Genomic DNA, 231,769 nt, shown 5'->3' with positions numbered 1-231,769 from the left:
TGTATTAGAAATCTTTGCACCTTACCAATTAAGGCTGCAACTAAGTTATTTTCATTGTAGATTAATCTGTTGATCGTTTTCTTGATTGATTACTCATTTGGTCCAGAAAATTGTGAAAAATGTTTTCACTGTATCCTTAAGCCCACAGTGACATCTTCAAATGTCCTGGTTTGTCCACAACCCAAAGACATTCAGTTTACTGTCATACAGAAGTGAAGAAATCAGGAGAGTTGAGAAACTGAAACTTTCCTTAAAATACGACTCAAAACCCTTAATTGATTAATTTAATAACTGAATAGCTGTAAACTAATTGATTATTCATTGCAGCTTCAGCACAGGATATCCCATATTATACACATACATAAATTACAATGGGTTTATTTTTAATAACAGGTGAAAATAGAATATGCAAAATATACATGTAAAATATAAACGTCCTGATAAAGACATTAAAAGAACAATAACAGAACCATTGCTTTGATGGGGATTTGCAGCTTTTCAACTGACAAAACACTTTGGAGACAAATAAATATTTGACCTACAACACACTTTATGCTAATATAAGACTTATTGTCACTAGTCAGTTCTATTGTTTACAGATCTGCCACTAATTCAATCAGGAAAAGGTTTCTGTTGGTGTGATGTCCACAGAAGCACAGAAGCCATGGTAACACATATCTTTCACCATACAGTGGAATTAGATATCAATCAAAGAGGGAAGCTGATTAATGATAGCATTGTAGTATCTGCCAAAATGTTAGTAAATACTCATTTTAACAACCAAGCTTACCATTCAAAGTAAAACTGAAGTAGCACTGCCCCCTTGTGGTCAACACCCAAACTTTCACAAGCTGCCTTTTCTGTATGAGGCCAATATTTTCTAGTGTATTTTCTTTTCAGAAGTTTATCAAATGATGAAATCAACCAGCAGTTCTCTTTAAAATACTTAATCTTTATTGTGAGGTGAGTGACTAGTATAGGATTACAGTTCCGCGATGGGCTTGTGGGGCCAGTAAGGATGTTTGCCCTTGTCCAGCTTGGTCTCGGGGAAGGTGTCGTTGAGGTCCTCGATGGTCATCTGATCGAAGGGGATCATGTTCTGAAACTTAGCCAGCTGTAACCAAACAGGAAAGAATCGAAAAGGACAGCCAGTAAACAAATAGTAAGGTTATAAATACAGATTTCCAGACATCATACATTAAGTATTTTATCAACTAATGCAGCGACTGGCTCACCTCCTTCTCATACTGAGCAATGCGGGCCTTAGATCCTTCGATGTAAGTGGATGCACTTTTGTTCTGTTAGAGTAAAGCGAAAAGATTTACAGTGTCTGTTTTAGTGGTGGGGGAATTCAATGACTGAAAAATTTGTGAAGATTAAAATTCTCACAGAAGTTACAAAAATATACATAGAATTTCCTATTAAAGTTTAACTGTAACAGTTGTAAAATTAAAAGTCAACACATATTATAATGGTACAGTAAAGAGTAAATTCAGGCGAGACATGGATTTGTTGGATACAGTCACTTACAGATTCAGCCTCCTGTGTACTGATGGCGCTTGTCTGTGTGTCAACAGGCTCAGGGATCTGCAGGGCTTTGAACTGTGTGTAAGAGGAATATTTTTGATTCACCTGTGCATCGCAATCCAACAACTGTTCAACAAACTAATGAAATTATGACTTAGCTGAACAACCACCAGCTAAACTGATTATTTTTGCAGACGGGACAAAAGGGTATTTAAGCCGTTTTTTCTCTGCCAGAATTATTCACTTGCACCATCCCCCCTCAAAGCTGTTCAGACAAAAAGCCATTTCCAGAGATTCTAAGCTAAGCTTTGTCAGTTACGAGTCTATGGCCTCTACTAGGGCTGAGCGATAAGGGCAGAATCAAATATCACAGTATTTATTACCAATATCCATACTGCATCAGTATTATAGGGATGACTATTGGTGCTTTGCCCCAGATATTAACACAATGAGATTTTTGATAAATAATTACCATTAATGTTGATATAATGACTAAGTGGGTAAAGGTATATAATAAAACATCTCAAATAGCCTGTTGAGTTCAGAAAATTGCTTCACTTTAATGTAATGCAGCCTTTCAAACCAGGAAATGACAACACTATATCATATCATGATATAACGATATCAAAAATCTAAGGTGATATCTAGCCTCACATCACAATATTGATATAATATTGATACATTTTTCCAGCCCTAGCCTCTACAGATGACTGATGCATTTATGGTCAACTGGATTCACCTTTAATTTTGAATCCTGGTATGTGTTTTAAAATTACCTGGAAAAGTCACCTACTATTAAAGTGAAAGTTGCCACATTTCATGGACAAACAGTATAATGCTCATGATCTGATAAATAACCCAGTCATTTAAGGCTTACCTTCTTCTCAAACTCATCAACCATCCCAGCCTTAGCCACTGCGCTCTTGTAGTAATTCCAGTCAATGGCTGCAGGTGTCTCTGGAAGGGAGGTCAGTCTGGTATAAAGAGAGAGAGAGGATTGAGTTTAACAGATGACAATAAAAGGTACAGCAAGCAAAGAATCAAACTAGTACAAAAGGTTAACAAGAAAAAGCAAATGGTTTTTCTGAGTTGATAACAATATAAAAAGATGGACTAAAGTGAGCAACTTAAGAGCTACACAGTGTGTGTGAAACAAATACTGTGGAGAGTTGACAGTTCTTCCAGAAGAGACCCACTTATAGCCCAATGTAAGTTACTGTTAATGAAGACCTGATATGATGCATGAAAGGCACTAGTAAAATGGCAGGTTAACAATTTTACCAGTTATTGTCAGTAGCAGTGTTAGATATTTCAATACTAAGTATTGAAAATGCGTTCAATATTCTGTTTTCGCAGAATTGATACTCCAGTACCAGCTGCACTTTCTCACTCTTTTTTCTCTCAACCAGTGAGCTGACACAGACTGCAGCAGTGCCCACATAGCCCCTCCTCCACTGAATATCCATGCCATGTCAGACATTTTAGAGATGCACTGATTGTGAGATTCTGGGCCGATACTGAATCGATGTTTAACATAACAATCTGGACCCTCGCCGATGCCAATACTAATGTGTTTTGTGATGGTTGTGTTTTTGTTTTTGCTGGGGAAACAGAGAGATCCTTATGCAACAAAATAAAAACAAAAAACACAGCACCCTCTTAGATCATGGTCACTGGTTGTGACTCCAACTACAAATAACTAACAACAATAAGCAAAATTTGATTCAACAGAACAGATCCACATCACCCACTGCCATCGGTCAATGTAAAAAAAAAAATATATAAATTGGTGCATCCATAAAATTTATATATTTTTAACCAAACTGTAAAGAGTTTACTTTAGCCCTGATGGGTAGTACACTGAAGGAACATCCACAGGTGGGGAATTGCACCCTGTAAGTAAATAAATAAATACTAGTGTGCAGATGTTCAAAGTTAGATGAGCTATGGACACTTGGACCTCTATTCCTGATAAGTGCTACTTGGAGGATAATTTCACAGCACACTCCAAGATTGACGCTTTTTTGCTGATCAGAAAGAAAAAACACCCCCCACCAACTACTAATGTTTTTCAAGAAACTATTAATACTCAGTTGCACTTGTCTGTAGTGTTCTCCCACAGTCAAGAATGAAGTTCTCTACTATAAAGACTAAAGCTGGCTTTCTAAAATCTATTGTTGGTGTAAAACTAACTTGGCAGCGATGGCATCACTGCGAGTCTTCAGTGCATTGAACATGCCCCTCTGGTTGGGTGGAACCCGCTCGGCAAACGCCACCCAGTCAATGGCCTTCAGGGCTACTCGACGGCCTGCCATCCTGTCTGAAAGGTGACAGGAGATCTTGTTCAGTCCAGACAAACCTGCTTCGAAAAACATCAAAATAATCCAGGCAATATAATGTGGCTGGAAAATAAAATGTGTACATATGTACAGAAATATAATTACAAATTATGTATACAGACTCAGTTGCCAGATTATAAGGAAGACCTTGCTAAAAGTGAGAGTCTAGTAACACAACCCTGAACAAAATGCTGCCTTCATAAAGGTCAGTGTTCAGTTTTTGTTGGGGGAAAAGGTCCATTTACTACCAACTTTTTCAGGTACATTTGTTATCCTACTGTTACCAAGAGCAAGAGTGATCTTACACACACTAAATGTTTTATAGAAGTGTTATTTCATGTTTATGGTGATTTTTGAATGCTAGAGTTGGTGTGTTGTATTGCATTATACTGAAGTGTTTCTAATATTTTATCTACTACATTAAAATCGATGTAGGGTAGACTAATTATTAATGCTGTTTGTGTAAGGTAATACAATTCAACAGCAGTATGAATGGTATTTATGGAATTCAGAATATTATAACCTTAATAAAAGGTATGATTTATTGTAGGGTTGTGTATTAAACTACATTAGATTTAGCTACGTTTATCCAATGAACTGGAAAATGAGTGACCAATATGTTGACCAGGTTATAAGACACCAGTGTCTGCAGCATTTGAATGACTTTATGTTCGGCAGGTGTGATAATGACGGCGTGCTTTTGTATAGACACCGTTATCTATATGTTTAAATGTTGGTGAAAAAATAGCTATATTTTATACATCATATATCCTTAAGAAACTGTCTTTAATATATCAAGCCCAGTTGTAGCCTGAACATGGACAAACACCCTCTACTCCATACCAATTTCATGTACACTGCGATGTCATGTTAACGAAGAGTCAGATAAAAGTACGCAACGTTCCCAAGAAAGACCATGACACTGCAGGTGCTAAAAGATAAAGCTTTTAATTAACTAACTGAGAAGATAAAATGGTAAAAACAACATATATGTGACTAGAGGCAATCAATGACACCGGGCCCTTGACATTTAGTTCAATTGAAGCCCCCTGCAGAAGAGCTAGCTAACGGTAGCTAACGTTAGCTATGTTAGCTTGTTAGCCAAGGTCAGAGATGTCTCTGCGCTACGCCACGGTTTTTAACAAAACACCAACTCAAAGTCAAGTTTAACTTTGAATCTAGTGCACATTAATAAATACTTAAGCAGCAAAAAACATTCTTTAAACAGAATTCATGAGATGTTCTTTCATTCAATCTTTCGTGTACTCACCTCGCTGTATCTGAGTAGTCAGTGACAGAACGGAACAGAGGAAGTGCTTCTTCTTCTACATCAGGACCAGGAGCAGCTGGGAGGCGCCACCGCCCTCTGCTGGACAGACGCAGCGTACACATGTTCATTTAATCGTCGACAGCTGGGAACCCTGCATCTGCGCTACATGGTTCATAGTATGCCTTTATCTTCTTTTTTTAACTTCACTTAAATGTTTTAATAGCTAAATTTAACTGTAAGTTTAGTGTAAATGTGATGGGGTTTTTTAGCCCATAAAAGAGACACATTACTTTTTGTGAGCATGAAAATAAATCATAAATAAGAAAGTTTTTTTTTTTTAAATTTATACATTTGCAATACACACACACGCACGCACACACACACACACACACACACACACACACATATATATATATATGTATATATACATATATATATGTATATATTAACTTACTACAACTACCCACTGGTGAGCTACAGAATGGCAGGGTAATATGCTATAGGGGAGACCAGGGATAATCGTAACAGGGGTGAATTGTGTGAAACTATGTCTACATAGCATATGAGATTTTGTCATAGCTGCAAGATTGAGGGTAGTTGTAACGCTGAGTTACAATGTAAGCATCTCGTTTGTCTGTGTTGGCATACCTTTCTGTTAGAAAGTGAAGATACTTCCCCAAATTTAAATGTAAAATTTTTCACTAGAATAGTTGCCTCGTCTTCTGCAGATGTAGAAATTGCTTTCAGTGCATACAATGACATCTAAAAGAATTTTAAACATAATAAAAGTAAAATCTTAGGCACAATTATTAAACAGCAATGTGATAACTTTGAGATGTGCTTTTATTTAATATACAGTGGGTTAATCTGACTTATATTTTAAATGTTACCCCAACCAGTGGAGTAAATGTAACACTTTGACTTTTTTGAATAAAATCTATAGTCTTGTCCTGATTACTGAAAATATATAAACTGTATAAAATCAAAAGATAACTACTGTATTTGAAGTAAGCTGTAAGTTATGGAGGAAATATACCACAGTTGTCATTTGTACACATTTGGCAAGATTTGTGAAACTGCTGTTGGGTAGGATATGTTTTTATTTTGTTCGAAGTGCCTGTTCAACACATTTGTGTATCAGCTTCGGGACATTTCCGTTGGTTTTCATCACGTCTGAAACGACAAGATGTGTTGGATTAAAATGTATTTACATCCACAAATGCTTTGTTGAAAAGTAAAACAAATGTTGATATGTGGTGTGCCAAAGAAGACATACAGCTGTGTTGAAATGTTGTGCTTGCTTTTTTATTTTAATAGAATAATATCTTACCAGGGTCAGATTGAAATTTCCCTGAAAATATGTTCACGTGGGCTAAATTATCTGCACGCTTTTTCGAGTTGAAGTTGTGCAAAGTAAATGGAAAGACCCTGGAAAAAGTATATAATTACTGGACGGTTTTCCGATAAGATGATACCAGTTTTGTAGGTCAGGCGATAAAGGTTTTGACAATTATGATTGACGTTTGGCACGTTTACTAAGAGGCGTTTATTAAAACACACATTAATAAACAAGTCGGTCTGTGCTGTCTGTGATAAAATGAATAATTCTGCTCAGCTGGTTCATCACACCTTGTTTAGGTGTGATGAACCAGAGCAGCAGGAGTCTGAAGATTCACTGTGTGTTTATATAAAGATGACTTCATCAAAGACAGCGCGTGACTTATACTTGTTAATTAAAGCTGTGTCCCCCACTTTATTGAGCACAAAATTTAAAGTCCAAAAGAAAATGACCTGCTTCTGCTACTTGCTTCTTTTTAATTGGCGAATGAGGGCTGTAACTTTACCTGGGAAAATGTAAACAGGGACTCATTTTATCCGATTTCGTAAAGAATCCGACCCGGTGGCAGGCATTAAGAATAAATATACAGAAGTAACCAGTCTTTTCACCGATGGTCTTATTTCCTTATGTAGTTCATATAGAGGCATCAGTTTTAAATTGAGACTGTTTTACAACCAGTTAAAACCTTGTTGTAGTATCTTTGGTATATTTTTAATTGCTTAGATGTTTCTTGGAAAACATGCCAAACGTTAACCATTATTGCCAAAACCTGATCTTCAGACCTGCATAATCATCTAAACTGAAAACGGACCAATAATTATCTCTACCTTTGATAACTGATCTTATAAAAATAAAAATAAAAAAAATAAAAAAAACAGTGTGACGTGGTTGTAAAATGAATCAGCCACTTTCAAGTCTTGTATAATGTTTATTTACTAAAATCAGTTTTTACAAGTAACTGAACATTTAGATAGAGTGATGTATGTACACAGTACAGATACAAAGATATTCAATAAATACCACTTCTCCTGCTGCTCCTGGAGCGAGGCCGCAGGGCTTTATGAACAACACTACACATTTTATTTACATTTACAGCAACATTCCTCAGAGAAAACCTATTAGGCTATCACTCCCATAAAGGCCACGTTGTGAGAGTAAAAAAAATTCTAATACATGAGTATTTTTCTCCTAAAATATAATTTTTACTCCATGTTTACAAAATAAAGAAATCGTGACAGAAACCGTTTGCAAAGATTCAAACAGCAACTGTGGCAGAAACAGTCAATGCTTGATTGAGGAGAAATACTTCAAGTGATACACTGGTCTTTAAGGCACTGACACCGTTTAAGTACTTTTCTGTTGCTTTTTAAACTTTTTTTTCCCCCTCCGCCTCAGTAGATCATCGCCTTCATGTCTGGACACTTAAAACATCCATTTCACAAACTACTGCGGAGCTGGAATGAGATATTTAAGGCATGTCGTTAAAAAAAAACTGACATTTGCTTTTGGAGTAAGTAATTTAGGCCTGTGAATCCACAATCCACAGAGTTGGACGCTGTCATAAAAATGAGGACAGCAAGTGAACTCACACGGTCCAATTACGCACAAAATTCTGTATAAAAAAATGTGTCCCAAAATTTTATTGCTTCTTATTCTGGAGGTTTGAAAATTTCTCTCCAAATTGAAAACATAAAAAAAAATCCTCGTTCATAAGCTATCGCAATCATGACAGAGGACTTTTTTTTCTCTTAAAACAACACATAAACACAATACTAAGACAAATAGTACATCCCATAAGTGACGGGTCCACTGAACAGTCCTGGCACCGGCAGACTGGGCCTCGGGAAGGCGCCCGACGGGCCCCACGTCGGAGAGCCCATGTGCGCTCCGAGAGGGAACGGCAGCGCGAAGGCGGGCAGGACGGGCTTGGAGGCCAGTTTAAACTTTTCCAGCTCGGCCTCCTGCAGTCTCTTGGCTTTGGCCCGCCTGTTCTGAAACCAAATTTTGACCTGAGTCTCCGTCAGGTTGAGAGAGTTGGAGAACTCGGCTCTCTCGGCGATGGAGAGGTACTGCTTCTGGCGAAACTTGCGCTCCAGCGCCAGCAGCTGGGAGGTAGTGAAGGGCGTGCGAGGTTTCCTGTTGTTTTTGTGTTTCCTTAAAGTACACTGAGTTGGACTTGAACTCCCTGTTGGAGGAAAAATAAAGAAAACAGAGCTGAGGTTAGATTAAACTGAAGCTTGTTGTCGTGGGAAATCTTGCTCGTCACGGCAGGTGAAAATGTGAGTCTTTAATGAGAAATCATGACACAGCAAGAAAACAAACCGATACAGAGGCTTTACTCTATTTTTGTCGACAAATTAAGCGTTTATGACAATCTGCATCACAAAAACATCACATTCACCAGTTCTAACATTAATTACAGGGGTCAGTCACGCCGTGGTCCTCTCATTTTGAACATTTTCTTGCATTCATCACCTGCACGTGTGCGTAAATATTACATATAATAAGAAATAGAAGAACATAAGAGAAACAGCCAAATATGTGCTTAGTGGCATAACATTTTACTGCTGTTTGTAAGACATAAAAGGCAAAATGCCCGAAAAAATACGCACAGACTGTAGAGCTGTAGAGGAAATATTAATATTACTGTAACATCAAGTAAATTATAATTTTTAACTTTAACCTAATAACCACCCGATATTCTTTGCGGCCTTGGTTATCTACAGTACACGATGAATACATGCAGAGTTTTAGAGTTTTAAGAAGCCTCAGAACAGCAGAGGGACGGACTTACGAGGTGGAGTGGAAAAGGAGGACGTCTGGAACCAAGTGCTCTGATCTTTCTCACAAAACTGCGGACTGTCCTCGCTGGAACTACTGGAAACACCCTGCGAGCTCTCCGCGGACGCCTTCCTCTCCGCGTAAAGAGTCCTTGGAGAGAAGTGCGCGGCGCCCTGCCCAGTGGCCACGGGCTTCGGCAGCACCACAGCCAAATCTGAGGGCGAGTAAGAAGTCCGACAGGTGGTCTTCTTGGAAATCAACGACTCAACGCTGAACGGGAGGCTGCTCCGCTGGAGTTTGTATCCTTTCTCGGTTGTCATGTCTTTCGGCTGAAGCTCCTCACCCTCCGTGTCCGTCTCCTCTTTTTGATGAAGCTGTTTGGCGTCTCGGGACGGCGACCCCTGCACAGGATTCATCATGAGACAGGGGGATGGGGCCATGCACCTCCGTGGGGCCCGTTCAGAGGAATGGAGTCGCCGAGGTGGTACAGTGTCCAAAATGCGTCTCTCCTCTCCGCGCTGTCAGCGGTGCCTAGTAGCTTTTACGCGCTGTACGGGGTCGTCTATAAAAGGACAGGGGCTGTCCCCCCCTCCCCGCTCCCACCAATCAGCTAGTCATGTTGGCCTCGTGACGTCTCCGAGTGCGGTTTTGATTGGCCCACCGCCTTCCAAGGGAACATCAAGAGGCCTTTGAAAGGAAGGAGAAGTTAATCATACAGACCCCATGCGGCGCGGGGCCATTGATGGCCCTTACAAAGTAGCTTAGACCAATTTTAGCGCAATTAACCAGTGGGGAGGACTCTCTTGACCATTTACATCCATTAGACGACCACTCCATCGGTGCTATTCACTGAATCATCCTCCTACTGTAAAGCTGAGATGAAAAAGTCACATGTCAATATCAAAGTGATACTTTTATCAATCAAGAAGACAAGGAAATATAGGGTACCCCTTTACAATAAGACTGCCCTTAAAATATTTATAAATTGTTTATAGTTAGGTTATAGTAGGTTGTAAAAGCACATAATAATAATAATAATAATAATAATAATAATAATAATAATGATAATAATAACCTGTTACAACACATTAGACAAAAAGAGCAACAGTGATCTGTTGCTTGCCAAATAGTGAGCCCACATTTATCTGTACTGTTAAAGGCATAGTTCACCCCAAAATCTATTTGTCCCCTGGTCTGAAGTGCTATTTATCCATCTACATATTTTTTTGGTGTGAGAGTTTTGGACATAGAGATGTCTGTCTTCTCTCCAATAATGAAACTAAATGGCACAAGTCCTGTGTTAATCCAAGCACCAAAAACAAATAAATAAATAAATAAATAAATAAAATCATAACCTGTTTACTCAAGATGATTCACAGACCTTGTTATAAGCGGTTTCATGTAGGAACTACTTTATTTCTATTAGAAAGAAAGCAGTTCCATGAGATTATAAAGTAGTTCCGTGTGTTTCTACTGCAGAAAGAAAGTAGCTCCCACATGAAACTTCTCCCAACAAGGTCTGTGGATTATTTTGAGCAATTGGGTCATGATTTTTGAAAAGAGACACTGGTTTAGAATTTTTCAAATGTATGTCTGGTGCTTGGAGCAACACAGGACTTGTGCCATTTAATCGTATTATATTGGAGAAAATGCAAAAGTCTCTATGGCTGATATCCTCAAAACTCTCAACTCACACTAAAACAGTCTAGATAGATAAGTAGTACTTCTGGCCAGAGGAATTAAAAAAAAAAAAAAAAAAAAAAGATTTTGGGGTGAACTGTCCCTTTAAGGCTCCCTTTGCCAATTTTAAATGTTAGTAAATCATTAGTAAGATTAATTAGCAGTAAGCAGTAACCGAATTTTGGGAAATGGTCAATGTGTGTTATACGTTGTTTAGAATTGTTTAATTGTTGATAAAAAGTTTACAATCTCATTAATACGGTAATTATAAATCATATATAAAACATTTACAAAGGCAGTCTTATTGTAAAGTTGTACTAAAAAGAAATACATTATAAAGTGCACGGAATTACAAAATACATGTAATTAAATGAATGAGCATCCAGAATAAAGTCATTTAATGACAGTGTGAAAATAAAAACGAGTAAACCAATAAAACCCAGAATCAAATCAAAGAAGAAAAGGTGCGCAGCCACGATAGAAATTGATTAGGTACGACTGTTGGTCACACAGCATTACAGCAATTTAAGGGCTGTCATGAGCTCTTCTCGCCTCACAATGGCCTCAGTTGAGAAGCAACAGGCGTTTTCTTTCTCCAGGTCATACTATTTAATAAGCCAGACAAGTTGTGTTCTGCGAGGCGCCAGGCTCGGCAGGATCAAAAAGGAAGATACCTCGGGGAGAAAAAGGCAACGGTTAACTCCACTTAACCAATTGTCCTCCAAATATTTCATAGTCCACTGCATGGAGCTGCATGGGAGCGAGCAGACAGCGCTGACAGTTAACTGTTTCACGTCTCCGCTGTGGAGGGAGGAATTTTATTCATTTTGACACGTTGTGCTCAAAAATATGTACAATTTTATTTATTTTTGTGAATATTCGTTTTCTACCTTCCTCTGGTTTGCTATTGTGATAGTTTGCATTTAATTTGTGGTAACTGCATATATTATGCATATGGAACTACATTATATGGTGCACCTTGCCTGTAATGTGAGTGCTGATACAGTTTGGCGGAGTGATATGATGTAATACGTATTGTGTCACGCTTGTTGTAGGTGTGCAGTTGTCCCACTGTAGAAATGGACATAAAAGCGGATCAAGTTACACAGATAAAGCTGTCCTCATACTTTTGCTCATGACAATATAATTCAGTAATAATCAGGTTAACGTGAAGAGTAACCAGTATAATATCTTTTGCAGCAGTAGGACAAAAGTCAAAATCATCATAATCATCACAGCACCGCCATGAACTTCCCAGCAGGTGAAAAATATGGTTTGTTAAGACTGAAAAGTGATTTAAATGTGAATTTAATTAATAGAATCGTGATAAAAATGGTGCACAAGTGCTATTGTTGTGTTCAGTTATCTGTATTAGCAGAATATGACCTGCTATGATGGCTGCAGGTGACTTTTCTGAGAATTATTGGTTTTAATGAAAGTGTATGTATCTAGCTGTCAGCTAGCTAGTAACTGCTAGCACACAACTCAACAAAATATATAATGTATGTCTGTTTTTAGGCAAGTAAATTTTGAAATGCTACATATTGGATCTTTAAATCATGATAAATCATGTCTTAGAGGCAAATATGTAGGTAAATTGCAAAGCTAAGCTACATCTAGGCCACTGAAAAGTAAAATATTTTCCTGTGAGGTGTAAAGTACAAGTATAAAATCACAGTACAAGTACCTCAAAATTGTACTTATGAACAGTACTTGAGTACATATGCTTAGTTACTTCATAGCACTGCATTGTTGTTATTCCCCTCCATGTGGCTCAGTGCTTTACATCAGGTGTAGGGCTGCATCTAACAATTACTTTAATTATTGATCAATCTGTCGATCATTTTCTCAGTTAATTGACTGGTTGTTTGGGCCATAAAATGACAGGAAATTGTGAAAAATATTGATCCCTGTCACAAGGTGATGTCCTCCGATGTCTTATTTTGTCCACTACCCAAAGATATTCAATTTACAGTCATAGAAGAGAAAATAAACAAGAAAATATTCACATTTGATTTTACATTAATCAGTTGTGTGATTCAATGAATTATTGACAACTAATCAATTAATCCACTAATTGTTGCAGCCAGAGGTAAACGCACCTAAACTTCATGATGTCATCAATCTAAATTCTGCCTTTTCAACACATCCAAGATCTCATTAAAAGCGTCAGTGGCTCACTGTCTGTAGCCTCCTGGACATCATCAGTCCAACCAACCCAGACCCCACTGAGAGCTCTACAATCATCAACACTATCACATGCACGATTAAGGAGTTAATAAATGAGGTGATGGATTGCTCAACCTCCTGTACTGGTGGTTAATCCGAGAACTTAACTTGTCTATCCTCTTTAACTCCACCAAATGACTTTTATTACTCCTCCTCATACTTAATTGCTTAATTAGATTAAATAATGACTAATTAAACTATTAGACTTGGCTTGTTTGGAAACCGCAAGTAGTTGGTTGTGGTTTGCAGCCCTATCTCGCAGCCAGGACAAATACATCAAAGAGTGCCTTGCTGCACAAATACTGGTCATCAAATGTAGTTGAATAAAATACAAAATACATTCTATACAAACATATAATCACATTTTAGGTAGCCTCAATATGAAGATGAGCTCTGTGATTGTCCCACACCATAGATCTGAAGGAGCCAACCAGCATATCTTTCAGAGGTGCATGCTGGGTGGTTTCAGGTCGTCCCCACCAGAAAACAGGGGCACAGATCGCCTGTACATTTATTGTTAGGCGGTGGTCTCAAGTAGCTGTAATAATTATGTCGGGAGCACTTTAAAGAGTGAGAAAGCCCATGTAAGCAAGGATGGGTCAAACACAGGATTCAGGTCGGGGCTTGTGTCTCGTGTGAAACCAAAAGTCAACACTGGTTTATTTAAAGCTTTAGGTTACTTAAAGTTGCTACAAGGAGTTTTTGACTGGTTACGAAATAGTCTAATTTTAGTACTGATGCCTTTATATGACCCACATAAGTTAGCAAGACTATGTACACTAAGATTGTCTTTTTCGAAATAGTTAACCTCAGTGGCTACCACCAGGTAGGATTTTCCTGAAATAAGCCCGTGTTTACATTTTTCCAGGCACAGTTAGAGTGAGTAATAGTTTTTCCAGTTAGCAAGAAGCAGGAGGAGATTTTCTTCAGATAATTTTATTTTTGACATTATATTTTGTGGTTATTTTGGTGAACAACTACCACGTTTGTCCACAGGGGGTCCAGTATCAACAAAATATGAATGTTCCTTGTAGTAGCTTTAAGTTACATTTCATAAGTGGATTCATTTATAAAATGTTACATGCTTATTTTAACCCAAACCATGATATTTTTGTAAAACAAACCAAACTGTGACCATTGCACAATGTTAACCACATGTTTAATGACGCGTGATGTCACATGAATTACATCATGAACTTAAGGTCCAGTAATCCTGTCACTGGTACTCTCCAACCGTCATATGCTGTTCTGGAAGTCACTGGCAATCAACCCATTCTGTCATTTAGCTATGACGACATGTTAGTGGTCTCTAGCTAGTAAGTATATTAACCAGTTCCAGAGCACATGAGTTTGCTAATTGCTCTATTCTTCTGTTGTGTTTTAGTGTCATTCAGCTACTGGTCACAAGGAACACATATGGAATACGGTGTGAGCTTGAGTTGCAGGACCCAACAGGATGTGTCAAGTGATTCAGGCAAAGACTGTGATTAGGCTATTTTTTTATTTACATTTTTTAACCTGCAGCTTAAACCTGCATAAAATGTGTCTGATTTGACAGTAAAATTACATATTCAATTATGTATATTAAAGCTACTACAAGGAACTTTATTTTTTGTTGATTTTGGAGGCCCCTATGGACAAAAGTGATAGTGTTTCCAGCACCATAACCACAAAATACAATGTCAGAAATAAAATGATCTAAATAAACATCTTATCCTGCTTCGTTTTACCTGGCTAAAATACAACTCACTGTAATTTTGCCTGGAAAAACGTAAAACAGGCTTGTTTATATCTGATCTCACAGAGAATCCGACCTGGTGGCAGGCATTAAGAACAACTAAATAGAAATAGACGATCTCCTAGTGGGTGGTCTTGTTAGCTTATGTAGGGAATGGGAGCATCGGTATTAAATTGACATCATTTCATAACCAGTTAAAACGCTTTGTAGTAGTTTTAAGTATTTCAAATACACTAGTATAAGCCATTAAAGTATTTTGCTATAAATTGCTTCTTTTGTTTTGACTAGCAAAAAGCAAATTACAAAGTCATCAAATACGAATTTTAATTACATTTAATTGAAATACTGCCCGTCTCTGTCCTGCAGCTGGAATCTTGTTTCCGTTTTCCCAAGAAACTGAGGAAAAGGGAAGTTCATTTGATTGACAAAACTCTGCATTGAGACCACTAATGTTCGGCCTCTTAAAAACCCTCAGGTGCAAAGAACAATTTAGCCTTCATCAGGTGAGAGGCACAATTCTGGTTGACGATTCAGCTTGAGTAAATCCTCATGTTGAGTCTGCTTCCTTCATTTTCTATCTGGCAAAGCCGGCCCTCTGTCTCCTCACACACCAGGGGCCTCTCGTCACCCAGCTGGTTTGGGTTTAAATCCAACGACGGCGTACCCTTCCCTCTATCTCATCTCCGCAGTGTCGTGCAAGATGGGGATGAGAGTGGGCCCACGGAGCACATGGACTCATACAGAAATTCATCCGATACAGGTACACCCGGAGATAAATCTACACGAGAAGTACACTTACCTCTCCTCCCCTGGTGTTTGGTCCAGTGTGTTTAGCTTCAGGGCCCCCTCTCCCCTACCCCAAAAGACATTTCTGTAACAGCGTGCAGGCGAGTGAACTGTGTCAGAAGGTGTTAGTGAGTTTGAAAGCAGATCTGTCCTTCAAGGTTGGTGCAAGCTCGATGGGAAGCACTTTCCCCTCAGCCGGCACCAGAAATGAAAACTTTTTCATGTGTACGTGTGGGGGCCGTTTTCAGGACTCTCATGCATCGATGAAACCACTTAACTGGTTCATAAAGTGCAAGGGCCAAGTGGGACAACAATTTAACATGATTCTCATACCATGCATTTTTTTTCTTGGTCCTTGGACGATCTACTCAAGACTGGACCAGTGAGCATCTTTCTGTTTAAAAAAACGACTGATCACCAGTAAAAAGATATTCAGAACTGATGAAAGTGAAAGTTTTTCACCAACTATTTGAACACATTGATTGAATATTCAGATTTAAACAATATTTCACCGGGATTTGTAAGAGTGTCATTTCTATCCTCTACAGTATGTAAATAATATCCTACAATATCGTCAGTTTGTATCCTAACTAAGAAACTACATCCAAATTTCTCAGTTGAAAGCCAAACAAGAAGTTGCCACAGGAGTCAAACTTCAGTCACCTGGATGCTCGTCTTGTGTTTAACCCAATGATCACATCTTCCTGTTTATTTGAAGTTACTACAAATAACTTTCATATTTTGCTTATTTTGGAGGCCCCTGTGGACACAAGTGGTTGTGTTTCCACTGTAATAATCACAAAATATAACAACAAAGAAAATTCTCAATGTAGTTCTTTTGAACTGGCTAAAGTACTACTCACTGTAACTTTGCCAGTGAAAATGTAGACACAGGCTTGTTTCATGTGATTTTATGGAGAATTTGATCCCATGGCAGGCATTAACAATATGTAGAAATGGTCATTCTTCTCGAGGATGGTCTCATTAACCTATGAAGGTCATATAGAGGCACCAGCAATGAATTGAGGCTGATCATAACCAGTTAAAAAATCCTTGTAGTAGCTTTAATCCTCTTTGCCAGTCTTTTTGCTACATTCTTGTGCATATGTCCTGGAGTCATCGAAACTGTAACCAGTACATCAGTACTTATGCATGCACAGTAAGCTACAACAAGAATATTATTATTTTACATTGAGAACTCCTTCCATTACAACATACTTGTTGGCATATCACAGCCCATATCTTTCGTGTTTATGACATTTTATATGAAGCATTTAATACATTAAAATTACATTTTGGTGTAGCCTACAGTGTGCCTACCAGTGAAATACAACTTTGGACAAATACCTTCAAAATAATCAATATAGTCTCTCTTTTAACCTACAACTGAATATGATTAGATTAGATATGCATGATATTATCAGCATGTTATCATACTGGCAGATAAACGTTTTAACATGAAATATTGGTGTTGTGAGTATGTCTGCATTGTGGAGTGGCTAGGCAGAGATCAGAGTTGCTGCTTGCAAAAACTGCTTAGTGTTGGTCATGTGAGGAGAAGCAAATCACATTCCTACACTACAAATTTATTGATCATCATCATTGTGATCATTATGATGAATTGGTAAAAAAACAAAGGGGAAAAAAAACTTGTCAGCAGTAGTTTTCTTGTTTTATCCATTGAATGTGTCAGTTTGGGAAAGCACTGAATTTTATTTTGGAAAGCATTGCATTTTACTTTGAAAATCATTGTATTTTATGTCTGCATTTGCAGATACTGGTATTGGCATCAGCAATTGCCCAAAATAATTTATACTGGCAAAAACTGGCTCATCAGAAATCAGCAAAAATCAAATATCATGCATCCCTTATCAGAATGAGTGAAGAAATTTGTGTATTGTGACACACTCATATTGTAATCACATTTTAACTGGTTGAAAAGAGGCTAAAAAGAGGTCTTAGAACTCAGTGTTGAAATCTCCAGGTGCACCACCAGCTGATGAACCCAGACTTTGCGGGAGTCGGGGCGAGCTGGTGTCTGCCCTCCATCAACAATGTGTGAATTCCCTGCTGTAGCGAGGCCCTCTGACAAACAAACACATCATTTAGAGGAGCGAGCGAGCCGTGGAACCCAATCCCTGTGAGATGTGTCGACAGCGGCACAAAGACCTGTAGCTACAGGCCTCAACGAGACGGACACTTTGCTGACATGACACAGCGCAGAGTAGATGAGGACAAGCGAGTGTCCTGACACGTCACTCTCGCTCTGCCCTGGCTTTTCTTGTCTGAATCAGCAGGGTTAGGGTGGGATGTTGTGCCGAAGTGTCAGTAATCAGATGTTAGGTGAAGGAAAGGAACATTTCTGCATGAAAGTGTGATGTAACTATCCATCTTTACGTGTGTGATTTTAGCTTTTTGCATCCGTCAACACCTCAGCTCGCATAAGGTGGCCAGCGTGCGCGGTCTCCATTTAACAGCAGTTTAAATAGCTCTTAAGGGTTCCTAAACACTGTGGAAAAATATCTTGACCTTTCATTTGACTTAACAAGTTGATCCAATCCACATCAGAACAGCTTCAATCCTGCACTTAAACGCTGGTTTGACATTTTCTGCCAAAGCCACTTCCTCTTGTGGCATCAGAGTGCCCTGTGCTTGAATGCTGGGTAATGAGGGAAATATTTTTGCCGTGCTCAAGGGAAGGAAGCAAATTGCCTTCATCATGGCTTCTTTTGCGGACTGTAAAAAAGCAATCAGGGGAGAAAGAGTGTTCTGTTATAGCCGCTGTTTTGAACCCAAACCTAAACACCACCTTATTTCTCTGGACTGCAGTGGTTAGATTTACATTTGCTGAAATTAATGTTTGCTTATACACCGATGGCTACACATTTTAGCAACATCTTCAGCAGTGTTTCCCACTCCAGCATCGTCAGAAACAGATGTTTTCGTTGCGAGGGTTCCTCCTGAGCTCCTCTGCCAAGAGAGATTGTTAAGGAGAAAAACCACAAGAGGTGACAATGCAATTGGCAATTTCGTCTGGCTTGCCGTCGGCCATAGAAATCCACATTCTTGAGGAAAGTCTAGAGACAATGCGAGTGGGCGAGTTAGGTTGAGGACTGGGGACGAGGAACTTTGTGTGGCTACTCTGTGGTCTCATTCACAAACCGAAGAATGTCGCCACAATCTCATACGCTCTTAGCAGCCAAAGCTGTGATGCAGTAGATTTGAGAAAAAGAACCCGAAGCAGCAGCATCAATTTTCTCTTTTACTGCTGGCTTCAAAATTCCAGTGAGGCCAAAACCAGAAACTATTGTATAAATGACAGCAATTGGGAATATATTATATAAAAATCTTCTCTTTTGTAGGTTATAAAAATGTATTAGCTGGCATTCAAACTAGGTGAGAAAAAATAGGAAATTTGTTGCAACCAATTTTCTTCTTTGTTACATTTCATCATTAAATTTAATAAGACTGAAACTGAGATGAAAATTCACTGTTTATGGTTAAATGCTGGTTAATTTACAGTCAAATTCCACTAGGTGACAGACAGATTACATTGATCATTTGTAGATGTATTGTTTTATTGCTCTGGAAGAAGAATTATCTCACCAGTTATGTCAGGAAAAAGCATTTGATGTCAAAAAAGCACAACACTTTAATTTTATAATTGAAAATTTGTCCTTCCTCAAGGTGGAATCCTGATCTCATGTTTAAATATGTGGCAGTCAGTGGTGGAGTGAAACAAAGTACATTTGCTCTAGTGCTTTTCTTAAATTCAAATTAGAGCTACTTTAACCTGAGTTTTTACATTTTATGTAACATAATATTTCTACTCTAGTACTGAGGCAAATATTCCAGTTTTTGCTCCACTACTTTTGTCTTACAGCTTTAGTTAATACTTTTCAGATTACATTTTTTCATACTCTTCCTGTCAAGTGAAAACAATGTATCTTAAAATTTACTGATATTTAATTTGATAATTTTTTTGTGATAAACTGAAGAATTAAAAGTTCCTTTATGAGTTAAAAAAATTCTGCAACTCCTTAAGTTTACTTAACTATTTAAAAAACAACTTGGATCAGCTCAAAGATGAAAACAGGCCTGTTTTTTTTTTTTTTGACATCATGAAAAGTTGCCTTGTTAGAGATATGTGGTTCTTAAAGGCCAGTGACGCTACAAATACACGATGATCTTACAGAACATGATGCATCGCTGTAGATTTAACTATCAAACAGTATATGAAATAGTTTAAATGAGTCCGGCTGTGACTGCAAGAATCTGGTGTTATGATGCATATCACGATACATGGGTTACGATTCAATATATTACGATATATCTTGCTACTGTAAGGTGATAGGAAAACTGTCATAGTATAAAGAACATACCACCATATACAAACTAGTTAAAAGTTTACTTTTAATGCAATCAGCACAGTGAAGGTGGATGGAAAACACTGCTATCTAGCAGTCTGTGGTTTAAACAACACAAAGTGAACCACTGCCATGAATCCTTGCATGTATCGTGATATGACGATACAGTGATTTTGAGAACTGACACAGTGTCATAAAACATAATACTGTCATAATCAAGAGTACTGATATTTTCTTACACGCCTAAAAGATAGTACTTTTACAGCAGTAAAAAGCAGCACACACTTTATTGCAGCATTTATATTAATCCAGAAACATCAGATATAATGAGAAAACACTGACAGGGAACATTTTACTGCACAGTGAGTACTTGTACTTTTGATCCTTTCAGTGTATTTTGCTAATCCTTTTACTTGTATAAGATTTTGAATCCAGGACTTTTACTTGTAGTGGAGTGTTTTCACAGTGTGATATTTGTAATTTTATTTAAGTAAAGGTTTTGAGCACTTCTTCCTCCACTGGTGAGTTAATACTGTTTCCTTTTGGCAACTGGTTCCTGTTCCCATATTATATTGTATTGGTGCTTCATCAAAGTAAATACAGAAAACCAAACTAATTCGATTGTTTCCAGAAAATCTTAAACAGCAAATCTTTTTTATTGTTATTATTAAATTGATGCTTCTCCACATTTGTTGTAGGACTTAAAGGGACAGTTCACCCCCAAATCGAAAATAAAAAGTACATATCTTGGTTATCAGCCATGATTTCTGGAAAGAAACATTGCTGTTTAGTTTTTAGTTTTATTTATTTATTTACTTTTGGTGCTTTAACGACCACAAACCAAGTGCAATCTACTTCTGCTGTATTTGAAAGAAAGACGATTATCTTTAAAACTCTGCAACTCACATCCAACCTATCTAGATGGATAAATAACACCACAGGTAAAAGAAAAAAATGTGTTTTTGATTTTGGGGTGAACTGTCCCTTTAAGTTTAACTCTGCTCAGATAATAAATTCCTTTTATATTTTAAGGACAAAAAGAGAAATTAATGTTTTTTCACTTGTTTCAGTCCTCATTTCTTAATCTAACTGACTTTAAATCCTTTAAAAATCAACAAAAGTGTCAAATCAAAGCAGCTGAATGCAGCGTGGATCTAAATTGGCAATGCCTGTCTGACAGTAATAATGTTATTGCAGGCACCAAAGGTCAGAACAAATGTGTATGTTTGAGTATCCTGAGATTACAATTTCAAAGTCCTCCCCATGAGAAGTGGAACAATGGGGAGGGTGGGAAGTTAAAAAAGCGGGGTCTCTTTCAAATAAACAAGCATGGGTTGATCCTGAATAGGGCTGCTACCGAGCAGCCGGATTGGTTCTCAGAAGATCGACTGTGCACACTCTCCTCCACCTCCTCCTGCTCCTCCTCCTCCTCCTCCTCCTCCTCATCCCCGGCTCCCAAACCAACTGATGTAGTAAACACAAACAACCTGATCGAGCCTCACAACTATAATTCAGCATTTCTTTCTCCCACCTTTCATCCCCTCTGTGCCGGCCTATTCTCTCCCGCTGAACAGAGCGTGGACGGGAAAGTAGATGGGGGGTAAGAGCTCCCCTTCTCTGTGCTATTGCTTAATGAGCCTGAAAATACAATTGCACTGTTCTGACTGTGAAGGTAGCCTGCAGGCTAGTGTAAATTAGCAGCGCGAGGAAGCCCAGAGGGCTGAGTCTTGCTGAGCAGCCAGAATAGAGAGATGCGGTGAGAGGGGAAAATCCTGTTAGGGCAGTGCATGTGGAGGAATCACGGTGCATTTTCGACCCGACTGGGAGCCGACGGGCCCACTTGTTGCAGCGGCGAACCCCAGATCCATGGCAATCTCCCTGATGATGTGTGAGATTTATTGAGGCTCCGCCGCAGCCATGTGTATTGGCATCCATTATGTGAGATGTCAGTTGTTTGTCACATTTCAAACCCATAATTCCAGTTAGTTCCACACAATGGCTCCTTTGAGTCACTACTACAATCATCATTCAATTTAATTTTCTATTCTTCTGTAGATTCCAAGGCGAGAGGCGAGAGTCTCCCACATTGCATATGTCCTCTCGTGAGCTCGGGGTGCTCTTTTGACCGCTCCGCTAGGCATCTGCTGCCCATGGCCTGCCTATATCTGCATTCTAATGCACATATCCTGCTGGGATGTTAACTTTAGGCCCTCAGTAATTGATGGCTTCCACACTTCAGCTGAGTCCCCCCTTTTTCCTTCTTCTCCCTGCCGATTGTTGGTATATCTCTGTGGTTTGGGGGTCTTTCAGTCAACCATTGTTCTTTTATGGAGGAATTATAATAGACTAAAGGAGAGGCAGAAAAGAGGGAGAGGAGGGGGGCGGGGGAGGAGGGGAGGGGATAAAAAGAGAGTCGCTGCTGATATTTAGTGAACTCCGAAAGGGGGAGTTTTCATTCTCATTCTGCAAGTTTGGCACATGCCTTCTGTTACTAAGTGGCAGTGCATTGAAAGAGCGCCTTGCATTTCCCATTCTGCGGCTCTGCTAGGTGCCTAGACTTACAACCCTGGCAGCTGTTGGGCCTTCTATGCAGCTATAGACTCCTCTCCACAGGTGAGCTCCCCTACCAAACTCCCAGTCTCCACTTCACTCAATAGGGCCTTTTTTCAAGTCTTTTATCAGTGAGGAGAGGCTGACTTTATGTGTGCCACTCACAGAACCACAATTCACGGCTCCTCTCAAGATTGCAATTAATGTTATTCATTGTGTTACACACGCAGTGGGATTCAGCGCTGGGGTGATTTATATCTTGTTTCATCATCATCGTCTCAGGCTCGATTAGATGTGAGTCCTTTTATAAGACTGTGTGGACAGCAGGGCTGTCAGGATATCATATGATTATCACAGCCAAAAGAATTTACAATAACAATATTATTGCAAAATAATAATGTGCTGTCAGTCAGATTCATATTTAAATGGACAGTTCACCTCAAAATCAAAAACACATATTTCCTCTCTTACCTGTGGTGCTGTTTAGACATCTAGATAGTTTTAATGTGTGTTGCAGAGCTTTGGAGATATAAGCTATAGAGATGTCTGCCCTCTCTCAAATATAATGGAACTAGACGGCACTCAGAGCACCAAAACCAAACATTTGAAAAAATCATTATCAGTGTCTCTTTCCCGAAATCATAACCTGGTTACTCAAGATAATCCACAGACCTTGTTGAGAGCAGTTTCACATAGGAACAACTTTATTTCTACAGTAGCAGAACTACTTCCTTTCTGCAGCAGAATGGACCAGAACTTTTTTTTTCAGCTACAAGGAACATACTGTAGTTCCCGCATGAGCCACAAAATATAATGTCAGAAGTAAAATTATCGGAATAAAAATATCTCTCTGCTTCACTTTAACTGGCCAATGTAACTTTGCCTGTCACAATGTAAGCACAGGCTTATTTCATTTGATTTTAAGGAGAATCCAACCTGGTGGCAGCCATTAAGAATTACTGTTTGGAAACAGCTAATCTTCTTGCTGATGGTCTTGTTTGCTCAGGTAGGTCATATAGAGCCACCAGTATTAAATTGAGATCGTTTCAAAAACTCCTTGTAGTAGCTTTAAATATCATGGTTATTAATACCGGTATATGGTGACACCCCTATTCAACAGTCATTTCACTATGCACAGATAAACACAGGCATCATAGAAATAAACAGTGTTTCTGTGGAATTTTTCTGAGGCTTATCTCAAGCAACTAACACAAACAAAGCAGTGAAAATAAAGTACATTTGCAGATTTGAAGAACAATGAAAGAAAAACAATTTTCATATCTAATTTCCTCCAAATTTGCCACGATATGATGTTGCATACAGTGTGTGTTTATGTGATGTGCTAGCCAAAGTGGCCAGTGGTTGGGTCTGTATTTCTATATGGCCACAATTGCTTTAAAAGCTATCGGCTGGCTTGGTAAACCACTCTAAATGATGTTGTTGTTTTGGTTTGGGTGCATTTCAGCACCTTTTTTCTTCTGAATTCAGTGGCAGAATATTCTCTTGTTTATTTTCTTCTTCTTCTCTCTTTTTTTTTTGTCTCTGTGATGCGAGCTGTTACATATTACTCCTGAGGTGTGGTGCCTCTTCCCTCAAAGGCCTCCACTGTTTCCCCCAAACTGCTGCCAAGCTGGGCTATCTTTTCATTTGGTTACTTAAGTGTAATTGCTCCCCTTTGAAGCCTCAGAGAGGCAAATCATTTGCTTTGGCCCCGGGGCAGTAATGGTCACCGAGCCAGCGACCCCCTCCCGGTCCGAGAGCGTCGGAGAGACCGCGAGAGGCCAGCTCCCATACGGAGAAGAAATAATACGGCCAGGGCCGCTCAATTTCACCTCCCTTTTCATCCCATTCTTTGAAAACTTTTTATTAACAACAGCTTTCTCTCTCATACCGGGGCGCCAGGAGAGGGGAGGGGGGCCGAGAGGTGGAGAGGAGGGAGGGGAGGGGGGAGGGGGGGCTGGTGGTGGTGGCATGAGAGGATATCAGCAGCGGGGGAGGAGGGTGAGGGGGTGGCTGTCCCCCTGTAGATGTCTGCCGGATTCTCACACATGCACACGCACACACGCACACATCCATGCATACACTCACACCATCAATAGTGACAGGTCAAGGAGGCATTGAGAAAACAGCCTCCCCCCTTCCCTCCCCCCCACGGTTCACACTGCTAAACAGGGACTCATGTTTCATATGCCACAGGCCTCAGTGCACACACACACACACACACACACACACACACACACACACACACACTGGGATTTTTGCTCCATGGCAGCCTGTCAGTGTGACTGTGTGCATTTGCTAATATGAATCTGCATTTATACGGCCATAATGCTCTCATATATACACACGCATCTATATACCTGCTCACCTCACTGTACGTACCAGAACGCATTTGACTCGCTGCCAGGACGCCCTCTTTCAACCTATGACAGGCTGCGGAAACATACAGCAACATAGCGCACAAAGACCCCATTTAATGCTGAAAATTACTCCACCACTTACTGTAATTGTCACAATTCTGAGCACATTGACATTGTAATCTCATAATAAGGTAATGGGGGCCTGAAACTGTGTACAGGAGTGCGATTAGAAGGGTGTAGCTCCGAAAAAAGGGGTTAAAATGTCAGGGGATAACATTTTCTTGTCCGGATGGCGGGATTGCATATTGTATGTTTGTAGTTTTGGGGATGTTGTATTGATTAAACCAAGTAGCTACATCATGCTGTATCCAAAATGAACAACAGTTTTCACAAGAACAACTCCTCTTTAAGGCAGGAATCAGAATACTTTAAATAAAACACTCTATTCAGAGAGAAAAAGGTGAAACCCACTTTTAGAAGGAAAAAAAGATTGCTTCTTAAATAGCACAAGTTATCTTCAAGACACCGTGGAGCCAAATCGATGTGGACAGGCGTCCATAAAAAGCCAACCTGGTTATGAATGCTCGGTTTTACTTGTATCATTTTGACTTTGAGGTTTTTAAGAGAGAAGCATTCCCTGCAGTCAAGCCAGATGGTAACAATTCTTAGACATATTACGAGCTGCTCTCTGCCAAATAGCATACCTTTGGGCTATGTTTTCAGTGGGCTATAAAAGCCAATAATGTAATTTTGATCTATTTTATCAGATATCACCCCAACCCTGGCTGCGTTTATATAAGACAAAGTTTAAAACAGGACGAGAATTCTCTCTGTTTTGCTTTTCACTCTATAAGTGCACCATTTTCAATATCTGACCCGCTGCGTGGCTTTGCTTGTTTGACTTCTGCGCCGGTTTGGACTGAAAAGCGGAGCGAGCCAAAACGGTGAGGTTAGCCTCCGCGTTGTCAGGCATATGGCACTGGGTCTGTGTAAAAATACACTTTACTATAGGTGCGTGGTCGTCCATAAAATGACTCGTGCAGGCCAACGCAGAGAGAAGAGGGGATTCTTTGTGGGAGCGCTTAAAAAGCCCCGACCTTGACATCTCTTAATGCAGCGATGACACAGTAGCAAACTATCCCAGCGCTGCACCACACTCCCCAGTGGGCCGCCGTCCGCTCCATGACTCACTGCTGACCTTGCGATAACTTTCCAGCACTCCTCCAGACCCATTTAGGAAATCTTAAGGGACTGTCACACATTTCTGTGTCCCATGTGAGATGATATAATGCTAAACACACCTGAAATTCAGTGTGAGCTTGTATAAATGCACACACACACACACACTCCACAGAACATCACACTGTAAAAATAAACTATTTGTTTTGACTTAAAAAAAAGTTAGTGCCCAGACAGACCTAAAATTTTAAGTTGACTGAATTTGAAAAGACAAGTTGAGATAATTTTGTAATGACTCAAAGCAGACAAACTTTTCTAGGCAAATAAGCTTAACATTAATTCAGTTGTACTTGAGAAAATTTGTTCAATAAGTTTAAGATATTACGTTGAACCAACAACTCTTCACAGTCACACTGACAAAGATTACAAACAAATTTGATTTCCTTTTACATTTTCTCAGTTGAAAGAGTAATTTCTTCATTTCACACAAAGAACTTTGATCTTTTCCAGTTGGAGCTATTTTGTTCCAGTATTGACACAAAGACAATATGTGAATTTCTACTAAAAGTAACTTTCATAGTTTTTCATTTATTTCAAAGGCCCCTGTTGACTAATATGGTAGTATTCCCACCGTATAAACCAAAATATAGCGTAGCATGTAATGTTTTATTAGCATGAAAACAAGCAACCACAACTTATCTTAAAGTGTAAGTTTCCATCATCTATGTTTTATTCAAACTATGAAATGGAAGGCTCTCTCAATGCATGCTGGGAAATATGCTAATATGCTGATCATGTTTCTTTAAAAACTTAATGAGTTGATTGAAGTCTGTACAGTACATTCATTCAACTCAAAATTTCAAATTAAAAGACCTCAAGTTAGAAGAAGTTTCTATTGAATCAACTTGAGTAAATGAATGTTGGGTGTTTGCGTTGAATTAATGAGAAAAGATCAGTTGATTCCACTAAATTCCTGTATGTTTTTTTTTTTTTTACAGTGCAGAGCCCAGGGATTATATCCCATGTGCGGGTATTTCTGCCCCATAATGTCTACAGAATGTAATTGCCCCAGAAAACAACCACAACAAGGTGGGACGATCGAGGACATTAGCTCAGGTTTTCCATTGTGAAGCCTGTTGTTTTGTTCTCCTCCGATCACATGCACAACTGGAGGCCTGCTGTGTGGAATTACTTGCGCTAATGGCGCTACACACTTTTGTTGCAGGAAATCGGACAGCCGCGCTGTAACTGCTAAAACGGTGATTAAAAAACCCAAATTGCATCATGATGTTGGGCATTTAAGCACAAGGGAAGAGGGGGAAAAAAGCGCTCTAAATGAAGCGAATGGGATTATTGACCAGTTATGGGATGTGTAAACTTGTCTCTTGGAACTGCTGCCTCGTCTTTTTGGATTTCTTCGGAAAAATAAGACTTTTAAAATAACTTTCCCAAATCTGAGGCTGCTAGTAAAGTCTAATTAAAGATCACAATATTAACTCTGTAATTTGCTTGTCTGTGGGGTCATTAAGGGTCCCCCTGGCTCAGTTTAATGGGATACAAACTGCAGCTAATGAGATAAACACTTAGCCATAGTTATGCCTGGCTGACTGTTGGCTGTGGACGCTGTGAAGACTAAACAAGTCAATTTCAGATTTCTTTGTACCCTGTAGGTGAGAGTCATTGGCTGAATGATGTGTATAAAGTGTGTTTTAGACAAGATTGTTTAGCGATATTTAAAGGTGGAGTATGAATACCAAAGTCATGAGGAAAAAGGGAGGATTTGCTTGAGAAGAAATGAGAGAAGAGATGATACTCTTTCATAATTTGAAGTTTTACTGAGTTTACAAGTACAAGTGAGTTTACAACAAACAAAACAAAAACGGGCAGGTAACCGCACTGGCATTGATATAAGAAAGGCAGTTGTTTGGTTCCAGTAATGTGGTGGGCATTAGTACATATCAATGATTGCATAATACTGTACTACACCATCAGATTCTTGTCACAGTCAGGTCACTTGCTGTGAATGTACAGGGCCGGACAAAGCCTTTATGGGGCCCTATGCAGAGTTTGATTTGGAGGGCCCTCACCATCTTAGTGCTGCCAATACTATAGACTGTTGTAATGCTTGATTATTTGCACACCTACTTCAAATCAAGCACACCCATTATCAATTTTATTAATTGGAGCTCTGTTGCATACATCATACAAATGTAAGCCTGGCATTTAAGAATGAAATTAATGGTTTGGGTGAAAATTAAGAATCATGATCTCTGTTCTTTCTGATTCACATTTTAGCAAGATTTGTGCAGCCCTGCTCTGCTGTGGTCACAGGTATTTTTCGACTCCAGCTCCGATTAGCAGCGATGGAAACATGGGAGCACGTGGGTGAACATGCTAAATTTTGCCCCATTTTGATGTAGGCAATGAAGGCTTGTTGCCTCCATAGGTAACTACTCCTTGTTCATGCCGGTGTGCTGTCTGGCTTGACTTGGTTTGATTCGCTGTACCAGCCCAGCACATTGGAATTTGCACCTGCTTGATGGCGTGTATTTAACAAAGTCGCACTCGTCTTTAGTCTGGGATCTGAACATTGAATAGACATTATTTTGTTATTTAAAAGCTTTCATAATGAAGCAGCAAATTCGGGAAAGTTATTTTTTTATTAGCAGTGACTGAACACATCTCTTATCAGCTGAAAGCAAACACAAAACAGTAAAATAAAGCAGATGCCTGAAAGCACAAACAGTAGAGAAACTACACTTCAAACCACAAAGATTCAGATATAGAAAATAGGCTTCAGGGGCTAGAAAAGTATTGCGAACATACAGGCATTTAAAAAAACTTTGTCTCCGCTATCCTGTACATCAAAAAGAAACGGCACGAGAGACAAGTGGGTTCTCTGGGAATGCAAATGAAAGTCAATTTGCCTATTTTTAGCAGGATTAATCACATTTTCAAAAAATGGCTTCTAAGGCTATTTGTTGTAAACAAACGAATAAACAAAAAAACATATGAAGAAATCTTTTGTGCCCTCTGGTGGCCATGGTGGCTGTCAGCAGCCGCTTAGCTCACTTATGCCTCAAGCTGGCTCTGCAAACACATATCCACTAAAGCTGTCCTATTGTTCGTCAACCATATCATTTTTGCAGTTCAACCTTCCCAGCATCTTTTCACATGCAGCTATTTCCATCATTTGTTGAAAAGAGCCAATATTGCGTCAGTCAGGTGCCACTAAAAACAGGGGAAAACAGTGTGCGCACACCAGCTTTTAATCATATCTGACCTTTCTTAAAAACGTGGTCCTAATTTAACATCAGAGGGAGAAAAGTACAGTGCGAGTTATTTTGAGGTTTTATCTCCTTACAGTCATATCCCCTCGTTGCTTGTGGTGCTTGTTAAAAGCCATTGTCGATAACAAACGCAATTTTCCTGTGATAAACTGAGTACGACAGGGGAGCCTTATTGAGAAGTCTGCACAAAACTGTCTTTGTCTCTCATCTCCAGCGGGCCAGTTACAAAGCCGCGCTTCCCCGACGACTGAAGTCTGAGTTAACTAAACATTTTTTTTCTCTTTATCCCCCCTTTTTCTCTCTGTGAATTTGTGGTCGTGTGCAATCCTTTAACGAGCTCCATCTTTGACCTGGGTTGTATGTTTCCAGAGATGTCATGTCTTGTAAGTCAAGGAAAGACTTTAATGTCCACATGATTTAACATTAAAGGGAGGGATTCCAAAAATGGGGCTCGGTGCCAGAGAGGTAATAATATCCCCGTAAATGAGAAATTGTAAATGCTAAATACATCCTACAGATCATGGGAAAAGACTGCAGTACGATGAGACCCAGAAGGCTCCTGCATTTTTACACATAAAACTGAGAATAACTGTATCGATATCAGAGGTGGCAAAAGTACACACATTCTGTATTAAAGTAGAAGCACAAAAAGTTGTGGAAAAGAAAAGTACAGGTAAAAGTAGTGGTAAAAGTGGTAAAAGTAAAAGAACAGATTCAACTTCTTTACTCAGGTAAAATGAAGGTATAAACTTTGAAATGTACTCGAAGTATAAAAGTAAAAAGTAGCCGTCAACATTTGTACCAGCTGATTGTGTGCAAAGCTAACTGAAGCTCACCTTTTCTTCGGTCAAGCCTCCCTCTCTTCTCTGCTTCATCTTGTTCAATCATTTACGTTGTTTTTAGAATTTTTCATCTTGTTTGTTTTTCATCTTCTAAAGTCTTATATGTTTTTTGTCATATTACATTTCCTTGTGTTGTTACAGCTTTTGCATACATACAGCTTTTCTTTTTTCTCGTTACATCTGTTACGGTGTTTTTCATCTTATGTCTTTTGTCTCTTTTGTCTATGTTTTGTACAGATTTTTTGTTACATCCTTTTTGACTTATTACATTTTTGACGTTTTTCGTGCTGTTACATCTTTTTGGTCTTGTTACTTCTTTTATGCTGTTTCTTGTTTTCTTACATGTCCTTTGTTTTATGCTTTTTACGTTATTTTCTGATTATTTGTCTTGTGTAGGTCTTTTTGGTCTTTTTGTCTTTTTTGTCTTTTACACCATTTTTCATCTTGTTACATATTTTTCTTTTGGCTACCTTGTTTTAGTCTTGTTACATCTTTTATGTTGTTTTTTGTCCTGTTAAGTCTATTTTTTATTGTTAGTTTTATGTACTTTCTTGTTTTGTTACATCTCTTTTGTCTTATGTCTTTTTTGCCTTCTGTCTTTTTTTTGTCTTTTTGTTTTTACTTTTGTTTTTGCCTTGTTACATTTTTTATTGTCTTGTTATACATTTTACACCACAATTTTTCCTCTTGTTACATTTTTTACGTTGCATTAAAACTGACATAACAAGCCTGTTTAAAAAATGTTAGATATTTGTATTAAAATGTAGGGAGTAAAAGTTAAAAGTTGTAGTATCTGTACCTCCCACCTCTGATCAGCACTGACTTCTTTTTCTAACTTTCTTTCTTTAAAATGATTTTATATTTAACAAAAAAGATGATGTAACTAAAACGGACTCTTCCCAAAGTTAAAGCCACTATAAGCTGCTTTTTTGTTTACGTTGCACACAAGATTTGTCTTTTTCCTCCATCCAGCTCAGCTTTTTTTTTTTTTTACTGTAAATTTGCTCTGCGTGTTTCCTGTTAAAACATATGACTTATGTCTTTATTCTTAACTTCAGATCATAAGGATGAAAAGAAAGAGAAGAGAAGGGGGAGAAAAAAAAGAAAGCAGAGAAAGACTTTGGCTTGTGACCGTAAGTGACATGCTTGCCACGGCATTGTTTGAGGTTTTTTCAGACCTGTAATCAAATTTGGGAAGGTTTGGAAACCTATCGTCATGGTGCGCTCTCCAAGACAGAATGATGTCCAGTAAAAAAAAAAAAAAAAAAGAAAGAAAGAAAGAAAGAAAAAAGCAATACTCACACACACTCACCACGCTGTGCTAAACTATGACTTCTGCAAAAAGAAATACACCCCACAAAAAGCAATTTCCATGCACCATGAAAAACGTTCCTATTACAAATACAGTTGTTATGTCCTTAAATCTGTTTGTTTTGTCGTATTGCTCCAGGCTTGTTTCTTTTTCAGGAAACCCTGCTTCAATTAAGTGTGATGGAACACATGTGTCCCTTATCAGGGGCCAACATCTTCTACTGTTGGCCTTTGAAACGACACCGGCTCCATGGCATAATTGGGCTTTAAAGGGGGATGCTCCCGGGGTGCCGCTCCTCATGCCTGGCGGCGTGGATCAGCTGACATCCATCGTGTCTGTAGGCTTGTTATAAGTGATCATAAGTGGTTATGCATGTAGTCATAGCCTCCAGGATGATAGCGATCCCAGGAACCAACTCGGTTTTATTTGAGGCCCCCGGCGCACAGACGGACACACAGATCAGGCTGCTCTCAGGTGTATGACTGAATGTGATCTAATTATACGGTTCATCTTTGAAGTTTTCTGCGATGGTGATGTTGGTGTTTTGATCCACATGTTGAACCTGACAGTCTGTCTTTATTTGTAAGCTTTCAATAAACCGATGATCTGTAGAGAGTTTAGTGGTCGTTTTTATACTCCATCACCAGAGGTGGGCAGTAATGAGTTACAAGAAACATACGTGAGTAAAAAGTAGTTTTTTAAACATGAAACGTAAAGTTTTGCTGAAAGGGGTCTCTCACATTAAAACAATAACAAAACAACATGTAATCAGCTAGCTAACAACATTTTATCCACAGTATGTTCAACTTACTGTTTTCCAACTTCCTTCCTCACTCTGTGACGTATCTTTGAACATGTTAGGAACATTTGGGATACTCTAAGTTAACAATTCAAGAAAATAAAAAACATGTTTATCATTTTTGGACTTTTTAATGTGTTTTGTGTTCCTGTAATTTTATTATTTGAGTATATATTTGAGCCAGTAATCTACTTTTTACACCACTACATTTGCCATTTATACATATACTGTAATATGCAACTAATCTGTTCTAAATGTTGGGATTGAGTGTAGGTGGGGGCGGGGAGGACACCACTACAAGTTGCTAGCTGCTGGAAGAAAAAAAAAACAAAAACCACCCATCTTTTTGATCACGATGAGACGATGATGAAGCAAAACCAGGCAGCTCCCAGTGACAATCCCTTGCCACTCTTTATAAGAAAATCTAAAAAAAAACCCACTTGAGAAATCCATAACTAGCTGTCGCTAGCTAGTTGCTAGTTGCTATAACCTCCAGGAGGATATGTTAGCTATGTCAGAGAGTGTGGAAGGAAGTCAAACATGTTTAATGTAAATAAAATAAATAAATACATAAAACTTAAATACATTACTTGTCTTTGAACACAATTTCTGTTCAGTCCTGTCAGATAGGAGCAAATTAAACGTTCTGTAGATGAAAATGTAGTTGTTTCATCTTATTTCAAACAGGACATATATAATAATATATAAATAATAAATAGGTATAGCTGATGTAGGTCATACAGATGCGCCACTAATAAACTGAGACTGTTTCATAATCAGTTTAAAAATCTGTGTAACACCTTTAATCAGGTACTTTTTACTTTTACTTCAGTGAGTTTCTTAAATGGTCATTTTCACTTTAACATGAGTCATTTTTTAATGGGAGAATTGTACTGTTACTGTAGATTTTCAGTTCTCTACCCACCATTGTCTATCACACAAACACACACACACACACACACACACACACACACACACACACACACACACACACGTCAGCTTATGACTCAGCTGCTGCTCTTCCTGCCCTCCACAAAGACTCCCTGACATCCCACAATGGACCAGTGTTTACTCTTACGCTCCGTTTGCGTCACGTCACAAAAACAACAATTTGCAGCCCGTACATGAACAAAAGACTTCATAATAAAAGCTTATGACAGCAAGCTTTTTTTTTTTAAACTCAGAGGCAAAGGGAAAAAGATAAAAGTGTATCCTCTTCTTGCAGAAGATAGGTTTGCTCTCGGAGGCCATTGTGACAGAGACAGACGGAGCAGAATGGAAAATTGATTCCCTGCAATCATCTCTCGTCGTCTTTTGTCTACACTCTGCACCACTTTGGCCCACAGTCCAATCACCCCCACACTGACTGCTCCTTTGAACACATGAACTCCTTTTAACCCTTTTTGATTTTGTTTATTTCCTTATATGTTGTGTTTATGTTTTGCATACGCTTTCCAGTGACTTAAAAGCACAAAATAAGGAGCTCATCACTGTGTTGCACTGAATAAGCAGCCGCTCACACACACACACACACAAACACACACACACACACACACACACACACACACACACACACACACAGACAGACACACACACACACACACACACGCTTTGGCTTTTTTCAAAGTGATTTCAGCTAACTGTGGAGATCTCCTAAAGTGCTCTCATAATAGCGCTGGACTCAGAATAAGATTTTACACCGGCAGAGCTGGTGAGGAGCTGCCGGGGGCTCAGAATAGCTGCGTGAGCCGTCAACAGGAAGAGCGTGCTTCATGACTGCAGGCCAACAGCTTTAATTGGCTGTCTGCAGGAATTTCTGCTGTGGCAAACTAATTGACCCACAACTCCCTGGTGCTTTATCAACACGGGGAAATGCCACTGGGCCGATAACCAGCCAGCCTTGTAAACCAATCTATAACCAATGGCCAATTTGAAACACGTGTTATTGGCTATTTTACGACAGGTCCCCTCTTCTACTCCACTGAGATGTTTTGGTGTGTAACAAGGAACTTTTTTGAGGTTTAGGGAGCAACATTTTCTGATTGACAGTTTGGCAAGTAAAGGAATGCTGGTCAATCATAAGTATGTTTTTTTTTGGTAACACTGCATATTAAGGTGCCTGTAATAAGCATTAGTTAATAGGTAATAAGGCCCTTATAAGATGTAAATTCACATTAATATGTGTTAAAAAGACTGTATAAGTATAATAATAGTATATTAAACATTTTGTATTAGATTTTAAGACATTTATAAGCACTTATAGGAAACTTGTTAATAGTTTATGGACTGTTTAAGAATGCTAATAAAAGCCTTATGAGTTTCTTATAACTGTTTTGAACAGCGTTACAAACACATTTCTTGAGTTTAAGTAACTTACCTGTTGTTTCATTGGTAAAACTTTACTAAGCTTTTGTTTTGGCTTTATTAAGAGTTGTACATATTGTTATGCACTTATTATAACAGTTAACTATGCAGGCAATAGATGTAAGGTATGAACAGTGCTTATTAAGGTTAATAAATACATTTTTTTTGTTGCTCTTGTTTAAACATTATTTTCAGACTTTTTGCTTTTATTGGACAGTGAAAGCTAAAGAAAGCAGGAAGTAAGTAATCACATTTAACTTAACTGTTAAAAAAAATCAACACCAAAACCTTAGTAAAGGTTTAACAATGACATAATAGGTAAGTTGGTACAAGGCTTTTATTAACATTCATAATCAGTCTATAAACTATTGACAAGTTTCTCCTAAGTGCTTGTAAATGTCTCATAATCTAACAATAAATGTGTTTATTATGCTCTTATAAAGACTTACATGGTGTTGACTGGTGTTGGTGAAAGTTGTCTTGAAAAGTAAGTTAATTTCTCTTTTTACCTTAAAGGGCTGGTGCTCCCAAATTGAACTTCTGGGAAAGAGTCAGAGAGTGAGAGATAAAGTCAGCGAGCGTGACTAAACATAACATGAATAAAACTTCATCACGTCAGAAAGGTTTTCATTGGCAATGGTGTTTAACAATGAAAACATCAAACTACATCCTTACTGTTATTGCTTTGATGTCAGAGAGAGCCCCCACCCCCACCCCCAGCAGAAATGACACGTTGTGCATTTAATGTGTTATTAATACTTTTGGACAACAACAAATGTCTGTGGCACAGAGGAATAAGATATTTCATTCTCTGTCTACAGGCACCGCTTTTGTGGAATAAAATAAAGATCACTAGACTTTAAAGATCATGCCAACTCTTTTCTGCTTTTCATATGACAAACTGAACACAGGACTAAAAGTTTAATGGCCTTTTACTGATATGGACCAAATTATGCAAAACTAACACAGATCCTGTACCTGTCCTACTGATCCGTGTTAGCTTTGCGTCAGTAGCGACACATTGGCACAGCACATGCTGTTAACATGATGTGATGAAAAGTCACTAGTGAAAGGCCCGGTGCGCTCTCACAGACCTGGTATTCACTGTGAGACCGACTTTCCCAATTGACTACAAAAATTATGCCATAAACTCTCTGAGTGAGTGTGACAGCTCCTGATCAAAACCAGCTGCCAATTAACTTAATGACTGAATCTATCACATTCAATTAGAGGGAGTCTATGAGCTGTCAATCCAGCCCTCGGCGCGCTCGTTTAACAAAAACACAGACGGAGAATGATCACTTTAGGAGGCATGTCTCTGTCTTTGTGATCCTTATCTGACGGGCCCTGCATCGTATTTGAAGCAGGCGGCCCCTGACAGGTCCCACGGATAAACTGCTGTATGAAAGGGGTCACCTCAACCTCTGGAATCCATCGTCAGCTTTCTGTCTTGCGCAACTGACAAATGGTTTCAAACAGCGACCAGGAAGCTTTAGAGAGGTATTCCCCAGAAGTGGCAGAAGTACACACATTCTTTACTCAAGTATAAGTACAGATACTTTTGTAAAAAATAACTCTGGTAGAAGTAACTAACTCAACTTCTTTACTCAGGTAAAAGTGAAAAAGTACAGGCTCTGAAATTCACTCAAAGTATAAAAGTAAGAAGTCGCCATCTGAAGGACATTTTTTACAGGCTGTTTATTTGCAACACTAACTCAACCTCACTTTATCTATTATGTCTTATTTGTCTTGTTACATCTTGGTATGTCATTTTTGCTTTGTTACATCTGTTATGTTTTGTTATTTATTTTACGTCTTTTATTTTTTGTCTTGTTACATCTTTTATGTCTAGTTACATCTTTTTTGTCTTGAAACATATTTTCTGTCATTCTCATCTTGTTACATCATTTTTGTTTTGTTGCATCTCTTTTGTCTCGTTACTTCAGTTGTTGTTGTCTTTATATGTATTTCACATGTTTTTTGTTTTTCGCTTGTTACACCATTTTTGTCCAACGTCTTTTTTGTGTAGTTGTGCCTCCTACGTTGTTTTCATCTTGTTATGTCGTTTTTGTCTTGTTACTTCTTTTACGTCACTTTTGGTCTTATTACTTTTGTTTTTACGTTTTCATCATGTTACATGTTTTTGTGCAGTTATGTCCCATTGCGTCTGTCGTGCATGATATCCACTGATCGAAATACCAAAGAATCGTCTTTTCAGTGTTGTCTCATCCATTTAGGTTGAAATCAGTCTTACTGTAATAAATAATTCCCCTTAAATGCAAAGTAAAGTAATCGGCCTATTCTGAAAATGTAATAAGTAGAAAGTACAGATATTTGTATTTAAATGTAATAAGTAAAAGTAAAAATTTTCCAGAAAAATAAATTCTCACATAAAATACAGATACCTGAAACTACTTAAGTACAGTAACAAAGCATTTCTACTTAGTTACTTCTTGCCTCTGGTATTCCCTGTTTTGTAGAGAGAACGAGAGAAAAGTGGAAAGAAACAGAGAAAAAACGAGATAGAAGAGAGAGATCTAAGTGAGATAAATGAACCAAAACAAAACAAAGAATGAGCACCACTTTCCCTCAATTGCCTCCTTACTTTGGCAAAGGGCCTACTGTAATCCCCCAGAGGAGCAGCTATCTGGCAGGAGTTTGCTCCATGGTCAGTGTCTTTAACCCCAGATGATAACACTTAGCCCGGCCGTAAAGCATAGGCCCCTTTAACTGATCCATTAGCGTCCGATCCCCGAGAGTGGACCCGCTGGTGTCTACTGAAACTTACCAGGAAGCCTTGAAGGAAAACAGCATAGCAGACATGCACTGAGATCAAAGACAGACCCCCATCCCCTGTCCTCCTCCTCCCCCTCCTCCTCCTCCTCCTTCTCACCATCCAGCTCTCCAGCTCTCCGTCTCTCTATCTCTCTTCCTCTCCCTCTGTCTATGTCCTCTAAGAGTACACTTTAAATTTGCAAATGTGTCTTTTTCTCTCTGTTTTTGCCCTCCACTGTGAGACCATGAAAATTAAGCTTTGCGGAAATAGTCTCCATATTGGATCAGTCTTTTTTATGTGTCTATTAAAGAGTCAACAGTAGAGAGGTGACAGGAAATGAGGGAGACAGAGATGGGGACTGACAAGGTTTGGGTACAAAGCTCAGTCTTGACTGAATTATATCAGTACTATTGAGTAACCAGTTCACGTTAAATCAAACAGTGCCAACTTGCCAGGTTTCAAATTATCACTGTGTATCTGCACTAGGCGTGGTTTTAGGTGTGATGGCAGTGAGAAGCGTCCATGGAAGTGACTCGTCTTGAACTAACAATGGTGGCTCCTGAAGACATTAACATAGATTGTGTGATAGCATCAGTTATATTCGAGTCGGAGAGTATTTCTTCATGAAAAGAAGAGCAAAGAACGACACTGAAGGGTTTTCTCCATGGAAAAGATGTTTTTGCTCTTATCCTGAGCAGCCTCAACAAGAGTCAACTGGTTGAAGTTAGCCCATGTTAGACATGATGGACAGAAGGTTCATCCAATCACCTGCTAAGTGTTTTTTTTGAAAGTGCCTGCCTTTTCCCAAACAGTTTCTAGGGACATCTTCCCAGATGGTTCTGTGTAACAAACCATCTGGTGTACCAGGTTAAAATTCTGATGCCCACTAGCGCAGAATAATAGAGAGAGCAACTGACTGTGAGTCAGTGTAATAATGAGCCAAAAATTAGCAAAAGTGTGGCAAAACTTTTCAAGACTCAACACAGACAACACAACACTCGCTGCAGTATTTGTAATGTTAAATGCAATGATGAAAAGATGTAAAGAGAGCTAAGCCAGAAGGCGTAGACAGTCTTAGTTCCTACTCTCACCTATTGTCATGAAGGGTGGGTGATGACCGAAATAACAAGATTGCAGATACAAGCATCTGAAATGGGCTTTCTCAGAAGTTGGCTGGCTTCTCCCTAAGGGATAAGGTGAGAAGCTCAGTCATCTGTGAGGGACTTGGAGTAGCTCCTTTGCAGAAAAAGGAGCCAGGTGAGGTGGTTCAGGCATCTTGTAAGGATGCCACCTGGTCGCCTCCCTAGGGAGGTGATCCAGGCACACCCAGCTGGGAGGAGGCCACGAGGCAGACCGAGGACTAGGTGGAGGGATTATATCTCTGCCCTGGCCTGGGAACACCTCGGGATCCCCCAGTCAGAGCTGGCTAATATAGCTGGGGAAAGTCCCCTGCTGGAACTGTTACCCCAATTTTGAATAAGCAGTTAAAGAAGATGGATGGAATGCAAATCTGGTGAGGTCAACACGCCTAACAAACACAAAATACAGTATATATAAAAGATAAAGAGTGCACTGTTCTTATAGCATGAAGGCCAAGTCCCTGACAGCTGCTGCAGCTAACGTTAGCAACCCTGCAGCCAGCATCACTTAACTTTCCATGGAAGACAAAACTTACAGTGAGGCATCTGCAACTTGATCAGCATCTTCAGTTGATTAATTAGCCAATTGGACAACTTGTTATTGGTGATAACTGGGCTTCTTTCACTGTCTTGGTTGGAATTTTTAGTAGCCAAAACAGTATGACACAAATATTTGTCAATTGCAGGCTACCAGCAGGGAAATATTACAATATGAAGAACAGCAACAACATAACAGGAAGGCTATCATGTGTGCTTCCTCCTTCCTGACACAAACAACAGCGTTACCCTGGTGACAGACTGACAGGCTACAGGTTTTAGGGACGGAGGTAACAAATAAATCGTATGTTACAGTTTTGGTAGGCATTGACAAATTATGTTGTCCTGTCAATAGTGGCGTTAGGTTGGAAAATTAGAAACAACTAGACTGCCCTCCAAGAAAAGCAACAGCATCAGTCTTTTCAACAGCTGGCCATAAAAAGCATGTTTACATTCAAGTGACCCATAGTGGGCGCAGTAATTATGACTCTTGTCTGCCGAGAGCAAAGAAGGAAGTAGTGTGACGTTCAAGAGCGAAAAAATCAGCACAGGGAGGAGATCAGGGTGGTTGGAAGGGTAAACAAAACACTGGACCATGACTCAGGAAGCCACAATTTGTTTCCTGTTTCTTACCAACAATCAATGCTAGTTTCTTTAAACCATCTTTTAACCTTAACCAAGTCATTTTTGTGCATAAACATTACCAAACTGTAGCAGTAGCAGATCCAATCTGTTTTACTTTTGAAACAGTGACTTGTAATGCTTTTGGAAGTCACTAAATAACACCCCACTAAGCACTTGTTTTTTTTATTGGTTAACATAAGAACAGACAACAATGTACAAATGAAAAAGTTGAGAAAACTCAAAATTTCAATGGAACTTATTTCAATAGATTTTTAAGTCTAACTAAAACTCTTAAGTTCTTCTTCTGCTTTAGATGAACTTGAATCTTTGAGCTTGTGTTTGAGTTTTATATTTCAACAGTTGTTGAGTAAACACCTTTTCAAAGGTTCAAGTTCATCTTAAAAAAATAATTATCTCAACAAAAAGATATAGGTCTGCAAAACTTGGTTTAGTATATTTCAAAACAAAAGTCTTCAAAAATCTAGTAAGGGCACTTGCCTTCACATTTGAGTTTTCTCACATTTTCTTTTTACAGTGAACTATTTACTGCGTATTCAGCTGTCAGCAGAGGTGCTGAAAGTCCACACATTCTTTTCTCAAGCAGAAGTACAAATACTGTGAAAAGCAGAAGTTCTGATTCAGCTGCTTTACTCAAGTAAAAGTGAAAAAGCACAGGCTCTGAAATGTATGAGAGTAAGTATAGTATGACTAGTAAGTATAGTACGAGAGTAAAAAGTCACCCTCTGAAGGACATTTCTATTAGCTGTTGAACCTCATAGTTTCTCCATTGTCTAGTCTGCAGTTCCTGCCTGTTTCATCTTGTTCCATCTTTTATGTTGTTTTCGTCTTCTTATGTTTTTGTGCTGGTTTCATCTTGATACATCATTTCCATTGTTTTTGTCGTCTTACATCTTTTACACAAGGTTTTTCTCCTGTGTCAAAATACCATTTTAAATTTAATATTGTGGTGCTGCAGAGGTGTCCTGATCAACACGTCATTCTCTAGACTTCCGAATACATCTTTGTTTAGTACAGATCCTGAAAAATGTATGTACTATAATTGTTTTAATGTGTTTTTTCAATTAAAAATGAGAATAATGATGCAAAAACGATGCTTTCCTCTAATATCGCACATTATATTGCAATTGCAATATTAGTCAAAATAACTGCAATTAGATATTTCTGAAAACTGTTCGTATACACCAAGGAATTGTCTTTTCTATGTTATTTCTCCATCTGTTCAGTTTGAAATCAGTTTTGATATTGGGGAGATGGCACTGAATGATGCAATATGATGTACTGAGCCTGTTTTGAAAATATAAGGAGTAGATAATACAGATATTTGTATTAAAATGTAGGGAGTAAAAGTAAAAAGTTGCCAGTAAAATACGTACTGAAGTAAAGTACAAATAACTGAAAAATCGCTGCTTCCCATCTCTGGTTGTCTGTAACAAAAACATAAATATAAAGACATGAGAAGAACTAAATATGAATTTGGCTGTTTTAATACACAGTATGTGATCCCACATAGCAGGAGGGGGCAGAGAGGAGGTTGAGATGAAGATGACAGAGATGAAGATGAGATTACGCTGATTTTCTTTGGTTTTGGCATCTTAGTGTGGGCTGAAGTATTTATGAAGATGACTCAGATGCCTTTCCTGCACAGTCTTGCTGATACTGCCCCTCCACTCCTCCCTATTCTCTCCGTCTGACCGTCTCCCTCTCTTTTACTGTCTCTCCTTGAACTTCCTCCTCAGCAGTCATCCTCCCTTCCTCCTATCAGCATACTATTACCCTCCTACTCCTTCTCCTCCTCTGTCTCTATCATCAAAACCTCTTCCTCTCCCTCCCTCTCTCCTCCTGACATCCCCCTGAGCTCTGTCTCTCTCCTCATGAGCTTTTCCTCCCTCTCTTTACTACCAGCATCCCAACAGTCTTCCTCCCCCGGTGTTTTCAATTTAGCGCCACTATGAACCAGTTCAGATTGTAACGCCATCAATTAGTCAGCGACTCCAGCACGTTTATTCAACGGGGGCCGGGAGTGAGTTTTGGTGATTTACAGGCTGCCAGGGAGATGTAAGAGAGAGATGTGCAGACATGGGCTGATATGGCTTTTTAAAGTCTGTGGGAACGGAGCCTATGTACCATGTACCTTGAGGATTTGGTCCTGCGGTTTAAGGTCCCTGTAGTAATGCGGTGAAACCTCAATAAGATGAAAAGGTTTGCAGAGGAAGCGAAGAAATGCAAAGGAAAGAGAAAATGTTGGAGATTTTCTGGGAGGCTAAATGCCTCTTTTCATATGTATTGGATTTCAACCGCAGCCTGTTTTGTGCAAGAGCCGCATTCTTGTGATATGCTATGGAAATGCTTTAAGATAAAAAGCAGAAGGTATAAGTACTGCGTATTGATCTTGGATGATTCTTTCAAAGGAGAAACGCAAAAATTTAGCTTAAATCACCATGACTCTGTTATACCTTGCACTTTCTGTCTGGTGTATTTTTTACTAAACTGACTTGTAAACTTAACATTTATTGAATCAATCATTGAAAAAGAGATGTAAACAACACAAACAGAGGTCTATTATTATATATTATTATATTATTATGATAACCACTTCCTGTTTTATGACCATTTTCAGTGACATGCCACTTTCATTCATGGTGAAGAAGTGTGCATAACAACCATGCTAATGTTAGCTTCTGCTGTAAGGTTTGCATGAATATCCGTAACCATAGGCACCATCTACAGGAAGTCAAAGTTAAAGATGAGGAAAAGAAGAAAATGAAATTAATACATTTCATTGGCAATTGAAAGGAAAACAAATAAAGCTGCAGTATTGTTTTTTATATTTAATTGACAAGATGAGGTGCAGTGTATGTTTTGCTCTGTTACCATCCAAGTCCCCACTTTAAACTGTGCATGTGATGCTGTCTAGCAGGTTTGTTGTGTGAAGTGACAGAATTCAGCTGCAGGGTGTGTAGATCAGTTCAGCTTAACAGTCTGAAAGATTAAGCATTTTGTTTGCTTCCACAGAAGAGAAAAAAAACTTAACGGACACTGATGGTCCGGACTGTAAAATGCTGGCTAGTTAGCAGCTAGCCAGAGGTCTCTTGATGATGGTTTGGAGCCACAGATCTAGAAAGGTAAGACGCAGTCACTTTCATCACTGAATATGGCTTAACACCTAACAAACCGTGTAGCCAACATGGATGTTTGATCATCAACACCAGGATACTACATTGATAAACTGCCAACAACAGCCCAAACCGACGTCATCTAACATTACATAGGTCAACATGTTTTGCCCCACAGTGTGTAACCCAAGTTAGCACCTATGGGTACACCATCACATTCACAGCTGAAGATAAATTCTCTATAGCTAATGTTCCTGTTCATGGTGACCAGAGGAGGGGGTAAATTTATATATAACTAACTCACTGAAATTATAACAAGGCATTGAAGTTATGCATAATTAAGGGGTGGCTAGCTGCTCCATCTTTGATATACAGTCTTTTAATTAAATACTCACCCTCATGTGTTGGTTGTTCCCCTCAGAAAAACTTAAATACAAAATCAGGTAGATTTTATATTTCAATGGTGCAGCGTGATACTAGCAAAGTGAGTGACTCCTGACTGTAACTTTGCTGTACTGGACTGTTCTGAAAATTGCTCACAACTTCCATATAAGAGTAAACTGGCTGTTATGTTTGACATGGTGATAGTTAAGAGGGTTATATTGAGGGAATGGAAGTCTTCATCCTATCCTTGTTATAAAAGATGGCTCAGTGATATGATGCCCTGCTTACATGTGGAAGAGATAAGACACTCTCTGTCTAACTGTAATTCATAATTCACAAAGATCTGGGGTTCTTCATGGATCAGATTAGGCAACAGAGCATATCTCCGCTGTGTACCTCCACTGTATCATATTTTCATGTGTGTGTTTGGAGTGATATCGAGTATCTTGCTCAGACTTTATGTGTGTTTGATTTGTTGTCACTCCTGGTGATTGAATCTGGTTTCCTGTGGCTACCAAACTCTGCGAACTCTGCAGGATTTTTTGTGGCATTAGCATGTGGTAATACCTACACTGCTTATGTTGGCATGCTTGTACACTGTATGAAGAATAATGCTATGTATTCTCTATATTCTGGCCTTTTTGTTTGAATGGGGGGGTTGGGGTGGGGGGGTGGACTTAGGGTCCAATAATAAAAAATCAGGTACATCAAAAAGAATTCTGCAAACATATTACTTACTGAAGTTTTACTGAATCTTGCCCACATGTTGAGCAAATTTCCAAAACTTTAGCCAAAGAAAATGCTAATCAGTGTGTTTTCAACAACCACTTTTATGAGAATATTCTGAAGTTGGCGCAACCATATTATTTCATCAAAAAGCTGTTGTGTTTTTCCAAGGACAACCCAGACCGCTGGCTTCATTCTCCCGTCATGAATAATTTGTCTGTACTGTCTGTTTGAAGGTGAAGGCTGGAAGACACATGCCGATGTCCACACTGCAAACTGCTGCAGTTTTCTTAACTTGTCTTTTATTGTCTCTTTCTTTTATCTACATGCCAAACATCCTCATCCAGACAAAACTTTTTCTTCTGGGACTTCTAATGATATAATTTGTTATATGGCCATTTTTAGTGAGTGAGTGCATCCTTACAGGCTGATGACATGTTTTACAGGGTTGATTTTTACTCTAACAGCAGACATGAGCATGAGCCTTTTATGTGTTCAGTGTGTTCACATATCAACATGCATTAACATGAACACATCCACAGGTGTGACCTAAACACTGATGGTTGAGCTTCTGGACATGTTGCTGTCAGACCTGGAGATATGAGATCTGTTAAAAAGATGGAGTGTATTTTGTTTCAGGCTAACAGCACAGGGAGCACGTGTCCTCTTATCATTTGATATGTTTCACATCAGTGGCTCCTCTGTCCTTCATTCAGGTCCCTACAGAGATCCCACTTTGGTTGTGTCCCACCCACAGACAGACAAAGAGACAGAGAAGGACAGGCACTGGGTCCCAGTTCGATATTATACACTAATACAGTCATGTACTCATATTAATAGTGCACTAGAGTGGTTTTATGTAGCTGCTTTCACATAGTAATAGACCTCATAATACATTTATGAATGAACAGCTCTCTAAAACTGTATCAGCAAAAATTACACTCCATAATCTTATAATAATTGTAGTTTTGTTTTATTTGACTGCTTTAGTCAACTTTTTCACTTTCGTAGCTCCTTTATTTAATTTGTCAACACCACACAGAAATTGGCATTTTGAGGTATACTTCCACTTTATTATAATTGCTTTGGCCATCATTTTTATCGCTAATAATAATACTGAGTTCATTGCTGAGATCTTTGAACGGGGACGCCAAAAAGAAGTAAGACAAGCCAGTGATCACGCACAGTCAGACAATCAGGTCAGCCAAATTTATTTAAAGGGATAGTTTCGATCATTTGAAGTGGGGCTTTATGAGGTAATTATCAAAAGTCAGTGGATTAAAAATTTGGAGAGGCAGCATGGAAGATAAGCGATGTACTGCTGTGGGTCGGCATCAAAAATCATTTTAGCCACTTAATAATGGTCCACCTTTTCCAACATTAGTTTAATTGAACTGTTCACCCCCAAATCAAAAATACATATTTTCCCTTGGTCTGTAGTGCTATTTATTCATCTAGATTTTTTTGGCATGAGCTGCAGAGTTTTGAATTTATCAGCCACACTTTATTTCTGCAGTACAATCTACCAGAACTTCTTTTTTCTACTAGAAAGAAAGTAGTTCCTACATGACACTACTCACAACAACGTCTGTGGATTATCTTGAGTAACTGGGTCATGATTTCTGGAGAGAGAGAGAGTTTTTTTGTTTTGTTTTTTAATGGTTTTTCTTTCTTTGGGGGGGTTTTTTGTTTGTTTTTTTTGGCTCTTTCAGCACCACAAGCCAAGTGACATTTAGTCCCATTATGTTGCAGAGAAGGCAGACATCTCAATGGCTGATATCTTGAAAACTCTGCAACTCACACCAAAACAATCTGGATGGATAAACAGCACCACAGCCCAGAAGGAAAAAATATATATATTTTTGATTTTGGCGTGAGCAGTCCCTAGGAATGTACTCTATATTTAGAATATTTCACTGCTTTACTTTGCAGTCAGACAGCCTTTCCCAGTGGGAAACCACTGCCATACAAGTCACGTATTACTCTCTCTAAACCAACCAAACTCCACAAGCGAAATCAGTCATTTTAAGTTGCAGAACTCAGGAATTGCCGGTCTACCGTTGCCTCCATCTGTTTATTTCTGTTATTGTGTGACTTAAGTGTTTTAAAGCTGGATTGGATTCACAAAAGTCACACAATATAACAAATAAACAGATGGAGGTAACGGTAGATCAATTATTAAGTTGTGCAAGTTAAAAAGGCTGATATTTACCTTTGAATTTTTGTTAGTTTGGAGAAAGAGGTTATTTGCCTTGTATGACAGTTGTTTTCCATTGGAAAAGGCCGTCTGACAGCAAAGTATAAGCAGTGAAAATATTGTAAGCAGACACTTAAACTAATGTTTATCAGCTGAAATATGTTTTGCTGCTGACCCCATCCACAGCAGTACATTGTTCAGCTTCCACGCTGGTACTCCTCTCTGCTTCTCTAAACAGGGAGCGAGCTGACTGACTAATAAACTGACTATCGATAAGTTCATCATACTGCTCCACTTAAAACAAACCAAGGTATTCCTTTAAAAAGAAAATAATTATTACAGAGAATTTCCATTACATTTTACAGACCAATATCGCAGCTCAGCTTTGACATTTGGTACTTGCTGTAGTTGAGCATGAACAATGTTTTATGGTGCAATGAAGGATTATTAACATTAATTTAATAAATAAAGCAATATCACCATGACGTGGTGTGTACAGTCTGATCATAAGTGATATAAATGATGGTCAGAACTATTAAAATGAGACCTAAGTTGTCATACTTTTTAAACTTTAAATTTTTCCTGAGTGAAAACATCACATTTTGTATCAGTATATGGTATGTAGTTGGGGCAGCAGTGTGTGTGTGTGTGTGTGTGTGTGTGTGTGTGTGTGTGTGTGTGTGAAACAGAGCAGGGGAGCAGCCTATTATGGGAGAACCAGAGAAGGGTTTGTTGGCTTGTCGGTACACACAGCCAATGGCCTGTCGCCTGTCACCGAGCCCCCGCCGTGTCTCTCAGTGTCTTCCTCTTAATTACCCATCATTCCTCTCGCGGCAAGGCCCCTCACAAATTACAGCGCATTGTCCCCCGCCGATCGGCCTGTCATCACGCGGCTCCACGTTTCAGAGTGCGGCTCATTGTGGATGGATAGCAGAGCAGAGCTGGGGGGTGGGGGGTGGGACCAGGCAGCGACTCACACACACACACACGCACACACACACACACACACACAGAGAGAGAGAGAGAGAGAGAGAGACAAAACCTTTAATGTGTATTTGCATGCACACACACACACACACACACACACTGAGTAATTTGAATAGACATGCATGCAACAAAACCATTAGTGCGTACACACACACACACACACACACACACACACACACACACACACAGGGGCCAGGCCCATTAGCTCTGGTGCCAGCTGACTCTGTGACCCAGACGGTTTTCTGCCATGTCAGCAGGACCAAATGACAGTGCTATGGTAGTAATACCCTCGCACACACTCATACACCCACACACACATATACAAACACACAATAGTGCAGAGCAGAGTGTCGCTGTGGAGAATTAGACATCTTCTCTGTCAATCAGCTGAGTGACTGCGTCGCCCCCGGAGAGGAGCAGAGGGAAAGTGACCCCGTGTTTGTACCATGGAACAGGCTGAGACCTCTGCAGCAGCGGGACACTGAAGGGGTGTCAGTATATAAATAATTTCTTACACTGCTTACACCGAAAAGTTATTGGTTATATAGAAAAACATGATCCAAACTATAGAATCCACCCTTTAAAATGATCAAAATTATCATGAGATTTTTTCCAACTACAAATTTATTTAGTACAATATTTGTTTAAATTTATTCTAATCTGAATTACAGCAACTTCAATCACAAAAAACTGCAGGAACTTGCCTTGGTGAGCTCATAGTGCAACACATCATAAACCATCCAATCATTAAAATATAATGTACACAAAATATTATATTTTATATATTAATATATTTATGCTACATAGTGCTTCAACTTGTTAAAATCACACAAAATCTATCTTTTCTTTGTTTGTTCTTTTTAGTATTGAATTGGATCAAGATTAACTTCTTTCATCCAGCTGAACATTTGTTTTTAGTTTTGAGTGAAGGCATTATTTTCACCAATAAACTGACATTTCTGTCACAGTTGTTCCCTCCTCGTGCTCACCATGACGGGTTCGTTGACGGTGATCGTCCTTCATCTTCGCTCTGCCTCTGGTTCAGACTCGCTGCAGCTTTGTTTATCTCGCAGGACGACCGAGAGCTGCTCCGTCTGCCAACTTGTTGCATCAGCCGAACATTAAAAACCTATTGAAAAACAAACACATAGTAAACTTTAATTGTAGGCATTTGCCTTGGGTATGAGGACTCGCAATTTTACTGGTTCTCTCTCTTATTACCTAAAATGCATGCAGAACACTAATTAATAATCACTAGCATATGCTGGGTGAAGCGTGGAAATCTTTTACTGTGGCATTAGGTGCAAATGAGATTAAAAGTGCAGTAATGGCTGTTCAGGCATGTTCAGTTTGAACAGCACCTCTGACTTTTTTGCTGAAACAGGTAAAAAATATTAATAATAAATCCAGTTTAACTGAAAATCACATGTACAGCTCATGACCACACTAGAAAACACACACTGTAAAACATCATATGGGAATTTAGTGCATTCAGCTAATCTGGTCTGGTCTGATCTAATTGTTGAGAATTGGGGGAAAGCCATAACTTCAGGGGGTTTTCATTTTTACTCTTCAATCATGCTGGAAAATATATTTTAAAAGATCAAACTCTTGGCTATTAAACCTTGTAATGAACCTCTTAGTCATTACATTTTTTATTAATTGATAAATGTTACATTTCACGGGATATAGCTGTAGTATTTTTTAAAGTTGCTAAGAGTTCTCTTAATGTGAATCAAAATAAACTATAATTCTTATTTAGCTTTGATTTAGAAGGGCCGTGGAGTTGACTTGTTATGGTAGAGACACATCTGATAGGAATCATCATTTAATTACTTTGTTGAAAAATAGAAATCTTGAGCAGTATTCACACCTTCCTTAAATCAGGAAGTGAGACAGGGGTCCGTAAGGTATAGATAACTTTTTATGCCTGATTAAATCATGTTTTTGTAAAAATCTGATGGAATTTACAGAAATTTGGGACACAACTTTAAAGGACCAACATTTTCATAGAAAACAGAAAACAACAAACAAAACAAACAACAAAACAACAAATATGACTATAATAGCACATTTTATGTGTATGTTATCAGTAGATATTGTTAGTTTTACATTTTAAAGGCTTTTAACACATTTTTAAATTGTCTGAACTTGTGAATTCTTGTTTGGAAATAGGTGTTTTCTGGCAGACAGCAAGTTTAGAATTAAAAAAAAAATCAAAGGAAACAAAAAAGAAATGGAATTAGAGTGTTGGTATTAGTATTGTTTTTATATTTTATTTTCCCGAGAGGACATGACTTGTCCCAGTTCTCAAGAATGGGAGTTTTTCAACTTAGTTAAACTTTATAGTATTAAACACTCCAGAGCTTATAAACACAGGCTCTTGTTTTTAAAGAAACATGATCAGCAGATTTCCCAGCATGCATTGTTTGAGAGTTAATAATGTCCTGAAACCCTTCTTTTTTATAGTTTGAAAAAAAGATCCATGCTGAAAAATTCCTTTGTCTCGAAGATAAGTCCTGGTTGTTTGTTTTCACAATAATGAAAACACTGTGAAGCCTGATGAAACTTAATAAATTCACTGGGAGCAGTTTGTCTTTGTGCCAGTGCTGGCAAGAAGTTGCTCCAACAGGAGCAGCTGTAAGTTCTTCTTCTCGTAAACTGAGAAAATGTCAAAGGAAAACCAAATTTGTTTGTCATGTTCATCAGTGTTGGTTCAACTTAAAATCTTAAACTGATTGAACATGTTTTCTGAAGTCCAACTAAAGTGATATCAAGTTACTTTGACAACAAAATTGTATTAGTTTTAATCAGTACAAAATGACCTCAACTTGTCTTTTTAAATTCAGTCAACAAGGATCAGTTCACATCATAATCTAAAACACATTTTTCCTCTGGACAGTAGCGCTATTTACTCATCTGGATAGTTTTGGTGTGAGTTGCAGAGTTTGGGAAATATCATCCGCAGAGATGTCTTCTCTCGATTTGTGGTGCTCAAAGTGCCAAAACAACAACAACGTCTCTTTCCAGAAATCATACTCAAGATAACCTTTGTTGTGAATGGTTTATTGTAAGAAATAATTAAGTTCTGTCAGAGAGGAAGAAGTTGTAGTCCATTCTACCATATACAGAAACAAAGATTTTTGATTTTTGGGTGAACTATCCTTTAAAAAGTTTAAGGTAGCACAGACATTAATTTCTTAAGTTTTTTTTTTTTTTTTTTTGAGATTTTGCCCTACAGTGTTGCTAATATGGCAAAAAAGTGCCATGTGTATGAAGAATTTAGCACCCCGCAGCTCCAAAACAAATACCTCTTAATTATAAGCAATTGGCCTTCCCCACCGACCGCTGACTGGGACACATGAAAGCGTCGGTAATTGTAAGAGTTGCTGCGTTTATGTGGGGGGGACCGAATGTGACGCGGCTGTAAAAAATAAAAATGGAAGGCTCTCATTGAATACAATGACTTCCTTCCTCTCTCTCGCTGCCTGTATCGCCCAAGCTGGAAAAGAGGAAAAAAAAATCTCCATTTGGCACTGATTAGGGAAGACGCAAATTTGAAGGAGGGGGCTTGCAGACCACAGGGGTTACACACATGTATCTGAAGCCACGACACTCCGGGCCCCCTCTAATTTAGATGTCTAAGAATTTGCTGTATGTGCTGCCTCATGCCAGTAAGTCTCAGCCTCACTGTAAATAAATGGCACAGGGCAGTGTGCAGTCACCCCCATTTGTAAGTCATTAAAATATTTTCTCTGTGACATATTAATTAGAGTGTTGCGTTCGTGTCTTCTCGCCTGTGCATGAAGAGTGCTGCAGTTACACGTGTGTGTGTGTGTGTTGGTGTGTGTGTGTGCGTGTTTGTGTGGTTTCATTCATGCTGCATTGTGTACTGAACAGGGACAAGATAGCTGGGCACACACATTTCAGCCATCTGTAACTCATCTGCTTATCATTTAAAGACAGGGACACAGATGTGTTAAGATGATTCATACTGGAAGTTTAATTGTAACACATTCTGTGCTGAACTTTGTAAACAGGGCAGTAGCCAGGATCATAGGAACACTGATGATGGATCAACATCCTCTGAAAATTTTGACCAGATGTTATTTATTTATATCACTGCTCAAATACACTTTACTATACTAAAATGCAGTTTAAACAAATTCTCTCTACTCCCAGGAACAAAATTCTCACCCTGAAGACTTTTATTATCTTATTATTCTATTTATGTATCATTTTATTTTGCTGACCAAAGAGATGACAAACTTCAATCTCAGAACCCACCGACTATCATCCGATGACAGCTGACCCTTCACTAAGCCCGCCCTCCTTAGTTACTGTTGCTATGCCTGTCAAGCTCTCCATTCTGGCTCTGGCACTACAGTGGCCTATTTAACATCAAAATTGTCAGTAATTGTTGAAACACAAGGTCTTGATTTCACAGAGAAGTAAAACAAAAGCATCTTCTCATTTATAGTGGACAACTGTGGATTTTTTCAACTAAAAAGATGTATCTTGTTGGCAGAGTTCATAACATGCTAATGTGAGCTAATGCTAATGCTAATGCTTAAAGGCCTTGAGTGAGCTGAGAAGTCCGTCTTCAACTGACTTTTTAATGTTTCCATTTGACACATTTGAGAAACCTGTAAAAGGCTGTGAAATGTGTTGAGTTGCTTAACAGCTGTGCAAATTATGTTAACACTAAAAGACTGGCTAAAGCTAGCTTACATCCCTGTAAATATCGGGCAGGCAGTGAAATATGACACATTTAGTATATGTATATGATAGACAACAGAAATACACTCATTAACATTGGAAAAGGAAGTGCAGGGATCAGATTAGAGGTAAGATCGGGCCTAAAAAATCCAGCCCGACCCGACCCAGGCCCGCGGGTATTAAAGCCCGACCCAGCCCGAGCCCGACCAATTAACTTGATTTGCAGGCCCGAGCCCGAAGCAAACCCGAAATTTCATATTTTATTTGTGAGGACTCGGGAGGAGGAGGGGTGATTTATGATAACAAATTAAAGCCTGTCTTTTGTAACAAAATCTAAGTTAAACAAGACTGTATAAACATTTACATCTTTTATATTTCTGTGTCTGCAGAGGTTACATTAACTGACAATTTTTTCATCATTGACGGATTTTTTTAAGAGTTGACGGGAAAAATTTAAGGCCGTCTGTCATTTTGACAGGTTGAAAATTGGGCCATAAACCACAGCAGAAGTACGTCCTTAAGAATCTAGCGCGGCACTTTAAGAGAGAGAGAGAGAGGCAGAGAGACAAAGAAGAACAATGACGGGTGGATAATAGACAGAGACAGGAAGGAGTACTTTGAATTGTCATTGCAAGAGTTTTTGTACAGTACGTGTTGTGATGAGGCGACTTCTGTTTTTTTGCGGACCACGGTCAGATGTTTGACAATCATCACTTTTGCCAGCACAGCTGTTTAAATGCCTGCTCAGCGTTGAGGTGCCAGTCTTTTTGCTCTCGTATGAAAGCAAAGCACCACATTGACTACATTCAGCGAAGCCAACGCAAGTTTCTGTAGCATTTTCAACAATCAATTTGAAGCTTTTCCACACCTCACTCTTACCGGTGCGTGTTTGCCTTTTCAGTTCCCCTGTCTTTAGTTTATCCTTGACTTCTTGCTGCTCCATATCGGGGATACCAGGTCAAAATAGATGCGGACTTGCGGAGGGGTAGATTATTAAGAGGGCGGCGTTCACGTGCGCAGAGCATGCTCTGGCTCTGCGGCTCCTGTTTAGTAGTTAAATAACAATTACCTTACAGCGCCTTCTCTGTTTTATCCAAATTATTTATTTTATAACAAGTATTCCTTAGTTTAGTATCCACACATCGTTTTAGTATACTTTTTTATAAACATATATTTATTAAAAAAAAAAAAAAAAGTCAGCGAGAGAGAAGCCCGGCCGACCCGACCCGAACGTAATGATTGACATTTTAGGCCCGACCCGGCCCGAAATTCGGGTCGGGTCGGGCTTGGACTCGGGCTTGGGCTTAGGATCTTACCTCTAGATCAGATTAAGTGCAGCGGACCTTGAGATGGTCACTCAGCCAGATCAGCTGGACTGCTATTGCCCAAGGAAGCTAGCTGGGATAGGAGCTAAGCTAACCAGGACACAGACATCACAAAGCGAGTCAGAGAGAAAAGCATCGTTGTCTGCACCAGCCCACATCATAAATCCCAGTGTAATCGCTCAGAATAAGCCCTGAGTTTGGTAAATGCAATGGTATCTAACACAGTTTTGGCTGGAGGCAACATCACTGCATCTAGTAAGCTTAACTTAAACTTAAGATATGTTGCAGCTCATCTCTGTAACAGATATCTGCAAATAAATGCAGTTACACTTTTTTTTAGAACTTGAATAAAAATGTAAATTACCGTCAGATGATATACATGATGGGTTCTGAGATTGCTTTTTGTCCACTGTGTTCTGCCTCTTTTGCTCTCTACATGGACAATTTACCTCCATGCAACCAAAGCTCATTCAAATGCAAGTGATCAATACTACGTCGACTACAAACAGAAACTAGAATGCTTCTGATCCAAAATCTTGTCCCATGCCTACAGATTCTTCACATTCAACTACACATATCTGTTTATGGAGATTAGACTAGCTAAGACCTGTATTAATGATTTTTAGGCCATTTGGCGGCAGCAGAACAAGCTTTAAATACAATATTAACAGACATTAAACATACTATCCACAACATTAACACACTACTTTGTTCTTTTTGTTCTGTTCATTTGGATTCATGTTAGTGTCCACCTGATGACTGTAAATCCAATATTAAATCTCTTTCTATCTCTGTTTTGTTCTCCACCAATCTCCTGAGGGAAATGCGTGGCTCTTTAGCTGCTAAATGTTCCACTGTGTTCTCCAGCTAGTCGCTAACTAGCTCACTAACTGTCTATCTGTAGTTTGGTGCTGGGTAGGTCATGTACAATGAATTCATAGAGGTTTTTTTTTTCACAAGAACACGTACCGTCTGCTGTTCATGAAAGTAGTAATTCTTTTAAAAAGCCTTGAAAGACGTTATTTTATGTCTCCACACCGGTCACAGGCTTTATGTGTTCAGGACATCCCATTCTTGTGAAGAAGAAAGCCTTGAGGGAATTTCTTCAAACTCTGCACAAATGATCACTTGGACTCAAAAATGAACCGATTGTATTTTGGTGGTCAAGGTCAGAGGTCAAAGTCACTGTGAGCTCATGCTTGACCTGTTCTTGTGACAGTGAAATCCCAGGAACTCTTGGAGGGAATTTTATAAAACTTTAGAATTTTTAGTAAGGGACAACATATGAGGGAGTCATATTGATGTTGGGGGAATTTTGCAAATCTCCACTGTTGTGGTGGCATTGCAGTAGGTGCTTCACCCTGTGGTATAGATCTAGACTCTACTTAATGCACCCTTCTACTTATAAAAATCTGTTAGGGTTAGGTTTTTTTTAGGTTGGATAATAGGATATCTGTTAAGTTGTAGAAAGTTGGATTTTGGGTGTTGCAAAGAACAACTTTCATATAGTGTATTTTATTATCAGGGTCACTCTGGAGAAATATGTTTGAAATTTTTACCTGTTTGCTCTGTGACCTTTTTGCACAAAAGAAAATGTGGGAGATTAAAGGGTAACACAGTCTACACACTAATTAGAAGAGCAAAAGCAAATCTATTTCAGCTTAAAAGTAATTGAAATTGAATTAGTAAATCTCTGAATCTCTTTCTGTCACTGATACAAACACAGCGCTGATTTCCCTCTAGCGTATCTTCTCTCTCTTCATGTGGATTATCTTTGTATCTCTTGGCCCGCTGGGAGAATTATGGCTCTAATAACTTTCATTCAAAGCCCCTGTAGCATCAGTAAAATGTTTACTACAAGAGCGTAGAGAGGTCCTTTGGTGAAGCCATTCGTTCGTTACAGAGCTTTTGACTCAATTCAATGTGTATAAATATATCCATTTCATTATGGAGGCCAGTCAAATATTTGTTTCAGCGGTTTTCCCCCCATATAATGTAAATTGCTGCAAGCTGTTGCACTTGGAAAATGTTTTCTCATAATGCCTTTTCTGCCTTCACATAAATCACAGCTAAATGTTGCATTCAAATGACTACAGACAGGCAATTTATTCTTGGCTTCCCTCGTCCCCCTCGAGAGAGGCTTGCGGCAAGAGGGTCGCTTCGGTTTTTAATAGCGACTGTCATTATTTGTTGACAGTTGTTCATCATCGTTTCCAAATTTATTGTGTTTTCTTGAAAGTATTTCTTTGTTTTCTCTGCAGTTATGACCACTGTCAAATGAAGTGAGGGGTGAAAACATGTCAAGAATCAGGCCACTGTGAGGCAACAAGCACATGATATGACATCTTTTTTTTTTATTGCAAAGTTATGAGGAGATTCTTATAATAACCGTCCTCGTGTGTTGCTAAGAATCTTGCAAAAGAGATACTCTCATAAATACCAATAACCTTTTTTTACAAGAGCTGCTTGTCTCACATTTGGCTTCCATGCTACACCGTGTAACCAGACCCAGAGACCTGGAACACCACCTCAAATCGACAGTGACATTTTCATTCCCTTAATAAAGGGGAGTAACTTTAATGATATATCATCTCCGGGTAGCAAGAAGATCCTGTGGTGAAACTCTAGTTCCCTAATAACAAGAGGCCAGGATTGTCCTGTGCAGTGTGAGTGAGCGCTGCTGCTGAGCCGCTCTGTGTCAGCTTTAACTGAATCTCAGTGGGGTTAGCTGACAGTTGGCTCAGTGTGTAACCGGCCCTGAGTCGCCCCACTGAGAGATTTTAGGGTATCTGTCAGCAGTGGCAATCAATGCTAATCCTGCAAAAATCTGCACTTAAGCTGTCTGTTAAGTGCGGTTTCATACGATAATGACAATATAGAGTGGAAGTGGAAGTGATGGTGTGTCGAGGAAAGCCTGTACACACTCTGTAACCACCTCTTAAACTGGGTGGAGTGAAGTGGACCCACCTGCTAATGTCAGAATTACTGTTAACACAAGCTGCAGGCAAGGGCGCAGATCTCAGTATAATTTAGTGGTAAAATTCAGCCCTGGACTTGCTGCTTGGAGCGTTACTTTATGCTATTTACAAGGTTCATAAATAGAAGGAAGGCCAGCTCAATTAATGTGAATTATTAAAGTGCTCTTTCGAGTGAACAGACTGTTAAACCAATCTCCAGTCTAAAAGTAGGTGTTTTATGGTAGGGCCACATTTTTTCGAAGTAAAAATTGTAGTTACACCATCGCTAACACTCTTTTTTGATTCACTACAATCTACAGGAACAATCAGCACATCGTCATTCACTCAATAACTTCATTAAAAGAGCAACATGTATCAATTGCATGTCCAGAAATTAGTACTACAGTCCAAATAGCAAGTCAGAATCATAGATTGAGTTTCAGGAGCAGGACTACATCACAACCCCACCTCTTCTGGCACAAATACCCACCTAACCCTCTCCTCCTCTTTCGCTCTCATATTCCTGTCCGTAGGGTCACAAGCAGGTCCATCATGCCCTTGTGCTATGGCCCCCATATTCCCCAAAAGACAGCCGTCATGTGAAAAAGAGCACTTAATCCATATTAAATTGGTTGAAATCCTATGTAATATAGAGTCTATGGTTGTTGAAAGAGGTTATTTCTGCTGGCTCCTCCACCCCAGACTTGACTCCTCAGGCACGCTGCAGGAACACAGCAGGAACACTGCAGGAATCACAAGACAAGCGCAACATTGCAATTTGATGAAAACAAGTCCTACACTATAAGTTGATGAGCTGTTCATAACTGTTAATTTTCTATGGATATAAAATTAAGACTGTTATCCTGAAAACAAAAGCCCACACACAGACACACGCACACACACACACACAGACACACACACACACACACACACACACACACACACACACACACACACACACACACACAATTTAAACATTATAAATGTCCTCTCTTTCTAAAGGATCATTAATGATTCCTTATGACTCATAAACAGACACTTACTCATTCAGGGGACTCTTGGCATTAATTTGTTACAGACCAGAATAGAAATTTCAATGGAAGACTACGGCTGTAGTGTTCTTGTCAGAGACATAAGTATTTCAATTTAACATGTTCTTTAATCTCTGATGACATGCTGTAGTCATCTTATGATTTATTACAGTAAATATATTACAGATTTCTCCTTTAACTAACCTGTGAGTGTTTGCCACAGAGACACACACTGACAAAGACACACACTGACTGCCTCAGTATTACAGCGCTTGTTTTTACTGGACAGAAGATTGTTGTACATTCATGATTCATACCACTGAGCAGGATTGATGGTTTCAAAATAATATATACAATGTTATAAATAAAGTGAGAGGTACAACTTAATGTTTTATAAATGGTGGGGGGAACTGACATCTGCATCCAAGGCTGCAGACAAGGGACCATGTCAGACTCCTCATGGTAATCACATGTAGAATATATGTGTGGTTTGCTGCAGGCTCTATTCTCTGCCCTGACTGTGTGTGTGTGTGTGTGTGTGTGTGTGTGTGTGTGTGTGTGTGTGTGTGTGTGTGTGTGTGTGTGTCTGTGTGTGTGTGTGAGTCTGTGGGGGGAGCAACTTCCAATAAAGGATTAAAGGGTGAAGACAGAGGATTGCCTTTGAGGTTTTGACTGGCGGCAATTGTGAAACTGTGAAAACAGTATTGGACAACAAATTCAATCATAGTGATTATAAATCAGGAAATTATAGGGTTACATAAACAAGAGTTAGACCAAACTGTGTAAAAGGGAATTAGTACAGTAACTTCAGTACAGTACTTCACAAAAGTATAGACTAAGTGTCAAAATAGTTTCCTCATGCCAGGAAGAACCAATGCATCACCAGCAAAAGATAAACATCAAGGTCAGAGATATACTTGCATGCATTTGCAGCCTTAATTTCGGAGGACATAGACAACCAAAGTTTTATTATTATGAAGAAAAGAAAAAATATGAAATCTTTTTCAGTGTCCTTTTTTTTCCCATCCATATGTAAAAGATGGCCTTTTGCCCTACTTAACGTAACATACTTATTGTAACCCAAAACATGGTCTTATCCTAATCCTACGGAAGCAGTTTTTGTGTTTAGAGCTAACCAAACTGCAACCATTTCACAACATTAACCAGGTGTTACGCAGGCTTTCTGGCAGCATCTCATATGCTAAAAGGTACCTTGTGTGTAAGTATCAGACGCTGAGAGGCGATGATAAAACATCGGTATGTGACGAGTTACCATTACAGACTAACGCAAACTTTCAATGCTGGAAAAAAGTGATGATAATGACGTGTTTTTTTGTTTGTTTTTTTTATTCTCGCTGTAACAGCCCACTATATACTAGTTACAAACCATGATGAAACTGATTTACACTGAGTCGAACACATTGAAACTACCAAGCTAGATGAGTGGTGAGAATGTAAACAGTAGGCCATGCTGGTATCCTCCAAAAATGACAGGTTTGCTGTTGTTGAGTTCACATCTAACAATCAACAATCAAAAAGCAGCTGTGATAAAAGGCGTACCTAAAGATAATGCTCCAGAAAGGGCATTCGGGAAGTAGATAAAAGATATCTGTCAGTATTTGTCTGGACACAGACCCAGGAAAATGGCTGATGTAACCATGTAAGTATTGAACTGTGCCAGGAGTGGTTTCTCCTGGACAGAACAGACAGAACGTCCAACTGAAACCAACTGCAGGGCCATGGTTACCCTGCACAGCTTGAAATTCTTAACATTTCTGAGTTTTACTGCAGTGCAGAGATCTCACTTAGTGGCTACCTCAACATTACCAGTGACATGCAAAAATGTTAAATAAATAAATGGCCATTTGGTTTTGGAGCTTACAGCATGTCACGGTTCTTGGGTTGAGACGCCTTTTTTCGGGAAAGCCCAGATGCTGGCTGGGGTCCCTGGAACATGTCGAGGATTAGAAACTCGTTGGGGGTTGTGAGATGTTGTCAGGGGTCCCAGAATTTGCAGCCACACCCCTGTTTGCTGGTCTGGACCTGGCAAACTTGTCATATCCTTCAATAGTGTACTTGGATATTTGGTGGAAAAAAACCAAGGAATATTTCAGTTAATTAATGTGAAAGGTTATGTGGAGTCCTAATTTAGTTTTGTGATGACATGTTGACTAACACAGACTCAGGGTGAGTTTAGAGTCACTTTGTTAAGTGCATTTAGAATAGACAAGTGCTTAACTCGGAAGCTCAATGCTTGAATGGATACCGCAAATGTCTTATTATTTCGCATGGGATGTCTCAGATGAAGAGCATGTACATGAAGCACCTTAGTGAAGAGAGAGTTAACAGAAATGTAGATCAACTTTCTTTTATTTGAGAGTGTTTGGGCAAAGTACAGTAAGTCTTATGTCCAGTTGAAACACATTTGTTTGTGATTAAAAGTCCGTTCTTGCAGCTACAGGAGGTCATTGCTGTGATGTACAGCTCTGGCAGCGGATATTAAAAACATGATGATGATGAAGTGTAATGTGTCTGAAATCACTCCTTCATTCTCTTACTCAGTCTATAATTTACTCTATGAGTAGTAAATAGAAATTTCACCCACTAATGAATCATTGTTTTGCACCATGCATCACTAGTTAGGTTTCCATCCAAATGTAATGACGGTTTACTGAAAATGCAAATTGATGTGTGTTTCCATAAGGGCTGCCATCTAATAGTCCACTAAGTCATTAGTCAGTGAGAAGACTCTTAGTGGACCACATTTTCATTTATCTGTTAGTCCCATTTGGGAGCTGCACCTCGCCGTATGCTCAGGGGATTGTTGCAACATGGACCTTTTCTCTTGTAACACTGTATTTTCTGTCGCACTGCTGCTAACTGTGCTGTAGCCGCCATTAGCTGGCTAGCTTAGTTAGCAGTCCTATTGCAACACAGCATCCAAGCCTGACGGAGGCAAGTTTGACGATCAGAAATACAGTACTGAGTTGATTGAATGCTACATCGGCTCCGACCAGGACACTGATTCTGGGGATGATGAAGACACGGTGGGTTCAGGCAGGGACAGGTGGTGTGCAGCGGTTGAGGAGCGAATTTGTAACTTAGCAAGTTAATTTGTAAGTATATGTCATCTATCGTTTTGATAAGACCACAACTATTTTTTTGTAAAGTTGAAAATTATTTATTCCTGTGCTTTGAACAAGATTACACTCTCTTGAAATCAGTGTTGTGCTAGTTACTGAAAACCAGTAACTAGTTACCGTTACTAGTTACTTTATTTCAAAAGTAACTCAGTTACTTTACTGATTACTTACACCAAAAGTTAACGCAGTACTGTGAAAAGTAACTTTTTAGTTATTATGAAAAAAAAGGTGTCCCATTAAGTTTTAAGTTAAGTTTTCTTTAACTCGGTTTCCATTTTTGCGTATTCGCTCTCCAGGTACTTAGAAAAAGTGTTTTGTCCCATTTGCTGTGTGACGCCCGGTATCATGCTAACTAGCTTCCTGAAAGCGGGCGACTCCACAGTAGAAATTGGCTGCATGTCTTCTACAACATACCTTACAATGGCTTTATCAACTTTTTCCTGGTTAGCAGGAGCAGTCAGTCCCTCGGTTCAAATCCAGACGCTGTTGCTGAGGTGGTGGAGGTGAAGTGGCATCATAGTCTGTGTCTGTACTCTTAGCTACTAGCTTCGTCGCAGCATGTTGTTTCTGTAGGTGTTTCAACAGGTTTGAATTGCTATTTTGGGCCGTAGATAAGATCTTTGATCCAAGACACAACTTACATTTAACTAAAACGTTCTTGTCTTTGTGCTCAACAAAGGTCAAGTAGTGAGAATATCTCCATGTAAAGAAACTTGACTTGTGCTCCACCACCGACGCCATGATGATACCAGTCTTATAAACAGACACGCCCACACAGCGTGTCTTCTCCCGTCTCCCCGCTGACACACACACACACACACACACACACACACACAGGAAGATTCAGGACAACACGGCTCTGGCAGCAGCTCAGTCTCTAGCCAAGACTACACAAAAAATAACGTAAAATAACAGAGTAACGCATCATGTAGTAACGTTAACTGAGTTACTGAATTGAAAAAATAATGCGTTAGATTACTAGTTACTGCAAAAAATAACGGCGTTGTAACGCGTTAGTCCCAATATTGCTTGAAATAAACTGACAAAATGTTCTTTCTTCAGCCCTTGTTTCCCTGCACTACTTTAAACAGCTGGTGATGCTAATTCTCCAGTTGGGAGAAGTGAAACTGTAGAAGAAGAGGGCATACAGTATTTCCCATCATTAGGGCACTCAAACAGCACAATGTAAATACAGTACATTAAAGGTACTGTATGGAATTTTCAGATTTTCAGATACTAATGACATCGATGGCTGCAGTCGGCATCCTGTTGCATCAGCCAAAACAGTGACATGACATACACGAGGCTGGATGTGATTGACATTGATGGCATCATGTTGATAGATAAGGCAAGTGAGGTTAGGCTTGGCTCAGTTTCTAAGCTAACGTTAGCTAGGTTGTACACTGTAGGCTCTGTAGGGAAGTTTAAAGGTCTTTCACAGCAGACGTGTTTGTATGTGTGTGTGTGTGATTAATTTCCACGTTAATAATATTTATCAAGCCTGTATCCCGTCAGTATAAGCCTTCAACGATGGAGTTTCACTGAGTGGAACTGTGGCTTTTATTTGTTTTTGGCCAAGGTAGGTTTTCCAGAGGTTTTGCTTCTGATGTGTACACATCTGGCCAATCAAACTGCATGTACAAAACATGAACAGACAATGGACAATAGAAAATAAGCTTTAGTATGACAATGATGTGTATACCAAGCTTCAACAGTCTGGGGGAAACACCTGTATATGACTGTTAACAAGTCATATAATAAGTATTTTTAACTTACTCTGGTTCAGTCAACTCTCTGAAATGACTGACTTCCTCAAACTTTGATCCATCCTGAAATACATCCTGAACCAAACAGTGAAAGTTACCAAATTCTCCTCATTTTTTCAATATTGGGTGGATGCAGGTATGTTGTTTTTTCTTCTTTTTATTAAGAGAACAAAGCATCACATGATGTTGATTACATCTTTTCGATTTTCTTTACAAGCGTAATGATGTATTCACAAAATTGCATCACATTTCACATATCAAAATTTAAGCTATGACTTATACTCAGTTTTGTGTCATTTATCCACATCACTGTCGGTCTGTACAGATCTTAATAGAAGCAAGGCACTGCACATCAACTTTACAACTTCCACAGGCCATTATAGGTAGCCAAGAAAGTTGGAGAAAGTCTAATGTTTTAAGTTACATAACAATCAATTCACACATTGGCATTACAAAGCGTTTAATATAATGGTTTCATATAGAACCTTTAAGTAGCAAACAGGGAGTGATTTCATCCACAGGTTGGATTTTACGGTTTGTTTCTTGGACTGTAAGAAAAATAGAAGAGAATGAGCATTCAGTGTTCTTGTTGCAGTGAAGTAAATTGAGTAATTCAGTGTGAACATTGTGTCCCTTTAATTAAATGATGGAATCCCAGACATGCTTTGTGTGTCAACACTGACACCAGCAGAGAGAGAGAGATGAGGACACCCAGAGGGAGAGAAAGACAGGTCAATGAGGACATCCAGAAATAAAGAAAAAGACACTCCATCAGTCAGTGTCAACCAATATGGTACACATGCAAAGCTGTTAAATAATTAAAAGTGATGTGTTACAGAGATTAAACTATTAGGCAACTAATATATTATCAGACAAATAAAAATTCATAGTAATACGAAAAACAAGTAATCTTCTATAGTTGATTTAGGGCGCATTCACATCAGCATGAACTGAACCCTGGGACATTTACCACTTTGGTCCTTCTTGCGTGGGTTGACTCAGACTGGAATTCTGGTCCAGACAGGACCCTGTCCTCCAAGGGTTGGTCTCAGATCTGTACCATTTTAGATGTATTTATGTCATTTCAGTGATTAAAAAATGTTTTCTCTTCCTGTTTGGGTGAACAAGTAGCATGTTTGCTACTGAAATGTGGACTGGCAGGGGGCAAACCTGAAGACACGACAAAGTGAGAAAAGGATGTTATTAAATTATTTAATACCTGCTGTCTTCAGAGACATTTGCAGTCTACAGATCAACACCAGCACCAGCAGAACCTGACAGTGCTCCATGAGGAATACTGAGGTAGAAATTGGGCTACTAAGTGAGTAGAAATCGTCACACTGACTCAGGTGACACTATGTGTGAACCCAAGGAGCACTTTAATGTAGCTGAAGGACTCATAAGAGGCATATTTCAAAAATAGTACAACTTATTAGTATCTTTCATTAGATCACAACCACTTGCCTGCTAAATGGGACTTTCTTTTCTTAACACAGGCTTTCTCTAAAAAAAAAAATGTAATTCTTAAATCCATAAGCCAAGATGAACTAACCTTGATAACATCATGGCAAATCAAGTCAATTTTATTTATAGAGCGTCAAATCCGAACATAAGGTATCTCTGGAAACTTTACATAAGGAGCAAGTCTAGACCATATTCTTCATAATATCATTTACAGATGCCAAATAGTTCCCACCAAGAGCAAGCATTAGTGGAGAGTGGCGAGGAAAAACTTCATTTTACCAGGCATCATTTTAAGGATACCTCAGGCTCTTTTTAGGGTTCCTCAGTTTGCCACATCGGCGGAACACTTTTCAGAGCCTCCAGGAACCCTTTTAAATGCATTAATTTTCTGAGGAACTTGGAGATCTGGAACCATTTCGGGTGCTTTAAACCACCATTTCCTAACTGCCTGAGGTTTCTCAACGAACTGCAGCTCATTTGACAGTTTGAGGTCTGTCATTGCTACTGCTGCAACCACTACTACTATTATTACTATTACTGCAAATACTACTAAACCAAAAGATTACAACACCAAATCATATTTAATTTGTGGATGCTTTATTCAATTTTTTTCTGTAATACATAAGAATTTGAAGATGAATAAAATGATAAATTGTCAAATTAATATTGAACTTTATAAATAAAGAAATCTACTTATATTACTTTAAAATTTAAATTTTATTTGAGTTCTTTATGAAGTAAAAATAATTTTTATTGTTACAGATTTTCAAGAAATTCTTGTTTTTCTGCCATAAAATTAAACTCTTGGGGTTTTTTCAAGGTGCTCATTGGGGAATAATCTGAATACTTTTTTATGTTTTAGAGATATAATTATGAATCATTTCATTAATAAACAGATTACTCGTCAAAATCCATGTTGAAGCAGAACAGAGGACTGAGGGGTTTGGTTGATTGGAGCGGGAGAAACACAATAAGTAAACTAATTTGCATGTATAAAATCAGTGGAGTGCCCCTTTAAGTGAAATTTGGAAAACAAAATTCAGAAAATGACCTTCCCAGCAACTTAAGCACTTGAGAGTTGTAGAAATGAGATGTCATTCTGTTGCTCCACTCTGATGTGAATGTGTATAATTAGCAGTGATTATAAAGAACAGAAGGCTCACAGACAGTTTATAAATCTTCATAAAACTAGTGATACCACAGCGCTGGTATTACATGACACAGAAACCAGACCTCTTGTCTGGATACATTTAGAAACCATGTTGACTGAAAAACAAACGCACTGTTCAATAAACCCACTTTGGTTTCAGTAACAGTTTCACATTAACTTTTACTCTCAGAGTTTCAAACTGTACCTCTGCTGCATCACACTCTGCAACTTTTTCCTGCAGATGCTCATTTTCTGATAACTCATCCACGTCGTAAAGCCGAGTCATGGATTCAGCAGATCGCCATTAATCACGCCGTGACCTTCCTCTCAACCAGCCCCATCTAAAGCTCATTCATCCCCATTTGCCATGCAGCTCTGCGGGTCGATAATTGGCAAAGCAAAACACAGATTAAACCCAATTTGGAGGGTTTCAACTTGAAGCTTAGCAGAGACAGCCGGGCTCAGGCTGAACTGGAGTTCACTGTGCTCTGGTCCTCTCTGCCTGTCTGAGGCTGCACCGGGAGGGGACCGCAAAACCTAAATCAAACCAGGCTGTTCTCTGTGTTTGTGTTTGCGTGTGTCTGTGTGTGTGTGTGTGTATGTGTCAGAGAGAGAGAAAAGGGGGGAAAAAAACAGTGTGAGTGTGTGTGTGTGTGCAGAGCATGCAATTGTGCACTTCTCCCTGCTCTGCCATCCTTAATAGAAACCAACTTCCAGCATTCAAACTCCATTTGTCTCATTAACCTATTAGCTTAAAGTTTAATTGCAGGATGTCGTAAAATGATTTGGTCTATGAGTAATGACAATATTTCGGCTCCGTAATGGCCAGAACAAAGCAAACTAAAGCTAAGCTAAGCGAAGCCGGTTGTTTTCCTTCCTCACGGCATGTCTGGGCTGCACATTTGGGCCTTTACCTCGCCGTGTCAGTCGGATAATTGTTTACTGGCGAGGTTTTTGTTGCATGAGGGCAACATCACGGCAGGATAACAAACTAATGACTAATTTCATGGCTATTGAGTCATTTTAAAAAGACCATCAGGAGGATCAACTTTAAAGAGCAACTGCAACTAATCGGATAGCAGGTATTCAAGGTTTAATAAAGAGGAAAAACAGGGGTATTAAAGGGACAGTTCACCCCCAAATTAAAAATACATATTTTTCCCCTTGCCTGTAATGCTATTTATCCATCTAGATTGTTTTTTTTTTAGGTGTGAGTTGCAGAGTTTTGGAGACATCAGCCGTAGACATGTCTGCCCTCTCTCCAGTATAGTTTGACTATAAAGCACCAGGCTTGGGATGCCAAAATCAGTGTGTCTTTCTAAAAATCATGACCTGGTTACTCAGTATCTCTCAGCAGTAGAATCTACTGGAACTATTTTAGAATCTACCGGAACTACTTTCTATACTAAACAAAAGTAGATTGTGTAGGAACTATTTTCTGTCTGCTGTAGAATCTACCGGAACTACTTTAGAATTTACCCAAACTACTTTTTTATGCTAGAAAAAAAGTAGTTAATACAGGAACTGCTGTTTTCTGCAGTAGAATCTACTGGAACTACTTTAGAATTGACCAGAGCTACTTTTTTTAAGGCTAGAAAAAATGGTTCGTGTTGGAACTACTTTCTTGAGGAATTAGGTCATGAAAGAGATCAGTGTAAAAACCGCAGTTTCATAGATTCTAAAGTAGTTCTGATAGATTCTACTGTAGAAACTGAAGAAACTGCTCACAAAAAGGTGTACTGCAACAACTGGGTCATGATTTTTGGAAAGAGACAGTGGTTTTGAATTTTGCTTTTCCTTTTATCATGACATTTCTACGGCCAACATCTCCAAAACTCTGCAACTTCCACCAAAAAAATCTAGATGGATAAAGAGCACTACAGGCCAAGGGGAAATATGTATTTTTGATTTTGAGGTGAACTGTCCCTTTAAAATGTCTCCATGTCAGCTTTTTTTTTGTGACTTAAGGCTTTTAAGAAAACACAATCCACTTAAATTGTTTATTAAACTACTGGTTCAAAATAAGCAGAGGGGAGACCACATTCCTCTCTGCAACCATGGGAGATGACCCCTAGGTGGCAGCGTACCTCATGAAACTGTAACAACAACATCACTCCAATTACAAAACCTCCTCAATTGTCCTCCCTTTTATTTGCTCCGCAGGGCAACGAAACTGGATGACAGTGCGTCCGAACAGTCGATAAGTTATGATCAGCTGCCCTGGCTCTGGCTGCCGCCCTTTAAACAGCAGCTTGATAGGATCTGTGAGGCGCGCTGGGCATGTATAGTGTTACTCTCATCAAAGGGGACTGAATGGGGGTGAATGGAGGATGATGTGTGTACTGCCTCTGCTTAGTGGAGGCATTTCCAGCTGGCGCCAGGGCAGAGGAAACCCACTGAGACACACAACAACACACACAGACACAGGGGTCAGCCTGGATTCGCCCTCCTCCTCCACCACCACCACCTCCATGCCTCTTGGCCTCCTCCTCCGCCTCCTCTTCTTCTACCCAAACCCTCACCCCCCACCTTCCCTTCCCAGGCCTGGCCGCCTCTCATCTGCTCTTTCTCTCTTGTTCATCTCTTTTTCTTCTGTTCCTCCTTCCATCTCTCTGCTGTCTCCTATTTTCCTCTTTTCCTATTTATCAAACTGGTAAGAATAAGACTTTAAAATCTGATCCTTAAATCTCTTGAGAGCCAACTTTAACACTGAAAAAGAGTCTCTGCTGTGTGCAGAGAATAAGACTTTTCAGAATTTAGCAATTTTGGGCCTAAGGCAAACGCAGGCCAAAGGCCCTCCACATACCTTGTTCTTCCACTTTTTAATACTTGAATCATTAAGTTATAAAAGCAAAATTTTATTTTGGTGGAGTGAGGACGATGAATTGAGTCTCACAGCAAGGAAAGGAGCTGCTCTGTGGTGTTGAGATACGGTAGTGGACACTTCTGTATTTCTTGCCAAATGGCAGCAAGGCGAACAGACTGAGGTGGGTATTGTCTGTTAGTATCCTTCCACTTCCTCCTTTATTTTGCACTGCTGGGGTAGATTTGCTTCATTTTTCAACAGTCTATACAGCATGGCCTTTGTTTACACGAGCTGGCTATTGTCTTCCTGAATTATCTCCCATGGAATTGTCCATGGTCCATGGGAGGCCTTGAGTCACTCATGAATTAAACATTTTGATGCCATTTTAGTCCTATGGATATTTAGAAAGACATAATTAATTAGCGAAAAGTAAAAAAAAAGAATTTAAAAAAACTTTCATAACCATAAGTTTATGGGGCCCTTGGTACCTTTGTGCCTAAGACAACTGCCGTCCCCCCTGGAGTTAAGTGTCTTAGTAACAGTTCACATGCATGCTTTGAGTAGACGCATGCAGAGACAATTTTATTTCAATTAAATTATTTTTTTTATTTTATTCTTTATTTTTATTCTTTTAAATAACCCTAACACTTTACTCTGGAATGTGAACAACAATCTAATATAAAATGAAGAGTTCATTTTCAGAAATATATATATCTCCAGTAAGCTTGTTTGTGGACCAGTCAGACTGGTGGTGGTTTATTCATTTCAAGAATGGATTTTATCTGTTTTTGCAAATGAGTTCTTCAAATGAAATAGAAACGAAATTACTTAAATGGAAACGGAGAAAACTGAACCATAGTAAGCATAAAGTACATCAAAGAAAACATGGTGTGCACTGTGGAAAATGAAGAGACAGGGAAAGTGATTGAAAACAAAATCCATATAAACTTGATCTTTGTTGTTTGCCCCCATGATAAAAGTTTGAGGCTGAAACTCCCATATTACTTCAGCTAACATATTATTCATTAATGTTTTTTTTTGTTTGTTTTTTTGTTCAGTCACTCCAAAACACGTCTCAGAGGGTGTCTTCTCAGCTCTGGATCTCTCTTGCATTCAGAGTATAGTAATTTAATAAATTAGTTTTACTATTTACTATTCTTCTTCTTTATTTTTGGAAATACACTTTTTCATCACAGATAGTTAATGTTAGGGTTACGAGAAGATTGATACAGCTCTCATTTCTGTGCAGAATTTGTTTAGCTTAGCTTAGCATAAAGAATGGAAACAGAGGGAAATGGCTTGCTTCCCATCTAGAATTTTTCTAAGTCTGTTAACATCAGTCATGTTCCCACTTAACCTGTTTACCTGTTTTCTGACCATTCCACAACTTTCCCAGTCTATTGTTGCTTCTGTCCCAACTTTTTCAAACATGCTGTAGCCATCAAATTCAAATGAATGTGTGTTTGCAAAAAGCAATAGAGTTAATTAGTTTGAACATGACATATCTTGTCATTGTATTGACAATTGAAAAGAAATGGCAAATTATTATATTCTTATTTTATTAATGTTTTACACAACATTCTAACTTTTTTGTAATTGAGGTTGTATGTATAAGCTACATATATTCACCTTTAAAGTTAGCTAATGTTAGCAAAATGCTAGCTAAGTGGCTAGTTAATCCACATCAGTATTTAGCCAGTTACATCTTAAAGTTAATGTTAGCAAACCAGTGTCTAGCTAGCTAATCGACATAAATCTTTCACTAGCTAGTTAGCTAATGTTTTGCTAACATTAACTAACTTAAGATGTGACTATGTCACTTTGAAAGGTCACCCAGCAACATTTGCAGCAAATCCTCAAAACCATCCTGAAAATGTCTTTCAACATAGATGAGCCTAGGAAAAAGTTAGCAAGGTACCAAGCTGGGTATCAAGCTAGTTCAACTGTTGCTGGAGCACAGAGCACAAAGGGGCGGGACTTACACTGAAGACAAAATTTTACAATTATTTACATTATGACACCAAAACAACAACATTTCACAGCCTTGAGAACCATCAAGTGTTTATGTGTGTGTGAATGGAACATGATTCAGTTGATTTTAGCTATTTTGATTTGATCTTGAATTTAAAATCATTAAAGCTGCAGTACTTTCTTATCTCGCTTGGTCCTGAGCTTCCAAAGGTTGTTGCTCTAACAGAAAAGGCTGATCTGACAAACTCTGTAGATCTGTGCTGTATCTCACGGTCACCTCTGTTGGTCGTCCTAGTTGTCCTCACATTGTCTCAATGCGGTGATATTAACTGTCTTTTAATGAGGAATCTGCCAGATCGATGATCACTTTGTACACTAAACTAACATCAGCAAGAAACACAAATCTCCTCATCTCTTCCCCATCTTTTTATTGCATCTTATAGAACTGCTGACACCGCCTCAGAGAAGGCTGCATCAGAGCACTTCCTGTCTGATCAGCTTCAGATACACGGGGAGAGGAGCAGCAGGGAGACGGCACTTACATCACCACAAAGCTTCCTTCATCCTCTCCAACATTTGAGTGACATCAGGGCTCGCAGGAATTCGATTCTGGGGATGTTAACGGCTAAATGACTCTTGGCACGGCGCTCCCTCACACAGTCTTCAGGGGGAGCACTGCAGGGGAAGGAGGGGAGGGGGGGAACTCCAAACGGTCAGTACAAATTAAAAAGCCAACCTGCTATTTTACTGTTCAGATCTGTTGATGCTATAAAGCAGGAAAATGGGGCTTGGCGGCCTTTACATGACTACTCAGTTGATTTTACGTGATTTTCCCCCGGCCCTGAATCTAAGCCTTTTTGGCACAACATGCCATGCCTTGACCAAGCGTGGGATCTGTAAATGCCCTAATAAATATTTTTTAGCACTTTATTTAGTTCCATGCCCTGGGCCAACTGCGTCTAATGTATGTCACCCAGTAACAGCAGGGAGAAAAAAACCCTAAAGGCTAAACAGGGTGTAATGTAGATTTAATTAACAAGCTAAGCATGGGCTCACACACACACACACACACATCACGGCATAAACACACGTTAACAGGCCGAAGCACAAAGATGCACGCATGAAACACACAAAAACTTCAGCAAACACGCACATAACTGTAGGTTAATGATTTCGTAGTCACACACACGTCTAACAAGTCAACACACACACAAACTTTACGCCACACATCCCTGGGTTTAGAGCGATGGTGTGAAAATATGTGAGTGTAAATGAGATGCAGACAGGCTCACAGCAGTGAACCCAGCAGAGAGAGACTGAGAGGATGTGGCTTGGCTTTGAATTGCTAAACTAAAGTTTGAGGAGGAAGGAATCATATTTTGAATTCTATGCATACTGATCGTCTCTGAGCAGAGGAGTGTAAAAGGAGCTGGACATTTTTCTTCTGCCGCTGGTAATTTTGGATCAGATCTTTTTTTTTTCTGACTATGAATAGCAAATATTTTACAAAAAGAAAAAGTTCCTCTGCATGTGCAGCTCAAAGAGTAGGAGTGGTATGCAGAGGTGAAAGAAATATTCACATTGGCTATTCAAGGAGTGGCAATACGTTTGTAATTGTGCAATTATGTGTTCAAAAATGAGTACAGCAGTCCAAATAGTGAGTTGGAGCCACAGATGGTATATTGAATAGGTTGAAATCCTATTTGATATATGATCTATGGTTGAAGTTAGTTGTTTCCCCTCATCATCTTTTCTCCACAGACTCAGGGAAGCTCATCCAGGCTGCAGGAGCAGCACAGGAGTGCAGGACGCATGTAAAATCACAAACTGATGACAACAAGCAACGATGAGTCCTCGACTGTAAATCAATCAGCTGTTTATAACGGTCTGTTGTCTGTCAATGTAAAACTAACACCATTATCCTGAAAACAAAAGCCCACTGCTCAGAAAATACACACTGAGGTTGAGTTAAGTGGCTGTCTGTCTCACTGTCTGCCAAACTCTGTTAAAATATTGCTCAATTTGACCCATATAAACATCTTCTCCTTCTGAAAGATTATTCATGACTTCTTACGACTCATAAACTAACAGTTACTCATTCGGCACACATTCGGCATTAATTTGAACTCTAATTAACATAAAACTGGCAAACTTGAACAGTTTTTCAGGCCTATAATAGAAATTTCAAAGGAGGACGCTGCGGCTGCAGCACTGATGTCAGAAGAAAAGCTTGAAAATTATTTCAACTGTCATTTCATGATTTGTGACAGTAAATATATTACAGATTTCTCTTTTACCTCTCTTGAACTTCTTGTTTTTGCTTGAGGCAGCAGAAAAATGGCAGTTACTGTTAGGATGATCATGAAGTAACTTCTCAATATGTTCTCGATGTGTTATTTAAAGGGACATTTCACCCTAAAATCAAAAATACAAATTTTTCCTGTAGGGCTACTTATTTATCCAGATTGTGAGTTGCTGAGTTTTGGAGATACTGACCCTAGCGATGTCTGCCTTCTCTCCAAATTAAGGACCCTAAATGCACCCAGTTTGTGGAGCTAAAAGTGCCAAAACAATTCAACGACAGCGTCTCTTTCCAGTTACTGAAGATAATCCACAGACATTGTTGTGAGCAACAGAATCTACCAAAACTATTTTTTTTTCCTGCTAGAAAGAAAGTAGTTCCTGCAAGTATTTTTGATTTGCAGGTGAACTGTCCCTTTAATTTGAATGAGTAGAAAAAAGTAACTTATTCAGTTAATTGGTGATTAACGAGTTGATATTAGTTTTGTGCAGCTCAGCAGATAAGTGGAGGAATGACTCACAAAGAGTTTTTAGTAATTTACAGATATGTGACTCATCATTATGTAATTGTTCACTAAGATAGTGTCTGTGGTCTGTGCTTAAGTAACATGTCATTATTTTTTCCTCACTCATTCCATGATAACAGTGTTTAGTGTACTTTATTATTAAGGTTGATATCATATTGCTGTTAAATTATAGTATTTGATTATTCTTAATGCTTAAATGTGTCAGCAGTGTTTAGTGTTGTATCATGTTGAGGTGGAGATAATTCCAACCTTTATATATGACATTCTGTAACTGAATCTACAACAATAAATTAAATTTTATATTGTGAGCTCTATATCTTGAAAAAAATAACTAAGTGCATTTACTCTATTCTGTGGTACAGTTACAATGTGCTTGTACTTTACTGAAGTATTTCCATTTTATCTATGATATATTTCACCAGTGTATTTAAAGGGAAATACTGCATTTTTTTTTTACTCCACTACATTTATTTGACAACTATAGTTACTACTTGCACTACTTTACAGATGAAACATGTTCATACAAAATGTATCACTATTGTCTAATGCAGATAAAATAACAATAAACAATACAACAATAAAATGCTACTTAAATGTAAAAGCTTCAAAGGACCAGTGTGTAGGACTTAGTGGTGTCTAGTGGTGGGTTTGCAGATTGCATACGCCACACCTCACCCTCCCCTTCCAGGTGTGTAGGAGTAACTACGGTGGCCATAAAAGTTATTAAAGGTCATCTGTAGGGCCAGGGCTTTGTTCTCACTGAGCTGTACTGTAGAAACATGGCAGCCTCCATGGAAGAGGAACCACAACCTCTGTAAAGCTAACAATTTTTCTTTTTTTTTTAGGTTATTATTTACTAATGAAGACATACTTATGAATATTATATTTCTGCCAATAAATCACTGCAAACTTACACACTGGACCTTTAAGCTACTTTATATTTCACCACTACATTTTAGGACATACTGCATTTTCTGCCTCTGCTGCATTAATTTGACATCTATTACAGTACTTTACATTAAAGAATATCACATCCAACACCATAAGGTAATTTAAATGATCTCCATAAAAAATATTCTTACATGTTAAGGCTTTAATGATAATAATCCAATAATATAATTTAAACAACTTTTACTTGTGACAGTTTAAGTACATTTTACTCAAGTAAAATGTGAAGTTAGGGATAAAGGGATAGTTCACCCAAAAATTAAAATTCAATCATTATCTACTAACCCTCATGCCGACTGAGGGTCGGGTTTATTTTGTTATTCCGCAACATACTGCTGGAGTTTCTCAGGAAGACAGCGTTGTAGAATCTCCCAAACAATGGAAGTGAATGGTGACCAGTTTTCAAACATAAAAAAACAACTGGAAAAAAATATTAAATGCTTCCATATTTCTTGTCTGGCATAATCCAACTGTCCTAAAGCCCTGACAAGCTGTTGCACATGGTCACACCACACACACCCAGTTCAGACAGTGTGCACGTGTACATCAATGTGTCTCCAAACTAAGGATCTACAATGAAGATTCAAGCTAAAAAATGCCTTTTCTGTCTTTTATTTTGACTTTTTTAAAACCTACTTGGCATGTTGGGGCTTTAGGCCACTTGGTTTCTGACAGATGAGCAATATGGAAGAATTTTGTGTTTTTATTCTGTTGTTTTTTTACATTTGAAAACTGGTCACCATTCACCTCCCTTGTTTGGGAGATTCTACAATGCTGTTTTCCTGTGAAACTCCAGCAGTGTTTTGTGGACAAAAAAAACTAAACCCAACCTTCAATCAGCATGAGGGTGAGTAGATAATGACTGAATTTTCATTTTTAGGTGAACTATCCCTTTAAATTGTAACACATTAACTTCAAAAGGTGGTATTGCTACTTATACTTAAATAAAGGAGCAGAATGCTTCTTCCAGCACTGAATAAAGTAAAAACTTAAGTATGGTACATGAGAGGTTGGACCACATACTATGATTTGACATAAAAGAGACATTTAATGAGGTTGAGAAACAAAATAAAGTTTTTTTGTTTGGTTCTTGCAGGTTAAAGAACACTTAAAGAATGTTTTCTGTTCAATCCAAACACAAACATTTCATCAGTATCATGAATTCAGGTCATTAGAGGCAGTGAATCTAAATCAACAGTTGTGAATGAGAGCACTCAACACCTCAGTCATTTATTTCTGTTCAGTAAGTGACATCAGAGCAGATGGGTCTGATGTAAATGTTTGGCACTTGAACCCAAAGGAACAAGCTGTGCTGTGATCTCACACTCATCCTGCTCACATGAAGAGATTTGTTCCAACATACAGTCAGATATCTGCCATCGATTCTATAAATACAAAGAAAAAAGGTAGTGATGGCAGATAATTAGGACAAATTACAAGATCTTACAGAGAATTGTGGGTTATTTCTGATGACAAACACTGTTTGCTTCACATGATTTTTTCTTTTCAAAAATGGATGTAGAATGAATTTGAAAAGAGCTCCTCGTACATAACAAAAACAAATTTAATGTCGGTAAGACATCAAATAATATACACATAAATAATCTGTTAAATAAATAAAAGTTTTTAGGTAGTACATTCCAAGCATTAATTACACCTACTGCATAATTAAAACAGCTACTTCATACATTCATGAGGATGATGACAATGAGTTAACCCTGTGGTTCTACTGTACATGTTCATTTACAGAACAGCAACACAAATCAAAAACATTTAGTAACAAAACTCAGCAGTTTTTACAGTTAGCTTACATACATGAACACACAGCATTAATGAAATTTTTATATTTTTCTAGTAACACATTAAAAGCTCCCAAGTTTTATCCATAATCACATTAGGTAGCTCACACTGTAATGTAACAGAAGAAGAGTTGTACAGTGGCTTCAGAAAGGTTTCAGGTCCTTTTAGTTGTACACTTCTGTTATATGTGCTATAAATTTAAAGCTACTACAAGAAACTGTCATGTTTTGTTGATTTTGGAGCAGGAGTGTCTCCTCCACCATAACTACAAATTAGCTAAATAAATATTAAGTAAAACTTGCTAATGTACTACTCAGTGTAACTCTGGGAAAAAAAACATTCTTGTTTCAGCTGATTTCACAGAATCCAATCCAGTGGCAGACATTAAGAGTACATTTGCACAAAGAGCCAAACTCCATATGGATGGCTCATATGTTTGCTCATGTACATACTCAGTTTCATACCTAGTTAAAAAGTCCCTCTAGTAGCTTTAAAATAAATGTTATAAATGTTAATAAATGTGCTATACATAATAACCAGCAATGACAGAGAAGATACACATTTTTTTTTTTACACCCAAATCCACAACAGCCTTCTAACTATTTAATTTATTGTCTTATATGCATATTATTAAGCATCTAAAAATAATTAGAAATTAGTCTTAATCCATATTTGTAATACTGTTCTTTAAGATTTTGTTTACTTTGTATTATTGGCTTTGAATTGGGCATGCTTATGCTTGGATATTTATTATGCAAAATTCTGCAATTAATTATGCGAATGAGTCATAAAACATACATGGTCACGGTCAGTTTTCCCACCAAACAGTTGCAACAAAACATCTGCTCCTGCTTCATCTGCTTCTTTGAGTCTGAGCCAACTTGAAAACGAGGAATTTAAGCGGTCATATCCCATCAGACCCTACTGAAAAAATAACAACATAATTTTACCTCATAGGCAAGAGTTGCTAGTGGGCCACTTTCTCGATGCACAGCAAGTAACATTAGTCTGGATCTGAAATAACTCGTTAAAGTACCAAAGTCACACAATAACACAAACGAACTAACTGATCAAGGCAGCTGTAAACCAGCAACACCTGTGTTCCCTGTCAGAAAAGGCTGCCTGAATGCAAAGTAAAGCACTAAAAATATTCTAAATCAGGAGTCTTTTTCAGGCCAAGAACCCCTTTTCTGATACAGAGACGGAGCCGGGATGCCCTACTACATATTTTGCATTGAATATTTTTGGGTCCTCTCTTGTTTGTGCTTACCTATAGCTGTTAAGTCAGCAGCAGCTGTAGCATGGCTAATATTAGCTGCATTAGCTTCAGGCTCTGAACTGTTGCCGGTGGTTTCAGAGGTGGAGGGTGTCAGAGACTTTTGCTTGTGAAGTTATCAAATGATTCTTGTGTCTCATAAGAGTGTCTGTAGGCTACGCTTGATAACAATACAGCTAATTAGCCGATTCTTTTTGATAATATGTACCTAAGTAGGTGATTGTTATTGAGAGGTGGCACACAGTCATTTAGCAGGTTAGCTAGCTAGTGTAAATCAAATGTTTTGGGTTTTCTGAATAGGCCAATTTATCTTTGCCAATAATACATTTTGAAGAAAAATATTATCACAATAATTTGGGGGACCTCATACAGTAACTCTGAGGAACCCCCTAAGGGTCCAGGACCACTTGTTGACAACCAATAATCTAAACAGTAAGATGTGCAAAATGAGCTGTTTTTTTTTACACTATATTTCTAATAGTTACGAATATTTATTTTCACTCAGATTTTTGTGGATATTTAATGGGAAAATTAACTTTGATATCATATGTGCATTTGAACTATTTCAAGACAAATTTCCAGAGGCTTTAATTTTTTTCTTTCCAAAGCCACTGTGTGAGTCTGTTTTAAAACAGCCAGCATGCTTGTGGTTGTGTAACTCAAATCATTTGGCGTGTAAGTGCAACACTTAACTTTAAAAACACACTTTCCTCTGACTCTAACTGCAGACACACACAGAACTGCAATTTACAGTCTCAAGATAATAAGATGTGGACTCAACTCATTTTGGCCAAAATTAAAACGGTCAATTATAGCTCCTTGTCTTAATGGTTCAACCGTGATTCACTGATGATTTCGTACCTTCTCGTCTAAAACTAAATGAATAGACGGCAAGATAACGAGACGGAGTGATGAGAAGAAACTCGCACTAATCTCATTAAAAACTTGTTATCTTCGCTTCTCGCTCTGAGCTCTCGCCTCGCTTCTCTCACCTCCGACTTTCTCACACAGGCACACAAAAATATGCGCACACACTCGCACACAATGCACAGGACTGCAAATATGCATACAGTACATATGTGCTCATATGTATGAGAACATTTACAGCAGACAGTATTTACATGAGTTACACACACTTACAGATGGCAGAGTTTAGTCATGATTCAGTAACACTGTAAAAGTCAGGCACATTCCCCAACACTTTAATAACATTCCTGCCTCTAACCTCAACAACTCACCACACACACACACACACACACACACACACACACACACACACACACACACACTGCCACAGTTGGGTATTAGCTTGTATTTAATATGAACAGAATATAACTGGATTGAAGTTGAGTAAACTTGTGGCTTAAGTTGCTGATTTAAATTTTCAGATATACACGTTTCAGGTTTTGGAGCACCAGTATAAACACGTGATTCAATGTAATGTACGAGGGAAGGGGAAAAAAAAATCCTCACACACCGTCAAAAAAGAACCTTACGCTACCTCCTCATCCTCATTTCCTCCTCTAACACCTGCATTTTTCCATCAACCGCTTCACTCCTCTCCCTCCAGCACTCCTTTCAGCGGCTCACTGCCTTGTTTTGCCAGCTCAGCCTCCTTCAGAGCAGTGATGACTGGTAACCACGGCGGTGGCAGCTCAGGCCCCGTCCTCTTGACCTGGTTGAGGTGACTGAGGGCGGCGTACAGCCCGGTGTTGGTGCTGCCGTGGAGGCCCGGCTCCTGCTGCTGCTGCTCTGTGTAGTACATCTCCAGAGCTGCCGGGGTACAGTGCTTCTGCTGTTACAACAGACACAAAAATATCTTTGTTTGTCTCAATTTAGATAACAAAGCGCTACAACATGGCATGAACATTATTATTTCTATTAATAATGATTAACAAACTCATCTGGTGCATGTTGAAGTGAGATGAAGCACATTTCATCAAGGCCTGATGGCCACAAAAATTTTGTGTGATTTTCTGCCAGACATGATCAAGTAAAAGGCTTGTTGGATGATATTATTATTAGATATTCATGTGACCCTCTTTTCTCTATGCAGATTTAACGTCAAAACTGGGAATGATTGTTGGACCACAAGTTTGTCGATTCCACAGAGAAGCAAACAAAAGCAGTTTCTCATTTCTGGCCAACAAATGTTGATTTTGTCGACTAAAATGATGACTCTCACTGTCAGTTTTCATTAAGTGGAGCTAGCTGATGTGGGCTAATGCTAATGCTGTTAAATCCTTGAGTCAGCTGAGAACTCCGAAGTCCAAAGTCCTGTCAATGTTTATTAAACATGTCAACTTACTTAACATCTTTATACATGATATAATGTTAATGCTAAGACAGAGGCTAAGATAGCTTATACCCCAAAAACATTGGTTGGATGGTGACATACAAAACTATATGTGTACAATGACAGAAATACACTCATGATTGTGGGAAAAGGAAGGGTCACCCAGCCGGACCGCCATCGCCCCGGGAAGAGAGCCGGGATAAGAGCTAAGATAACCTAGCTTAGACCTAACAAAGTGAGCCAAAGAGAGATTTGACTTTGATTCAGCACCAGCCCACATGCTCCTCCACAAGCTCCCCACATAACAAATTACAATGTAACACCTTGGGCAAATGCAGTGGTAACATAAGTTTGTCTGGAGGCAACATTACAGCAGCTAGTAAGCTAACATTAGTTAGTTGCACATGCTAATATTTACAGCTTACGTTAGAGCAGATAAAGACAAAGTGTAATCCAGCTGTTGTGTCACATTTTTTGAAAAACTACAAAAAAAACATGTCACCGTCCAGACTCATGAAACACAGAGTATCGCTGGTCTCAGAGCCTCCTGCATACCTTTCAACATGTAAAGAAATGGGAAAAGATGGTAGAGACATGCCCCAACGAATAGCATATAGCAATACTAGCAATAAGCAATAAAATAGCATATAGCAATAATAGCGACTACTGAGTTGTCCCTACCTATAACTTTGAAAAGAAAAAAAATTAACAAACAAAAATTAAAAAGAAAAGAAAAATGAATAATGTAATTTATTCCCATGCATGCTGTAATCTTAGTCAGCCCTCCTCTGGCAGCAGCACCACATTAGTCTGTTACACATTACATGTTACTCCATGTTAATCCAAATGGATGTTACTATGTGGACACTCAAACCAAGTTTACTGTGACTGTGTGCACATTATCTGTAGGAAGTTCTCAGGATTTGTTAATTTATAGTATTAACAAATCCTGAGAACTGTGTATTGTGGTGTATGCCCGAGTCAAAATGTAACGTAATCTTATAGTAAAAAGTAATTGGAAATGACCCAATTTGTTGTCGTCATACAATCAACACCTGTAACAGCATATCCACATTTCACTGCTCTGTGTGTGTGTTAATTAATAGCAGGCACATATGATTAATTAATTTTCTGTGCCCTTGGACTGGTGCATGTAGTCTATACAGTTCAGTTAAGCCCTATCCTCAGTTAACTCCATTACATTAAAGTATATTATATATAGAATCAACAATTTATTGCAGTGCATTTGGGCCTTAAAATTGCTAAGAGTGCTATGAATTAAGATAATTCGGTTTGACTACCATTTTTCAAGGCCAAGAATGAACTGAGATCTCGGAGAAAAATGCAGTGTGTGGAAAGCTTGGAGATGCACAATCCACAGCAAAACATAAATAAACAACAAGGTGATCTGATGCAGTGGATGCTGCTTTGGTCTCCTGGCTGGATTGTATTTCCAAAGCATTCCTGTTTTTATTAAAATTCAATCATCATGAAAAGAAGAACTCAGCATCAAGTTCTTAAAGGTTAATCTCGCAGAACATCACAGGTCACAGGTATTTAAGTTCCTGGCATGAGTACAAAACGTGATACAAGCCACCGAATTAACAGAAAAACAATCTTTTATCAAAAACTGTTGCTTAAAAAAGTTGAAGATGTATTGTTTGTGGACACGGAACACACACACAAAACCCTCGCAATATCCTCTTATATTCTGTAAAACACTGTTTTTGTGCTCATTTCTTTATTTAATCTGTTACGGACTTCAACCTGTAAGCACATAAGTAAACAAAAGGAGCCTGGAATGTATAAACGTATGTATGCGTATTATAATTGCTCAATAAAAAGACGTGGGGAATAGAAAAAAACCCTCGCACATTCACTCGTAAGGTCTGCTACAACTCTCCAGCAGTGGGAGACAAGTGAGAACAATGTAAGCGTGACAGTACAGAGAGAGTTTTTTCTTCGCTAACAGCAAATGTTTCTACCAATCAAGATCGTGGAAGTTAAATTGCCTCCTCAAGAAGTAGTTTTTCTTCATTTCAGCTCAGACATAGGTACAGATTTACAGCACTAATTCATCACGGTTGCCAGGTTCAGCTGTGAATAGAGAAGTGCATGAAGGACAAGCTTTCACTTGAGGGAAGGCATCCTTTACAGAATCTTTAAACTCACTGACTTGTTAGTGAGGAGAGTGTACAAGACAGTGTGGGTGAATTAAATCGAACAAACTCAATGTTCCATCCTGTTAACATCAGAGGTGGAACAAGTACCACAAGTACATTCATTCTCTTTTCAAGTAGGGGTACGGATACTTGTGTAAAACAAGCCTCTGATAAAAAGCAGAAGTCCTGATTCAACCTCTTTACTCCAGTAGGAGTGAAGAAGTACAGACTCTGAAATGTGCGCAAAGTATAAAAGTAAAAAGTAGGACCTATTAAAGACATTCCTACATGCTGTTTGTGTGCAAAGCTAACTGAACCTCACCTTTCTATGAGTCTCCCTCCTGTGTCATTTTCATCTCGTTTTGTGTTGTATGCTGTTTCTGTCTTGTTGCATCATTTTTGTCTTGCTGTGTCTTTAATGTTGTTTTTGTCTTGTAGCATCTTTTACATATTTTTTTTCTTTTTATGTCTTTTACTATGTTTTTGTCTTGTATCATTTTTGTCTTGTTGCGTCTTTTATGGTGTTTTTGTTTTGTTATATCTTTTATGTCACTTTTGTCTTTGAAAGTTTTTTACGTCATTTTGATCTTATGTTGTTTTTGTCTTGTTGCGTTTAAATCATTTTTGTCTTTTTAAGTCTTTTATGTCATTTTTGTCTTGTTGCATTTTTTTATGTTAACTTTTATGTAGTTTTTGTTTGATGGACACGTTAAGGAATCATCCTGTGCTATTGCTATTGTCCCATCCATTTGGGCTGAAATCAGTCTTGATGTTGGGACGTGGCCTTCGATACAAAATAAAAATAATCAGTCATTCCCCTCAAATGCAAAAAGTAATGAGCCTGCTTAGAAAATGTAAAATGTAGCAATTAAAGGTAGAAAGTTGTCAGGAAAAATAAATTCTTAATTACCAAGATCAAAATACCTGAAAACTCTATTTAAGTACAGTAACAAAGTATTTGTACTTCCAATCTTTGGTTAATGTTACGTTTTGGAAGGAGCCTACTGAGTTGTATCGACCTTGTAAGTGTTTCCCGTCGGAGGATCCACTACCTGACCTTCCCTCACAGCGAGGAGCCGAACCTCTCAAAAGCACAGCAGTGACTACGCCTCCCTCCATCCTCCATCCTCACTCCTCTTTTTCATGTCTGCAACAACACATTAGCAGGAAAAAATGCTGAGAGCAACTGTAACCGGCAAAAACTTCAAAAGCCTCGCCGGAAGGTTTCCCCCTCCCCCCTTCCCTTCCTTGCTTCCCCCCTCACTGTTAAGCCTTTAATCACAGTTTAGTCACGCTCAGCCCTAATTAAAGACCCCTCCGATTCACAGGCGGGCGTCCCAATCTCTGCCTGACCAGAAAGCGGGCTCTTTCGCTCCCTCTCTTCCCCCTCTTTCTCCGTCTCTCCCACTCTCATTTTCTTTTGCGAGACAGGCTCTTTAACTAACATGCGTGGCAGCGCTGGCTCACTACATGATGCCTCCAAGGTGTCGTTGGGAGATAATGAGTTTGGGTTTCCAGCTCTGGTTTTCAGAGAATCCTGAAGAGACTGATGTGAGGGTGTGCCCAGAAACAAAGCACCAGCTGCATTGTAGACTGTGTAAGTACCCTGTGAGTGGGTGTCGCACAAACTACTTTGTCCTGGGTAATGCAATAAGAAGTCTGTGATATCCAAGGAAGAGACTCTGATATGAGCTGTGTCTGCTGGTTTATGCTACACTGCAGGAAGATGATGGCCAAGATATTTACTGTAGATGTCCTTTCTGTCTCTAAATCCTGTAAATCCACTTTTATACATCTGCGTGTGTGTGTGTGTGTGTGGACATGTCTTACTCATGTTGTGGGGACATATGTCTGATTACACGCACACTGTGGGGACTCGCCTTCCTTATTGGGACCACAAGCAAGTCTCCATAACGTAAATAATTAAATTTTAGGGTGAGGGCTTGGGGTAAACTTAGGGTAAGGGTTATGAATATGCAAGTAGTGGTTATGGTTAGGGTGATACTCCAAGAAATGATTGTTAGTCAATGTAATGTCGTCTGACGTGATGGAAACACGACTTAAGGTCCAGGAAAACCTGGAAAAGACTCGACCAATTTTCCAGTCAAGTAAAACAAATGGAAAATGAGCAACAGTGTTAAATGTCCTGAAGAATATCGTTCTGTCCTGTCATTGTCTTCTCCTTGTCTTTTATTCCTAGATTCTCCTCTAGCTGAGAATGACCCAGCCTAGCAGACTACTAGGCTACAAGGACGAACCTACTAGCTTCCCAAAATAGATAACATTGATATTATCTAAAGGATCATTAACCTCCAAATGATAGTTTACAGACAGTTTATGGTGTTTTGAATAGGCTGCCCACTGTTGTGTTGTCACCATAACACCACCCAAAGTCACGTCACATCGTATCACATGCAGGTTGGGTGACATTAAAGCTTAATTGGCCAAAACTCCAAATAATGTAAGATTGCTACATTATCCTTCAAATATATATATTAGTCACTGCTGGCTCATAACTGTGGTTTTATTAGGTTTATAAATGAATGTTAATGTTAATTAATTAATGTTCATGTAAATTAATTAATTAATTAATAAGTTAAAGTTAAAATGACTGAGAAAATTGGTTAGCATGTTTGGTTCTGTTGATAAAGTTGATGTGCATGCTAGTATGTTTCAGTTTAAGTTTTGTGATTCAACTCTGGCTAAGAGTAGTATTTTCAAATGTGCGATGGGCATCCTGTAGACAGTACGATTATAATGAATGGGAAGTTGAGGTCCAGGAAGGGAAGCCAAAATGTATGTGAGTCAAACAATTGCTAAATAATGGCTAACAGTACAAGCTAACAGTTTTTACTTTGTTGGCATTGTCTCTTCAGTGCTGCATTGTTAAAGTAAAATGGACCATTACATGTTAAGAAATTTAACATTTAACATCTGTAGCGGTTGCTCACAGTAGGTGTAATTAGCCTCATTAAAGACTTTATATTACTAGTAAAGGGGTATGGTGTGATAAACTGATAAAAGTCAGTGGAAGTTCATAATCCTAGAACATTCAACTTTAACTTTGAATCACACATTTAGCTGAGTAAAGCTCAGTCTAGATTTGTCAGTAGGCAAAATTGTAGGCTATTGTTTGTGTTATTGGTGTCCAGACACCAGTGGATAATATGATTCATAAGAAAAAAGTAAAAGAAGTAAAAGGAGAGAACGACAGAAAGTCAAGAAGACAGTGCAAACTAGAACATCACTCAAAATTTCCTGGAAAAGTCCTGCAATGATCTCTAGAAAAGAGTGGAAACTGTGATAACGCTGTCGTGTGTGTGTGTGTGTGTGTGTGTGTGTGTGTGTGTGTGTGTGTGTGTGTGTGTGTGTGTGTGTGCTGCCTACTTTAAGGATGAAACCCTCTGGGCAGGTGAGTTGGTCATACCACATGGCTTTGTACATGAGCAGGAGGAGCAGGCTGGTCAGGAAGGCCAAAGTGATGAGGATCAGACCTGTGATCTGAGCAACACACACACACACACACACACACACACACACACACACACACACACACACACACACGGACATACACATATTTGCATATACAGCACTTCAATAACAAGTGTCAATGGTACTTAAAGGATAGGGCTGGTGATATATATTTTGTTATTGTCAGCAATTTCCATGAGAAGACCAAAACCAAGAATGTGATGGTCCATCTCTCAGTGTTTTCAGACTTCTCTACCCTGCCAATGGTTGCTACTGAAGATGTGAATATAAAACAAACAGATGATGAATATAAAATTGGACTTTCAAAGGAAGCTAATTATTCCTTAAAACAAATTGGCCACAAAGGCATTTAGCAAACATTACTTACACTGGATGATACAGTGTTTTTTTTTTTTTTTTTTAATGGCTCCATCCAGCGACAGCTGTGGCCAGAGGCATTATGTTTTCAAATCATCCCATTGTTGTGAACGCGATATCTCAAGAACGCCTTGAGGGACTTTCTTCAAATTTGGCACAACCCTCAACTTGGACTCAAAGACAAACTTATTAAGTTTTGGTGTTCAAAATTCAAAGGTCACTGTGACCTCACAAAACACATTCTTAGCCACACCTTAAGAATTCATATGCTAATTATGGCAAAATTTAACACAAATGTCTAATAGGATACTAGCAGGGCTAGAGTGCAACTACTTACATGTAACTAGCTAAATATAACTAAATCACAAGATAAATGTAATTATAATCAGTTATACAAAGAATAAATATGTCATTATGATGGTGATTACAAAGGGGTTACATCCAAATATTCTTGTTGGGGTTGCCTGGGGGAGATCTGCACTTTACTGAGTGGCCTCTTCTAGTTCTAGACTACAACAAGGGATGTTTTTTGTCAACAATGGAGTTCTGCAGCACTGTGTCAGGCTTTGTGTATACAATCAATACTTGTAAGTACGGTTAATTCATCCAATCTTTTCACGAGATTTATTGACAGTAAGAAAAATATTGAATATCACCAGCCTTCTCTTTTAATAAGAACTTCAGATGATGTCCAGAGTCAGACATACAGTTGTTGTTGTTGTTTTTGTTGTTGTACCTTGGCTTTATCAGAAACATCACTGTAGAAGTTGATATTCAGCTTCTTGATGCTGGGCACATACAGCTTGTTCTTCTTCTTCTGCTGCAGCTGGTATTGTGTCGATGTCTTCACGATGACCTGCAGAAGAAACAATGCACCGTCACTGTGACTCCTCCAGAGGAAACAAACAAACTGAGAACTCAAGATCAGCCCGATTTGTTTTACATTATGGTTGATGGATGATGTCGTCCGCAATGTTCAGCACAGGTTGAGCGATCGTGTATCCACTGAAAAATACAACTCTGCATGTCTAAAAATACAGAAAAGAAGCAGCCAGTTTTAATCAATGCCTTAAAAAGACATTTGGGAGCTACAAAGTGTTGTTTATTTTAATGTTTCAGCAACATCTAATCACTCTCTGGAACATCCTGTGCTGCTGAGTGCATCATCCCACCAAAATATGATTGTCTGGGTTATTATGCATTCAAAGTAGTGCGTGCATGGCGTGGGCTGATGCCAAGGTTTTAACCTGCGACACTAGATAAGAGAAGGTAAATACAACAGTTGTATGCTTGGAAGGTAAGTTCACCCACATTAATGGTGTTTGTCCAGACTGTTCTGCAGCCTGTCGTAATCCATTGGATGTTTCTGTAATGCTGTAATGCAGTTGTTGTGGTCGGCAGCAACTTAGAGACGCAGTATTTTAGAGAAAAACAAACATAAGTGGGCAGGCACATGGACAGACTCACACACACAGAGCTAATAGGCTACATTTACCTTCTCTGCGAATGGCTGCTGGAGCTGGTTGACCTCCAGGGGTGTGATGAGGGGAATGTTATCAAAGCCATCGTCCGCAGACGACTGCTTCTCCAGCTTATCAGACAGATTGCTGCCCAGCTTCACCATAGCTGCTCGGCTGCCTGAAAATGCCTGGACGGATCTGGAGAGCGGGGACAGGCAGCTCGGGTCAGACTGACTCAGACTGTGTGCTTTGTAACCAAATGTGACAGCGCCGCTCGTAGCTCCTGCCAGGACACGAAAGAACGAGGAGAAGATGACAGTGTGATGAGGGGGAACAGGATAGGACTAGAGTGGTACAGACCGCACAAAAAGAAGAATGGAATCAAAAGCAGTGTTTCTGACGCAGCAGGAAAACAGCCGGAGATGTCAGTCCTTGGTTCTCTACTTTGGTCCAGGTTGAACTATTCGACTGGGGTGCACCAACAAAGATTCATTTAATTTAAGATTAGTTCTAAACAGAGTTTAGCAAAACTGCAGCTTTAAAATGAGTTAATCTAAATTTAAAATTTATAAGAGCTCAGTTGCACAATTTGAAACTAATATCAGTGTAGTTTTATCAGTACTTGCTTACCGAAATTCAATAAATACACTCAAAAAATTGCTAGCCATCAGGACCTAGAACGTAGCCTATAGAATCAGGGTGAAAGCTGCTAACTAAGCTGCTCTGTATCTTTAACAAATCACTAGCCTACTTTGTTTGCTTGCTTGCAAGCTAAAATGTTAACAAAACATTACATTGTTTGCAAGCTAGCTAAAAAGTTAGCAAAATGTTACAGTTTGATAGCTAGTTAGTTAGCCTACCTCACCTACTCATGATGGCTCAGCAAAGAGGGTCTAATTCCTCCTCCTTTAAAAACAATTTGTTGGCTAAATGAATGCAACAATATGGCCAAATAATATAAGATTTAAAAAAAATATTAATCTGGGTTTAGATTAAAAACTGAGGTTTGCAGACAGTTTTAAATGGCGTCTTTCTTAATTTTAAAATAGTTTGAATGCAGCATAATTTAAAGTTAAACCATGAGTTAATCTGGTTTAAAATTCGTTGTTGGTGCAACCCAGCCTTAGACTGTCAAAGATAAATTGTAGACATTCGTGGAACCTAGAGCAGTGATAACCAAAGTGTGGGATGTGAATCATAAAATATGTATATTTCTTTTTGGTTTTTTTTTAAGTTATCAGACACAAAGCCATGTGATTTAAATTACGTGTTCATTTCATGTTTCAGATCTAGTTTAACAGGTGTTTGGTGACCTGTCAACATCAGCACCTGAACATATCTTATATGTTATCATTGGTATGATTAGTCTTGTGTATTGATCAGAGTTGTGATCAAAGATTTGTGTGGACCTCAGATTTGAAATTCCAGATTTCACTTTGGGCCTTGTCATTCTTAAGTTTGGGAATGGCTGGCCTTAAAGATGAATCCAAATGACTTTCAATCCCCTGGCTTTTCCTCTAGCGCCACCATTAGGTTGACATTTAATTTGTGTTGTTTTTTGGGGTTGTTTTTGGGTGAAATATCTCAACAACTATTGCTTGGACTGCCATGATATCTGTTGTTGGGATTGATGTCCCCCCCATGAATTGTAATAACTAACTCATATGCCGCCTATTCCAGACAGCCTCCACTATGTGTAGGCTATCGATTTCTAAATCCCTGTTGGTACAGGAAACAACAACTTCACCTGAACTACTGGTTACACTACTTACACTGCACGCACAACTACCAGTGGTACTGCTCCATTTGGTCTGTACCCCTAAGCTTTCTGAAAACATGCAGACGTACAGAAAAAAATGAACAAAGAGTACGGACAAAAGCTTAATTCGTTTCCATATGTGTATCTAGCATAGAGCATAAATCAGCCTTCAGTCAGTGGGTTGATTTTGTTGCATTTGGACAGAGCCAGGGTAACTGTTTCCACCTGTTTCCCGTCTTTATGCTAAGCTAAGCTAACCGACTCACAGTAGCTTCATACTGTGCAGATATGATAATGATATCATCAAGAAAGCAACTGGGTGTATTTCCCAAAAATGCCAAACTGTTCCTATCATAACCGACTAATTCAAGAAGGTTACAGTAAGTGGAATTTTAATTATGTGGTTTATAAATTGGGAGCATATTTAAATGACTTCAGACTTCTGTATTTGCAACCATCCTCACAGAGGGTTGTTTTCCTGCTGTTTATCTAACCCAACAGTCTCCTCTGAGGTAAACATGTTTCATAACTCTACTGTGTATGATTAATCTGATATATCTCAGCCCTATCTCTTCCTCCAGAGAGACTCTTATCTTTAGTGTTTGTAATCGAAGTGTAAATCCAACGCGCCACTGACACGACACTGTGCATCTCTGCACTACCATAATGATTCTATTTTCTCCCCTCGATCAAATGATCATCTAAATGTGGAGGCAAGAGGTGAGGACCCACTTATCTCATTCTCACAGTGCAACACAACACCTTCCCTCAGCCAAGGACCCCACGGGCCCCGCTGACGCCAGTGACTCACAATGATGATAGACACAGCAGGAGGCAAAGAGCTACAGTATTTATGCTGCAGGAGAAATCCCTGATGCACAAGAGGAAATGTGCTGTTGATAAAGGACGTACGGGATGATTAACTAAGGCCGCTGGGCGCATCCACTGTGAATACAGGATCAGCTAAAGAATGCTGTCGTTACAAGGGAACAGTCAGTGATTATTTTGATTAATTCTAATTTCAGGCTTCTTTTGTTGGTCAAGAAACTCTAACATGTTCTCAGAAAACATTTCTAAATTTTAAAAAATACAATTAATTTTGGATGTTTTCAACGGCAGACCAGACATATGAACCAAGAATACTTGTGCAAAATAATCACTTTCAGATTGTGTAAAAGATTTTATTTTTTCTGATGCAGAATCTGATCCTATTTTAAGCAGTTAAATAACAGGTTTTGTCAAGTGAAAATAAAAGGATCTTGAATATTAGTCAAGACTACAGTGCGTAGTCGTTGGTGTCCTGTGTGTGTGGGTGGTTTAAGTGGTCATCTGTGCTGACCACCGTTTTTCCTCCCCACAGTTGGAGTGAAGTGCGGCGGCGATGAATCATCCTGAATCTGTGATTAACAAATGAGCCGGGTGTTGCTGTCAAACACTCAGTGTTCCCACACTCACTCTGACAGGAGACACATCCAGCAGCAGCTCCACAAGAGCTGCCAATGACATCTTCGAAAAGCGCATTTTATCCACTGTCAGAGACGAGCAGTGTTTCAATTAAATGCATTTAAAATATGCATTTAATTACTTTTGAGTACTTTGTAATTTATAGTTTGCTGGGCAAAAAAATATGTAATTTTTGTAACAAAATACTTTAAAAGCTTATATTTGTGCATTTAGAATACTTAAAATACATTAATGAATATGTCATTTTCTTCTAAAAAAAAATCCTCAGGTTTAAACTGTGGGATAAGAAAAAAGTCTAATTTTAGTCTTAGACTAAATGTAAGTAAGTGTCAGGCATGTGTATTTAATCCCCATAATGTAAGTCACATCACATTAAACACATGCTTAACATCATAAAACGGTTGCAACTGAACTACTTTGTTACATTAAGGAAAAGATAATGATTTGGTCAAAAAAAAAGTATTTATGTTTTGTAGGTGGCATTATGAAACGTAACTTAAATGCACAATATGTATGTTCTGTTGCTAAGGATCTCTCACACTAAAAAAACAAGAAAAGACTTTGTGAAGTGGTGTGGGATCATGGGATTTGTTGTGCTCACTTTTAAACAACAACCATAGCTGATGAAAATCTCTCTGACATGAGGCAGTCATCATGTTAATATACGAGGTAATCTTAAACTTTCATTTATGTTTAGTCACATCCACTGAATTCCTTCCTCACTGTGACATATCCAGTGTATCCCATGTTTAGCAACAGCTAGCAGGAAACACACTGTTACCCTGAATAAATGATAGATTTCTCTGCGTTTGAACATTGTTAGAAACATTTGAGATAATGTAAGTACACGATTCAACAAAGTATATAATATATGTGTAGCATTTTTAGGGATTTTAATATTACATATTATAGCTTTAAGTGACCTAAAACTTTAAATAAGTCAGTGTTGACTTTTGGTTTCACAGCCCTGTTCTCTTGGGTAGAAGTCCTGAGTTTGACCCGTCCCTTCCTCCACGGGCTTTCTCATTCTTTATACAGCTCCCATCATCATAACTACAACCACTGGAGGTCACTGCCTAACAATAAACATGAATAACTTGCTTACACACAGGGACGTGCACAGACATTTTGGAGGACATGTGCTCCAGTGAAAAAAAGGGCACCCCTCTCATTTATAAATGTTAATTTTACATTTTGTGACACATTCTTTTCTTTATTTGCTGTAGTGGAATGTACTGTAATTAAGTACATGTATGCAAATACTGTACTTGAGTACAGTTTTGAGGTTATTGTACTTTATTTCAATTTAATGCTGCTTTCTACTTCTACTTCACTGTTTGACTACATTTATCTGACAGCTGTAGTTACTAGTTACTTAACAAATTTGCAGATTTTTGTGTAAAATATATGACAAGTTCATTAAACATGATGTTTTGTTTTTCATGTAAAAATGTAATGGTTCTAGCTTCATAAATTTGCAACTCTTCCTTTTAATTATTTCAATAAATGTAATGTATTTGCTATAATGTTGCGGTTTGGACTGTTGTTTTACTTGAGAACTGATGCCATGGGCCAAATGTAAAAACTAAAATAGAAAAATAGAAAAAGGAAAAAGGAAAAATGTCCTGCTGGTCTGGTGTTTGGGAACCACCTGGGGTCTATCTGTGCGTGCCTGCTTACACAGACAGCCTATACAGACATTTTTTGGTGAGGACGTGCTGAAACCACCCAACATGCACCTCTGAATTCGCAGCCTGCGACATCCTGATCAACCACTTAAAATCTGTGATGTGGGAAATTAACAGAGCCTATCTTCATCCATAGTGAACCAACCTAAAATATTATAAGATCAGATCATATTGATTACTTTACTTTTAATTAATTTTCCAATCAGTATTTTGCATTTATTGAAATTAGCAATTATTTGTAATTTGTGACAAGATACTTTTTAGTATTCGTGCTCTCTCTGTTCACTGTGAAAGACAGTTTATATCAGAATGATGTCATGATCATACAGTTTAATTGATCATAACAATCTGACATATATCTATCAGCTCTCAGGACAGTGAGGAGGTGAAGACGTGCTGTGTTGTGAATAGGTAAGATAGGACTGTTTATGCCTACTGCGCCTCTCAAGTTCTTCAGGGTTCACTGCTCATGCATATCCGAACTTGCTGCATTGAAGACAGCTGCGACAAGACATACACAGGCTGTGTAACCAGGAGCCATGAGCACAGATACAACAGATACACACAAGACTGAAGACAAAAACTCATTTATACATAATTATGGATCCACATTAAGTATAATTACAGCCGGTGAGGAGCGTTTGCTTCCTTGTATGATCTCAGATCTCACACTGTGCATTCTCTACATGTTTTAATGAGTTCATGAAAGCATCATAAAGCCATATTGACAATCAATAGATGCGCATTTAATTATAAGTATTTTATGTAATGAGGCAATAGTGCCAATTACAACGCAGTTCAGCCTGTCACACAGAGGTGCAGTCTCGAATTCAGACATGATGCTTGTTCGTTCATTCTTTAAAGCACATTAATTAATGCGCTAAACCAAATAATTATTTGAAAAATATCCCTCCCATAGGCTTTACATGTAGATATTCCGCAGCGCTACAGTCTCCGATTACCCGCCAACACATCTGTAATTCACAAATGAAGAAATGCAGTGAATGTACAGAGGAGGATATGAACTTACCGTGGTTCTCCGTGGTTCTCCGGTCTCCTGGCTGTGGACGGGATGCTGACGGGGACTCGGTGTGAACGCCGGTTGCCGTGGTGATGTGTGATTCACGGCAGGACTGCGCATGTAATTCAGGCTGGAGCGGCTCCGTCCGTCCGTCCGTCCTCCGGAGGAAACTGGCAGCTCGTCAGCGTGAATGCGCATCTGACCGCGGCTCACAGGGACTGTGGCTCATCAGGAAATTACGTTTCTGTGTCTGTCTGTGGAGAATAATCACATCTCGCTTTATCTGAGCGTTGGTCATCATCCGTGCGGGAAGACAGACACGGCCGTGAGGTCGACTTCTGTCTCTCTGTGAAACAGCCTCAATAAACCCAACAATATGTTTCACATAATCCTTCAGAACTCAGTCTGCCTGAAACATACCAGCCATCTTTTTATATATATAAGAAACATACACACGTGCGCTAATTAATAATAAAATAAATATATTTTTACAAGTAAGGACAAGACTTTAATATAACTTTATAAACTTTAAAGTTTCCCCCATGGTGGGGGCAGTTGTAACATTGGTTGGGCTCAATGGTAACATTCAAAAATTAATACAAAAAGTCAAATTATTCCAGTGTATCTCAAAAACGACACTTCAACGTAATCACATTATAATACAATTTTTTTGTAGGGCCCATATAGGGCCAGTTCAAATTCTTCTAGATGTATGGCGTCTTATGCATTCAAAGTGAAAGTCTATGTTTTTGTAGAGGGCAACTATTCCAGTGGTAAGTAGATTTTAAAGCTACTACAAAGAGTTTTTAACTGGTTATGAGCAAGTCTCAAACTAATACTGATGCCTCTATATGACCTACATAAGCAGAGGAGACATCTGTGAGAAGTTTGGCTGTCTCTGTACAGTTATTCCTGGTGCTAGCCAGGGGTCAGATTCCCTGTGAGGTCAAACAAGCTTGTGTTTACATTTTCCCATATAAACTTACAGTGAGTAGTACATTAGCAAGTTTTGTTTTTGTTTTTTTTTGTTGTGTGTTTTGTTTTTGGTGGGGGTGGGGGGCAGGAAGATATTTTTATTCAGATCATTTTATTTTTGACATAATTTTTCGGTTATTACCGAGGAACACTACCATTTTTGACCACAGGGGCCTCCAAAATCAACAAAAAATAATATTCCTTGTAGTAGCTTTAATTAGGCCTATTTGAATTGGTTTGAAATAATTTTGCATTTTAAGTTAGTTCTTTTTCCAACAAAAAAAAGTACGTCAACACAGACAAACTAATGTTGGGTCATTGTGACACAATGTCACAATTGCCCCCAATCTTGCATACTAGCAACACCTATATTGGCATAATTTGTTCATGTTAATTTTTAACCAATAAACTTGAGATAAAATGGGTGTAAGTTTAAATTCACAGTCATCTAAACTTTGCACACAGTCCATTCAAAAAGTAACTTTCATACCTCAAGGTCAGTTTCTTCTTGAAATTCGTGAAATGATCCTGCTCCTTTTCAACAGGCAGATAGTGAATTCTACTAAGCAGAGTGTCATTAATCTCACTATGCTCAGCATGTTCACCTGCTGAGAACCTCCTTACTCGCTGGAGATGAGGAACCTTAGTAACCTGTGCCAACAATGAACTGCTTTGATAAAAAATAGGCTATATTATGCCTCTTATGAAAAGCAAAACATAAATGACCTTACATTTAAACCAAGCATTTGTCCATTATATTGTTGTTGTCGTCGTCACTTCACTACTGCATACTGTAATATTTCCCCAGAAACAGTGTTTACCTTGTGTACTATTGCTTTCATACTAAGGTTTCAGACATACTAAAAGAAATTCACACACTGTTTTGGTTTACTAAACAGTATGTTAGAAACAAATTTTGGAAGCAGCTTCTAGCTTTGTTCTGATTGGAGGAATTGACTGTTACAACTTCCCCAGGCTACAATTGTCCCCAGTCTCCCCTAATAACGTACTGCATTTAAAACGTGGATACACACAACTGATATGACCAAAAATAATCCAAGCCAAGGGCCCAATTATAACAAACAGAAACATAAATAGTACTTAGTAGTATCAAGCCAGATCTTATTATGCAAATAGATCATTATGATCAACCTACACTAAAACATACACAGGCAAATACCGTGATTTTCTCTGTATTTAGACTTATTTTGGGATATTTTGTCACACTTTTTTGTTTCAATCAATGTTGTTAATTTTTGTAGATCTCAAACCAAATTAAACCCTTGGACTCTCTACATTTCACAGTATTTTGCTTAACTTTCCTCATAATATGTTTCTTTGTTAGATTAAAAACATTTTTCCACACTATAGGACAGCATCATATGTCTTTGTGTGTCTGCTGACCTCAGTGGTGAAAAGGAAATTTGTGTACATTTAGTGTTGCCTAATTATTTTGCAGATTAAGATTTTTCATACAAAACATTTGACTAACTTATAAAACAAGATAACATTTTAACTTGCCAAAAGTTTATATAAAACACTTAAAATGAACATTAAAATTCTTCTTCCATATAAAGGTGTTGGTAATAACACTGAATGTACTGTACAGAGTTCAGTCAACTCATTTAATTAAGTTTCTAAAGAAACACAATCAGCATAATAGCAGGCTTCCCAGCATGCATTGTGTTAGAGTTAAAACTCTCCTGAGACCCTCTTTTTCATAATGTGAAGAAAACGTATGAGGTGAAACCTTGCTGTGTGTCTCAGTTACATTTTAAGGTAAATCATGGTTTGTTTTCACAATCACGAAAACACTGCAAACCACGATGAAGGTGAGTACTGAATTCTTACAACTTAATAAATTCACTGGGGGCAGTTTCACATATTGTGTTTGTGCCACAGCTGGAATAAAGTAGCTCCAACAGGAGCAGCTGCTGTACATCTTTGTGTGAAATGAAGGACTGACTTTTTAAACTGAGAAAATGTAAAAGAAAATCTAATTTGTTTTTTATGTTCGTCAACTATAGTGTAACTCAACAGTTGTTGGTTCACCTTAATATCTTCAGCTTATTCAACATGTTTTCTCAAGGGCAACTGAATTAATGTCAAGTTTATTAGACTTGAAAAGTCTATTTGTTTCAAATCATTACAAAATTACCTGAACTTATCTTTTCAAATTCATTCAACTTGAATTTTTAAGGCCGTCTGGACACAAACATTTTTTAAGCTGAAACAAATTTACTTTTTATGTTGAATGTAACTCTCTAAGGGGGACATCCTTCATAATAAATTCTTTAGCTCTACTTTAAGTACATCATGATGCTAGTACCTCTACTTTTTCCTAAGTAGCATTATGAAGTGAGTATTTTCACATGTAATGGAGTGTTTTTACACTGAGGTATTACTACTTAATCAAAGTTGTGATGTCTTAGTGGTGATACCTTTAAAGGAAGTCTAAATATTCTTGTAGTCTTGTGTATTATTTATTACACATTTACCTCTAATTCAGCCTCACCGTGTTTAGCATTTTTGTAAAGCTTGGGGTCTTTTTTATTGCAATTTCAGATAACGTTTTCAGGCTCAACCTGAGTCTGTACTGATGGACAGAAGGTCAAAGGCCAGCAGACGTGGCGTAGCTCAGCTGCCTTTAACCTCCTAGCAGATATCCTGTGACCTGGGCGACCTGAGGAATCTTCAAAGACATATTGTGTATTTCTGTGTTATTGACTCTTGAATCAAAGGCGTCTTGCTGTGAGGAAGAGTTAGGTGGAGCAGCTAACTGAGGGGTGTTTGATCCATGGTGCTGCGGTTCATCTCTCTCAGTGAAGGTGAGGAGGAGGTGATGCAAATACAGAGGTGTGTGTCAAAGAGAGAGACACAAATACTTTTCTGTGTTTGTGTGTGTGTGTGTGTGTGTGTGTGTGTGTGTGTGTGAAACAGCCGTATGTTTGAGAGAGAGCAGAGAGTGACGTGTAGGAGAATGAGTGGGAAGAAGAAGGAGCCAGGCTCGTCTGCAGATTTAGATCAACCTTTTCATGGAAAGAGGACCCATGCTGTTTTCCTCTTTGGCCGTGGCTGACTGTATGAATTCATTATGCCTTTAGGGGAGCACTCGTCCAAAAATCAGCGCCGAAACCCCCCGCGCCCCCCTGCCAACCCATCAATTGGGCCTACATTTATTATTTTGACCTTTCCTTTGCGGGGGAGTGACATCAAAGTGGATCCTCCACTCGCTCCTCTGTAAGGAGACGGAGGTGTCATCCTCACAGTGTGAGAGGCAGACTGCCGGCCTGCGCTGGTTTTGTTGTCAATGAAGAAGAGAGACGGAGTCTGGGTCAACATAATTAAAATGAGAATCAATTAGGCCGCGGCGTATGAAGGAAAAACTGTGTGAAACCAGCCGTGGTAATGTGTGCCGGCATGTTTGTTTGTGTTTGTGTGTGTGTACAAATCTGTGTTTACAAACCTTTGAGACATTGCCATTGTTTGATACTTTCACAGATTGAAATTAGTTGTTTTAAATATAAATTAATCCTCCATCAACTTTACATAATCATGATCAATCCACTCCTTAATCAGTCCCTCCAGCTTTTTGTAGGTTTTTTCTGGGGTTGTTGCAGCCTAAAATGCCTGATTTCATGGCAACTTTTCTAGAAAAAAGAAATTTTTTCTTGTAATGAAATTGTGAGAGCAAGTAAAAGTTGCAGAAAAAAAAAGTTTGTTTCAATTCATTAAAAATCAAAACCAACTTGTTCTGGTGAGAACAAAACCTCACTCTGTCCTGAGTGAAAGTGATTTTACCAAAAAGGCTCAGGATTATAAAAATTCTAACAAAATATGTTTTATTTGTAAATCAAGAAGTGCAGCCAGGGGGTATTCAACAAAGAAGCAAAATCTTTTAAAGCACAAATTCAGTGTAAACAGCAAACACAACATTTTAAAATATATGTGCACAGAACATGGATAAAACCAAACCTTGTTTTCTTTTCAGTACCACTGACAAATAAAAAAATAAAAAAATATAAAAACAATACTCCCCCATCCAAAAACAAACAAATAAACAAAGTTGTGGTTATTGGACAAAGGTAGAAGCTTGGATTGGTTGAATTTGCGTCAGTTGTTGCAACTGCAACATCACAACTTCATGGAGGGACTGAACAATCAGTTCTTTATATCAATATGTGAAACATGGTAATTTGTTTTATGTTTCTGTCTCATGTTAAAATATTCTGTTTGTTTGATAATAATCACACTATTATTCTTGTTTTTAATTTGAGCTGAAAAATGCACTCATCATAAGCTGAGTCACTGGTCGTGTTTGTTCCACACAGAACATTAAAAAACAAATCAACTTCAGGGTTTTTTTTCTGGATTTCTTTGAGGCTGGAAAATGTGTGCATGGCATGAACGGTGTACTTAATGTGGGTGCACAACTTTAGAGTAATTTCACTTTTTGCTTACCAACTACAAAACAGAGCCTGATACTGAAATAAAATCATGAATTTTCTACAAAAATATGAATATAAAATAGAAGAAGCTCTGAAATCCAATTTTAGAAAAGGTGCATCTTATTTATTCAGGGTACTTAATACAAGCCACTATTGATTTGGAGTCACTGGGTCACATAGACGGCAGTTATTGGGATGACTTTACAGTACAACTACGCTTAAAGATGATTTATTTATAATTAGGTTGTAAACAATAAATCTGTAATAAGCTGTTATAACACAACAGTGGCCTGTTGCAGTGAGCCCTTGTTTATCTGTGCTGTTAAACCTTCAGATCTCATCGTTTAGTTTGTCTTCTTCATCAGCAGCATTCATACCTGCCAGCTTCATCACATATTTGTTAATAAGTTACTAACATTTAACCACTGTCAGGATGTCTTAATGGTGAAAAAGTTTCATTTGGCATAAAATTAATCAAATTAGCACGTTCATACACTGAAACTCTGGCAACATTGTTAACTTTGGTATTTTCAGCATGCACCGTTCTACACTTTATTATGAAGCTCCCTTTATCACTAAATATTAGTAACTCATAAGTAAGATTAATTAGTAACTGGATCTTGCCAAATAGTGAGCCCACATCAATGTATGAAATCGGTGTTATAACTTGTTTATAATTGTTTATGAATTAAACAATGATTTTGTTTATAACCTAATAAATAGCCTAATTATAATCCATTTTAAAATTATTCATAAGGATAGACTTATTGTTAAGTGGTACCCAAATATTTGCTATTCAAATGTTTATGTAAAATAAATTAACTACACATTCACAAAACAAATAATCTACAATCTAAAGCAAATTCATTATAGTTGAGTCAGATAATGGACCTATTAGTAGTTTTGGTTTTATGGTTTACCAGGGACGTACCATGAGAGAAAAATCTCCTGCACTTACCCAGTGCACCAAAACTATTTTGCAGAAAAGAAACTGTTTCGATTTTGGTAACCGCTGACATTATTTAAATGCTTTCCTTTATAAAGAACAGAAGCAGACAGTTGTTTCTCAAAGTTGTTGAATTTCCAGTCCTCCTGTTACATTTATAAACACAGAGACTCCACAGCTACAGTACTTCACTCAGACACACTTCATCTGACTGTGGATTTGAAGCTTTTGTGCAGTTTTATATGAGGCAGAGTGATGACGATGTGGTTAAAGGGAAAAGAGGAACAAACGTTGGTGTTCACCATAAACAATAGAGGCACAGTGCTTCCCTGGGTCTCAAATGTTTTCTCACAGTCATTAACTTTAACTGCAACTTTGCACTTTTTTGTTTTTTAGTTTGAGTTTGATGCTGTAAGAATAAATGATTTTGGTTAAAGTCTGAGGTGAAGTTTTGGTCTTAATTTAATAATGCTCAAAGTCCACATGTCTGCTCCTCAGCAGATGTTTAGCATTGTATTCTTTTTTTCTAACAAATCATTACAGATTTTCAGTGAGAACAGGCTGATTCATTGATTTATTGATCGTGAGCTCAGTGTTAACAAAATGCCGAGCTCGTGGCGTTTGAAGATACAATGCAGCACTTCATTTCACGGGAATATGAAGACCCTCATTCTAGACCACACATTAAAAATAATACAGGAATTTGGTGTAATCAACTAAGATTTTCTCATGAATTTATCACGTGCATGCAAGTTTTAATTATTATTTTAATAATAATAATAATAATAATAATAATAATAATAATAATAATAATAATAATAATATATATGTATATATATATATATATATATATATATATACACACACACAAAACGAAGATGGGAAGTTTGCTGACATCCAGCTTAATTGAATGAGTTGACTGATCTCTGAACAGTGTATTCATTCATTCAACTCATCATCTCAAGTCAAAAGAGTAACAGTTTGAAGAACTCAAGTTTATAAGTTCTTAGGTTTTTTGTTTAATTAGGTTTGTTTTTAAACTACAAAAAGGAAAATACATTTGTTTGTAATGTTCATCTGTACAAAGACTTGTTTGTTAAACTTAATATCTTAAGCTGAATTAGTATAAAGTTTATTTGACTCTGAAAAATCTTTTTTTTTTTTTTTCAGTGCACAGCTGTATAAACCAGACTAACCTAAATGTCTGCAGACTTGATACAGAGATTCATAAGAGTGTGTAGCTCACAGAGATCTGCAGCAGGACACAGCAGCTCCAGCTCTGACCGCTCAGCTCTCCTCTGCCATCCACCTTTCAATCACCTCTTGTCTGCTCAGCGGAGCCCCGGCTGTCCATGTTCCCTGTCCTTGACTGAAAGCTCATCCTTTAAACAACATCGCCCTCTTCCTACTGAAGAATGAAACCTGCCTGTGTGCTCGAAAAACATCCCATCTGTCTCTCCCCTGGTTCGATTCTGTGTCCCTCTCAGCATTCACTCCTTGTTCTTCAGTTTGGTCACAGCAACATTAAGAGAAAGCCGAGGCCATGGTGGTTGTGGCCTCTGTTATTTTTGGGATGAGACAATTGAAGCAGTTTTTTCAGCACTTAAATTTCTAAAAAATAAACAGTAAACACATCAGTCAAATGCCTGAATTGTAAGACAGTACAAGTGTTGGTGATAAGTAAAAGGATAAAACATGTATGTTAAGTAATACTGGCTGTATTTAAGACTACAGTCAGTTTCTAAACCCTCATCACAGTCTTTTATTTCCTGCACAAAAAAACAATTTAAAAATACTGATCAGAGAATGCATTCATTTGAGGTTTTTCAACTGTGACCTTTACAGTTATTTCCAGTTGCTAATAAGCATCGATTGATACCAATGTCACCTTGTCAGAAATCTTTATACAGTCTGTATTACCAACATGCATCTTAGCCAAATCTCACCTCCAAACCTCACGCAAACCAACAAAACACTTCGTACATGTCTCAAAATGAGTTTGTTCGACCAGAAAACTGGCAACAATCTTCACTAAGAAAGCAAAGACCATCACTCATAACACACTGAGAATGATTTTTCACATAAATCAGTATTTCATTATGGAATGGGAATAACACCTTTTCACTCTATTGACTGTCCTAAAGTATATCCTCTATTGTTTTCATGACTTTGCATAATTTACTTGTGAAAAATAAAAAGTTGACACAAGAAAGAAAATTCCTGTAGTTCCAGGGCTGCAATACAGTAATAACTACCTAAAAAATATCAACATGTACAGAAACTTTACAAACTGTACAGAACTGTGTACCGTCCCCTTCTGTCTGTTTGGTAATGAAAGAAGACTTCATAAAAACACAACACTTGTGTTCACTTTCAGCAGAAATTGCAATCCGCTCAGTCTGGAATGATTATTACTGTATTTGATTTAATTGTATGTATTTATTGTCTATATATTTCATGATGATTAATGCAGAAGCACAAGAAATAGTCTGTCATTCTGTTTTGAAGGTGTTTTAAACAGTTTTGCAAACAGCGTGGTAGCATTTGAAAACTGTGCTGCAGATAGAAAGTGTTCTGAGGTGATGCAGAATAAATGAGAAAAAGAGTTCATGGATTTTGGGAAATGTGATAATTGAATTAATTTTGTGTAAATCAATAAAAAAAAAAAGATTCACAGTTTGGTCGACGTAGACTCCTGTCATGCTGACTGAAGAGTTTTGAGAGTGTGACTTAGCAACTGAAAAATATTGTTAATCTAGCTTCATTTTCACTTAATAAACAATTGATCGAGTTACTCTGCAGTGTATGTCTGCTGTACATTTTGCAATTCACCTCATAATGTTGGCAGCAAACACTGATTTAATTCTTTTAACTATAACCAGGACAGTCCGCTCAGGACAATATATTGTTATAGATAATCTGGGTGACGCACAACTGAAACTTAAATATATAGAAGTAAAAATGAAAATGTTGCAAAACTCATAAAGTATCCGAGCATAAAACCAGTGCTCACATGGCAGAAAAGCGTTTATGTTCACTTTATGACATGGTTATAAACCGTGTCTCTTTTGAAGAAGATTTCTAAGAGCAGAAGCAGTGAAGTTGTCAAGGCCACTGAAGGGTGCACTGCTTTAACAACAGCGCCATCTAGTGTCTGATCAGCCTCTTACCCGCTCCAGCAGACGCTGAGCCCGACAACAGAGACATGGTGCAAGTTTGGTTATCAGATCTCACTGTGAGTTTTCATCATCAACACATGGCAGCACATGAACGATCTAACACAGGACTGTGTTTTCTCCTTTAGATAACTGGACGTTAATGTCTACTGATATGAAAACTAAACTTTAATAAATGTTTTACGAATATTTGAGAGTTGTCAGTTTTAAGATTATCAGTTTGAAGATGAAGACTTTCTTTTTTTAATAATAATAATAATAAATGTATTAGATTAATGATGCCACATCTCACCATCTAAAATACACAAGAGATAAGATGTAAGTAATTACATTATTAATGATGCAGGTGACAAATTTGATATAAATTATAGCCTACAACAGGCCTATTCAACTGGTGGCTGGTGAACCAGATACAGCCCTTTTGAATTTTTCTGTGGCCCACAAGAGGCTGTCTGCTAATCAGGCTAGCATGTGTGTGATATGATAAAATAATAAATAATAATAATAAAACTGAGGTACCTATCTCTGAGCTAATGTGAGACATCTGAACCTTACAATGTACGATCTGAACAAATGTGGTATTGGTTACATCTTTTTGAAGCACTTATGTGCTGTGATTGGCTGCAGCTGGATTACACCTGCTCCACGTCTGCTACTCACTCAGTCGAGCCTCATGTTGCATTCTGGGTTTTTCTCAATGGTAAATATGTTTTTGCTTGTCTTCTGACAGATTTCAGCAAGAGGTTTTATCCAATCACTTGTCGAGTGTTTTCTGAAAGTGCCTGCCCTTCTCCAAACAGTTTCTAAGGACGACTTCCCAGATGATTTTGTGTAACAAACCATCTGGCGTGTCAGGGTTTATTATCTACTTTGATATTCAGAGGTTTTACAATTATCTGAATCTTGTTTGTTTTGTTGTTGTGTTTTGTAGAGTTGCTGATTTTTAGCCTCTATCAACAGGACAGCATCAGACAGGAAATTGGGGAACGTGGGAGGAAAACATGGCTGCTGCTGAGGACTCAGCCTCAGTACATGAGGGTCATTTTGGTCGAGCTCCTGATGAAGCTTCTCATTGGGCTTTGAAACAGCTTTTAGTTCTCAAGAAAGCAGGAGAAATCTTCTTTTTGAAAGCTCCAAATTCAAAACTAAAACTTAATTCAGACATGTTTAGATGGTCTACATGAAGATGGTCACATACAATTCTAAAAGTCTTCAGCATGAATGCAACCAAAAGAAAAGGTAAACAAAAAAAAAAAAAAAAGCAAAACTGAACCACAGCTCTATTTTGATCCATTAAATTTAAGGTATTTTACTGGACTACTTTCAGTTTGGGGACAGGTACGCTTACTTACTGAGCTCTAGATTTAAAAAGCAGCTCATGACTACAATGAATCTAGAATGATCACCTCACAGCCACGTCTCCAACAACCAGTCAAGTTCCAGTTTATATCCATGTCTGTCCAGACTCATACAATAGTTGTAATGAAGATTTTTAAGGAATATAATAAAAGACATTCCTGTATTTTTTGGCATGATGGAAATTCTCACTATACATGTATGATTCCAGTGAATAATTTCCAGTGAGAAACATGCTGTCTTCACTTGGAGAGTATTTTTATCTTAAGAATTCCTAAGTTATGACCCAAAAAGGTCACAGTGACTTTTGACCTCAGTTCATCCTTCAGTCCTGGTGGACAAGTTCTGTCAGCTGCCAGGCAGAAGAAATTTGAAGAAATTCTGCCCATGTGTTCTTGGGTTATCACATTCACAGGAAGCCCAAGTGGATATTTGTGCCAAATAATGAAGAAGTTCTGTCAAGGTGCTCTTGAAATATCATGTTCACAAAAATGGGACGGACAGATGGACAAACCAAAGACATAATACCTTTAACCACAGCTGTTTTCTGTGTGGAGGCCTGAAAAGAAAACCTTTAATCCAGTACAAGAACAAAAGACTGAACAAAAGGTCCAATAACTACTGAACTGGTTCACTGCATTTTATGATATAAGCTGAAATTATACTATTAATAAATTGACGCATAAAATATGTATAAAATGTGTATTAAATTATTCATTCAAAATGTGTCAAATCAGGAAAAAAACTCAATTAATTGTATTATTAGTTGATTAGAATTGTGATTAAAATGCCTGTGAAGTAGCACAATAACGGAAACACAACTCATTACCAATAAAGACCCTGCATTACATTGTGCTTGAGGATACAGCAGTAAATATACATCACTGTTGTGTAGTCTGAAGAACATTTATAGTTCAGAGTAACCAGTTTCAATTGTTTTAACTATTAATTATATTTTATAAGCTACTGGTTGATTTTGGTGTCAAATTCTAAAACCATCAGGTAAATTTATTGTGGTACAAATATACAAAACTGCCCTTTGACATGTGGTGGGACCGAAATCTGTCACTTTTTAAAATTTAAATTTTACTTTTTTTTGTTCTGCATCTCTGTTCATTACTATTAGTTTGCCAGTACTTGTATTTTTTTTTGTATTTTTCTGTATTTTATTGTATTTTTGAGTTTTGGAAATGGAATTTTTGTATTTCCCTGCTCTGTATATTTTTTTATCATGCTTGCCTTTTTGTGTATATTTTTAATAGTGCAAAATAAACTAAACTAAACCAAATCTCCCAGAAAGAGACAGAGAAAATAAAAAGATAAAAAAAAAAACTCACATGCAGCAGTCCACTGTCTACGTCTGTGGCAAAAAACCTGGAGGGAAATTACAGGAAGAATCACAGATAATCACAATTGACAAAGTTGAACTAATGGAACTAAATATTGAAATTACTATCTGAAAACACTGTAGAAGGATTTAAGTTTTGTACAGATATTATTTAGGACCAACACACTAATCCAACTTATCAGTACCTCAGAGCACACATTAAATTCTACATAAAGAACAAACATGATGAAATGAAAACTGTGTTGTGTACCAGCGGGACACGTTCACACCTTGTAATAATGTTTGATAACACATTAAACCACAACTGAATTCCACTCAAAGGTGTTAATAAGCACACTCTAACATCAACACATGATGCAACCACATCCGCTTTTACTCATGTGAGTAAAACATGTTGTTTGTGGAAAGTGAAGAGCCACAGCTGAAAATTCAGTCTAACGTCAAACATTTAAAGAAAAAACTCATGAAACATATATATATATATATATATATATATATATATATATATATATATATATAAATATATACACACACACATATACATACATATACTCAAGATACACCAGATAGCTGAAGAAAAGAGTAAATGCAACTCTCGGCTATTCAACAACGTTATAGTAAAGTGATAGAAAGCTGAGCATAAACACAAATAAAACTCAGAAACAAACCGAACGAGAGTTTAAAATTCTACAGAGCAAACTTCAGGGTTTCTACACCTTTTCCAAAGTAAAATTCAAGCACATTTCAAAAACATTTCAAGGTTCATTTTCAAGCTTTTCTGCACATCACTGCTGCGATAAATGACTTATTTATATACATATACTCAAAATGATTTTTTAATTTCTCAATCACATTAAATTAGATGTTATTGTGCTAAAATTTGTGATACAATTCTATAGAAGAGTGACAAATTAAAGGAAAACACCCATCTGTAAGCCCTCACTTTTCAAACCTTCAGCATCCAAACAAACCTTGAAAGTTGATCTTTGACAAATAGTTTAAAATGAGCAAAATCCGCACGTAACAGGACATTAACTCGTGTGTTTCCTCAATGAGTAGAGGATGTACCACTAAAACTTAGAAGAAGAAGGGACCCAAAAGTGTTCCAAGAAAATATCCCCCACACCATCACACCACCAGCAGCAGCCTGAACTGTTGACACAAGGCAGGATGGATCCATGCTTTCATGTTTTTTACACCAAATTCTGACCCTAACATCTGAATGTTGCAGCAGAAATTGAGACTCATGAGTCCAGGCAACATTTCCAATCTTCTATTGTCCATTGTTCTATTGTCTTTGAGAATTGTAGCCTCAGTTTCCTGTTCTTAGCTGACAGGAGTGGAACCTGGTGTGGTCTTCTGCTGCTGTAGTTCATCTGCTTCATGGTTCGACATCTTGTGTGATCAGAGATGGTCTTCTGCATACTTTGGTTGTAACAAGTGGTTATTTGAGTTGCTGCCTTTCTATTGTCTTGAACCAGTCTGACCATGTTCCTCTGACCTCTAGCATCAACAAGGCATTTTCGCCCAAAGAACTGCAGCTCACTGGATATTTTCTTTTTTTCAGACCATTCTCTATAAATCCTAGAGATGGTTGTGTGGAAAATCCCAGTAGATCAGCAGTTTCTCAAAACCAAAACCAACAACCATGCCACGTTCAAAGTCACTTAAATCACCTTTCTTCTCCATTCTGATGCTCGGTTTGAATTTCAGCAGGTCGTCTTGACCATGTCTCCATGCCTGAATACATTGAGTTGCTGCCATGTGATTGGCTGATTAGATATTTGCGTTTACGAGCAGTTGAACAGGTGTACCTAATAAAGTGGCTGGTGAGTGTATATTTCTGACTTAATCTTTGTTTGTTTGTTTAGTACATCAAATGTCATAATGCCCTCTGCAATGTCCCAGAGCCCAAGCTGACTTCTTCACTTTGTGTGTAGTTAAAATCAAAATGAAGGCCCAGTTTAAAGACAGGTGTGGTCCAACCTTGAGTAAAGAGTACTCATGTAATCGTGCAGTAATGAGTAATGATCATAGATGGGGGTGTTCAGGGGTGTAAAATGAGCCCTTACCCTTACTCTTACTCAGACCACACCCATCTTCAAACTCGACCTTCATTTTGATCTCTCACACTGTCACGTAGACAAGATCTGTCCAGACAGACACCTGTCAAAATAGTTCCTGCTACAGTGGATGTCTCCAGGATCATATTTTGCCATGATGACACACACACACACACACACACACACACACACACACACAAGGTGAAAACAATACCAGCCTGGTAACTGCTCTGAGATCAGAGACCCAGGTATATCAGCATCATGACACCAAGGACTATAGTGCACTCATTTGACCAGCAGACTTCAGTTCCTGCACAGTGGTTGTGATTATACATGTGAAACACAACCACAACAGTGGCTGTTAGCTTACATGTGTGCATGTGTGTGTGAGTGAGTGCGTGGGTGAAGCTTGTCCGCAGTTAATCTTGAATTCTACTGGAGCGATCAGCCAGCACATTCATGACTGTACGTTGAAGGACCTCTGTGATTTAGAATTAAATGAAATTGAATGAAATTGCAGCAGGTGCTTCACCATCTGTTGCCTGGTAGTGATCTGCTCTCTACTGAGTGACCTCTTCCAGTTTAAGTGTCATAAACCCTTAGTCAGAAAACAGCTCATGTGTGTCTGGTGTCTATAACTTGTTACATAAATTCTTGTTTGCTGGTGTGATCAGTTAACAGACATGGATCCTTCAAGGCTTTCTGTAAGTTCATCTGACCAAAGTTTTAACAAAAAACTTTTCCATCAGTTGCATGAAAGAAAGTAATATGTTGCATCATGTAACAGTGGGATTAAAGGGGAGGAGGGAGGGTGGAATAAGCAGGGGGGAGGAAGATGAGGAGAAATGAAAGAAACAAAGAAGAGGCTGACAAGGGCAGCCCAGATAGTGATGAAGAGGAGGATGAGGATGAGAGATAAGTGAGTTGAACCATGTCTGCTCTGATCAGAGAGCTGCTGGAGCTCAGTGGGTTCAGTGCTGGATGATGGACGGCCTGGAGCTCTGCTACCCTCACCTCCCGAACACATCCTGCAGGGGTTTAATGCGTCCTCGCTCCGAGGCCGTCCTCCTCTACACGCTGCTCTCCTGCATCACCGTGCTCACTGTAGCGCTCAACCTGCTGGTCATCATCTCCATCTCCCACTTCAGGCAGCTCCACACCTCCACCAACCTGCTCCTGCTCTCGCTGGCCATCTCTGACCTGCTTGTCGGGCTGCTGGTGATGCCAGTGGAGTCGGTGCGGTTCATAGAAACCTGCTGGCTGCTGGGTGATCTCATGTGTGCTCTGTCTTACATTATCGGCTTCACCCTCACCTCAGCCTCTGTGGGGAACATGGTGCTTATATCAATTGACCGCTATGTAGCTATCTGTCATCCTCTGCAGTACCCTAGCACAGTCACTCGCAGCAGAATCGAGGTGTGTGTGTGTTTGTGCTGGGCCCTCTCGCTTTTCTACAATGGGCTGATCTTAAAGAACCATCTCAGGCAGCCAGACAGACACAACTCCTGCTACGGGGAGTGTTTGGTGGTGATCAATTATGTCTCAGGAACTGTCGATCTCGTGTTCACTTTCATCGGCCCCTGCTCAATCATCATTGTTCTGTATATGCGAGTGTTTATTGTGGCGGTGTCTCAGGCCCATTCCATGCAGTCTCATGTTACAGTCATTGCAGCAGGTAAAGTTACAGTCGCTGCAAAGAAATCAGAGAAAAAAGCAGCCAGGACTCTGGGTATTGTCATATTAGTGTTTTTGATGAGTTTCTGTCCGTATTACTACCCCTCTCTAGCAGGACAGGACATCTCAAACAATGCTTCATCGTGGGCCATCGTGTCCTGGCTGGTGTACTTTAATTCTTGCTTGAATCCGCTCATATACGCGTTTTTCTACCCGTGGTTTAGGAAAGCTATCAAGTTCATTGTCATGTTGAAGATACTGGAGAAGGATTCCTCACATGCAAATGTACTTTGAAGTCAGGGAAAGTTTTCATCTGGAAATGAGAGGCAATCAGCAATTTCATAATTGCTAAATGATCATCAGTTATCAAGCAATAGTGCAACACATTTGTTAGTTTCAGCCTCTTAAATGTGAGAATTTTCTGCTTTTCTTTGTCTTACATTATAGTAAATTGAATGTCTAACATCTCTAATATAAGAAAAAGGGGATCTGAATATGTCATCTTCAACTTGAGGAAATTATAATGAGCTTTTTTGTGCATTTGCAGCTATTTTCTAACATTTTCTATCAGTATCTTCTGAAGATACTTGAGGGGGGCTCCTCTCATGCAAACATACTTTAGTCACTTTATTCCTGACAATATAACCTGGAAATAAGTGTCACACAAATTAAACTGCTGTTGGTCATGTTAATGCAAATGCAGCAGGAGACATAAGTTATTTATTGTGTTTGATTTCATATTTTCTTTCATTTGTCCCTTCCTTTCTTTCCTTAACCAGCATGTTAGTCTGGAAATTAGGATGCAGCATCAGTCTAAGTCAGAGCTGAAAATTAAAAATAATCATAGTCAATAATAGTCAGCAGCTTGATGATCAACTAATAATCAGTTATCAAACAATAATAAAATATATTTGCTAATTTTCTCCTCTTAAATGAGAAAATTTTCTGCTTTCCTTTGTCTTCATTATAGCAAACTGAAACAGAACTACAATGATGAATTGAATAATCAATTGATTTAACTATTAAAACGATCCCCAACTATTTTATTAATGACCATTTTAACCATTTTCAGTAATAAAAAACAAAACAAAAAAATCTTTTATTTACATGTGAACTTTTTCTTTTTTCTTGACAGTAAATTGAATATCTTAAAAACAAAACATTTGAGGTCATATTATCTTGGACTTTGGGACATTTTTTATAGACCAAGAAAATAATCAACATCTTAATCATCAATGAAAATAATGCTTAGTTGCAGCCCTTAAATGTCTTGAATGTCTATTTCAGCTCTTATGAAATGTCATATGCCAAACATTGGATTATTCAGTAATGAACTGTTAGTTGCAGCCCTGGTGTAATTAGTTTTGCTAAACAAGTTGAACCTTTGTATACATTCGTATCATACAGAGAGAAAACATTCAGTTGAATGTTAACTGTAACTAACAGTAGAGTTTTAGGTCCACGTATAAAGAAACATAAATCTGTCTCTGATTTTTCCTTTTCTTCTCCCTGAGACTAAAACTGAAAGTATGTAAGATTAATAACTGAACTTGAGGAACAAACTGGAAGGAAAATTGTTATGCATCTGAATGTTTGTTTTCTTCCAGATATATTGTATGAAAAATTATCAGGGTAATAACAGGAATTAATTGGTGTTATTATTTTATTTTATTTTTTTTATTGCAATTGTGCAAAAATAAACATAATACAGACATTTCAGTGGAACATTTTCTCATTTATTTTTTCAAAAATAACAATAAAGAAATTTATATTAACAGTTTGGTTTATTACAAAGTTATGTTAAAAACACAAGACAATTTTAACAAACGAAAAACACACTTGATGCTGAAGTCATCTTCTGGACTGAGACTGGAGGCGTCGCACTTCTGGAATGAACACAACCAATAATATGTCAAACAAGCTGACTCTTATATTTTTATTAATATTAATGCACCCAAAGCGAGCATAATAAACCATGTGTTTTAATGATCAAATAAAAAGTGCGTAACATGCGTATATGGTGGACAGTGTAAAGGGTGTATATAAAAAAAAAAAAAAAAAAGCAAAAAGAGATTTATGCAAAGCAAAATATCATGTTGATGGATCTGGAAGGTGGCAGTTTTTTTTAAATAATTATGCACTGAAAAGCAGGACAAAGTGCATCTTCTTGTAGTCCAAATAACAACATCAAAAAACATCTATAAATAAACAATAATTACCAGGGATTTCATGCGGCCAGAAGTCGTCACAAGCTGGACACCGTGGCTCTGCCGTTCCTTTAAAGTACCTGGCCACACATGGGTTGTGTATTTTTATGCCGCACGTAGGATTCTCACAAATTTGGCACTGAAAATAAAATAATTCATTATTTGTATTGTGAGATCACTCAAAATGGAAGTAAAACTGAACCAAACAGCATCAATATTACATATGAAACTTGCTTGTTCTGTTGTGAATTCTTGGTCATTTATATTTATGCATTTTTATTTTTTATATTTTTAAGAGCAAGTCTGTGTGACGTCCAAAGCGATCCACCACGCTAAGATTCTCCCAACAGCTTAAAACAGCAAAATTATTTTGTTTATTTATTTAATAAAAAAACATTTATTAAGACATTTATAGTCTGCCTTTTAGTTACAATATGGCTGGTAAGAATAATTTTCTTATGAACAATAATAAATGTTATTGTGTAACAAATGTAGCCGACCTTCAAATAAAAAGTACTTCTCACTAGGGTTTTAAGGTGTGTATTTCACATTATTTAGCATGTTTTAAACCCATCAGTTTCCTGTTGACAGATGTTGGCTATCAAAAGCAACATTACCCATAAAGCACATCCCTATCTGTCACCATCAAGGCACAGCATTTCCACCTTTCAGTGGTCGTTTTAATGAAATGTTGTACATGGCGGGTTCTAGATGACAGAACTGATGGCAGGTAATTTTATTCAGGTATTTATTTATCAGAGGGATATAAGGATGGCAATATTTATGCACAACAGAGGAAATATTTACCTGGAAAGCGATGTTGTGACAGATGTGACACACTTTGACCTGGTCCTGATACATGGCGCGGAGATATGGCTCCATCTCTATAATACATCTGGTGGACAGAGTGTATTCACCCCGTTTCTGAATCAGTGAACAGAAATCAATTACACAACAAATAAACCTGGATGAGAATGGACGCAAGAAGGGTTTATAATCCTCAGAAAATACAGTCATGTTTCAGAGTGATAATTTCATCCTCTTCTACACACACCATATTGAACTACTGATGGTACATGTGGTTATTTTGTTACATATAGTACCTTTTAAATATGACTGAGCATAAAGCTTTGGTAAGCCTATTCATGCTTAACACAACAAGGTGTTAATCACCAGCATCACCAGTGTTAATCTTATTTGCTTTCTTGCTGAGGGTTGGATGAGAAGATTAATACCATCATTCCTTCATATCTTCATATTCTTGTGTGATCTCATGAAGCCAGCTGCCTCACGAGGTGATAAACGCACAGCTACAGTCAGCAGCCAGTTAGCTTAGCAAAGCAAAGATCAGTGATTCTCAACCCTCTTCATTTCTCTATCATTAATTAAACTGACAACCCTGGACTGACTGACATCATTTATTGATATTTCATATTATATTTAATGCATAACAAAAACCCCTCAGAAAAATGGAAACTGTACAGTTAAACCAAATATTGAGCGCAATCCTGTCACTATTGCATCAGAGATGAGTTTTCCTGATATTTCAGATGTTTAATATAATTCTCTGTATATATTATGTATTTTTTGTTTTTATTTAAATGCTCTTTAGTTGTTTCAATTGCAAACTTTTCTAATGCAGGATGAGGCTTTTTCACAGACAGTGACGCTCTGAGCATATAGCTTGTGTTCAGGTGTTCACTGTGCCCTCATCCTGTGAGATTTGCTTTAGTTTAAATCTTTTTTAATCGTTTTATCTTTTAATCCTAGTCCTACTGTACAAGTTAAAATGCTTTTATTTTACATGACAAAAAGAGTCAAAAAGAGTTCAAAATGACCAACGTGTATCGACTGACACAGGTCTTCATCAGGGTCAGACAGGAGTAACTTGCACACCTATGCTGTGTTACACTAATGAGTTGAGTGGGAGGGCAGTCCCATGTCATGTTGCAAGGCCGCTGGACAGACACCAAGTGTGTCAAAGTGAAAAAATGGGGGGCAAAAGGAAAAGAGAACAAGAAAAAACTTTCCTTTTTACTAAGACTGTTTGAACCATGCAATGAGCCATTCACATGAAGAATAAGTGCACCCCTTGCAAACAAAGAAGCCTTGTGACTCTGGTGATGGGAGTCCCTTGGTTGGGGCTATGAAATTGCCTCTCAAAAATCATATATTTTGTCCACACAAAAAGTACTTGCAGTCTGAAAATAAACAAAAAAAAAAGTTAAAATTGATTGAGAAATTCTGATTGTGACGCTGTGTTTTACCTCATTCAGCCATTTGTCGTGCACGAGTCGGTTCAAGAGGTGCTCCGTCTCGCTCTTCTTCAGTTTTTTGGTGGTCAGGGTGTCGGCGCTGTTCAGAATGTCAGTGGAGGACGCCTTGCCGTTCTCAGAGCCCACGATCAGTTCCATCTGAATCAGAGCAGCTCGAGTTAGTCGTGACACACTTTCTCCTGGGGAAAAAATGGTTTTATAGAAGCTCAGCACTCAGGTCCCACTGCCACTAAGGCTACTCAATTATGGCAAAAATCATAATCACTATTACCAAACATGATTATTCATTGATTTGGTGACATAATATTTTTATTATACTGTGAACTCTGCACTGAAAAACAAGAAATACATGGAAAATAAATGAAGTAAAACATATATAAATAAATAAAACAAACAAGTAAAAATAAAGATAAATATCACCAACTATGTTGTACAGCGTGTTCTTCTCTAGCCAGCATCGCTGAATCAAAAGATGTATGACACAACACAACACAACACAACACAACACAACACAACACAACACAACACCGCTAACCAGGTGATTCTGCTCATTTATAATCACACATAGAGCTGATAACCTCATGGATTTAAGACACAAACTTTTTAATAAGTTCCTGGATAAACAGACCGCCACTTTAAAAAAATCAATGCCCCGTGAGATTCCTCCTGCCTGTCTATGTGTGTGTGTGTGTGTGTGTGTGTATGTGTGTGTGTCTGCTTAGTGCACACAGCTCTGAGTCAGCACTGTAAAATGCGTCTGCTAGTCTCCCTCCCTCTCTCTGCTTAAAAAAAGTTGACACATATGTGGAATAAGCAGCGAACATGTAAGTCAACAATGTCCTATCCTGCCATGCTGGTTTAGTTTTACCTTTCTTGTTGACCAAAAGCGGCCTTTCTGCTGTTCTCTACAAGCTGTTTCAAATTCAACCAACACAAGCTGAAACTGAAACTGGGTGGAATGGAAAGGTGCGCTGCAATTACAACACAAGACAAAAGGCAATACGCCACCACGGCATGCAGCACAATAATGGCTTTATTTCAATTATCTTGTTTTAATGATCGTGGGAAGACAAAATCAAGACTTCAAGTTGTTCCTTAAGATTTATTAAAGCGTCTTTGTGGGATTTTATTCTGTGAAATTAACTCACTGTTTTCCCGAACAGCTCCAGCTCATTGTCAGCATAATCTGATGACATCCTGGTGACATCGGTCTCAGCCATGTTTACCTGAGCAGGATTGAAGTGAAACAGTGATCAATAACAGCTACTGTGGCTCAATATGCTTTTAATGCATATTACTTTCTTCTGACACTATGCAAACTGATGCATGTAAAAAACATTTTTCTTAATTGATTATGTTGACATGCGTTATGTTCCACAGCCTGATATCTGTGTACTGCCATGCAGGTTCTTGTCCTGTGGCAAAAACTACCAGCACCAAAATTACTGTGAGTTTAAAATAGTCACTAACAAGGTAAACAGGTCTGACAATGCAGGCCCAGTACAGGAATCAAACCCACTAACCAAGGCGTAATACTGGTGACCGTTGTCTTCAGACATGCCTTTTCTAATCTGCATGAACAGGGGCTGTAGCTTTGAGTTGATGGTATCAATGAAATCATCCAGTCTGTCAGGGGCGTGCTGTGCTGCAAAAAACAGAAAGAAAGAAAGACCACATTTGTTAGACTCAAAAACAGAATTTTACTTTGTCATGTTATTGACTTAAAGGACACAGGAAGTTGGGGAGTATAACAAACACAATGGAAATTATTTTAAGGCCTTTCTTATTGATATTTCAATTTCTGTCAAATTTAACATTTTCTAAATGTATTATGAGTAAATTACTGACCCAAAAGTTTTTCAGTTTAAAAATATAAAAGGCAATAAAAATATTCAGTTGAACTTCAAACTGTGAAAACAATAATAATAATAATAAAAAAAAGAAGACGAACACTTTGGTTGAGAGGACTTCTTGTTTAGAAGAGTAAATCTATTCTCATCATTCAAGGTTGTGCACAGGTCTTGACCTGCTGTATGAATCCTGTCTCCTGATACAGAGGTCAACTCTTGACTTATCCTGGATAATAACATCAGTAACTGTTAAATAAAATAACTCACTGTTGTGGGTTTCACAACAAAAATAATAGAGTTTCTTGGCTGCTTGTTCATCGACGATGCCACTGGCCATCATGGTCTGTAGAAACCTGCGATGGCTGTCTCCCATCTGTCGTGACATGTTTCTGGACTGACCTAGACACAACGGAAAGTACAGCCTGTTAAACCCAACAATCAAACCAAGAGACACAGTTACCCCCTTCACAGCTTGCATTAAAATGCATATAGATTTTTTTTATACTTTATTTTGTCTAAATGTGAGGTTCCATTTTGAAATGTAACTGGGTAAATAATAATCAGTGGCATTAACAAAATGAATAAAGAAAACACAAAAAAGTGAAAACACAAAACAAAAACACTCATACACAAACCCTCAACAAGGTTGCCAATATTATATCAGAAATACTAAAAGGTGAGCATTAAAATGTATTTTGGTTGGTTGGTAGGACGCTGCTTGCTCGAAAAGCGGGAGTGCAGTTGTAGTAAGTTTTTATGGTCACACTGACTCTTGTCATGCTGAAACTTTGTCTGGGCTGGAATTTTTCAAAATGGGAGTGTGCTCTTTTCACTCTTTCTCTCTGGATAAGGATATCCCTATAGCTTGTAAATCTCAGATCTTGGTGTTCCTATATAGAGCCATCTGTAAAAGACAACTGTGTAACTGTAAAGTTTGTAGATTTTTTTTAGCTTTTCAACTTGTTTCTGTAGTGAGATTGTGATTATTTGACTACAGAATCCTCTATCTGCCATCTCTCCCTCACAGAAACCTTTATGCAAATTGATGCACAATTACATCATTGGGCACGTTTTGTAAATAGTGCTGCCTATTTTGATTACAGAAGAGTTGGCGACACTGATCCTGATCAGATCTCAATGTAGACACCGGAGACACATTTTAATACCAGGTGTAAATTATTGGTTTAAAGCTACAAGAAGAAAGTTTTAACTATTTATAAAACAGATCTAGCTATATGATCTACGGAAGTTGGATATTTCTATTTAGTTATTCTTAATGGCTGCCACCAGGTCGGATTCTCCTTGACATCAGATGAAACAGGCCTGTGTTCGCATTTTCCCTGACAAATTAAAAGAAGCAGGAGATTTTCCATAAGCCACTTTTATTTTTGACGTTACATTTTGTGGTTAATATGGTGGAAATTCTACCGCTTTTGTCCAGAAGGGCCTCAAAAGTCAACAAAATATGAAAGTTCCTTGTAGCAGCTTTAAATCATATGGTAGATTAAATCTGTACAGACACATTCTAATGCAAGGTATAAAGGATGCGTGTTTTTGGTGAGAGCAATCAAAATATGAACAAAGCAAAAAGAAAAACAGCAATTCTACTTCAGCTAGCTAGGTTAATATTAGCTTGATATCCCGTTAGTTTGCCTAATTCTACATTTTACCTGACAACCACACAGGAAAAGTATTTCCCATGAACATGGTTATCACAATAAAGACCATGAACAGACACATCGGCGTCTAAGCGGAGTTAAAAATGTTGGCGTTACAAATCTGCGATGGCTTGTAACTTCGTATCAACTTAATCGATCTTATAACAGTTACGGTGAGTGTAAAAAGCTAAAGCTAACGTTACAGGGACCACAAGTGTTTCAACAACCCTAACATCAGCTAACTGTTAACTGCGCCAACAGGGAGGTTTTGTCAATTTACGGCAATTCTCAATTATCTGCAGTTTAGTTATACGGCGTCTCAACTTCTGAATGCTTTGCAGAAACGCTTCTTGCATTAAAATAAGCTTAACAACTTACCAGCAAAGTTATGAGTTTGCCGCGTCTCCTGTGTTGTTCTTCCGTGTTTTTCTTCTTCTACGCCTCCTTCTCCGGATTTCCGGTAGTTGGCACGTTTGGTGAATTACCGCCACCCGCACGCCACTAGAGTTATACTGTAGTCTGTATTTTTCATGAGTTTTTATTTTTATTTCGGTTTAGAGTTTAGAAATCACTTCCATTTAATTTAATTTAGTTTCCAGACAGTTTTAGTTTTATTGTTTAAAAGCATTTCGTTTTTGTTCATTTCAGTGTTTGTTTCAATTTTTTGTTTTTATTATTATAATATGGGTGGTAATTGTTAGGAGCAAGATGTAAGGGATAGATATTAGATATTACAGTACAAACACAACTGACTCACAAGCTAGTCATTCCAGTTTCAATAAACCTTCTCCTGCCTCTTCATGCTTATTGCTGTGAAAGATTTGACCAAACTGACAGACTAAAACTTCAGACATTTCCTGTAAATTATTTTGTATTAGTTTTGTAGGCACACAATATTGTTTCAGCTTTAATTTTTTTTTTCAAAAGCCTGATTTTTGTTTTAATGAACTAAAATGTTTTCACACCCAGGTTTAGTTAACTATAATAACTTGTAACATAATAAAAGTAAATCAATTTCTCTCCAAACACTACTGTGTAATTTCACTCACGCTTATATTAATAGCAATGTAAACTAAAGTTTTGTAAATTCTCATGTAAATCTAATGAATTGCTGCCTTGTGCTCCAGTCTCTAAAAGGCAAATGAACAGTAACAGTTGTGGCATGAGTTGTGAGGGTCTTGATCTTGTTTTTACCAAAATGTTCTCCATTTATGTTGATTTCTTTTGGTCATATGATGACTTTATTTGCCAAGCTTGGAAGAGAAGACAGAATATTTTTAAGACCAAGCTGTAAAATAATCTGTAATTTTGTCATATTTGAACACTAACCATATTGTTCCTGTATTTTTGACCCATGAGGATTGGGCACTTTGTATACAAAACACAAAAATGGTTGGCACCCAGTTCTTAGTTTGGTCAGGTTATTGTGTGCTCAGGCTTTGTGGCCTCTGTTGTGTTGCTTTGGCTTTTCCATAGAATAAAACCTGCTGAGCGTGAGTATTTTCCCCATCAGCCCTGTGTGCTCCTGCAGCTCCTGCCCATATTAAACCTCACACAGTGGTGTGCACTGAGTCCATTTAGAGGAATAACAATTTATATTAATTTGTTTATACTGTGTGTTTAAAGGGACGGTTCATATTACAGCTGAGACAATCAGCAATTACTGGTTTCAGTAAGAACCATTCCAAATACTGCAATGAATGGGCGACTCCAATGTTTGGTTAAAGGTTCAGTTCATCATAAAATCAAAAGTAGATATTTTTCTTCTTACCTGAAGTGCAATTTAAACATTGAGATTGTTTTGGTGTGAGTTGCAAAGTTTTTGAGATACAGGCCATAGAGATGTCTTTCTTCTCTTCAGTATAATGGAACTAGGTGACACTCAGCTTGTGCTGCTCAAAGCACCAAAAAATACATTTGAAAAGCTTAAACAGCAGTGTCTCTTTCTAGTAATCGTGACCCAGTTGCTCCACAGAACTTCTGAAGTTTCATGTAAGAACTATTTTCTTTCTGATCTAGAGAAAGTAGTTCTGGTAGATTCAACCGTAGAAAGCAGTTTACATGAAATTACTCATAACAAGGTCTGTGGATTGTCTTGAGTAACTGGTGATAATTTCTGTAAAGACTCACTTGTATTAAGTTTTTCAAATGTACTTTTTTGGGTGCTTTGAACACCACCATATGTTGGACCCACCCATCCATTGCAGTGTTCAGAATATCTCTTTGTGAAACCAATAATTGCTGATTGGGACAACTGTATATTACTTAAACGGCCACTGTAAGCTACACAAATCTTGTTTTCAAAGTAACTATTTGTGCTTTAGTGCTGCTGACAAACTGGTGAATATAACTTAAAGACAACAGTAAATTCTGTAGCTATTTGTCATTTAAAAAGACACTTTTAATGTATTGATGGTCTTCAGTGTCATGAGCTGATCTTGGTCATTAAACATTAACCAAACATTATCCTGCTATCAGCTACCCTTTTGTTTCATAACTGTGCAAACACTTGTATAACTTGAGTTTGTGTCACTTTTACATCCCATTATGAGCTCTGGTCCTGTCACAAATTAGCTGCAAGTCTCAACATCAGACACTGTTTTATGCAGCATCAGTATTTTGTAGGATACAACGACAAACTCCAGTGTGAAAGTGTTAATGATGTGTAATCAAGGGAAAGTACTGATAGTATCCTACGTTGGTGAACTATGTAAGCAAGTTAAGAGAATTTATAATGAACTTAATTATTGTTAGAATTAAGACAATCCATCCAGTGTTAGTTACAGCAAGTAAAGCAAACAAGATTTATTCTAAATGCTTTATTACTCTAACAAATTAAATAAGAACATATAATACAAGGTGTCTGAGTCTTTGATTACAATATAGCCTATTATTAACATTATTTAAATACAGTATCCAATGTCATCAGGTTTTACTGCAGCATTTAACCTAATACACCCCAACATTATCCCAAATCTTCTCAGGCTCTTCATCAAAAATTTCAAGTTGAACCGGTGTCAGAAAATAGTCAGACCGGTTATCTTCATGATGCTCATCGCGATCAGTATGTTTACACATACATAAATAACTCAATTCATGTAAAAAGCATTACTGTAAGTGTGATTAAACCGTTTACATGTTGTACGGCACTGACTTCTTGATAGAAGTTTGTTTAACTGGTCAACGTCTGAAATAGTTTGTGGGAAACTCCAGGATACATCTTATTTACTGCCCACAAACGTAATACAGCAATGAAAAAAAAACAAAAAAAACAGACTTGTCAGTTGGATTTGGTTGACTCAGATCAGAATGTACAGTGGATAACTTGGTTATGGCGTCACCAATGTTCTGAGAATCAGGGTTTAGCCTTGTCCAGGTTAACTGAATTATTAATGTCTGTGTAAACACACTGATATTGAGGCTGTGTTCAAGATATTATTTAAGGGGGGCACCCACCAACTTGATAAAGAGACCACCGTCTGTAAAAAGCCTGACCTAAAGGTCTCCTGACATCACTGACCCGTCCTTGCTTCTTGTTTTTTTTTTTTTTGGGGAGAGATTATCTTGACTTATTTAAGTGACACTACCAGTGTTTGATTCCATGTAAATGTCTAAAACAACCTTTCCCATGTAAACAGGAGCGCTGAAGTCGCTCCGTCTGTCCAGTAGGCATGGGACCTTCCTGGGGTAATAAAGCAAGGACCTGACAGTGATCTCAGAGATGGGGAGTACAGATGCAGACATTAGCATTTTAACAATAATTTCATAGTGACATTTACTCGCTCACGGCATGGAAAAAGTGTCAGTTTGGGAATACTGTCCTAAACAATTTGTACTGTCTTCCAAACGTGTTCATATCACCAACCGCTCTCATCAGACGCAGGTGTTTCTCTTATTGAGCAACGTGACAGAAATCTTGTGATAAACAAAACTCTTTGTCATCACTGTCAAGTCAAAACTGGACAAACAGCATGTGCAAAACACTCTTAGAAATAAAGGTGCTAAGTAGAACCATAAAGAGTTCTTCTGCTTGTCCATTTTTGATTCTGGAGAACGTTTTATGAAGGCTCCACTTGGAACCCTTTCATGAAGTTCTATCTAGAAAGCAACATAATGGGTTATACCTAAAACCATCTGTGAATGGTTTCGACAGAGCTACAGAGAACCCTTCTATGGTGTAATGGTTCCACTCAGAACCATCTGTGGAGGATCTACTCGGAACCTTTCCACCTTCTAATGATGCTAATGAGAACTCACCCATGGCCCTTTTTCACCAAAACAGTTCTGGTTCTTGAACCAGCCCTGTTAAATCCTTGGAACCCTGGTGCTATCCAGTGAACAAGCTCACATTTCCACTCATTTTGAGTGGAACCAAGGCTGTCATCAGCAGAGGGCGCTGCACAATGCACAAGAATATGATGCACCGATTTCAAGGATTTCATCAATCCCTGAAGAACTCCTTCTTCTGAAAAAAGGTTTTTAATGTAGCCCTTAGGCTTACAAAGAACCCTTAAAAACCCTTCACAAAGGGGTTCTTCAAAAGCAAATGGTTCTGAGTAGAACGTCAACCATTCAGGGAGAACCCTTTTTTCTAAGAGTGTAGAAATGATTCTCTGTGTGATCCATCCTCAGTAATGTGGTTGGAAAAGCTGGGCAGATGTTACTCATTCTCCCAGTTTTGGCCTCTTGTGACTCAACAGCTTCTCCATCCAATGTCAACTGTTTTCTCTTTTAAGATCTGGGCACAGTGGGTTGTTTTTTTTTTTTGTTTTTTTTTTGTTTTTTTTAAAGTCCACCTTTACCGTCACCATCATGGTCTTCCTATTTCTCCAAAGTGCCCATTGTTGACTCAGTGTGCTTTTTGTCCCCTCAAATGTCTTTATCCATTTTAGTTGGCAGCAGTTGGCTGAGAAAACACCAAACCTGAGGAGATAATGGAAGATGATGGAGAGGCAGAATGAATACATGATGATGACTAATCAGTTTTACTTGATAAAAATGACGGTAAGTGTAAAAAACCGCGAGGGCTGCCTGTTGTGAAACAGTCAGCTGAGAACCACCAGTTTCCCTCTAGTGAGAGACAAGTGACTGACTGGGTGTTACTGTCTTGTGTCTTTTATTTAGTAATCAATCTGTTTGAGTGTGTTGTACCTTGTGTTCTAGTGGCTGGTAGGAAACTGTCCATGTGTGTTGATGGACTGTTGCAACTTTTCCTCTTTGGCCCTTCTGCTGTGGCAAAGCTGTGGAATAACACGAGTCAATATTTATTCAACTGTTACAAACTGCACTTCTGAACTACATTCAGACTGAAATATACAATATACAACATTTATCTTTACGCAAACTTGACACATCAGGCTCCTTCTCACCGTTCTCTTCTCCATGAAGCTGGTGAGGAATTCGTCAATATCTGTGCGTCCCTCCAAGAAGTTTTCAGCCGTCTCCTCTGACTCCTCCTCAGCCTGGTGGGCTGCAACTTTTAACCGAGCCTGTAAAGTACTAAGACTGCAACTCTAGTGGTGGAAAAAGACACAAAGGGAAGAAACGTGTTTATAGACATGTTCAGGCAGATTTGGGTCGGTTTCTCTAAACTCTTCAGTAACTCCTCCTTTAGTTTCATTTATTTGGAAAGGCAAAAACAATGTGGACACATGTCCTCCTTTGCTGTAACACAATAGATAGACATCTTGAGAAAACGCCTTAACTGTTACTTCCTCACATTCTGTAAATAGTATTAGTTCATTTTTTTTTAATGTTTCAAATTTAAATTCTGGCCATTCTTTACACAGGCACCTTTAACTGCGAGTCAACAAAATAGTAAAAGTCAACATGAAAACCAGGGCAGAAAACTGGCAGCTTTAATCCATCTGCACTCAACACCTATTATCAATCAAACCACAATATGATGAGCCTGTTACCTCGCTGAGTTCATGTTGTCTCTGCATCCTCGTCTCAAAGGCTGACTTCATCTGAGTCAGCTGTTCGTACTGTCAACAGACAAAAAACACACACCATAAGCTGCTACACAATAACATGAATGTGTTTGCTGTGTGTCTGTATGAGAGAGAGGGAACAAAGGAGATGGGATGTAATGCCTGACCTTGTAGAGCATTTCTTGTCTTTTCCCTTCCAGCTGTGGCTCCATCTGAAGGTTTTTCTCTGTAAAAGACAAACAGACGTGCAAATTTTTTTTACAGCTTAACCAAATTGTAACTTCCCTTTCATGGCTAAACATCAAAAACTTGAGACCAGGGGGAGAAGAGGAACTTACTAGCCATGTCCACTATACTGTTGACAAGCTCTTCTTTATCAGTGGTGACCTGTTTGAGTTGTGGCAAACTCACAAAAAATTCTAGTAAAACGTCCTCGTTTTCAGACATGCTCGACAGCTGGATCAGACTAAGAAGAGGTGCAGCAGAGGGTTGCAGACAGGTAGATGTAGAACAGAGAAGAACAGAACAAAGACATTAATGTTATGAGTACAAAGGAATGTTTTCTCATATCCATCTAAAGAAATTTTAAGTTGACAATATTTTGGAATACTTTACTTCATGTCACAGAGTTCAGGAAAAGACTCAGGAATCTCTGGCATCTTGTACATGTGTCCGTTCAGTCCAGCCTAAAACAGGCAGCAGCAGTATGAGCACATCACATTCTACAATAAATCTGTGTCCATGTTGACATTAGATTCATCTGAACCAGTCCAATCAGTTGAAAGTAAAGATATCTCCTCCTCTATCCATGACCTACAGTGCACATGTTTGTTGAGAAGGAATTTTATTTATTTTATTGTGCTTATTATCCCATATGAGTGTACCTGAGAGTCTCCAGTAGGAACAGGCAGCGGCAGGTCAGAAATCAGTCCGTATGGGGCTGGAGCTCGAGGGGGCCCATGGGCGCTATCAACCCCTGGGTGAGGCATGGGAGCTGGGCCTGGACCAGCAGGCGGCGTGTGACTGGGACCCATGTGGCGAGTACCAAAGTGGTAAGCCTGAGTGGGGTAAGGGGCGATGCCTGATGGCTTGTACATACTGCTGCGTTAAACAAGAGAGGAAATATGATTATTTCACTTAAGGATGTGGAACTTATCAGATGTATTTTTAGAAAAAAAAATGCTTCTTTGCTTGTTTTATTTACAAACACTGTTTTGTTCACCATTTTCATTGTAGGGAACCTGAGATTGAGGATGCTACTGGATAGAACTTTTCAATGTGACTGTCCGGGTAAAAGCACACAGGCTAAATTTTGCAACTCCTGCAATCTGGAAATTGCAGTAGGCCATACTGCAATTTCAATTAACTGTTCAACCTTACATCAGACATGTTTAGCAAGTCAAGTTTTACACAATTTGTTTGGGAGTTTAAAAAAAATGCCAAAGATACACAGTATTGCCCCAAATTTTCATTTTAACGATCACCTGCTTTTAGGTATACAAAAATATTCAAATTAGACACACTTTCTATTGTACTGAGAAAGTACTGAGATCAATGTATGAGCAGACTCACTATGGAAAGCCAGCAGGACCAGAGGACATCAAGGCAGGAGGACTCTTCCAGAACTCATCCAGCAGACTCTGAATGACCTTACCCAGATCTGAATGCATCCCAAACTACAACATACACAACAAAAAATAAATATCTGGAGGAAAGTGAAGATAATATCACTTATAAAATACAGCATGAACTAATAAAAGGAAGATTAAACTAATAAGAAATAACCAGCAAAATGAAAAAAAAAACAGTTTAAGTAGCTACAGTTGTTATATTTTATGAATATGTTTACATTCAGGGTAAACCCACTAAAATTAGGTTATTGACCCTTTCCCCACTGCTAGTAGACCTGTTTGCCTTTCTGTGTTTTTTCTGATGTGCACCGGAAAGCTGAGACAGCACTCATGTCTGTGTAGCAGAGCAAAAGGTTTTTCCAAGTACCTAAGTGTTCAGCTCTCAGTATTTTTGTAGCTTCTAACTGAATCCCTGTGCTTTGAAGTTTAGTTTCTCTCCTGTGGCATTGTTTGTACTTCCAGGTATCTGCTTTATCTTTCTGTTTCATGTGCGCTTTCAGCTGTATAGGAGCTGTGTTAAGCTATTCACTCGACTAAATATGAGTGCTTCATCACTAAATACAAATCTTCAAGGGTGCAAACTTTGCTGTGCTCAGCTGACAAGTCAAACTGAGTCAAGCAGCACATGCACATAGAAAAAGCTGTCGTTGTCTCCACCGAAAAGGTATGAAAATAGCGTGTCCATCTGGGTGTCATGTTATATTACTGCCTATCAGAGCTGGTAAATACCCAAGACTACTTCAGAGTCATTTGACCCAGGGGTGAATGATTGTGCCTTTTCCCACTGAAAAAAACAAAAACAAATGTTGGAGGGTGTAAAAGAGGCTATAGACAAACAAAGTGCGGTGTAGGTTACAGTGTGTCAGTTAATAAATGCTGCAGCTTCTCAAGACCAGTAAATGTCTCATCGCAAGACAGATCTAGGGTTAAGGTACACGTAGGTACAGGCTTCAAGGGCACCTAAATGTTTGGTGGAAACATGGCTTAAGAGGCTTTGTGCTGAGAGAAAGCACAGAGTTTTTCTTTACTACTCACATGTGCCTGCAGCTTGCAAAGGCCTACTGTGTGGCTGTGGAAACCACCTTCCTTTGACTTATTCATTTCAGTTTCAGTTTGACGCAGATGTGAGATTTAATTATTATGATACATCTATGAGTTATAGTCTCCTGTTATCAGCAATACTGCCGACAGGGTGATACCGTCCCTGTGCTGTGTTTTACTTGCTGTGTTTCTCTTAACATGTAAGGACACCATGAAATATTTTTAACAATGGTGTTAACACATTTAAGTGTATACAGGCATCAGCATTTAAAATAATGTCTGTTCACCTCCGTTGTTTGAATTACATCACATAAGAATAGTACTATGAGTGACAATTTCACAACCCAGGTAACAAATTAGCTCATGATAGCTTTCGTCAATGTTTTGTATCACAGATCTGGAAAAACACAAACCCTTGAATTCCTTCAACCCCTTTAACATTTGTGGCAGCCCCCCAGGAAGCCAAGTTTGGGAAGCACTATCCCAACAAAATCATTCAAAAGCCCAAAAACTACTTACATTACTGATGAGGGGGCTGGTGATCATGGTGCCGTTATTGCTGTCGACTAAATGATGACCAACAGGGGGGTAGACACTAACCACTGGCTTCTCCTGGGGGAACTGAGGAGGCAGCAGACTAGAGGAAAAAAAGAAGAAAGGGTATGAGAAGTCTCGTTTTCAGGAATTCAGGTAACAGGATACATGACGAGATATATAATATGTGTTGTATATTAATATTTTAATAAAGTATTCAGGGTTTTCCCCAACAAAGTTGTTTGTCCAAGTGACAAGTATCTTTTGACGGGGGCCTGGTGTTGTTCCCTTTTGAGGCAGCTGTATTCTCAAGATCAGGAGATCACATGAGACTCCATGTTGCCAGGCCTCAGATTATCCGTCTGTGTCTGCACCAAAAGAGGTGCAGCCAATCAGCGTCCTAGGAGGGACTACTGGCAGCTACAGGCATGGTTTTAGGGGTGATGACGGCAAACAAACACTGGCAGCTCCCGAAGAGGTTAGTGTAGATACTGTGATAGCATCAGTTACATCAGAAGTGGAGAGTATTTCTACATTAAAACAAGAGCAAAGAATGGCACTGAAGACTTTTCTCGATAAATAAAGATGCTTCCGCTGTTCTCCCAACTGGCTTTGGCAAGAGTTTGATTTACCAACTGGCTTGGCTGGTAGTAGCCTGACCTGCCAGATGGTTTGTTACGCAGAACCAAAGGATTCTCTCATGAATCTGGCTGCCTAGCAAGGCTCCTCTCCTTCTATGCTACATGGCTCATTGATCTGTCTGGCTGAAGTTAACCTGTGTACTGTGATAGACAGATGGTTCATCCAATCACCTGACATGTGTTGTTTGAGAGCGCTTTCCCTTTTCCAAACAGTTTCTAAGGATGACTTCCCACATGGCTCTGTGTGACAAACTATCTGGCGTGCCAGGTTACTACTAGTGTGTAGTGTATGTGAAATTACTATTCCATGTTTTTGTAACTCCAACTACACAAGTATGTTAGTTAGAGGAAAAGAACTAAATCAATGACATGGCTGTCATGTGGTTAATCAGTTTTCTAACCGAGGTCAGCGTTCCAAACCATGGGAGAGTCTGAAATGCAGAGTGACTGTGAAGCCAGCCTACAGCCTGCTTTTGATACGCTCACACTGTGACTGTATATGCAAAGATGTACTCACATGTTAACACTGATGGTGGAGTTGTTGACTGTGAATGGTATTCTGTACTCCACATCCTTCTGGATTTCTGCGAGGCTGTTGGGAAACAGAAACACAGGAATGTCATGATCTGTAGTCATGATCAGCACATTTAGAAAATGTAGTACAGGTCCTCTATCAGTGTTGAATAAAAGTTTTGAGACGGACTGATTCTTAAAGACAGGATTTTAACACCTATCCTCACCTAATAATGCTACTTTTTAGCAAAACAACATAACAAAGCGTAACAAATGCAGCAGCAATTGAGTTGTAATTTTTGGTGAGTAGAAGAGACTATGCTGTACAATGTTATATTTAATTGCTGTTCTTATCCAATAATTCCATTTCACACATGTATTACACTGTATACAAGCCTTTATTGAAATGAGAATGTGTCAATTTTGGCGCACAACAAAAAGTGTGACACTATTTATATCTGAATGTGTAAGAAAACTTGTTTTTAATTTAAAATTATACTAAAGTTTTTACCAGTATTTGAACTAGTAACTCCCATGTTCACTGTGCCCAATGCTGACCCCAGTAGTTGTCTCATTACATTACCACTACATGGTTATGTTCCACCAGTGACATTCACCTACTACTATTACTGTGTGCAATAACTGTAATGCTACACTGTTTACTTCAGACATCACTTCAAACAGTCAAATAAATTCTGCGGCAAGTAATGTCGATATTTGTGTGAAAAATAATATTAGATTTTAAACAGTCTGTACCTTACACAGTATGGCTAATAATAAATCATTTACCCTTAAAAACTGGCCAATGCCAATATTAGGGAGTTAAAAAAATCTGATATTGATATTTTGGCCAGTATTCTTTATACAGAATATAGAATATACAACTAAAAAGACTTTTTTGCAATTACTCCTCAAAAGTGGTAATGAATGGAGGCAGGATATCATTTACAGTTCAACAATAAACATTACTGTCCAAAATGATATCAGGGCACTGAAACACTAGTTTTAGTTTGTTTTTAATAATTATACACAAAAAATACAAATACAGCAAAACATGTATACTAAAGCTGAATTAAGAAATAATTCTCTTCTGTTAAAAAAAATTAATGTAGGTGCATACTGCATAGCACATATGCCAATACTGATATAGCTTTGATTAGGGGTGTCACAAATTTTTAATTTTAAGGCTGCTATTCAATTTAGTTCAATTTCAAGATTTTTATTTTAATACTGATGGCTATGCTGTTGTAAGACTATCAAATCTTTATGGTATCAATGGCCAGTGAGCGCTGCTGTGTTGTCTCCAAAGTGTTGTTGTTTTCTTCTGTAGACAACAAGTATATGGAGTGGGGGGAAACAAAGATTGCGCCTTAGATTTTAATTAGTGAAACTGAAAGCTCATTTCAATCATTGATTTTCAATTTAATATTGAAATTGTGACACCCAGGTCAATATTGGGCCGATAATATTCATTGACCAATTTATCGGTCAGGCTCTAGTTTTAACTTACCACTGAGACAAAGGAAACATCAGATAAACTCTGTTGAGGTGACAAGACGTACTTTCAGCAGGTCAGAAATGCATGCATATGTTGATATTGTTAATCTGGGATACATGCAATGAAAGTACTTAGTATTTCTATTTAGAGCTGCAATGATTAATTGATTATTAATCAACTACTAATGGACTATTAAATTAATTGCCAACTATTTTGACAGGCAATTAATTGTTTTGAGTCATTTTCTTAGAAAAAATGTCCAAATTCTCTGATTTCAGATTCTCAGATGTAAATACTTTCTAGTTTCTCTAGTCCTCTATGTCAGTAAACTGAGGAGCTTTTTGATTGTGGATATTTCATGATGCCATCTTGGGCTTTTGGAAGCACAACTCAATATTTCTCAAATTTTTTTGACATTTTATGGACCAAACAATAAATCGATATAAAATAATCAACAGATTAACCGATGATGAAAATAATGGGCAGTTGTAGTTCTGTTTGTATATCTGAATACTGAGAGGTACTAATATATATAGAAAATCTGTTTTAGGTACCTTTGAAGCCATCAGAGCAGGTTATACTACCTCAGTCTAAAAGTGCAGCTAATAACAGCTCAGAAAATAGCAAGGTATTGCAACTCTGGCCGTAAAATGTGGAACAAGATATTCAACAGCGTTAACAAGCTTAACTGGATTGAAGGCATATGGCAGGCAGCACATGTACACAATCTTTAAACAGAATGAATTTTCTTTACCCTTCCACTTATTCCTCAACATCAATTTCACTCCACGGGCAGCATTGACCACGGCAAATTAAGTCTTTGTGGCCTCTGCAATGCCATGAAAGTAAACAAAGGCTAATACTTTAATCTTCACATCTAATAAGCTAGCTCCTCCTAAAACTACAGGCGTGATAAGTTGGCCTGACAAACAGTGCAATGATCACAGGACACAGCAGGCCTGCTACAACTTGTGTCATCAATCCTATAAATAGACACTGTAACTGTCACTGGATGGCTTGATCAGCTAGCCAGGTAACACAGCGCCCTGGCAAATCACATTTAAGTTAGCTAGTTAGCCATAAGGAAACGTTAGCAAACATTAGCCGCTCGATCACCAAACTGAAGCATGTCAAGGCAGTGGTTGTGGGTTCACGTAAAATCTTAAGACTCGTGGTATTTTGATATTTTAACACAATCATGTGGACAAACATGTACGGATATAAGAGGCTCTACGCTATTTGCTCGCCTAACGAAGCTACTTACTGTAATATAACTGTAAGCAAGGTGGCTAACTGTGCTAGTAAACAACAACTGTGTGTGTGCAGTCAGTCAACATGTCCTGGCGATTAACGTCAGTAAGTGGCCAGGCAACAGTGAATATATTCTCAGTTTAAAATAAAAAAAAAAACAACTAATTATGTTAACAAGCTGACCGGCGGCACCATGCTATGTTTTTGTTAACAGTGGTTGTTCAGGTTACCTCGGATGAGCGGCTTTGAGTGACTCGATCTGCCGCTGTCTTTGTTGCTGTAGGCTGTTCAGAGGAGGGAGAGGTCCGGAGCCTTTGGACAGGGGGAAAAGCCAGTTCATCCTCTCCTGGCGAAACCACCGACTGAATCTAAAGGCCGACTACAGACGAAGACGAAATGGAAGACAAAGTGAGAATGACCAGCACGCGGCTTGGAGATTTGTAGTGCTAACGCCTGTTAGCTAACGACTCGGTTTGGTTTGTTGTCCTCACGAGGCTTGGTTTCTAGTTACGTTACAAAGTCTGATAGCATATCCTAACGTGTCGGAGAGAAAGTTCAATTCCGTTTCATTTCCAAGAACTGACATACAGTTTTAACATTGCTGTTAATATTAGTAAGGCGACAGATAATTATAGCTAAAGGAAGACAACAACCTTTCGAGTGGCAGCAGAGGCTTGATCAACTTATTTACGTATTACGTCACGCAGGACGTCAACGTCAAGCGCAACTTCCTGTACATTGTTTTCAGGATAAAAAATACATTTTTAATGATTATTTTTTCATATTAAACTAACCTTGCTAGACCTCCAAGAGACAACAGACTCTGTTTAGTATTTTATTAAGTTCATTTTATAATTGTAGATGACCTTTGGTGGCATAATTAATTTATATTACTTATCATAGGACTTGTGTTTTTTTGTATAATATACGTAGCAGTGTTTTTATTTTTTTTCTTCCATGGCTGCATTAACAGAAATCTCATAATACATGATTGTTTGTTTGTTTGTTTGTTTGTTTGTTTTGTCTGAATTCATGGATGTCATACAACAAATACACATAAAACAATAAGTAGGGTGGTATATCTTTTCTAGAATTAAGATTTTTGTGGCTTTTGCCATTTTGCTTCATAGTACAGCTGGATATTGACAGGAAAAGGATAAATGAGAGAGAGGACAGCATGTAGGTCAGATCTGAGTTGAAATCAAACCCATGCTGCTGTTGAGGCCTCAGCACAAGAGGCAGATTCTCCATCAAGTGGGCTATTGGGGCAGAGCAATACGTGTCAGAATCACATTCTTCTCACATTTTCGTTGATTTTGTTTTCTGCCAAAATATCTCTTTCACTTTGTTAATCGCGGCAGTATTGGCCTTTTTCATGATGAAGCCTTTATATTCTTTACATAGTTTGATCTGAAGGGTTTCGTTGTGCAGCTGAAAAGAAAACTGCTCGTTTTCTCTTCTTTTACTGACATTTTATCCTTTTTTCAACTATCAGCTGTTCTGGGCTGCTTCAGTTCTCTGTACGCGCTCACAATGCAAGCATATTTTAGCATAGCTTGAGTTAGCATTGACCTGCTCTACAGAACCACTGTGTTCCCAGCCCACTCTAACCTGTCCTCCAGGTGTATTCAAAGGTACTTGTAAAAGCGAACCACCTCAACATCCTCCCCGTGGATGGATATGAAGGTCAGAGGAGACAAACTCCTGAGGAGGCCCGCAATCAGCTCCCTCATCTTGCTTATGTGCCGCTAATGTTTCAATCTGCACAGTCCAACAAAGTCACCCACCAGGCCTCTGTATCCTCCTGTTGTCCACTGAGCCACCCCAGTTTCATGAGTCAGCAATTAACTTGCAGGATTACTACACTAGTAATTAGAAGTATTTAATTATTCCTACAAAACATAACTACCTATGCTAAATATTTAGTATAGTATGAATTCTGCCTCTGAATACAGAGGACATACCAATGTTAAATAGTATGTTTTTATTTGAATAGCCAAAACTATATTTATTTTTCACAGAGCCTCCTGTTACCACTCTGATCATATCCTCATCCACATCCTTTCCTCAACGTTCCACTGAGAAGCAAAGAATGATCTTCATTAACAGCAAACATATGAACTGAACCGCTGTTCTTTGTCCGCTTCACACTCAGAAAGGAACCTCAAAACCCATCCTCATGGTTAGTGAGACCAAATGCTTTAGAAACACTTTTCCCAAGTCAAAAACTATAGAAATGATGTCTGAAGATACATGCATTATTTGACAGAGGGTGAAAACAGCAGGTCAATGAATGCAAACTGATTCTCAGTCATGGTTCACAGAAGCTAATCATTAAACATTTCAGATGACTCAGGTGAGGAAATCTATCTTGTTTTTTAAGACTTACATGTACAGTTAAATCTGAATTTCACTCACTGTTTGTCTGAATAATCCTTTTTCAGTCTACTTAATCATTACAATAAAGACTCCATTCATTTCTTGCCCCTGGGCAGTATTAAAATTGTTCTAGTGAACACTTAAGTATACTGCTGACTTCACAGTAAGTTATAGGCTTGTGTTGTTTGCAACTATTATTTTATTAATGAGTTTAAAGAAAAGCTTCCATACTAAAATGTTTACGATATAGAGATTTCTGTTAATATTGCTACCTCATTTCCATCCTCACAGTTCAAAATGAAGCAAAAAGCAGTGATGAGAGACAGTGACAGAAAAAAACCTAACAACTCCTCACCGTGACAAGCAGACAATATTAGATTTCAGACACCTCCAACTATGAGTGTTTTTATTTTTTAAATCATTGATGTTTTAGAATTGTATTTTATTATACAACATAATGTTTATACTATTTTGAACAGAAGTTACAAAGAAATTAATTGGAAGTTGATATTTGACAAAACTACTAAAGCCACTCTGATCATATTCCCTCCCTCAATGCTCCAAAAGAAGCAATGAACCTGAATGCTCTTTTTTGTGTTTTATGTCAGCCGGCATCTATATGAGCTGCATTACTGCCACCTACTGGATTGAAACAGCTTTACAGAGCAAACTATTTCCAGTGTCCACCCAAAGTGCTACCTTGCAAAGTAGCTGGATTCATGAGATCGCACAAAAATACGTCTTGCTAAGCTTCAAGTTATCCATTTGTGTTTGTGCCAAACAGCTATGGCTATGGTTTTAGGTGTGATGAATGCAAGAAGCATCCATGGAAGCATTGATCTGTGTGTGTTTTTGGAAAGTGCCTGCCCTTTTCCAAACAGTTTCTAAGGATGACTTCCCAGATGGTTCTGAGTAACAAACAATCTGGCGAGTTAGGTTACCCAAAGTGATCGTGTTCACAACACTGTCCATTCTACAACCCAGACCCAACTATCTGACCTGATGCAGATTCTTCCTTTCTGTTAAAACAAAACCAGGTTCAGCTGAACCACAGCTAACCTGAGAGTGTGAGCCACTCATCACAGGTGTGTCAGAGTCTCATCATCATGTAGAGCACTGGGGAGTGTGTGTCTGACAGAGACACTCAATGTCTGCTTGTGCTTTTTACAGTTTTACTTTTAACACACAACAAGAAGAGACACAACAGCTGGAGGAACATGTTGATGGCAGAGAGGAACCCTGAGTGAGAATGAGTCTCCTGTGAATGACCTGCTGCTTTCACCCTCAGTCAAACTAAGACTATACTTTCAGGGATCATTTCTGTAGTTTCTGACTTGAGAAATGTGTTTCTAAAGTGTTTGGTCTCGCTAACCACGATGATGAGTCGTGATATTCCTTTCTGAGCGTGAAGCTGACAGAGAATAATGATTCAGTTCATATGTTCTGTGTCATTGATGATTGTTCTTTACTTCCTTGTGGAGTATTGAGGAAAGGAATATGATCAGAGTGGGTGCTTTTGTTGTCTGAAAAAAAAAAATAGGGGACTTTTTCTTTGGTCTTTACTTTTATCTATGTGGTTATTGTGTCATTAAATGCAGTTTATTTTCCAGGACATATTTTCACTTGGGTGATATCAGATCTTATCTCAGACTTACTCAAACTCAGCAGTAACAAATGGTTATAAATCTCTGTGTGGTCTTTCCTCAGGTACCTGTCTGACCTCCTCCACCACAATACCCCGTCCAGGAACCTACAGTCCTCGTACATGGACCCACTGTCCACCCGATAAATCAGCCTGAGAACTTTTGGTTACAGAGCGTTCAGTGTGGCAGCACCCAACCTCTGCAGCTCTCTGCTGGCAGAGACCTGCGATGCTCCACAACTGTTCACTTGCAAAAAACTTCAGGAAACCCACTTATTCATCAAGACTTATGGCCTCAAACTTCACACATCACCAGTCATTGCTGTTCTCTTCATGTTTTGTTCTTTTTGCATTTGTTTATTTGTTTATTTTTGTTTCATACCCTGTAAAGCAGCCTTGGGTCCTTCATTACTATGATTTGGTATCACGCACATGACTGAATGAGACGCAGCAACTGGAGGAGCTTGTTGGTGACAGAGAGGAACCCTGAGTGAGAATGAGTCTCCTGTGAATGACCTGCTGCTTTCACCCTCAGTCAAACTAAGACTATACTTTCAGGGATCATTTCTATAGTTTCTGACTTGAGAAATGTGTTTCTAAAGTGTTTGGTCTCGCTAACCACGATGATGAGTCGTGATATTCCTTTCTGAGCGTGAAGCTGACAGAGAATAATGATTCAGTTCATATGTTCTCTGTCATTGATGACCGTTCTTTACTTCCTTGTGGAGTTTTGAGGAAGGGAATATGATCAGAGTGGTTGCTAATGCTCTTCCAAGATCAATTCGCAATTGCTTTAGCATTACTAAAATACTAGCTTTCTGTAGTTAACACTAAATAAGTTTTAGATTATCTGTCAGAGACGCACTGGTGTTATTCCTCTGTAGAACATACAAATGCATTTTAAAAAAATAGAATATCATAGAAAAGTTTTTTTTTTTTCACCATCAAGCCTTTGTTGTTTTAATTTGGTAATTATGGCTTACAGCTCATGAAAATCAAAAATCCAACATCTCAAAATATTAGAATATTTCACAAGATTCATAAGTTAAAATTCTGAATTTTAAGCCAAATTCAGAGGAGAAAAAGTCAGAATTATAGCTGACTTTATTCTCATAATTTTGTCTTTCTTGTCATAATTCTGAATTCAAACTCAGAATTTTGACTAAATTCTCATCATTCTAACTTTATTTACAGAACTCTATTTTCTGACTTTTCTAGGGCTTCATGTGAAAAATTAGTTTGAGTTCTGACATTAAAATCAAATAAAGACTTCAATCTGTCCCTAATCCTCATGTGTGATTTTATACACTAAACAATTAAACAAATAAAAAGATAAAATATTTGTTTCCAATTTTGTAAATACTTGAAAGGGAATGGGAGAAAAAACAATATATATTAAATGCACGAATGTCTGTGGACTTAATTTGCAAAGCATTGTGGGTGTGGATGAAAATGAAATCAAACATTAAAGAGCAGTTCAGTGTAAAGTATTATTATTGTGGTTTTTGTTACCGTCATATTTTGTTTATTGATCATGAATTGATCATTTTGGTCGAGTGAAAAAGAGGAACCCTGAGTGAGAATGAGTCTCCTGTGAATGACCTGCTGCTTTCACCCTCAGTCAAACTAAGACTATACTTTCAGGGATCATTTCTATAGTTTCTGACTTGAGAAATGTGTTTCTAAAGTGTTTGGTCTCGCTAACCACGATGATGAGTCGTGATATTCCTTTCTGAGCGTGAAGCTGACAGAGAATAATGATTCAGTTCATATGTTCTCTGTCATTGATGATTGTTCTTTACTTCCTTGTGGAGTTTTGAAGAAAAGAATATGATCAGAGTGGTCAGTAATGCTGTCTTAATAACAACACTGCAGGTTTTTGTAGTTCAAGATTAAGTTTTGCTTGTCTGACAGGAAGCACTTCAAATGTTTTAAGATACCTATGGTCTCAGTCAGTGAGATTTACACCCCTAACTTTCAGTGATGCTGCCTGAAGTGGCCAATGGCAGCTTATACCCACGAAGTACATCCTGTGAGTCAGACTAGCCTTTTTTTTTAAAAAAAGAAAAAATCATTATTGCATATCAGATCCTTCAGAGGTGATAATATAACTAACAAGATGGAGAAATCATGAGAAAATCTTTATTTTAAGAAGATTTATATATGTCACATCAAAGTGATTTCCAGACACTTTATCTTATCATAATAAGACTGTTTAAGTTAGGAAACATATGATCTGATAAATAACCTAAATTATAGTGATGTGTCGGTCGCGAACGATCCAGATCTTAGAGCCAACTCTTTGAAGTGAACGACGGGAACCGGCTCTTGATTGCGAGCCGATTGTTTTTTTCTCCTCTTTATTTTCTGTTAAAGCCGCACGTGATTGGTCAAGACATGTGTCCACACTGAGTAGAAGGGGGAGGAGTTACAGACACAGCACAGTGAGCACAGGAACAGGAGGGAGGGAGACGAGAGAGAACATGTGCGACAGACTGAGACAACACGCTGGAAAGGTGAGAAAATAGGCTCGTTCAAGATGAACTGCACCTCGCTTGGAAAATAGATGAGATCAGGCAGCGGCTGCAGGAAGTGGAGGCGAAAATCTGCAGTCGAGTCGGACAGTTTTCAACAGACTTAGGAGAGAATAGAGGAAGAGACACTAACATCTTGTTAGATCACCTGTAGGTTACTTCTAGTCTCCAGACCACGGTCATAGCTGAAGAATTAAAACGCGTTCTTTATCGCTGATTGAGGTTAAAATAGTAGAGATCCTCCTTCTGTCACATGTAACATCTGTTCTTTTATCTGCCTTGTAAACCATTTTGTAACTGTTATTCTGATAAGTCATATATATAACCTTTATTATTATCAGACAAAATATCTGCTTGTTGACAGATTAAAATGGCGTTGCACAACAGAAGACTGATATATCCAGCTTTAAATATTACAATTACACAGAAAATTTGTATTTTATACAATATGTGGTGTTTGTTGTTAAAATTAAGCACTCTGCTGAATTTTGTAGCACTCTCCTCCATGTTGAGTATGTTGAGTATAGAAATAAGGCCATATAAATAATAAACATTTGATATAATGTATGTTTCTTGCGTTAATAACTTATTTTACCAACAACTTGACATAGTTTTTGGTAATGAATTGATTTAAGCAACAAAAAATCTGAGAAGCCACTTGGGAACCAAAAGAGCCGGCTGTTTTTAGTGAGCCGAGCCAAAAGAACTGGCTCTAAAACAAGCTAGAATTCCCATCACTACTAAATTGGAAGGTTGTCAAAACAGTTGTTTACTTTCTTGTTAAACCAATGTAGTTGTTTCTTTACTAAACTACTTCTAAACTCTCCACTCTGATCATATTCCCTTCCTCAAAACTCCACAAGGAAGTAAAGAACGGTCATCAATGACAGAGAACATATGAACTGAATCATTATTCTCTGTCAGATTCACGCTCAGAAAGGAATATCACGACTCATCATCATGGTTAGCGAGACCAAACACTTTAGAAACACATTTCTCAAGTCAGAAACTATAGAAATGATCCCTGAAAGTATAGTCTTAGTTTGACTGAGGGTGAAAGCAGCAGCTCATTCACAGGAGACTCATTCTCACTCAGGGTTCCTCTTTTTCACTCGACCAAAATGATCGATTCATGATCAGTAAACAAAATATGACTATAACAAAAACCACAATAATAATCCTTTATACTAAACTGATCTTTAATGTTTGATTTCATTTTCATCCACACCCACAATGCTTTGCAAATTAAGCCACATATGTTCATGCGTTTAATATATGTTGTTTTTTTCCCATTCCCTTTCAAGTATTTACGAAATTGGAAAAAAAATATTTCATCTTTTTATTTGTTTAATTGTTTAGTGTATAAAATAACACATGAGGATTAGGGACAGATTGAAGTGAGTTAGGGCCACATGTGGAACATTTATTTGATTTTAATGTCAAAACTCAAATTAATTTTCCCATGAAGCCCTAGAAAAGTCAGAAAATAGAGTTCTGTGAATAAAGTTAGAATGATGAGAATTAAGTCAAAATTCTGAGTTAAATTCAGAATTATGAGAATAAAGTCAGAATTATGAGAATAAAGTCATCCACAATTCTTACTTTTTCTCCTCTGAATTCTGGCTTAAAATTCAGAATTTTAACTTATGAATTTATTGTAGTTGAAATTCTGAAGAATGGTTCACTCAGACACTGAACAAGAGTTCAGGAGTCCCAGATGACTTAATGAAGCTCGATCGAGCAGAATTCAGATTAGCAACACACAGAGAATATTGTGACTGCCAACCCAATTCTGAAGGTTACTTCTCGTGTGAAGGTATTTAACTTTCTCTTGACATTACCTGGAATCTCACTCATTACCTTGTATGGACCTAATGTGTCTATCTATATGTGTGCACAAATTCTATTGCACATAAGTGAAAAACAAGAAGCTACGCACCTCTTTGCTCTAACTCACCTCTTTGCTCTAACTCACCATATCCGTCTGCCTTGCTCACATACTGTGCCCTGCTATAAAGTGTGAAGACAGTTTGTTTACTCGATAAGCTATAACCGTGGGAAAAAGAGACACTCAGGGAACATTCTAAGAGCAAGTGAGACAAATTCCACAACACTTATGAATCAATGAAATATTCTAGTATTTTGAGATGCTGGATTTTTTTTTCATGAGCTGTAAGCCATAATTACCAAATTAAAACAAAAAAGGCTTGAAATTAGGGCTCGGCTGTATGACAAAATTTTCATATCACGTTTTTTTTTTTTAAAAATCATATCAGTTTCATGGTATTTGAAGGTATTTTTTTTTTCATGCAACAGTGTTCTTACCCACATTTTCTTCTAATGAGAAAAGAATTACTGCAGTTGATTGGCTTTAAACAGCCCATTGTACTGTCATAAGGACTGAATCGTTTTTTTTTTTCATGTCCAGACACAGGTAAAAGCATGACCACTTCAAAGTATGGTTACCACCACATGACGGGGACGACTATACGATTAAACGTCCCCACCCAAGCTAGTTAGCACCAGAAATACTAATAGTTTAAAATATTTAAAAATAAAATATTTAGCAATATTTCATTCATGCATGATGCCAGTTATCTGTTGCCTCTAAGATTTTATGCAGCCATCTGCCACTAGTCAGGGCTTCGGCTCTGTCAGACGGCAGCCCCCTTTCACCCAGCGCATATGAACCAATCGCCATGGGAACACTGGATGTTTATACACTGCTCAAAAAAATTAAAGGAACACTTTGAAAACACATCAGATCTCAATGGGGAAAAAAACATGCTGCATATCTATACTGATATGGACTGGGTAATGTGTTAGGAACAGAATGATGCCACACTGTTTGATGGAAGTGAAAATTATCAACCTACAAAGGGCTGAATTTAAAGACACCCCGAAAATCAAAGTGAAAAAATGATGCGGCAGGCTAGTCTGTTCTGCTGAAATTTCATTGCAGCAACTCAGAATGGTACTCAGTAGTTTGTGTGGCCCCCACGTGCTTGTATGCATACCTGACAACGTCGGGGCATGTTCCTAATGAGATTACGTATAGTGTCCTGGGGTATCTCTTCCCAGATCTGGACCAGGGAATCACTGAGCTCCTGGACAGTCTGAGGTGCAACCTGCCGGCGTCGGATGGACCGAATCATAATGTCCCAGAGGAGTTCTATTGGATTTAGGTCAGGGAAGTGCGGGGGCCAGTGAATGGTATCAATTCCTTCATCCTCCAGGAACTGCCTGCATTCTCTCGCCACATGAAGCTGGACATTGTTGTGCACCAGGAGGAACCCAGGACCCACTGCACCAGCATAGGGTCTGACAATGGGTCCAAGGATTTCATCCCAACACCTAATGACAGTCAGGGTGCTGTTGTCTAGCCTGTAGAGGTCTGTGTGTCCCTCCATGGACAAGCCTCCTGAGACCATCACTGACCGACCACCAAACCGGTCATGTTGAACGATGTTACAGGCAGCATAACGTTCTTTACGGCTTCTTCAGACCCTTTCACGTCTGTCACATGTGCTCAGGGTGAACCTGTTCTCATCTGTGAAAAGCAGAGGGCGCCAGTAGGTACCGGTCCTGCTGATGTGTTAAGGACCTTCTACGGCTCTGTCCAGCTCTCCTAATGTATCTGCCTGTCTCCTGGAATCTGCTCCATGCTCTTGAGACTGTGCTGGGAGGCACAGCAAACCTTCTGACAATGGCATCCATTGATGAGCCACCCTGGAGGAGTCGGGCTGCCTGTGCAACCTCTGTAGGGTCCAAGTGTCACCTCATGCTACCAGTAGTGACACTGACCCTAGCCAAATACAAAACTAGTGAAAAACAGCCAGAAAACATGAGGAGGGAAAAACTGTCAGTGGCCTCAACCTGTAAAACCATTCCTGTTTTGGGGGTCGTCTCATTGTTGACCCTCTAGTGCACCTGTTGTTAATTTCATTAACATCAAAGCAGCTGAAACTGATTAACAAGCCCCTCTGCTACTTAACTGACAAGATCCATATCCCAGAAGTTTAACTGATTTGATTCTATACTCTGATTAAAAATTTTTCCTTTAATTTTTTTTGAGCAGTGTATCAGCATTGTTGGACACATGAATGAAGACTGTGACAGAATAAGCTGATATATATTCACTCGACTGGAGAAACGTGACCACATTAAGCACATCCACGGACATAAACCTGCAAGTGGAGCTGCTGCTGCTGCCACTACTGCTAGCACTGCTAATGTTAGCCACACTGTGTGTCAGGCTGGCAGCTAACATTAGCTCTGGGTCCCTTACCCGCAGACACTGTGACCCTCTTCGGTCTGAAAAGGTGAAGCGTTTAGTGAGTTGTTGTTATGGGGTGTGTTCGAAACTGCATACTTACCTACTACTCATACTAACTCTTTGAGTATGCAGTGTGTCTACACTGGCAGTATGCGATTTTTGAGTATGCGAGAAGTTCCCGGATGCATACTGCATTCGCCAGAAATGTTGAGTATCCATCATCAGCTTACTACTCACACTCAAATTACCCAGGACGCAACGCGACGTGATGTCACCGCAAACAGGACAGGAAAAAAAAAAACGGATGAACACTGAGCAGCAGGATGGACGCGCTACTAGCATACAAATGTGAGTAAATTGCTAAGTATTTTAGCGATTTGACGGCTTGTATGTGGTTGAGTAATATTTAGACATACCAGATGAAGACCAGATGTGTTATCGCTCCCGCCGGTTAGCATTAGCCACATAACGTTAGCAGTATAAACAACGTTATCAGCTAATATAATACAGTTTGCCAAGAACGAGGACTTGTGATGTAGAAATACTTATTAACCTGGTTAATGTTTAATCTAGATCCCAAGTTAGTTCGTATATCTCAACGTTATTGGTATGTTTGTTTCTTTAAGGGGCTCATGAAGACACGGGGCGCCTCATTAGGTGGAGGGGGGTTCAGGGTTTCGAGTAAGTTTTTTTAGTAAGTGGATATGTGTAAGGGCAGGGTTTAAGGGCAGAAGATGTTGTAGCTGTGTAGAGCCAACAAATGTCCAAAAATATTTTGCTTGTACAGAACCTTCATCAAGGACCATAATTTGGAGGGAAAGGTGGAGGCTCCCTTCATTAAAAAGTGGGAGAATCTAAAACAAAAATATAAAGTGAGTTGAATAATAAAAGCATTACAGTGTCAATGTAAACAACTTAGATGAACAGGATGGTGATGAGTATTTGACTATAATTGAAAAGTTAAGCATTTGAATCATGATCAGAACCATGACCATGTATGTGTGTGTGTGCTGTGCATGTTGTATGTGTATTACAGGAACTGAAGGCTCCTCGCACAGGGGTGAGCACGGAGGGGGGAGAACCCACTGCTGCCAATTGGAAGTGTCTTGGTGCCATGGATGAGGTGTTGGGGGACAGGCCATCAATAACCCCCCCTGTCCTCATCACCTCATCTGTGGCACCCCCTTCAGCAGTGGCTTCTCCTCCCTCCCTCCCCTCCCCTCCCCCCCAAGCATCGACGTCAGGCATCTCCCGGGGGAAACGTGATGCTTGGGTCACTTTCCTCCGGGAGTTAGATGAGAGAGAGGCACGTGCAGAGGAGAGGGCTGAAAGGAGGGAGAGAGAGATGCAGGAGAGAGAAGAAAGGATTGAGAGGGAAAGAAAAGAGGACGAGAGAAGATGCATGGAGAGGAGAGAAAGGGAGTGGAGAGAGTGGATGGACTCAAGAATGAGGGAGGAGCATAGAGAGAGAGAGGAGTGAGAGAGAGAGAGTCGGGCAAGAGAGGAGAAGCTGATGGCGATGTTGGAAAAATTCTTAGAAAAAAAATAATACTTTTGGGGAGGTTCAATTAAAGGTTTAGATAAAGAAAGTTTCGAGTGTCAGTGTGTGTTTGTTGTTATTTTATACATTAAATGTGTACATGATATGAGTGACTGAAAAGAAAATGACTGGTGCTAGCAAAAATAATAGGGTGATCACCCAACAAATGGAATAGGATCGGAAAAGATAAGATTTGATCATATCACATAATATTTTACAGTGCCAGTATAACATTTACACCTTTCAAAAACTTGAAAACAGTATGAGGATGTAGAAGTTAGAGCAGAGTGAGTAGTGACAGCTTTGGATAGCCATGACCTGGATGAATAAGAACCTTTGTAGACAGATTAATTGTGCATTTTAACTATACATTTAAATAGAAAAGTATTTCAATTCTATAATTGTGGTAAACAGTTGCTATCATGTCTCAAGTTTCATACATTCATGTAACCAGTGTTTTTTTGTAAGCAGGTGACTGGTTTCCCTGATGTTGATAATAATAATAAGAGAACTTTATCCCACACAGAGAAAATTGCACAATTACAATGCAGAAAGAGACAAAGGCAAATAATAATAAAAAACAAAATATTAATTGAATAAAAAAAGCAAAAACTCAAATATTAACAATTTATATAGATGTAGAAGATTTGACAGATAGAAACAGAATATTTGTTTTATATGTTTCAGCAGATTCACCAAAAGGCAGTGTTCTATTGCACATTTACCAGAGCCCCGTTTGCCAGCGTATTTCCAGGTAGATCCAGACAGGCCTTCTTGGTTACTGTATCGGCCAGGGTGACTGAACCACCCACCATACTTCGCCCTGCCTGGCAATCCTGTACTTTAGCTGTTTCCACCTCTTACGACTTGGACGAGGGGTTGGACTTTTAAGAGGCACTAACTATTTACAACAGGGTTGAAAAAAACAATAACAACAACTATTAGAACATTAGAACAAAACTCCCTGTATTAACAATAATCATGTTCTTGCAGAACAAGAACCTGGTCTCTCGGTGCAGAGACTGCAGTTGCCATCCTATTCCTTAGTGTGTCCCCAGACCGCTGCACTGGCTCATGGGCTTCCCCTCCATCACCATCACCACCATCTTCCTCCTCCACAGGCTCAGGCTCCAAAATGTCCCCAGTGGCGATGCAGAGGTTGTGCAGGAAGAGGCAGGCAGTGATGACCTCAGGCACAAACTCCACCTTCACCTCCAGTGCCTTGAGGAAAATGGAGCGCCACCTCGTCTTCAGGACCCCAAATGCCCTCTCCACCACACACCATGCCCTGGACAGCCTGGCGTTGTACCTGCCCTCCACAGCATTGCGGACAGGTTCCCTGAAGGTTGTCAGCAGGCAAATTGGCTCAGCCAAGCATGGGTATCCGCCATCCCCAATCAGGTACCATCCAGGAAGTGGGTACAGCTGGTGCACATAGAAAGGGCTGCTCCTCAGGACCCTGGCATCATGCACACAGCCAGGGAAGCCCATCACCACATCCAGAAAACGGCCTTTGTGGTCACAGATGGCCTGAAACTGTACTGAGTGGAACAGCTTCCTGTTGAAGTAGTCCCCCGCAAACCTCCCAGGTGGGACAATGCGGACATGGCACCCATCAATGCTCTCTGCCACTCTGTAGAAAGCCGGGAAACCAGCCAGCTGCTGGAATCCAGCACCAATCTTCTCCAGCTCCTGCATATCAGGGAAGCGGATGTGCCTCCTAAACACCCCCTGAATGAGTCTGCTGACCCCGTGGATCATGTCATGGCATGTGGTGCGGGGAATGTCAAAAGCCTCTGACACAACCCGGTAGGACGTTCCACAGGCCAGCCAATACAGAAATACCAGGACCTGAAAGGACTTTGCCCATCCATGGTCCTTGTCGCAGACAAGCTAGATCAGGCTCTCCAGGGACTCCCGGGACACACGGAAGTCCTTCCTGGTATCACCTCCATTAAAATAGAGGCGCAGAAGAGGAACATGGGGATTCACCCTGCAGTATGGCCCTCTTGAAGCCACCTGTAAAGATTTTATTATAAATTTGTTACACATTATTGGTCATTTTGTTATTTATTATTTATTCGTTTTAATAAACTCAATGACTTTGTTTCTTAATTATGTAAAATTACCAAGCTGAGTAAGGTTAGATATAATTTTCCCTCCAATTTTTATGCTTGGAGGTATGTTATGTTAGCGATTTCTCATTGGATTTACATTTATTAAGAAAGTTTAAAAAATAAATACAACTTACATCTGACAACAAGCCCAAGTCGATAGCGACCATGATGTACCGAAGACAATCTTCGTCTCATAGCTGACAAGACTCTCCGCCGGTAAAGCATCATGACTGGTCAAATTCCGTTAACGGGACGAGATCAGTCCAAAAGGCGGTGTCAAGCAGGATATATTGCGGGTTGGTTCGCTTCTTGTTTTCAAAGGAAAAGCACTATTTATCACCATGGTCTTTTGGTATGAGAAAGGGAAAGGGGTGTTTTATTTTGTGAATATAACCGGAAGTGCATTGCTCACTGTGGCTATCTTAAATTTCGCCGAATTCGTCCGAATGAAATTGTAAACGGTTGGTATTTTGACAAATAAACGGCACACTCGGGATCTAAACGGCCACTTTCTCGCCTGATTTTTAAAAAAATCTCGATAAAGTGATATATTTAAAGAGTTTAGAGCTAAAGTGAAATCAACTTCAGCCTGTCGATTTCGGCTCGGGTAGGAGCGCAATGCATTGTGGGTTATCATACAGTACGCTGTAGTGTAAACGCTTTGCATACTGTCTGATGGATTGCGTATGCAGTATGGAGTGTGGATAGTATGGGTATGGAAGTATGTAGTAGTTAGTATGTGGTTTCGAACACACCCTTGCTTGTGGTGTTGGTGTGCAGCAGTGAAATGGTTCCCCACTGAAACACTTTGCCGCTGTGCACGTTCCGGACGTTGTTTGGCCTATTCACCGGTATGGCAGTATATGAAAAATTAATATCATAATCAAAATAAAGACCGTTTTTCAGTACGAACCGGTATGCCGCACAGGCCTACTTGAAATGTTTCAGTTTATGTGTAATAAATTTAAAACATATTAAAGTTTAACAGTTAGAATTAAATTACTGAAAAAAAAAAACTTTTCTGTGATATTCTAATTTTTTGAAATGCATTTGTGTGTTCTACAGAGGAATAACACCAGTACTTGTCTGACAGACAACCATCAGAAAGTTGTGTAGTCTCAACTATAGACAGCCAGTACTTTAACAATGTGAAAACAATTTTAAACAGTGTTAACTTTATAACAGGAACAATAACCACTCTGATCATATTCCCTTCCTCAAAACTCCACAAGGAAGTAAAGAACGGTCATCAATGACAGAGAACATGTGAACTGAATCATTATTCTCTGTCAGCTTCACGCTCAGAAAGGAATATCACGACTCATCATCGTGGTTAGCGAGACCAAACACTTTAGAAACACATTTCTCAAGTCAGAAACTATAGAAATGATCCCTGAAAGTATAGTCTTAGTTTGACTGAGGGTGAAAGCAGCAGGTCATTGACAGGAGACTCATTCTCACTCAGGGTTCCTCTTTTTCACTCGACCAAAATGATCGATTCATGATCAGTAAACAAAATATGACTATAACAAAAACCACAATAATAATCCTTTATATTAAACTGATCTTTAATGTTTGATTTCATTTTCATCCACACCCACAATGCTTTGCAAATTAAGCCACATATGTTCGTGCATTTAATATATGTTGTTTTTTTTCCCATTCCCTTTCAAGTATTTACAAAATTGGAAACAAATATTTCATCTTTTTATTTGTTTAATTGTTTAGAGTATAAAATGTGAGAAAATCACACATGAGGATTAGGGACAGATTGAAGTGAGTTAGGGCCACATGTGGAACATTTATTTGATTTTAATGTCAGAACTCAAACAAATTTTTCCCATGAAGCCCTAGAAAAGTCAGAAAATAGAGTTCTGGGAATAAAGTTAGAATGATGAGAATTAAGTCAAAATTCTGAGTTTAAATTCAGAATTATGAGAATAAATTCAACTATAATTCTGACTTTTTCTCCTCCGAATTCTGGCTTAAAATTCAGAATTTTAACTTTATGCTCAGGTCATATTTTGTTTATTGATTATGAATTGATCATTTTGGTCGAGTGAAAAAGAGGAACCCTGAGTGAGAATGAGTCTCCTGTGAATGACCTGCTGCTTTCACCCTCAGTCAAACTAAGACTATACTTTCAGGGATCATTTCTATAGTTTCTGACTTGAGAAATGTGTTTCTAAAGTGTTTGGTCTCGCTAACCATGATGATGAGTCGTGATATTCCTTTCTGAGCGTGAAGCTGACAGAGAATAATGATTCAGTTCATATGTTCTCTGTCATTGATGACCGTTCTTTACCTCCTTGTGTACTATTGAGGAAGGGAATATGATCAGAGTGGTCACCATTACTGTCCAAATATCAACATTTGTTTTTATTTGCTTTAGTTTTGTTAAAGTCCTAGGTTCTTATAGTGTGGGATTACATACATTTTTGATTATGTTTGTCTGTGAAGTATTGGTGTTATTCCTCTGTAATTGTTGACATTATAGTGTATATAATTTGTATTATTTCCTTATTTGTTGTACAAAGTATAATGTTAAGACTTAATTTAAGTTCTACTTTTCCTTTAATTATTGTTTAATTTTGTAAAGTACCAGTACTTTTATTTTGAAGTTGCTTGTGACTCCTTTTGACTGCTCATGCGTGGGTGGAGCTATTGGATGACAGTGAGCTACCAGTCGAACACTTTTCTGCACGTGGATCAAGGTTATTTGTGATTCCCTTCTTTGCAGCAGCATGCAGTCAACGAGGTGTTCGTAACTGCTTATTCCGTAAGTCTATCCCAGCTGACATTGGGTGAGAGGCGGGGTTCACCCTGGACAAGTCGCTAGTTCATCACAGGGCTGACACATAGACAGACAACCAATCACACTCACATTCACACCAACGGACAATTTAGAATCACCAATTAACCCACGCAGACACGGGGAGAACATGCTAACTCCACACAGAAAGGCCCTGCCCGAGCGAGCCGGGGATCGACTCAGGACCTTCTTGCTGTGAGGTGGTGCCGTCCGGTATTTGTTTTACTTCTCAATATTTTACTTTGTAAAATGTGATTTTACTGTTGTTTTTCTGTTTAATTTGACTTACTCTAATTTTTATTTTCTTGATAATGTCTTTAGTTTTCATGGTGGATTTGGGAACAAGGGGACCAAATAAACCAGTAGCAAGAAAGCTACTTGTGTCTGCCTGTGCTTCGAGGGAATTACACCCTCTTTAGAACATACTGAGTTTCCCTGGGAGAACATTTTCATGTCAAATATGGGAAAGACAGTATTTTGTAATTGGTCATCAATGTAAGTTACTTTTTCTTTCCGGATTTTGAGTTGATAAATGTGATCTGCTATTAAAATTTAACGCATATATTTTGTGTATCATTTTTCCAGACTTCACAGGTTTTCTCACTGTTTGGCTCTGCCTTGTTTGTATTATTATTATTATTATTATCATTATTATTATTATTATTATTATTATTATCATTATTATTTTTATTATTATTATTATTGACTAAATTATTATTGTTCAACTATCAGTTCAAGAAAATGCATACATTTTGCATCCCCAGTCTCCTGTATCCACAAATGAAAGTAGATTTTCTAGTAAGGAGACAACTTGATGATAGTGGACTGAAAGAGATGTGCTCAGCAATTTTGATAATCAGTTCATTAAAATCACTTAATAATTCAGGTAATTTATCAGAAAGATGATGGACCAGAAATTGCTTAATTGAAATGTTTTATATAATAAGACAGTGTATGAAAATTAGATTGAAGTGTGCATGATAGTCTATGGCTGCAGCTTTTTATTTCCATTATTCAAATTGATCTCTTGATTGTTTTCTTGATTAGTAGATTAGTTGTCTGGTCCATAAAATGTCAGAAAGTAGTGAAAATGTAGATCATTGTTTCCTCAAATGTAAAAGATATTTCATTTAATTCCAGAGAGGATTAAAGAAACAAGAAATTATTCGCATATGAGAAGCTGAAATCACAGAAATTGATACTTGAACTTGATTTTTTATTTAAAGTTACTCCAAACAATTAATGGATTATCAAAATAGTTGGTGATTAATTAAATAACTGATTATGAATTTAGTGTTCAACTAATCATTACTGCTCTATATTAGTCTGCTTAAAAAACAGATTCTCTCATGATTCCTCCGTTTTCTTAGTTAAATGATCATCAGTTTTACAGTTCATGAGCTGTCAGAGTCCTGCAAGGAAATTTAAAAAGAACAAGAGTCGTTACATCACATAGAACGTTCTATGCTTTGCTTGGTGTCAGCGTTATTGAAGCCAACATAGAACGTTCTGTAGTGATGTCATGACCCCGCCCTCTTTTGTAGTTTCCCTGAAGTCCTGCAGTGATTGGCTGCACCAGCCTGTGTCACTACATAAACACACACACGATTGGACGAGACACAGCAGCTGGAGGAGTTTGTTGAACCCTGAGTGAGAATGAGTCTCCTGTGAATGAGCTGCTGCTTTCACCCTCAGTCAAACTAAGACTATACTTTCAGGGATCATTTCTATAGTTTCTGACTTGAGAAATGTGTTTCTAAAGTGTTTGGTCTCGCTAACCACGATGATGAGTCGTGATATTCCTTTCTGAGCGTGAAGCTGACAGAGAATAATGATTCACTTCATATGTTCTCTGTCATTGATGACCGTTCTTTACTTCCTTGTGGAGTTTTGAGGAAGGGAATATGATCAGAGTGGTTACTAATGCTGTTCCAATATTAACACTGTGTTTGCAATTGCTTTAGCATTATTAAAATGCTAGTTTACTGTACTTGACTTTTAGATTATTGTCAGAGAAATACTTGTTATCCCTCTGTAGAACATACATATGCATTTCAAAAAAATAGAATATCACAGGAGAGTTATTTTTTTCCCATAATTTAATTCAAACTGTTAAACTTTAACATATTTTAGATTTATTAAACATAAACTGAAACATTCAAACCTTTGTTGTTTTAATTTGGTAATTATGGCTTACAGCTCATGAAAATCAAAAATCCAGCATTTCAAAATATTAGAATATTTCATAAGATTCATAAGATAAAATTCTGAATTTTAAGCCAGAATTCAAAGGAGAAAAAGTCAGAATTATAGCTGACTTTATTCTCATCACTCTGACTTTATTCCCAGAACTCTGACTATTTTCTGACTTTTCTAGGGCTTTATGTGAAAAATTAGTTTGAGTTCTGACATTAAAATTAGGGATGCACAATATATCGGCATTAATATCAGTATCGGCCAATGTTTGTCATTTTTCAACATATTGGCACCAGTCCCATGAGTAAAACTGGGCCGATATTATCAACCCATGTTTACATCTGTCTAGTTGCTATTTGCTAATCTGTGTCAGGAGGGGGAGGGGGAGGGATATTTGACCATGCCGTATTTGTTTGGGCATGGGACAGTGTCAGTGATGCAAAGGCAGCACAGGATTGTGGGGTGTTAAACTGAGGAGGAGAAAAAATGTCAGTGGTGTGGTCGTTTTTCAAGGCATCAAAAGAAGATAATTGAAAAGCAGTATGTGACACTTGCAAAGTCAAGGTAATGCGAGGAGGATGCCGCGCCAAGTCATTCAACACCACAAATTCGATTTGTTATTTGAAAAACCGCCATCCAGAAGTCCACAAACAATGGCAGGAGCCAGCGGGAAAAAAACAAAAGCAGCAGCCACCACTGCAGTTGAGAGCCCAATTCAGCAAGTACTGGACCAAAGCCATTTTCTATAGTCAAGGACCAAAGATTTCGGCAGTTGATAGAGCATATTGAACCCCGCTACAGCCTTCCAAGTCGGCGCTACTTTTCCGACGTTTCCCTCCCTGCTTTGCACAAAGTCATGGCCACGCATATCCACAAATTGTTGGACAATACAACTGACATTAGCTTCACTACGGTTATATGGACTATATGTTGAGCCTTACTGCTCAGTGGATTGATGACAACTTTGAAATGAAGAGAGCTGTTTTGCATGCACAAGAGTTTACAGGATCGCATACGGGGGCTGCCATCGCAAGTGCATTTGACTGCATGTTTGCTCAATGGAAAATTAAAAAAGACAATGTGCATGTTGTGCTTCATGACAATGCACGGAATATGCAGAAGGCAATGGACAAGTGTGGCGTTAAAAGCCTGGGCTGCATGGCTCATACGCTGCAGCTAGCAGTGCATGATGGAAAGTTAAGCCAGCAAAGCATCTGTGACTGTGTGGCTATAGGAAGGAAAATAGTCGGACATTTTCGCCACTCTCAACTGGCCACCTCTCGGCTGAGAGACATACAGCAAGAGTTAGGCATGATAACCAAGATGCTACAACAAGATGGTATAATAGTACTTTTTACATGATGAAAAGTCTACTGGATCAGAAGCGTGCAGATCACAATCATGAGCTGCCTACTTGTTTCAGTGCATATCAGTGGGGCCTTGTTGAAAACATGACCACGCTTCTCACTCCTTTTGAGCAATGAACAAGGGGGAGATCAGCTCACATTTGGCTACTAGTGCAGACGTGATTCCCTCTGTTCTGGCACTGAAACGTTTGCTGAGCAAGGCAGCTGACACTGACAGTGGGGTTCGCACAGCAAAGGACACTATTGGAAACTGTGAACGAGCGATTTGGAAGTGCTTTCTTTGAGCCGCTTTACTACTTGTCAACGATCCTTGACCCTAGGTACAAAGACCGTTATAGTTTTGTGAATTGAGGGAGTTAAACTGTACTTTAATTTAGTTACACACTTGCTACAAGTTGTAAAGGTTGCTGAAAAAGTAACACTGTTGGTTACTTGTGTTTTATGGCCCTGTAACCTTTTCAGTCTGTACAAAATTGTATCATCTCAGAAACTTAAAAAAAATATAAATATATATATATATATTATATATATATAAAAAAAATATATATATGTATATATATGTATATATATATATATATACATATAAATATATATATCGATGTCGGTAAATATCAGTTATCGGCTATAACAGCAATATTAATATCGGATATCGGTATCAGTCAGAATTTTCAGATCGTGGCATCCCTAATTAAAATCAAATAAATGTTCCACGTGTGGCCCTAACACACTTCAATCTGTCCCTAATCCTCATGTGTGACTTTCTCACATTTTATACACTAAAAATTAAAACAAATAAAAAGATTAAATATTTGTTTCCAATTTTGTAAATACTTGAAAGGGAATGGGAGAAAAAACAATATATATTAAATGCACAAACGTTTGTGGCCTTAATTTGCAAAGCATTGTGGGTGTGGATGAAAATGAAATCAAACATTAAAGATCAGTTTAGTGTAAAGTATTATTATTGTGGTTTTTGTTACAGTCATATTTTGTTTACTGATCATGAATCGATCATTTTGGTCGAGTGAAAAAGAGGAACCCTGAGTGAGAATGAGTCTCCTGTGAATGAGCTGCTGCTTTCACCCTCAGTCAAACTAAGACTATACTTTCAGGGATCATTTCTATAGTTTCTGACTTGAGAAATGTGTTTCTAAAGTGTTTGGTCTCGCTAACCACGATGATGAGTCGTGATATTCCTTTCTGAGCGTGAAGCTGACAGAGAATAACGATTCAGTTCATATGTTCTCTGTCATTGATGACCGTTCTTTACTTCCTTGTGGAGTTTTGAGGAAGAGAATATGATCAGAGTGGTTACTGTTTCTGTTCCAATATGAACACTGTGTTTCTGTAGTTGAGACGAGAAAAAGTTTCAGATTATTGTCTGTCAGAGAAATATTGGCATTATCTCTCTATAGACCGTACATATGCATTTAAAAAAATTTGGATATCACAGAAGTTATTTTTTTCCCACAATATAATTGAAACTGTTAAACTTTAATATATTTTAGATTTATTACACATAAACTGAAACATTCAAACCTTTGTTGTTTTAATTTGGTGATTATGGCTTACAGCTCATGAAAATCAAAAATCCAGCATTTCAAAATATTAGAATATTTCATTAATTCATAAGTTCATAAGTTAAAATTCTGAATTTTAAGCCATGATTCAGAGGAGAAAAAGTCAGAATTATAGCTGACTTTATTCTCATCACTCTGACTTTATTCCCAGAACTCTGACTATTTTCTGACTTTTCTAGGGCTTTATGTGAAAAATTAGTTTGAGTTCTGACATTAAAATTAGGGATGCACAATATATTGGCATTAATATCGGTATTGGCCGATGTTTGTCATTGTTATTATTATTATAATATTATTATTGTGGTTTTTGTTGCAGTCATATTTTGTTAACTGATCATGAATTGATCATTTTGGTCGAGTGAAAAAGAGGAACCCTGAGTGAGAATGAGTCTCCTGTGAATGACCTGCTGCTTTCACCCTCAGTCAAACTAAGACTATACTTTCAGGGATCATTTCTATAGTTTCTGACTTGAGAAATGTGTGTCTAAAGTGTTTGGTCTCGCTAACCACGATGATGAGTCGTGATATTCCTTTCTGAGCGTGAAGCTGACAGAGAATAATGATTCAGTTCATATGTTCTCTGTCATTGATGACCGTTCTTTACTTCCTTGTGGAATTTTGAGGAAGGGAATATGATCAGAGTGGTTACTAATACTGTCTTAATAAGAACACTGTAGGTAGTTCAAGATTAAGTTTTATGTTATATCGGTGTTGTCTCTCTATAGAACTTCTTGAGTTTCATAGGGAGAACATGTTAAATATGGTAAAGAACCTGTTTTGTTCATACGTTCTGTCTTTGGTGATTGTTCTTTACTTCTCAGTGGAGTTTTGAGGAGGGGAACATGGTCAGAGTGGCTGCTTTTGTTGTCTGAAAAGAAATAATAATGTTTTGTAAGACAGTAGATATGGATTTTTTTTTTGTTGGTCTTTACTTTTATCCATATGGTTATTGTGTCATTAGATGCAATCTATTTTACGTGGTTGAGATCAGACCTTATCTCAGACTTACTCAATCTCAACAGTAACAACACAGAGTTCATGGTTATAAATCCCTGTGTAGTCTTTCCTCAGGTACCTGTCTGACCTCCTCCACCACAATACCCCGTCCAGGAACCTACAGTCCTCGTACATGGACCCACTGTCCACCCGATAAATCAGCCTGAGAACTTTTGGTTACAGAGCGTTCAGTGTGGCAGCACCCAACCTCTGCAGCTCTCTGCTGGCAGAGACCTGCGATGCTCCACACCTGTTCACTTGCAAAAAACTTCAGGAAACCCACTTATTCATCAAGACTTATGGCCTCAAACTTCACACATCACCAGTCATTGCTGTTCTCTTCATGTTTTGTTCTTTTTGTATTTGTTTATTTATTTATTTTTGTTTCATACCCTGTAAAGCAGCCTTGGGTTCTTTGAAAGTTGCTATATAAATCCAAGTTATTACTGTCATTACTATGATTTGTTAGTGGTGTATTGCCTGCTGTATCCACTAATGAAAAAGTTATTTTTGCTGTGTAGAAGTAGGATGTGTTTAGTGAGTTAAGTTTGATAAGGGAAGAACTAGATGATGAATTGGTTGGAGGATTACAGAGATGTGATCAACAATTCTGATAATCAGAAACATCGATGCAGTGCTAAAGAATCAATACATCTCATTAGGATGTGCATATATTTCATTTTTGGCATCAATGAACTGCTGCTGTAACTTTCCTCTGTTTTCTCTCTCCTCCTGCCTCTGTCTGCACCGCTCTCACTGGACGCCTGCTGCCTCGCTCACACAAAACAAGCGCTCCCTCCTCCCTCTCCTGTCTCTACTCTTCATTTCTTCAAAACAGACGGCGCTGAAAACAGACAGACAGAGAACTGACATTTGTATTGTGCTGCACCACCAAACTTTCATAAATGTGCAAGTGTGGAATAAGTTTGTGTTTATAAGATAGCTGAGATACACTGTTACAAGTCATTTATGCAAAATGTGAAAGTGGACAGCAGAGTACAGAGACACAAGTCTGACCCACAGAGACGTCATGTCACTGTGAGAGCAGGTAACACGTATCACTGTTTCCCCACACTAATCAAAACCACAGCACTCTTCATATGAAACAGAGCAGCTCATCATCTTACTGCAAAAATGCATTTTAAACAGTTATAAAGTTTGTTCACAGATTCTTGTTAAGGCACGAGAGTCAACACCACTGTAATGTCTCCTCTCTGTCTCTCCTGTTACTTTAGTAAAACTATCAGGATTTCTTTTTGCAGCTAATAGCACTCTACAAATATAGAATCAATTGAATTGAAAAATAAAGATTAAAGAGAAAGTAAAGATATTGTATTGTATTGTGACAGAGCTGAATCATGTCATACTGAATCGTTGGCTGTTTAAAAACTTCTAAGATGTATCGTATCATTGAACATGTGTCGAGATATGATGGTCTCAGTCAGTGAGATTCACACCCCTAACTTTCAGTGATGTTGCCTGAAGTGGCAAATGGCAGCTTATACCCGCAAAGTACATCCTGTGAGTCAGACTAGTCTTTTTTGAAAAAGAAAAAAAATCATTACTGAATATTAGATCTTTCAGAGGTGGTAATATAACTTGTTTACTTTGTTGTCAAACCACTGTAGTTGTTGCTTTACTAAGCTACTTCTAAACTCTCCACTCTGATCATATTCCCTTCCTCAAAACTCCACAAGGAAGTAAAGAACGGTCATCAATGACAGAGAACATATGAACTGAATCATTATTCTCTGTCAGCTTCACGCTCAGAAAGGAATATCACGACTCATCATCGTGGTTAGCGAGACCAAACACTTTAGAAACACATTTCTCAAGTCAGAAACTATAGAAATGATCCCTGAAAGTATAGTCTTAGTTTGACTGAGGGTGAAAGCAGCAGGTCATTCACAGGAGACTCATTCTCACTCAGGGTTCCTCTTTTTCACCAACAAGCTCCTCCAGTTGCTGCGTCTCATCCAGTCATGTGTGTTTATATGATGACACAGAACAGTACAGCCAATCACTGCACACCTCTGACAGCACAGCTGTGACACAGACAGCACACAGACTGACAGTACTGAGATGAAGAAAAAGTCTTCTACAAAAGATCTTAACTAAGTAACAAAGTAAGAAAAGTTAGAATGACTAAATTTAGCCATTACTGAATTTATTAAGTGTTCAAAATACTGGCAAGAGCAGAGGCTGATTTCTCTCACTGGCTGGAAAAAGTAATACAGAATGTAACAAAGTCTCAGTTTACATTCATCCTGACATTGAAATGTTTTAAAACTGATTTGTTTTTAATCATTAGATTTTTCAGTAAAAGCTGCATTAAGCAACGTTTGGCTGTTAGGATGACATAAAGGACGGTTCTTGTGAAGACTATATACACTTGACAGAACAAAACAGGCTGCATTATTTCACAAACAGCTACTTTGTAACTGTAACTTTGTAATTCAATTTATTTAAACATATGCAATATTTTTGTTGTTTTACGTTTTTTTTTTTTTTTTTTTTAACAATAGCACTTTTGAAAGCAATATGATCAGATCAAATTCTGAGTTTAAATTCAGAATTATGACAAGAAAGTCAAAATTATGAGAAAAAATTCAACTATAATTCTGACTTTTCCTCCTCTGAATTCTGACTTAAAATTCAGAATTTTAACTTTAAGCTCAGGACTTAATACATTTTACACATGAGGCCCAAACTCAAATAAATTCTCTCCTGTAGAAAGTAGCGGGAAAGTCCCATCATACATTTCCCAGAAAGTGAAAGTTAAGAGTAACCACTGCTTTTTTTTTTTTAAGAAACAACAAATTCTTGACAATCAAAGTTTATCTGTCAATGAAATAGCATTATAATATTACATTTCTCAAATGGGAAACAAACCAAAATGACAAACAATACTTGGAGGCTAAATCTTATTTTCATGGTTGTTAACACAACATAAATAAATATATTCTCAATTTAGAACATGAATTACTACCACTCTGATCATATTCCCTTCCTCTTTACTCCACTGAGACGTAAAGAACAGCCATCAACAACAGAGAATATATGAACTGAATCATTATTCTCCGTCCGCTCTGAACAGAACCATTGGCTAGACTACTGTTCGAGATGAGAGAAACTGTGGGACCAACAGTGTCAAGCATTTCCTTCAACAGGCTTGTAGGAATAATGTCTAGGTGACAGGTGGTCGACTTGGTGTACAAGACAATGTCTTTAATATGACCAGGGTTGGGATTTGTATTTAGGTTTCCTGATACTGAGTGGGGCAACAGAGTCCAGGATTGCTGCACAGGTGCCGTCAAACTGGGTGATTAACTCTTCTGTGTCCACAGAGAGAGACTGAGCCTCGGAGAGGAGGGACAGAAAAGACGCTGTAAAAGCGTTAGAGAATTTACTCGCTCTTGAAGGGTTTATTGAGCGGGAGTAGGAAGCATGTAATTGAGATTTGGGGGTACCATGAAACAAAGAGGAAAATTTGATGCATAAGTGCTGGAGACAAGGTGCCCAAAATTAAAAGAGTCAGTGATACCAAGAAATTCAGTTGCTGTGACATTTGATGAGAGGTCAACATGGAGATTAAAATCACCAGAAATTAAAATTGTGTCATAGTTTACAACAACTCCAGATATAACCTCGAGAGAAAAGTGGTATTCAGCCTAGGGGGTCTAGTTTAGAATTTAGAGTTCAGATTAAGAATTATGACAAAAAAAGTCAAAATTATGAGACTTAAATTAGAATTCTGACTTTTCCTCCTCTGAATTCTGGCTTAAAGTTCAGAATTTCAACTTTAAGCTCAGGACTCAGCACATTTTACACATGTGGCCCAAACTCAAATTCTAAACACTACTACCAACTACAAGTTAGGTTTTAACAGCTTAACATAACTACAGCAATTACAAATACAACATTGATATTAATACAGCATTACTGACCACTCTGATCATATTCCTTTCCTCAAAACTCCACAAGGAAGTAAAGAACGGTCATCAATGACAGAGAACATATGAACTGAATCATTATTCTCTGTCAGCTTTACGCTCAGAAAGGAATATCACGACTCATCATCGTGGTTAGCGAGACCAAACACTTTAGAAACACATTTCTCAAGTCAGAAACTATAGAAATGATCCCTGAAAGTATAGTCTTAGTTTGACTGAGGGTGAAAGCAGCAGGTCATTCACAGGAGACTCATTCTCACTCAGGGTTCAACAAACTCCTCCAGCTGCTGTGTCTCGTCCAATCGTGTGTGTGTTTATGTAGTGACACAGGCTGGTGCAGCCAATCACTGCAGGACTTCAGGGAAACTACAAAAGAGGGCGGGGTCATGACATCACTACAGAACGTTCTATGTTGGCTTCAATAACACTGACACCAAGCAAAGCATAGAACGTTCTATGTGATGTAACGACTCTTGTTCTTTTTAAATTTCCTTGCAGGACTCTGACAGCTCATGAACTGTAAAACCGACGATCATTTAACTAAGAAAACGGAGGAATCATGAGAGAATCTGTTTTTTAAGCAGACTAATATAGAGCAGTAATGATTAGTCGAACACTAAATTCATAATCAGTTATTTAATTAATCACCAACTATTTTGATAATCCTCTCTGGAATTAAATGAAATATCTTTTACATTTGAGGAAACAATGATCTACATTTTCACTACTTTCTGACTTTTTATGGACCAGACAACTAATCTACTAATCAAGAAAACAATCAACAGATCAATATGAATAATGGAAATAAATAGCTGCAGCCATAGACTATCATGCACACTTCAATCTAATTTTCATACACTGTCTTATTATATAAAACATTTCAATTAAGCAATTTCTGGTCCATCATCTTTCTGATAAATGACCTGAATTATTAAGTGATTTTAATGAACTGATTATCAAAATTGCTGAGCACATCTCTTTCAGTCCACTATCATCAAGTTGTCTCCTTACTAGAAAATCTACTTTCATTTGTGGATACAGGAGACTGGGGATGCAAAATGTATGCATTTTCTTGAACTGATAGTTGAACAATAATAATTTAGCCAATGATAATAATAATTATAATAATAATAACACAAACAAGGCAGAGCCAAACAGTGAGAAAACCTATGAAGTCTGGAAAAATGGTACACAAAACATCCATTACCTGTTAATAACACAAATTAATCAGTTACTGATTAATCATCAATTAATCAACCAAAAAATTTTTAACAAATCACATTTATCAACTCAAAAACCACAAGAAAAAAAATAACTTAATGACTTAATTGATGACCAATTACAAAATAGTCTTTCCCATATATGACATGAAAAATGTTCTCCCAGTTAAATTTAATGTTCTACAAAGAGAAAAAAAACGGCATTTCACTAACAAATATAATTTAGTTTCAACTACACAACATCTAACGTTTTAACAAATCTGAAACGATTATAAATATTAAGATTGATATTAGTACAGTAATGTTAACCACTCTGATCATATTCCCTTCCTCAAAACTCCACAAGGAAGTAAAGAACGGTCATCAATGACAGAGAACATATGAACTGAATCATTATTCTCTGTCAGCTTCACGCTCAGAAAGGAATATCACGACTCATCATCGTGGTTAGCGAGACCAAACACTTTAGAAACACATTTCTCAAGTCAGAAACTATAGAAATGATCCCTGAAAGTATAGTCTTAGTTTGACTGAGGGTGAAAGCAGCAGGTCATTCACAGGAGACTCATTCTCACTCAGGGTTCCTCTTTCTCGTCCTCCTCTCTTCTCTTTTTCACTCGACCAAAACGATCGAATCATGATCAGTAAACAAAATATAGCCGTAACAAAAACCACAATAATAATACTTTACACTAAACTGATCTTTAAAGTTTGATTTCATTTTCACCCATACCCACAATGCTTTGCGAATTAAGCTACACACGTTCGTGCATTTAATATATGTTGTTTTTTTTAAATAACTGTACGCGCATCCACCTTGGCAATAGACCAGACTGTTTGGACACGTAACAATAAGACAGCACGGGCAACACGTTAAGTATCAAAAGGTAAAATATATTAAATAAAGCTGGGTTTACACTATTCATGAGTTACATGCTAAACGGTGCGTCGCTTGTTATATTCCTGTCAGAAACAAGAGAGAAGTACAGTTCCGCTTACAACTTCAACGACAAAACCGCCTCTTTTTTATCCTCTTATCCTTATCGGGTTTTTTTTATTATTATGTCAGAGCTGTCACTTTATGTCATTAAAACGTTTACAGCATGTACCCAAAAGAAGACAGCTAACAGCTAATGTCACGATGAATATCATGCAAACCTTGCTGTCATGTATTGAGTTCTGCAGTACACGAGGGCGGCATTTTCGAAGATTGACGCTAGATGGGGACAAAGGTGGTGTCTACAAGGTAACACAAGATTTGCGAAACTCTCGGGAGATTTGTGCTCGTTGTTCATTCATTATGCACTTAATACAATTTAATTATACTTTATATTGTGACGACGTTGTAGGTAGACTCTCCGTGGGTTTAGGGACAAAAAAAACACCTGGTAAGATTTAGTGAAATAACGTTGATTTGGGTTAAAATGATCAGGCTCGCGAGACCTTTCGCGGGTCTGGGGTTCTCTTCTAGACACGGCCACTGTTAAAAATCAACAAAATAGACATTGAGTTGTATTCGTGCCTTTATAAGTAATGACAACTGATACCAACACTAACATTAAGTTAAGTTTGCAGAAAAGCGTATTGTTTCTTTTTATGTTACCTAACTTCCATGGGTGTCTTACTTTTACAACGCCAGGTGAAATTATGTTTATTTTCCCGCTTCTGTAGTTCGATGTATTTAACCAAACACATATTATGATGAATGATATAATGAGAACCCGTCAGGAAAACACTAGGGATATGGCACGCCATTACTCACCAATTAACTTAACTGCTAACCTGTTACAATAAGTTCGTTAGCATTTTCATCCACCGTGCCTCAAAGCTCCACAACTTCCTCTGGTGTAAACTAACGTTAACTTTTATTGACTTCTCCTTAGTATACACATGGACACAGCCAACTTACCAGTGTAGCAGCCGTGGGACTACAGCACGTTTGTTTAGTCTCGCAATAATGTTCACAAATTTGATACCAAACTTCAGGTGAGCATCCTTGTCCGTCTCCGTTAATTAAAAAAAGTGGTTGCGTAAGCACTACGCTGCGCATGCGCATTAATTACCACAGATTTGTAACGTCTTCCTAAAGTAGTTTATTCATGCAAGAAAATTCATTCATCAGGTCCACTGATGTGACAAATACGTGACATATTGGAAGCACAATGACAATAACTTACATTATGACAAAAAAACAACCAATCTTTACACATCTAGACTTATTCCTTCATTTCAATATTTTAGAATATATTCCCACAAGACAAAAAAATCCACTAATTCATAATATATTGCACTATTAAAGACTGGGTGATGAATCACAGATAGTACATATAACAGAATCAGTGCACATATCTTAAATTCTGTTGCTGTTAAAAGATACACAGTGCTGAATTATTGGCTGAAAAAGTCTGATTTGCTATTTGACATTTTCAGGTGAGAAAGGGAATGGTTAGAAGGCACCTCTGTATATATCTATGTTTTAAAATACATATATCATATCATAATATGTATACTATATATAATGTATATGAAACACAAGATTCAGTCATGTCAACTAAAGAAATAACAAAATAAAAATAATAATCTTCCCTTGTTGCTTAGGTTCTGTTTTTACATCCAGGTCAAAGACATCCCAAGTACTGTAGTGATATTAGGATAATATAGCATTCCTAAATGTAGTAATAATGTTTATATACTCTCTCAGTGCAATAAAAAGCAAAAGCTATACTAACTACATGAAAAAAAAAAAGATCAATTTAAATGATAAAAGACAGAGATGAGACCAGGATAATACATATCCACAATACCTTCATTTAAATCTACCATTTCAGTGTTCAGTCAATTTATATCACTGTTATTATACTGTCAGTTTATAAGGATAACGTCAACATTATCAAATAGATATTGTTAAATAATTATTGTTGTGCTCCTTCAGTTTGTAATGCCACAGTTTAACTAATTATTCTTACTTTTTTTTAAAAAAAAGTATATTATTGTTTTGATAACTGATGACATCATTTATTCAATGAAAATAGAATTCCACTGATAGAGCCTCTAAAATGCTAAAACTTGTTTGGTTATAGAATGAATACTATTGTTGGATGGTCAGAATTAGTATGTAAGCTAGTTAAAACCTGTTTCATTTTTAGCTTAATTTAAAAACAAGTGAGAGATTTATCTAAAGTAGAAATAATGGTTAGTTGCAGTTCTATTGTTGTGGAGGTGTCATGCTTGGAGAGTTATGTCATACTCTAATCTAATTGTGTTTTGTTTTAACACACTCTACATCATATTTGGGAAGACTGACATCAGATCAAGATGACTGGGGAAACAGGAATGAAAAACAGGATTGAAGTTGTTCATTATCAGCATACAGAGCGCCAGTCAGTCAGCCGTGTGTGGTCATGCTTGTAGTTATTATCTGCTTTGGAGGTCCATTTGAGATCTGCCCTCGTAAATGCAATGTTGTGAAGTCTGACTATAAACCTCAGATCTCGGTTTGATTTATTTAATCATCAGACTTCTTCCTCCATGTGTTTTCTGCCTTCCTTCCCTCTCTCTTCTACGGCTTCTCCTTGTACCTCCTCCAGAGCTGGTGCACTTGTCGTCTGGCCCCAGAGCGAACGCAGCTGGAGAAGGAGGTGTGCTGTTGGCCCTTCACCTGGTAAACAAAGAGCACAGTCATGCTAGGAGCCATTCTGTTTAACTTTCAGCCATAACACAGCTACAGTGATGATGAAATGTACCAGTCACAAGGACATAGAAATTCAGGGGTTTTTCCTTTAATTCAACCTGCTTCTCAATAAAATTGTTGAGACGAGGGAGAAGGTTTTCAAAAGTTCAAGAATACTATTATGAGCTGTTCGCACACTAGACTCTCCAAAATGAAGAAATTCAGAAACCCACTTTTGTGCACTTACTAGCACACTGTGTGGCAACCTTGAAAACTTGTCATTTGAGAGGAAGCACGAGTAATGTCTACCATGACTGTCAAATGTGAGGAACAAATCTAGACATGGGATGCTTTTCTTAAAGGGACAGTTCACCCCATAATTAAAATACCATATAGTGCTATTTATCCATGTAGATTGTTTAGGTGAGTTTTGGAGTTATCAGCCACAGAGATTTCTTCCTTCTCTGTAATATGACTAAATGGCACTAGTCCTGTGGTGCTCAGAGCGCCAAAAAATACATTTGAAAAGTCAACACCAATATCTCTTTTAAGAAATCATGTCCCAGTTGCTCAAAATAATGGCCAGACATTTTGTGAGCAGCTTCATGTAGGAACTATTTTCTTTCTGCAGTAGAATCTACCAGAACTACCTTTTGTAATAGAAAAAAGTAGTTCCTACTTTTTTTCTAACTGAAAGAAAATCGTTCCAACATGAAACTGTTAATTTGGAAGGTCTGTGGATTATCTTGAGTAACTGGGTCATGATTTTTGAAAAAACACATTGTTTCGGAATTTTTTTAACAGATTTTTTTCATTGCTTTGAGCACAAGCCTAGTACCATTCAGTCCTATTTTACTGGAGAGAAAGCAGACATCTCTACGGCTGAAACACAAAAATTCAGCAACTCACAGCAAAAAGTCTAGATGGATAAACATCACAAAAATATGTATTTTTGATTTTGGGGTAAAGTGTTCCTTTAAGGAAGCATAAAATAGCGACTAAGCTAACAACGTCAAAAAGGAATGTATCAGGTAACTGCCATTTTACTGTTATAATGTGGTTGTTACCTGATTTGACTCAAACTTACCCATGCTTTTAATGCTTAGGACCAGGTCCTGAGTCAAGACTATGTGTGATTAAGGTGGAACAGGTGAGTGAGGGATGATTGGAGAACTTTGAAGTCATATTGCCCAATGGTATTTTTGTATTTTCCTAATACAAGTTGAAGAACATAGGTCCCATTTAATGGGAATTGAAAGCTACTTTAATTTAGTAATGGTGCTATTGTTGGAAGTCATATCCCAGGACAAATGGTCGAATGAATTTCATGAGCTTTAACCTTTTAACTTCTGATGCTGATGGTACTTATCTGCTTGCCAGCTCCTTCTTCAGACAGGACCTAAAAGAGGTGGCACGCTCCACAGATTTATAGCCCTGAGAAGTCAGTGGATAGATATTGTAGCAGAGAAAATGAGGAAGATGTGAAAACAGTTAGGAGGCAAGGAAAAAGGTGGAGGAAAGACAAAAGAGAGTTGTTGATGGATGGGTAGGAAGAAGAAGAAGCATATATGGGTGTTGGAGCACAGGAAAGAGAGAAAGAGAGGAGGTTGAGAATGCACACAAAGCAAGGAGAGAAGAAGAGAAACAGAGAACACTGTTAATAAGCCAAGACTGTGAGGCCAAGACAGTGAGAAAACAAGTCCATAGGGCCATAAACAGTGTGACTTTCAGGTTTACTTTTGTGCGATGTTAGTGATGTTTGTGACATACAAGGGAAATTGTCAGCTGCTGTGAGTCCAGAGGTTCTGTATCACAACACACCACTAGAGGGCAGTATCCCTCCTTGGGAACAACAGTATGAAGTCGTTCAAGGTGATTTCTAGCTCAGTCTGACATTTTCATCACTTCAAGCAATCAAAGTCATTCAAGTAGTAACCAGCTTCTTCCTAAAAGCTCTCACTCTAAATGGCCAAGATTAAACCCCCTGAAAAAAGTACAAACTTGTCAATATTGTAGCATTTAGATGTTCTTTTAATCAGCCTTAATACATTTAATGAGGGATCATAATTTACATTTAATATATGGGTTTTATTCTTTTCATTGTAGTGTTTGCAGATGCCAGTGTACATGCTTCCTATGGGTTCTTCTTCTTGTGTTGACTCCATTTTGGCCACATTATTCACTTCCTGTAATTACTTGAGTTTGTTTGTACTGGCAGAAGGTTATCTGTTGTTTTAAAACCCTTAACAAAAAGTAGAATCAGGCTTTTTAACAGCATGAGGGTTGAGTTGTTATTGAGAGTTTCCTAAAATAAAAAAAGCACATTTTATAAAAACACTGCAAGATTGCTGCATTAATGCTGTTAATAAGGTTAAAGGAAGGCGGGATTTTGTATTTAGGATAAAGCTTGAATTGTAATTTACATAGATTTTAGTGTAAATGATGAGCGTTTTGATTTTTGTTTTGTTTTTTTTAGTTTTTCTGTTTCAAACAAATTCTACCAAGTCCTCAGAGTAAAATTCGAAAGCTCAGCAATATGGATGAAAAATTTATCACGATAAAAATCTAATTAAAATGAAGTTTAAATTAACCACATTAGTTTTAATCCAACCACTTTATTTTGGATATAACCAGTATATTTATGTGTGTCTCTTGTAGAAAGCTCCATTATTAAAAGATATGATGTTGTTGTTGATGTTGCTGTTTATGAGCCGGAGTATATTTGTTATGTGCTTTCATGGCTGTTTGCATTTAATGTATTTAAGTGAAACTGTGGAACATTTCATTGAACAATATCCTTATTGGTAATAATGACATATCTATTGTCAATACATATCACTATTGTTTTTTCACATACGCCACCCAAGTGTCTGCTGTAACAGGAAAACTCATTACACAAGACAAACTAGAGCACAATACAGCTGCAGCCTTGAAATTTCATGTTTGTTTTTGTTCATGTTTCACAAAAAGAGTCCATAAATTGTGAATTTCACCACAGCAAGAGAGGTGATATTATTAGATCACCTTTATCAGAATAACAACTTCATCTCTTTTTGATACATGGTGTTAATACAGAACATCTTAACAATAATGACCTATGTCTGAGTATTTTCACTGCTTCCTGTAAGCTAGTACAGTAAATCCCAACCATCTGTCAACTGTAGCGGATCTTGACCTCTTACCTCTATTTAGAGGAAGGTAATTAAACAAATCAATAAAGATCAATGAAATCTCACTCATTTTCATGTCCTCCTTGTGACTGGCTGTGATTTAGTCTCCTCTTGGTCTTTTTCAAGTGGAGTTCTGTTATTCTGACCACAGATCCACCTCCAGTCACTTTTATGTGTCGTTTTCAAACAGTTCAAAGTTTTTCTAATGTGGCAATAATATTTTTCACACAGTTCCTCACCCTTGCTCCTCTGTGCAGCCGATCCTTCATTATTCCAATGAACTCCTTGTAGGAGAGCTGGTCGTCGTGATCTACATCAAAGATCTTGAAGATGGTGTGTACAAGGTGACGTGTCAGTTTCAGCCCAGTGGCCACGTACACCGCTCTCGCAAACTCATCTGTTGAGACAGAGTGAAAAAAATTTGATCATTTTGGGTACTTGTTGCACACCAAGCTAGAAGGAAAACACTCATCTGTGTGCAGAGACCCTGAGTATCTGCAGCCCCAGCTGCCACTGCTCTTAACCTACCCTGTCCAATGGAGCGAGAAGCAAAATTGTACATCTGCATGGCAATGGCAAAATCCTCGAGGTTGTTGAGAAACTGGAAGAAGGATCTGAACTCATCAAAGGTGATTCCCTGAAATGTGAGAAAACACATATGAAGCACTAAAACTCTAACCAGCCCAAGAAAGGGGAGAAATATTGATGAAAATGTTGTTCTCTAGAGAAAAAGAAACTTGAAAACAAGAGTCATAAGTGTTTCAGCTCAGACTGCCATCCAAAGGGACCTGGACAGACGTGCAGTGAACATTCCAGGAGGGACATCTATACTGCTGTCTGAAAAAATTAACCAAACGCAACAACAACTCATATATGTACCACTCAATAACTGAGATATTCAGTGAAATAGTCCCATTAATGACATAAAAGGTCATTAATGTCGTGTTCATGATGTGGACCATTTCAACAGCAGCCTTCTTGCAGTGTTCCATAACCCTAAAGTAGCTGCATACCATAATAATGCAGAAGCCATTCAACAAGGAGCTGTAACCGCCACATGCTATCAAATCTATGATGACTAGATCAATAACAAATATTTAGGCTTGGGCGGTATCAAGACATTACTGTGTACCAGGGTCTTAAGACATCCTGACAATATGATTTTCAAAACTATGAAAAATACAGACACTTTGCTTCCTATTAAACTGAAAAAGAGATGCTGCATTGAGTTGATGTAGTGTGCAGCACATGTCACCAGAGGTCAGTCTATTTACTGCTGGACAAGGCAGCACAGCTGAGCTGAAAAGATGGCAACTGGGGGATGAAGTTACTAACCTGACACACTAGATGGTTTGTTACACAGAACCATCTGGGAAGTAGCCGTTAGAAACTGTTTGGAAAATGGAAGGCACTTTCATTAAACACTTGGCAGGTGATTGGATGAATCATCTGTCCATAACTTCTAACAGCCTAACTTCAACCAATCAGATCCGCCTCTCACTGTCGTCACACCTAAAACCTTTTCTATAGCTGCCAGTAGACAGAGCTTGAAAGTGACAGTGAAGGCAGGGAGAGTGAAGGAAAAGGTGAGCAGTGAAGTTGTTGATCTGGCAGTAAATGTACAGTGTTAGTTAAGATTCTACAGTAATTACAGTGGGGTTATTCCAATACCAGTATTGGGAAAATTCATTTTATGAAAATACTGCCTAAAGTGCTGGTATCAGTATTGATGAGAATGCAAGTTAATGCACCCATGTGATAACATGCAATTTATGGACCTCAAAACTTTCCAGGAGTGTCCCATAGGCAATTGTTTTCCCAGAGGATGGTAAAGTCGTGTTCTAGATAAAAAGAAGCTTTTACTGCTGCTGCTGATCCCATTTATGCCCACTTAAATGAACCCAAAACAATCAGTTAGATTGGTGGGAATGGTCTTTCTTTTGTGTGGGCCGCTGGTAGTATTTCCTACAACAACAAAATCGTCCATTGTGATGTTTCACTGTGGATATGGGCCATTAGCAAATTTGTAGAAATCAAACTAAGTTTAATACAGAGTTAGCAGTATACAGCTGTTATTTTTAAGGCACTGGTATTGGATCATATCAACACCATATCAGCCGATACACAAAGTTCAGGTATCGGAATTGGTATCAGGACGAAAAAAACAGTATTAGAACCTCTCTAAAATAAAGGATGCAGCTTCTCAAGACCAAAGCAAAGCTCCTGTGTGTGTGTTGTTTCTCAACTGCACTCAGCTCCTCCTACAACGTGCAGTATCCTACGAAAAGCAAGTAGAGTTGAAATACTGTCATATGCCGTAAACCCCAGTGAAGAATTAGGAAGGTATTAAGATATGAAAAAATAGATACCGCCCAAGCCTATAAACATTATACATAAAAATATACTGAAACAAATAACGAAATGCAGTCTTTGTAGGTATATGTGAAAAGATGCAGATCACAATACACAGCTAAATACAAAAACAGCTAGGCAGCCTGGACTTCCCTCATGTGGAAAAAGAAAGAAGACGGCGACCCAACTGAATAGCAGGATAGACTGACAGATTGTAACTGCAGGTTGTGTATTGTAGAAGGCAGAGACCAACCTCCTGCTTCTTCCACAGCATGAAAAGGAAAGAAGGGAGGGACAGAAATAGAATTGGGCCGCATAAGAACTACATGATAGATAGATAGATAGATAGATAGATAGATAGATAGATAGATAGATAGATAGATAGATAGATAGATAGACATTCACATTCACATGTTGCTGGAAGTGCTATCAAGTGTGTGTGTGTTTCTATGTGTGTGGTCAAGTGAAGCGGTGGAGCGCTCAAGTGTGGAGAGCCACAACAGCCTCAAGCAGAGACAGTGGTGGGAAATTACGGACGTTCTAGATGGCTAGAGGGCAGGAGCAGAGCAGATAGATAATGGACATTAGAAAAAGTAAGAAAAATCGACGATCCAAAAATCTTGTCAAAACTGCACTGTAAAAAATTTTCAGCATTCTGTGATTGATGCAGTTTATTACAACCATTTGATATCAACTAGGGGGAAATTAATTCCTAATAGGCAATACTATTAAAATGAGCAGGAAACACAATTAATGCAATGGACTGAAGTTATCGTCAGCATTTCGTCAACTATAGCATGCATTACCGTGTCGATTTTGACAGCCTTTGTTATGGTTACGACTTTTGGTTGAACAGAAAGTAGTCAGTTATGTTTAGACAAGACCTTCATAGACCATGATTCTATGACTCTATGCAACTTCTGTTGCTAATTTCACATAATGTTTTTGTTGTCAGGTAAGAACAGATGTCTATTATAGAGACACTAACAGCTACACTATCCACCATTATCTAAACAACAAACACATGCAAAAAAATCATATTGTACAGACACATCCACGCGGAGACAGGTGGAATGAATGTATTTTCAATCTTTGCTGAGAATGAATAGTGTTAACATTAGTTGATTCAGGAAACAAAGGGAGGAGTACTCATTCTTGGCATGCTTTTTTTTCATCTTTAGGCTTGGGAGAAAGTATCAAGTATTTTCAAGTCAAAAGGCAAAAGTCCAGTCCTGCATATTTTGCATACTTTTTGTTTGTTGATGATCACATAGGTTTTATACCAAAATATAACATATTTTTTAATTGTTGGGCTTCGGGGAAGGTATCACATATTTTCAAATCAAAGGGCTGAGGTCGTGAATCACTGGTGTTCAAGTCCAAGTCAAGTTGTAAGTCTTTTTTGATATTGTCTTGTCCGGTCTAAAGTCATCAGATTTGTGACTCGACTCTGACTTGAGTCCACACCTCTGATGTATGCACTGTACCTTCTCGTCTGGTATACACTGGCGGACGTTCTCCAGGTAGGCGCTGATGTTCTCCACATTGGTGAAGCGAAGCAGGATTTTGGCAAAGTCTTCCTCACTGATGGTGGTCATCCCTTTAGAGTAGGTCAGAAACTCAATTTCCAGCACCTCTGTTTGAAGGTTATCCATAAACCTCAAAAACATCACAGAAGGGATAGAAGAAGAGAAGTCTAAAATTTCAATTTTTTTTCTCCAGTATTTTGTAGTTTGTTTAATAGTGTTTATAGCATTAGCATACATTTTATGCTGTTCACTGTATATTTGTCAGTACCTGTAGAAGTCATCAAATGTGAGCTCTGCCTTCCCTTTCTTCCCAAAGAAATGGACCAATAGGGTGGTGTCAATGGTGATACTCTCATCTGCTCGCTACGAATCATCAGAGAAGAATAAGAGAGGATCAATGAGTGACTAATCAATAAACATCAAGCGTTGTGGATGGAGGAGAAGCAGTGAGCGGGGCGAGTCCATCATCAATCCAACATGGCCAGCAGGAAGCAGGTTTCTGCTGCACGTGTGCAGAACGTGCGCCAGATGAGCAACAACAACGTGTCAATCAAACAAATCAGCTCAGACAGTCAGCGGCCATAGTGACATCAAACACAGCAGTCTAGGCAGCAATAACGTTCCAGTAGAACCTCTAAATGGGAAAAGTGTTGGGTAAATAATAGACAGGTTCAGTGCATAGCCACCCTGATGACACATGGTGGAAACACCATCAAAGTTTTCAGTAGGATAAAGTATGTGCAAGAAAGAATAATAGTAAAATGAAGTAATGGGGTAAAATGGACAGAGAAATTCCTGTCCATTTTCAATGACCCAAAGTCCCACCCCTTTTGGAACCTCAGTCAACGTTCTCTTTTCCAGTTTCCTGTACTTGGATATGCTATGTGCTAGGCTCATCTATGTTGAAAAGAAAAAAAAATGTTTAAAAGATGTCACAAGGGAACCTAAACGCAATATGCAGAGTACTATCTTGAGTAAGAAAATGTTAGAAAAACACTAGATAACTAGTTAGCTAATCTACTTTGATTATTAGCTAGCTCATTACATTTGATAGCTAATGTTAGCAAAGCGCAAGTTAACTAGCAGGCTTACAGAGTGCTGCAGGAATGAGTCCTAGAACTCACGTTAGCATGTTAGTACTTTGGTTCCCTTTTTTTAAAATGTTTTTTTGAAATAAAGTCTGTGATTAACAGAGGCTTAAAGTAATTTTTTCTTCTTAACACAGACTAGCCTCACTAAGAATATAGCTAAGTCCAGGAAACAGGAAAGGAGAAAATTGACCAGCTTCCCCAGCTGTTATTGGAGCACAGAGCAAGAAGAGGTGGGACTTGGGAAGAGTCAATTCAAACAGTCAAAGTAAAGAAATAAAATGAGAGGTATGGGGCTGTTTTTTCCCATGCTGCCTAGACTGTCGAGGAGTGTTGCTGTAGCAGCATGAAACACAGACCAATGCCAGTCTAAGTGAAGTCAAAAGAAGTGTTCAGGTAGCAGCACACACAGGGATACAGAGACAAAATGAAAACAGAGTCATGCAAATATTCTTTGAGCTGGAGGTGGGAGGGTGGGGATGGGGGTCAGCCAGACTGTAGGGAAGAAGGAGGACAAAGTGTTGACCAGAGAGAGAAGAGTCAACAGAGAGAAGCAGAAGAGATAAGAGAAAGAGAGACGAGGAACAGCAGACACGAGGAAGAACAACTAAGTGCGAGACAGACAAATACACAACACTAATCTGCCAAACATACACAGACACGTTAAAGCCACCACATCCCATGCATTTCTCTGCAAACGCCACATTGACACACAGGACAGAACCTGAAATCACAAACAGCAGCAGTGAAACAAACTCCACATAAGCACAGATGCAGAGAATGTGAGCCAATTCCACCTTTTTCCGTCAATGAACGAGTGTCATATTTGCACAACTTTGAGCTGTTTGTTTCTTTTTGTTTTTGCTTCTGTCCTCCCTCCACTGTTTAATGTGTGCTTACTGAATGATCCTGGTCATATGAAACCCATTCAACAGGCTTTGGTATGTTTGTTCTGTTTGCTCATCCTATAATCTGTTGGTCAACATTTTCTTAATCCCTTACAGAAACAAGGTGACGTGTGAATTCTATGAGGCGTTAAAAAGACTGTGTATATTTTACTGTTTGACGATTCTATATTTATGCTCTCAGAAAAAGGTGACTGTGCAGAAAAGAGTCAGCCAGCGTCAGGGTCCCACCCAGCCAACACCCCCTGTCCAATCCATGGCCATGCTGAGGTTTATGCAGACATCAGATTGGGTGGAATCTCATGTCCTTCTAAGGAGGAAGAGCACTTATGCCATCATCATCATCATCATCATTATCATCACCACGATGCCATTCGTGGTTCTACCTCAAGAGTAAAATCCTAAAATCCGATGTGGGACAAGAAGAAAATGTCAAACAAGACGACACAAGTTTACAAAAGTCAAAAAAGGGAAGATGTTTGTAGTTGGCAAACTACACAGATTCACATCTTTGACAGATGTTGCAGTTATTGTGTGACATAAGAAGTGTATTCAGTCTATCAGAAATGAGCAGAGATTATGTGTGTTAAATGCCAAAACTTTCATTAGTTGATAGATTTAACGTATATGATAGATATGTGGTGTTTCGTTTTTGTTTTGTAACCTTTAAAAATGACACATTGTCAACTCAGGACAGACTGCAAGGTAACATGCAAAAAAGCGGTGGGTAAAAAATATATAAATTCATAGGAAAGGGAACAGGTCAAATGAACTAATTACAACAAATCAGAAAATTAAATGAAAATGATTGTGCAGTATTTTATTTTAACATTTAAATCAACTAATAATATCAAGCCCATTCAGCCGCCGGGATTTTATTGTGAAAGCTTATGGCAACATCTTTTGACCCTGCAAACAATGGGCAAAAATGACCAGTGGAGAATAGCAAATTGTTGACAATACATCATTAAGTTGGAGACTGTGAGAATAACACTGTCAGTGGCTTTGCTGCTTGTAAAAAGTGGTAAAAAGAATTAGCTGTTGATAGCCGCAAGGTTGCGACATTGTTACTGAGGGAACCCACTGGCATCTGCTAGAACATAGGTGGTGTGCCAATTGAAAGATACTTTATTATCCAACTATTTTGATAACTGTCATTAACATTACATATTGATAAATCATTTTGAATTGATTTTGAATTAACCATTTTTTAAATTAAAAAAAATGTCCTAATTCTCAGACTTCAGTTTTCACCATCTTATGACATTTTATGGACCAAACAAGTACTTGATTAATCAAGAAAATAATCAACAGATTAATCGACTTCACTTAATGGTTCCGGGTGGGTTCGGACAAAACAGCGGTAACGGGTCGAGTTGGTTCTGGCACTAAGCTTTGCAGGTGCACAGGTGAGAGTTTGCAAATCTGGACCCATGCAGGGCTCAAAACCCTTCATCAAAGGTTACATAGTTCTATGCACTGTGAGCCCTTCATGTTAACAGTAATATTTATCTTTATTTTATCTTGTGAATACTTTTTAGAGGCCTGCAGAGGTAGAATTGTCTGGTATTTTCCAGGAAAAAGCAAAGATTTATGTAACAATAAATAAAAAAAAATGATGTGGTAGAAAAATTGTTCTTCTTCCCTCACTGGTTGATTATCTCTTCCCAGGTTGGGAACCACCAAGACAGATGATTAGTTAACTAAAAACTCCCCTGGCGTAAGTCCATTATGTAAGCAATCATAGCAGTCATATTATGGGTCTCAGTTTTGAGTACTTAAGGCTGCCAGTGCACACTGGTAATATTCTCTACAGTGAGATGTAGTAGATTAAGGCACTAGCCAAAGTCCAAACAAAATGCCAAAATCCCACTGTAATGGATGCCGATTGGTAACTCACTGGATAAAAATGTCTTCTGGGAAACAAACATTAACAGTAAACCCTGTTTTTAGGACCACCAACATTAGTGTGACTCCAAACATTCAGTCTGTTTCTGATTCACTTTGCAGACTAGTCTTCCTCTCTTTGATTAGGGACGTCATATAAACACAGACAAACTGAACCAATTACAGCCTTATCATTCCAGTGTCTTCTTTTCTGTCTCACTTTTTTGAGGGTCTTTTCATTAAGCCTCTGATTACGGACAAACAGGACAAAAATACTTTTGATCTTTTATCTTATAACTGACGCATTACTGACGTCTTTATGACACATGAGCTGTTCATACATCTAGACAGCATCCAGGTGGTGTGTCTCTGCCTCTATTCCCTCCTTTCACCATATTTTTACAGTTCTTTTAAGAGAATGTTTTGTTCTCCAGGAAATGGGAACTCGCATCTGTTGATAAAGGAATTCATAATGAAGCTGATTATTGTCTAATCACTGTTGCAGTTCTCCCAAATACGTTTTAATTATGTATAAATAGGTATATTTATAATTAGTTGGTCTGATAATTTAAGTTGGAATGGGTCTGTGTGGTAAAAAATGTGTTATATAGGGCAGTGACCCGAGGGTACTTTGGTAGTGGTGACCGATTTTAGTTGAATTGAGAAAACTAGCAAGAGAGGTTATTGATGTTGTGCTGTGCACCATGGGAAATGTGTGAAATCAATAAATATCAAATATAGAATCAGAGGAAGCTATGAGCCAACTGTTACGTTCTCCATTTATCACTATAACACAGAGGTAAAAAATATTATTAAAGCTGCATTTACTGATTTTTTTTTTTTTTTTTTTTTTTTGGTAATTTGGAAGCTATTGACATATCAATTTATAAAGTTGTTCTAAAAGTCACAGATTTTCACTCTCTCTAGCTGTTTTGTTCTTTAGTCATTTCCTCAGGAAATATCTGTCTATTTCTCCAGTACTCACGCTTTTCTCACAATTTGGTTTGGACTTTGTTCATCTAAAAATGGCAGTAACTGCAACGCATTTCATATGGTGTTGAGCCATTTGTTGCATGAGCAGAGCCTTATTGATGTTCATTAGTGCTTCATGAATTAATGTTTCACAGAACTAATGTAGCAGAATTGTTAAAATAAAAAAATGAGAATAAATGTGCGTATTGTATCATTTGCATATTATTAATGATTAATCAGTGAAACAATCATTAACATTTTCAGTGTAGGAAAATGCACATAACTCGCAAACCTATGAAGTCTCAGTCCGAGGCTGTCAAATACTTACATTTTGGGAATGAGACTCAACAATGAGTTATCCTACCAACCTCTAAAGCTTGAAAATAGAGCCAAGAGGAGAAGTGGAAGTCTAGTTTTCTCTCAAACTACTTGAATTAAATAATGACTAAAGGTTATTATAGAAACTTTGCCAAAAATAAATTGCCGACCCCAGCTTTAATGATTGTTTTGATAACAGTAAACATAATCATTTAGTTTTACAGAAGATGTCTGACAAAAAGAAAAACCCTCACTGTAGTGATGTGGACAGTTCACCCTAAAGTCCTAAAAACTTTTCTCCTGGTCTGTAATGCTGTTTATCCATGCAGATTTTTTTTGGTGTAAGTTGCAGAGTTTTGGGGTTGAACTGTTGCTTTAAAGTTGATGTGATATCATATGGTGCAATAAAAAATATTAGAATTCATATCAGCCTTTTTAATGTAAGAGCCCTTATCAGTCTTACCTCCTGTAGATGTAATGCCAAACTGATCATAACAAGCTTATCATTCCTGGAAGTGTGGCAGCATCGGTGTGAGCTCATCATCCCCATGAAGACGTAATGGTTACCACGCCCACGAGGCACGAGCCAACACCTGGTGCACGCATGTGTCTATTTGTCCATCTGTGTGTGTGTGAGTGTGTGTGTGAGCTTCAGCAGACTTTGATCATGAAGCTGACGGTAAAAACAGTAATTACTGATGTAAACACTAAACGGTCTTCCTCATCCTCGCTATCTGTGAGTAATACCTCAGAGCAAGAGCTCACTGTCGGTCTTTAGTCAGGTCAGTCAGACTGTCAGTCAGTCAGCCACACCTTCCAGGGTAAAAACAGCTAACCCTCCCTTTCCCTTCTCGCGACCTGTTTGTCTTCCTCTCTCCTAACTTCTCTTTCTTTGTCTTTGTCTGTCCTATCACTTCACTCCCTCTTATCCCGTCCCCGTTATGATTTCCTTTCACCTCATACTGCCCGTCAGTACCTCCTTCACCTGACAAACATAGAGGTGATTCGCTCTTTCCTCCCCTCCCTTCTTCTCAGCCTGTCAATCAGTCAGTCCCTCCTTCTCCAGACAAAAGCAAAGAGGTATAATGGTGACTAATCTGTTGAGTAAACACATCTTTCTCTAAATACAACCTGCTTCTTTCTTTTCCCCTAAATGTGCTTCCCGAACTCCTTCTCTCCACACCCACTTTGTTCTTGAACATTTGTCCTCTCTGCTGACCTGTCTCATCTCTCACCTGTTTGTTTTCTCTCTGATTTTATCTCTTCCTTTTCTCCCCCCTTCACAATCAGTTTTTCTACTTATCTGATCCGGTTACAATTCAAACATTTTCTTTCCCTATAATTTATCCTTTCTTCTTCTCTTTGTACCTCCCATGTCTCACTTTTTTGTTCAGTTTACTCAATTTTGTCCAGCATATTTTTTAATCCCTCTAACTTTTAATGTCCCTGTTTGTCTCCCTTTTATTTTCCTCACCTCATCCTCCCCCTCTGTCTGATTCGTCTGTTCTGTCCGTCTGACATCCCAGCAGATGAAAGGCTGCTCAGTGTAAATACAAGGTCAGTCCCATTATGCTCCACTGTCATTACCTCCACCTCAGCTTCCGCTGCCACCGCAGCATACAGCCTGTCATTAGTCAGCTAGCCTGCTAGCACTGTTAGCTGTTATTAATCACTACCATCAGTTTCACCTGGTGTTAGACATATCTGAGAGACAATTTAAATTGCGCATGAACAAACTAATGAAAGGTAAAAATGACAAAGAATTTTCTATAAAGCACAAATTGCCAAAATGTGACATTTTGCAGATAGAAAGTATTTTTTCCCATGCAAAAATGTTTTGATTTTAGTCCTGTTTGTCTGTTTTTAACAGATTTTGAGCCTCATTAACACTGCTGGTTTCTTCCAGACTCAGAAATATCTCACCTGCTAGCTGGACTGAACTTTATACAAAATTCATGATCCCCAGAAGATTACTTTGATGATCCCCTGACTTTTCCTTGAGCACCACCCAACACATTCAAACTCCAAAAGTCAAATATGGCAGGTAGGTCAGTGGTACACTTCAAACTATGATGGTGTAGTTGCATCAGTTTTGCAAAAGCAAGTCTTTGTGGTCAAGTTAGAAATAATATGCAACATCCCAGTAGACTTTCAGAATAAAGGTGAAATGTCTGTACTTGGTTACGTTTTTAGGTTTTTAGTTAGTTTAGTTAGTTAGTTTTGTTCTTCTATTATTTCTGCCTAAAATGACTGGAAAGTCTGACAAATAATATTGATTGAAATGTCTAATCTAGGAAAAAGAAGCTTTTAAGGGTTGTTTGAAGATATCAGTAAGCCTGCTAGCCATAGGTAGTTCAGATCCCTGTTTGGTTTTAAATGATGTAGAAGCAAAAGGCTACTGTATACAAATGACTCCTGACTTCTGTGACTCAGTATAAGTGTGTGTTATTATAATCAGGTTTTTGTATGTGCTCTGCAGTCAGCCTTGTTATCATTATACTAATGTCACTAAACACGTTGTGGTGTACACCGAGAATGATTTGACACCAAAGCTACAACACTAGCCACAACACAGCACAGATAACAAGGCACAGATACACATAGAAAAGCATAATGAAGAGACCAAATGACAGAAGGCAGGTGAGAAACAAAACAGGTTATTAGAGTACGGACATTATAATATCTACCGTCTAACTAGCACCATTGAATCAATACTCCAGTACAATATATAAAATTCTTTAGAAGCAATAATCGACAGGAACAAATATGAAGAAAAAGGTCCTTGTCATATTTGTTCATCAGGAATAAGTAGGTGAAAATGAAATGAGGAAGACACTTCAAACATTTGGAAGAGCGTTGAGTTATTCCCCGAAAGAAATACATTTTAGAAAAGATCAATTGATGGATATACTGTGCAAGGTTAGAGCAAGGTTGTCTTTTATAGCTCATCCAAAGAGAAATGATTTCACAAGGGAAAAGGGAATGGAGGAATGAACTAATGGTAGTTCCTGCATCATATTCTGGTTATAAAAACAGGGGGGATAGAAATATAGCTGTTATATAGTAATCTAAATTATATATGAAGTAATGTTTAGGAAAGAAAGGGAGAAAGAAAGATGACAAGCCAGTCTATGTCAGGGGTCTGCAACCTTTGCTCTCAAGAGTCATTCTTGAACAAATTAATAAAAAAAATATGTCTGTAGCTGCAACTACAATATTAAATTCTTTATTTTCCTTGGAAACTTTTCTTATTTGGAGTTGGCATCCATAACTAACCAAGAGAGACTTGCAAGTGGCAAATTTTAAAGGAAAAGATGCCAAGCCATAAACGAAGGCTATGATGCATGTTTAAGTTGAAGAAATATCAAAACACTTATGTTACATGGCTTTGTACTCAATTCTGTTTGGTCAATTACAGAATTTAAGGTCTGTTATTTCTGTATAGCAGACCATTGCTATGTATGGATGCAGTTCTGATCATAGACGCCGAAGGAGCAATAAGTCAAATCAATTTCTTGTTTCCAATTGTTTATTTTCATTAGTAAGTAATAATTAAGCAGGATAATGTACAGTGAGCAGGTCATTATTGTGAAATAAACTCTCACAGGGGGATGCAGGACCCTAATGCAAACTGCATCAAAATTAGACTAGCTGTACATTATCTCTTTTTTTTTATTTGGTTTATAGGCTGCACATTTTTAGAATTGAAAAATAAATCTCTATAGACCTACAACAATGATGAAGGAGAACTAAAATGTTTTTAAAAAACAATAGTTATTCATTTTCATATATATATATTTTTTGGTTAAAGCCACTGGGAGCCACTGTAGAGGGGCAAAAGAGCCACAGGCAGCTCCAGAACTGCAGGTTGCTGACCCCTGGTCTATGTGAATTATCAGGATCAAGCAAAACCAGAATAAAAGAGTTTAAGTAGTTTTTTTTTTTTTTTTAAATAAGACTATATTGACAAATATTTTTGGTTCTTTCAGCTCCTTTAACCATGAAAAAAAAACTTTTTTGGCCTATATGAATGTTGAGCAAAGAGCTTTCATGTTCACTTGTCAGGTAAAGCTTTTATTTTGAAGGTAAACATTTCTGGTCTTATTCTGGCCAAGCTTGATGCAGCTACATTATTCTGAATCTATGGGGCAAGTTGGAGGACCAACTGCTACTACTACTGCTACAACTAAAACCACTATTAACTATGAGGAACTGAGCAGGAAGAGTGAAAGATGAAGAATGGAGGGATGTAGGGACAGAGGACAGTTGGGTCTGTGTACCTCCGCCAGGTCAGAAAAGAGGACTTGACTGGCGCTTCGCCTCAGAACGTCCCAGTAACTCCGCGCCACAAACTCCTGACTGTCTTTTTTTAGCACCTGTAGGAGTGGTCAAGCAGGGCCAAGGTCAGTTCACCTCCAACTCAACCACCTCAGGAAGTCCACTATATTAACCTTTATCAATTCTCAGTAGACAGAGATATATTAATGAAATTGATTTTCTTGTATTAGAGTACACAGACTACATATTCATAAACAGTGTCACATACAGCACTCATAAACAGTAAATACTTGATCAAGATAATTCTGATCTGGCGCTCACTGAGCTAACTTATATAGGAAACCTCATCCTCTATGTTTTTCCAAACTGTATGAAACAATATTAAACTATACGCCCTGTAAATTGTTAGCTTATCCTACATTCATGAAATGCTGTTTGTTGTAAAAGCATATGTTAAGGATTCATATTCTGTCATCAATACAATTTGTAATAATGTTTGGTTTCACTGTAATTTTACCCCATCCACTGTAATAAGCACCAAATATAAACAGCCAGTGGTGTCAAACAAAATAGGAATACAGCGGGAAGGATCAGATTTAGGCAACCACTAAATAAAAAGACATGATCTTGAGAAAAGTAAAACATGTCTGTCCAGTCGTTCTGTGTAACAGAACAATCAGGACTATCTAGAAGGAATCTGCTGTAGGACCTATTATAAAAGATATTTGATAGCCCCTCTATACTACGGTGCTCATAGGGTAATAAGGCTCTTATAAGATGTGATATGTGTTAATAAGAATATGTAAGTGTATAGCACAGTAAACATGCTTAGTGCTAGATTCTAAAACATTTGCTTGAAAATAGAAACATGTTAACAGTTTATGGACTGTTTAAAAAATCTTCATGAAAGCTTTGTGAGTTTCTCAAAATTGTTTATAACAGCATTACAGACACATTTATTAAGTTTAACTAACTGACCTTTATATCATTGTTAAACCTTTTCAAGATTTATTATTGCTTTAGTAACATTTCTACACACTTCATTATGTGTTTATTAGCAGTTCTTAGCAAAAGAAAAAAGCCTGAAATTGTAATAATTAAAAAAAAAACCTAAACAAAACTAAAAAATAACAAGCGCATAATAAAGGATTAATTAACTTTGATAAGCAATGTTTAGACTTTACATCTGGTACCCCAAAAATCCATTGTTAAATGTTAATAAGTGCATGGTTATCTGCTAATAAATGCATAATGAAGTATGTAAAAATCTTTAAGCAACAACAAAAGCTTATTAAAGGTTGACCAATGATATAAAAGTATAAGTTATGTTATTATAAACAATTATATGAAACTCACAGGGCTTTTATTTACCTTCCCAAACAGTCTATAAACTGTTAACAAGTTTCTTGTAAGACTTCTGTCTTATTATATAGCAATAAATATGGTTATTATGCTATTTTTAACACTTACGCGCATATTAATGTTAATAAGCATTTTATAAAGGCCTTATTACATTAACTAATGTTTATTACAAGCACCTTATGAAGTGTTACTAATAAAAAAAATAACACAAACAAAAGTATATTGTATAAACCTAACAAATCTGATTGATTACTGATACAAATGAAACAATTTCCTGTATCACTCCAAAGATACTGAACCTGCTGAACATATTGCTGTCACAAATATCACAAAAAAAGAGAGCTGGTTCTGTTGGCGTGTGTCCTGCCTTTATAAAAGACAACCATGGTGCTGAGCTCCTGACCACCCACCTCGTCTGACTCTCCAGGGAGAACGCAGCAGCAGCCATTTTAACATGACCCTGCACTGCTCTTAACTTCACAGTGACAATGCAGCTATCCATCACAATACTGACAGAAGAAGGAGTGTCTGAGTGTGTGTGTGTGTGTGTGTGTGTGTGTGTGTGTGTGTGAAAGAGAAACAGGCAGAAAGAGGAAGAAAAGCTCTGAATAGAGACTACTGACTGGCGACCTAGAGTTACTGGTCAGTACACACTGTCAATGGTGAGTAATCTACAGTGGTTATCATTGTATGTCAAGTGGAGAAAAAAAACAGATCTAAAAGTGTTTTCTGCACAAGGCATTTGATACTAAAAGTGTCCCAATTTTACACATCTTATTTTTTATTATTACTATTATTAGAGCCCGACAAATACTATCGGCATTGCAGGTTCTGTTAATCACTGATTGATCACTTATTGGGCTGGTAAATATTAAACCAAAATCAACATAATAATTAGGGCCCGAATGATACTGGATTTTTGGGACCAATATTGATATTCGGGAGTAAAAAAATCAGATATGAAAGAAATGTGGTGATTTAAATCTTGTGACAAAGATATGTAATGGAGGCAGGATATTTTACAATTCTGTCCAAAATGACATCAAAGCACTTAAACTGATGAACTTCACTGACATTTTTTATTTGAATTACAAGCAAAACTGTAAATTAAAAAGAAACAAACAGAACAAAAACATATGCTGTTTATATATTTTTTTAATTCAAATCTTTAAAAAATATTTAAATATTTTTACTCATAATATCAGCATCGGCCCTAATCCAGTATCAGTCAGGCTCTGATTATTATCATGTTGATTTTGGTTTAATATTTATTTCAAGCCCAGTATATGATCAATCAGTGATCAACAGAATCTGCAATGGAGTTTGCTTTAAACAGAAATTTCACGTGATCATTTTTTTATATGTAAGAAAATACATCCTTCTGTCAATTGAGTTTTACAAATGATCTGTTCAGATTTGAACGTCTTTGCTTTATCATGTAAATGTAAATGTGCTAGTCAAGACCTCCCCTGATAAAATCCTCCTGCTCTCTTTTTGCATTAAGAAAACTCACTGACACCCCCAACAAGAACACACACACTGCCAAACAAACAGCACGTGTCCTACAACTGTCTCTCTGTCCAGTGGACAGTGTCTGATTGCGTTTGGAGCTTTAGAGTGCCTCCAGTCTTTCTAAATCACATCACTCTCTTTTTGTGAGAGTTCATCTCTCCTGACCCCTTAAATCTATTACTCTTCTTCTGCCATCCCTCTCTCCATTCATCCCACCCCCTTCCATCATGCCTCGATCAATCAGTCAGCTGACCTGACAGATGGACAACCTGTCTTATAGGAAGTCTTTCTCTATCCTCTAATTCTTTCTGCCCATCCATCCTATCAAGGACTCTACTGTGTAGATTTTACTGATGACAGTGGATCAGGTGGACTAGGTCAGGGTTATGACTTTTTCAAAGACCAGGTCAGGACACAAAAAGTGGGTGACAGGGGCAGATAAGGAGACGCATTAAACAGAATCCAGTAAAGTGTCCCTATATAGCTGACGTCTACACCTAACAAACCAACCAAAGTTGTCAGACTGAGGGAAGACAGGTCAGACTAAGTTAGTAAAAAACAGGGTGAATTTTACTAGATTACAATGATACCCACTAGGTTGTGAAACTGGTGTTGGATCATGAGATTCATTATTTGGAAAATCTGGCTGCAATGAAACTCACCTATTATATGATAATAGAATAATAATCCCTGTTGTCATACCTCCCTCTATTCTTTGCTGTAACTCTTCAATGTCTCTACCATACAAACATAAGTTCACAGAGGCAGCAAATATCTATTTTATGCATACTGCAAGATTTGAATGCTTACTGAGACATAAACCAGATAACTGTTTTCAGAAAATGCTGTTGTTCACTTTCCTGCTGAGAGAAGATGTGAGATGGAAGAATTGATACTGCATAGTAAATATGAAGCCTGGGCCAAGTGACACTTAGCTTAGCATAAAGACTGGCAGCAGAGGGAAGCAGTTAACCTAGCTCTGAAAAGGTCAACTAGAATTACCATCTTGCGTTTGTATGCATCCGCCAACCAGTCAAGTTCCAGTTTACATCACAACCTGTCAGGTGTGTCTGTTCAGACTCAAGTATGTGTAATGAAGACGTTGAAGAACTTAGAGAGTATTTTAAGCAAGACTTATAGAGAGCTGAACATAACGGTGAAGTTGACCTTTTGGTTAAAAAACATCTTGAAATTTCGTCATAATTTGTGTGTAAATTCTTGAGCTATGGCCAAAAAACGTACCTGTGAGGTCACAGTGACCTTTGATCGCCAGAGATCTTGCATTCACAATGGGATGGACATGAGATCAGAGTGACCTTGAACTTTGACCTCTGAACACCAAAATCGAACATCCTTCATCCATGAGACCAAGTGGACATTTGTGCCAAATTTGAAGCAATTCTGTCACAGCGTTCTTGAGATGTCATGTTCACAAGAACAGGACGGAAATCCCTAAAACACAATGCCTCTGGTCATGGCTGTCTTGTTGCCATCATGCGCTTGCCAGACCTGTCTGGTCATGACACACATACCCCATTAAAGCCACAACTTTAAATTTTTTGTACAAATTAAACAAATGAGATAGAGATGCTGATGATTTTTGTTACCTTAAAACTGAGCCAGGCTGGCTGTTTCCTCATGTTTCCAGTCCTTATGCTAAGCTAAGCCACCAGGCTGCTGGCTGTGGCTTTATATTTGACAGATATGAGAGGTATTGATCTTCTGACCTAACTCTTAGCAAGAAAGCAAAAACACTAGTTTAGAAAATGTTGTCAACTGATTTTTTTTTTTTTTTTCAAAAAATAAGGGGAAATAATGAAATACCCTTTGTTGTTTTATTAAAAATGTCACATATGCTGCCTTTTTTTAATGAAACCATGTTGCATGTCATAACTGAGCAGATTAAAAATACCTAGCTGTCTTTCCTCTGTTCATCATCCCACCCATTTCTTTAGCCATCTTAACAAGAGCAGAAAGGAGACTAAGGGGTTATGGTTTTGGATACATACGCTGTTCATGGGGGCAACCTGATATCCATAGAGCTGCATACTCTAACACACAGAGAGAGACATGAGGGAGAGAAAGAGGAGGACAGAGCATGCAGTCAGAGAGGAGGAGAGAAGGTAAAAGACATGTTAGTACATGCAAGGAAAGAGGCTGTGGATACACTCTGCAGAGGGATGTGTCATTTTCAACACATCTATGATTACATTTTGGAAAAACACACGCTTTGCATTGCAACACTGCACACTGCACTGCACAAATTCTGTTTTTTTTTTCAGATTTATCTTTTCCTTATTTCAAATTAACTGTAAACATTATTTATACCAGCTCCTGTGAGCTGAAAGATTTACCAGGACACATCTACAAGACAGTAAGTGCTTTACCATGAGCTGTAAAAGCAGGGTTTTATAAGTTGTTGTAATGACTTAATAGGTGGCTTTAAAAGTAATGATATGTTCTAGTGCTGGAATAAAAACAAAATTTGGGTTTGTCAAGTTGTCAGTGTTCGCTTGAATCAAACTGTCTCTTGGTTGGATTGCATTGAGTCCTCTGCTGTGTCTTAATGAGTAATGAGACCTGTTACCTGCAGACAAAACATCCAAACCAATAACCATTCATTACAGGTCCAGTTTGTAAGATTTACAGGAATTCATTAAATATGTTTTCATTAGTGTATAATTACCTGACAATAGCAATTGTTGGCTGCCCAAAGAGGGGCATCTGGGCCAAAGTTGGTCATTGTTGGTGCTGTTTTATTTCTGTGAATTAAAATGCTGTGGCACTGGTTGGAGCTCTTATCACAGCGGCACCTCTTGCTGCATGTCATCCCCTATTTTTCTAACCTTTCTCATCATTGTCTGTCTTGTCCAATACAGGCAAAAGGCTCACTAAATATGTAGAATTATTCATTATTTTTTTCTAAACTGAGCACATCAGTCAGTGTTAACTGGGGATCCTAGCACCATTTTGCATCTCTACAATACATTACAATACAAGAGGTGTTTGCTTTTGGTTGTGAATTAAACACTGGCTCTAGTTATGGACTTTTGCATTTTGCACAAGTTTGGTGGCCACCCCAGGTTCTCGTACACTCTTGGAAGAGGTGAGACATGGGGTTTGCAATCTATGACCTCATCACTAGATGCCACTAAATCCTACACCCTGGAGCTTTAATGAGTGATGAGGAAGGGCCACATTGTTACCTGCACATAAAATATCTGAGCCAACAAATATTCATTAATAACATACTAATAACTTAAAGTTCTAAATATATTCCAACCAATACTGGATTTTAAAGACAATACAATACTTACAAACAAAAACTACTAGTTTTGATAGAGCTTCCTTTAATTTGTTGTTCTGTGATTTCTGATTTCTGATGCAAGAGTTTACGACTGAAAAATAAACTGAGGTGTAACTATGTAATAACATCATTTTTTGTAAATTATCTTAACATACTATGGTCCAGTAAAATGCTTGCAAGCCTGACTGATTTGTAATTTGCATATGATTCTACACGCAGGCTTTATAGATTGCTAAGTCTATACTGACAAGACTTTACAAGAAGACATCAAGCCTGCAGATATAAACAAAAATCATATAACTGAACCATCCAGTGTAGTAAAGCAGGACAACCTGTGTTGCTCCAAAACGTTAACCACAGAAGTGTTGAAAAGGACAGATTCTTTTAAGAGTGTATTCATTTCAACAAGTACAAAAAAGGAATAACTGTCACAGTAAAAACAGAGGTGATACCACCTTGTCAAAAACAATTCCTAAAAGGCAGCATGCACTCAAACATGGTTACATGAAGGGTTTAGTTCACTTTACTACTAACTACTTAAATACAGATGACAATTAACTTGTATGATGATGTGTCATTTTCAATACATCCATCCATACAGTTTGACACAGGATGCATTTTCCAGCTTTAGTAACTATAAGGTCAGAGGAGAGGTTCTGTGCCACACTACACTTATGGATGTATTAAAATGTTTTAATTAAAAGTTTACCCCATTGTTGATAGCAGCATTACTGAAGTCCATGTCCATAAAGACTTATAATCCAGTCGTTTCACTGTTGGCTGTACTAAGGGTTATTAGAAAAATAACTGAATTTTTCATCCATACACATTCAAGTACCTCTCCACACACACAAACACACCCTCGTCCTCCATTACCAACTTTCTTACCAACTGTGCGGACTTCTCAGCATCTCCTTTTCTCCCTTTCTTCTCATTTTTCTTCCGGAAAATCTCCTGAAGCTGTAATGAGAGACAGAATGACAATTCAAAGCCAGATTCAAAGCTGCATTTGAAGCTTAAATGTTCATACATGCAAACAGTCACCGAGTTCACAAGGTCATTCGCTCTTTCATGCTGGTCTGTGATGTGATTCTGGCCTTTTGACAACGTGATTAAGAGTGTTGGTTTTCTAGTTTGGCTTTCAAAGGGACTTATGGCCACATCCATTAAAGATTAAATCGATGCTGAATCACATCTGGCAGAAAACTGCAGCTGTGCAGTAATCAGTATTAGTATTTTAGCATTAGTAGTAGTTTTTCAAATGTGCTGGATTTAGTGGCTTCTAGCGGTGAGCTTATAGATTGCAAACACTTCGCCTCATTCTCCCCTCCTTAGAGTGAAGCATGAAAACCGTGAAACTGATTTGTCTGTTTTGGTTTACTGTAGAAACAAACTGGCAGCCTCCATTCTAAGAGACAAAAAACACAATGATTGTTATCTTCAGCTGTTTATACACTAATGAAAACTTCATTATATTATTCTATATTCTATTTCAGCCATATTCTGCCAAAGGAACCCCTTAAATCTCACATGCTGGACCTTTAATTATGTGAATAAGCGATTAATAATCAGAACTGATGCCAACAACACTAAAGCAAACACTGCAAAATCAATTATGAAGGTCTGTCTCCAGCGACATTTTGATTTTTAAATGCCATTAAAAAAGAAAGAAAGAAAGAAAGAAAGAAAGAAAGAAAGAAAGAAAGAAAGAAAAAGAAGCTTCAGGTTAAGGCAGTGGGCAAGTTTTATCTTAAGGTAGATAAAAAATGTGAATTGTCCTGTCTTAATCTATCCCCGTTCCTCTGATAGTTTATTTTCCATCACAACCCACTTCACACTCATTGTCAATATATGTAATGCACTCTTCTGATGGGAATAAAAGATGGTGTTAAGAGAAACATATAAATTCAGTCATGGGATGGATTTTTCTCTCAGTAGCAGAGACTCACCACCAAGAACTCCCTCTTGTCCACCATCTGGTTGCCGTCTGCATCAAACATATTGAAAGCAATCTTAAAGCCAGCATGGGGCTCTGGAGAACAGAGAGGAGAGCACATAGGGTGAGTGTGTGCATGTGTGTGTGTGTGTGTTAAAGGCAATTTTAAATCCAGAAATAGCATGGGATGAAGTGGCATATAGGCAAACAGGAGGGAGACAGGGCAGGAGGACAAATCTATACGGACTGTGAGCTACAGTTAACATTTGTGAACACTCTGCATGTTTGTTATTGATCAGGTGGAGCTGTCAGATGAAGCTTTCTTTATTTTACCAGAACGCATGAAGATTAACCACAGAAAATGAGAACATGTTTTAACAAAAGTAGAATTGTTTCTATTTTAATATTTACTGCTCCTTCGCCTTGAGTAAGAAAGTCCAATTGTACACATTAATGAAGTATTATTATTGAAACTCGGCAGGTATAAGGAGCGCATGATTAGTTTGAACTGAATTCCATTCATCAAAAACTGTTCTTGTCATAAATTAATTCATTATTGTTTTTCATCTTCCTATCTGAATTTCAAATTAGCGTTGATTAAACTGATCAAACAATAATAACACAAACGTGTTCTTGATTAATGTGATGATTAATGATTAATGGCTGCCTTCCTGTTTAATGTGGACACGTGATTTATAGGAGGAAGTATTGAAAGTTAAAAAGGATATGAAAATTGAACATCAACACTGTTTGGTTTTGTCTGATCATTTACAGAAAAGAACTGGAATCACCGCCTTGGTCATACACCTCTGACAATCAGTGAAGTTGCCATCCATGTCTGTTTATGTTCTGGCAAAGTGTAAGTTATTATATTTAAATGTATGATTCTTGTGACTAATTTCCAGTGAGAAACATGCTGTCTTCACTTAGAGACTATTTTACACAGGAGTATAGAGAACTGATAGAGAGCTGAACATTATGACCTCATGGTGAAGTTGACCTTTGACCTTTTGGAAAAACGTCATCACCTCATTATTGTATCCTTTTTATGACTTTTTTTGCCTTTATGTTTTTATAGCCTGTGGCATTATGTTTTCAGGTCATCCTATTTTTGTGAACAAAATATCTCAGGAACACCTTGAGGGAATTTCTGCAATGTGGAACAAATGTCCACTTGGACTCAAGGAGGATTAAATTTTGGTGGTCAAAGGTCAAAGGCCAAGGTCAATGTGATCCCCTTTTCATGAATGCAATATCTCAGGAAAACTTGAACAGAATTTCCTCAAACTTCATACAAATGCCCACTTGTACTCAACAATGAACTGATTTTATTTTGGTGGCAAATTTGAAGAAATCCCCTCCAAGTGTTCCTGAGGTATCGTGTTGAGAATGGGACAGACTAGAGGTCACAGTGATTTTGACTTTTAGATATTCCTTCCAGGCCTTAGTGATATATCACATTCACAATAACGGGACGGACATATCACTGGTGTCAAGGTATAGACAGACTTTTAATTCTAATTTTGAGGGGAGGGTGAGCAGACGCAGACAACAATTTTAAGGTGTAATGGGGAAATATTTTAGGACACAGTTCAGTATACTCCTGTTCTTAAAGAGGCCTAGTCCACACATCCACGGGTATTTTTAAAAACTGTGTTTTAATAGTGCAGATTCACACACGCATATCACATAAAAAATCACTTATATGTACAACCCATTATAAACAAGGGTCTCAGTAATAAGAAAAATACTTTTAAAAAACATTTTTGAGGAAGCAAGCCTTACATTCCTGTGAGTATTTGAAATATTGTGAGTAGAAGTACATTTTTCTTCTTCTTTCTGTCCCTCTCTCTCAAATTCTGTCTTACCCAAGGGAAAGGGGAAAACCAACCAGATTTGCGTCATAATTGCCTCTTGTTAAGTTCTGGGTGGGCCTGAGTAAAGTTCATATCATGTACCACAGCTAAATATAGAATAAGAAAGTAGAAAATGAGATGAAGTGAAGAAGGACGTGTAGAGAGACTGAAGTGACTCACTTGTAAGGATGCAGAGCAGGAACAGGTACTCTGTGTATGAGATGATGCCTGGTAATGAGACCAAGACAGAGAGAGTTAAAGAAAAGGTCACATTCAGCACACACACATACACAATGTTTACAGATGTTCAAAGACCCTGGGCCTCCTGACACACACACACACACATAATCCTCCCTTTCATGAAGATAGCATCTTAAAATGTGTCTTCTGGAGCTGAGCTGCCAACAGCCATTTGGCCACACACCGTTTCTTTTTCTACACCCCAAGTGTCCAAAGTAAAGACACTGGCTGGTGTGGGTGTGTGCGTGTGTATGTGTCTGTGTTTGGATAAGCAAGTGAAAAATGTTTTAGGAGATGATCCTTTCTTGCCTCGGGCCCATTTAGGAATCTTTGTAGCTCCATCTCATCTCTCTCTCCCTCTTTTTCGCTTTCTGTCCTGATCGTTCAGATAGTTCAGGGTGACTCGCTTGAGTGTTACGGGAGACTGCTTTCCCATGTGTGTGTAGGTGAACATGACACCGGCTATAGACCGGTGCTAGCCTTGTGTTTTCCTGATGCTCGCCTGCTTTGTGTAGAGGAGCTGGTTTGGAACTGAATTCTCTATTCTCCAGTGTAGCTTGAGCTGTGCAAAGACCAGGAGATACACTGTGAAGCTACTCAGGTTTCTAAAATACATTCTGCATGTTTACACTCACTCATGCTCTCAGTGATATGAATACAATGGGTTAACATTGATCATCAGGTAGTAATTATCATTAGGGGAACAGCTTTTAGTTAATGATTAATCTAAACAACATTTGCAGTTTATTTTTCTTTGCTGGTGGGTCTTTGAGTTTGTACACTTTAACATTCTGTTTTCTGCAGGAAATCACTATTCAGCATGAAGATTCAAGTCAGGAGAACTGATTTATGATAACTAAAATCAAATGGGTCACTGATACTCAGCAGGCACCTCGTTTTATCCTTTTTGCGCTTTTGAACTGGTCAGATGGTTTAAAGGGACAGTTCAACCCAAAATACATAACTTTCCCCTGTCCTGTATTGCTATTTGTCCCTCTTGAATTTTTTTGTGTGAGTCGCAGTGAGCGCACACACACACAAAAAAAAAAAAATTGAAAAATTGAAAATTCAGAAAAACTGTCTCTTTCCAAAAATTATGACCCAGTTATTTAAGATAACCCACAGACATTGTGTGCGCAGTTTCATGCAGGAACTACTTTCTTCTAGTACAGAAGAAGTTCCCACACGAAACTGCTCACAACAAGGTCTGTGGATTATCTTATCTACTTCCATTACATTGGAGAGAAGACCATCATCTCCATGATCAATATCTCCAAAACTCTGAAGTCACACCAAAGAAAAAAAAGAAAAAAATAACAAAAAAACAAGATAGATAAATAGCACTACAGACCAAGGGAAAAATATGCATTTTTGATTGGGGTGAACCGTCCCTTCACAGCAGTCTAGACATCAAATGTAAATCATACCATTCCTTGTAATATAAAAGTTTTGTTGCTAAATCTGATTTCAGTGTCAGCCCATTGTTTTGATCAGCAAGTCCACACCAGATGTTCCTAGCTTGCAAATTCATTCACTATTTATCTGTCTAGATTGTTTTGGTGTGAGTTGTTCTGCTTGAATATAATGGAACTTGATGGCACTCGTCTTGTGGTGCTATTAGTGCCAAAAGCGATACATTCAATAAATATCAACAGCAATGTCTCTTTGCAGAAATGATGATAATCCACAGACCTTATAGGAACTACTTTCATGTACGAAATACTTTTTTCTGCCATGTAAAGAAAGTAGTTCCTATATGAAACTGTTCAGAAATCTAGATGGATAAATAACAATGCAAGTAACAGGGAAAATACACATTTTTTGATTTAAACCAATATCACATACACTGACTCAAAGGCCAATATCAATAACTGCTTCTGACTTAGATAGAGTTGGTTAAGAAGACAAGAAAATAGTAGTTACATAAAACAACAGCAGGCACATGAAGAAATCTTTTGCGTCTGTCAAAAACAGTCTTAACACACCATTATAAATACCATGTATGAATATTAGCCTTAGCATTTTCATCATAGCTGCAACAAAACATAGCTAAGAGAGGTAAAAGAGCACCATTCATTGAGCATGTTTTGGTGAACGGTAAACTGAACATATAAGCTTATAACTAATGAATGTGAACAAAAGCATCATTTATTATTCCTGCTGTCAACTGATTGAAAATGAGAGAGAGAGAGAGAGAGAGAGAGAGAGAAGGAGAGAAGGAGGGAAGGAGCATGTGAATATGGACAGAAAACCTGCATGCAGCATGAAGTGTATGTTTTATATTCGTCTCATGTATCTCATCTCCCTTTTCATTTTATTGCAGGTCTAATGCATTAAGGTGCAGTTTGAACTGGGAAGTCAGACTTCAAACTGAATGGAATGAACTTTCTTTGAAATGAACTTTGAGCTAGTTTGTGTGAAGTGCGAACTTGCACAACACTGAGTAACACAGCAATACAACATTGATTTGGAATCACCAAGATATGGGATTTTCCTTGTTACAAAAGATGCTTTTACATTCATTCTGAGCTGTAGTGTTGTGTGTCACCTAACAATGAACTCATCTCAGTGCTGAAAATATCTGATGTTTCTAAAACAAAGTAATAACATTACTGTGCCAAGTTGCTGTGTAACACAACCAACCAATACTGATGTATTGTACAGAACACAAACACACACACACACAGAGTACACACACACACACACACACACACAGTCAACAGTGTTCAGGCAACACTATGCATTCCTTAGTCTGACACATAGCTCTGTCATTCTCAGAAATCCAAAGCCATCCCAAGGATTTTAACTGTTCTCGCTCATCATGGTTCGAAGAGAAGAGCATGTCCTGACATCAGCACTCACACACACACACACGCACACACACACACATTCAGCTTTTCTAATATGTTTAATATGGGGGTCAGCATTGTAAGGAATCAGAATTGAGTAAATGTGTGAATGAACAAACAAGTAGTTTAAAGTTCATACAAAAATAATTACAAATAGAGCGGTACTGTTGAGTGTGTGTGTGTGTGTGTGTGTGTGTGTGTGTGTGTGTGTGTGTGTGTGTGTGTGTGTGTGTGTGTGTGTGGTCTTGGCAATATGCCACCAGCAATTTGAATCAACATGCAGTGTATGTAAGTACAATGTCTTCCTCTTGAAGACTTAGGATAGGTTTACAAACTTTCTTTTCTCTTTTTTCTTTGTGCTTTCTTTCATTTGCTACTTTATCTACTTCTTCAATTTCTGCACACTCCCTGCTCTTCTTCCACATGTCTCCTATCCAGTCTCTGACTCATTGTGTCTCTTTTTTGTTCACTTCTTTTTCTCTACTCCTACTACCTTTTGTGTCATTTAATTTTCTTTCTTCATCTCTCTGTTTTTGGGTTTTTTTAAAGGGTAAAGGCAATCCTCCTGGATATCGGTCCCTGAACACACTCATACAGACTAGTTACAAGGTGTAGAACATCATCATGGTAGAGGAAGACAGGGTGTGTTATATTTAGCATCTTCCATTGAATGTGCGTGTGTAATTATCACTACAGGGACTCACTCCCAGACTGTGTTATTCCTATGTCACACTCTCCTGAAGCAAATGTTTTAATTAGGGGGAGCTTCTCTACCCATCTCTGTATAGTTTGTTCTGTTTCTATATAAGAGAGGAGAGGAGAGGAGAGGAGAGGAGAGGAGAGGAGAGGAGAGGAGAGGAGAGGAGAGGAGAGGAGAGGAGAGGAGAGGGTTTATTTTTAGTGTTTTCAGCAGGTTGTTTGGCTGTAAAGATGGACAGCATGGCTCCAACGGATTAGAGACACCTACAGTGACACTCACACACACATAAGCTTACAAGCACTATTTAGTCACACATCGGAAGGTAAGACCTGGTATACATACACACAAGTGAGTGTACTGAAAAGCTGCAGAAATGCTGTAAAATGTCTGTCACTCACTGAGTCGCTTGAGAATTGAGACAAACTGTATTTTGAGGGGGTTTTGATTTTTACTCTTTAATTATGCTGGGAAAATATATTTTAAAAGATCAAACCATATAACTTGCTAGTGATTTTTTTTTTTATCAAATGTTTTTTTTATTTCACAGCATAGTTGTAGTGATTAGCCATTTTATGTTTTAAAGTTACCAATAGTTCTCTTAATGCTAATCAAAATACGCATTTAGACATTCGATTTAGACTTAACTCTTACTTAGCTTTGATTTAGAAAGGCTATGAAGTTGACATGTTATAGTTGAGACACATCTGATAGCAATATTATTTAATGAAAAAATATCCTCTGACATTCACTGACCTTGTTATTATCTGACTGCTACTTATTTACTGTGTGCGTTTGTATTAGTGAGTACAAAGCTACTCAAGGTGCCTTTGCTCCTGCTTTTTATTTGTGCATGTGTGTGAAGAAGATAGTGTGTATGAGTGTATGTATGTGTGTGTGTGTGTGTGTGTCTCCAACCTCGTTCTCTCAGGTTGCGGAAGAGTTTGGAGGATCCTCTCCACACTGGGGGAGTATCTGTCAAAATCTTCTCCAGCTCCTGAAACACGTGTACAAAAAAAAACACAGTTTAAGAGTGAGTTGTCTGACACACACAGTTACAACACTTCAAACTTCAGTCCATGACATATTACACAGAGACAAGCAGAGGGAGAGGGAGAGAGTAGCATGCAATGGAAAGGAGGAAAAGATTCAATACAAATGATCCATTTTGACATGACATTTATTTTATATCTAAAATGTTATATTCCTGCAAACAAGTGAAACAAAACAAAGTTTGATATTATCTCATCTAATTGTTCTTTAATATTTTTGTATCTCTATATTTATCTTTCTATTTAAAGTGCCAGTGTGTAGGATTTAGTGGCATCTAGCGGTGAGCTGGCAGACTGCAAACACTTTCTCTAGGAGCTTTTCTCTCAGGTTCCAAGCATGTAGAAGAACCTCCGGTGGCAGTGAAACTCACAGAAAGACACTAAAGTCTGTATTTACAGCCTGTATTTGGTTTGTCCATTCTGGGGTACTGTAGAAACACGGTGGTACAACATGGCGCCCTCCATGGAAGCACCTTCACCCACTGTAGATTTAAACAGCTCATTCTAAGGTATTAAAAACACCACAGTTCTTATTTTGAAATTAATTGCCTGTATTTTTTTTTTTTATTTCAATTAAAGTTATTACACAATAAGGGCCTCAAAAAGTGAAGGGGTCTGGATACTTTCTAGAGACACTTTATATCACACTGTAAACACCAGGGACCAGTTACACCAACAGGGTTTACACCTGGTCTTAAGTTAAATCGGTCGTATCCTGGTTTTCTAAGCCTATCTTAATAGTTACACCTGTTGCACTGCATTTTTCTCACTGAGACTGGGCTTACGCCTAGTAAGGAACAGACATAAAGTCAAAATCTAGGCTGATTAACACAAATATATACAGCCTAAAGTCACAGATGCCTCCTCTTCTGTGCCATGCTTGCTCAAAGAGATGTTTTATTCAACGGTGTGGAAACTGAAAGCAATACAAGTGGAAAATGAACAATATTCAATCAAAAATAAATGTGCAACGGTGTGTGCTGAACTGATCTATTCAACTGACTTTTATGTGACATAAACAAGGCATATCATTTATTGAGACAGAGCAGCCAGCCTACTGGGACAAATGGACTCAACACTTTTTACACAAAGAAATAAATAACACAGTAATGTGAATAAAAATAATTATTAATAATTAAGAACTTGTAGACAGTGTATCTCAAAGTTTAGAAAGTTTCTATGGATGTATCTTAGCAACGCAATAGCCATGGGCATTCACATAAACCTGTATTGCTCAGACAGGGCATAGTTAAGATTAGGCTTTGGTTTGGTTGATGCAACCTACGTCAAGTCCATTCTAAACACTGGTCTTAACACCTGACTTAGCAGTGAGAACTATGCTTAGTAAAGCACAGTTAGTGCAACCTGCTCCTGTACTGTTCTGTGTGAACTAATCACAGTTCACTTGTTTTTTCTTTACATACAGTATAGTGACAATGAATCTCATGATGATCTGTAATCATGCACTAATGTTTAATGTAGAACTTTTACATGTATTTTTAATTCCTCGGCAATCCTGGCAAAATCAGGATTTTAGTACGCATTGCCTGCACCAGATGAAACATGCAACAGATGCCTGCAACATGGAGGAGCAGGAGAAAGAAGCATTAAGAGTGTGTCTCCCACCTGTTTGGTCAGGGACCTCCAGGGCCTCTTGTCTGCCAGAGAACGAGACAAAAGAGGAGAGAAGAAGAAGGGAAAGAGGAGAAGAGAGTTTGGGTGGGCTCAGTCAGATAGCATCTGTATGATCTAGAAATGGGTCTTAATGTGCCGGGTACAGTCACAACACACACACGCACGCACACACACACGCTGTATATACACTGTCATCATCACAGGCCCATTTGTACCGTCTAAAGTGCCCCATGCTTGTCTTTGTAGTACGTGGAATGTCCCCGTAAAAGCACATACTACTTTTGTTCTGTTTTATACAACAAAGTTCATCTAATTCAACTTCAAAGGGGGCATTAGAGGATGTCGGCTGCTGAGAGGGTATGTGCAGCTGTATCGTATGTCAGTGAGCCAGGGTAGATGTAAACACACACATACAGGTGCACAGTTTGCACGCAATACAATCACATGGCCTCTGAAGAAAGGAGCGGTAGCCTTTTTTGCTCGGGTTTTCTGTGATAAGACATTTCTAAAGTAGTTGTCACAGAGGAAAAAGTCAGTGAAGTGTCTGGTTTAGATATTTACTGGTTACGAGAAAGGGTAAATGTGAGCAAAAGGAATGTGGACAAGTCAAGGAGTGTGTGGGTGTGCGTTTGCGTGTGTGTGTGTGTGTCTGACTAACATTAACCTCAGACTAAACAATAGCTGTAAAGCCATCTGTTTTGAGGCTGGCTGGCCAGGACTAATCTGTTACGACTGGCAGCAGGCTGACAGAAACAGCAAAGATGTGTTTAAACCAGGATTTTAGTGCATTTTAAAATTTGGTTTCAGTGTAAAAAAAAAAAGAAAGAAAGGATGTATTTTACACCTGACACTGAGATTCATGTACGTAAAATTATAAAGTTATCAAAGGTACATAAAGACACAACAATAATAGAAAACTACAGGGAGGTAACTAAAATTTAAGGAAGAAATATGTAGCATTTACAAGTGAAAAAATTTGTACAGTCATCCAAATAGTGAGTTGGAGCCATGGACTGTAAATTAAATAGGTTGAAATCCTATTTCATAAACAGTCTATGGTCAAAGCGAGTTGTTTCCCCCTGCCCCTTCCTCTCTAGACAATTCCTTTGTAAGCTGATCAGCTGTTTATAACTGTCAATCATCTTTCAATGTAAAGTTAAGCCTGTTGTCCTGCAAAGAGAAGCCCATGCTCTGAGAATACACACTCTGGACTAGGACTCAAAAATGAATCCAGATTTTATCGAAACCACAATATGGTTTGCTGCAATTTTCAAAACGTAGGATGCACAATATTTGTTAAAGGCGAAATGTGCGTCAAAATACCATTTTAAATTAAATATTGTGGTGCTGCAGTGGTGTCTTGACCAACACATCATTCTCTAGACTTCAGGAAACATCAAATAACTGCAATTATTTATTTCTTAAAGTCGTTGAGCCCTACTTTGGACTTTGAGCTAAGTCAAGGACTGCAAATTATGTGCATTTTCCTTAACTGATGGAAATGAAAATGAAAATGGTAACAATCGATCATTCATAATTTACGTATAAGGTACAAAACATGTTTCTGTCATTTTTTTCTTATTTTCAATTTTTTCTGTTTTATCTTTTTTCATTTAAAGTTGACGAAGTTTCTCAAGTACATTTTTAATTGGTCAAATTGTCAATGGCGATTAATCAGTTAGTGATTAACATCGCTGCTCCAAACCTGTGCTGCTGCAGTGTTTAGTTTTTCATCCATATGTCCTGGTTTTCATTGGCCTGTTTCTGATTAGATCACCTTACTGACTACAAAAACGCTGCTGAAAGGTTTGGATAATAACTCAAGTTGTACACATTACTCAATTATGATTTTTAAAAAAAACTAAGTAGATTACATAGTGTAATGCTTACTCAAGCACAAGTAAAAGTACAGACTTGAAAATCTACTCATAAAAGTACAAATACCTCCCAAAATTACTTAATTACAGTAACTTGAGTATTTGTAATCAGTTACTTCCACCCCAATAATATTTTATTCTGAAATGACACTCAGCTTGTGGAGCTCAAAGAGCCCAAAAAAAAAACATTTGTAAAATTCAGCACCAGTGTCTCTTTCCAGTAATCATGACCCAGTTACTCAAGATTATTCACAGACTTTGTTGTGAGCAGTTTCATGTAGTTCTGGTACATTCTACTATAGAAAAAAAATAGTCCCTGCATTAAAACTACTTACTACACTAGTATACTACTATACTGTAGCTACTACTCTTAATTTATCATAATACACAGTGCTTTTAATATTTTTTAAGTGTATATTATTGGCACTCTGAGCAGGGTAGTCACATTATATTGGAAGGCAGACATCTCTACAGTCGATATGTCCAAAACGCTGAAACTCACAACAAAACAATCTAGATAGATAAATAGTACTACAGGTCAGAAGAAAATTATACATTTTGGGGGTATTTTGGAGTGAACTGTCCCTTTAAGAGCTGATGCAAATACAGAATGTAATGTCTACAGTAACAATCTTCAGATGTTTTCTAACTTAAGTTAAATACTAAGTCCATTCATTCGAGCATGTTGTGTTTCAGGCCAAGAGTTCTGAACTTGAGAGTAAAAGCTGTGAAACTTACTTCTCGGTTCGCTCATGGTGACTGACTCGATGAAGTTCTGTGGAGTCATGTACAGCTGCCCTTCATACTCCACAGAGCTGAACATGCGGAAGCGATGCTCGTGGGACGACATGTACACGTCTCCGTCCTCAAAGTCAAACGGACGAGCCTGCAAACATGAAACAAAAATGCAATACAAAATACACCGTTTTTAATATTTTTAGGATATAATTTCTTCCAATCAAGATGTTTTAAGGTGACAGGCGTTTGAATAGACATTACAAATTTAACAAGTACAAGCAAAAAGATTAGAGCCCAACTGATATATTGGTTCACCATTATTATTGGCCCAATATTAGCCTGTCAAAGCTCTATCAGTCTATATCAATATCAGCATGTTGTCCAATATGATATAAGTATTAACTGCTTTTAAGGGATCAGCTGTTTATGTGTAGATTTTAGTATACTATATTCTGTATACAGAATATCAGCTGATCAATATCAGATCTTTTTTCTCTACATCAGCCCAAAAAGTCCAGTATCAGTTGGGCCCTAAATTCAATCATTATATATATTATATATCAATTATTATTATATATTACATTACTGACAATATGAACATCATATTTAGTGATGTGGTAGGAAAGATTCTTGCAAAAAATATACTTTCACTATTTAACCAGCATATTTAAATACCCCTCATGATGACAGGTGTTAATTTGCCCCATCAATTATAATTTGAATACGACTTCCCAAGCTATGAAGAGAAAACTCTCTGGCCTCTCATACAGACAGCAGAATCTCAACTCTATGTGCCTCTTCACTGCGTTTGAAACTCCATAATGAGGAGATCCATCTATTCTTGGCATCAACTCTCCATTTAGCTCTCTGAGATTATAAACAGTCAGCACCTCTGGCGCAGTACAATAACAGGAGAACAGGGGCACACACACACACACACACACACACACACACACACACACACACACACACACACACACACACACACACAAATACTTTGTCACTACTTTCTACTTGATTAGCATCTCTCTCTCTCTGCGAGGAGCCAGGGCTTCAACTTGATTAGCTGCAGTGTAGGAGAGCTGCTACGCCAACAGATTGTGCTGCATGAGGCTGTGTAATTAGCAGAGAGGTTTCCAAATTTAAACCTGTTTGGCCGCAGGGCCCAGCACACCGAGGTTACTGCTCAGCTCAGCTAACATGCTAATGAGCACACAGATTCATTCATAAAGCTTTGATGCTGCCTTCACCGAGGGGGCTTTTGAAGGCATGAATAGGAGATGAGTGCTCGGCTTCATAGGAATGCACTGTAATCAAGTGTAAGAGCATAGACGCCCATGGCTTTGACTCTCACTAATGAATGAAGTTTGTAAAGTTCTGCAAAGGCAGCTAGGTTCACATGCCATGCTCCACAACATGATGTAAAAAGTAATGGAAACTCCTTGGGAAAAAAAAATAATAATTAAATGGCAGGGATATGAAATTACAGTTGTAGAGTCAGTGTGGTACACCGTGTTCTTGTGTAGTTATAATGTCATGTAGCCACAGCTGAACTTGTTTCTGTTGCCTAGTCTTGTTCCCCACACTGCACAGCAGATGCTCCAGGTGTTTTCCCCTCAGGCAAACCAGTATTCTCCACTCACAGCTGCGGTGTTTAGTCCATCTCCTCAGTTTTCTCAGAGCTAAACTGTCCTAACTCAGAATGTCCCCTTCTGAAATCAGGTTACGTTATTTCAATTCAGTTAAATTAAAGTGGAAACACACATCTTTTCATCTCTCTCTATTTCCAAGTGGTATTATTGTTGTGTCACTGTGGCAAAGACAACAGGTGTTGTGTCAAAATCTGTTTCCCCATCAGTTCCCTCTTACCTTTGTCTGCTACACATAACCATGACCTAACACTTAACCGCTGAGGGCACCACTACGGGAAACACTATTTGACAGGGGATCACACTACAACACAATGCTGGATTGCTTTACAGTTCTTCATTCAGAGCTGTGACATCATAATGTTGAGCTCTCTATCAGTGCTCTGTACTCCTCTGTAAAAATAGTCTCTAAGTGAAGACAGCATGTTTCTCACTGGAAATTATTCACTGGAATCAGATATGTATTGTGATAACTTCCATTTTGCCAAAAATACACTTAAAGACTTTCATTATATTACTTCAAAGTCTCAGGTCAATAAAGATGTAAGTTCCACATTTAACTACTCCAGTCTTCACTACATACATTATATGAGTCTGGACAGACATGGGTGTAAACTGTACCTTGGCTTTTTGGTGGAGATGTACAACTGTGTAGCAGTAATCCAATTTTTTTGCCTACTCTGTTTTATGCAACCATTGACAGCTGACTTGGCCTGACTATTTTTTTAGCCACAAGGAGCTCCAAGTGATCAACATCTGCTTCAGCCTGAGATCTTGTTTCAGCTCAGGGCAACACATGCAGAGGTCGTGTTAATGTTGGTGGAACTTTGCAAATCTCAGCTGGTTGCATCTGGCAGTTGTGGTGATATTGCAGCAAGTGCTTCATCATGGCACTTGGCAGGGATCTGCACTCCACTAAGTGACCTCTTCTAGTTTAGTCTATAATTTTCCCAGGAAAAGATCATGCCTGGTGGCAGACCAATGAAAGCGAGGCTTACCTCTAATTTACAGTGAGCGTGGCTACTCCGCATAACGGCTGTGCTGCGGCACTCATAGAAATACGCTCCCATTCTAGTCAATGCTGCAATTTACACTGGGAGCACCGTGGCAAGTCTCAGCAGCATCCCAGAAGCGGCTTGGCGCTCCGCTCCACAGAGAATAGGCAGTGAGTCTATGTTCGACAGATGGCGCATCAATTGGCACAGAGCTGGTTGAACGGGCAGGAAGTCAGGCACGGAAAACAGGGGTAAATCCGGTTGATTTTCAAAATAAAAGACCCTGTGCAGACTCGCGATCATAAAGACAGACAGAAAATAAACAGTAGCCTGCTTATCCATGGTAGAAGCACAAAGAGCAAGGAAAGAGGACTTAATCAACAAAACCAGAGCAAGTAAAAATAATCAGACGGGCAAAATGCTCCGCTGCTGAAACGCTTCTGAAACGCTGCTGGTGTAAATTGAAGTCGTGTGCATGATGGAGCAAAACCGCGGCGCAGCCGTTCCACGGCGCAGGCGCGCCCAGTATAAATTATGGGTTATAGGGACACAAAAATGCGTTAGGTCTGATTAAAGATAAAGTAAAACATTTGTTTATTTCCACTCTAAAACACTACCTAGCCAGCTAAGATCCCAGCAGATGTCAAGCAGCTCTTGTATTTGAGGTGTCAGAAATTGCTCTACTCTAGAAGTTTTCTCTGCAGTGATAATGCTGTGGTCTCACGCTGAACTTGCCTCTCATACTCTCCCAGTATCCAAGCTGCTTGGCTTTCTCAGGTTGAGGAATTCTTCCAAAATAAATTGGAACACAGCTGCCACACTTAAAATAATCCCAAGAGGCCCCGTGTTGCTCCAAGCCTGGCTTAACTAAAACACAGCCCAGCATCACTGTGGTGGAGCCATTGTCTCCTCATGTGATTCTACATGCTGTCTCTAGTGTCCAGACTGCCAACCAGACATCGAGTCAGTCTGTATGCCAGTCTTTCAGGATGCAGATATGATTCTTTTCAGAGGTCTTGTCTGGTTTGGTCCTGTCCATCTCATACTTCTGGACCCCTTTAGGTCTGTTCCCCAGAGAACGTACTTCTTGCGGGCAAGTTCCCCAAATCCAGGCCTCTGGAGGGTCAAATAACCCACTCTTTTATTTCCTGGCAGTATGGTTTTCATGTTTCCTTTTAGAGTCAATGTATTGTTTTTGAGCATGTAAGAGCTTCTGTGTCCCTGCAGCTTTGTTCTCTTTCCCTGTAGGTGAGTTCTCCAAGTTTCTTTAAACCTAATTATTCAGAATCCTTATAGGCTACCTTTACTGAGTAACAGATGGCTGTTTATCCCTTTCCCCACTGGAGCTATCCTGTTCCCAAGTTGGGTGGCTATCTAGCCAACTTGTTCCCCAGCCAGTCTTTCTATAGGCTAGCTCTCCTGCTTTTAAACTGGCTACCACTCCTTCATCCCAGGGCCCCAGCAGGCAACTCTTCTATCTAATGTTACATTTACAATCTGCATAATGTACTTTAGATTATTGATTGCCATTTTACTACACAGTTTAGATTCATTTACTAGCCCCCAGTGAACCATTGGTATCACCACATTTTAGTAAGCCTACAAAGTACAGCTTTTATTGCAGCGTGCCAGATACATATTTAATCAGCACTGCATATCCTCTGAAATTAAGTTCTATCTTATCCCACTTTTTTGACCTGAAGGATGTAGGCAGAAGCTGTACTTACTGAATCTACCATTGTCACATAATTAACTCTCAAACTACAAATACAAATACAAAAACACAATATTTACTAGTGATGCACCTATTGCAATTTTCCTGTCCAATTCTGATTTCTGATTTTGTACAGGTCTGTCCTGCTGATTCTTGATGACTATAACTGACAGAATACACAATTTTGTAACTTTTCTTTAATGTAAAATTAAGTTGGATGTTCAATTTAATTTTTGACACTTTTGCTGCTAAAGGCAATTTCAAAACTTAGGAGGAGAGGGATTTTAATTTATAATGGGGTGCGTTTAATTTATATTACTGGGTACTTCTTCCACCACTCAATTATTGAGATAATATCTTGTTGTCTGTTGTCTTACATGGCATTACTTATGAAACATAACATACTTGTTTTAACCCAAAATGTCTTCTAAACCTATCCAGGAGGTTTTGTTGCCCAAACCTAACCAAACTGCAACTGGCATTTCTCAGTGTTAACCACAAGTTTGATGTGAAGTGATTTGACTTATAACTTACTTGAAGTATTTGAAATACACAACACCTCTTAAGGTATTTTATTTCAAGCTATATCTTTTTTTTCTGCAAAGCAAAATGCAAAAATGTGAGCACATTTTTGTCTGTGTTGACACACTTTTACATTAGAAATGAACGTATTTTGGTGGCATGGTGGCTCGGTTCGTGGAGCGTTTGCCCCATCTACCACCATGGGCCAAATGCCCCACCAAATCAACTGCCAATTGTCTATCTGAAAGTGACTGTTGTTGTTAGTGCAACATCACAGTGATTTTATTTGAGATACCATGGGTTAAGGGATAATGTAGAGTGAGCGAGCCATGATTGCAAAATAAACCCCAACAGGTGGATGCAGGATTCAGACACAAAGCGGTGGGATCTTGATCTTAAAAATATAACTTATAGTATATTCTTACAATTGCCCCCAACCACTGTTACAACTGCCTTCACCAAGGGGGTAAATGCAACAGTCTGAATTCTTCAGAGTAGTGGTGTAAGGTAGTTACAATGGGCCCTGGTGCAGACTATTATAAAGGGCCCTAATGCATGCCAGTTACTAATTATGACGCACACACTAGGTGTTTATATAGTTTACTAACAATGTGTTGGATTTTACAGTCGAATGAGTAACTCAGCTTGTCAGTCTTCATAGACATTGCACTGAAACTTGCTACTGTGTATCATATCGTCTCACCATATGATCAAATAGACTTGACATTGGACAACATCAACATACATATTACCCAGCAATCGTTATTGCATGTCTGTTTATGACAATAAATGATTCCTTTATTTTTAGGGTTGATTTGTATTTTTTTTCTTATTGTTTAAGTAGAATAAATATTTTGTTATAGACTGCTATTGACTAGTTTACCAAAAAAAAAAAAATGAAAACCATGACATAGAGGACTTTGAACACTTGTGTATTCCAAGACAGCACTCTTGAATCATTCATAGGGGCCTGTTCTCTGCCCAGCACATTGTTAGAGGGTTCACTCTCTCTAATGGGTCCCCAACTTCATAGGCCACAGTGCAACTGCACTGTTTATATTTACATCTCTATATTATAGTCTTAACCTAGTTAGTCTTTTTTATTATAGTCTTACCCTTATATGTTTTCTATATCTAAACATGACTATTGCATTTCAAGTATGCGTCTGTGAGTCCTTGAGATATGATGGATAATTTAAAATATGTTGCAATTGCCCCTGGTCTCCCCTACAGCTGTGAGCGCACATCTGCCTGACTGATAGCAGCATCCTCGTGCTGTCAGTTCAGCACCAGCTCGAGCGGAGAGCGCCAGTCCTGCATCTGCGCGCGCACATCGTGCTGCAGCCAAACAGTGAGCGAAGTGTTTCCACTGAATGACACAGTTTATCCGCCTGACAGGAAAACATATCAGCTGCCAGCTAACACCATGGCTACAAAACACAAGTACTAGGCCCATCTCACCGGGCCTGGGTGGATCTAACCTTAGCGGACGGAGATGTGAAAATACTCAGCGCTCTCTGCCCTTTCGCTAAGTGGTCTGTCGTTTACGCTCCACGGTCCTCCACAGCGAGGCCCCTGTGTCAACACTGAGGATGAGATATTTTCTTGCCAAGTCACTACGTGTCACTAAAGCCTTGTTGTTACCCATGAAGCGCCAGCTTGAGTCGGCCTCCTACCTTCTCCTTGGCTTCAACGGTCGGGATGGACGGCAGCAGACCGTTGATGCTGCTGGGACTCCCCATCCTCTTCCTGCCTCTGCCGCTCGTCATATCGCTGTAGAAGTAAAGTGCCACGGCGCCTCCCGTAGCAAGACACATACCGACGGCCGCACACCTCCGTGCCCTTCCTCCACCGGCCGTCTGACCACCGGCGAGCTCATTTCTCGCCGCCGACCACAGGTTTAGCTTACCGGCCAGCGCTGCCACTCTGCGGAAAGCGGCCATTGCTGCTGCTGCTGCCGCTGTGTTGGTGCTGTGATGATCATAAGTTTGCGGGCAGCACAAAACTATCGCGTTTCCTGGTTTATATCGCGAGATGTTCGACCGCTCTGACTGTTGATGCTGAGGCTGAGAACAAAGTCCCAGTGTGAGTGAGTGGAGGGGATTTGATGCTTGACTGAATCTAGTGATTGATTTGAACTGTGGTCAATTATAAACAGGAATGGAGCTGAAGATAAACAGTAGACTCTGTTTAGTCAGTTTACATGAATATAATTTAACCAGTGAACGTTTCAAGAGCCTGCACATTAAATTCAGTGACGTAAAATTTCTATAAATCGAAATGTATACATCGAATCTAAAAGTATGATTAAAATAAGCACTCACACATTCAAAATCATACTTAAGTAAAAATAAAAAAAATACACATGACTTTAGTAGTAGGGCTGCACTATTAATGAAATGTAACTGTTCAATCCAAATCACAGAAGCTGCAGTTTTTTAAAAAAAGGTAAAATATGTGACATTACTGTAGTGCTGCAGAGATGTCCTGGCCTACAAATCGTGTTCTTTGTCAAAATAATCACAGTATGATTTTTTTAAACCGGTGCTGCAAGTTATTTTCATTTGCCATTAATGTAATAGATTAGTTGTTTGGTTTAGAAAATAGTGAAAAATGTTGCTGATCAGACTTTCCGAAAGCCCAAGACAGCATCATATTCAGTTTTGTGTCACAGAAGTGTGAGGACACATTTAAGAAGCTGGAATCGTGTTTTTTTTTTTTTTTGTTTGTTTTTTCGAAACTGCTCAAACTGATTAATATCAAATTGTTACCGAAATGTTTGGTGATTATTTTAATAATCAATTCATAGCTGATTCATTGATAAATTGTTGCAGCTCTAATATTGTGCAGCCCTAATTATTAGCAACGTACTAAAATATCAAAACACTCATCAAGCATTAGAAATGTCCTTGTCAAAGTTGCAGTACTAATATGTATTGTATTACTAAAAATATTATCATTGATGCATTACTGTGTAAGCTGAATACTCATTTTGTCACTGAAGGAAGTGAAGCTCATTTATTGGCTGCTGCTGGATCAGCGGCAAACTAAGACTGAAGTCTGAGGGGCAGGGAAGAAAAAAAATAAATAGGGCACCACCTGCATGCAATGAGGCAGCAGCATGCTGAAAGTCGTGATGCTCTCATGTTGATACCATTATCTCATATTTTTGTTCTATTTTGTCACATTACCCTCTTAATTATGATTAACAGGCTTATTTTTCCTGTAAGTCACATTAAACTGAAAAAAAAAAGTTTTAAAAATACCATCCAATCCCTGGTTTAGATTGAAAGTGTCTTAAAGTACAACAATTAAGGCACCTCTTTTTATGCCATTAATTAATAGAGACAGCTGAAATGAGCACAGGAAAGGGGGAGAGAGAGTGGGGGATGACATGCAGCAAATGGTCGCAGACAGGAGTTGAACCCACGGTTGCTGCAGAGGACTCACAGCCTCAGTGCATGGGGCGAACGCTTTACCAACATCTTGGAAGTCAAGTCAAAGGCAGCCTCCTTTTATTGCTTCATGGTCCAGTTCTGATGCTCACGTGCCCACTGTAGACCATTTCGGTGGTTTACAGATCAGCAAGCTGCGATGCTCTGTGTGTTCTGACAACTGTCTATCTATTTTTTAGCATTTTCTGCTACAGTATCTCTACTATGAGATCACACCAGATGGCCGAGCCTTCACTCCCCACGCACATCAACAAGCCTTGAGCATCCGTGAGTTTGTCATTGGTTCATTGGTTGTCCTTATAGGAACACTTTTGGCAGATACTAACCACTGCATACCTGGAACAACCCACGAGACCTGTCATTTTGGAGATGCTCTGAGCCAGCCATCAAGCCATCACAATCTGGTCCTTGGCAAAGTCACTCAGATCTTTAAGTTTGCCCATTTCCCTGCTTACAACACATCTATATATTTTTATTTATAAAGTCACAGGGTTCGGGTTTTGCCATTTTTGCCATTATGGCTAATTTTCAACTGTAGTCCCTGAGCAGATGTGATGACAGCTACAAAAACACATAAAATACATTAAAACAGGAACAGCAATACGACATAGCAGCAGAGCACATGAGAATACATTACTTCTACCATACAGTTCTACCATGAAGTGCAGAACACATGAAACAAGAACATGTAAGGTGCTTAAAATAAGGACATCAAGACAACAGGATGTAAAGCATGAGACAAAGCACAGACAAACACTTGACTGTTGTCTACATGATTTTTAATTGATTTTAATTTGATGTTGTGCCTGATCAGTGTAAATGAAAAGCAAAATATAGTAAAGAACCACCTTAAAGTTGTACTCAGTGTATTTCCCACCATTGCAGAGACCTACACTCCCATGAGAAACTGGCAAACTGACTGCATGCTGTGACACACATGCAAAATCTGGCAAATCACATTCAAAACCAGTCAGAGAGGCTTCATTTGTTAAAAGTCCTATTACCTCAGATATCTCACAACAGGTGAGTCCACATCTTGGAATGAACTTGAAAGACGTCTCGGCTTACACTGGGGGAAATTTTAAGTGGCCGACGACATCTACGTTTGTCAATCTTCCTCTTTTCATTGAGGGTCAGTGTGGTATCATATTTCCAGTGGGAAGCGCAGGATCAAAGGAGCCAGTGGAGGGCAGATATCAAACAAATATCAAAGATGAACTCTTCATTTAAGTCTTTACATGTAGGACTAATGTTAACCTGATGGGGCTTTTCCTGTGACTTTGATGCTGAGAGAATAAAGGAGGTGAGTCTAATAGATGGGCCTGTCACCTGTTCACACATGAAGCACAGTGGATCACTGCGACCTGTAAGCTCTATTTGGCCAAAAGTTGAAAACAGATCAAACAATGACTATCAAAAACCTTTCGGTAGAAATAAACCCTTTAAAATGTTAATTATAGCTATTAATCATTTAATTTGTTGCTTTGATTTTCATTTCGCTTATTACCCAAACAAGATCAGCTTATTGTGGTGACTAATCACGACAATAGGCTCTCTAATTGGTTGATGGATGGAACTAGAGATGTTTCATAATTAATGCAAAACTGACCTGTAAAACAACAACCTCACATATTTGAAATCTAATTTAGCACATTTGACAATTTAATAGGCTGCTGACTGTTCCATTAAATCTGTATATTTCAATTAACAGAAAAACATGCAGAAACACGTTTGGTCCTGCACCAGTGTTACAAGTTATAGTTGGCTAAAACTAAGACTAGATGTGAAGAAAATATTTTAGTTAACCAAAATAAAAACTTGACTTTTGAAGAAAAAGAAAAAAAAGTAACTTACAGACAGTGGCGGACTCTGCCTGTGTGGGGGGCAGGGGCAAAGAAAATAAAAAGGGCACCAGTGTGGCGAAAATTGTTAATTTAAGGTGAAAAAGTTCCTGTTACTGGTTTTGATTAAAACTGTTTTTTTGTTGTACAACAACTACAACTCTCTAATAGAAACCAACAGGAAAATATTTAAATATTTAACGGCACATAAAAGCCAAGGCAGGGCTCTGGAAGGGCACTTTAGAGGGCATTTTACCACATATTGACCACAAGAGGAGATGTTTATTTATATAATTATTATTTTTTATGTTAAATTTTGTTGTTATGGTGATGGACACACTACCTCTTTTGTCCACAGGGGCCTCCAAAATCTGAAAAGTTCTTTGTAGTAGCTTTAAATAGAAAACAAGCTAATACCACAGGAAACACTGGTGGACTCATGGTATGTTGTTTTTTCAAAGAAAATGCAAAAGTACCCTCTTAGATACCCCATGGGAAAAAATCTGACAAAATAACCCCTGGGGTGCCCTTCTAGGGGACAAAATGTGGTAAAGTGTTCTCTAAGGTGTCCTTCCAGAAAATGTAATGAGGTACATATATGCTGATCCACATACTAAAAAATATTTGGCCTCTTTGTGCCTTAAATAATTAAAAAGTTCCCTGTGTGTTTTTATTAGAGAATTTAAGTCACCTTAAATTTGGAACATTTTTTGCCTTGTTGGTGCCCCACCTCATACAGCTGGTGTCCTTTGATTTTTTTTTTTTTTGTCCCTGCCCCTCAGACAGCCTGAGTCTACCACCAATAAAAAACAAACTGAAACTAAATTGAATTGAAAGCTAAAATTAAAAACAAAATTAAATTGTAAACCAATGACAAATAAATAAACTAAACTATACAAAACTGTCCTGGACACCCTTGTCTGATAACTGTTTGTCTCATAATGGACAAACACCTTTGTTTTGGTGATGTTTGAACTCCTGGCCTATGTAAGAAACAAAACATTATGATTAAATTAAACAGGTCTACATTTTGATTGGGGCCTTCTGAATCCTGCTTTCCAGGACCCCTGGAGTTCCCCAGACCCCGGTTTGGAAACCACTTGCATTAATAACCTCTAGGCTACTTATTCAGTTATTCCATTACCCAGCCATTCGATTAGGTTGTAATTTCTTTGTGTGTGTGTGTGTGTGTGTGTGTGTGCGTGTGTGTGTGTGGGTGGGTGAGGGGTGGAGGGTGGTGGGGTATAACCCTGGGGGCCTCCTCCTCCTCCTCCTCCTCCTCCTTCGTGACTGCTCCATGCTTGGCTTCACTCTGACACAAACAAAGCCATAAACCTACAGAAAATATATTTTAAAGCAAACCATGTGACCCTGGGAACTGGTTACTTGCACCTTGTAAGCGTGCGTGCAAATGTGGCATTGTAGTTGACACCTCCATTGTGGCAAGATCAATATCCAATGTATCAGGATCTGATCAGCCTGGAGGCGATTCGGATTGATCTCGTCTCCTTAAAAGAAAAAAAAAAGTTCCTTTTTTTCCCTCCTGGTCATAAATACTAATGAAGCAAGGGAAAGAGGGAGAAGAAGGACGTACACCACACACATAGATGCCCATTCAGTTTGAATATGTGTCCCTGACATAGATCAGGGACATATATAAATAAAAAGCAATAACTAAAATAAAATAAAATAAGGAATACATAGCCCACAAATGTCCCACAATGCCTCAGTCTTCCTGTCATGCTGGAGAAATCGACATGAGTACAAAATGACCTGTGTATAGCGACCACACACAAACACCTCTGCACCTTCAACTCATTTATCAACGCAGTTCCCAAGGGAGGGGGCAGCTGTGTGTGTGCGTTTGTTCATGTGCGCGTGTCTGTATAGCTGCCAAAATCAATGCCATATAGGCTGGAACATGGGCCTCTGTGCCACTGTTTAGATAAAACCACAATCTGAATCGACCATGTGAACTGTTGTTTCTCACCTCATGGTCGAGCAACACAGATCTGAACATCTTATATAGCATAAATATTTTGCTAGTGCTACAAGTCAAAAGGGGTTAAGAAGCCATTTTGACATTGCCAACTGACAATCCAGCACAGTGCTACTGAAACATGAAACAAAATATGAGGAGCTATGAATGAGTGACCATAAGACCAACAAGCATAAATTTATTACATCATTTACAGACGTCTGATATGAAATACCTTAAAGAACACAGATGTAGGCAAACTATTTTTTTTTTCCTGCCAATAAAGCATAGAGAAGTGAAGGTCTTTATTCAACAGTAGGGCTGGATAATATATTCATATTATACTGATACCGGGACAGTATATCGTCTTAGATTTTTATCTCATGATATAGTAGAAGTATTGTCTTTTCTAAGTTTCAAAAGCTACATGACAGCAAAGTGATGTAATTTTCTAAATTTACCAGATTGTTCTATTATTTCCCTTTATCCACTTAGTCATTATATCCACATTAGTGATGATTATTTATTAAAAATCTCAGTATTTTATAAACGCGCCAATAGTTCACTGCAAAAAAAAAAAAAAAAAATAGAGGAATTTAGTTGAATCAACTAGTCATTTCATTTGTTCAAGTTAGTAAAACTTAACATTTCTAGTATTTATTTTAAGACACTTTAGAGCTTATATATATATATTTTTTTTTTCCAATTTTAAGTCTTTTGACTTTAAATGATTATTCAAATGAATGTACTAAATAGAGTTCAATCAACTTATTAAAACACATTTCTGAAGAAACATGATCAGTATATTAGCAGACTTCCCCAAATACATTGTTTTTTATAGTTTGAAGAAAACTTAAATGATAAAAAATTACCATATGAAGGTTAGTATAAAAAGAAAGAATGTTTGTCAGTGACTGAAGAGTTGTTGGTTCAACTTAATATCTTGAGCTTATTGTACAACTAACATAATATTAAGTTTATTTGACTAGATCATTTATTTCTTTGGAATAATAACAAAATTATGTCAACTTCAACTTTCAAATTCAGTAAAATTCAAAGATTTAAGGTTGCCAAGACTAACTTTTTGAAGTTAAAACAAATTGTTCATTTTTACAGTGTACAATTTTGTCAAATATTTGGTCATAAATATTACCATATTTGATTTTGTTTGTATTGTCCAGCCTTACTTTATACTGTATTGGGTAGTTTAATCTACACCAACACATTATAGTGAGAGCATTACTATTTGAGAATAATGTGTTATTTTAGAAAAAAAAAAGTGTTTTTTGAGATATTGTGACATAGCCTAAAATACTGAGAATTATTAAGCCACATCGCCCAGTCTTTTAAAGAAGGTTATTTTGTATGTAAAGGACTAATACATTATGATCAGCTGTTACATTTCAAAGTTATGATCAATAAAACGACGTTTATGCACAAACTGGGTTTATTTACATAAAGGATTAACAGCTGCTTATGTTTTTTATGAAGCCCTTCAAGTGTCAAGTGTCGGGGTATTATCTGAGCTTGCAGTTCAAACAGGTATATTCCCTTCTTCTGGTTGTTATTGCCTGATCCCCTTACAAGATCCCTGCACTTTGAAGCATCTGCGTCTTTCATTCGTCTTTTAAGACCACAATTAAGGATATATGGGCTCCTGCGCTGTTCAAAGCATCGTGGAAAGATCAATGAGGGGATTGACAGTCAAGTGATGTCGTTTGCACAGGTGTGTGTGGGTGAGTGTGTGTGTGTGTGTGTGTGTGTGTGTGTGTGTGTGTGTGTGTGTGTGTGTGTTTGCGTCTGTGCGAGCGCTGTAAACCTGCGGCTGGGTTACATAAAACAGGGGCAATAAATCAACAGCCGAGTGCGAAAATTACGCAAATGGGGGCTTTCCTCTCTCTGTGTCTCTACCGCCGCACCTGAGTCATTTCGAAATGGGGGCGTAGGGCTGTAAAGCGTTTAGGGGTAATGGCAATATCACTTTCATGCTGTTTGACATATACACACTCTCTCTTTTTCTATGTGTCAATTTCACGCACAAACTGCAACTGTCTAACAATAGGGGGAAGCAGGGACGTAAGTATCATGGGGGCGGTTGCAACCTTTTCTCTTGTATCATGGACTTGAGGATCATGCCGCGAAGTCCACATGAAGAACACCATGTGAGTTAGTCCACAGCTAAAAATCAGCACGATCAGATCAGTCTTGCCAGAGTCGTAGTAGAAAAACATGATTTTTTGCTTGTAAAGCAAATAATACAAAACCAAAGTATTTTCTGTTCTTAAGGTAATGTGTATTCATTGAAGATTAAATTAGAGAGTAAATTATCTGTGGGCTAAGTGTCAGTAAAGGTTTAGTTTGTTATGCTAGCCTATATTTGATGCTAACCAGGGTAGAGCTGATGGACACAGGAGAAGTATAAAAGTAGCATGGTATTCTTTTGGCCTGCTATTATTAAAGATTATATTTGCTAAAAATTTCCAAAGTTGGAAAGATCAACAGAGGTCTCAATAGTCCAGATGTGTGTGCTAGAGTGTGTCAGGGGCCGTGCTTATGTACTATAGGTGAGTTTGATGCATTGGACTAATTTCATACAAATATAATATTCAACGTGATAAACTGTAATTGTGTATCATTGATAATTTGGATGATTTGATGTGGGGTTGTATGAGGGTACCTGCCAATCAGCACGCCCCCAGTGTGGAGAAGCAAAGAGGAGTACCAGTGTGGAAGCTAAGCAAGAACTGTTGTGAATGGGGTGAGCAAGAAAAGGTATTTTTAGCCACTTAAAAAATGGCCCACCTGACCGCCATCAGACTTTTCTGATGGGCCAATTGTCACTTTCTCCAAACCAACCAAATTCCATAGGAGAAATCAGTCATTTTACCTCTTAGAGCGCTGGATTTGCTAGTGTACCACTACCTTGTTCTCTTGATTTGTTTGTGTTATTGTGTGACTTCAATGAATCTGAACTATCTTTCTGAAACACAGAAGTCACACAGTAGCAAACAAATAAACAGATAGAGGCAGCAGGAGACGACCAACTCCTGTGGTCTGTGAGGTAAAATGACTGATTTTGCCTTTGGAGTTTGGCTGGTTCAGAGAAAATGATCTTTGGCTAGTATAAAAGCATTTTCCTACAGAAAAAGCTGTAGCTTGCTTAGCTTAGCTTCCATGCTGGTACTGCTGAGTGTGTCACCCAACATCTAGACTATTGAAAAGTACCTTATACAACCCCACCTAAAATAATCTGAACAATCCCTGACCATTATATGCCAGGAAATACTTACTTGTTTTGTCGTCAGTTTATCCAACCATTACTTTTCTACTGACAGAAATCTGCAAAAGTAACAATTTGCATCAATTTTCAGTATGTTGTTCACAGGAAACATGGTTATACTGTGCCAAGAGGGAAATGTGAAAAAGTTATATGGTACTTTGGTCCCTGCTCTCCCCTGCTCTGACAGTTCAATGTGGAACTGGCCTCTACTAAAGTGCCCACGAGCAATAGGCTGTAATACTACGTCTATAAGAGCTTCAGTGAAACCGCTGCGTTGCTGCAAGGGAATATAAGTCAGGCTGTCAGGCTAATTTTTATGACTAGTTTTTAATTTCCTCTCAAAGTCCCTGCGCTCTGCACTGAAACTGAACATCAAAGGTGAGGCAGGAGAGCGATGAGCGGAGGAGGGATGAAGGGGCCACCGTTTCAAACGGGAGCAGAAATGAGCCATAAAGGGAGGGGATCGGGGTGCATTTGCATAAAAAGGCAACTCGGGGTGAATTTCCATAGGGAGTATTGCGTTATATAGATGTGGAGTGCAGTGTGCTGGTCTCACTGCGCTACACGCTGCTGCTGCTGCTGTTGGAGGAGCTGAGAGAGCAGAGCAGACAGACAGTCAGAGGGTACCGCAGAAATAAAAAGGCTGAGGAGAGAGAGAGAGAGAGAGAGAGAGAGAGAGAGAGAGGGAGGGAGGAAAACCCTGAAGTGCTCCGGAGCAAAGGGGAGTATCCCGAGGTGAGGAGGAGAGAGAGGGAGCGGGCAGAGGACAGGAGAGAGGGATAAATAGCAGAAGAGAGGAGAGAAGAGGGGACACGGGCTGCTGCAGCCGGGGATACCTCCATACATCAAGATCAAACCTCAATTAGATGACAGTCTAATTAACGCTGCTGGACCGGACTGACTGCGCCAAAACGCGCACTCACATTGGGGATTTTCTCCTCCCGCACGTCCAACTTTTCTGCTCCTCCGCTTCCCGGGCTGACCCCCCCGGCTCGCCGGCTCGTACCGAGGCTCTCCCCGCTGCTCATCACTCGGATCTCCCGCGCGCTGTGAGCCGGATCGGGTGTGATCTGTGATGGGGGCAGCGGCGGCGGAGGTTGGGAGCTTCGCCAACGGATTTCTGGACAGCTTCGGCCCCGCGGGTGGCGCTCCGGCTCCCGTCGGCTCTCATTTCGTTCTCACCCCAGCCGGGGCGGTGGACTACAACTCGGTAACCGGACTGATGATGATGAACGGGGGACAGGGGCAGCAGCAGCAGGAGCACCTGGTGTCCGCCGAGAGGCTGTCCCGGAGCCTGGCGGACCTCAGCCATCTGAAGGGGATCCTGAGGCGGCGGCAGCTCTACTGCAGGACCGGCTTCCACCTGGAGATCCGTCCCGACGGCACCGTGCAGGGCACCAGGAAGGACCACAGCAGATTCGGTACGCAAAAAAAGCCTTTTTCATTATTATTATTATTATTATTATTATTATTATTATTATTATTTGTAGTAGTAGTAGTAGTAGGCTAGTAGTGGTGATAGTAATAGTAGTAGTAGTAGTAATAGTAGAAGTAGCCTAGTAGTGGTCAATTGAGAGATTTCTGCCAAAGACTCAGTGGCCCAACCAATGCTGGATTTTTGGCATCTAAGCCAATACTGATATTTGGGGGTAAAAAAAAAAATGCCGATATCGATATATTGGCCAATATAATTTCTACAGAATGATATTCATAAAAAATAATTTCTGCTGAAACACAAATAGAGCAAAAAACCCAAGTTAAGAAAAATGATGAAATATACATTAAGTACGACCTATAAAGCTAACAACTATAAACAGCGCTATGTTCCGTTACAAAAAAGAAGTTTTTTCACCAGTGTATATCGGGCGACATGTATGCCGATACGGGTATAGACAATATAGCTGTGATTAGCAGGGGTGTGACAACACATCGATTCGGATAGATAATCGATTCAGTGTTCAGCAATCTAATATGATTGATGCAAAGTGAAAATATCTACCTTTATCGTCATCTTTAAGATTCCCAAGCACTCAGATGTCTGGAGGAGTCATAAAATTATCGAATTTTTGTGGGTTGACATCACTGTAACTGATTGTGTTTAATGGACATACAGTATCTCTGATATCCATCACAGCCCTCGGAATTGAATTGAATGAAAATCGTATCGTAGTAGACTTTCTGAGATCAAAAACTATTGTCTCAATGTCCAAAGGATCAATATGATATCATATCATGACGAAATTTGTGATTTACACCCCTGGTGATTAGGATCAGTTTCACAACAAAATTGCACTAAAACTCCTGACGATTAGTGTTATTAGTTTCAAAGGTTTGATGACAGTGCTTTGAAAAACTCTCTAAATAAATACTGTTCGACATCAACGAAAAGTTAGCAAGTCAACCAGATGCAGGCACAGAAGCAACTTGGGTTTGTTTTGTCATTGAAAACACAATGACATTGCAAAGGACTTGATGCGATTTCAAATTGTTGAGAGATTTTCAACCGAAAAAATGGTGAAATGATTTCAGTGTGTGTATCAGAACATTTTCAGTATGTTTTAACAATCCTGTGATAATAAAATAAAATTTTGATCACTATTATCATGATATGAAATTTTCATATTGTTTCATCTCTAGTTGTGATAGGCCGATATCAGGCCACCAATATAGGGCCGATAATATTGATCAACCCATATATCAGTGAAGCCCTAGACTCTACTATAAGACACAGTAGTCTGACAGGTAGCTTATGCTCATGGTGGAGGCCCTGGAACACTGGCTCACTGTAGCTGCACCACTCCCACCCTCTTTATATAATCATAAAACTATTAATATCATAATATAATACCCCTGCTACTCCAGCAATACAGGTTACTATAATCAAATTCTGATAGTATATGTAGTAGCCTTCTGTGATGTCAGCAGCTACTGCTGTAACAATGAACTGTAGTCTGTGGTGCTATCAGTAGATGTTATAATGCATCCAGAGAAGATAAATATGCTTTCCAGGTGGGACACTTTGAGTATTTTATGTTTGCACATTTCCACCACATTTCCTCTCTGAGATTAGATTGAGAGCTTTTCTTTACTTTTACCAGCTTATCTTCACTTATCAAGATAAACAGCTGCAGCTTACGGCAGATCAAAAGTAGATCTCTTTGGTGCTGCGAGGCTGTAGCACTTCTGGCACTTGCTTTTATTCCATTTGAGACTTGGATGCAACTTCATGCCAGAGGCCGTTCCAGACTCAGAGTCAGCTGGTGTGGATATACAGTACATAGAGTTATTTACTGTGCTTTTAATGTTTTGAGTGCAGGTAGATTTCAGTCTTCAGATGTGCTGCTTTTGGCTAGCATATCTAATATTTCACCCATATATGATAGTGTAGGATACTGCAAAAGCTGTTGTCTCAAATCCTATTTGTGCTACATGATGTGTCAATGAGGCTGAATGTGACTATGATTAAGTTATTTTGAACAGAAGTGAATGTAATGTAATTTATTGTGTGTGTGTGTGTGTGTGTGTGTGTGTGTGCAGGTATTTTGGAGTTTATCAGTCTGGCTGTGGGACTGGTCAGCATCAGAGGGGTGGACAGTGGCCTCTACCTCGCCATGAACAGCAAGGGAGAACTGTACGGATCGGTGAGTACACACACTATTGAGTACACACTAAACACACACATCCATCTGCACACAGATGTACATCATAACCTACAGTCCTGTATACTAGGAGCCCACCCAGTTACTCGTAAAGCAAAAGGTCTTACCTATGTTAATCAATATTATTCCCTTCAGCTGAAGGATATTTTTATATATTTGTATATCTTCTCCATGGAGATTCTATTTCTAATGCAAGGCAGAATCTTTGGATTTATAAAACACTTTTTTTCCCACTGAAAGGCGAGGTGGTCATGGGCTTCAGGCAGTTCATAAAACTCCATTTTATGAAATACAAGATTTGCCCAAATTTAATGTGACTTCTGGTATAAACCACATCTTCTGGTCTTCTATCTGAATATAGATGCAGAGACAGGTAATTTTGGTGGTTGAACACATACAGATACAAATAATGACATCCCTGTGCACCACTTCTCAGCATATCTGATTTTCTGACAATTTGCATCACATAAGTCATATTTTCTTCTGCTTGTCTTTCTGCAGGAAAAGCTGTCTGCAGAATGTGTTTTTAGGGAGCAGTTTGAAGAAAACTGGTACAACACCTACTCATCCAACATCTACCGGCATGGAGAAAGAGGTGCATTTTACTTTGTCGCGCTAAACAAAGATGGTACGTCCCGGGACGGGACGAGGTCGAGGCGACATCAGAGGTTCACTCACTTTCTACCGAGGCCCGTGGATCCGGATAGAGTGCCGGAGCTGTACAGGGAGATACTGGGCCAGAGCTGAGACTGAGGGGGGGTGGCAGGGTGTTACCATGACCCTGTCAGAGCTGAAAAGCAACCCAAGTGCACCTAATCCCAACCCCTTTCTTGAGGGAGATGGAAGATCTTGTTGGTCTGGATGAAACAGGATGATGAGAGGTGCACCAGAAATCAACACTCCCCACCACTGGCATAGAGGAAGGAAAGAAACCCTCTCTGAAGCAGACTAGCCGAGGAGTTTGACTGAACAGCACCAGGGATCTTCTGTGAAAGGCCCTCATGACAGACACGGAGGCTACCTGGGCCCCTGGTATTGTCCCTTAATCGGCCTATGCAGAGGCCCTGGTGGCCAAACGATGATATATGGATTCCCTTTGAGTTAAATCCATCTACTGCTAGTCCAAACTGCATGTTCAAGAGAACTAAAGTGTGGGAACTAATAAGTGAGATTAACAACTGGCTGCTAGTAGCTTTTTACACCTGTGGCTGGTGAGTCTTGTCAATTCCACTGTTTTCAGTAGGCCTTTTAATTTTATTCAAAACACTACTGTGGCTGCTAAGTAAACGATTTATTATAAATGCATAATCCATAATACAGTGTGGCTGGTTTACACAAAAAGGTAGTTTTATGCACTGGAAAGCAGCCATGTCTGTTGGTGGAAACGGGTTGTGAGAGTCGGGGGAATCACCTGTATCAGACTCACATGGATGGATTCCCTTTGAAATGGCTCCAACGACAGATGGTGTGCAGAAAAAAAATATGACTTTTCTACAAAGTGCATGAGGAACAAGAGAAGAAGAAGTACAGAGCCGATGGAGTTTTTATAAGGACTTCTTCTGTGGTGTCCTGTGGTGGAATACTGCGTAGAACTCTAGAGAGACTTGTGAAGGAATTCTGTTGATCTCCCACTGACTGCAGTCAAGCAACCAGCACGGGACAGACAGAGACACCTTTACAAACCTGTTGACAGATTCTATTCTTATTTATGAGTTTTTGTTTCCTAGGACATACAGTATATTTATTTCATATATTTATTTATTTTGAGAATATATTTTTACAGGTATGAGATAAAATAAAAAAAAATCCAGAGCAAGCCTTGAGAAGTTTTCCTTATTTCTTGTGTTGTCATTAGTATATATGCTGTTTTATGCAGTGCAAGGTTTATTCAAAAAGGGTTGTAGGCTGTGGGTTCAGAGGGTTGATTTTTAAAATGGCCTTCATAGTATCATATGCATCTGTGATGAAACAATATCTTCCAAATTCCAAACAGTCTGTTTCTCAGGGCTCTGTTCTTTATACATGGATAACCAAGTTATCAAGATTAGCCTGGGACACAGAAAAATCTGCTGACCTCATGTTTTTATGTGAGTGGGCAGATTCACATTGGTAAATTAATAACAAATAAAGTAAATAAATTATTTGTTTTAACTTAAAAAAATTAATTAGACTAAGTTGTGCTGATTTAAACAAATACAAAACCAGTTGTACTTGAGAAAACATGTTGAGCAAGCTTGTTGAACCAACAACTCTTAAGTCACATTAATGAACATAACAAAGACATTTTTATTGCTTTTTACATTTTCTCATTTTCACGAGTCAGTTCTTCAAGTTCACACAAATAACTTACAGCTGCAGCTGCTCCTGCAGTTACTTTGTTCCAGCACTGGTACAAAGACCATACTTGAAACTCTTGCCAGTAAATTTATGAAATTCTAAGGATGCAGGGGTCGGGACTGGATTCAACACTGACATTCATCATGGTTTGCAGTGTTTTCATCATTTTGAAAACAAGCAACCATGACTCATCTTAAAGTATACTGGAGACAGAGCAAGTTTTTTATCATATATGTTTTCCAAATAAGAAACTTAACTTCAAGATAACTTAACACAGGATCAACAAATCAATCCTTGAAAGTGCCCTGTTCTTTCTCAGACTTGACAAGGCTCTTCCAGAACCTTAATACTCCCCAATTTTGTAAATTGACTTTGACATGTAATATCACTTGAGTGCCCATTTAATATACAGCATCTATCCACAATGCAAAGTATACAGAGTACAAACATGCTGACCCTCCCTATAATGTTATTGTGAAATTGACAATTGGATTGTCGTTCTTTTATGGGTTGACGATGTCCATAAAGTCTGTTAAAAGCAGAGTCTGTGAGACAGCATTTTACATATTGTTTGTACTTAAATGGCTCAAAGTTATCTCATGTTAGGTAGTATCTTTAACTGGTGCAGATTTTAAGATTTGCATGAGCTGATTCACATAAAGCAGCAGGTACATCTTGTATAGACAACAATTGTTCATTTTTTGGACAGGAAATGAGCTGCTGTGACAAGTTCTTGTTTTTTTCCGTACAGCTAGAACAGTGTTGTCCATATGCTAAATCAACTGGTGTGTGAACATTAAGAAGATAATAGACTTGATTAATTTAGCAAGTAATAAAGACCAGCTCCTTGTCTGTGCAATGCTGACTTACTAAAGCAAGTATCTTTTGTTAGGTGCTACAAGAGCTGTGATATTATTACAACTAGTGGCTCACAGTTCCAATGATTTCCAGTAAAAACAGAGACCTAGGCTGAATATTATGCTTTTTCTACTGGTGTAACAGCACACATATCTAAAAGACAATTTGTTATACAGTGAACTGATCTTTGCACTAAAGTTGTGCTGCTGTGTTGCGGGTTTCAAGCTGCATGGAATCTGACAAATCGTTATAATTTTATTGTTCCCGATTGATCAGCTGAAAAGATCATAGATTGTAAAAAATATGGAGGGATATCAGGCCATTTTTCAAGCTAAAAACATATTTGATTTCCCATTTGCTAATGTGAGACAACAGCTAACATGAGCATTCAACCACTTCTTGGCTAACACTACTGTCTGATAAAGTTACTTGATTTGAGGGAAAGGCGTAAATAAATTCTGAAACATCAACACACATCTTAGACACGGTTATTTAAGCTTGGAAGTAGAAAAGCTGTTGTAGCAATCTAGTTTTGTCATGTGATGTTAACTGTCTTCTGTATTTAAGCTAAGCAGCTAAAACAGGGTTACCAGTATGTTAGGTTAGAAAAAAATATAAAATAACAGTCTGATCTTGCATTTTTCCTACTCTTACTTATAACTAGGACTGATCCTGGCAACTAACTTCCCTATCAGTTAAATGAAATTTAAATTCAGACTAGCTGGGTAGTCTTAAGATATGAAAACACTCAGGATTAATAATGTTAAACATTGTCCTAAAAACACTGCATGTATTATGAGCCATTTAAAGCCCCTAATCACATTCTTCAATAACCAAATCATTTTTTTAAATGCTGTTGAAATATGTGGCACTTTACCCCTGCATTATGAACATTGCCAATTACCCCACAAAACATGACAACAACTCCTTAAGTGTGTTATCTGTTCAGACCGAGCAGGATCACAGTGTCTGCAGGTAACCGAAATTGCTCACCTGGAGCTGATGTTAGCTGCTGCACAGTGTGACTGAAATTAGCAGTGCGTTAGCAGCAGCAGCCTGCTGTCCTACAGGTTAACGTCAACTTTCCTGTGCTGAATGTCTTTACACATTGCTGAGGTAGATTGGTTAGGTGCCAGTTTATTCTGACACAGCCTACATACAAACGTTTTCATTTTTTAGATCAAAATACTGACAAACTACACTGTTTACTAGCTGTCATCTGTCTCACTTTGCTGATAACAACATCCAGGCCATGGGACATTAGCACAAGGAGAGAGGACATTAATTCCTAACACTTTTGTGTTGGATATAATCTGTATAAACACTATATTGATATATGTATTCCAGTGAGCTAATGTCACATAATCTACTGACTTACGAAGAACATTTATGAGTTTGGGTTAAGAGACAGCCACACAGTTAGCATTATATTCTAAGTGTGATTACATTTAGTGCATTTTACTTTAAGGTTTACTGTTAAATAAATGTGCCCAAGATGTGCGCTGATATTTCAGAATGAATTTATGACTGTCCAATCGCATCATGTAATATCGCAACACTTAAACGGTAATGTTAGCTGTTGTCTCACCATAGCTAACGGGCTATCAAATATGTTATTTCAGCTTGAAATATGGGATCAGAAAGTGATGAAATGGTAACCATTTGTCAGATTCTCTATGTTTATATGACTTACAACCTGAAAGACAGCAGTCTGACATTTGAACATCCCATCCTGAGCGTGACATCAGAGGAAAATGGCCTCCATGTGCCGCCTGGCTCAGTTACACACCTCTGAAGCTGTAAAATAGACTCTTTAACGGCTAGACTACCACACCTATTGAATGAAAAATTAAACTAGAAATGCCTCCGTGTATGTGACTGTCAAACCATTCTTAAGAAGACCATGATGACTATATTACTTTCCTACTGCAGGTAATAATAAAAGCACAATTTTCCTGAATTCCTTCAAGAGTAAAAAATGAGTCCAGTTTCATGTATTTTTCTATTTTCTAAATCAGTCTCATGATATTCATGATATAACTTCGCACAGGCTACTGTAAAATCACGTAACTATTTTTTGGAAATAAAATTTGTGTATGGATCTGTAGTTTTTTATTTTAATATTAAATGACCTAAAACATATGTCGTAGGACAGAAAAGAGAAAGAAAGGAGTTGAAAATGCAAGAATAAGAGAGAGGTGTCAAATGGTTCAGAGTTCAGTTCAGCTAAGAGACAGACAGAGTGATGGGAGTAATGGGAAAGGAGGAGAAAAATAACATGAAGTCATCTGTGTGAAGAGACAGCACGCGCTTCCTCTGACAGACACTGCAATTAGACAAGTGACTGGCAGGCAGAGTGCGCCGCTTCACTCTTTCATCCTCCGCGTCATCATCCCTTTATCTCTCTCTTCATCCGCCTGTCTTGGGTGACTCATCCCTTGTTCTTATGACACCTGAGATTGAATTGACCAGATGTCACTCTGGCATGGGTTATGGGCTATTAGAGTCTTCAGCATGATAGCCATCAAGTGCACATTTAAAGCTATAATATTTGACATTTTTGTATCACAATGTCTAAAAATGCTTGACATACTTTATATATTTTGTTGAGTTGTATACCTACATTGTCCTAAATCTTTCCAACTTCTAATTGCTATAATTTCCAGGAGAACACAGGATATGTTGGGCAGCCTGTATCAGAAAGTGAGGAAGGAAATTGGTAAACATGAATAAATGTGATGTAGATAAAACTTTAATACATTAACTCATCCATGAACAGTTATGTCAGATAGCTTTTGAAGATAAAAACTCCCATGATTCCATGCTACTTCATGACATTATTAGACAACATCTTCATTATTGTTTTAATGAGAGAGTAGACCATACATGATGTTTGTTTAAGCCCCTTTTTTCAAACAACTGGAGCAAACTATATCTAAATATATCTCGCTAGCTAAGATAAAATGATATGCTAGCAACAGCTGTTCAACTGGGCAAAACTGGCAGTGATGTGCTTTCGTTTACTCCTGAGTCAGTTAAGGTCCCATTATACAGGATATATCTGCCCTTAGCTTTACTATAAACTACATTTGTGCACTGTGAGAACTGAAAGCTTGGCAGGCATAGCAACAGTAACTAAGGAGGCGGGGCTTAGAACAGTCAATAGACAGGCTAAGTCCCTACTCTTCCGGAGTCCTCCATGGGCCCTTACTTTGGGAAACTTATGACCCATTTTGATCCCATCTGAACTGTGTTTATGAATTACACTTAAATCTTTCTTACTTGAAACATTTTACAAGGGAAGAAAGCTCCAATTTATTTTAGGTGTATTGTAGTTTAGTTTCATTTTGTGTGAAACCACTCAGGCAACTATATTTCTCACCTCCAAAGTGTTTTATCCAGCAACTCCTGGTCCTTTTATCAGCTACAAAGAGAAAGAACGAGCAAGTACCGTTGTTCATGTGATTTCATCCCAGTATGAAAACAGGCATTACAGCCTCAGTGGCTATCATTGGTTTTTGGATGGAGAAAGTCATGACGTCACACACGTGACTTCCGAGTGTGTAGTCTTTCAAATCATGTGTCTGCACAGTCTTATACTTCAGTTTTTCAGTTTCACGACCAACAGGGACTCTTTTAAATTGACAAACAATGAATGTATAATTCATAGCACAATTCAGATCGAAAAATGATTCATCTCTGGCCATAGGCTACTGTCCACTTACTTTCCAAAGTAAGGTCCCATGGTGGTCCACCGGAAGGGGAGGGACTGCCTCTCTGTTCCATGACAACTCGGCAAAATCCATCTCCTGAGGATAATCTTCTGGTACGATCAAAAGCTGCAAAACAAGTGCTAAATGGACCCTCAGGTGACACTGTCTTATCAGTCTCTCTTCATATGTTTGTTAATAGATATTTTAATAATCCAAGTGTGATCAGATTTAGGTAATACTGTGAAAGTGGAGTGACACTGGAGTAAGCATAAATTAGTTACCAGAGCTCAGTAACTTCCCAATCTTTTGAATTACCTTGGCACACTTTAAGCCCATTTTGCATGGAACTACAATTACCTGTGGATTTGTACAATATAGGAATTTACCCCCAAGTAATGTGCAGTAACCTTTGTTCTACTTGGCACAGGCTAACAGGCTCTATAGGGGTGTGTGAGTGAAGTGCGATGCTTGACCCCCTGCTGTGACACCCACAGGACCCCTGCGCACTGGAGATGGGAGCAAAAGGCCTCAACAAAGCCCAGCCGAAACAGCCTGTACCCTTCAACGTCTGTGGAAATGTGGAAAACACCAGTTCTGTCAGATTTGTCTGAGATTGTTTTATGTCTCCAGCTGCGTTTCACATCAAGGAGATATTGCCATGTACAGGTCGCTGCCAGCATACAGGCTCATCAGCTCGGCAACATGTTACAGATAAGATTACAGGGCGCTGCGGTTCACATCTGCCCAGTTGTACAGGCAGGAGCACGGCTACATTGTGTCTAGTTGTAACACAGTTCAGTGTGCGTATAATCCTCTGATAAGGGCGTACAGTGTCGGATGAGACGGAGGGAACATCAGACGGACAGCGCCTGAGTACCAGCATACGGACACTGACTGAGAGCGTATTGTCAGACAGAAATAAAGATCTTAAAACCAGGCAGGAAAGAGGGAGAGGTATGACATGAAAGTTTGCAAGAAACAGGTGGGTTTCTGAGAAGAAGAATTAGAAAAAAAAAAAAAAAAAGTTGTATGTGGGTTCTTAGTGTTGCCGGCCTGTCAGGTTACAATCTTCCTTTGAAGTGTGTGTGTGTTTGCAGGGAGGGGGAGGCATGTTTATGTGAGTCAAAGTGACTGCGTAGATTCATGTCGGCACAACTTCTGTGTGTGTGTGTGTGTGTGCGTGTGTGATCTGTGAATCTGTGTGAAGGTGAGCCAGGGGTTCTCCTGACTAGAGGGCTGTCTGACTGATGTGTGAAGACTCGTGTGTGTGTGTGTGTGGCTGTGTAGTACCATGCCTCCACCCCCTCTCTTCACTCTCTGTCTGTCCTCTGTGGGGTTTTCCATCGACTGGTTAGATCTCCGCTGTTGGATCCAGCAGGTAATGGTCCATGCAGAGATAACTGGAGCAAAAGAAATAGAAAAGAGGGGGGAAAAAAAGATTCTCTTCTCTTGTACTATTTTCACCTTTTCCTTGCATCTATCTTGTCCGTCTTGTCAATGTGTTGTCCAGTACATTTCTACAAAAATCACACATCTCCTCATGTTTACTCCCATGATTTACCCAAAAAAAGAGTACTGCCAGTCGGGGTCTCTCTCATATTAAAACAATAAAAAAAGATGTAGTTTGATAATGGTGGGAAGTGGCGTGCATGACAGTTGTTGTCTTCAATTTTAAACAACCACCACAGCTGATGAAAATCTATCCAACACAACATGGGCAACTTATGGCACAGTCGCAGACTTCACAGGCCGTAAACGGTCATGGACTGCCACAAATTAGTGACGTGTGCCGGCATTTATGGCGCAGAAAATCTGTTTTTTCATACAGTGTCATGTTCACGGACGAGGTCATGCAACAAACAAACAAATATATAACATAGATTTAATTTTTTTTGGTAATAGTTGCAGAGTTTTGGAGTTATCGGCTTTCTGAGGTACAATCGTTCCTGCATGAAACTGCTCACAACAAGATCCGTGGATTATTTTGACCAACCGCATCATGATTTTTTTTTTTTTTTTTAATGCTGGTGAGAGGATGGATTTCTCTTCTGGCTGATCTCCAAAACTCTGCAACTCACACCAAAAAAATCTAGATGGATAAATATCACTACTGGCCAGAGGAAAATATGTGTTTTTTGATTCTGGGGTGAGCTGTCCCTTTAAAAGTGAACAAAACAACTCCCATGATCCCATGTCATTTCACAATATCTTTTGTTATTTTTTTTTATGTGAGAGAGACCACAAAACTTAGACATTGTGCATTATGAAATGGGCCATATAGTATAGTATTTATACACTTTACTTTTGCTGCTTTTACTTGCCTTTACTCGTTTATGTACAAGATCTGAGATCTTCCTCCACCACTGAATATTAGGCATGGTTGAAACTAAGAACCATGAGCTTTTTAGGCCTCCTCAAATTTAATATTTTGTGGGAAAATAATTCAAATACTTTTCAACCACCGTCCCTTTTATGTGCCGTACAGCGTGCGTGTGCGTGTTTTGTTTTTCTCAACAAGGCAGGTGTAGAAGTTACTGATCTCTGATGTATCTACGAATTGCGGAGTCCACACAGGTGTTCTTCCTGCAGTCGTCAACATACACACACACACGCAGTCTGTCATCACTTCTCTGTGTGTGAGATTAATGGTGCTCGCCGTGACTCAGCTGTGATGAATTCAGACAAAAAAAAAAAAAAACTATGCGTCTTTCCAAATTCTTAGACATATTAGACAGCTATGAACTCATCTAACGTTTGACTAACAAATGACTTAACCTCTTCACTTAAACTCTGACGTACCCAGCAGAGGCTCCATCTTGCAGCAAAACACAGTTCAAATCCACAAAACTCAACTTCTGTTGAAAATCTTAAACTTTATAAAGATACAAAACACAATGTCAGGGAACGGCAGCTGACAATTGAAACACATGTTGATAAAATGTTTTTGTCCTGATTGAAAAGCTCATGGTCAGTGGTGAAGTTGAAACTGAAGGTAACGCTCACATTAAAAGAAGCCAGTGTTGACTGTTGGCAGGACATGAACCACAATCTCTGATGTTACAGAGTTACATGCTTTGCACGCCAAACCATCCACCCTGTCTCCCCACACAACTTTCCTGTGGTTTGCTTTAAAGCTGCGTTAATCAATATTTACATATCAACAACAGATCAAATGACTATGTGTAATGTGAAATATGTCGCTCATTGTGATGAGCCACAGAGAATTATCAACAACGCTGCAGTTCCGATCAGCTCTACAGAGTGTTTTAGTGTGTTACTGTTGTGGCAATACATACACCAAGCCCCCAGTCCACCGCCCCCAAGTGGCCAAAAAATCAGTCAATGCAGGTCACCTGTTCTAGAGAACTGGGATGAATCATGTCCTACCAGACAACAACAACAAACTTGAAAATTTATGAATAACAACACTCTAATTCAAATTTTTTGGCGAAAAGTTATTAATTAAGGATTTACATATATATGAAATCTATTTAATTACTGAAATGTGTTGGTTTGCTTCTTTTTTAAATTTTTAAATTTGCTTTCTGACAGAAAACATCCATGTCCCAGACAAGAATCCACACGTTCAAACAAGTTTAAAAAATGTGTTGAAAGCTTCAGAGTTTAAAACTAGCAATACCAACCGATAACAGGTATAAAAGTGTGCTATTATAATCATCTTGTTTTTTTTTTAAAAGGTGAGAATACTGCTCAAACACTCTTGAACTCCCAATTTTTTTAAAATTCATTAAATAGTAACCATAACATATCAACTCTGTAGCCCTTCTAAGTCAAAGCTAAAAAAGAATTATTGTTTGTTGTTTGTGTATTTTGATTACCATTAAGAGAACGCTTAGCAACTTAAAAATATAAAATGGCTACTCAATATGACTATGCTGTGAAATGAGATGAACACTTTGTTAACTCGGTAAGACGCCACTTTAAATGAAAAACTGAATCATTAGGAGGTTGGCCCAAAACATCATTAGCCAAGAGTCTGATCTTTTAAAATATATTTTCCAGAATAATTGGAGTAAAAATCAATCCCAGACATACGCCAGACAAGCAGTATGGAGGCATTTTATTTATTTATTTATTTGGGTTGTTTCTTCCATTCCCTTATATTGATTAGGAGATTCTGCAACACTGTTTTCCTCCAATCATCATGAGGGTGAGTAGATAATAACAGAATTTTCATTTTTGGGTGAACTATCCCTTTAAGAATTCAAAGAAAACTTGACGGCTGGATGCTGTATCATCTATATCATCTGAATTAAAATGTTGCACAGAATTTATTTAAATGAAAAAATATTGCAAAAGCATTATTATTATGGCATGAGAATACATAACAAAACAAAAGAAAGAACAGTCTAAACAGTGTGAGGAAGTCCAAAATGAAACTATCAAGACACGACAATACACAGCCAAACCACATCACAAGCTAAAAGTAAGCCAAGTGGAACTGATGTACACCTCCGCACCTTTCTGCTGTTTTCTCTCGGTCTGCTTCAATGAAAGAGTGTTACCTGACATATTGCAGATGAAAGATTCACGCCGGTGCACATATTTTCAACCCTGTTATCATCGACAGTTCTGAAGCAGGCGAGGAACATGTTGTTGAGCAGAAGGCACCGCTCAAATACCCATGTAACCACTGCCTTCAGCTCATATCCACTAACCACAAATTACACAAAACATGGCATAAAATTATGAGTTTTTCTTTAAAAAAAAACATTTAAGCATGTTTCTTTGATGATCATGACAATCGCTATGATTTTTTTTTTTTTTTACAATCGATGATGCCATTAAGATTTTTATTGGCCCTACGGTCACAAAACATTGCGAGCAGATACAAAATAATTTCCTTTTAAGTAATGCAAACATATAAACAGACCATAAATGGTGGTGAAAGAGTTCTACATGAAATCAGTGGTTTGTCTATAACTGCCTGATAACTTTAATTAATTAGCTGACTGAATCATGCTCCTGGGGGCCCCGTAAAGCGTATTTGTCAGTATACACAGACAGTAAACTCAGTTGAACCTGCAGGTGCGATCTCAGCAGAAACATTGTTAGAAAAGAAAAAAAAACTGTTCAGGAAATACTCATTGTGAACTCAAGCAGAATAACCACCTCAGCTGGCGGAGGTGGACATCCTCAATAGCACGGTAAGTGAGTTTAGGTTAATTTCCTCCTTTTAGTTGCATTGTGTGACACCCCCAGGCTCTTAGTCCTGACAGTTAAATGAGGGCTGAGGAAAGAAAGTCGTCAGGTAAGAACAAAAATTACTTCAGCCACACAGACTTTTTTTTTATTGACCAGGTTATTCAAAATATGGGAGAGTGAATTGTCGCTATTTTAAAGCTACAACAAGGAGTTTTTATATGGTTATGAAACTGTCTCAGTTTAATACTGATGCCTCTGTATGATCTATGTGAGCAAACTAGAACATCCACAAGAAGATTGGTTGTTTCTATGTAGTTGTTCTTAATGCCTGCCACCGGGTTGGATTCTACATGACATCACTTGTGTGACAAGAAATACAATGTCTGACCAAAACAAAGTCACCACCTGGATTTAACTAAGCAAATAGGTAAGAGCTTTCCATTGGATAATTACTGCAGTGATTAATATGTTTCAGCTGGTAATAAGTTATTTAACCCCAACTGATGCAGTGAGGACAACCATGTCAGCTGACATATCCTGTGGTCGTGGAAAAGATGTTACTCTCTTTCAGGAGGGTCAAATTATTGTCCTGCATCAAACAAAGGAGATTGATGAAACTACTAATACTGGGTTAAGAACTGTGAACATATTAAATGAGCAGGTTTTTCCGTCAACGGATGTTTTTCTTCCCTGATGGCACAGGCACATTCTAAGGTGACAATGGCAGGATTCATGGGGCTCAAATAGTGAAAGAGTGGTTCAAGGAGCATAAGACATTATTTTCACACATGGATTCTCCACCACAGAGTCCAGACCTGAACCCCACTGAGAATCTTTGGGATGTGCTGGACTCTTGACTCTCCCATCATCAATACAAGATCTTGGCAAAAGAAATTAATGCAGTTCTGGACAGAAATAAATGTTGTGACATTGCATAAGCTTACTGAAACGACGCCATGACGAATGCATACCGTAATCAAAGCTTAAGGCGGTCCAATGAAATATTAGATTGTGTGACTCAAACAGTATGGGTACAAAGTTATCAGCGCTCCTCTATAGCACCTCTAGTGGTCAAAAACTCCACATCATAACAACAGCAAATTTCTAAATTAAAAATAAATAAATAAAAGGATTTCATGAATTTCAGCCATCAGTGTCACTGCACCTATTGTGAAACTTGGAGAAAGTGTGAGCGTGTAAACCAGAAAATTGCTGTCTCCTGCTAACATTTCTACATGAAGCTGTTTTTGACTTATTTTAAATACCTTCCTGTTATTTCTGAGAGATCACAGAGTCGAGGTGTAGAAAAAGAGGTACTGGGAACTGAACCGATAGGAGGGGGAAAAAAACGGGATTACAGATGAGACAGCAGACACTTATTCCCCTGTGGTTCTCCACCCTTGTGGTGTAAAATCATTTGTGTGGCTTACAGCGGACGTGTTCGCTCAATCATATGGATTCACAGACAAATTCGCTCTTAAATTCTTAATAGGAGCAAAAACATCCATTAACATCTTAGACAAGCAGGATACAGGGAGGATGACAGAGGCAGAGAGAGAAAATCTGATCCAGAACAGACAGAAGGGACATTTGAAAGATACAGTTCTACACATATACTGCATACAGTGTGTGTATTTTATGTAAAGAATGTCCAATAAAATTTAGACCGTTAATGTCTACTACTACTACTTTCTGTAGGATATAAATCAACATGGTTTGCAGTGTTTTCATTATTGTGAAAAGAGAAACACAGAGTAAGTCTTCAAACTATAAAAAGAAAAATTCTTTTAACTCTCACACAATGCATGCTGGGAAATCTGCTACGCTTATCATATTTCTTTAGAAATTTAATGAGTTGATTGAACTCAAAAGAAAGTGTTCTGAAAATAAATATTTGAAAATTTTAATTAAAATAACCTGAATGATTTTTTTTAAATGTAACTTTATTCCCAATAAACACACAAATGGATAAATTCAGGTTCAGTGTCTTGCTCAAGGACACTTGGACAGGTTGACAAGAAGAGCAGGAAATTGCATCACCAACCCTGTGCTGAAAGGACAAATCTGACATTTCAGAGTTTGTCTTTTTCTGGAAAAGATTAAAAACTGTTGATGACTCATCCTTCACTCAGGGACGTTACTAAATTTTCGTCCAATGGAATGCTTCCTCGCTCATGACACAAAGCATTCTTGCAGACTGGAATGTTTCGAGGGTACGGTCCTCAGTATACAAGAGCACAACTTCTACACTGTATTCACTGATTTGGGTGAAACTGGATCATTTTTTTATAGAGAAATTATTTTGAGGTTTCCTCACTGTTGTCTTCTGGCTGTTCAGCTTCAACTCTCAGTTATTTCATTACAGATTTTCTTGATGGACAGATACAGTACTTGCTGCTTAGCTGCCATTAGCTGGCAACAGAATCGGGCGCAGCAGCCAGCACGGCTTCAGCGACCGACAAGGTCATTCATGGAGTTTTCTGACAGAGAGACAGCTTCACTTGTTGATGAAGTAAAGTGTCTAACCGCACCTCGGTTAAATGTGACTCAGCTCTGAGATGCTGGGAGCTAAACCCAGCAAGAAAAACACCTCAGTACTGTAGCTATTAGCATCATGTGGCTATTTACACCCTCATGGAGAAGATAAACCTAACTAAGTTCCACTGGTGCCTAAATGTAAACCTAGGAGCGGTCCATCCCAGAAGAGAGACGGGAGTCGGATAGCCAGATGCACGCGAAGACCGACCTGGGTGACACTGCCACACCACAGGTCCTGAACTGGGTGAGGCAGGCCCTGTATCACCGAGTTAGGACCCAAGGACCCAAGGCAAGCTAAAGGATTTTTATGCATAGTTAGAGTGGCACTTGAACCCAATAAAGCCAGTAGATTAGTGTTTCCCGTTATTTTTTGTCCTTCTGGACTCATAAACAGCTTGGCGGACTGGCTTTAACCTGTCGAGAATATTCGTTATCACTGGAGGAAATCAAGCTCTTTTACAAAAAAAAAGACTATAAATCAGAAAACAATATGAAATGAACATAATGATTAAAAATTTACCACATTCTTTAAATAAATTTGTACCTTGAGGGGCCACAAACCCCAAGACCCTCCTAAATACTCAGCAGACCCTGAATTCAATAATGGCCAAAGCTGTATTTTTATTATCAGCCTTCACGGGTAGTCTAACACCACTCAGCCTCTGGGGGTACACACACACACACACACACACACACACACACACACACACACACACACACACAGGGTGGAAGTAATTAAAGCAAGTGGAGCTAAATTGAAGTATATTGAACTCATCTCTCACACGCTCCCGCTCTGTCGATAGATCACTCGCCAAGTGCTATCGACCGCTGCAAAGACTTCCCTCTGCAAAACACTCTTCTCTGCAGTGTGTGTGTGATGTGAGTCAGTGAGTGAGAGGAAGGGACAGCGGCAGAGAGGACAGGAGAGTTTGGAGAGGCAGAGAGGGACAGAAAGTGATGCTCTGTGCTGCAGAATTTGCAAAAACTAATTTTAGGATCGCCCTTCACGCTTTTCTCTCTCTTCATCCCTCATTTCCCCCCCTCTCTCCCTTTCTTTTTTTCTC

The 231,769-nt window shown here is 38.4% G+C and overlaps 8 protein-coding genes, 12 non-coding genes and 1 pseudogene across 30 annotated transcripts; 9 read left to right on the top strand and 12 right to left on the bottom strand.

The window, feature by feature from the left end:
* Positions 1–931: 931 nt before the first annotated feature.
* On the bottom strand, positions 932–5,261 carry atp5pd (ATP synthase peripheral stalk subunit d). Its single transcript, XM_084716128.1, has 6 exons — positions 5,137–5,261; positions 3,721–3,847; positions 2,405–2,501; positions 1,531–1,602; positions 1,236–1,298; positions 932–1,114 (listed from the first exon to the last, which is right to left on the bottom strand). Exons 2-6 carry the CDS (start codon positions 3,840–3,842, stop codon positions 983–985), a joined length of 486 nt encoding a protein of 161 aa, XP_084572254.1. The 5' UTR covers positions 3,843–3,847; positions 5,137–5,261; the 3' UTR covers positions 932–982.
* Positions 5,262–7,383: 2,122 nt separating this feature from the next.
* LOC146330573 (homeobox protein MSH-C-like) lies at positions 7,384–9,785 on the bottom strand. The gene is made up of 2 exons (XM_084716127.1): positions 9,270–9,785; positions 7,384–8,660 (listed from the first exon to the last, which is right to left on the bottom strand). The coding sequence occupies exons 1-2, from the start codon at positions 9,694–9,696 to the stop codon at positions 8,248–8,250; spliced, it is 840 nt and encodes a 279-aa protein (XP_084572253.1). The 5' UTR covers positions 9,697–9,785; the 3' UTR covers positions 7,384–8,247.
* Positions 9,786–74,549: 64,764 nt separating this feature from the next.
* Positions 74,550–92,379, bottom strand: caly (calcyon neuron-specific vesicular protein). 5 transcript variants are annotated; one of them, XR_014769863.1, is made up of 6 exons: positions 92,149–92,282; positions 86,243–86,490; positions 85,484–85,603; positions 84,286–84,399; positions 77,942–78,235; positions 74,550–74,749 (listed from the first exon to the last, which is right to left on the bottom strand). XR_014769863.1 is itself a non-coding variant. In XM_084716126.1 (5 exons), the coding sequence occupies exons 1-5, from the start codon at positions 92,335–92,337 to the stop codon at positions 77,993–77,995; spliced, it is 918 nt and encodes a 305-aa protein (XP_084572252.1). In that variant the 5' UTR covers positions 92,338–92,379; the 3' UTR covers positions 76,769–77,992. The 5 variants fall into 5 exon arrangements, 4 of the variants coding, with proteins under 4 accessions (XP_084572252.1, XP_084572251.1, XP_084572249.1 ...); XM_084716126.1 differs by lacking the exon at positions 74,550–74,749 and having other exon boundaries at positions 76,769–78,235; positions 92,145–92,379; XM_084716125.1 differs by lacking the exon at positions 74,550–74,749 and having other exon boundaries at positions 76,769–78,235; positions 92,149–92,310.
* Positions 92,380–107,432: 15,053 nt separating this feature from the next.
* Positions 107,433–108,419, top strand: LOC146330571 (trace amine-associated receptor 13c-like). The gene has a single exon (XM_084714208.1). The coding sequence runs from the start codon at positions 107,433–107,435 to the stop codon at positions 108,417–108,419; it is 987 nt and encodes a 328-aa protein (XP_084570334.1).
* Positions 108,420–109,839: 1,420 nt separating this feature from the next.
* Positions 109,840–116,500, bottom strand: nsmce1 (NSE1 component of SMC5/6 complex). The gene is made up of 8 exons (XM_084714199.1): positions 116,495–116,500; positions 114,726–114,857; positions 114,132–114,253; positions 113,757–113,834; positions 112,600–112,746; positions 111,140–111,256; positions 110,345–110,471; positions 109,840–110,011 (listed from the first exon to the last, which is right to left on the bottom strand). Exons 2-8 carry the CDS (start codon positions 114,841–114,843, stop codon positions 109,977–109,979), a joined length of 744 nt encoding a protein of 247 aa, XP_084570325.1. The 5' UTR covers positions 114,844–114,857; positions 116,495–116,500; the 3' UTR covers positions 109,840–109,976.
* Positions 116,501–120,867: 4,367 nt separating this feature from the next.
* On the bottom strand, positions 120,868–129,864 carry vps37a (VPS37A subunit of ESCRT-I). Its single transcript, XM_084716122.1, has 12 exons — positions 129,389–129,864; positions 126,414–126,488; positions 125,241–125,358; positions 123,622–123,725; positions 122,934–123,150; positions 122,665–122,735; positions 122,388–122,515; positions 122,217–122,275; positions 122,035–122,103; positions 121,486–121,629; positions 121,268–121,356; positions 120,868–121,039 (listed from the first exon to the last, which is right to left on the bottom strand). The coding sequence occupies exons 1-11, from the start codon at positions 129,496–129,498 to the stop codon at positions 121,276–121,278; spliced, it is 1,176 nt and encodes a 391-aa protein (XP_084572248.1). The 5' UTR covers positions 129,499–129,864; the 3' UTR covers positions 120,868–121,039; positions 121,268–121,275.
* A 1,326-nt stretch (positions 129,865–131,190) lies between these two features.
* On the bottom strand, positions 131,191–131,417 carry LOC146330568 (small nucleolar RNA U3; annotated as a pseudogene).
* Positions 131,418–132,832: 1,415 nt separating this feature from the next.
* LOC146330567 (small nucleolar RNA U3) lies at positions 132,833–133,048 on the top strand. The gene has a single exon (XR_014769890.1). It is a non-coding gene; the product is annotated as a small nucleolar RNA U3 (small nucleolar RNA).
* Positions 133,049–133,721: 673 nt separating this feature from the next.
* Positions 133,722–133,937, top strand: LOC146330566 (small nucleolar RNA U3). The gene has a single exon (XR_014769888.1). It is a non-coding gene; the product is annotated as a small nucleolar RNA U3 (small nucleolar RNA).
* Positions 133,938–134,807: 870 nt separating this feature from the next.
* LOC146330565 (small nucleolar RNA U3) lies at positions 134,808–135,023 on the top strand. The gene has a single exon (XR_014769911.1). It is a non-coding gene; the product is annotated as a small nucleolar RNA U3 (small nucleolar RNA).
* A 1,514-nt stretch (positions 135,024–136,537) lies between these two features.
* Positions 136,538–136,753, bottom strand: LOC146330564 (small nucleolar RNA U3). The gene has a single exon (XR_014769922.1). It is a non-coding gene; the product is annotated as a small nucleolar RNA U3 (small nucleolar RNA).
* An 8,086-nt stretch (positions 136,754–144,839) lies between these two features.
* On the bottom strand, positions 144,840–145,055 carry LOC146330563 (small nucleolar RNA U3). Its single transcript, XR_014769898.1, has one exon. It is a non-coding gene; the product is annotated as a small nucleolar RNA U3 (small nucleolar RNA).
* Positions 145,056–145,777: 722 nt separating this feature from the next.
* Positions 145,778–145,993, top strand: LOC146330562 (small nucleolar RNA U3). The gene has a single exon (XR_014769921.1). It is a non-coding gene; the product is annotated as a small nucleolar RNA U3 (small nucleolar RNA).
* A 2,167-nt stretch (positions 145,994–148,160) lies between these two features.
* LOC146330561 (small nucleolar RNA U3) lies at positions 148,161–148,376 on the top strand. The gene has a single exon (XR_014769874.1). It is a non-coding gene; the product is annotated as a small nucleolar RNA U3 (small nucleolar RNA).
* A 2,741-nt stretch (positions 148,377–151,117) lies between these two features.
* LOC146330560 (small nucleolar RNA U3) lies at positions 151,118–151,333 on the top strand. Its single transcript, XR_014769919.1, has one exon. It is a non-coding gene; the product is annotated as a small nucleolar RNA U3 (small nucleolar RNA).
* Positions 151,334–152,031: 698 nt separating this feature from the next.
* Positions 152,032–152,247, top strand: LOC146330559 (small nucleolar RNA U3). The gene has a single exon (XR_014769891.1). It is a non-coding gene; the product is annotated as a small nucleolar RNA U3 (small nucleolar RNA).
* A 2,008-nt stretch (positions 152,248–154,255) lies between these two features.
* On the bottom strand, positions 154,256–154,471 carry LOC146330558 (small nucleolar RNA U3). Its single transcript, XR_014769897.1, has one exon. It is a non-coding gene; the product is annotated as a small nucleolar RNA U3 (small nucleolar RNA).
* A 2,071-nt stretch (positions 154,472–156,542) lies between these two features.
* On the bottom strand, positions 156,543–156,758 carry LOC146330557 (small nucleolar RNA U3). Its single transcript, XR_014769900.1, has one exon. It is a non-coding gene; the product is annotated as a small nucleolar RNA U3 (small nucleolar RNA).
* Positions 156,759–158,077: 1,319 nt separating this feature from the next.
* LOC146330556 (small nucleolar RNA U3) lies at positions 158,078–158,293 on the bottom strand. Its single transcript, XR_014769887.1, has one exon. It is a non-coding gene; the product is annotated as a small nucleolar RNA U3 (small nucleolar RNA).
* A 2,968-nt stretch (positions 158,294–161,261) lies between these two features.
* On the bottom strand, positions 161,262–203,901 carry micu3a (mitochondrial calcium uptake 3a). 7 transcript variants are annotated; one of them, XM_084716115.1, is made up of 15 exons: positions 203,557–203,901; positions 197,001–197,148; positions 194,377–194,408; positions 192,617–192,695; positions 188,093–188,140; positions 186,070–186,152; positions 185,009–185,080; positions 182,823–182,864; positions 177,942–178,037; positions 168,760–168,854; positions 168,450–168,621; positions 165,139–165,247; positions 164,850–165,007; positions 162,780–162,874; positions 161,262–161,428 (listed from the first exon to the last, which is right to left on the bottom strand). In XM_084716115.1, exons 1-14 carry the CDS (start codon positions 203,821–203,823, stop codon positions 162,806–162,808), a joined length of 1,470 nt encoding a protein of 489 aa, XP_084572241.1. In that variant the 5' UTR covers positions 203,824–203,901; the 3' UTR covers positions 161,262–161,428; positions 162,780–162,805. The 7 variants fall into 7 exon arrangements, with proteins under 7 accessions (XP_084572241.1, XP_084572240.1, XP_084572243.1 ...); XM_084716114.1 differs by having other exon boundaries at positions 161,262–161,431; positions 162,810–162,874; XM_084716117.1 differs by lacking the exon at positions 182,823–182,864.
* Positions 203,902–213,006: 9,105 nt separating this feature from the next.
* LOC146330554 (fibroblast growth factor 20-like) lies at positions 213,007–218,185 on the top strand. Its single transcript, XM_084714194.1, has 3 exons — positions 213,007–213,855; positions 215,972–216,075; positions 216,595–218,185. The coding sequence occupies exons 1-3, from the start codon at positions 213,510–213,512 to the stop codon at positions 216,838–216,840; spliced, it is 696 nt and encodes a 231-aa protein (XP_084570320.1). The 5' UTR covers positions 213,007–213,509; the 3' UTR covers positions 216,841–218,185.
* Positions 218,186–231,769: the final 13,584 nt, after the last annotated feature.

The sequence above is a fragment of the Lutjanus erythropterus genome, chromosome 3 (assembly GCF_056507025.1).
Source record: "Lutjanus erythropterus isolate fLutEry1 chromosome 3, fLutEry1.hap2, whole genome shotgun sequence".
In the NCBI taxonomy this organism is placed as follows: Eukaryota; Metazoa; Chordata; class Actinopteri; order Lutjaniformes; family Lutjanidae; genus Lutjanus; species Lutjanus erythropterus.
The sequence above is the reverse complement of the archived record's forward strand: the minus strand, read 5'-3'. Positions and strand labels throughout refer to the sequence as shown.

Bases quoted from the DNA above. Each gene is read 5' to 3' on its own strand.
- LOC146330554 (XM_084714194.1), top strand. From the start codon at position 213,510: ATGGGGGCAGCGGCGGCGGAGGTTGGGAGCTTCGCCAACGGATTTCTG. The intron at 213,856-215,971 runs GTACGCAAAAAA...GTGTGTGTGCAG, and splicing joins GAAGGACCACAGCAGATTCG to GTATTTTGGAGTTTATCAGT. The intron at 216,076-216,594 runs GTGAGTACACAC...GTCTTTCTGCAG, and splicing joins AGGGAGAACTGTACGGATCG to GAAAAGCTGTCTGCAGAATG.
- nsmce1 (XM_084714199.1), bottom strand. From the start codon at position 114,843: ATGTCACGACAGATGGGAGACAGCCATCGCAGGTTTCTACAGACCATG. The intron at 114,254-114,725 runs GTGAGTTATTTT...TGTTTTTTGCAG, and splicing joins TTGTTGTGAAACCCACAACA to CACAGCACGCCCCTGACAGA. The intron at 112,747-113,756 runs GTGAGTTAATTT...GCTCTGATTCAG, and splicing joins TGGAGCTGTTCGGGAAAACA to ATGGAACTGATCGTGGGCTC.
- atp5pd (XM_084716128.1), bottom strand. From the start codon at position 3,842: ATGGCAGGCCGTCGAGTAGCCCTGAAGGCCATTGACTGGGTGGCGTTT. The intron at 1,299-1,530 runs GTAAGTGACTGT...TTACTCTAACAG, and splicing joins GTACACAGGAGGCTGAATCT to AACAAAAGTGCATCCACTTA. The intron at 1,115-1,235 runs GTGAGCCAGTCG...GTTTGGTTACAG, and splicing joins TTGCTCAGTATGAGAAGGAG to CTGGCTAAGTTTCAGAACAT.
- LOC146330573 (XM_084716127.1), bottom strand. From the start codon at position 9,696: ATGGCCCCATCCCCCTGTCTCATGATGAATCCTGTGCAGGGGTCGCCG. The intron at 8,661-9,269 runs GTAAGTCCGTCC...TTCCTCCAACAG, and splicing joins CTCCTTTTCCACTCCACCTC to GGAGTTCAAGTCCAACTCAG.
- caly (XM_084716126.1), bottom strand. From the start codon at position 92,337: ATGCGCATTCACGCTGACGAGCTGCCAGTTTCCTCCGGAGGACGGACG. The intron at 86,491-92,144 runs GTTCATATCCTC...GTGTCCTGGCAG, and splicing joins ACCACGGAGAACCACGGTAA to GAGCTACGAGCGGCGCTGTC. The intron at 84,400-85,483 runs GTACAACAACAA...TGTGTTGCTCAG, and splicing joins ATGTTTCTGATAAAGCCAAG to ATCACAGGTCTGATCCTCAT.
- vps37a (XM_084716122.1), bottom strand. From the start codon at position 129,498: ATGAACTGGCTTTTCCCCCTGTCCAAAGGCTCCGGACCTCTCCCTCCT. The intron at 123,151-123,621 runs GTGAGTCTGCTC...TGTTTAACGCAG, and splicing joins GGTCCTGCTGGCTTTCCATA to CAGTATGTACAAGCCATCAG. The intron at 121,357-121,485 runs GTGAGAAGGAGC...GTTATTCCACAG, and splicing joins GCTTCATGGAGAAGAGAACG to CTTTGCCACAGCAGAAGGGC.
- LOC146330571 (XM_084714208.1), top strand. From the start codon at position 107,433: ATGATGGACGGCCTGGAGCTCTGCTACCCTCACCTCCCGAACACATCC.
- micu3a (XM_084716120.1), bottom strand. From the start codon at position 203,823: ATGGCCGCTTTCCGCAGAGTGGCAGCGCTGGCCGGTAAGCTAAACCTG. The intron at 192,696-194,376 runs GTGGGAGACACA...CACGTGTTTCAG, and splicing joins GGAGGTCCCTGACCAAACAG to GAGCTGGAGAAGATTTTGAC. The intron at 165,008-165,138 runs GTAGGTTAAGAG...CTGTCTCAACAG, and splicing joins TTCTCGCTCCATTGGACAGG to ATGAGTTTGCGAGAGCGGTG.